The 243,793-nt window shown below is 38.5% G+C and overlaps 1 protein-coding gene and 5 pseudogenes across 7 annotated transcripts, besides 33 other annotated features; 2 read left to right on the plus strand and 4 right to left on the minus strand.

Annotated features, from left to right (window-relative positions):
- Positions 1-27: part of an enhancer, noted in NCBI's record as "OCT4-NANOG-H3K27ac hESC enhancer chr16:46418695-46419200 (GRCh37/hg19 assembly coordinates)", that runs on past the window's edge. NCBI's record gives its function as "activates a minimal SCP1, AML or CMV promoter by ChIP-STARR-seq in primed H9 embryonic stem cells {active_cell/tissue: H9 hESC(primed)}" and the evidence as "EXISTENCE:reporter gene assay evidence [ECO:0000049][PMID:30033119]".
- Positions 28-533: an enhancer, noted in NCBI's record as "OCT4-NANOG-H3K27ac hESC enhancer chr16:46419201-46419706 (GRCh37/hg19 assembly coordinates)". NCBI's record gives its function as "activates a minimal SCP1, AML or CMV promoter by ChIP-STARR-seq in naive and primed H9 embryonic stem cells {active_cell/tissue: H9 hESC(naive and primed)}" and the evidence as "EXISTENCE:reporter gene assay evidence [ECO:0000049][PMID:30033119]".
- Positions 534-1,039: an enhancer, noted in NCBI's record as "OCT4-NANOG-H3K27ac-H3K4me1 hESC enhancer chr16:46419707-46420212 (GRCh37/hg19 assembly coordinates)". NCBI's record gives its function as "activates a minimal SCP1, AML or CMV promoter by ChIP-STARR-seq in naive and primed H9 embryonic stem cells {active_cell/tissue: H9 hESC(naive and primed)}" and the evidence as "EXISTENCE:reporter gene assay evidence [ECO:0000049][PMID:30033119]".
- Positions 1,040-1,545: an enhancer, noted in NCBI's record as "OCT4-NANOG-H3K27ac-H3K4me1 hESC enhancer chr16:46420213-46420718 (GRCh37/hg19 assembly coordinates)". NCBI's record gives its function as "activates a minimal SCP1, AML or CMV promoter by ChIP-STARR-seq in naive and primed H9 embryonic stem cells {active_cell/tissue: H9 hESC(naive and primed)}" and the evidence as "EXISTENCE:reporter gene assay evidence [ECO:0000049][PMID:30033119]".
- Positions 1,546-2,051: an enhancer, noted in NCBI's record as "OCT4-NANOG-H3K27ac-H3K4me1 hESC enhancer chr16:46420719-46421224 (GRCh37/hg19 assembly coordinates)". NCBI's record gives its function as "activates a minimal SCP1, AML or CMV promoter by ChIP-STARR-seq in naive and primed H9 embryonic stem cells {active_cell/tissue: H9 hESC(naive and primed)}" and the evidence as "EXISTENCE:reporter gene assay evidence [ECO:0000049][PMID:30033119]".
- Positions 2,052-2,557: an enhancer, noted in NCBI's record as "OCT4-NANOG-H3K27ac-H3K4me1 hESC enhancer chr16:46421225-46421730 (GRCh37/hg19 assembly coordinates)". NCBI's record gives its function as "activates a minimal SCP1, AML or CMV promoter by ChIP-STARR-seq in naive H9 embryonic stem cells {active_cell/tissue: H9 hESC(naive)}" and the evidence as "EXISTENCE:reporter gene assay evidence [ECO:0000049][PMID:30033119]".
- Positions 2,558-3,063: an enhancer, noted in NCBI's record as "OCT4-NANOG-H3K27ac-H3K4me1 hESC enhancer chr16:46421731-46422236 (GRCh37/hg19 assembly coordinates)". NCBI's record gives its function as "activates a minimal SCP1, AML or CMV promoter by ChIP-STARR-seq in naive and primed H9 embryonic stem cells {active_cell/tissue: H9 hESC(naive and primed)}" and the evidence as "EXISTENCE:reporter gene assay evidence [ECO:0000049][PMID:30033119]".
- Positions 3,064-3,568: an enhancer, noted in NCBI's record as "OCT4-NANOG-H3K27ac-H3K4me1 hESC enhancer chr16:46422237-46422741 (GRCh37/hg19 assembly coordinates)". NCBI's record gives its function as "activates a minimal SCP1, AML or CMV promoter by ChIP-STARR-seq in naive and primed H9 embryonic stem cells {active_cell/tissue: H9 hESC(naive and primed)}" and the evidence as "EXISTENCE:reporter gene assay evidence [ECO:0000049][PMID:30033119]".
- Positions 3,569-4,075: an enhancer, noted in NCBI's record as "OCT4-NANOG-H3K27ac-H3K4me1 hESC enhancer chr16:46422742-46423248 (GRCh37/hg19 assembly coordinates)". NCBI's record gives its function as "activates a minimal SCP1, AML or CMV promoter by ChIP-STARR-seq in naive and primed H9 embryonic stem cells {active_cell/tissue: H9 hESC(naive and primed)}" and the evidence as "EXISTENCE:reporter gene assay evidence [ECO:0000049][PMID:30033119]".
- Positions 4,076-4,581: an enhancer, noted in NCBI's record as "OCT4-NANOG-H3K27ac-H3K4me1 hESC enhancer chr16:46423249-46423754 (GRCh37/hg19 assembly coordinates)". NCBI's record gives its function as "activates a minimal SCP1, AML or CMV promoter by ChIP-STARR-seq in naive and primed H9 embryonic stem cells {active_cell/tissue: H9 hESC(naive and primed)}" and the evidence as "EXISTENCE:reporter gene assay evidence [ECO:0000049][PMID:30033119]".
- Positions 4,582-5,087: an enhancer, noted in NCBI's record as "OCT4-NANOG-H3K27ac-H3K4me1 hESC enhancer chr16:46423755-46424260 (GRCh37/hg19 assembly coordinates)". NCBI's record gives its function as "activates a minimal SCP1, AML or CMV promoter by ChIP-STARR-seq in naive and primed H9 embryonic stem cells {active_cell/tissue: H9 hESC(naive and primed)}" and the evidence as "EXISTENCE:reporter gene assay evidence [ECO:0000049][PMID:30033119]".
- Positions 5,088-5,593: an enhancer, noted in NCBI's record as "OCT4-NANOG-H3K27ac-H3K4me1 hESC enhancer chr16:46424261-46424766 (GRCh37/hg19 assembly coordinates)". NCBI's record gives its function as "activates a minimal SCP1, AML or CMV promoter by ChIP-STARR-seq in naive and primed H9 embryonic stem cells {active_cell/tissue: H9 hESC(naive and primed)}" and the evidence as "EXISTENCE:reporter gene assay evidence [ECO:0000049][PMID:30033119]".
- Positions 5,594-6,099: an enhancer, noted in NCBI's record as "OCT4-NANOG-H3K27ac-H3K4me1 hESC enhancer chr16:46424767-46425272 (GRCh37/hg19 assembly coordinates)". NCBI's record gives its function as "activates a minimal SCP1, AML or CMV promoter by ChIP-STARR-seq in naive and primed H9 embryonic stem cells {active_cell/tissue: H9 hESC(naive and primed)}" and the evidence as "EXISTENCE:reporter gene assay evidence [ECO:0000049][PMID:30033119]".
- Positions 6,606-7,111: an enhancer, noted in NCBI's record as "OCT4-NANOG-H3K27ac hESC enhancer chr16:46425779-46426284 (GRCh37/hg19 assembly coordinates)". NCBI's record gives its function as "activates a minimal SCP1, AML or CMV promoter by ChIP-STARR-seq in naive and primed H9 embryonic stem cells {active_cell/tissue: H9 hESC(naive and primed)}" and the evidence as "EXISTENCE:reporter gene assay evidence [ECO:0000049][PMID:30033119]".
- Positions 7,112-7,616: an enhancer, noted in NCBI's record as "OCT4-NANOG-H3K27ac hESC enhancer chr16:46426285-46426789 (GRCh37/hg19 assembly coordinates)". NCBI's record gives its function as "activates a minimal SCP1, AML or CMV promoter by ChIP-STARR-seq in naive and primed H9 embryonic stem cells {active_cell/tissue: H9 hESC(naive and primed)}" and the evidence as "EXISTENCE:reporter gene assay evidence [ECO:0000049][PMID:30033119]".
- Positions 7,617-8,123: an enhancer, noted in NCBI's record as "OCT4-NANOG-H3K27ac-H3K4me1 hESC enhancer chr16:46426790-46427296 (GRCh37/hg19 assembly coordinates)". NCBI's record gives its function as "activates a minimal SCP1, AML or CMV promoter by ChIP-STARR-seq in primed H9 embryonic stem cells {active_cell/tissue: H9 hESC(primed)}" and the evidence as "EXISTENCE:reporter gene assay evidence [ECO:0000049][PMID:30033119]".
- Positions 8,124-8,629: an enhancer, noted in NCBI's record as "OCT4-NANOG-H3K27ac-H3K4me1 hESC enhancer chr16:46427297-46427802 (GRCh37/hg19 assembly coordinates)". NCBI's record gives its function as "activates a minimal SCP1, AML or CMV promoter by ChIP-STARR-seq in naive and primed H9 embryonic stem cells {active_cell/tissue: H9 hESC(naive and primed)}" and the evidence as "EXISTENCE:reporter gene assay evidence [ECO:0000049][PMID:30033119]".
- Positions 8,630-9,135: an enhancer, noted in NCBI's record as "OCT4-NANOG-H3K27ac-H3K4me1 hESC enhancer chr16:46427803-46428308 (GRCh37/hg19 assembly coordinates)". NCBI's record gives its function as "activates a minimal SCP1, AML or CMV promoter by ChIP-STARR-seq in naive and primed H9 embryonic stem cells {active_cell/tissue: H9 hESC(naive and primed)}" and the evidence as "EXISTENCE:reporter gene assay evidence [ECO:0000049][PMID:30033119]".
- Positions 9,136-9,640: an enhancer, noted in NCBI's record as "OCT4-NANOG-H3K27ac-H3K4me1 hESC enhancer chr16:46428309-46428813 (GRCh37/hg19 assembly coordinates)". NCBI's record gives its function as "activates a minimal SCP1, AML or CMV promoter by ChIP-STARR-seq in naive and primed H9 embryonic stem cells {active_cell/tissue: H9 hESC(naive and primed)}" and the evidence as "EXISTENCE:reporter gene assay evidence [ECO:0000049][PMID:30033119]".
- Positions 9,641-10,147: an enhancer, noted in NCBI's record as "OCT4-NANOG-H3K27ac-H3K4me1 hESC enhancer chr16:46428814-46429320 (GRCh37/hg19 assembly coordinates)". NCBI's record gives its function as "activates a minimal SCP1, AML or CMV promoter by ChIP-STARR-seq in naive and primed H9 embryonic stem cells {active_cell/tissue: H9 hESC(naive and primed)}" and the evidence as "EXISTENCE:reporter gene assay evidence [ECO:0000049][PMID:30033119]".
- Positions 10,148-10,652: an enhancer, noted in NCBI's record as "OCT4-NANOG-H3K27ac hESC enhancer chr16:46429321-46429825 (GRCh37/hg19 assembly coordinates)". NCBI's record gives its function as "activates a minimal SCP1, AML or CMV promoter by ChIP-STARR-seq in naive and primed H9 embryonic stem cells {active_cell/tissue: H9 hESC(naive and primed)}" and the evidence as "EXISTENCE:reporter gene assay evidence [ECO:0000049][PMID:30033119]".
- Positions 10,653-11,158: an enhancer, noted in NCBI's record as "OCT4-NANOG hESC enhancer chr16:46429826-46430331 (GRCh37/hg19 assembly coordinates)". NCBI's record gives its function as "activates a minimal SCP1, AML or CMV promoter by ChIP-STARR-seq in primed H9 embryonic stem cells {active_cell/tissue: H9 hESC(primed)}" and the evidence as "EXISTENCE:reporter gene assay evidence [ECO:0000049][PMID:30033119]".
- Positions 11,704-12,249: an enhancer, noted in NCBI's record as "OCT4-NANOG-H3K27ac hESC enhancer chr16:46410251-46410796 (GRCh37/hg19 assembly coordinates)". NCBI's record gives its function as "activates a minimal SCP1, AML or CMV promoter by ChIP-STARR-seq in naive and primed H9 embryonic stem cells {active_cell/tissue: H9 hESC(naive and primed)}" and the evidence as "EXISTENCE:reporter gene assay evidence [ECO:0000049][PMID:30033119]".
- Positions 12,838-13,805: an enhancer, noted in NCBI's record as "OCT4-NANOG-H3K27ac-H3K4me1 hESC enhancer chr16:46432011-46432978 (GRCh37/hg19 assembly coordinates)". NCBI's record gives its function as "activates a minimal SCP1, AML or CMV promoter by ChIP-STARR-seq in naive and primed H9 embryonic stem cells {active_cell/tissue: H9 hESC(naive and primed)}" and the evidence as "EXISTENCE:reporter gene assay evidence [ECO:0000049][PMID:30033119]".
- Positions 13,806-14,771: an enhancer, noted in NCBI's record as "OCT4-NANOG-H3K27ac-H3K4me1 hESC enhancer chr16:46432979-46433944 (GRCh37/hg19 assembly coordinates)". NCBI's record gives its function as "activates a minimal SCP1, AML or CMV promoter by ChIP-STARR-seq in naive H9 embryonic stem cells {active_cell/tissue: H9 hESC(naive)}" and the evidence as "EXISTENCE:reporter gene assay evidence [ECO:0000049][PMID:30033119]".
- Positions 14,772-15,738: an enhancer, noted in NCBI's record as "OCT4-NANOG-H3K27ac-H3K4me1 hESC enhancer chr16:46433945-46434911 (GRCh37/hg19 assembly coordinates)". NCBI's record gives its function as "activates a minimal SCP1, AML or CMV promoter by ChIP-STARR-seq in naive and primed H9 embryonic stem cells {active_cell/tissue: H9 hESC(naive and primed)}" and the evidence as "EXISTENCE:reporter gene assay evidence [ECO:0000049][PMID:30033119]".
- Positions 15,739-16,704: an enhancer, noted in NCBI's record as "OCT4-NANOG-H3K27ac-H3K4me1 hESC enhancer chr16:46434912-46435877 (GRCh37/hg19 assembly coordinates)". NCBI's record gives its function as "activates a minimal SCP1, AML or CMV promoter by ChIP-STARR-seq in naive and primed H9 embryonic stem cells {active_cell/tissue: H9 hESC(naive and primed)}" and the evidence as "EXISTENCE:reporter gene assay evidence [ECO:0000049][PMID:30033119]".
- Positions 34,138-35,125: an enhancer, noted in NCBI's record as "OCT4-NANOG-H3K4me1 hESC enhancer chr16:46453311-46454298 (GRCh37/hg19 assembly coordinates)". NCBI's record gives its function as "activates a minimal SCP1, AML or CMV promoter by ChIP-STARR-seq in primed H9 embryonic stem cells {active_cell/tissue: H9 hESC(primed)}" and the evidence as "EXISTENCE:reporter gene assay evidence [ECO:0000049][PMID:30033119]".
- Positions 36,252-36,841: an enhancer, noted in NCBI's record as "OCT4-NANOG hESC enhancer chr16:46455425-46456014 (GRCh37/hg19 assembly coordinates)". NCBI's record gives its function as "activates a minimal SCP1, AML or CMV promoter by ChIP-STARR-seq in naive H9 embryonic stem cells {active_cell/tissue: H9 hESC(naive)}" and the evidence as "EXISTENCE:reporter gene assay evidence [ECO:0000049][PMID:30033119]".
- On the minus strand, positions 84,076-183,836 carry ANKRD26P1 (ankyrin repeat domain 26 pseudogene 1; annotated as a pseudogene). Its single transcript, NR_026556.1, has 17 exons — positions 183,404-183,836; positions 178,924-179,038; positions 178,590-178,763; positions 174,687-174,790; positions 168,706-168,773; positions 165,220-165,273; positions 145,843-145,873; positions 143,014-143,086; positions 132,649-133,139; positions 120,913-120,986; positions 114,675-115,628; positions 112,844-112,990; positions 93,871-94,158; positions 93,068-93,282; positions 90,505-90,733; positions 88,988-89,068; positions 84,076-86,667 (listed from the first exon to the last, which is right to left on the minus strand). The product of NR_026556.1 is annotated as an ankyrin repeat domain 26 pseudogene 1 (transcript).
- Positions 170,828-170,930, minus strand: RNU6-845P (RNA, U6 small nuclear 845, pseudogene; annotated as a pseudogene).
- RAB31P1 (RAB31 pseudogene 1) lies at positions 186,186-187,071 on the plus strand (annotated as a pseudogene).
- Positions 187,968-188,618: an enhancer, noted in NCBI's record as "H3K27ac-H3K4me1 hESC enhancer chr16:46607141-46607791 (GRCh37/hg19 assembly coordinates)". NCBI's record gives its function as "activates a minimal SCP1, AML or CMV promoter by ChIP-STARR-seq in naive H9 embryonic stem cells {active_cell/tissue: H9 hESC(naive)}" and the evidence as "EXISTENCE:reporter gene assay evidence [ECO:0000049][PMID:30033119]".
- On the plus strand, positions 188,403-189,833 carry LOC100421259 (zinc finger and BTB domain containing 14 pseudogene; annotated as a pseudogene).
- Positions 193,330-236,118, minus strand: SHCBP1 (SHC binding and spindle associated 1). Of its 6 annotated transcripts, NR_136738.2 has the most exons (14): positions 235,996-236,118; positions 232,944-233,111; positions 232,373-232,488; positions 230,685-230,893; positions 223,036-223,128; positions 218,967-219,200; positions 218,714-218,882; positions 218,278-218,398; positions 214,570-214,701; positions 210,291-210,409; positions 201,468-201,544; positions 198,742-198,828; positions 198,255-198,396; positions 193,330-196,793 (listed from the first exon to the last, which is right to left on the minus strand). NR_136738.2 is itself a non-coding variant. In NM_001324318.2 (13 exons), exons 1-13 carry the CDS (start codon positions 236,096-236,098, stop codon positions 196,468-196,470), a joined length of 1,905 nt encoding a protein of 634 aa, NP_001311247.1. In that variant the 5' UTR covers positions 236,099-236,118; the 3' UTR covers positions 193,330-196,467. The 6 variants fall into 6 exon arrangements, 5 of the variants coding, with proteins under 5 accessions (NP_001311247.1, NP_079021.4, NP_001311248.1 ...); NM_001324318.2 differs by lacking the exon at positions 201,468-201,544 and having other exon boundaries at positions 233,058-233,111; NM_024745.5 differs by lacking the exon at positions 201,468-201,544.
- Positions 226,825-226,924: an enhancer, noted in NCBI's record as "active region_10770". NCBI's record gives its function as "activates an Ori minimal core promoter by ATAC-STARR-seq in GM12878 lymphoblastoid cells {active_cell/tissue: GM12878}" and the evidence as "EXISTENCE:reporter gene assay evidence [ECO:0000049][PMID:35858748]".
- Positions 235,261-235,849: an enhancer, noted in NCBI's record as "H3K27ac hESC enhancer chr16:46654434-46655022 (GRCh37/hg19 assembly coordinates)". NCBI's record gives its function as "activates a minimal SCP1, AML or CMV promoter by ChIP-STARR-seq in naive and primed H9 embryonic stem cells {active_cell/tissue: H9 hESC(naive and primed)}" and the evidence as "EXISTENCE:reporter gene assay evidence [ECO:0000049][PMID:30033119]".
- Positions 235,850-236,436: an enhancer, noted in NCBI's record as "H3K27ac hESC enhancer chr16:46655023-46655609 (GRCh37/hg19 assembly coordinates)". NCBI's record gives its function as "activates a minimal SCP1, AML or CMV promoter by ChIP-STARR-seq in naive and primed H9 embryonic stem cells {active_cell/tissue: H9 hESC(naive and primed)}" and the evidence as "EXISTENCE:reporter gene assay evidence [ECO:0000049][PMID:30033119]".
- On the minus strand, positions 237,614-241,733 carry RAB43P1 (RAB43 pseudogene 1; annotated as a pseudogene).

Below are 243,793 nucleotides of genomic sequence, written 5' to 3' on the forward strand. Positions count from 1 at the left end.
GGAATTGAATGGAATCATCGAATGGAATGGAATGGAATCATCCTCGAATGGAATCTAATGAAATCACCGAATGGACACGAATGGAATCATCCAATGGATTTGAGTGGAATCATCATTGAATGGAATCGAATGGAATCATCAAATGGACTCGAATGGAATCATCTTCGAATGGAATCGAATGAAATCACAATCGAATGGAATGGAATGGAGTCATCATGTAATGGAGTCGAATGGAATCATCATTGAATATAATAGAATGGAATCACCATATTGAATCAAATGGAAAGATCATCGAATGGAATTGAAGGGAATCATCGAATGGGAATGAAAGGAGTCATCAAATGGAATTGAGTGGAATCATCAAATCGATTCGAATGGAATGATCATCGAATGGAATTGAATGGTATCATCGAATGGACTCGAATGGAATCATCATCAAATGGAACCAAATGGAATCATCGAATGGACACGAATGCAATCATCATTGAGTGGAATCAAATGGAATCTTTGAATGGCATCGAATGGAATCATCATCGAATGTAGTCTAATAAAATAACCGAATGGACTCAAATAGAATCATCGATTCAAGTCGAATGGAATCATCATCGAATGGAATCCAATGGAATCATCGAATAGCATCAAATGGAATCATCGTCGAATGGATTCAAATGGAATCATCGAATGGACTCGAATGGAATCGTCATGGAATGTAATCGAATGGAATCTTCGAATGGACTCGAATGGAATCATCATAGAATGGAATCTAATGGAATCATCGAACGGAATAGAATTGAATCAACATTGAATGCAATCGAGTAGAATCATTCAATGAAATCGAATGGAATCATCATCGAATGGAATCGGGTGGAATCATCAATGAATGGAATCGAATGGAATCATAGAATGGAATCCAATGTAATCATCTTCGAATAGAAAACAAAGCAATCATTAAATGTACTCTAATGGAATCATCGAATGGACTCGAATGGAATCATCGTTGAATGGAATATAATGGAATCATCGCATGCAATCGAATGGAATCATCGAATGGACTCGAATGGAATCATCATAGAATGGAATTGAAAGGAATCATCAAATGGAATTGAATGAAATCATTGAATGGACTCAAAAGGAATCATCATCGAATGGTATTGAATGGAATCGTTGAGTTTACTCTAATGGGATAATCATTGAATGGAATTGAATGCAATCATTGAATGGAATAGAATGGAATCATCATTGAATGGAATCAAATGGAATCCTCAATGAATGGAATCGAATGGAATCATCATCGAATGGAATTGAACGGAAACATCAGCGAATGGAATCGAAAGGAATCATCATGGAATAGATTCGAATGGAATCATTGAATGGAATGGAATGGAATCATCACAGAAAGGAATCAAAGGGAATCATCGAATGGAATCAAACGGAATCATCGAATGGAATGGAATGGAATGGAATCATCATCGAATGGACTCAAATGGAATAATCTTCGAAAGGAATCGAATGGAATCGAATGGAACAATGAAATGGACTCCAATGGAATCATCTAATGGAATCGAGTGGAATCATCGAATGGACTCGAATGGAATCATCATCAAATGAGATCGGATGGAATCAATGAAGGGACTCGAATGAAATCATCGAATGGACTCTAATGGAATCATCATCAAATGAAATTGAATGGGATCATCATCAAATGTAATTGAATGGTATCATTATCAAAAGAAATCCAGTGGAATCACCAAATGGACTCGACTGTAATGATTAAATGGACTCGAATGGAATCATCAAATGGAATCGAATGGAATCATCGAATGGACTCGAATGGAATTTTTGAATGGACTCGAATGGAGTCATTGAATGGACTCTAGTAGAAACATAATCAAATGGAATCAAATGGAATCATCAAATGGACTCGAATGGAATCATTGGATGTACTCGAATGAAATCATCGAATGGACTCAAATGGAATCATCATCGAATGGAATCAAATGGAATCCTCGAATAGAATCAGATGGAATCATCAAATGGAATCGAATGTAATCATCATCAAATGGAATAGAATGGAGTGATCGAATGGAATCAATGGCAATCATCATCCACTGGAATCAAACGGAATCATTGAATGGAATCGAATGGAATCAATGTCAAGTGGAATCGAGTGGAATCATCGAAAGAAATCGAATGGAATCATTGTCGAATGGAATGCAATGGAATCAAAGAATTGAATTGAATAGAATCACCAATGAATTGAATCGAATGGAATCCTCATCGAATGGAATCGAAGGGAATCATTGGATGGGCTGAAATAGTATCATCATCTAATGGAATCATGTGGAATCATCTAAGGGACACAAATAGAATCATCATTGAATGGAATCGAATGGAATCATCTAATGTACTCGAATGGAATCACCATTGAATAGAATAGAATGGAATCATCGAATGGAATCGAATGGAATCATCATCATATGGAATTGAGTGGAATCATCGTACGGACTCGAATGTAATCATCAGAGACTGGAATCAAATGGAATCATTAAATGGACTCTAATGGAATCATCATCGATTGGAATCGAATGGAATCATTGAATGGACTCCAATGGAATCATCACCAAATATAATCAAAAGAAATCATCAAATGGATTCGAATAGAATCATCGAATGGACTCGAATGGAATCATCATCGAATGGAATCAAATGGAATCATCAAATGGACTCGAATGAAATCATCATCAAACGGAATCGAATGGAATCATTGAATGGAATGGAATGGAATCATCATGGAATGGAAACGAGTGGAATCACTGAATGGACTCAAATGGGATCATCATCAAATGGAATCGAATGGAATCATCTAATGAACTTGAAAGGAATCATCATCAAATGAAGTCAAATGGAATCACCAAATCGACATGAATGGAATCATCATTGAATAGAATCGAATGGAATGATTGAATGGGCTAGAATGGAATCATCTTTGAATGGAATCAAATGGAATCATCATCGAATGGAATCGAATGGAAATGTCAACCAATTGAATCAAATAGAATCATCATGGAATTGAATCGAATGGCTCACTGTCGAATCAAATCCAATGGAATCATCATCGTATGGAAATGAATGGAATCATTGAATGGAATTGAATGGAATCATCATTGAATGGAATCGAATGAAATCATCAACGAATGGAATCTAATGTAATCATCATAGAATTGAAACCAATGGATTCATTAAATGGACTCGAATGGAATCATCGAATGGAATCGAATGGAATCATCATCAAATGAAGTAGAATGCAATCATCAAATGGAATCGAATGGAATCATCATCGAATTGAATCTAATGGAATAATAGAATGAACTCGAATGGAAACATCGAATGGAGTTGAATGGAATCATCATCGAATGAGATCGAATGGAATCATCGAATAACATCGAATGGAATCATCGTCGAATGGAGTCTAATGGAATCATCAAATGGACTCGAACGGAATCGTCATGGAATGTAATTGAATAGAATCTTCTAACAGACTCAAGTGGAATCATCATCGAATGCAAGCGAATAGAATCATCATCGAATTTAATCGAATGGAGTCATCATCATATGGAATCGAGTGGAAGCATTGAATGGGCTCAAAAGAAATCATCGGAGAATGGAATTGAATGGAATCATCAAATGGACTCGAATGGAATCATCATCAAATGGAATCAAATGGAATCATCGAATGGACACGAATCAAATCATCGTTGAATGGAATCGAATGGAATCATCGAATGGACTCCAAGGGAATCATTAGCGAATGAAATTGAATGAAATCATAATCGAATGGAGTCGAATGGAATCATCATCGAATGGAGTCGAATGGAAACATCACTGAATGGAATCAAATGAAATCACCGAATTGAATCAAATGGAATGATCATCAAAGGGAATCAAAGGAAATCATCGAATGGGATCAAATGGAGTCATCGAATAGAATCGAGTGGAATCATCGAATGGATTTGAACAGAATCAACATCGAATGGAATCGAATGGAATCATCGAATGGACTCGAATGGAATCATCTAATGCACTCGAATGGAATAATCATCGAATGTAATCGAATGGACTCATCCAATGTAATCAAATGGAATCATCAAATGGAATCGAACGGAATCATCATCAAATGGAACCGTATGGAATCATTTAATGGAATCAAAGGCAATCATGGTCGAATGGAATCAAATGGAAACATCATTGAATAGAATTGAATGGAATCATCACATGGAATCAAATGGAATCATCGTAAATGGAATCAAGTGGAATCATCGAATGGAATCTAATGGAATCACCATCGAATGAAATTGAGTGGAATCTTTGAATGAATTCGATTGGAATCATCATCGAATGGACTTGAATTGAATTATCGAATGGATTTGAATGGAATCATCATCGAATGGAATCCAATGGAATCATCGAGTGGAATCGAATGGAATCATCATTGACTTGAATTGAATGGAATCATCAAATGGACTCGAATGGAATCATCATAGAATGGAATCGAATGCAATTATCGAATGGACTTGAATGAAATCACCTTTGAATGGAATCAAAGGGAATGATCGAAAGGAATCGAATGCCATCATCATCGAATGGAATCGAAAGGAATCATCGAATGGAATTGAATGGAATCACCATTGAATGGACTCGAATGGAATCATCATCGTATGGAATCGAATGGAATCATCATCATATGGAATCAAATGGAATCATCGAATGGACAAGAATGGAATCATCGTCAAATGGAATCAAGTGGATCATCGAATAGAAACTAATGGAATCATTGTTGAAAGAAATGGAATGGAATCATTGAATGGAATTGAGTGGAATCACCAATGAATGGAATCGAATGGAATCATCATCAAATGGAATAGAATGGAATAATGGAATGGACACGAATGGAAACCTGTGGAACCATAGAATGAACACGAAATGAATCATAATCGAATGCAATCGAAAGGAATCATCATTGAATGCAATCACATGGAATCATCACAGAATGGAATCGTACGGAATCATCATCGAATGGAATTGAATGGAATCATCAATTGGACTCGAATGGAAACATCAAATGGAATCGATTGGAAGTGTCGAATGGACTCGAATGAAATCATCGAGTGGAATCGAATGGAATCATCGAAAGGACTCGAATCAAATCATAAAATGGACTCGAATGGAATCATCGAATGCACTCCAATGGAATCAACATCGAACGGACCCTACCGGAATGATCAAATGGACTCGAATGGAATCATTGAATGGAAATGAATGGAATCATTGAATGGACTCAAATGGAATTATCGAACGGGCTCAAATGGAATCATCGAATGGACTCGGATGTAATCATTATCGAATGGAATCGAATGGAATCATCGAATGGAATTGATCGAAATCATTATCGAATGGAATCAAATGAAATCATCAAATGGAATCGAATCCAATCATCATCGAATGGAATCGAATGGAATCATCATCGAATACAATAGAATGGAATCATCAAATGGAATCGAATGGAATCATCATCGAATGGAATCGAATGGAATCATCAAATGGAATCCAATGGAATCATCATCAAATGGATTCAAATGGAATCATTTTCGAATAGAATCGAATGGAATCATTGAATGGAATCATCATCAAATGGAGTCCAGAGGAATCACTGAATTGAATGGAATTATCATTGAATGGAATCGAATGGAATCATCAAATGGAATCTAATGGAATCATCATCAAATGGATTCAAATGGAATCATTTTCGAATAGAATCGAATGGAATCATTGAATGGAATCATCATCAAATGGAGTCCAGAGGAATCACTGAATTGAATGGAATTATCATTGAATGGAATCGAATAGAATCATCCAATGGAATCAAATGGAATTATCATCAAATGGAATCGAATGATATCATCGAATGCACTTGAATGGAAGCATCAACGAATGGAATTGAATGGTATCATCGAATGGACTCGAATGGAATCATCTTCGAGTAGAATCTAAAGGATTCACTAAGTGGACTCCAATGGAATAATCATCAAATGGAATCGAGTGGAATCATCATATATACTCGAATGGTAACATCGAATGGAATCGAATGGAATCATCAAATGGATTTGAATGGAATAGTCATCAAATGGAATCAAGTGGAACGATCGAATGGACTGGAATGGAATCATCATCGAATGCATTTGAATGGAATCATCGAATACACTCGAATGGAATCTTCATCGATAGGAAATGAATGGAATCATCAAATGGACACGAATGGAATCATTGTCGAATGGAATCATATGGAATCATCAAATGGACTCGAATGCAATCATCGAATGAACTCGAATGGAATCATCATCGAATGGAATCGAATAGAATCATTGAATGGACTCGAATGTAGTGATCAAAAGGACTCGAAAGGCATTAACGAATGGACTCGAATGGAATCATTGAATGGACCCTAATGGAATCATCATCAAATGGAAAAGAATGGAATCATCAAATGGACTCGAATGGAATCATCAAATGGACTCAAATGGAATCAGTGAATGGAGTCGAATGGAATCATCATTGAATGGAATCAATTGGAATCATTGAATAAAATCGAATGGAATCTTCTAATGGAATCTAACGGAATAATCATCGAATGGAATCAAATGGAATCAACGAGTGGAATCGATAGCCATAATCATTGAATAGAATCAAATGGAATCATCATTGAATGGAATAGAATGGAATCTTTGAATAGACACGAATGGAATAATCATCAAAAGGAAAGGAATACAATCATCAAATGGACTCGAATGTAATCATCATCAAATGAAATTGAATGGAGTCATCGAATGACATCGAATTGAATCATCACCAAATTGAGTCGAATGGAATCATCGAATGGAGTGAAATGGAATCATCATCGAAGGGAATGGAATAGAATCATCGAATTGACTCGAAAGAATCATCATCGAAGGGAATTGAAAGGAATTATCCAATGGAATACAAGAGAAACATCATCAAATGGAATCGAATGGAATCATCATCGAAAGGAATACAACGGAATAATCATCAAATGGATTCATACGGAATCATAATCGAATGGAATTCAAACGAATCATCATCGAAGGGAATCGAATGCAACAATCGAATGGAATCTAATGGAATCATCATTGAATGGAATCGACCGGAATCATCGAATGGAATAGAAGAGAATCATCATTGAATGGAATCGAATGGAATCGTCAATGAATGGAATAAAATGGAATAATCAGTGAATGGATTCATACGGAAGCATCATCGAATGGAATTGAATGGAATCATCTTCGAATGGAATTGAATGGAATCGAATGGAATGATCGTTTGGACTCCATTGGAATCATCGAATGGACTTGGATGGAATCCTCATTGAAAGGAATCAAGTGAAATCATCATCAGATGGAATCAAATGGAATCATCACTGAATGGAATTAAATGGAATCATCGAAGGGAAAGAGATGGAATCATCATCGAATGGAATCAAATAGAAGCATTGAATGAAATCGAATGGAATCATAATAGAACAGAATTGAATAGAATCATCATCGAATGGACTCGAATGGAAACATCGTCAAATGGAATGGAAAGGAATCATCGTCGAATGGAGTCGAATGGAATCATCAATGAATGAAATCGAATGGAATCATAATAGAACAGAATTGAATAGAATCATCGTCGAATGGACTCTAATGGAAACATCCTCAAATGGAATCGAAAGGAATCATCATCGAATGGAGTCGAATGGAATCATCAATGAATGGAATCGAATGGAATCACCATAGAAAGGAATCGTAGGGAATCATTGCAAGGAATCGAACTGAATCATCAAATGGCATCAAATGGAATCATCATTAAATGGAATTGAATGGAATCATCAAGTGGACATGAATAGAATACAAAAATGGACTCGAATGGAATCATTGAATGGAACCGAATGGAATCATCGATTGGACTTGAATGGAATCATCGTCAAGTGGAATCAGATGGAATCAACGAAGGGATTTGAATGGAATAATCGAATGAATTCGAATGGAATCCACATAGAATGGAATTGAATTGAATCATTCAATGGACTCCAATGGAATCATCATCGAATGGAGTCAAATGAAATCATCATCAGATGGAATCAAATGGAATCATCACTGAATGGAATCGAATGGAATCATCGAATGGACTCGAATGGAATCATAGAATGGAATAGAACGGAATCATCGAATGGACTCGAATGGAATCATCATCCAATGGAATTGGATGGAATCATCATCGAATGGAATCAAATGCAATTAATGAATGGAATTGAAAGGAATCATCTTCCAATGAAATCAAATAGAAGCATCGAATGAAATAGAATGGAATCAGAGAATGGATTCAGATGGAATCATCATCAAATGGAATCGAATAGAAGCATTGAATGAAATCAAATGGAATTATCATCCAATGGACTCGTATGGAATCATCATCGAATTGACTCATATGGAATCATCGTCGAATGGATTCCAATGGAATCATCATCGAATGGATTTGAATGGAAACATCATCTAACTGAATCCAATAGAATCATCATGGAATTGAATCGAATTGCTCACCGTCGAATGGAATCAAATGGAATCACCGAATGGAATCGAATGGAATCATCATTGAATGGAATCAAATGGAGTCATCGTCGAATGGAATGAAATGGAATCATCCAATGGAAGAGAATTGAATCATCATCGAATGGAATCGAATAGAATCATCGAAAGGAATCTACTAGAATCATCAAATGAAATCGAATGGAATCATCATTGAATAGAATCCAATGGAATCAACATCAAATGGAATCAAATGGAATCATCATCGAATGGAATCGAATGGAATCATCATCAAATGGAATCGAATGGAATCATCCAATATAATAGAATTGAATCACCATCGAACGGAATCGAATAGAATCATCGAATGAACTCAAATGGAATCATCATTGAATGGAATCGAATCATCAACGAATGGAATTGAATGGAATCATAGAATGGAATCCAATGTAACCATCATCGAATTGAACCCAATGGAATCATTAAATGGACTCGAATAGAATCATCGAATGGACTCGAATGGAATCATCATCGAATGGAATAGAATGGAGTCTGGAATCGAATGGAATCATCATCAAATGAAATCAAATGGAATCATCGTATGGACTCCAACGGAATCATCATCGACTGGAATAGAATAGAAGCATCGAATGAAATCAAATGGAATTATCATCGAACGGAGCCATATGGAATCATCATTGAATTGACTCATATGGAATCATCGCCGAATGGATTCCAATGGAATAATCATGGAATGGATTCGAATGGAAACATCATCTAATTGAATCAAATAGAATCATCATGGAATTGAATCGAATTGCTCACCGTCGAATGGAATCAAATGGAATCATCGAATGGAATCGAATGGAATCATCATCGAATGGAATGAAATGGAATCATCCAATGGACGAGAAGTGAATCATCATTGAATGGAATCGAATAGAATCATCAAATGAAATCCAATGGAATCATCATCGAATAGAATCGAATTGAATCAACATCAAATGGAATCGAATGGAATCATCCAATGTAATAGAATGGAATCACCATCGAAGAGAATCGAATAGAATCATCGAATGAACTCAAATGGAATCATCATCGAATGGAATCAAATTGTCAATGAACGGAATGGAATGGAATCATAGAACGGAATCCAATGTAATCATCATTGAATTGAACCCAATGGAATCATTAAATGGACTCGAATGGAATCTTCGAATGGACTCGAATGCAATCATCATCAAATGGAATAGAATGGAATCATCGAATGGAATCGAATGGAATCATCATCGAATGAAATCAAATGGAATCATCATATGGACACGAATGGAATCATCATCGAATGGAACTGAATGGAATCATCGAATGGACTCGAATGGAATCATCATCGAATTGAATTCAAAGAAATCATCAAATGGACTTGAATGGAATCATGGAATGGACTCGAATGGAATCATCAACGAATGAAATCGAATGGAATCACCAAATGGTCATGAATGGAATCATCATCTAATAGCAACGAATGGAATCATCGAATGGACTCGAATGGAATATCATCGAATGGAATTAAAAGCAATCATCGAATGGACTCCAGTGGAATTATTGAATGGACGAAAATGGAATCTTTATCGAAAGGACTCAAAAAGAATGATTGAATGGTCTCGAATGGAATCATCGATTGGACTCAAATGGAATTACCGAATCTCTGCAAATGGAACCATCGAATGGACTCGAAAGGAATCATTATCAAATGGAATCAAATGGAACCATCAAATGGAATCGAATGGATCATCGAATGCAATTGATCAGAATCATCATCGAATGGAATCAAATGGAATCATCAAATAGAATCGAATGCAGTCATCATCAAATAGAATCGAGTGGAATCATCATCGAATACAATCGAATGGAATCATCAAATGGAATCACCATCGAATGGAATCAAATGGAATCATCATCAAATGGAATCGAAAAGAATCATCATCAAATGGAATCGAATGGAAGCATCATCGAATGGAATGCAAAGGAATCATCATCGAATATAACCGAATGTAATGATCATTGAATGGAAGCAAAAGGAGTCATCATCGAATGGATTCTGATGGAATCATCATTGAATGGAATCGAATGGAATCATCATGTAATGGAAAATATTGGAATCATCCAATGGAATTGAATGGAATCATCATCAAATGAATTGAATGCAATCATCAAATGGTCTCGAATGGAATCCTCATCAAATGGAATCGAATGGAATCATCGAATAGAATCAAATGTAATAATGATAGAATGGACTCGAATGGACTCAACATCAAATGGAATCGAATGGAATTATCAAATGGAATCAAATAGAATCATTGAGTGGACTCGAATGGAATCTTCGAATGCAATTGAATGGAATAGTCAACGGACCCTAATAGAATCATCATCCTATGGAATTAAATGGAATCATCAAATGTACTCGAATGGAATCTTCATCGAATGGAATCGAATGGAATCCTCGAATGGACTCGAATGGGAGCATTGAATGGATTCATCAAATGGAGTAGAATGGAATCATCATCGAATGGTATCGAATGGAATCATGGAATGGAATCAAATGGAATCATCATGGAATGGAATCGAACGGAATCATCAAATGGATTCGAATGGAATCTTCCTCGAAAGGAATCGAATGGAATCGTCCAATGGACACGAATGGAATCATCATCGAATGGAATCAAATGGAACCATCAAATTCAACAGAATGGAACCATTGAATGGACTTGAAATGAATCGTCATCGAATGGAATCGAATGGAATCATTGAAGGCCCTTGAAAGGAATCATCGAATTGACTCGAAAGGAATCATCACCTAGTGGAATCCAGTAGAATTATCGAATGGACTCGAAAGGAATCTTTGAATGGACTCAAATGGAATCATCATCGAATGGAATCTAATGGAATCATTGAATGGAGCCCTCATCGAATGTAATAAAAGTGAATCACCGAATGCACTAAAATGGGATGATCGAATAGCCTCGAATTGCATCATCATTAAACGGAATCAAATGGAGTCATCTCATGGACTCGAATGTAATCATCAAATGGACTCAAAAGGAATCATCATCAAGTGGAATCGAGTGAAATCGTCGAATGGACTCGAATGCCATCATCGAATGTGGTCGAATGGAATCATCATTGAATAGAATCTAATGGAATCATCACATGGGCTCGAATGTAATCATTATCGAATGGAATCATCATCGAATGGAATGGAATGGAATCATTGAATGGAATCGAATGGAATCATCATCAAATGGAATCAAAAGGAATAATCGAATGGACTCGAAGGGAATCATCGAATGAACTCTAATGGAATCATTATCAAACGGAATCCAATGGAATCATTGAATGGACTCGAATGGAATCATCATCGAATGGAATTGAATGGAATCATCGAATGGAATGGAATGGAATCATCCTCGAATGGAATCTAATGAAATCACCGAATGGACACGAATGGAATCATCCAATGGATTTGAGTGGAATCATCATTGAATGGAATCGAATGGAATCATCAAATGGACTCGAATGGAATCATCTTCGAATGGAATCGAATGAAATCACAATCGAATGGAATGGAATGGAGTCATCATCTAATGGAGTCGAATGGAATCATCATTGAATATAATAGAATGGAGTCACCATATTGAATCAAATGGAGAGATCATCGAATGGAATTGAAGGGAATCATCGAATAGGAATGAAAGGAGTCATCAAATGGAATTGGGTGGAATCATCAAATGGATTCAAATGGAATGATCATCAAATGGAATTGAATGGTATCATCGAATGGACTCGAATGGAATCATCATCAAATGGAACCAAATGGAATCATCGAATGGACACGAATGCAATCATCATTGAGTGGAATCAAATGGAATCATTGAATGGCATCGAAAGGAATCATCATCGAATGTAGTCTAATTAAATAACCGAATGGACTCAAATAGAATCATCGAATCAAGTCGAATGGAATCATCATCGAATGGAATCCAATGGAATCATCGAATAGCATCAAATGGAATCATCGTCAAATGGATTCAAATGGAATCATCGAATGGACTCGAATGGAATCCTCATGGAATATAATCGAATGGAATCTTCGAATTGACTCGAATGGAATCATCATAGAATGGAATCTAATGGAATCATCGAATGGAATCGAATGGAATCATCATTGAATGGAATCGAGTAGAATCATTGAATGAAATCGAATGGAATCATCATCGAATGCAATCGGGTGGAATCATCAATGAATGGAATCGAATGGAATCACAGAATGGAATCCAATGTAATCATCTTCGAATTGAAAACAAAGCAATCATTAAATGTACTCTAATGGAATCATCGAATGGACTCGAATGGAACCATCGTTGAATGGAATATAATGGAATCATCGAATGCAATCGAATGGAATCATCGAATGGACTCGAATGGAATCATCATAGAATGGAATTGAAAGGAATCATCAAATGGACTTGAATGAAATCATTGAATGGACTCAAAAGGAATCATCATCGAATGGTATTGTATGGAATCGTTGAACTTACTCTAATGGGATAATCATTGAATGGAATTGAATGCAATCATTGAATGGAATAGAATGGAATCATCATTGAATGGAATCAAATGGAATCCTCAATGAATGGAATCGAATGGAATCATCATCGAATGGAATTGAACGGAAACATCAGCGAATGGAATCGAAAGGAATCATCATGGAATAGATTCGAATGGAATCATTGAATGGAATGGAATGGAATCATCATAGAAAGGAATCAAAGGGAATCATCGAATGGAATCAAACGGAATCATCGAATGGAATGGAATGGAATCATCATCGAATGGACTCAAATGGAATAATCTTCGAAAGGAATCGAATGGAATCGAATGGAACAATCAAATGGACTCCAATGGAATCATCTAATGGAATCGAGTGGAATCATCGAATGGACTCGAATGGAGTCATCATCCAATGAAATCGGATGGAATCAATGAAGGGACTCGAATGAAATCATGGAATGGACTCTAATGGAATCATCATCAAATGAAATTGAATGGGATCATCATCAAATGTAATTGAATGGTATCATTATCAAAAGAAATCCAGTGGAATCACCAAATGGACTCGACTGTAATGATTAAATGGACTCGAATGGAATCATCAAATGGAATCATCGAATGGACTCGAATGGAATTGTTGAATGGATTCGAATGGAGTCATTGAATGGACTCTAGTAGAATCATAATCAAATGGAATCAAATGGAATCATCAAATGGACTCGAATGGAATCATTGGATGTACTCGAATGAAATCATCGAATGGACTCGAATGGAATCATCATCGAATGGAATCAAATGGAATCCTCGAATAGAATCAGATGGAATCCTCAAATGGAATCGAATGTAATCATCATCAAATGGAATAGAATGGAGTGATCGAATGGAATCGATGGCAATCATCATCCACTGGAATCAAACGGAATCATTGAATGGAATCGAATGGAATCAATGTCAAGTGGAATCGAGTGGAATCATCGAAAGAAATCGAATGGAATCATTGTCGAATGGAATGGAATGGAATCAAAGAATTGAATTGAATAGAATCACCAATGAATTGAATCGAATGGAATCCTCATCGAATGGAATCGAAGGGAATCATTGGATGGGCTGAAATAGTATCATCATCTAATGGAATCATGTGGAATCATCTAAGGGACACAAATAGAATCATCATTGAATGGAATCGAATGGAATCATCTAATGTACTCGAATGGAATCACCATTGAATAGAATAGAATGGAATCATCGAATGGAATCGAATGGAATCATCATGATATGGAATTGAGTGGAATCATCGTATGGACTCGAATGTAATCATCAGAGACTGGAATCAAATGGAATCATTAAATGGACTCTAATGGAATCATCATCGATTGGAATTGAATGGAATCATTGAATGGACTCCAATGGAATCATCACCAAATATAATCAAAAGAAATCATCAAATGGATTCGAATAGAATCATCAAATGAACTCGAATGGAATCATCATCGAATGGAATCAAATGGAATCATCAAATGGACTCGAATGAAATCATCATCAAACGGAATCGAATGGAATCATTGAATGGAATGGAATGGAATCATCATGGAATGGAAACGAGTGGAATCACTGAATGGACTCGAATGGGATCATCATCAAATGGAATCGAATGGAATCATCTAATGAACTTGAAAGGAATCATCATCAAATGAAGTCAAATGGAATCACCAAATCGACATGAATGGAATCATCATTGAATAGAATCGAATGGAATGATTGAATGGGCTAGAATGGAATCATCTTTGAATGGAATCAAATGGAATCATCATCGAATGGAATCGAATGGAAATGTCAACCAATTGAATCAAATAGAATCATCATGGAATTGAATCGAATGGCTCACTGTCGAATCAAATCCAATGGAATCATCATCGTATGGAATTGAATGGAATCATTGAATGGAATTGAATGGAATCATCATTGAATGGAATCGAATGAAATCATCAACGAATGGAATCCAATGTAATCATCATAGAATTGAAACCAATGGATTCATTAAATGGACTCGAATGGAATCATCGAATGGACTCGAATGGAATCATCATCAAATGAAGTAGAATGCAATCATCAAATGGAATCGAATGGAATCATCATCGAATGGAATCTAATGGAATAATAGAATGAACTCGAATGGAAACATCGAATGGAGTTGAATGGAATCATCATCGAGTGAGATCGAATGGAATCATCGAATAACATCGAATGGAATCATCGTCGAATGGAGTCTAATGGAATCATCAAATGGACTCGAACGGAATTGTCATGGAATGTAATTGAATAGAATCTTCTAATGGACTCAAGTGGAATCATCATCGAAAGCAAGCGAATGGAATCATCATCGAATTTAATCGAATGGAGTCATCATCATATGGAATCGAGTGGAAGCATTGAATGGGCTCAAAAGAAATCATCAGAGAATGGAATTGAATGGAATCATCAAAAGGACTCGAATGGAATCATCATCAAGTGGAATCAAATGGAATCATCGAATGGACACGAATCAAATCATCGTTGAATGGAATCGAATGAAATCATCGAATGGACACGAAGGGAATCATTATCGAATGGAATTGAATGAAATCATAATCGAATGGAGTCGAATGGAATCATCATCGAATGGAGTTGAATGGAAACATCACTGAATGGAATCAAATGAAATCACCGAATTGAATCAAATGGAATGATCATCAAAGGGAATCAAAGGAAATCATCGAATGGGATCAAATGGAGTCATCGAATGGAATCAAGTGGAATCATCAAATGGATTTGAACAGAATCAACATCGAATGGAATCGAATGGAATCATCGAATGGACTCGAATGGAATCATCTAATGCACTCGAATGGAATAATCATCGAATGTAATCGAATGGACTCATCCAATGGAATCAAATGGAATCATCAAATGGAATCGAACGGAATCATCATCAAAAGGAACCGAATGGAATCATTGAATGGAATCAAAGGCAATCATGGTCGAATGGAATCAAATGGAAACATCATTGAATAGAATTGAATGGAATCATCACATGGAATCGAATGGAATCATCGTAAATGCAATCAAGTGGAATCATCGAATGGAATCTAAGGGAATCATCATCGAATGGAATGGAATGGAATCATTGAATGAAATTTAATGGAATCACCAATGAAAGGAATTGAACGGAATCATCGTCAAACGGAATCAAGTGGAATCATCGAATGGAATCAAATGGAATCATCATCGAATGGAATCAAAAGCAATTATTGAATGGACTCAAATAGAATCATAGAATGGACTTGAATGGAATAATCATCGAATGGAGTAGAATGGAATCACCGAAAGGATCCGAGTGGAATCATCATCGAATTGAATCGAATGGAATCATCGAATGGACCCGAATGGAATCATCATCGAATGGAATATAATGGAATCATCATCGAATGGAATCAAATGGAATCATCTAACGGACCTGGATGGAATCATCACTGAATGGAATAAAATGGAATCATAATCAAATGGAATCGAATGGTATCATCTAATGGACACGACTGGAATCACCATTGGATTGAATAGAATGGAATCATCACTGAATGGAATCGAATGCAAACATCATCGAATAGAATTGAATGGAATCATCAAATTGAATCGAATCGAATCATCATAAATGGAATCAAATGGAATCATCAAATGGAATCTAATGGAATCATTATCGAATGGAATGGAATAGAATCATTGAATGTAATTGAATGGAATCACCAATGAAGGGAATCGAGCGGAATCATCGTCAAATGGAATCAAGTGGAATCATCGAATGGAACCTAAAGGAATCATTGTCGAATTGAATGGAATGGAATCATTGAATGGAAATGAATGGAATCACCAATGAATGGAATCGAATGGAATCCTCATCGAATGGTTTCAAAAGGAATCATCAAATGGACTCAAATGGAATCATCATCAAATGGAAACATGTGGAATCATTGAATGAACTTGAAATGATTCATAATCGAAAGGAATCAAAATGAATCATCCTCAAATGGAATCACATGGAATCATCATGGAATAGAGTCATACAGAATCATCATCAAATGGAATTGAATGGAATCATCAATTGCACTCGAATGGAATCATCAAAAGAATCGAATGGAAGCATCGAATGGATTCGAATGGAATCATCATTGAATGGAATAGAATGGAATCATCGAAAGGACTCGAATCAAATCATCAAATGGACTCGAATGGAATCGTCATCGAAAGGAATTGAATAGAAACATCAGATGGAATCGAATGGAATCAACATCGAATGGAATCGAATGGAATCATAGAACAGTATTGAAATGAATCATCATCGAATGGAATCAAATGGAATCATCATCGAATGGAATCCAAAGCAATTATTGAATGGACTCAAATGGAATCATTGAATGGACTTGAATGGAATCAGTATCGAATGGAGTAGAATGGAATCACTGAATGGGCCCGAGTGGAATCATCATCGAATTGAATCGAATGGAATCATCAAATGGACCCGAATGGAATCATCATCGAATGGAATATAATGGAATCATCACTGAATGGAATCAAATGGAATCATCTAACGGACAGGGATGGAATCATCACTGAATGGAATAAAATGGCATCATAATCAAATGGAATCAAATTGAATAATCTATTGGACACGAATGGAATCATCATTGGATTGAATAGAGTGGGATCATCATCAAATGGAATCGAATGGAATCATCTAATGTAGTCGAATGGAATCATCATCTAATGGAATAGAATGGAATCATTGAATGGAATTGAATGGAGCAATCATCGTATGGAATTGAGTGGAATTATCGAATGGACTCGAAATTAATCATAGGAGAATGGAATCGAATGGAATCATCTAATGGACTCAAATGGAATCAACATCGAATTTAATATAATGGAATCATCATCGAATGGAATCAAATGGAAGCATCTAACGGACCCGAATGGAATCATCACTGAATGGAAAAAAAATGGAATCTACGTCGAATGGAATCAAACGAAATCATCTAATGGACACTAATGGAATCATCATTGGATTGAATAGAATGGAATCATCATCGAATGGAATTGAATGGAATCATCTAAAGGACACGAATAGCATCATCATTGCATGGAATTGAATGGAATCATCTAATGTACTCGAATGGAATCATCATCTCATGGAATAGAATTGAATCATCAAATGGAATCGAATGGAGTCATCATCATATGGAATCAAGTGGAATCATCGAATGGACTTGAAAGTAATCATCGGGGAATGGAATTTAATAGAATCATCAAATGGACTCGAATGGAATCATCATCGAATGGAATCAAAAGGAATCATGGAATGGACTTGAATGGAATCATTGAACGGACTCGAATGAAATCATCATCAAACGGAATCAAATGGAATAATCGAATGGACACGAATGCAGTCATCATCGAATGGAATCGCATGGAATCATCGAATGGAATCGAATGGAATCATAATTGAATGGAATCGAATGGAATCATCATTGAATGGAATCTAATGGAATCATCATCGTATGGATTCTAATGGAATTATCATCTAATGGAATCGAATGGAATCATCAATGAATGGAATCGAATGAAGAAATCGAATGGAATCCGTTGGAACCATCATAGAATGGAAATTAATGCCGTCATCATCAAATGCAATCGAATGCAATCATCATCGAGTGGAATCGAAAGAAATCATCATCGAATGGAATTGAAGGGAATCATCATCGAATGGAATAGAAAGGAATCATCATCGAATAGAATCCAATGGAATCATCGAATGGAATGGAATGGAATCATCATTGAAATAAATCGAAGGGAATCATCAAATGGAATTGAACGGTATCATCAAATGGAATTGAATGGAATCGTCATCGAATGGGATCAAATATAATCATCAAATGGACACGAATGGAATAATCGAATAGCTAGAATTAAATCATCGAATGCTATCGAATGGAATCATCGATTGGACTCTAATGGAAGCATCATCAAATGGAATCAGATGGAATCAATGAAGGAGCTCGAATGGAATCATCGAATGGACTCGAATTGAATCATCATTGAATGGAATCAAATGGAATCATCGAATGGACCTGAATGGAATCATCATCGAATGGAATACAATGAAATCATCATGGGATGGAATCGAATGGAATCATCACAGAATGGAATCGAATGGAATCATCGAATGGACTCGAATGGAATAATCGAATGGACTCGAATGGATTCATTGAATGGAATTGAATGGATTCATCAAATGGACTCGAATGGAATCATCATCGAATTGAATCGGATGGAATCAACGAAGGGACTCGAATGAAATCATCGAATGGACTCGAATTGAATCATCATCGAATTGAATCTTAAGGAATCATTGAATGGCCTCGAATGGAATCATCATTGAAATGAATCTAATGAAATCATCATCGGATGGAATCGAATGGAATCATCACTAAATGGAATAGAATGGAATCATCGAATGGAATCGAATGGAATCATCATTGAATGGAATAGAATGGAATCATCAAATGGAATTGAATGGAATCATCGAATGGAATTGAATGGAATCATCATTGAATGGAATCGAATGGAATCATCGAATGGAAACAAACGGAATCATCATCGAATGGAATCCAATGGAATTATCAAAAGAAATAGAATGGAATCATTATCGAATGGAGTAGAATGAAATCATCATCGAATGGAATCCAATGGAATCGTCAATGAAGGGAATCGAATGGAATCATCATCAAATGGAATCGAATGGAATCAACAACAAATGGAATCGTATGGAATCATTGAATGAAATCCAATGGAATCATTACCAAATAGAAACGAATGGAATCATCGAATGGACTTGAATGGAATCATCATCGAAGGGAATCTTATGGAATCATCGAATGGACTCGTATGGATTCATCATCGAATGAAATCGAATGTAATCATATAATGGAATCAAATGGAATCATCATTGAATGGAATAGAATAGAATCATCGGATGGAATCAAATGGAATCATCAATGAATGGAATCGAATGGAATCATTTAAAGAATTCGAATGGAATCTTCATCAAATGTAAACAAATGGAATCATCGATAGGACTCGAATTTAATCATCATCAAATGGAATTGGATGGAATCAATGAAGGCACTAGAATGGAATCATCGAATGGACTTTTATGGAATCATCATCGAATGGAAACGAATGGAAACATGGAATGGAATTGAATGGAATCATCATCGCATGGAATCAAATGGAATCATCGAATGGAATTGAATGGAATCATCCAGTGGAACCGAATGCAGTCATCCTCGAATGGAATTCAATGCAATCTTGAATGGACTCGATTGGGATCATCATTGAATGGAATCGAATGGAATCATTGAATGGACTCAAATGCAATCATCGAATGGACTTGAATGGAATCATCATCTAATGGAATAGAATGGAATCATCGATTGGACAAGAATGGAATCATCATCAAATGGAATCGAATGGAATCATCAAATGGATTCGAATGGAATCATCATTGAATGGAATCATTTGGAATCATTGAATGATCTCGAAATAAATCATAATCAAATGTTACTGAAAGAATCATCATCGAATGGAATCATGGAATGGAATCCAATGGAATCATCTTCGAATAGAATTGAATGGAATCATCGAGTGGACTAGAATGCAGTCATCATCAAATGGAATCGAATGGAATCATCAAATAGAATCGAATGTAATCGTCATTGAATGAAATCGCATTGAATTATCAAATGGACTCGAATGGAATCATCGTCGAATGGAATCCAATGGAATCATCTACTGGACTAAAATGAAATCATCATCGAATGGAATGGAATAACCAAATGGATTCTAATGTAATCATCATCGAATGAAATAGAAAGGAATAATCGAATGGAATCATCATCAAATGGAATTGAATGGAATGATCTAACTGACTCGAATGGAATCATTGTCGAATGGAATCAAAAGGAAACATTGAATAGACACGAATTGAATCATTATGGAATGGAGTCGAATGGAGTCATCATCAAATGGAATCGTATAGAATCCTCATCAAATGGAATTGAATAGAATCATCGAATGTAATAGAATAGAATAATGTTCGAATGGAAACAAAATGAATCATCAAATGAAATCAAATGGAATGATCATCAAATGGAATCGAATGGAATCATCATCAAATGGAATCAAACAGAATCATCATCAATTGGAATGGAATGGAATCATTGAATGGATTTGAACGGAATCATCATTGAATGGAATCGAATCTAATCTTCGAATGGACTCGAGTGGAATTATGATAGAATGGAATCGAATGTTGTCTTCGAATGCACTCGAATGGAATAATCATCGAATGCAATCAAAGGGAATCATCATCGAATGGAATCGATTGGAATCATCATCAGATGGAATTGAATGGAATCCTCGAATGGAATAGAATTGAATCAACATTGAATGGAATCGAAGAGAATCATCAAATGAAATCGAATGGAATCATCATCGAATGGAATCGAATGGAATCATCATCGAATGGAATCAAATCGAATCATCATCGAATGGAATCAAATGGAATCATCAAAGAATGGAATCAAATGGAATCGTCATTGACAGGAATCAAATGGAATAATCACCGAATGGAATCACAAGGATCATTGAATGGAATCCAATGTAATCATCATTGAATTGAACCTAATGGAATCATTACATGGAGTCGAATGCAATCATCGAATAGACTCAAATGTAATCATCATTGAATGGAATAGAATGGAATCATCAAACGGAATCAAATGGAATCATCATCAAATAAAATCCAATAAAATCATCGAATGGTCTCAATTGGAATCATCATCCAATGGAATCAAATGTAATCATCGAATGGACACGAATGGAATCACCATTGAATGGAATCAAATGGTATCATCGAATCGACTCTAATGGAATCATCATCAAATGGAATCGAAAGGAATAATCAAATGTATTTGAATGGAATCATCGAATGGACTCGAATGGAATCATCACCAAATGGAATCGAATGGTATCACCAAATAGAATCAAACGTAATAATCTTCAAATGAAATTGCATTAAATCATGGAATGGACAAGAATGGAGTCATCATCAAATGGAATCAAATGGAATCATCGAATAGACTCATATATAATAATCATCGAATGGAATGGAAAGGAGTCATCAAACGAAATCAATGGAATCATCATCGAGTGAAATCAAATGGAATAATTGAATGGCACAAAATGGAATCATCATCGAATGGAATCATCTAAAGGACACGAATGGACTAATCATTGAATGGAATCGAAAGGAAACATCGAATGGACACAAATGGAATCATCACCGAATGGAATTGAATGGAATCATCATGAAATCGAATCAAATAGGATCGTCATCGAATGAAATCGAAAGGAATCATCACTGAATGTAATTGAATGGAATCATCATTGAATGTAATTGAATGGAATCATAATTTAAAGGAATCGAATGGATTCATCATCAAATGGAACCAAACAGAGTCATCATCGAATGGAATTGAATGGAATCGTAATCAAATGGAATCGAATGGAATCATCAAATGGAAACGAATGCAATCATCGACTGTGCTTCAATGGAATCATCATGGAATGGAATCGAATGCAATCATCGAATGGGCTCGAATGGAATCATCATCAAATGGAAACAGATGGAATCATAGAATGGACTTGAATGGAATTATCGAATGGACTCGAATGGAATCATCATTGAATGGAATTGAATGGAATCATCGAAAGGTCTGAAATGGAATCATTACCGAATGGAATCGAATGGAATCATCAAATGGAATCGAATGGAATCATCATCGAAAGGAATTGAATAGAATCGGCATCGAATAGGATAGAATGGAATCATCATCGAATGGAATTTTCATCAAATGGAATCGAATGGAATCATCATTGAATAGAATCGAATGGGATCATCGAATAAATCGAACAGAATCTTCATCAAAAATAATCGAATTAAAACAAATAATGGAATACAACATACTCATTGAATGGAATCGAATGGAATCATCATTGAAATGAGTTGAATGGAATCATCATCAAATGGAATCATATAATGGACTTGAATGGAATCATCGAATGTACTCGAATGGCATCATCATGGAATGGAATCATATGAAATCATGGAATGCACTCGAATGGAATCATCGAATGGACTCAAATGGAATCAACGTCAGCTGGAATCGAAAGGAAATATCGAATGGACTCGAATGGAAACATCATTGAATGGAATCTAATGGAATCATCGAATGGACTCGATTGGAATCATCATCGAATGGAATCAAATGGAATCATCAAATGGAATTGAATGGAATCATCATCGAATGGAATCAATTGGAATCATCAATGAATGGAATCGAATGGAGTCATGGAATGGAGTCCGTTAAAATCATCATCGAATGGAACCGAATGCAGACAACATCAACTGGAATCAAATGGAATAATCGAATGGACGTGATGGAATCATCATTGAATGGAATCAGAAAAAGTCATTGAAAGGACTAGAATGGAATTATCATCGAGTGGAATCGAATGGAATCATCGAATGGACTCGAATGGAATCATCATCGAATGGAATCAAAAGGAATCATCCAATGGACTAGAATGGAATCATTAAATGTACTCGAATGGAATCATCATCGAATGGAATCAAAAGAAATCATCCAATGGACTTGAATGGAATCATTGAATGTACTCAAATGGAATCATCATCGAATGCAAGCGAATGGAATCATCCAATGGACCCGAATGGTATCACAATTGAATGGAATCAAATGGAATCATTGAATGGAATCATCATCAAATGGAGTCCAATGAAATCATCAAATGGACTTGAATGGAAACATCATAGAATGGAATTGAATGGAATCATCATTGAATGGAATCAAATAGTATCATCGAATGCACTCGAATGGAATCATCAATGAATGTTATCATCGAATGGAATCAGGTGGAATAATCTTCAATTGGCATCAAAATAAATCACTGAATGGTCTTGAATGGAATAATCATCGAAAGGAATCGAATGGAATCATCGAATCAAATCGAACAGAATGATCGTCAAATGGAATCGAACAGAATCATTGATCGGACTCAAATAAAATCATCATCGAATGGAATCAAATTGAATCATCATCAAATGGAATCAAAAAGGATCAACACCAAATGGAGTCGAATGGAATCATCATCAAATGGAATCCAAAGGAATAATCATCGAATGGAACTGAATGGAATCATCATCGAATGGAAATGAAAGGAGTCATCATCAAGTGGAATTGCATGGAATCGAATGGAATCATCATCAAATGGAATCTGATGGAACCATCGAATGGAATTGAATGGAATCATCATCGAATTAATTGAATGATATCATCGAATGGTCTCGAATGGGATCATTATCTAATCGAATCGAAAGGAATCATCAAATGGATTCGAATTGAATCATCGAATGGACTCGAATGGAATCATCGAATGCACTCAAATGGAATCATCATCAAATGGACTTAAATGGAATGATAAAATGGACTCGAATTGAATCATCGATTGGACTCAAATGGAGTTATCAAATGGGCGCGAATGGAATCATCAAATGGACTCGAATGGAATCATTATCGAATGGAATCAAATGGAATCATCGAATGGAATCTAATGGAATCATTGAATGAAATCGATTGGAATCATCATGAAATGGAATCAGGTGGAATCCTAGAATGGAATTGAATGCAGTCATCATCAAATGGAATCAAATGGAATCATCGTAGAATAGAATCAAACTGAATCATCAAATGGAATCGAATGCAATCGTCGTCGAATGTATTCGAATGGAATCTTCAAATAGAATCTAATGGAATCATTGAATGGAATTGAAAGGAATCAGCATCAAACGAAATCGAATGGAATCATCATTGAATAGAATCAAATGGAATCATTGAATGGATTCACCATCAAATGGAGTCCAAAGGAATCATCAAATGTACTCGAATGGAATCATCGACTGGACTCGAATGGAATCAGTGAATGGACTCGAATGGAATCATCATGCAATGGAATCAAATGAAATCATCCTCAAATGGAATTGAATGGGATCATCACTGAAAGGAATCGAATGGAATCATCAAATTAAACCAGATGGAATCATCACCGAATGGAATCGAATGGAATCATTGAATGAAATCAAATGGAATCATCATCAAATGGAGTCGAATTAAATCATCATCGAATGGAATCCAATGGAATCATCAATGAAGGGAATCGAATGGAATCATCATCGAATGGAATCAAATGGAATCATCAATGAATGGAATCTAATGGAATCATCGAATGAAATCTAATGGAATCTTCATCAAATGAAATCTTATGGAATCATCGAATGGACACACATGGAATCATCATTAAAAGAAATTGAATGTAATCATAGAATGAAATCGAATGGAATCATCATTGAATGGAATCGAATAGAATCATCGAATGGAATCAAATGGAATTATCAAATAATGGAATCGAATGGAATCATTTAATTGACTCGAATGGAATCTTCATCGAATGTAATCGAATGGAATCATCGAATGGACTCAAATGGAAACATCATCGAATGTAATCTAACGGAATCATGGAATGGAATCAAATGGAATCATCATCGCATGGAATCAAATGGAATCATCAAATGGAATCAAGTGGAATCATCGAATTGTACCGAATGCAATCATCCTCGAATGGAATCGAAAGGAATCATCGAATGGACTCAAATGGAATCATCATCAAATGGAATCAAATGGAATCATCGAGTGGACTCGAATGCAATCATCCAATGGACACGAATGGAATCATCATTGAATGGAATAGAATGGAATCATCGAACGGACTCGAATGGAATTATCATTGAATGGAATCAAATGGAATCATCGAACGAATTTGAATGGAATCATCATCGAATGGAATGGAATCTCATCATCGAATGTATTCGAATGTAATCATCATTGAATGGAATCATGTGGAATCATCGAATGAACTCGAAATGAATCATAATCGAATGCAATCGTAAGGCATCATCATCGAATGGATTCACATGGAATCATCATCGAATGGAATCATACGGAATCATCATAGAATGGAATTGAATGGAATGATCAGTTGGACTCGAATGGAATCATCAAATGGACCCAAAGGGAAGCATCGAATGGACTCAAACAGAATCATCATTGAATGGAATCAAATGGAATCATGGAAAGGACTTGAATCGAATCATCAAATGGACTTGAACTGAATCATTATAGAATGGAACTGAAAAGAGTCATTGGATGGACTTGAATGGAATCATCTTTAAATGGAATCGATTGGAATCATCCAATGCACTCGAATGGAATCATCATCATATGGAATTTAATGGCGTCATTGAATGGACTCAAATGGAATCATCATCAAATGGAATCCATAGGAATCATCGGATGGAATCAAATGATATTATCGAATTGAATCAAATGGAATCATCTTTGAATGGAATCGAATGGAATCATCGAATGCAATCGAAGGCAGTCATCATTGAATGGAATCAAATGGAATCATCTAATGGAATCAAACAGAATCATCATTGATTAGAATCGAATGGAATGGTTATCAAATGGAATCCAATGAAGTCATCAACGAATGGAATCTAATGGAGTCATCATCTAAAGGAATTGAATGGAATCAGCAAGGAATGGAATCGAATGGAGAAATCGAATGTAATCCTTTGGAATCATCATTGAATGAAAACAAATGTAGTCATCAGAGAATGGAATCGAATGGAATTAATGAAGGGACTCGAATGGAATCATCATTGAATTGAATCGGATGGAATCATCGAATGGACTCGAATGGAGACATCATCGAATGGAATCGAATGGAATCATCGAATTGACTCTAATGGAATCATCATTGAATGGAATCAAATGGAATCGAATGGAATCATAGAATGGACTCTAATGGAATCATCATGGAATGGAATTGAACGGAATCACCAAATGAACTCGAATGGAATCATTGAATGGACTCGAATGGAATCATTATTGAATGGAATCGAGTGAAATCCTCAAATGGAATCAAATGGAATCATCAATTGGAATTGAACGGAATCATCATCAAATGGAATTGAATGGAATCATCTAATGGAATCGAACACAATCAACATTGAATGATTTGAATGGAATCATCATCGAATAGAATCAAATGGAATCATCAAATAGAATCGAATGGAATCATTGTCGAGTTTAATCGAGTGGAATCATCGAATGGAATCGAGTGGAATCAATGTCGATTGGAATGGAATGGAATCAATGAATGAAAATGAATGGAATCACCATTTAATGGAATCAAATGGAATCATCATCGAATGGAATTGAATGGAATCATCAAATGGACTAGAATGCAATCATCATTGAATGGAATCACATGGAATCATCATCGAATGGAATCATACGGAATCATCATCGATGGGAATTGAAGGGAATGAAAAATTGGACTCGAATAGAATCAACAAATGAACTCGAATGGAAGTGTCAAAAGGACTCAAATGGAATAATCATAGAATGGAATTGAAAGGAATCATCTAATGGACTAGAATGGAATAATCATCGCATAGAATTGAATGGAATCATAGAATGGACTCGAATGGAGTCATCATCAGAGGGAATCAAATGGAATCATTGAATAAAATCAAATGTAATCGTCATAAAATGAAATTGCATTGAAACATCGAATGGAAACGAATGGAGTCATCATCGAATGGAATCGAGTGGAATCATGGAATGGACTCGAATGGAATAATCGAATGGAATGGAAAGGATTCATCAAAAAGAAATCACTGGAATCATCATCAAATGAAATCAAATGGAATAATCAAATGACACCGAGTGGAATCATCATTGAATAGAATCAAATGGAATCATCCGATGGACTCAAATGGAATAATCACCAATTGGAATCGAATGGAAACATCGAATGGACACAAATGGAATCATCACTGAATGGAAAGAATGGAATCATCATCGAATGGAATACAATGGAATCATCATCGAATGGAATACAATGGAATCATCATCGAATGTAACTGAATGAAATCATCATTGAAAGGAATCGAATGGATTCATCATCAAATGGAACTGAACAGAGATAGAATTGAATGGAATCGTAATCAAATGGAATTGAATGGGATTATTAAATGAACTCTAATGCAGTCATCGACTGGGCTTCAATGGAATCATCATGGAATAGAATCAAATGGAATCATCGAATGGACTCGATTGGAAGCATCATTGAATGGAATCAGATGGAATCATCGAATGGTTTTGAATGGAATCATCGAATGGACTTGAATGGAATCATCATGGAATGGAATTCAATGGAATCGTCGAATGGTTTCGAATGGAACCATCATCGAATGGAATCGAATGGAATCATCGAATGGAATTGAATGGAATCAAATAGAGTCGGCATCAATTAGAATTGAATGGAATCATCATTGAATGGAATCGAATGGAATTTTGATCAAATGGAATCGAATGGAGTCATCATTGAATAGAATCAAATGGAATCATCATTGAATGGAATCGAATGGAATTTTGATCAAATGGAATCGAATGGAGTCATCATTGAATAGAATCAAATGGGATCATCAAATGAAATCGAATGGAATCATCATCAAAAAGAATCGAAGTAAAACAAAGAATGGAATACAACAGACTCATTGAATGTAATCGAATTGAATCATCATTGAAAGAACTCGAATGGAGTCATCATCGAATGGAATCGAATGGAATCATTTAATGTACTCGAAAGGAATCATCAAATGGAATCGAATGGAATCATCATAGAATGGAATCGAATGAAATCATGGAATGCACTCGAATGGAATCATTGAATGCACTCAAATGGAATCAATGTCGAGTGGAATCGAAAGGAAACATCGAATGGACTCGAATGGAATCATCATCGAATGGACTCAAAAGGAATCATCATCGAATGGAATCAACTCGAATTATTGAATTGAATCTAATAGAATCATCATTGAATGGAATCGAATTGAATCATCATCAAATGGAGTCGAATGGAATCATCATATAATGGAATCGAATGGAATCATCATCGAATGGACTCGAATGGAATCATCATCAAACGGAATCAAGTGGAAACATTGAATGGAATCATCATTGAATGGAATCAAATTGAATCATCATCAAATGGAATCTAATGGAATCATCTTATCATGGAATCGAATGAAATCATCATCAAATGGAATCAAATGGAATCATCAATGAATGCAATCAAAAGGAGTCATCAAATGGCGTCCGTTGGAATCATCATTGAATGGAACTGAAGGCAGTCATCATTGACTGGAATCAAATGGAATCATCGAATGGACTCGATGGAATCATCATCTCATGGAATCAAATGGAATCATTGAATGGACTGGAATGCAATCATCGAATGGACTCGAAGGGAGTCATCATCAAATGGAATAGAAAGGAATCATCGAATGGACTCGAAGGGAATAATCATCGAGTGGAATTGAATGGAATATTCGAATTGACTGGAATGGAATCATCATCGAATGGAATCGAAAGGAATCATCAAGTGGACTTGAATGGAATCACTGAATGTACTCAAATGGAATCATCATCAAATGCAAACGAAAGGAATGATTGAATGGACCCAAATGGAATCACCATCGAATGGAATTGAATGGAATAATCATCGAATGGAATCGAATAGTATCATCAAATGCACTCGAATGGAATCGTCAATGAATGGTATCAAATGGTATCATCGAATGGAATCGAATGGAATCATCTTCAATTGGCATTGAAATAAATCACGGAATGGACTCGAATGGAATAATCATCGAAAGAATTGAATGGAATCATCGAATGGAACCAAATGGAATCATCATCGAATGGAAACGAGTGGAATCATCGAATGTACTTGAATGGAATCATCATCGAATGGAATCAAATTGAACCATTTGAACCATCATCGAATGGAATTGAAAAGAATCAACATCAAATGGAGTCGAATGGAATCATCATCAAATGGAATCCAAAGGAATCATCATCGAATGGAAACGAAAGGAGGTATCATCGAATGGAATGCCATGGAATCATCATCGAATGGAATCGAATGGAATCATCATCAAATGGAATCTAATGGAATCATTGAATGGAATTGAATGGAATCATCATCAAATTAATTGAACGGAATCATCGAATGGTCTCGAATGGAATCATTATCAAATGGAATCATAAGGAATCATCGAATGGGCTCGAAAGGAATCATTGAATGGACGCAAATGGAATCATCATTGAATGGACTCAAATGGAATCATCGAACGGACTTGAATGGAATCATCGATTGGACTCAAATGGAATTATAGAATGGGCTCGAATGGAATCATCGAAAGAAGTCGAATGGCATCATTATTGAATGGAATCAAATGGAATCATTGAATGGAATCAAATGGAAACATCGAATGGAAATGATCAGAATCATCATCAAATGGAATCAAATGAAATCATCGAATGGAATCGAATGCAGTCATCATTGAATGGAATCGAATGGAATCATCAATGAATAGAATCGAATTGAATCATCGAATGGAATCGAATGGAATCATCGTTGAATGTAATCGAATGGAATCTTCAAATGGAATCAAATAGAATCATCGAATTGAATTGAAAGGAATCAGCATCGAACGAAATTGAATGGAATCATCATTGAATAGAATCGAATGGAATCATTGAATGGAATCATCATCAAATGGAGTCCAATGGAATCATCAAATGGACTCAAAAGGAATCATCGAAGGGAGTCGAATGGAATCATCGAATGGAGCCGAATGGAATCATCATCGAATGGAATCAAATGAAATCATCATCAAATGGAATCGAATGGAATAATCACTGAATTGAATCAAATGGAATCATTGAATGAAATCAGATGGAATCATCATCAAATGGAATCGAATAGAAACATCGAATGAAATCGAATTGAATCATCACTCAACGGACTCGAATGGAATCATCATCAAATGGACTCGAATGGAATCATTGTTGAATGGAATCGATTGGAAGCATCATCGAATGGAATCGAATGAAAACATCATCGAATTGAATCAAATGGAATCATCATGGAATTGAATCGAATGGCTCGTGATTGAATCAAACCAAATGGAATCATCATCGAATCGATTCAAATGGAATCATCGAATGGAATTGAATGGAATCATCATCGAATGGAATCGAATGGAACCATCAAATGAAATGGAATGGAATCATCAGCGAATGGAGTCAAATGGAATCATCATAGAATGGAATCTAATGGAATTATCAATGAAGGGAATCGAATGGAATCATCATAGAATGGATTCAAGTGGAATCATGAACGAATGGAATCGAATCAAATCATTGAATGGAATCCAATGGAATCATCATCAAATGGAACCAAATGGAATCATTGAATGGACTCAAATGGAATCATCATCAAATGGACTCGAATGGAATCATCATCAAAAGGAATCGAATGGTGTCATCGAATGGAATCAAATGGAATCATGGAATGGACTCGAAAGGAATCATCGAATGGAATCGAATGGAATGATCATTGAATGGAATCGAATGAAACCATCGAATGGAATCGAATGGAATCATCATCGAACGAAATCAAATGTAAACATTGAATGGAATCAAATGGAATCATCATCAAATGGAAACGAATGGAATCATTGAATGGATTCAAATGGAAACATCAATGAATGGAATCATCGAATGGCATCAAATGAAGTCATCATCAAATGGAATCGAATGGAATCATCAAATGGATGCAAATGGAATCATCATCGAATGCAATCAAATGTAATTATCGTATGGACACCAATGGAATCATCATTGAATGGAATCGAATGGAATCATCAAATGGAATAGAATGGAGTCATCATCAAATGACATCGAATGGAAACATCGATTGGAATAGAATGGAATCATCATCGAATGGAAACGAACAGAATCATCAAATGAAATCGAATGGAATCATCATCGAATGGAGTTGAATGAAATCATCATTGAAAGGAATCCAATGGAATCATGAATGAAGGGAATCGAATGGAATCATCATCGAATGGAATCAAATGGAATCATGAAGGAATGGAATAGAATGGAATCATCGAACGGACACGAATGGAATCATCATCAAATGGAAACGAATGAAATCATCGAATGGACTCGAATGGAATCGTCATCGAATGGACTCAAATGGAATCATCATCGAATGGAATCGAATGGTGTCATCGAATGGACTCAAATGGAATCATCGAATGGACTTGGATGGAATCATCGAATGGAATCAAACAGAATCATCAAGGAGTGGAATTGAATGGAATCATAGAATGGAATCCAATGTAGTCATCTTCGAATTGAACCCAACGGGATCATTAAATGGACTCGAATGGAAGCATCAAAAGGACTCAAATGGAATCATCATTAAATAGAATAGAATGGAATCGTCGTATGCAATCGAATGGAATCATCGAATGGACTTGAATGGAATCAACATCGAATGGAATCGAATGGAATCACGGAATGGACTCGAATGGAATCTTCATCGAATGGAATTGAAGGGAATCATCAAGTGGACTTGAATGGAATCATTGAATGGACTCGATTGGAATCATCATCGAATGGTGTTGAATGGAATCATTGAATTTACTCGAATGGAATAATCATCAAATGGAACCGAATGGAAACATCGAATGGAATCGAATGGAATCATCATTGAATGGAATCGAATGCAATCGTCTTCGAATGGAATCGAATGGAATCATCATCGAGTGGAATCTAATGGAATCATCATGTAATGTAATCGAATGCAATCATCAACAAATGGAATCAAATGGAGAAATTGAATGGAATCCTTTGGAATCATCATCTAATGGAACCTAATGCAGTCGTCATCAAATGGAATCGAATGGAATCATCAGCAAATGGAATCGAAAGGAATCATCATGGAATAGAATCAAATGGAATCATTGAATGGAATGGAATGGAATCATCATGGAAAGGAATCGCAGGGAATCATTGAATAGAATCGAACGGAATTATTGAATGGAATTGAAGGGAATGATCATCGAATGGACTCAAATAGAATTATCATCAAAAGGAATTGAATGGAATCGTCGATTGGACTCTAATGGAATAATCGGATGGACTCCAATGGAATAATCGGATGGACTCCAATGGAATCATCAAATGGAATCAAGTGGAATCATCGAATGGACTCGAATGGAAACATCCTCAAATGAAATTGGATAGAATCAATGAAGGGTCTCGAATGGAATCATCGAAAGGACTCGAATGTAATCATCATTGAATGGAATCGAATGAAATCATCGAATGGACTCGAATGGAATCATCATCAAATGTAGTTGAATGGGATCATCATGAAATGGAATCGAATGGGATCATCATCAAAAATCCAATGGATTCACAGAATGGACTCGAATGTAATGATCAAATGGACTCGAATGGAATAATCAAATGGAATCTAATGGAATCATTGAATGGATTCGTATGGAATTATCGAATGGACTTGAATGGAGTCATCGAATGGACTCTAATGGAATCATAGTAAAATGGAATATTATGGAATCATCAAATGGACTCGAATGTAATCATTGAATGTACTTAAATGAAGTCATCGAATGGACTCGAATGAAATTATCATCCAATGAAATCGAATGGAATCCTCGAATAGAATCAGATGGAATTATCAAATGGAATCAAAAGGAATCATCATCAAATGGAATCGAATGGAATCAAAGGCAACCATCATGGAATGGAATCAAATGGAATCATGGAATGGAATCGAATGGAATCATCGTCAAGTGGAATCGAGTGGAATCATCGAATGGAATCATTGTCAAATGGAATGGAATGGAATCAGTGAGTGGAAATGAATGGAATCACCAATGAATGGAATCGAATGGAATCATCATTGAATGGAATCAAATGGAATCATTGAATGGACTTAAATAGTATCATCATCAAATGGAATCGGGTGGAATCATCTAATGGGCACGAATAGAATCATCATCGAAGGGAATTGAATGGAATCATCTAACTTACTCAAATGGAATCATCATTGAATGGAATAGAATGGAATCATCGAATGGAATTGAACGGAATCATCATCGTATGGAATCGAGTGGAATCATCGAATGGACTCGAAAGTAATCATCGGAGAATGGAATCAAATAGAATCATCAAATGGACTCGAATGGAATCATCATCCAATGGAAAGAATGGATTCATAATCCAATGTAATTGAATAGAATCATCATCGGATGGAATCATGCAAGGTTATAGAATTGAATCTTCATCGAATGCAATCAAATATAATCATTGAATGAAATTGAATGGAATCATCATCGAATGGAATCATCAACGAAAGGAATCAAATGGAATCATAGAATGGAATCCAATGTAATCATCATCGTATTGAACTCAATGGAATCATTAAATGTACCCAAATGGAATCATTGAATGGACTCGAATGGAATCATCATCAAATGGAATCGAATGGAATCATTCAGTGGACTCGAATGGAATCATCATCGAATGGAATCGAATGGAATCATCAAATGGACTCGAATGGAATCATCATCGAATGGACTCAAATGGAATGATTGAATGGATTCGAATGGAATCATGGATTGTACTCAAATGGAATTAACGAATGGGCTCAAATGGAATCATCGAATGGACTCGAATGGAATCATTATGAAATGGAATCAAATGGAATCATCAAATGAATCGAATGGAATCATCGAACGTAATCGATCGCCATCATCATGAAATGGAATCAAATGTAATCATCAAATGGAATCGAATGCAGTCATCATTGAATGAAATCGAATGGAATCAACATCGAATAGAATTGAATGGAATCATCGAATGGAATCAAATGGAATCATCCTCAAATGTAATCGAATAGAATCATCGAATGGAATCAAATGGAATAATCAAATGGAAGTGAATGGAATCAGCATTGAATGATATCAAATGGAATCATCATCGAATAGAATCGAATGGAATCATCATCAAAAGGAGTCAAATGGAATCATCAAATGGACTTGAATGTAATCATCATAGAATGGAATTGAATGGAATCAAGTGAAATCGAATGGATTCACCATTGAATGGAATCAATTGGTATCATGGAATGCACTCAAATGGAATCATCAACGAATGGTATCGAATGCTGTCATCAAATGGAATCGAATGGAATCATCTTCAGTTGGAATCAAAAGGAATCACCGAATGGACTCGAATGGAATAATCATCGAAATGAATCAAAAGGAATCATTGAATGGAATCGAATGGAATCATCATCAAATAGAATTGAATGGAATCATCGAATGGACTCGAATGGAATCATCCTCGTATGGAATCGAATGGAATCATCGAATGGAATCGAATGGAATCATCATCGAATGGAATAGAAAAGAATCAACATCAAATGGAGTCAAAAGGAATCATCGAATGGAATGGAATGGGATCATCATCGAATGAATTGAATGGAATCATTGAATGGTCTCGAATGGAATCAATATCAAGTGGAATCGAATGGAATCACCGAATAGAATCGAATGGAATAGTCATCGAATGGAATAGTCATCGAATGGAATCGAATTTAATCATTGAATGGAATCCAATGGAATCATCATCAAATGGAATCGAATAGAATTGGCATCAAATAGAATTGAATGGAATCATCATCAATGGAATCGAATGGAATTTTCTTCAAATGGAATCGAATGGAAACATCATCAAATAGAATCGAATGTGATCATCGAATGAAACTCAATGGAATCAATTAATGGTCTCGAATGGAATCATTGAGTGGACTCAAATGGATTCATCGAATGGAATCTAATGTAATCATCATCGAATGAAATCAAATGGAATCATCAAATGGAAACGAATGCAATCATCATCGAATGGAATCGAATGAAATCATGGAATGCACTTGAATGGAATCATCGAATGGACTCAAATGGAATCAACATTGAGTGGAATTGAAAGAAAACATCAAATGGAGTTGAATGGAATAATCAAATGGAATCATCATCGATTGGAATAGAATGGAATCAGCGAACGGACCCGAAAGGAATCATCATCTAATGTAATCAAATGGAATCATCGAATGGAATCCAATGGAATCATCATTGAAAGGAATCGAATGGAATCATCATCGAATGGAATCGAATGGAATCATCATCGAATGGAATCGAATGGAATCATCATCGAATGGAATCGAATGGAATCATCATCAAATGGAATCGAATGGAATCATCAATGAATGGAATCGAATGGAGTCATCGAATTGAGTCCGTTAGAATCATCATCAAATGGAACCAAATGCAGTCATCATCTAATGGAATCAAATGGAATCATCGAATGGACTCGATGGAATCATCATCACATGGAATCAAATGGAATCATCGAAAGGACTCAAATGGAATCATCATTGAATGGAATCGAATGGAATCATCGATTGGACACGAATGGAAGCACCATCGAATGGAATAGAATGGAATCTTCGAATGAAGTCGAATGAAATTATTGAATGGAATCAAATAGTATCATCATTGAATAGAATCGAATTGGATCATCATCAAATGGAATCTAATGAAATCATCATCGAATGGAATCTAGTGGAGTCATCATCTAATGGAATTGAATTGAATCAGCAAGGAATGGAATCGAATGGTGAAATCGAATGGAATCCATTAGAATCATCATCGAATGGAACCGAATGCGGTCATCATAGAATGGAATTGAATGGAATCAATGAAGGGACTCGAATTGTGTCATCATTGAATGGAATCGGATGGAATCATTGAATGGACTCGAATTGAATCATTTAATCAACTCGAATGGAATCATCATCGAATGGAATCGGGTGGAATCCTCGAATGGAATCAAATGGAATCATCAAATGCAATCGAACAGATTTATAAGAAACTTACTTGAACCAAAAAATAGAAAAACAAACAAACCAAACCCCCTAAATCTGTGATGAGCAAAGTAGACATCACAACAGGAAATATCACTGGGGATGAAGAATAACATTTCAAAATGACACCAAGAAGTCATGTAAATAAGAAGTATGTATGCACACAATAGCATTACTTCAAAATACATAATATAAAACGTATTAAAACTGAAATGTAAAATAGTAAAGCCACAGTCATCCATGGGGATTTCAACAGTCTCCTGCCAGAAATTTTTAAATTTTGTTAAACGAAAAGTTGGTAATGGTAGAGAGGATCTTATAAATATAATTAGCCAACTTGATCTAATTGAATATTTTAGAATAATCTAAGGATAAGGAATGAGGTAGCAGAGAAAGAAAAGGCAGACATCAACGTGACATTAGTGTTTCAAGGCTATGAGAATACACCAATAATGGTGTGTGTGTGTGTGCAGACGGTAAGCTCAATCTTAAAAATATTGAGCTTTAACTGACAATTCATTATTAGGAAAGATAAGAGGAAATGATATTTAGTGAGAGGCTATATGACTGAACTCTAAGAGAAAGGTCACAGCAGAAATTGTGTACTTGACAGCTCTATAAGGAGGTCAGTCAAAAATAAGTCAGTGATGAATTCTCTGGAGTAAAAGCAGAGGAATGAGGATTAGATTGAAAACACATGGAAGCAGAGTGACTTATGATAAAAATATGAGCTTGAAAATCCTGCAGAGAGGGCTTTAAATCCTGGGTATGATATTCTGCTTGTGTAGACAATAGTGATAAAAACACAACAACAAAGAGAGGTAAAGAGCACTTTCCTTTGATATAAGTAAAGGGCACGTCTTATTGCACATATATATATATATATATATATATGTATGTATGTATACATAGGTATTCAACTGAGATTCAACATGTTTCTCTCATTGAAACAGCAAGCTCTCCAGGCCTTCATGTTCCCAGTGAGGTAGGTAAACTTCTGATGATTATACTCACCCTCCCTCATTGCAAAGCTCCCATTGTTATTGTCTTGGCTCTGGATTCCCTCAAAAATAGACTATGAAACAAATATCTGGGGTCAGATACTTTAATCAGAAATTGAGTGAGAAAGCACACAAGTGGAGAAAATGAAACAGAACATGAAGCCAGTGTGAATGAGTAGTTACTGCTGTGCTCAGTAATGATGGAGGTATGGAGATTGTCTCAAAATAACTTTACAAAGAGATGGGGATGCTGGAATCCCCATCTCTTATTGCTTAAGGATTGCCTTAGAATCATTAACTCTCCACCCCAACTCCTTCTTTTTTCCTATGTGTGGTTGAGAAGCACTGGTTAGCCTCAAGAAGCTTGCAGGCAGGCCCAAAAATCAGAAAGACAGGCATGATGTGGGGAGCTCTCAGTTAGCTGGAAACAGGTGAATTTCAGGTGAACACATTGAGTCCAGGACATAGAAGACAAGTCATCAGCAATATCTGCTATAGCCAGTTTTCTTTTTCTTTTTAAGAACATATATACTTTCTATTGGGGGTCCCCAAGTCCCCCTTTGTTTAATGATTCACATAACCCAAGAAAGCTGATTTTTTCTATGGTTATAGTTTCTAACAGTGAAAGAAACCAGATTAAAATAATCAGAAGCATAAAAGCACATAAAGTTGAGTCCAGGACAAACCAGATGTGAGCTTACAGGTGTCCTTTCATAGTGGGGACTTCACACTGACTAATTTTCTTTACAATGGTGTGAGACAACATGTGTGAACTTGTTGCCAACTAGGGAAGCTCAGTCAGTCTTGAGTCCAGGGTTTTTATTAGGATTCCACCACATATGCATCGAGCGTCCTGTGACTGAACTTAGCTACTTAGTTCCCAACCTCCCTATGCCCTAAGAGAGGTCATATTAATATGGCATTACACAAAGTCATAGGCATACAGAAACAGGTGCTCACAAGAAATCACGTTGTTAACATCAGCTATTTGATATGACCTATGTTTTCAGATATACAAAGACTCTCTTCAGGCAGCATATACCAAGGGCTCATAGGTTATCATCTCCCAGGAGCTTGTCAAGGGCCAGTCCTGAAGACCTTTGGAATGTGCAAGGTTTTCGAAAGCCATGTCTGCAGAATTAACCCTTCATTACACAACCTCCAAGAATTTTTTTTAACTTTAAAAATGTTTTTTTGATCTTTGACAATGTACCAACCAATACTGAGTAATTAGTAACAACAGTGTACTCCTGAGTACTTTCACCTGCAAGGAGAAAAGGGACAGATGCTCTTACATAGGACAGATGCAAACAGACACCACTATGACAAGTAAAGCTGGAATAATCAATAAATTCCTAAAGACAAAGTGGGGCTGGTCAGATTGGAAGACCGCTGACAGCTGCAGAAGTTGGGAAATATCCATCATCTTGAAAACTTTTCCCCCACAAACCCACTGCGATCTTTCAAGCAATTGGTAAAGAATCCAAGAGAGCCTGTATATGATACAGATCAGGGGGAGCAGAACACTTGGGAGGTGACCAGGTATTGGGGGCCGGGCCCTTATGAATGGGATTAGTGCCTTTATAAAAGAAGCTCAGTGGAGTTCTTGTGTGCCTTCCACTATGTGAGGACATAGAAAGAAGGCACCATCTATGAACCTGAAATGGGCTCTCATCAACACTGAATTTGTGAGCATCTTGACCTGAGATCTTACAGCCTCAAGAAGTGTGAAAAAAGAAATATCTATTGTTTTTTAGTCACCCAGTTTATGTTATTTTGTTATAAGAGTCCACATAGACCAAGATATTCCACTTAATATGTAGGGGAAGGCAACAAAAACTGCCACACTTAGAATACTCCTGATGCTGGGAGTATGAAAACAGGAAAAACAAAACAAAACTGCTCTTGAAGGTGAAGGAGGAATATCACTGAGCACACCAACACAGCCAGGAAAAGAACAGAAGTGTGAGAAGGCTACATTCCTGAGACCATGAGAAAAAGTACCTGCATAAGACTGAGATGAAATTCCCAACCCTAGTTATAATTGAAATCCCAAAAAGAAAAGAGGAAAAAATAATGGAGCAAAAGAAATATATTTCAAAATAACTGCCAAAAATATTTTAAAAGAAGTGACAGAAAATCATACTTCAGTTATAGGAAACTCAGAGAATGTCAAATAGAACAAAAAGAAATAAGAATTACATCTTGAAAAGTCTTTAAAAAATCAAGTCTAAATTTTATATCTTGCTCCAAATATATAGAGATATAAATAGCTTATCATCAAGATATGGAGAAAGCCATATCATGGAAACACTAAAATAAAGCTGCGGAAGGACTACATTGATATTAGACTCAACAGAGTTCAGAACAAGAAATAGTATCAGAGATGAGAGATAATAAATAATATAATAATCAATTCTCAAGATGTAAACATCCTACTAATTAGGGTATGCAGCTAACAACAGAACCTCCAAATACATGAGGTAAAACAGGAAAGAAATCAAAGGTGAACTACAAAAATCCAAAATTATATTTGCAGACTTCAACACTTTTGTCTTAGTAATGGAAAGACTAGGCACAAACTCAGTAATCATGTGGAAGATAAGAACAACAATATCAGCAACAAGACATCCAATCTTCAATGGCAGATCCTCTTTCCTTTCAAGTGAAAAGAAAACAGTATGGCATTTTCTCTAACAAACCCAGAATTTCTAATATTTGCGTTCTTCCTTCCTTCTTTCCATCTTCCTTTCTCTTCTCTTCCCTTCTTCCTTCCTTTCTTCTTTTCTGCTTTCTTTTCCTTTCTTTTTTCTCCTTCCTTTCTTCTTTCCTTCCCCTTATTCTTCCTTCCCTCCTCCCTCCCTTTCTCCCTCCCTTCTTTTCTTCCTTCTTTTCTCCTATTCTTTCTCACTTTCTTTCCTTTTTTCTCCATTCCTCCCTCCCTTTTTCCCTTCCTCCCTCCCTTCCTTTCCTTTTTCCTTCCTTCCTCCCTTCTATTTTGTTTGCCTTCCTCCCTTTTACCAGTCTCTCTTCATCTTTTCCTTCCTCTTTCCTTCTTTTCTCACTTTCTTTCTCTTTCTTTCTTGAGTTCTTGCTTTCTTTTTTCTCCTTTCCTGCCTTTCTCCCTTCCTCCCTCCCTCCCTTCTCTCATTTCTTCCTTTTCTTTCTTCTTTCCTTCCTTCCTTTTTCTTTCTTTTCTTTCTCTTTATTACAATTCATATTATTTTTAAAAAATTAAGAAAGAGAGGCAGAAAAATAAAGCACAATTTAATCTGCAGGTAAATAGATTATGTCTGCTGTAGACAAAGTAATGGCCTCCCAAAAATGTTCATGTCCTAATTCCCGGAGTCTAACATACAAATATGTTAGGTTGCATGGCAGTGGGAAATTAGATTTCAAGTGAAATTAAGGTTCCAAAGGCAGTGGGGGCAAAAAGCCACGGTGGCAAAAAGGCGCAGTGGCAGGGGCAAAAACCACGGCAGCGGTTGGAGAAAGACGTGGCGGTGGGGGCAAAAAGCCTCGCTGAGGGGGTAAAAAGCTGCTGAGGCGGGGGCAAAAAGCAGCGGGAGGGGGGTAAAAAAACACAAAAAGCCTTGGCGGCTGGAGGAAAAAGCCACGTTGGCAGGGGGCAAAAAAGCTGCAGTGACAGGGGCGAAAAGCTGCAAAAAGCCAAGGTGGTGGGGGCAAAAACCTCGGCGGTGGAGGCAAAAAACTGCTGCGGTGGGGGCAAAAAGCCACGGAGGTGGTGGTTAAAAAAAAAGCTGTGGCAGCAAAAACCCGCGGCGGCGGGGGCAAAAACCCGTGCTGGCAGGGGAAAAAAACAGCAGTGGCAAAAAGCCACGGAAGCGGGGGCAAACAGCCCCTGCGGCGGGTGCAAAAAGCCGCAGCGGTGAGGGCAACAAGCCGTGGCTTCAGGGGCAAAAAGCTGCAGCGGTAAAAAGCCGTAGCGGCGGGGGCAAAAAGCCGCAAAAACAGCGGCGGCGGTAACAACCACCGCGACAGCAAAAAGCCTCAGCGGTGGGGGCGAAAAGCCACAAGAAGCAAGGGTAAAAAGCTGTGGCTTCGGGGGCAAAAAGCCACAGTGGCAAAAAACCGTAGCAGTGGGGCAAAAAGCTGCGGCAGTGGGTGCAAAAAGCAGCAGGAACAGGGGCAAAAAAATCACAAAAACCCGTGGAGACAGGGGGAAAAATCCACGGGGGCAAAAAGCCGCGGTGGCGGGGGGCAAAAAGCCGCAATAAGCAGTGGCGGCAGGGGCAAAAACCGTGGCGGCAAAAAGCCTCAGTGGCAGGAGCCAAAAGCCACGGTGGCGGGGGCAAAAAGCCACGGCTGCAAAAAGCCACAGTGGTGGGTCCAAAAAGCCGCGGCAGTGGGGATAAAAAGCTGTGACTGCAAAAAGCCACGGTGGAGGGCCCAAAAAGCCACGGCGATGGGGATAAAAAGCCGCGGTGGGGGCAAAAAGCCACGGCGGCGGGGAGTAAAATGCTGCAAAAAGCCGAGGCGGCGAGGGCAAAAAGCTGTGGCTTCGGGGGCAAAAAACCATAGCTGCGGGGCAAAAAGCCGCAGCGGCGGCGGGGGCAGAAAAACTGCAAAATCCCACGGCGACGGGGGGAAAGTTGTGGGGCCAAAAAGCCGCAGCAGCAGGGGAAAAAAGCCGCAAAAAGCAGCAGCGGTGGGGGCAAAAACCGTGGTGGCAAAAAGCCTCAGCGGCAGGAGCAAAAAGCCATGGCGGAGGGGGCAAAAAGCCGTGGCGGCAAAAAACTGCGGCGGCAAAAACCTGTGGCGGCAGGGGCAAAAAGCCGTGGATTCGGAGGCAAAGAGCCACGGTGGCAAAAAGCCATAGTGGCGGGGGCAAAAAGCCGCGGCGGCGGGGGCAAAAAGCTACGGCGCCAAGGGCAAAAAGCAGTGGCTTCGGAGGCAAAGAGCCGCAGCGGCAAAAACCCGCAAAAAGCCACGGTGATGGGGTCAAAATGCCACCGCGGCAGGGGTAAGAATCCACGGCGGCGGGGGCAAAAAGCCGCGGCGGGAGAAACCCGCAGCGGCGGGGGCAAAAAGCCGCGGCAGCGGTGACGAAAAGCCATAGCGGCGGGGGCAGAAAGCCGCGAGGCGGGGGAAAATGCCGCAGCGGCGGGGGCAAAAAGGCGCGGCGGAGGGTGCAAAAAGCCCCGGTGGTGGGTCAAGGAGCCGCAAAAAGCCCCAGCGTGGGGGCAAAAAGCCGCGGCGGCAGTGGCAAAAAGCAGTGGAGGTAAAAAACACTCGGCAGTGGCGACAAAAAGCAGCGGCGGCAAAAAGCCACGGTGGCAGGGGCACAATAGTGGAAATGGGGTAGAAGGACAACACAGCTTGGCATTCCTGGACTGTGATGTGGAAGGAAAAGTGCCGCAGAAGACATAGATGTAAGTAGGCTTGACTCAGTGCAGGTAAGAACTCAGATGTTATCTTGATGTTACCTATCAGCTAATTTTTTGTATTTTTGTAGAGATGGGGTTTTACCACATTGGCCAGGATTCTCTGGATCTCCGGAGCTTATGATCCACGCACCTCAGCCTCCCAAAGTGATGGGATTAGAGGCCTGAGCCACAAAGTGCTCAAAAAATCTATTAATTAAAAAATGTGTATGTAGCCGTCTTCAATCTACCATGTCCATTAGCAGATAAATACTACAAGCAAAATAACAACAATGAAATAAACATAGAGTAGATACTCTGATTTATTTAATAAAAATTTGAAAGTAGACCAAATTATTCTATGATAAAAAAAATCTGTTACTATTGAGGATGAGGGTTAGTGTTTGGAAAGGGGCAGGAGAAGTATCACTATTTTTAGTAATGTTCTATTTTCGTACATGGCTATAAGCAAATACATGTGTTTCATTAATCAAGCTATCCATATTTAATCATTGTACTTTTCTGCATGTATGATATATGTCAATAAAATGTCTTAAATTATATACAGCAAAATTAGACAAAACCACAAGAAGACATACACAAATGTTAGACCCAGAGAGAAATTTGAATATAAGTAAGTCTCTGAATGACTGCTAGAACAAACCAAAAAATAATCAGGATGGAGAGGTTTGGAACAGCGTGACTAGCAAAATTGACATATCTGTCTTTTAATATAGGCAGAAACATAGTTAGATAAAAAAAGGACTTGTCTCAGAGCATGATTTCTGAAAATAGTGGAATCGACTTTGAATCTAGTAAGTACATATAAATAAATGTCTTAAAACTCCTCTTATGTTAGCTAATTAAGAAATATTATTGTAATAGATATTAGAAAATATTTTAATAAATTGAGTGGATTTCACATGCTAAGGAAGTGATCTTACTTGCATTTGATAGTTCAATTAGATACATATATACCTATAGGTAGTTTAAAATATTTCTAATAACCTTATATACTTTTAAAAAGCATTGATATCTGTTTGCACTATCTGGTCTATAGAGTACACATACCAAACATGATTATAGCTCTTCTGCTATAAACTTCAAATATCTAATTAATACAAAAATCTAGAATGAGAAGAGTTCTTCGCATTTTTTTTTTACCAAATAGAATATAGGAAGGATAGCTGCAAATATACCTGACACAATTATCTGTGAGTATGGTGGTAGCCTTTTTATTTTATTTTATTTTATTTTTGAGAGAGGGTCTCACTTTGTCACCCAAGATGGAGTGCAGTCATGTGATTAGAGCTCACTGAAGCCTTCACATACTGTGCTCAAGTGATTCTCCCACCTCAGCCTCCTGAGTAGCAGGGACTGCAAGTGCATGACACCATACTAGCTAATTTTTGTGAAGATGGGGTTTCACCATGTTGCCCTGGCTGATCTCCAACTCCTGGACTCAAGAGATCTGGCCACCTTGGCCTCCCAAACTGCTGGGATTATAGTTTTGAGGCACCGAGATCAGCCCAGCCTTAAAAAAGACTGACTAGAGATCTTTATCTATGTATATCTATATCTATCTATAAAATAAACATATGTGTTTATTATGTAAAAATATACATTATTAATATTATATAGAAATTTTTTTTCAAGGTAGAAATATATAAAGAGGGTGCATGTAGAGCCTGGGGCATTGTGTAGTGAAGCTCAAGGCCTCTGAAGAAATGCCCCTTGCCTCTTTTGTCTGGGCTAGGATCCAAGAAGGGAAAGCAGCAGATGCACTGGTTCCCAGGTTCTTGGCATAATACAGAGAGAAACATGTTTGAGCTAGGGTAGCGTTAAACACCCTTGTTCTTACTCTCCTGTTTTATGTAGTGAGCAGAGACTAGCTTCATGAGAACAGAGTGTGACAGTCAAGGCTGTCTGATATTTTGTGCAGCATTCATTGAGAAATTCTAGCACCTGAAGTCCTCTGGGCCATTTGAGGGTAGGTGCAGGGGAGGAAAGGGAAGTTTGCATCCCTCCTGCTGTGGAGAGAACCCGTGGGAAGCACAGACCTTGTCCTAACTGAAGGCAGACCCCCTTGCTAACCAGCTTCTCATCAGCCAACCCTGGATGAGTTTCCATGTCTATTTACTAAATAATCCTTATTGCTTTTCTTCATACGGGCAAAGTATGGTTTACAGGGAATATTGTTCCTTTGAACACCCATTGTGCAAACCCCTTCCTGTTGTGGGAAAACAGGCTTCCATATGTGTCTTATTGGGAAACACATAGGAAATTTCTATGTTTTTACTGCATCTATTTCAGGGATATGGGAACTGAATAGTGCCCATCAAAGGCTCACCTATGTTGGAAACTGATCTGAGAGCACGGAAGCAGAATTATTTCTTTGTTCCTGGGCAGCGGTGGTTGAGGGATCATTTTGTGGCAGCTACAGTGGCAATGATGGAGGCAGAACGGAGGGCTCAGTACCAAGACGAGGAGAGATTTGGCCTCACAATGGCAGCATTGCAGGGGTGCGCTCTACAGAGCATCTGCTCACATGGTTTTGGGCATTGTCTCTAACTACATTGCTTCCCCAATAGGTTGACCCATTCTAAATAACTCCTTTTCTCTTTAAAACAGAAAACTTCATTTGCATGACTTGCAATTGTAAATGACACCAATTGGCCAGTTATCATTCAAATTCTCTGTTACTTAATCCTGCCTTTTCCTAACGTATGCAACTTTCCTCTAAAAAATTGGACACTTTGTTGCATACTCATTGTCTTTACACATTTTAAAATGTTGCTTTATGCCCCCAATCCCTAACTACATTTTCGATGTTTTGCAAGTGGAGTCCATGTGTTCTTGATTTACATGAAACTCAAAATAATGGTTATAGTAACTAGTACTTCATAATTAAGCAAAAAGCTCTTATTGAAAAATGACAGAACTATACATAGAGATGACAACATGGAGAGATATTTCCTGAGATCACAAAGTTATGGTATGGCAGAACTAGAACGTTGAGTAGAGACTCTGTGTTCCCAATCATTATTTCTACCACCAGCTTTCTATTTTGATGTTAATAATGTTCTTATGTGGGAAACCCTACATATTTGCCAATGTTTAGTTCATAAACAAAGAAATATAAAGAGCTTCAAGAACACTCTAATCTTTAAAAAATAAAATATCTATAATTGGCCATACGAAAAAATTGGTACTTGACATATACTGAGATCGTTTTATTTTGTGCTAGACAAATGAAGTCATAGAACAGAATGTGCTTTAAATATTATAAATAGTGCTTACGTGTGTGTGTGTGTGTGTGTGTGTGTGTGTGTGTGTGTGTGTTTATAGATGCATATTAGGTCCCTGTAAAGTTTTACTATTCTTTCCAGGAGAGAGACTGCCAACTTTTGAACCTAATTAGAACAAGTATATTGCTTCTTCATATTTTTATTAAGGCAAAGAGTGTCTAGTTAAAAATAATTCAACTTATCATGGAAATGTTATAAATTGCTGGGAAGTGAGTTGCTGGCTATGGCTTGTCAGAGCAAATATATTGTACAAATCTTAGGGGAGAATTAGTGCTTATGCATTCAAATCAAATCATCTTGCAGCACACTGAGAAAAAGGTTAGATTTTTAAAATAATTTCGAAGTCATGAAAAGAGCAAATATGCTCAACAAAGAGCCTAGCAACCCTCAATGACCAATTCCCCTTTTATATAGTTTGGTATCTGAATTAGAATCCCAGAATCTACAAATTCCTCTGGGTGTGGGTGCTGCATTTTGAGGATTTTATAACACTGCCATCATCAAGCTCTATTTTGATTTTCACTTTAAGGAGATAATTTACGGGCAACCAGAGAGCATAAACCAAAGTAGATATCTATCTAGATAGATAGATACATCTCCATATCACTGACAGGATACCTTCTGGCCGAGTGTGAGTACAACCTATGGGTGTGGTTGGAGAGAACATGTGTTCCACCTGAATGGCAGATCAAGATTATTCCTTCTCATCTGCTGCAATGGCCCAATGTGTTAAGGAGAGGAGCGAGACAGCAAAAACTGCATTCATTCAGTCATACAGACCAAAAGGAGGAATGTCGCCCAGCCCTCTAAACTGACCCAGAACCCAGCTCATGTCTTAACTGCTACCTCTACTACTTATAAAGAAGTAACTCCACCAAAGCAGGGTTCTGGACAAATATATTTTTATTGATCTTATACAAATAGATGAAGATGGACTTGGATGTTAAGAAAAATAATACTATAAAAAATCAAGAGTAGACAGTCCCTCCTAGACTTAAATTAAGAGTGTGTACATTAGATAATTTAATCCAATGTATCAGGTAAAAACTTGAACAAACCTTTTGGCCTCTTCCATAAAATTCAGGGAAGCCTGTCGTCCACAAAACAGAATCAAAATATAAATGAAAGACTGGCTTAAGATGAAAGGAAACCTTATAAATGAAAAGAAACCAGATGAGAGGCACTTAACTGAGAATGAAAAACAACTGAGTGGAAAAAAAATTATGGGAAGATGAATCTTCAAATCAGAAAGAGGGAAAAAAGCTCATTTGATACTATAGGAACTCAGAAGAGAGTGAATACAAATGTGAAAATTCCAAGAGTACAGAAAAGTAGCATAACTAAATTAAGAGCATGAGAAAATGTACACAATTCTGCGTAATAAGAACAGAAATCAAAAGTTAGTATTTTATGTTATATTTTAGTAGAGCAACACTGAAGACGAATGAAAACAAGAAATAATATTAAATATGAACATAAGGAGAACAGAATAATATTTTTAAAATTTTTACTTTCTAAGTGTACCTGAAATTTTAATTTTGGTTTCTTATGTAATACTAGAGTTATTAGGAAGGTATTTGCTAATAACACTATTTTCAGTGATATTTTAAGTATTTGTCCTAGAAAAATTTCTATTTTTAAAAAATGTATATTTAAAAATACATTAAGTGTGTATATACATCAATCATATGTATCGATTTCTGTTTTTTTTTTTTTTTGAATTGCAAATGAAATTTGTATTTTTGTGCTCCTGGAATAAAATAAACTTGAATGGATCGTAATATATTATTCATGCTGTAATTCAATGTATTTGAATTATTTAAGAATGTTACATTTATAGTTAACAGATATTGACCTATAAATTTTCTTTCCTATAATGATGCTGTGAGACAATCTAAGAAGAATTAAAATTTAAATTCATGTATTCCTACTTTTTCCTCTGTTCTCTAACTGTAATATATTTTAATTACAGATGGAGGAACAGATAGATGTTAGATAAATAGGTATATAATAGACAGATCATCCAAAATTCTTATTCTTATGGTTTTATGTAGTCAGTATTTACCTCTATTTTTCTACATGTTTATCCTTCCACTATAGTTCATTACTTCCTGCACATTTGATGTCATATGGCCGGGAATTAGAGAGAGCCACAGGACTTGTGAATAAAATCCACAGGCAAGGATGTGGCGATTCGTTTTGCAGTATTGGAGGGAATGCCAAATGCTATGTTTGCTGTGGAAAAGAGTATGGTAGTCCCTCAAAACATCAAAATGGTATTGCCATATGATTCAGCAGCGCCACATCTCAGGATAGCAAAAGAATTGAAAGCAGAGTCTTGAAAAAATATTTGCACATCATGTTTGCAGCAGCGTTATTGGCAATAGCTAAAACGTAGAAGCAATTGAAGTGTCCAACAACAGACGAATGGATAAGCACTATATCATATATGCATACAATTGAATATTATTCTGCCTTAAACATGAGGGAAATATTCTGACATATGTTGCAACTTGGATGAAACTTGATGATATTATGCCAAGTGAAATAAGTTAGTCACTGAAGGACAAATACAGTATAATTCCGTTTGTATTAAAGTGGACAGAATCATAGAGATGGTACAATGATGGTTGCCAGAAGTTGAGGGGAGGAAGAAATGGGGAAGTATTGTTTAATGGGTACAGAGTTTCAGTTTTACAAGATGAAACGAATTATGGAGATGGATGGTAGGGATGGCTGCACAATGTTATGACTATATTTAGTACCACTGAACTGTACATTTAAAATGGTTAACAGAGTACATTTTATGTTATGTGTATTTTACCACAATAAAAAAAAAAAATCTTAGGAACATTTTCATGAAAAAGCCCACATAAAATTCATTTTAATGCACGTGTTTATGCATAGCTTTCTATTTTTCTCTTTTCTCTTTATATTCCAAATTTAAAAAAGGTGTTTTAATTCCAAATTAAAAAGGTGTTTATATTCCAAATTAAAAAAATTCAAAGTTACAGTCAAATACACAAAAAAAGCTTAGTCTCATTAATCATTATGAAAATGCTAATGGTAACTGAAAGAAGATACAACCACAATTCAAAGAGAAAGCCTAAAATTTCAACCCCCCAAAACGTCTAGGTTTTGGAGATCTGGGATGGAATAGGTTTCCTAACCTGACAGCAATGAAAGAACCAAACTAACTTCAAAGTCATGACTTTATTTTTATAGCAACGAGGTTGCCAAGAACTGAGTCAAAATGTGAGGGAAAACAAGCACCTGCAAGGAGAAAGAGGACAGATGCACTTACATAGGACAGATGCAAATAGACACCACTATGACAAGTAAAGCTGGAATAATCAATAAATTCCTAAAGACAAAGTGGGGCTGGTCAGATTGGGAGACCTCTGACGCTGCAGAAGTTGGGAAATATCCATCATCTTGAAAACATTTTCCCCACAAACCCACTGCGATCTCTCAAGCGATTGGTAAGGAATCCAAGAGAGTCTGTATATGACACAGATCAGGGGGAGCAGAACACTTGGGAGGTGACCAGGTCTTGGGGGCCGAGCCCTTATGAATGGGATTAGTGCCTTTATAAAAGAAGCTCAGTGGAGTTCTTGTGTGCCTTCCACTATGTGAGGACATAGAAAGAAGGCACCATCTATGAACCATGAAATGGGCTCTCATCAACACTGAATTTGTGAGTATCTTGGCCTGAGATCTTACAGCCTCAAGAAATGTGAAAAAAGAAATATCTGTTGTTTTTTAGTCACCCAGTTTATGTTATTTTGTTATAAGGGTCCACATAGACCAAGACATTCCACTTAATATGTAGGGGAAGGCAACAAAAACTGCCACACTTAGAATACTCCTGATGCTGGGAGTATGAAAACAAGAAAAAAAAACTGCTCTTGAAGGTGAAGGAGGAATATCACTGAGCTCACCAACACAGCCAGGAAAAGAACAGAAGTGTGAGAAGACTACATTCCTGAGACCCTGAGAAAAAGTACCTGCATAAGACTGAGATGAAATTAACTACTCTAGTTATGATTGAAATCCCAAAAAGAAAAGAGGGAAAAATAATGGAGCAAAAGAAATGTTTTTCAAAATGACTGCCAAAAATATTCTGCAAGAAGTGACAGAAAATCAAACTTCAAATATAGGAAACTCAGAGAATGTCAAATAGAACAAAAAGAAATAAGAATTACATCTTGAAAAATCTTTTAAAAATCAAGTCTAAATTTTATATCTTGCTCCAAATATATAGAGATATAAATAGGTTATCATCAAGATATGGAGAAAGCCATATCATGGAAACACTAAAATAAGGCTGTGGAAGGACTACATTGATATTAGACACAACAGAGTTCGGAACAAGAAATACTATCAGAGATGAGAGAAAATAGGTAATAAAATAATCAATTCTCAAGAAGATGTAAACATCCTACTAATTAGGGTATGCAGCTAACAACAGAACCTCCAAATACATGAGGTAAAACAGGAAAGAAATCAAAGGTGAACTACAAAAATCCAAAATTATATTTGCAGACTTCAACACTTTTGTCTTAGTAATGGAAAGACTAGGCACAAACTCAGTAATCATGTGGAAGATAGGAACAACAATATCACCAACAAGACATCCAATCTTCAATGGCAGATACTCTTTCCTTTCAAGTGAAAAAAAAAACAGTATGGCATATTGTCTAACAAACCCAGAATTTCTAATATTTGCATTCTTCCTTCCTTCTTTCCATCTTCCTTTATCTTCTCTTCCCTTCCCCTGCCTTCTTCCTTCCTTCTTTTCCTTTTCCTTTTCTTTTCTTTTTTATTTTCCTTTCTTTCTCTTCTTTCTTTTTTATCCTTCCTTCCTTCTTTCCTTCTTTCTTTCTTTCCTCTTATTCTTCCTTCCCTCCTCCTTCCCTTCCTTTCTCTCTCCATTTTCTTCCTTCTTTTCTCATATTCTTTCTTTCTCACCTTCTTGCTTTCTTTCCTTTTTTCTCCCTTCCTCCCACCCTCCTTTTCTTCCTTCCTCTCTCCCTTCCTTTCCTCTTTTTCCTTCCTTTCTTCCTTCCTACACCTCTTTATTTTCTTTGTTTCTATGCCTTCCTCCCTTTTACCATTCTCTTTTCTTCCTTTCCTTCCTCCCTTCCTCCTTTCTTTCTTTCTCTCTTTCTTTCTCTTTCTTTCTTTCTTGTGTTCATGCTTTCTTTTTCCTCCCTTCCTGCCTTTCTCCCTTCCTCCCTCCCTCCCTTCTTCCCTCATTTCCTCCTTCTTTTCTTTCTTCTTTCTTTATGTCCTTCCTTCTTTCCTTCCTTTTTCTTTTTTTGATTTCTTTTCTTTCTCTTTACTACAATTCATATTCTTTTTAAAAAATTAAGAGAGGGAGACAGAAAAATAAAGAATGCTTTCATCTGCAGGTAAATAGATTATGTCTGCTGTAGGCAAAAGAATGGCCTCCCAAAAATTTTCATGTCCTAATTCCCAGAGTCTAACATACAAATATGTTAGGTTGCACGGCAGTGTGAAATTAGATTTCAAGTGAAATTAAGGTTCTGGAAAAATGATAGAGAGATTGTCTTAAATGGGTGGGATCAATGAAATGACAAACTTCCTTATAAGTGAAAGAAGAAGGCAGAAGAAAGGCAACCTTGGAGGTGGTGGCATGAGAAATTGCTCAACATCACTGACTTTTAAGATACAATAATGAGGACCCAGCACGGTGGCTCACGCCTAATCTCAGCACTTTGGGAGGCTGGAGTGGGTTTATCACGAGGTCAGGAGATCGAAACCATCGTGGCTAACATGGTGAAACCCCATCCCTACTAAAAATACAAAAAATTAACTGGGCATGGTGGCAAGTGCCTGTAGTCCAAGCTACTCAGGAAGCTGAGGCAGAAGAATCACTTGAACCCGGGAGGCAGAGGTTGCAGTGAGCTGAGATCGTGCCACTGCACTCCAGACTGGGTGACAGAAGGAGAATCCATCACCAAAAAAAATAAGAAAAATAGGATATAAGAATGAGGTCATGTTCCAAGGATAAAGGTGGCCTCTGGATGCTGAAAAAAATCAAGTAGTAGATTCTGCCACATAGCCCTCAGAAAGACTGCAGCCCTGCCCAAAACTTGATGTTAGCCCTGTGAGTTTCATTTAAGGCTTCTGAACTACAGAACTGTAGGATTAACGGTCACTTTATTGTAAGATATGAAGTTTGTGGTAATTGGTTACAGCAGCAAGAGGAAGTTTATATTGTAATTGTATCATGAAAATGAGAACCATAATTTACAACTGCTTTTAATACTGCACTTGGATGTTTGAAATCACTTACATGGAAATGATCTCTATGTGCATGAGGGAGGATAGCAAATTGATGCCAAAATAATGCAAATGTAAATCTTACACTCATTTCTATGTAGGTTTCATTTAAACTTTGAAATTAAAATGAAATTAAGAGATTGTGATATTTTGATGAAATTAGACTAAAATGAACAATAACAAAATAAGAACTTATATTGTTTATATGGTCAATAAAGAAGTGATAGTGGAAAAAAACAAGATCAAATGAAGATGATGATTTAGGAAGTTGGAAAGGCAGCTGAAACTACAAAACGGTATATAACCAGTGAACACTTAGACACACTGATTGATGAACTTCAGCTTTTGGCTTGGTGAGAGCATAAAATGAGAGCAGCTGAGGTTTGCAAATTTGTAATCTCCCTGTGGAAAACCAGGGGAAAACACATCTCAGCCTAATAAGATTTATCTACTAAAGAGTCTAGATTTGATCCATTTGTCCTTGTAATTCAAAAGCTAATTCAAATACTGATCTGATGTGTTGTGTGAACAACCATTGCTGATTATCATCGCATACCTGGCATTCTCTTTTATCTGATATCTGAAATATTTGGTAATTCATGGACTTTCTCTTTTCAAACCCAGTACGGTTTAATTTGAGTCTTAGAACAGTTGTCTTTGGGAAATTCTTCCCTCTACTGCATCTGTGAATGGGCATAGCATGGTTACATACATACTGTCACTCCATAGAACATTTGTTATATTAAAGCCAAAGTTTAAAGCAAGAGCTTTAACTTACTGGTTTTGCTAATGTTTTCCTCCCCAATAGCCACAACAATATTGATACCCTCACACCTTTTAACATAAAGCTTGGTGTTGTCTATTTTTCAGGTGCTGTCATCTATATGATCTCAGTATTTTAAAAATCAGCTTCCAGCCCATATGGTGGTTCATGCTTGTAATAACAGCAGTTGAAGAGACTGAAATGAGAGGATTCCTTGAGCCCAGGAGTTCAAAAGCAACCTGGGCAACATAGCAAGACCCAGTCTCTATCAAAAGTTAAAAAAAAAAAAAGTGGTCATGGTGATGTGCACCTGTTGTCCTAGCTATTTGGGAGGTCAAGGTGGAAGGATTGCTTGAGCTTGGGAGGCTGAGGCTGCAGTGAGCAGTGATTGCACCACTGCACTCCAGCCTGGGCAACAAAGCAAGACACTATCTCAAAAAATATATATAATAAAAATAAAGGCCGGGCGCGGTGGCTCACGCCTGTAATCCCAGCACTTTGGGAGGCCGAGGCGGGTGGATCATGAGGTCAGGAGATCGAGACCATCCTGGCTAACAAGGTGAAACCCCGTCTCTACTAAAAATACAAAAAAATTAGCCGGGCGTGGTGGCAGGCGCCTGTGGTCCCAGCTACTCAGGAGGCTGAGGCAGGAGAATGGCGTGAACCCGGGAAGCAGAGCTTGCAGTGAGCCGAGATTGCACCACTGCAGTCCGCAGTCCGGCCTGGGCGACAGAGCGAGACTCTGTCTCAAAAAAAATAAATAAATAAAAAAAATAAAAATCAGCTCTCATTGATTTCTATGTAAATATGCACAGGTGATGTCCATATAGACATAAATAATATTATTTCTGACAATGGGTCCATATGATCTTCAAAATGTAAAATGCCTATCTGTGTAATTGACTGGTTAGTCTCATTAATGAATATAGATTCAATTCTACTTTCTTTTTCTACATAAATTATATAATCTAGCTTTTCATTTCACTTATTTACTGATAACAACAGGAAGAATGACAAGATATCTATTTTGGAAAATTACTCTGGTAGGTGTAAAGATGAAACAATGATAGAATTGCACGGAAAACTAGAAAAAAGTATGGTCTTCTGATATTCTATCACATCACATACTAAAGGCCTCATAAAACTCAGATATTTTATCTAAAAATGTTATTTTCATCATAGGAATGATCAAAGCATGAGACTACAATTATATTAAAATGTGCTTGTATCACAAGCACAGGTGCTGAAAAGGAGGGGAATACATCATTACTGATATTTTCAACGTATGTTTTACTTTTCATCAACATGAACCTCAACTTGATATGACTCAGATTGAAGGAAATCACCCATAATTCCATATGAAGAAGGCCTGTGATATTTTATGGGAAAATAAATAGAGAAAATGCTAACAGAAACCCTGTTAAGCATGAAGTTTTATGGAGGAAACGCAAATCCAGTGGTGAAAGATTCACACTCGGGTTCTGTTTGTTGTCTTGGAACAATACGGTTTAGAGATGACTGGCGGGTGAGGAGAACATATGCGAGTTCACCAAAGAGAAAAGCTGAATGAGGCAAGGCCTCTTCCTGACCATATCTATTACTCAGATAGGTATATAATTTATTGTCCAGTAAAGGGTATATTAAAAAATCATATTAAAAGTCATGCAGTGAAGTTGTCCAGGAAAATCAAGACTTAACAGTCTCACTCTGACAATAATGAACAGGGGAATTCCCTCAAGATAGACTAGGACATGACCCCACACTGGCAGGTAGTAGTACCAGAAAAGAACCCAGGGAAAATCTTTACCTTATGCTTGAGGTAGGGACCAGGCTAAAGTGAAAGCCAGACATAAAATTCTATCTAAAATAAATCCACAATCGAAGAAAATATGTGGTGTACAGGCATTGAATATCTTTACTGGATCATTGACATAGTAAGATAAATTCAACTTTTTACATTGTTTTCTTTTCCTCCAGTTAGGGCTTGAGGTTTGTCTCTGGAGAGTGACTGTCAATTGGAGCCCTGCCTTTCTGGGTTTCTGGTCAGGAGGTTGTGGATGCTTAACATGTGCCTTTCACAGGACACTTCCTTACCCCAGCAGTGGCCAGGTGTGCATCCCACGACCAGGCCTCCCTCTCACAGAACATCTGTTGAGACTAGGAGAGGCCTGGTGACTGTTGCCTGACCTGTGTCCTGTGTATTTCTGACAAGAGCCCCTCTCAGAGACCCTGGCCAGGAGTAGAGTTAGGTTCCAGTGTAGGTCAGCTCAGACCCATGGAGGCCACAGAACCAAACATGGGAAATCACAGAAGTAGGTTTATTACAGATCCAGAGAGAAGAGGGTAGCTGAGAAGAGGGTTTAGCTGTGTCCCCAGCCAAATCTCATCTTGAATTCCCACATGTTGTGGGAGGGAACAGGTAGGAGGTAATTGAATCATGGGGGCAGGTCTTTCCCATGCTGTTCTTCTGATAGTGAATAAGTCTCACAAGGTCTGATGGTTTTATAAAGGGGAGTTTCCCTGCACAAGCTCTCTTGTCTTGTTGGCTGCCATGTGAGACGTGCATTTCACCTTGCACCATGATTGTGAGGCCTACCCAGCCATGTGGAACTGTGCATCTATTAAACCTCTTTCTTCTGGAAATTACCCAGTCTTGGGCATGTCTTTACTGGAGGTGTGAAAATGGACTAATACAGTAGCACACCTCATAGGGCTGAACAAAATGGGGAAGATGAGTGGGGAGCAGGAGAGAGAAAAGGGGTATGTGGGACTCCAGCCTTTATTGGGCCCAGAACATTACCCGAATAAGTTTTCCACGGGGCACTAGTCGGTGGGGTGAGTGCCAGCAGGCACATTTCTTGACTCCCGCTGCAACTGAGCAGGTCACTCTGGCGTGTGGGGGCTGTCCATGTGCGCTGTGAGGTCTGTGGGGTGAGTTAGGTAGGTTGTATCCAACGGTTCCATAGCTGGTAGTCACCCGGAGGAGGCAACTGTGTAGGGTCAATATCTGGGCCAGCCACACTGAGGAACTGTGAGGGTTAGAACTGGAAATTGTCAAGGGAATCTGAACCCAGCAACCATATGAGAGAGTTCAACTTATGTTCAATATGAATGCCATGGCAATATTAAAAGGTAAGAATTCTCTCCATACGTGCTTGAGGTAAATAGGAGAAACCTAGAATTTATGTAAACAGTGAGAAGATTGGATGCGTTTTCCATCACATATTTTAACACTAGCAGCATATTATATATGTCAATCCATCAGGCATTCAGAAATACATGCTTATGAAAATTTTTTGCACCATCAGAGAAAAGACAAGGGTAGAAGACATTTGCAACCGTATAAACACTAGTAAATTAAAAACAGAAGGACCTTTATGTCCTAACATATCTGTGTTGTGAAAGGCTGCCCTGTGAAATATGGGATTTCTTAAACATATTTTAAAAATCATAGGTGTCAATATTTTTTAGAAATCCATTTAAATTCTCTCTTGCTATTTTACAATGCCTATTTATTCATTTAGTGGCTCTGCTGATTTTGATGTATATCCTAAACTTTACATTTTCTTTAAAGGATGTTTTATACAACTTTAGTAAAATGTTTCAGTGTCTTCACATTCTCTCCCTGTCCTTTTGTTTTGCTCTTATATGGTGGTCTTGAGTCTTTTCTCTGGCTTTTCAAACCTAGTAAGACTAAGACACTAAGGGAACTTTGCCCGTGGTTTGGTAATGCCTTCTAAAGCACTTCCTAAACTCTCGTGCATACAGGGGTCTCCTTTGAGCTCTGTGCTTTTGAGATCCCATATACCGAAATTCCAGTACTCCAAATCAGTACTGCTCAGTTTTAGTGACTAAGTTTAAAAATGTATTTTAATAGCAAGTTAGTTTAGTGCACTCTTGCTTCTTTCTTGACTGCTTGTATACATGTATATTCCTTTAAATGAATCTTGGAATTTATTTAAAAATTTTAAATTATACTAATGAAACTGTATATTGTTGTGAATTCATAAGTGAATTTGGAAAGAATTTGTCTTTATGATACTAAATCCTTTTTATCCAAGAATCATATGTGTCTTTATATTTATTCCAGTCTATATTTATATCTCTGAGTAAATATATAGAAAAGTAGATACATACAGCTGTATAGATACAAATATAGATGTAACTGTTAAATCTATATCCCATATAACATGTATACATGTTATATGTGTGTGTGTATATGTATATGTTTATGTTATTAAAGAGCTCCCATAAAATTTTTCTTTTATTTCCTATATAAATTTTAGGTCGAGCTTGAATTTTCCTTGTATAAACAAGCAAATATTTATACTAGTTTTAATACTGATGTATAGACATTCTATCTTATTTTAGCATTGAATGTTTTCACAATTATTATAAATATTATCTAATATTAATAATGTACCTGTTAAAAATATTTAAAATTTTAACTTTGAATTAATTTATTGTTGAATTAAAATTCCTTTAATATGATAGTAAGCTTCTATTTTTTGCTTTCTCTATGAATATACAAATTAATCTATCCACTTCTCTATCTCTATGCAGTAACATATGAAAATCAGGCCTCTCTTCTTCTAATGGACATACACATGTGTGCATATCGAATATCAGACTCTTTATAGCATTTAAAATCTTTAAAGACATGAATATTGCCTTTTAACAAATATATTTTGGCATGTTCTGAGAATCCCCTATTTATTATTAATTTGGGCTAATCAATATGATTATTAATATTATTGGATTACCAAATTTGGAAACACACTTTCATCCCCAAGGTGGATATTTGTTTTATTTATTTTTTGGTAATTTCTTGTCTTACTGTTTCAAATATTGTTGGATATTATTTTTATTTTATTTGGGATTTTAGTATCAACATTTGTAATTGATGTACTCTACATATTTTTTCTTCAATATATGGTGGGTTTTATAGTTACTGCTATATTGGATTTGTAGTAGATATTGACAAAAAGTATTCCTGTATGTTTTATAGCTGTATGAAGGAAACTAATATATTTTACCCCTAAATGTATTTCCTTGATATATTTCAAAATGGCTATTGAGAAGGGCTGGAAATACAAACTTAGCTGCAAAGCTGTCTTGGGGAGATTTGCATTGGTAGAGAATCTGCCTTGATGCAGCCAGGCTTTCTCTGAGGTCTGCCCCCTTGTCTGGATCTAGGAAAGCTTAACTGAGAGTCTGAGGTCTCCAAAGGTCTGAAAGAAACATTTTCTGTCTATTCTCTCTGAGGACTACTCCCAGTGTGGTTCCACCTATGTAATAAGTCCACTGTTGCTAGCCAGGGTCGTTTTCTCACATAACCTTTTTTTTTTTTCCCTGTGATCCAAGACCCCATTCTTTCTGTAAACTTCATGTGGTAGATAAGCTTCTGCACGCATCGTGTGTCTGGGTCTTCATTCTAAGGACTCCGGTGTACACACATTCCAGAAACCTGTATGCCATTTCTACTATTTACCTGCCTCCTATTAGTGATTTTCAGGGAAACTTCAAAAGGCAAAAGGGACATTCTCCTTTAGCCCATTCTCAGACAAAATCCCCCAACATTTAACTGATTCCTAATAGCTTAAAATCACTTTGAAAAATCCATATATTTATAACCTTTTCTTCCCTCTATGATTTCTGGTCAGCTTGGGTTTTGGTTTTCATTCCATTTACTTCATCCTCGAAAAGATCTATTTTACGTCTATTTATTCTCATTTATGGACATTGAGAAAAGAAAATAACTTTCATGTGAGAAATGCAATTCCTCTTAAATAATCAGGCCCAGAGAGATATTCAAATGAGACAGCAGTTCTGTCCCGCTCCTCTTTGAGCTGTGTGTTCATCTAGGCTGCTTGCTGTTGCCACAGTAGCTATAAATTAACCAATAACGCCACACCAGACACTATATTCCACACCCAATAATAGTGTAACAGTGTATAGCCAGTCACTAATAAATGTTATTTCCATAAGCCAATGAGAATTTGTGACAAACCTCTTTGCATCATCCCACTTCTGGACCCTTTTTTGCCTTTAAGAAACTGCTTGTTGCAAAGCTCCAAAGGGAGTTCATATCCAAGGATACTTGGGTCTGTTTCTTCCAGGCAGCTGTCCTCATTTTGGCTCCAGTAAACTCTTTGAATTACGTTTTGTGCTTCAGCCCCTTCCACTTAGATTAACAACATGGATTTGTGTCACCATGTACAGCAATTAAAATGTTTACACTTTTCCCCTCGTGGGCACTGATGTGTTTTCCTGAGCACTTGGAATAGCTACGTAGTGTTTACTGTCTAGATTATGGTTTCTCAACCTTGGTGCTACTTACCTTTAGGACCAGAGGATTCTTTGTTGTGGGAGGCTGCCCTAGCAATGCTAGGTGTTTCGTTTGACCTCTAAATTTGACCTCCACCAGTCTTGACATCCCCACAATAACCCTAGACATTGACAAATGTCTCCTGGGGAAAACTCTCCACCAGTTGACACTCAAAGTTCTGGAAATATTGGAATTGTCAATTGAGATTTTATGTTATCCAAAACAAATACTTTTCTTTGTTTTTAAGCATCTACTTCCATCTACTTATCTACTTATTTTTACTTTTATTTGTAACTTAATTCCATCAAGGAGAGAGAGTGCATTTTCTGTTATGCTAAATTTTTGAAGAATGTATTGATTTTTTATGACCTGATATATGGATGATATGTAGATATTACATGTTTGTATTATCAAATTTCAGGGTGATAATAAAATAAATACTTATAATATTTATATTGTCACTGTATATTAGTTATTTTCTTTCTTCACTACAGGAGTTTTTCAACCTATAGGCTATTTTTCAATTCTAGGTTATCCAGTAGATTTTGAAATGTTATGATTAAATATCTACTTCTCAAGCATTCATCTTTGCAAATGAAACAATCCCAAGCTCTTATAATGCACATCATATAAAGGGCAGATTAGTCAATATACGGTTCAGAAATAATTATGTAATATTTATAAGAAAATTAAAAATTTAGATCCTTAACTCAGATAACAATCATCCAAATTAAAATTTGATTTCATTACATAATTTAAAATGACACCAGAATACTAGTAAAAATGTAGATAAGTTTATATAATCTTTTTTAGCTGTAGGACTTTATTAGCATAAATTCAAATACAGGAACCAAAGTAAAATTGAGACCTATAGTCAAAGGTTAAAATGTACACATTATAGGGGCATGATTAAACTAATTTAAAGCATGATAACATGGAGAAATATTGCAAAACATACATTTTACTGAATTAATTGTTAATACCTAATCATTATGTGAGAACAAAATTAGAGTAGCTACACACGCACACACCCACACACAAGTGCAATATTGTCAAATAAACGATGTTCAGCTACACTAGAAATCACACCTGTGTTTTCTCCACAGAAAAGATTAAAAAGCACAATAATATTTATTGTACATATGGAGGTAAAGATACTCAAAATATTACCCTAAAATACATTTTTTTTGAGATGGAGTTTTGCTCTTATTGTCCAGGCTAGAGTGCAATGGCACAATCTTGGCTCACTGCAACCTCAGCCTCCCAGGGTCAAGTAATTCTCCTAGCTCAGTCTCCCAAGTAGCTGAGATTACAGGCATGCACCACCACACTAGGCTAATTTTTTGGATTTAGTAGAGACGTGGTTTCACCATGTTGGTCAGGCTGGTCTCCAACTCCTGACTTCAGGTGATCTACCTACTTCAGCCTCCCAAAGTGCTGGGATTACAGGCGTGCCCCTGGCCAGCTTTTTGACATATTTCAAGATGGCTACTCGGAAGACTGAAGATAGCTTCTTCTACAAGAATAGCTGAAAAGCTCTGTTTGTTGGGGAGATTTGCATTTGTAGAGAAAAATCTACATTGATATAGACAGGCTTTCCCTGAGATACTCCCTTGTCTGGGTTTAGGAAAGATTAACTGAGCCTGGCACGTTTACATTTCTAAAAACCATTTCCTATCGATACTTCCCAATAGGAGGGCTGCTCCCTGTGAGGTTTCATCCATGTAACAAGACCACCTCTGCTGACAGGCTCCTCTTTCTTCCTTGTCGTCACCTGTCTTCCGCAAAGCCTGATTTACCAACCTACAGCTCTGTGTTTTCTGTAACCTCAAGACAGCATAGGCGTGTTGACTACCTTGCCTTTCCTGGAGTTTTTATATATATAGTATATATTTGTATATCTATTTATAATATACAAATATTTGTATAGATATATTTATATATATTATGTAAACTCCAAGTGCATACTTGTGCACATATCTGTAAACCTTTTTTTCCTGTTAAATTGTACATTATCAGTTTGTTTTGTAGACTCAAATAATTAAAGCTTCAAGGGAAAAATTTAAACTTTCCTATAGAGAAAAGACAAATATATAGGTGACAAATAATATTTAGACTGTAAGACGCTTTTTAAAGGTATATTTGCAATTTGTGGCAAAATATTTAAATATACATTTGTTATTTTAACTATAAAATTTCAAATTATTTAAGCCAAATACATAGTATATGCAGAAAATTTAGCAATATATCTATGTAGCACCTTACCGTACATTACTGTAACCAGCCATCTAATATAAAGAATTAATTAAGGTAGCTACTTTTCAAAGAGCGCATTTTTTTCACAGACCTATTAAATAAGACAAATAACATTTAAACTTTATTTTTAAATTTGCAGAATAGTAGTTTTCAGCAGATGGTTTATTTTAGCAAATTCCATCTTCACATTGTGCTATGCTTTTATGAGTTCCAGCTGTTAACGGATAATATTTTACTGCTGAAACTATCAAGTGTGATATAATTACTCATTATGTGCCTTAAAACACAAGCAGTATAATTATTTTCATCTTGGAGCAAATTAAAATCTTATCAGCAATTTAAAAACTCTAGAGTCGTCTTCTCCTGGTTAATTATTTTAAACTTGTATTTTTCTCTTTATGTGTTTAGTGAGTTGTCTTATCAAGGAGAAGAACTCAAGCTGATTGTTCTTTTTTTTCTCTTCCATCCACCTCGCAGGTGTGTTAATAATTTCATTTCTCAGAAAATGTTCTTTCATATCCATCTTACAAGATGAGAGACCTTTTAACATCTTCCATTCGGATGTGATACCAGTAATGGAAAATATTCCAGCTTCATGAATATGGTGATACAAATACTTATCCGTCTAACCTCTTTCAGTGTCAAATGTTTACTTTACTCAGTGAATTACTCAGTTGACTGGTAATTTCTTCTGAAATCACGAATGAGAGGATCAGAGGTCTGGCTGTTGTCTGTACCTCATATGACTCCCAGTGCAGACAATTGTTTCTATGGAGCACAGACAGTTGAAAGGATTGACTTCCTGCCTAGAATAGTTTCTGCTGTGCTTCTTATCCTTCTTGTGGAGATTTCAGATTATCTGAATTGCTTTTCTATCTTGAGAAAAAACGCAACAATTCTCCCACCTGAGAGGAATGTAAACCGTAGTAAGTTAGCAGAACCAATCCGTAAAATTTTTACATTGTTAGTTGCAAAATGCAGCGCTGGTGTCTCCATCACTAACCTTTTCTATCCCTCATTGCTCTTTCTTTGACTGCAATAGGATACCTCTAGGCAAATCTGTATTCCCGAGACAGAGTGCCCTTTTGGTGAGCTATAAGCACACTCAATGGTAGGCTGAAATACTAGCTTTTATCTATGGCAAAATGGAATCATATCAGTGATTTTTTTAAAGAGGAAATCTAACTCTTGCTATGGTTTGAATGCTTGCCCCTTCCAGTCTCATGTTAAAATTTGATCCCCAATGTTGCAGGTGGGGCTTACTGGCAGGTATTTGGTCATGGGGTTGGACCTTCATGAATGGATAATACCCTCCCTTAGAAATCTAAAGCTATCTTCCCTCCTCGGTGCCCTCAGGAATGAGTGTACCATTCTTTTTTTTTCTTCTTTTTTTTATTATACTTTAAGTTTTAGGGTACATGTGCACATTGTGCAGGTTAGTTACATATGTATACATGTGCCATGCTGGTGCGCTGCACCCACTAACTCGTCATCTAGCATTAGGTATATCTCCCAATGCTATCCCTCCGCCCTCCCCCCACCCCACCACAGTCCCCTGAGTGTGATATTCCCCTTCCTGTGTCCATGTGATCTCATTGTTCAATTCCCACCTATGAGTGAGAATATGCGGTGCTTGGTTTTTTGTTCTTGTGATAGTTTACTGAGAATGATGATTTCCAATTTCATCCATGTCCCTACAAAGGACATGAACTCATCATTTTTTATGGCTGCATAGTATTCCATGTTGTATATGTGCCACATTTTCTTAATCCAGTCTATCATTGTTGGACATTTGGGTTGGTTCCATGTCTTTGCTATTGTGAATAATGCCACAATAAACATACGTGTGCATGTGTCTTTATAGCAGCATGATTTATAGTCATTTGGGTATATACCCAGTAATGGGATGACTGGATCAAATGGTATTTATAGTTCTAGATCCCTGAGGAATCGCCACACTGACTTCCACAATGGTTGAACTAGTTTGCAGTCCCACCAACAGTGTAAAAGTGTTCCTATTTCTCCACATCCTCTCCAGCACCTGTTGTTTCCTGACTTTTTAATGATTGCCATTCTAACTGGTGTGAGATGGTATCTCATAGTGGTTTTGATTTGCATTTCTCTGATGGCCAGTGATGATGAGCATTTTTTCATGTGTTTTTTGGCTGCATAAATGTCTTCTTTTGAGAAGTGTCTGTTCATATCCTTCGCCCACTTTTTGATGGGGTTGTTTGTTTTTTTCTTGTAAATTTGTTTGAGTTCATTGTAGATTCTGGATATTAGCCCTTTGTCAGATGAGTAGGTTGCGAAAATTTTCTCCCATTTTGTAGGATGCCTGTTCACTCTGATGGTAGTTTCTTTTGCTGTGCAGAAGCTCTTTAGTTTAATTAGATCCCATTTGTCAATTTTGTCTTTTGTTGCCATTGCTTTTGGTGTTTTAGACATGAAGTCCTTGCCCATGCCTATGTCCTGAATGGTAATGCCTAGGTTTTCTTCTAGGGTTTTTATGGTTTTAGGTTTAACGTTTAAATCTTTAATCCATCTTGAATTGATTTTTGTATAAGGTGTAAGGAAGGGATCCAGTTTCAGCTTTCTACATATGGCTAGCCAGTTTTCCCAGCACCATTTATTAAATAGGGAATCCTTTCCCCATTTCTTGTTTTTCTCAGGTTTGTCAAAGATCAGACAGTTGTAGGTATGCGGCGTTATTTCGGAGGGCTCTGTTCTGTTCCATTGATCTATATCTCTGTTTTGGTACCAGTACCATGCTGTTTTGGTTACTGTAGCCTTGTAGTATAGTTTGAAGTCAGGTAGCATGATGCCTCCAGCTTTGTTCTTTTGGCTTAGGATTGACTTGGCGATGCGGGCTCTTTTTTGGTTCCATATGAACTTTAAAGTAGTTTTTTCCAATTCTGTGAAGAAAGTCATTGGTATCTTGATGGGGATGGCATTGAATCTGTAAATTACCTTGGGCAGTATGGCCATTTTCACGATATTGATTCTTCCTACCCATGAGCATGGAATATTCTTCCATTTCTTTGTATCCTCTTTTATTTCATTGAGCAGTGGTTTGTAGTTCTCCTTGAAGAGGTCCTTCACATCCCTTGTAAGTTGGATTCCTAGGTATTTGATTCTCTTTGAAGCAATTGTGAATGGGAGTTCACTCATGATTTGGCTCTCTGTTTGTCTGTTGTTGGTGTATAAGAATGCTTGTGATTTTTGTACATTGATTTTGTATCCTGAGACTTTGCTGAAGTTGCTTATCAGCTTAAGGAGATTTTGGGCTGAGACAATGGGGTTTTCTAGATATACAATCATGTCATCTGCAAACAGGGACAATTTGACTTCCTCTTTTCCTAATTGAATACCCTTTATTTCCTTCTCCTGCCTAATTGCCCTGGCCAGACTTCCAACACTATGTTGAATAGGAGTGGTGAGAGAGGGCATCCCTGTCTTCTGCCAGTTTTCAAAGGGAATGCTTCCAGTTTTTGCCCATTCAGTATGATATTGGCTGTGGGTTTGTCATAGATAGCTCTTATTATTTTGAAATACGTCCCATCAATACCTAATTTATTGAGAGTTTTTAGCATGAAGGGTTGTTGAATTTTGTCAAAGGCTTTTTCTGCATCTATTGAGATAATCATGTGGTTTTTGTCTTTGGCTCTGTTTATAAGCTGGATTACATTTATTGATTTGGGTATATTGAACCAGCCTTGCATCCCAGGGATGAAGCCCACTTGATCATGGTGGATAAGCTTTTTGATGTGCTGCTGGATTCGGTTTGCCAGTATTTTATTGAGGATTTTTGCATCAATGTTCATCAAGGATATTGGTCTAAATTTCTCTTTTTTTGTTGTGTCTCTGCCCGGCTTTGGTATCAGAATAATGCTGGCCTCATAAAATGAGTTAAGGAGGATTCCCTCTTTTTCTATTGATTGGAATAGTTTCAGAAGGAATGGTACCAGTTCCCCCTTGTACCTCTGGTAGAATTCGGCTGTGAATCCATCTGGTCCTGGACTCTTTTTGGTTGGTAAGCTATTGATTATTGCCACAATTTCAGCTCCTGTTATTGGTCTATTAAGAGATTCAACTTCTTCCTGGTTTAGTCTTGGGAGAGTGTATGTGTCGAGGAATTTATCCATTTCTTCTAGATTTTCTAGTTTATTTGCGTAGAGGTGTTTGTAGTATTCTCTGATGGTAGTTTGTATTTCTGTGGGATCGGTGGTGATATCCCCTTTATCATTTTTTATTGTGTCTATTTGATTCTTCTCTCTTTTTTCTTTATTAATCTTGCTAGTGGTCTATCAATTTTGTTGATCCTTTCAAAAAACCAGCTCCTGGATTCATTAATTTTTTGAAGGGTTTTTTGCGTCTCTATTTCCTTCAGTTCTGCTCTGATTTTAGTTATTTCTTGCCTTCTGCTAGCTTTTGAATGTGTTTGCTCTTGCTTTTCTAGTTCTTTTAATTGTGATGTTAGGGTGTCAATTTTGGATCTTTCCTGCTTTCTCTTGTAGGCATTTAGTGCTATAAATTTCCCTCTACACACTGCTTTGAATGCGTCCCAGAGATTTTGATATGTTGTGTCTTTGTTGTCGTTGGTTTCAAAGAACATCTTTATTTCTGCCTTCATTTCGTTATGTACCCAGTAGTCATTCAGGAGCAGGTTGTTCAGTTTCCAAGTAGTTGAGCGGCTTTGAGTGAGATTCTTAATCCTGAGTTCTAGTTTGATTGCACTGTGGTCTGAGAGATAGTTTTTTATAATTTCTGTTCTTTTACATTTGCTGAGGAGAGCTTTACTTCCAACTATGTGGTCAATTTTGGAATAGGTGTGGTGTGGTGCTCAAAAAAAATGTATATTCTGTTGATTTGGGGTGGAGAGTTCTGTAGATGTCTATTAGGTCCGCTTGGTGCAGAGCTGAGTTCAATTCCTGGGTATCCTTTTTGACTTTCTGTCTCTTTGATCTGTCTAATGTTGACAGTGGGGTGTTAAAGTCTCCCATTATTATTGTGTGGGAGTCTAAGTCTCTTTGTAGGTCACTCAGGACTTGCTTTATGAATCTGGGTGCTCCTGTATTGGGTGCATATATATTTAGGATAGTTAGCTCTTCTTGTTGAATTGATCCCTTTACCATTATGTAATGGCCTTCTTTGTCTCTTTTGATCTTTGTTGGTTTAACGTCTGTTTTATCAGAGACTAGGATTGCAACCCCTGCCTTTTTTTGTTTTCCATTTGCTTGGTAGATCTTCCTCCATGCTTTTATTTGAGCCTATGTGTGTCTCTGCACGTGAGATGGGTTTCCTGAATACAGCACACTGATGGGTCTTGACTCTTTATCCAATTTGCCAGTCTGTGTCTTTTAATTGGAGAATGTAGTCCATTTACATTTAAAGTTAATATTGTTATGTGTGAATTTGATCCTGTGATTATGATGTTAGCTGGTGATTTTGCTCGTTAGTTGATACAGTTTCTTCCTAGTCTCGATGGTCTTTACATTTTGGCATGATTTTGCAGTGGCTGGTACTGGTTGTTCCTTTCCATGTTTAGCGCTTCCTTCAGGAGCTCTTTTAGGGCAGGTCTGGTAGTGACAAAATCTCTCAGCATTTGCTTGTCTGTAAAGTATTTTATTTGTCCTTCACTTATGAAGCTTAGCTTGGCTGGATATGAAATTCTGGGTTGAAAATTCTTTTCTTTAATAATGTTGAATATTGGCCCTCACTCTCTTCTGGCTTGTAGGGTTTCTGCCGAGAGATCCACTGTTAGTCTGATGGGCTTCCCTTTGAGGGTAACCCGACCTTTCTCTCTGGCTGCCCTTAACATTTTTTCCTTCATTTCAACTTTGGTGAATGTGACAATTATGTGTCTTGGAGTTGCTCTTCTCGAGGAGTATCTTTGTGGAATTCTCTGTATTTCCTGAATCTGAACATTGGCCTGCCTTGCTAGATTGGGGAAGTTCTCCTGGATAATATCCTGCACAGTGTTTTTCAACTTGGTTCCATTCTCCTCGTCACTTTCAGGTACACCAATCAGACGTAGATTTGGTCTTTTCACATATTCCCATATTTCTTAGAGGCTTTGCTCATTTCTTTTTATTCTTTTTTCTCTAAACTTCCCTTCTCACTTCATTTCATTCATTTCATCTTCCATCGCTGACACCCTTTCTTCCAGTTGATCGCATCGGCTCCTGAGGCTTCTGCATTCTTCACGTAGTTCTTGAGCCTTGGTTTTCAGCTCCATCAGCTCCTTTAAGCACTTCTCTGTATTGGTTATTCTAGTTATACATTCTTCTAAATTTTTTTCAAAGTTTTCAACTTCTTTGCCTTTGGTTTGAATATCCTCCCGTAGCTCAGCATAATTTGATCGTCTGTAGCCTTCTCTCAGCTCGTCAAAGTCATTCTCCATCCAACTTTGTTCTGTTGCTGGTGAGGAGCTGCTTTCCTTTGAAGGAGGAGAGGTGCTCTGATTTTTAGAGCTTCCAGTTTTTCTGTTCTGTTTTTTCCCCATCTTTGTGGTTTTATCTACTTTTGGTCTTTGATGATGGTGATGTACAGATGGGTTTTTGGTGTGGATGTCCTTTCTGTTAGTTTTCCTTCTAACAGACAGGACCCTCAGCTGCAGGTCTGTTGGAATACCCTACCGTGTGAGGTGTCAGTGTGCCCCTGCTGGGGGTGCCTCCCAGTTAGGCTGCTCGGGGATCAGGGGTCCGGGACTCACTTGAAGAGGCAGTCTGCCGGTTCTCAGATCTCCAGCTGCGTGCTGGGAGAACCACTGCTCCCTTCAAAGCTGTCAGACAGGGACATTTAAGTCTGCAGAGGTTACTGCTTTTTGTTTGTCTGTGCACTGCCCCCAGAGGTGGAGCCTACAGAGGCAGGCAGGCCTCCTTGAGCTGTGGTGGGCTCCACCCAGTTCGAGCTTCCTGGCTGCTTTGTTTACCTAAGCAAGCCTGGGCAATGGCTGGCGCTCCTCCCCCAGCCTGGCTGCTGCCTTGCAGTTTGATCTCAGACTGCTGTGCTAGCAATCAGCGAGATTCCGTGGGTGTAGGACCCTCTGAGCAAGGTGTGGGATATAGTCTTGTGGTGCGCCATTTTTTAAGCCGGTCTGAAAAGCGCAATATTCAGGTGGGAGTGACCCGATTTTCCAGGTGCGTCTGTCACCCCTTTCTTTGACTCGGAAAGGGAACTCCCTGACCCCTTGCGCTTCCCAGGTGAGGCAATGCCTCGCCCTACTTTGGCTCGCGCACCGTGCGTGTACCCACTGGCCTGCGCCCACTGTCTGGCACTCCTTAGTGAGATGAACTCGGTACCTCAGATGGAAATGCAGAAATCACCCGTCTTCTGCTTCGGTCACGCTGGGAGCTGTAGACCGGAGCTGTTCCTATTCGGCCATCTTGGCTCCTCCCTCGAGTGTACCATTCTTTATTCACCTATAATTCCCCCACCCATCCTTATTGAGATATTAATTACATGTATGTTACACTGCTGCATATTGTCTGACGTATCAGTGAGTTTCTGGCTTTCTTATTTTAGTTTACCCTTTGTCCTTTAGTTTGTAAAGCTTCTATTTTTTTCTATAAATTTTCGGATGTTAGGGTAAAATCCATTACTTATACTATCTCATGGAATTTTTATTTCAAATATTTATTTTTCATCTATACATATCACATTTTTCATTTTATAACTTCTATTTTTCTCCTATGTTCAATTTTCATTTAAGTACCTTGACATATATATATGTATTTATCTATATGTATTTATAAAATATATTTACTTTAAGGACCTTGAAATTTCCTTCTTTTTCTGTCATTTATAAATGACTTATTTTTATCCTGTTAATATATAGCTTAATTATATATATCTTATGGCTTCTTGACATGTCAGAGTTTTTTTGGGTATTTTGATGTTATGCTATTGAATATCTAGATTTTATTGGCTGCCTTTGAACAATGTTGTGGCAGGCAGTTCAGTAACTTCAGGATGAGTATTTGTCTGTTGTTGTTTTAAATCTTCTCTTTAAACTTTGTGGAGTTAGTCTAGAGCCATCTGTAATTTGGAGCTAAATGAGCACTGTCACTAGGGCATGAACCTCCACTGGTCTTTACTGAATATCCTGGAGGTACAGAGGGGATTCCCTTCTCTGATTAGAATTTGGAATATAAAGAGAAAAGAGAAAAATAGAAAGCTATGCATAAACACGTGCATTAAAATGAATTTTATGTGGGCTTTTTCATGAAAATGTTCCTAAGGTATTTTATTTTTTTATTGTGGTAAAATTCACATAACATAAAATGTACTCTGTTAACCATTTTAAGTGTACAGTTCAGTGGTACTAAATATAGTCATAACATTGTGCAGCCATCCCTATCATCCATCTCCATAATTCGTTTCACCTTGTAAAACTGAAACTCTATACCCATTAAACAATACTTCCCTATTTGTTCCTCCCCCCAGCCTCTGGCAACCATCATTGTACCATCTCTATAATGCTAATCAAGCATAGTGGCTGTGTTTCTGGCTTCCTCTAGTCCACAGGTAGCATACAAATGTAATAAACTACTTATTCATGTCACATCTATTTATTTTCTGCCTTATACCAAGCTTGTGGGATTCTCTTAAATACAACATTTTTATACTTACACCTATGCCATACCCATTAGCATCGCCTTCCTAAATCAGGGGAAATTGAGCCTCTGTAAGGTGGAGTAACTTCCTAAGATATAAAACTCAGCATTGAAGTCTATATACTTCAATATCCTGCCCTCTTCTCATTTGTCTTTACTGCCTTTTATGTATGTGTTAGATGTTCAATAAATTCTCTTTTTTAAACTGAATTTAAGCCGTGGAGCAGTGTTTTGTTGAACAATAAATATGATATAGGACACTCTTCCTCCCTTTCATTTATGATCCTGTTCATGAAAAAGAGAAATTCTTTCATTGTGCTAGAAGCTTAAAATAATGAAAATGCCACTTTCTACATTAAACAGAAACTGAAGGGAATCAAGGCGAATTGCATGAGACATAGAAAACAAGTTGGAAAGAAATCTAGTATAATTTGCCCTTTGTGTACCTTTATTATTTAGCATTTGAGTAAATGAATCCCCCAAATATCTTCCCATCTTAATTCATGTCTCTAAAGGAGACATTTATGTCTCACCTTGTCAAGAAGGGCAAACTCTAACATAAACATTTCCCAAAAATGCTTCCTGCTAAAACGTAAGCTCAGTCTGGCTAGAAATGAAGCTCACTTCATAAAGATTAATTGGTAGATAATTTTGCATGCTGTTCTCTGAACTTGAGTGAAACCTGTCCATCAGGCATACAGGGAATGACGGAAAAGGTGACAACAGAAGATGAATGCTACGTCACTAACCTTCAAAGATGACCTGCCTTTTCTTTCAAATTCTTGATATCTTAAGACTTCATTAATTCATCTCTCTTTGCCCTTGGTTCAACATAGTGCTATGCCAAAACTCATGTAAGACAATGATCTAATGTAATAAAAATGGCATTTTTCTTTCATGTAGATGCAAGCTAACTGGCATTTTTACAATCCACATATTTCCTTTGTCAATTTTTCATTCTGTATTGGAAGTAATTGATAGGTATTTCTGAAGGGATGAAGGTGTTTCTGTGTTCATTGTGATCCAAACTATTTTTAGACCTAGGGGCGTTTGTAAAACAATTTGTGCCAGCTGACCAGGGATCACTGTGGCAGAAAGCAGCAAACTTGCATAAGATGTCACAGCCTCATAAGTTGGCTTTGAAAACTGGGGGCTTACTCCATAGTCTTATGAATCAAAGACATTGATAGATGTAGTATAAGATTATAATCATATTTTCCTTTTGACAGTCACATTATAAAGCATGATGTATTGCACTTAATCTCAGTTAGCTGATCACAATTAAAATTAATAATGTTTATTATAGCTGATAAACAATCATGACTCTCCTGTTCTCAAATGTGCAAGTAATTCTTGTAATTTTAATACAAATTTGCATATTATTATTAATCGATTTAATCTCATTGGATTTGGTTCATGGATCCAATTTATTAAAATATTGATAATAGGATAATGACTTGTCTACCCATTTCATGTGCACTAAAAACAACAATTCTTACAATGGTCTGCAAGCCCATCATGATCTGCCACATGTTAACCACCAAAATTCTTTTATATCTTCACCCCTGATCTTACCAGTGGTCCTGGCCACCTCACTGTCCTCTGGACATGCCAACAGGCTGCTGCCTTATGACCAAGACTCTAGTTAATTTCTTGCCTTGGAAAGATAGCCCTCCATATATCCATTCATCAGCTCATTCAACTTCCTCAAGTCTTTACTGAAACTTCACATTCTCGATGAGGCCTATTCAGTATTTCAAACTGCCTCCCAGCTGCAACATTCCAAAACCCCTTACTCTTCTGTGTATTTTTGAAAGGATTTATTGAGATATAATTTACATAGTGTAGAGTGCACACATTAATGTCTACAAGTCAGTGGCTTTTAGTATATGCACAGATAAGTGGAGCCATCATCACAATGAATTTTAGAGCATTTTCATCACTTCAAAAAGAATCCCCACCTTCTCTAGCTGTTAACCTCCTATACACCCATCCCCTACTCAATCCTAAGCAACCACAAATCTGTTTTCCATCTCTATAGATTTTCCTATTCTGTTTTCATCTAAATAGAATCATACAATAGGTGACCTTTTCTGCTTGGCTTCATTCAGTTGGCATAATGCTATCAAGGTTCATGTACGTATTGGTACTTTATTTCTTTTTATAGCTGTATAACATTCAATTTCATGGATAAAACATTTTGTTTATCTAATAATATTTTTATTGACATTTGAATTGTGTTCAGCCTTTGGCTATTTTAAATACTGCTGCTAAAAATACTTGTGTACAATTTGTGTTTGAACACCTCTTTCCAATAATCTGGGTGTATACCTAGGAATAAATTTCTGGGTCATATGACAATTCTATATTTAAAATATTTAGAAGCCATCAAATTACTTTCCAAAGTGGCCAGTTCTAGCCATAGAGTATCTAACTGTGGTTTTGATTTGTAGTTGCCTTATGAGTGATGCTATTGAGTATCTTTTTATGGGATTATTGACCGTTCGTGTATCTTCTTGGGAAACACATCTATTCCTATCATTTATCAGTTTTGAGTTGGGATATTTGTTACTGAGTTAAAACAATTTTTCTATATTCAAGATACATATATATACAGACATATAGATAGGTGTTTTTCAAATATCTTCTCACAATTTTTGAGCTGCCTTTTGACTTGCTTGGTTGTCCTTTGAAACACCAATGTCTTTAATTTTTAAGAAATTTTAAATATCTAATTTTTATTTTGTTGCTCATGTTTTTGGTGTTACAGCTATTTCTTTGCTAGATCCAAAATCCTGAAGATTTTCCCATATGCTTTATTCTAGCTCTTGCCTGTGTGTCTTTAATTCATTTGAGTTAATATTTTTGTATGCTTTGGGGTAAGGGTTCGAATTTATTATTTTGCAAGTGGGGATCCACGTGTACGTTGTTGACCCAGTTTGTTCAAAGACTGTCTCTTCCTCATTGAATTGCACATGGCACCACTGTAAGAATCCATTGACTATAGACACATAGTTTTACATATGGACTCTCAATTCTCTTCCATCAATCTATATATTTTTCCTTCATCAGTATTGTGCTGTCTTGATTACTGATACTCTGCAGTAAGGTTTGGAGCATGGGGGTGTGAATTATCCTATGTTTTCTTTTTTCAAGATTATTTTGGCTATTTTGAGTCCCTTACAATTCCACGTGTATTTTAGAATCAGCTTGTAAGTTTCTAGACAGAAGTCTGTTGGGATACTTGCAGGGATTTCATCAAATCTGTAGTTCAAATTGTAAAGTACTACAATATTAAATCTTCCAATTCATGGCTGTAAGATGTTTGCTAATTATTTAGATATTCTTTAAACAATAATTTTTAATTTTCAGAGTAAACTCTTGTATCACATTTTCCAAATTAATTATTATTTCTTTTTTTGATGCTATTTTAAATTGAAGTTATTTCTTAATTTCATTTTGGGGTTTTCATTGTAGATGTGTGCAATTGATTTTTGTACATTTATCTTGTATGCTGTAATATTGCTGAAATAATTTACTAGTTCTATCGTTCAGTGGATTCCTTAAAATTTTCTATATACAAGAATGTTATTTTCAAATAAAGTTTTATTTCTTCCTGTTCAATATGGGTGACTCTTATTTTTTTAGTTGCCGATTTGCCCTGCATAAAATCTTTAGTACAGTTTTGACTAGAAGAGGTCAAAATATATATCCTATTCTTATCTCTGACCATAGTGGGAAAGCATCCTTTACCATTAAGTTGCATGCTTGCTGTTGGCTTTTCACAGGTGCCACGCATCTGGTGTAGAAAGTTCTCTATTCCTGGTTCATTGAGTTTTTATTTTTATTTTTAATCATTAAAGCATTTGGATTTTGTTAAATGTCTTTTCCGAATCTATCGAGATGATCATGCAATTCTCGTTTCTTATTCTATGGATAAGATGTATTACCTTAATGGATTTTGGGCTGTTAAACCAACCTGGGATTACTTGTATAAATTTCACTTTGTCATTGTGTATAATTCTTTTATATGTTGCTAGATCTGATTTGTTAGTATTTTTTAAGGAATTTTGCATTTATACTTATAGTAGTTTTATTTTTCTATGCTATTTTGACTAATTTTTGTATCAAGGTAACACTGGCCCCACAGAATAAATTGGGAAGTGAATATTTCTCTAAAAAAGTTAGTCAAGAATTAATATCAATTATTCAACACTAACAAATATTATTATTATAAATTATTAATTTCTCTAATTTTTATTTTCTTCCTTCTGCTTGCTTTAGGTTTAGTTTGCTATTCTTTCCAGTGCCTTCATGTGGAAGGTCATCTTATCTCATCCTTTCATTTGTCTTTTCATATTCTAAATAGTGTCTTTTTAGCATCAGGTGAGCTCCCCAGTTTGGTAGTACTCCATGTTTATTGCTGTACAACAATGACAGGTAATATGTCCTGAAGACAATGGAAACTTAACATTCAAAATCTCCTAGATTCTACCTTATATGCTATGTCTCTTCAATTGGTCCTAATTTCTACCCTTTCTCTATTATAAACCATGAGTACAATGGCATTCAATGAATTCTGTGAGTCTTTCTAGTAAATTCTTGAAACTGAGGGTATTCAGGGGAAACCCCTGAACTGGCAGTTGGTGTCAGAAGTGAGAATCCTCTTATATGGCCTCTTCCTTTGAACTTTGCAGCTGGACGCAAACTCTGCAGAATTTGGGCCAGAAGTCTCGCGATGACTTTGCAGCCTAAAGTATCTTGTAGTTTGTCTAACCCTCAATAAATTTGCTTTCATCAAATATTGTATTTGCTACCCCAAAATTACCATCACGTTTTTTTTCTCCAAATAACTAACGTTGGGAGAAATAGCCAGCTGAGTCTGTAACTCAACAGAAACAAGTGATCCATATACCATATACCATATAAGTGGCCATTTCATATTGCCTTCTGCCACCAAATCTTAGCAACCTCAACCATTGCCATGAGCCACTGTAGGCCTACGAGCTACAAACAAGTATCTTTTAAAAACACTTCATACTCCCATTTGATAAATTTCCCATCAAAGAGATGCCTACTTTATGCAACTGGCTCATATTCACGAAGTCTGTAGATATTATTCATGTAGTGTGAGAAAATCATCCCAGCAATGCCAGCACATTCTCCTTCCCATGATCTGCTTAGTTCGCAAACATATTCTGGCCATGGGTGAGAGATTTGTATTTCACTGTACAACAATTTTATGGAGGGCATTGAAACTTACCTTGAGCATTTTAGTACAGTCACACATCACTGAATGATAGGGATACGTTCTAACAGACGTATCCATAGGCAATTTCATCATTTTGCAAACATCACAAAGAATATTACAAACACCTAGATTCTACAGCCTACCACCTCTAGGTTATATGGTATAGCCTCTCTCTCCCAGGCTACAAACCTGTGTACTACATTACTGTACTGAATACTGCAGGCAATAAGAACACAGTGGTAAGAGGTTATGTATCTAAACATACTTAAACGTAGAAAAGTATGTAAAAATATGTATTATAATCTCATGGGACCACTTTTGTATATGTAATCCATCTTTGACTGAAATGTTATTATGCATGACATGACTCTATGACAAAAATAAAATAACACATTGTAAAAAATGTACACAGGTATCAAACATATTAATATTGTAAAAATAAAAATATTTATTCAGTATAAGAATTTGTAATGATCACAAAATGTTCACAGCTTATATTTTAGTACAGTTTCAAATGCCTAGTGCAATTACTATTTATTTCTGTGTGTGTTTTAAACATGTATATAATAAATATTTTTCAGGTTCAACAGTATATATCAATCCAACTGGCTCTTATAAATATTAGTTAAAATCAATTAGTAAATTCATATATATATATACACACGTGTATCAGTCTGTATGCATGTATGTGTGTGTAAATGTAACTGTATGTGTGTGTAAATGTAACTGGATGCATCCTAATATTTACCCTTACCAACAAGATTCCCAAGATTCATTTATTATCTTTAGATGATGTGCATTTAAAGATTTACCAAATAAAACTGTAATCGTGGAAAATATCAAGATGTTATTAAATTCATGTTGTGCACATAATTGTTTCTTTAAATTTATGTTTCTTGCAAAACTTGCGGTAATGCTCATGCACAAAATAATTTTCTAAATAAAAAATAAAAACATTTTCTCAGTCATTAATTCTTAATTATTATTTCTCCCCAATAATTAATGTGAATTAATTCTTAATTCTTAATTATAGAATAATGTTGCCCTTCAGAGTTCTGAATCTTTTGCATGTTGTATACATTTTACTAACTAGAACAACTTCTGGAATATTGGCATTAATTACTGTCACTCAGCAATTAATGATTTCAAAGAAATTAAATACCATTCATATTCTGAATCACAAGGATACTTTGGCATGTAATTTCTTCAAGCTCTTTGTATCATCATCTACACTTTAATTACTTAACAAACATTTTTCTGTGTGAGAAAGATTGAGCAGGTTATTGTGCTTTTTTAAGATGCAACTTTTGCTTAATCTAGAGATAGGCAATGCTCCCTATAAGGGACAAAGAGAAAAATGAAAGAGCAATAGAGATGTGACAGGCATGGAAAAAGACAATACATTTATAAAACAAATAGGGCCACAGATGATGATAATGAGGATCAAATCTTGAGATACTGACTCAGTTTATAACTCACTGTACAATAGAGCAAATCATTTGTTAATTTTTTTACAAATGGAATTTAATTTAATTAAGATGAATACAGTGTTTTAAACCAGGCAGGTCACCTTAAAATAAAGTAGTGGAATAAAGTGATAAAACCAATGTAAAAGTCATAAACATTTTATAAAGAATTTTTGTCATGTAATTTAATATTTTTATTTAAAATCACCCAAATCAAAATAATTTTATCTTAATTAAAAAATAATCATCAGAAGTTAACTAATTTTTACTTTATAATACTAGGTTTAAAAATTCTTAACTATATTTTTAATCATATATGCTTATACATAAAATAGACATAGGGTATATGTTTACATGTTCACAATATTATATTGTAATTGTTCCTATGGAATGGAATGGAATCATTGAATGGAATTGAATGTAATCACCAATGAAGGGAATCAAATGGAATCATCGTCAAATGGAATCAAGTGGAATCATCGAATGGAATCTAACGGAATCATTGTCGACTGGAATGGAATGGAATCAATTAATGGAATTGAATGGAATCACCAATGAATGGAATTGAATGGAATCCTCATCGAATGGTTTCAAATGGAATCATCAAATGGACTCGAATGGAATCATCAGATGGCATTGACTGGAATCATCATCGAATGGAATCATCGAATGGAATCGAATGCAATCATCATCAAATGAAATCGAATGGATTCATGGAATGGCATCGAATGGCATCATCATCCAATGGAATCAAATGGAGTGATTTAACGGAATCGTGTGGAATCATCATCGAATGGAATTGAGTGGAATCATCGAATGGACACGAATGGAATCATCAATGAATGGAATCAAAAGGAATCATCATCAAATGGAATCGAATAGAATCATCATATAATGGAATTGAATGGAATCATAGAACGGAATAGAATAGAATCATCATCGAATGGAATTAAATAGAATCATCAGATAAAATTGAATGGAATAATCATCTAATGGAATCGAATGGAATCATCATCAAATGGAATTGAATGGAATCATCATCGAATGCAATAGAATGGAATCATCATCAAATGGAATTAAATAGAATCATCGAATGAGATTGAATGGAATCATCATCGAATGTAAACGAATGGAATCATCATCGAATGGAATCATCATTGAATGGAATCAAATGGAATCTTCAACAAGTGGAATCGCATGGAAACCTCGAATGGAATCTAATGGAATCATCAGCACATGGAACCGAATGGAATCATCATGGAGTGGAACCAAATGGAATCATCATCGAATGGAATCCAAAGGGATCACTGAATTGAATGGAATGATCATTGAATGCAATCGAAGGGCATCATCGAATGGGATGGAATGGAATCATTCAATGGAATCGAATGGAATCATCAAAAGGATTCGAATGGAATCATCATCAAATGGAATTGAATGGAATCATCGAATGGACTCAAATGGAATCATAATCGAATGGAATCGATTGGATATATCGAATGGACACAAAAGAAATCATCATTGAATGGAATTGAATGGTATCATTGAATGGATTCGAATGGAAACTTCATGCTATGGAATCAGATGGAGCCATTGACTGGCATCGAATTGAATCATCAGTGAATGGAATCTAAGGGAATAATCGAATGGAACAGAATGGAATCATCGAATGGACTCGAGGGGAATCATCATCGAATGGAATCATCGAATGGACACGAATGGAATCATCTTCGAATGGAATCGAATGGAATCATCGAATGGACTCGAATGGAATCATCATCAAATGCAATCTAATGGAATCATCGAATGGACTCGAATGGAATCATCATCAAATGGAATAGAAAGGAATCATTGAATGGAATCGAATGGAATCATCATTGAATGGAATGGAATCGAATCATTGAATGGACTTGAATGGAATCATCACCGAAAGCAATTGAATGGAATCTTCGAATGGACTCGATTGAAATCATCATTGAATGCAGTCGACTGGAATCATCATCGAATGGAATCGAATGGAATCATCATCAAATGGAATGGAAAGGAATCATCCAATGGAGTAGAATTGAATCACCATTGAATGGAATCAAATAGAATCATCAAATGAAAACGAATGGAATCATCATCGAATGGAATTGAATGAAATCATCATTGAATGGAATCGAATGGAATCATCATCGAATGGAATCGAAAGGAACCATTGAGTGGACTTGAATGGAATCATCATCAAATGAAATCGAATGGAATCATCGAATGGCATTAAATAGAATCATCAATGAATGGAATCTAAGGAACAATTCAATGGAATTGAAAGGAATCATCAAATAGACTCGAGTGGAAGCATCATCGAATGGAATCGAATGGCATCATCGAATGGAATCATCATCGAATGGCATCGAATGGAATCTTTGAATGCACTCGAATGGAATCATCATTGAATGCAAACGAATGGAATCATCATCGAATGAAATCGAATGGAATCATCATCGAATGCAATTGAATAGAATCATCCAATGTAGTAGAACTGAGTCATCATCGAAAGGAATTGAATAGAATCATCAACGAATGGAATCGAATGGAGAAATCGAATGGAATCCAATTTAATTATCATCGAATTCAACCCAATGGAATCATTAAATGGACTCGAATGGAATCATCATCGAATGGAATAGAATGGAATCATCGAATGCAATCGGATAGAATCATCAAATGGACTCCAATGGAATCATCATCGAATGGAATAGAATGGAATCATCGAATGCAATCAAATGGAATCATCATCGAATGAAATCAAATGGAATCATTGAATGGACTCGAATGGAATCATCATCGAATGGAATTGAAAGGAATCATCAAATGGACTTCAATGGAATCATTGAATGGACACGAATGGAATCATCATTGGATGGAATTGAATGGAATCATCGAATGGACACGATTGGAATCATCATCGAATGGAATCAAATGGAATCATCATATGGAATCGAATGGAATCGTCATCGAATGGAATCGAATGGAATCATCATTGAATGGAATCGAAAGGAATCATCATCAAATGGAATCTAATGGAATCATCATCGAAAGGAATCTAATGACATCATCATCTAATGGAATCTAATGGAATCATCAATGAAAGGAATCAAATGGAGAAATCGAATGGAATCCATTGGGATCATCATCGAATGGAACCGAATGCAGTTGTCATCGAATGGAATCCAATGGAATCATCATCGAATGAAATGATGTCAGGAGTTAAGACCTTTGATGATGCCATGCACCATCACCAGTCTTTACCTCTTGAATGGGCTTGCACATGGCTGCTCCTGTACTGCTGAAGTCCAGTGCCAGTAGTTTATGTTTCCCTATTATTTCATCAGCCCAATACAAATTATTGTCAAAATTACACCTGGAGGTGATAACAGGAAAATAATCTTCTCAGTAAATGCATATTTTGTGAGTCTCAACTTCCAGAAATTGGTCATCGAACAGTATGAGTTAGTGTCTTTCTATCTTGGTTGTCACCTTTATTATATTGTAGGGGTCTGAGGTGTGTAGAGTGAACACCTCAGAGTTCCGGTTGCCCTTGTGGGTTTTGCTACATAAACCCTTTCAAAGCACACATGCCTGATTGCAGAAATGAATATTGTCCCGACAATCAATATAGAATTCTGGATCATTCTTCCCTTTACTTTTCCTAATAGCTTCTGCTAAGCTTGCGATATTCTGTGGGATTATATCACATGTATCTGTCATCTGAAATGTGATGCAAGGCACTTCTATCAAAAAGGCCCTTGTCATGCCAGAGACAACAAATCCTAGACTGAGGTAATCCACATTTCTTATTGTTCTGTAAGTGAGCACTGTCACAGAATAATCAAGATTTTGGTCTTTTAAGGCCAAAATAAGTTGAAATGCCTCAAGGCCAAAATAAGTTGAAAAATGCCTCATGAAAATGCCTCAAGGCCAAAATAAGGTTAAAAATGCCTCATGAAGAAGTGTTCCTGGGATCTCTTCATTTAGTTTTTGAATTCTCCGCAGAATAAAACATAATGAAAGTCCTTTATTTCCATTCTCATCGTATCACTCACTCTCATCTCAGATGTGGACTTGTTTCTCTTTCCTGAAATCCAATATACTTGGAGTCATAAGGCAAATATTTAGCTATTTCAGATGTGTTGCCTAGAACTATTCATGGAGGCACTTCACCAGGGTTTCCAAGCACCAAATTGTGATATTTGCTTCCACGTTTCCTAGAAACAAGTTATCATGAGGTTGTGTTTGTTTACTATACATGAACACAATCTGTTCAAGTCTTAATAAAATGGAGCCATATTTGTTTGCAAAGAACCCACACACTTCACAGTGGCTTTCTGTAGATAGATTTGATGAACTTTATATATATATTCATTTCCCTCTCCAGATTTTTGAAAACTATCAATTTGCCCGTCTTTGGTGAAAAAACAGCTTTTCCTTCTATCTTTCTGCAACTTGTGGCCATGACAAATGCCATTTGCAAAAAACAGTCTAACAGCACTGGATCGATACGCTATTCATACATTACTCTCTGGATATCTTCATTGACCTTGCTTGTTGTTATGCCATCCTTTAGCTCATTGCAGAATAAAAAAGTGGCTTTTAACTGTTTGAAAATGATATCATAGTAAAATCCAACATGGAAGAGACATTCAGAAAGTTCATCAGTGTTTGAAATCAACTTACACTTTCTAGCAACTCTAGAAGGCATCTTCTTTCTTTAACTTAAGAATTTTGTAGATGGCAACTATATTAAAACTCTTTCAAGGTGTCTTGTAGTGATTACGGATTCACGTCTTTGTATCTTGAATGATTTTTAATCTCTTTTATTAAGTCTAACATGATTTGGCAAACCAGTATCTCAACAGGGGAACCAAATCTGCCTTGGAACTATACATTAAGTTTAAAATAAACTATTTTTCAACTTACTAGAAATACTAAAAATAAACAGCCCTTGACTCAAAAATCTTCCCTGGCACCACATCTGCATTTATACCCTCTTTCATTGTCATCTTGTGAAATGATATATTACCCAATTTTGCTGGTAAAAACTAATTAGAACATTTATATTTAAATCGTGCTTAACAGTTTACAGAAGTATTTTTCATTTTCTTCTTGTACCCAGTGGCAGAATTTTATGATTCTGAAGCACTTAGACTCTCATCATCTTTTTGCAGAAAAGTAAAACAAAACTAACAATATGATTTTTAAAATCAGCAACTAGGATTTTGTAATTTATGTATTAAAACAAGCATTTAATTTGTTCTCTTTTAAGCTATTTGGCTGCAATGCTTTCTTAAAAACTTTAGATCTGCTCTTCTGTGATGTGTTGGGACATGAACCCAGATAAAGAAAGAAGGTTAAGGCCTCATTTAACATGGGTCTATTATTACTTTTCTGTGCATTAAGATCATAAAAACACCATCAAAACTATAAGCCAAAGTGAATTGACTGAATTTTTAATGACAATGAGACACAAAAAACTAGTTACAATTTACTTATTTATTTTTGTTAAAACAAATATTTTATAATTTTTGTAATCTTTTCAAGAGACAGGGTCACGCTATGTTGCCCAGGCTGCAGTGCACCGTCATTTCACACTACCACCTTGAACTCCTGGGCTCAAGCAATCTTCCTGCCTCAGCATCTGGAGTAGCTGGGACTACAGTTGTGTGCCATTGCACCCAGTTTTTGTAATTTTCCAGTGGTTGAAAGATGGTCAAACCTTAGACAAAGTTCTTAAAATAAGTCAAACATAGTTGAACTATTTTTTTCCTTACCAATTCTATAATTGATATACCTTGTCATTATTGGATTCACTTTGAGATTCCCAGAAATGGACTCCTACTATGAGTGAAGTCGCATGTTGATGTTACCTATCTGGGGTGATCCAGAGTGTTCTTGGTTGTCTTCTTCAAAGAAAGAATTCACTCAAAAGACCAATTAGTAAAGCAGGCAAAAGTTTTATTGGGGAAGTAAAAGTACACTCCAACAGAGGAGTGGGCTGACCCTGCTGGAAACAGCCCCGGGACATTCTGCATTCGATATTCTATGGTCTTGCTTCTTTCCTTGTCCAGTTCTCACCAAGGCTTGGGGGGATCATCCCTTACTGTGGTTCATGTACATGCACTGGACGCAGTGATCAATACAAATTCCACCCGATGGGGACGTTGCTCATTACTGCCACCCGGGAAGGTCATATAGCCATCAAATTTGTACTCATTGCACCTGTGTGGCTCTCAAGAATTCTGCTTTTGCCTTTTTTCTCCCTTATCAGGATCTAGTTAGCCACATTTTGAGTTTGACCATAAAGTGAGTACTGGGCATCTTAAGAGGTGGTCTGGGCTGTTCCTTCCAACATGGGTACCTCCCCTCCTGCCTGCTAATATCTGACTAACTGCCCCCTTTCACGTTTATTCCTTAAGGAGTTGGGACCCAGAAATCTTTTGGGAAATAGGGTGGAGGTCATTCTTCTGTAGCTACTTCCTGCTGAAAAGGGGCGTCGAGGGTCTTCTGGTCCCTCCTCCTTGCTTGCTGTCATGGCAAGAGGGTTTCAGAGGTTGTTGTTGTCTCTCAAAAGGTTTGACCCACAGTGTCCAGAGGAGACATACAGAAACTTGGTTGTCCTCAAGGGCAGGAAAGAGGTTGATATCCTTGTCACAAGACCATTTGAAGTCTGACGGCGTCTAGATGGGATAAAATAAACTTACTTAGTAGATTCAAGAAGCAAGACCCAGAAAAGAGAAGAAGGAAGATAGAGGTCAGGGGTCCCAGGAAGGGGAGGAGCCATGAGAATCAGAACCAGGTGACACCCCAGTAGCCCCTTCCCAAAGGTGAGAAGCCTAGTTTATGAGATCTCAAATGTGCTCCTGAGCCTGCCCTGATCTCTTAACCCAAATCAGCACTCTTCTCCAAGCACAGCCAAGTTCCTCCCTGAGCTGCAGCCAGCATGTCAAGACCTCTACCATGTTTGAGAACTATAGCTGCGAGAGAACTGACTTGCCACTGTAACTCTGTTACAGCAACTAGTCGTTTCTATCCCTTGGGCCAATTCCAGAGACAGGCTGTGGTAGGTTCAGGAGTAAGTGCCAATGCTGGCTATTCCCATCATGGCACCTGTGGTGATGCCAAGCCCAACGAGAAAGGGAATTAATTGAATTGCTTGGTGGGCCCCAGTGTGAGGTTATAAATAAGAGCAAGGGCAGAGAAGCATCACCTGGGGCAATGAGATGCTAGGGGTGAGGTAAGCCAGCATGCGTGTTCTGGTCCAGTTTGCAGAGAGGCAGAGGTGGGCCTGTGTCCCACATAGAAAACAAAGTTCTGTCATACGTAGACAAGAATGGATACGGAAGGAGGCAAGGTCAATTCCAAACATTACCATTGTTGGCTACGCAAGATGTGATATTCTGTCACTAAAGTTGCAGCTGCTAGGGGAGCCAGACATGAGTGAGTAGTTTGAATAGGAGGATGGTTCTTATTTTCCCAGAAGAGCATGTGTCTAGTAATGTCAAGGAAAAGAGCCTCCAAAGGGAGTTAAAGATTTGAAATTTTTGCATGACCACTACTGGCTTGGTAAGGTAGAGAACCTTACTTGGTATTGGGAGATTTCAGTTTCTAGAAAAAAAGAAGTATGAGAGGTATTGACAATGGTGATGGTTGTGTTGCAGTGCGCAGGGTTGAGAGAACCCACCAAAGTTCCAGAATCTGTGGCAGTAGTGATGCCTAGGAGTACCTGACTGATGGTGAAGGGGGAAAACAAGGGGCCTAAAATAGTGCAAGTGGGCTTAAGAAAAGCCTGAAAGTCCCCTTTGCTTGTGTTAGGTACTGTATGCATCTCTGGGAAGGTTTTGTATAGAGAAGCCTCAGTGATAGGTGAAGCTAAACTGGGCTTGAGAAGTTTTCTATTCTTGTATCGTGGCTGGGTAGGCTGTTCCTGCCCTGGATAGAAATAATTCATGCTTAGCCCATAGGTTGAGGGATAGGAAGATTTGGTGAACTTCGGTAGTTGTTGAGCTTCTTGTAGATTTTTTTTTATATATAGTTGTGGGCTGTTGGGGCCTATGAGGGTGATTTTAGCTAGAAGCATTAGTGAGCATAGAGCATTTGGCTGCATGGTCCCAACAAGAACAGATTAGAGCCAAATCAAGATGTCTGTTGATTATGGAAAAAGAACTTGTTAACTCAGTGAGTATTAGAGAGAACACCACCCAGATTATTGCTTTGAGATTTAAATCCAGGTAGGGAAGAACAGACCTTTTCCTGGCAGTGGGTGGGGGGTGGTATTGGTTCACAGTAGCAAAGACATATTAGTAAACCTGCAAGGAGTATTACGATTCATGGTATAACAATCCAAAGCATTACTAATTTACTTATCTTTATTCTTTTGGCTTTGCTTGAAGAGGAGTTTGAGACCCTGGAGGGGCTCAGTGGTCCAGGTGTCCAGTGGGACCTTTACGACTTCCTCTGCCAGAGATGAGTCATACAGCTTTACCTTGGAATAGTGGACCCACCTGGTGATCCCTGGCACCATAACTGCTGTAGGAGCGGAGAGCAAATCAGTATAAGGACCTCTCCAAATAAAACTCAGTTGAGAGTTTGGAGTTCCATACTTCCAAGTCTTGATGAGAACTTGAGTTCTCATCAACTTGGAGGGTATAAAATTTGGTCAGAGTTTTCACGATGTGAAAATATCTTTTGGCCTAGTTTTTGAGCCCCCTGCTGAGACTGGGATAGGAAAGTAACATAATTAGTGAGTTGGTAAGTTTCAGTATCCAACAGGAAAGCAAAGAAAGGATCTTCCACATAATAACTCGGAAGAACTGAGTTGTAAGTTAGAGGTGGGTATGTTTCTCAGCCTTAGTAGAGCAATACGTAGTAGCTCTGGTCATGGCTTTGAGGTTTCCTGGCATAATTTTTCCAAGGTTTGCTTGAGAGTTTGGTTAATTCTATCAACCATTCCAGAGTGTTGTGGATGCCAAGAGGAATGTAGAAAGTAACTGATTCCCAAGTCCCGAGAAACAAGTTGAGTAAACTGTGAGGTGAAGGATGTACTGTTATAACTTTGCAGCGACCTGGGAATGCCAAACCGGGGGATGACCTCCATGAGGAGGGCCTTTACTACCCCCACTGCTTTTTCCATTCACACAGGTAAGCTTCTATCTAACCTGGAAAGGTGTCTACAAAGATCAGAAGATATTTTATACAGGCAGGAAGTTGGTTTGAGTCAAACTGCCAGTCCTCCCCAGCATAAGTACTCCTCCATTGGACTGGCTGGAAAAGAAAAGGTTTGGCTCCTTGTGGGATGTTTAATGTGCAAAGGGCACAGGCCCTGCAAACTTGTTCAAGAGTCTTGGAAAGAGTTTTATTCCCCAAAAGAGCCATTTGCACATTATTGAAAGCTTTTTGTTGCCAAAGTGGCAGGAGTCATGCAAAACATAGCTAACTTTCCATTGAACATTTTAAGGCAGATGTAGGACCTCTCTCAGTTGATACCAGCCTCCAGGGCCTCGTGTCCCAGTGCCCATTCCTATTCCTCTGGTGAGTACAAGGGGCTGGTGGCTTTGGATCCTCAGTGGGAGGATGAATTAAAGGAGGCTGAGGATGCTCTGCTGGGAAATTTCCTAAGCCATTTATAGGAGAATTATCCACTGAGGGGCTCACAAGAGCCAAAATAGCAGGGTCTAGTTTGCATTTTTGGCAGAGATTCTGATCTTCTTTTAAAGCCATAAAGGCCTGGACATAGGGTACCTCTGACCATTTACCCTGTGACCTGCAAAGTAGGTCCAACTGCAAGATGGTATTAAAATTAAGGCTACCATTTTCTGGCCAGCCTTCCTACAGTCACATAGCTTTGTATTGAGGCCATGCAGAGTTACAAAAGAAAACTACTATCTTTTTTCTTTAATGTCTGGGGATCAATCTTGTCCTAACTTTTGAGAATGCATCCAAGGAGTGAGTCCTACAGCGTGGAATGTTGAATGTCCGTCTGAAAAACAGAGAGAAGTAAAGGCCAGGGGAGAGTGAGCATCCTCGCTCTCTGTCCATTCTCATCCATTATGAAACGGGAAGAGCATCCTCTCCATCTCTTTCCCACACTAGGCCATGCAACCCTAGCCTGTGAGGAGATTCACACTTCATGCACCCTTACTGCATGCTCCCAACCGAGCAGTGACCTCTTTCTCTCATTTGATCTGTTGACCCCCCAGGTCCATAGGTCTCACCTCTAATTATAGATGACTGTGCCTAATTATAATTTCATAGCTTTTTGTGATAACCCTCTGCATACAGGCAAAGCATGTCAAGGCCAGTGCGGAGGGCCAGAGACAAGAGGGAAGTTGATTGGTAAATCCCGGAGAATTCAGTGGTAAGAACATGGAAAGAATATTGGGTACTAGCCACATCCAGGAGACCCCTAGACCGAGACCACAGCACCCAAAATTTACCTAAATTCCTTCTGGAGGTGGAATTAGTTCAGAGGAGACAGTGACAGAGCATTCAAAAAGTCACTCTATTGGAGCTTATCTGGGAAGAGAGAGGACAAAGTAGGTGGCATTGGCTAGCAAGAGAGATGCTGCGATGGCATAGGCAGCAGGACCAACTGTGAGGAAAGACAGGGTGGTGAGTCCCCGAAAGTCAGTTGTGAGAATGTGGAAGGGATCAGAAGCCTTAGGGTCTCTGTCAAGAAGAAAGCATTCTGTGCCTGGAGGGGCTCTGTTGGGCATTAGGTGGACATGCTCCAGCTTAGCACACAAAGCAGAGATGCCAGGGAGCTTGATCGGCATGCTCAGCATTCTCATAGTCTATGCTGGATAGGAGCAGACATGTGAGAGGAGACAGCAGGGAGCATAGCCCTTACCTCACAACAGGATGCGAGTCACAACACCGAGAGATGTTGTCAAGCCTGGAGTTCCAGAAAGTGTCCTCCATTCTTGTCTTCCTGCAAGAAAGAATTCAGCCAAAAGATCAGTTAGTAAATCTAGCAAAAAATGTATTGCAGAAGTGACAGTACGCTTTAAGAGAAGAGTGGGCCAACTTGGCTGGAAGCAGCTCCAATACATTCTGCATTTGATCTTTTTCCTCACTTTCTTCTTTGGGTTCCTGCCTGTGTTCTTGCCCAGTTCACACCCAGGCTTGGGGGACCCTCCCTTACTCTTGGTTAATGCACATGTGCAGAACCCAGTGATCAAGACAAATTCTACCCAATGGTGGTGTTGCTCATTACTGCCACCCAGGAAAGTTGTATAGCCATCACATTTGTACTCACTGTTTCCATGCAGCTCTTAAGAATTCCCCTTTTGCCTTTCCCCTTCTTTATCTGAATGTAGTTAACACATTCTGACAGTTCAACCATAGAATGAGTGATCACTGAGCACCTTAAGAGTCGTTTTGGGGCGTTTCTTCCCACATAGCTACCTTTGCTCCTGCCTGCTCATATCTGACTAACTGTCTACCCTAACAGTTGGATTGCAAGGTTCTTGTTCAATTGAACCTTGAAACATTGAAAGGGTCATGTCCCAGGGAGATGGGAACCCTGTGCAGTTTTACATGCAATTCTGAGTAGGAAGAACAGAATGGATTCTGTTTGGTCACATTTGCTATTTAACTACTTTTGATATCATTGCCATCTTAGCCATAAATCATTCAAGTGATGGTAAGATAGACATAAGTGAACTTCACTTTACGAATTCAAATATTGCTTTAAGTATTTAAAAATTGCTGTACGATTGCACAGCAACGGGCACATTTTACAACAATTGATATTAAAATGCTAAAAGTACAATAGCAATTAAGGATGTATTCATGTAAGAAAATCACAAAACTTTAAACTGAAAAACAGAAGAAATCTTTTTCAGTGTTACAGGTTCATAGAATTCATAAAAAGTATTTATCCTGGATTCCTTTACATAATAATCATCCATATGTGGTTAGGTGTTTGAATATCAATCATTTACATCTGACTAGAAGTGGGAAATTTGAGATGCTACAGGAAAACTTTAAAAACATTATGAACCCAAGCCAAACTAAAATCAATTAGAAAGTAAGCCAAAGCATCTCAAAGTATACTTTTAGTTGTTAGGCAATACCATTCAATTTCCAAAATCTAATTTAAATGCAATTTTTACAGAAATTTAAAATGTGCCAGTTTAGTTACATTTATTGAACAAAGTTAACAAATGAATATCTCTTGACAACGAGAGCTCCAAGGACTTAAAAAAAAGCTGTAAAGTTTGTTTCCTTTCCTTAAAAACACAGATAATTATGACCTTTATTTAAAATACATAAGTCAACCAGACAACTGAATATTTTGCCAAAAAAATACAAGAATTATATCAGAAGTCTGAGAAGGAAAGAAAAAATGATGCTACACCTAACCTTTGACAAGTCGCTCTCCATTCTGATATTTGAAGACAATGAGTTTAAGGTAGGAATTCTTAAGGCTTCTCTTGGAATATGTATTCTGCTGAGACCTAAATTTTCATTAAGATTTCCATTGCATGCTGACTCTAGGACTGGCCTTGTAGTATGAGAAGTAAATAAAGATCTGCTCCACTCTTTTTCTTGAAGAAGTTTGGTACTGACATCTGCTAGAATTTCTTTACGCCTATGAAGATTGCAAAACACAGATACTGAGTATTTTGGGGTTTTTTTTACAAATTATGTCTAAATGACTTGCATTGTTTAAAAAGTCACCATGAGTCAATGAAAGATACCACAAACCATGTTTTAACTCTGAAAATGTATGAGAGCACGTGTATCGTACACAGTTTTAATTTTAAAATTGTTCTAAAGAAGTACATGTACTCCTAGAGGATTTTTAACAAGTAATTCAAACAAAGTAGGGAGGGAAGAGCAAAAGCTATCAATGATGTACGGATTAACAGGTGACATTTGTTGTCTTCTGAAATGGCTCTATTTATAAGATTCTTAAGGATGCCATTAGAAATACTTGCATTTAGGCTGGGCATGGTGGCTCACACCTGTAATCCCAGCACTTTGGGAGGCCAAAAGGGGTGGATCACTTGAGGTCAGGAGTTCAAAACCAGCCTAGCCAACATGGTGAAACCCTGTCTCTACTAAAAATACAAAACATTAGCCAGGCATGGTGGCGGGTGCCTGTAATCCCAGCTACTTGGGAGGCTGAGGCAAGAGAATCATTTGAACCCGGGAGGCGAGATCGTGCCACTGCATTCCAGCCTGGGACAAGAGCAAAACTCCATCTCAAGACAAAAAAAAAAGTAAAAAAGCAAATAAATACTTTTGTTTAAAGGGGAACTACATGAAATGATAAACATGTTAATTTGCTGGACTAGAATCACCATTTGACTATGTATAAATATATTAAAACATCATGTGTTACTCCTTAAATATATAGGAGTACCAAAATATATCCAAAAATATAAATCCAAAAATATTTTACTCCGGTGAAATAACTAAAAGTAAAATAAAGCTAGAAATACTTGTATTCAGTAAGCCAGTTACAGAAAAAAACTATCCCTCAAAGACACTTTCAAGCATTTCTTCTTACCACCCTTGTACATTTCACCCATTATTTGAGAAGCATTTGGCACTGGGGAATCATTCAGAACAACAATTCCCTGGGGAGAAGGAGATAGCCGAGATCAAAGAGAACTCAGTCATCTCCAAAGGTGATTTACTCCTAAAATTGTGACCCAGGCATCAGAAGTGGGGCCTGCCCTTTTGGACTTCCACCCACCACCTCAGGCTGACCAAGGTGGTGTTTTTCACCACTTTGTGAATTATATTTCCTTTCAACCCTGTGTTAATTATTCTCTAATTCACAAGTATGCCCTTATGTGGCGTGGAAAAACTATACAAAATACTTTGTTCCAAGGTGGCCTCTAATGATAATACCAAAGATCGCAATCAATGACAGTTAATTTACTGAGTGCCAGAATGTGCAGAGGAGTAGAAGTACCTGACCCTTTTTCAGTTTAAGTTGTAATCTTATAAAAAATAATTAAATTCATTAATATTTCTTGTAGGGGAATGTTGACAAGCAATTGTGTAACAATATCACTGTCTAAATTATGAAGCTTCAAAGATACTTGGCTGAAAGACTAACAGATCAGGTTAACTAAATAAGAATATTAAGGGGATAAAGAGCCATATAAAACCAAAAAACAGGCCAGGCACGATGGCTCAGGCCTGTGATCCTAGCACTGTGGGAGGCTGAGGTGGGCAGATCACTTGAGGTCAGGAGTTCAAGACCAGCCTGGCCAAGATGGTGAAACTCCAGCTCCACTGAAAATATCAAAATTAGCCAGGAGTGGTGAGAATATGACAGGTCATACTCAGGAGGCTGAGGCAGGAGAATTGCTTGAACCTGGGAGGCAGAGGTTGCAGTGAGCAGAGATTGTGCCACTATACTCCAGCCTAGGCAACAGAGTGAGAATCCATCTCAAAAAAACAACACACAAAACAAACCAAAAAACACAATCAAAAACAGGGGAGTGACATGAATTGGCCTGGATTAACTTTTTTTATTTTTATTTTTATTTATTTTTTTTTTTTTGAGATGGAGTCTCACTCTGTCGCCCAGGCTGGAATGCAATGGGGTGATCTCGGCTCACTGAAACCTCCGCCTCCTGGGTTCAAGCAATTCTCCTGCCTCAGGCTCCCAAGCAGCTGAGATTACAGGAGCGTGCCACCATGCCTGGCTAATTTTTGTATTTTTAGTAGAGACGGGGTTTCACAATGTTGGACGGACTGGTCTTGAACTCCTGACCTCAGGTGAGCCACCCGTGGATTAACATTTTAAAGGTAAGCTCATTTACTAACATCATTTTCCAAAATTGTTTAATCTAGTTAGCTTTCGCTTCCCCCTAATCTCATAAACCTGTCTCACTAAAAATTATGCTTTTGAGGCAAATTAATGAGCTTCATTTCTTTTCTGTGATTCTGTGTTTTGACTTACTTGTTTAGTTCATCTGACAAAGATTCTCTAAGTTTTAATTCTTCTAGATACAGCTCCTTATATTTTTCCAATTCTGTTGTATTACAGTCCGCTTGTGAAGTTCTTGCTTTGTAGAGTTTGAATTCCAGATCTTTAATTCTAAGTTCCATCTGACTTTTCATAGTAGCATTGCTTTCCTCTTTTAACTGTAACTGGTCATGAGCTATTTTCTGTGACTAAAACAAATTGAAAGGGTACATTAAACAAATAATTATAACCTGAATAATTATTGTGTATTTGTTTCTTTTTGTTTTGGGTCGGTGATCTAGAGAGCATTTCTAAGTATGTGAAAAAAGCAACTGAAGTTTAATATATTTATTATGAGTATCAACTAAATTAATAATTTAATCTGAATTGTAAAAAAATGAAATCATGCTTATGGTAGTACTCATGAAATGTAACACTCCAAAGAATAATAAAATCAATTTAAATTCTGAAAAATTGAGCAATATAACTTAAGAATACTTCAAGAGTATAGTATAATTTATAAATCACATTTTTCTTCCTCTGTTAGTCTTGTTTTATGCCACTTGTCTTAGCAATCAAATGATTCACTAATGAGAATCATTATTATGGAAGATCAATTTAGTTACAATAATGACGGCAAGTGAAATATTTAAAGAGAGAAACAGATACCACCTTCCTTCTAGAAATCTACCAAACAAATTGCTACAAGAGAAGTAGAGGAAACACATACAATGTATGTATCCCAAATATAATTTGCACTGAAATGAATGAAGGCACCTTATTGATAATAAACTAACCTGTAAAAGTAGACCAATGTTTTCTAATTGTTCTGCTATCTCCTGCCTTGCTCTTTCTTCTACCTCCTGTTTATAGTGTTCCAATTGACCACATTCTAACATATTCATTTCCATGTGACTTTTGAGGTTTACTAGTTCTTCTTCCAACTTCTCCTGATCCTTCTGTAGTGTTTCACGTTTCTCTTGCATTGTTTTCATATATAATAATGCCTGTTGAAGAACTTCAATCTCTGCATTCACATGTAGACCTTCTGAAGATGCAGTTTCCACTGCTTCTGTAAGATCAGCCTGCATGAGTAAAATAATATGGTTTGGTAATGAAGAAAGAAGACAGAATAGTCTAATATAAAACTAATCATTTTTGAAATAAATTCAGTTGCAATAAAATGTTATCTATACTGCAGTAGATTCTTAAAACATGAATCCTTGAATTACCTAGAAAATCAAAAACAAATTTAAAACCACCAGGAATCACAAAAATATATGTTTTACACACATCATCTTTGCCACACAACATTTTTACGTGATAGTAGGCTTTCATTTTCCTGATTGTTTAATGTATTTCCTCTTTAAAATTGCTCCAAGTCACTTCTCTTTTTTTTTTTTTTTTGGTTTGTTTTTTTTTTTTTTTTTTTGAGGTGGAGTCTCACTGTTGTTGCCCAGGCTGGAGGGCAGTGGCATGGCCTCGGCTCACTGCAACCTCCGCCTCCTGGGTTCAAGTGATTCTCCTGCCTCAGCCTCCTGAGTAGCTGGGATTACAGGCACCTGACACCATGCCCAGCTAATTTCTTGTATTTTTAACAGGGACGGGATTTCACCATGTTGGCCAGGCTGGTCTCGAACTCCTGACCTTGTGATCCACCCACCTCGGCCTCCCAAAGTGTTGGGATTACAGGCGTGTGCCACCACACTCAGTCTAAGTCACTTCTTAGTACAAAGTCTCTTGCCCCCTCATACCCTTTGTCATTCCCCATAATTTCTAAAAAAGTTTTAGGGACACCATATTAAATTATCCAGACCTAAGCCAATAAATCACTCTGAGAAGGAGACTTGAATATAAGACTCTAATTAACGAATCTTTATGATAAAAACTCCAACAAATTAGGCATAGAAGGAACATATTTCAACACAATAAAGGCCATATATGGCAAAACCACAGCTAACATTACACTGAAAGAGGAAAAGCTGAAAGTCTTTCCTCTAAGAACTGGCATAAGACAAGGATACCCACATTCAGCACTCATATTCAACACAGTATTAGAAGTCCTAGCCAGAGCAACTGGGTGAAAAAAAAATGAAGGGCATCTAAATTGGGAAAGAACAATCGAAATTTCTCTTTGTACATGACCTGATCCTATACATAAAAAACCTAGACTCCTCAAACAAACTCTTAGAACATTTCATCAAATGGCTACAGAATACACATTCTTCACATTGGTACATAGAACATTCCCCAGGATAGACCATATATTAGGCCAGAAAACAAGTCTTAGCAAATTTTAAAAACTTAAAATCATATCAAGTATCTTCTCAAACATAATGGAATAAAACTAGAAATCAATACCACTTACGAATGCTAAAAAATAATAAAATACTACTCAGGAACAAATTTAACCAAGGAAGTGATAGAGCTCCCCTGCAAGAAAACTATGAAACACTGATGAAAGAAATGGTAGAGGACAAAAACAAATGGAAATATATCCCATGCTCATGAATTTAAATAATTAATATTGTTAAAATACTATCTGAAGGAGTCTACAGGTTAAATATGATCACTATTAAAATACATATTAGTCTATTTTCACACTGCTGTAAAGATACTACCCAAGACTGGGTAAAATGTATTTAAAAAGAGGTTTAATTGACTCACAGTTCTGCATAGCTGGGGAGGCCTCAGGAAACTTACAATCACAGCAGAAGGGGAAGTAGGCACATCTTACATGGTGGCAGGAGAGAGAGGAGAAAGTGAAGGGGGAAGAGCCCCTTATAAAACCATCAGATCTCGTGAGAACTCACTCACTATCATGAGAACAGCATGGGGGAAACTGTCCCCATGATCCAATCACATCCCTCCCTTGACATGTGGGGATTACAGGTCTCTTCCTCCACACATGGGGATTATAATTTGAGATGAGATTAGGATTGGGACACAGAGTCAAACCATATCAAAATATCAATTACATTTTTAACTGGGGAACAAGATGACCAACCAGATGCAGCCAGAAATACCTCTTCCACAGAGAGAAAACAAAATATTGAGTAAACCATCACACTTTGAACAGATTTTGGGGGAAAAAGAACTCAAAGTCAATAGAGAGGCAATGCAGACACTGAGTTTGAAGAGGAAGGAAACTAGGAAGCCAGATGGAGTCACCAATCACCAGGACCAGCTCTTGGTCCAGAATTGGACCTACGGAAGGAGAGAGTGAAGGAACTAGGGGTCACACAATCCTGCCAGGGACCTCTGAGATCCTAGGTACAAGAGATCCCATGATAAACACAGACATTTGAATTGTCAGGGGGAACTGCCAGGAGAGTAGGAAGAGGCAGAGCTTGAACATGCATGGAGCCCAAAAGGTTTCATGCATGAGGCAGCTGCAGGAAAATATGAGAATAGGCACCCATCCACCAAGGCTCTCCATCTTTCCGAGTCACTTTAGCCCCTGCTGACAGCCTGACCAGGAGAGAGCAGGGCTGCCTTTTCCAAGGGCCTGGAGTGCATCTGATTTGCACACCCCCTTGTTTGCCGGTCCCTTCCCCAGCTCCTGCCTAGTTGCTCCCTCAAGGGTGTACACATAGCACAGCCTCCACTGCCCCCACCTGAGTGTTTTTCTGGCAGCCTGAAAGCAGTTTGCCCACTCCAGTACAGCCAATGCTTGACGCTGAGGTACCAGAGGATATAGCTACGAGACCCATCCCAACTTCCCAGGGTTTGAGTGCACAGTTAAGGGGTATTAAGCTGGTATCTGTGGCCTGAGCTCAAGTCGGGGTGGCACCCCCACTCTCAGAACACTGAGAAGAGTGAGGCACAGATTCATGTGCTGGCATGGGAGCTGGGCGTGCCTCCTTCTGCGAGACTGGTCTGGGAAAAGCATAGCCTGTTGGATGGCCACAGACTCCATCCAAGAGAAACCTATGGCCTGGAACACATATCAGGCCAAAGATTTGGGTTTAGAAGGCTTGGGACAAAACTAGCTGGTCAGGCCTTACCTAAAAGCACACATCACAGAAAAACTGGTTGGGGAGCATGAGTTGTATGGTCCTCAAAGCCAACTGCTGAGCAAAAAACTCCAGGCTGTGGGTACCACACCAGCTGCACACCCATGGCACCACCCAACCTGCCCAGGGGACCTTCACCCTTGACCCACAGCATCCACAGACACCTGCAGACATACCCCATATCCCATTCAGACTCTTCCAAGCACGGGGAATCAGCAGGTCCCTGGAGATTTGGAGGACTAACCTTTGGCTCAGGCTGCCCCTAAAGCAAGCTTGTCCTGGGCCCATGGGCTGCATGCAGACCAGGAAGACTTTGAACGTGGCCCAACACACATTTGTAAATTTTCTTGAAACATTATGAGTTTTTTTTGCAATTTTTTTTTTTTTTTTAGCTCATCAGCTATCGTTAGTGTTAGTGTGTTTTATGTGTGGCCCAAGAGAATTCTTCTTCTTCCTATGTGGTCCTGAGAAGCCATAAGATTGAACATCCCTGGCCTTAAAGATGGGGGCTGTGCAGCTGTCCAGGGACTTCTTTGGAGCTAAGAAAGAGGGAGTATAGCACCAGTGATTGAAGGGGATTCTCTGAAGGCTTGGGAACAAACTTTGTGAGAAAGGCATTTCTTGCCTCCCTGCCAACTGTTTCCCCCTCCTCAGAGGCCTGCTTCAAACACACTGATACACAAGAGTTATGCAGCTGAGTAAGAGCCTATCCACCAGCCCTTACTCCAAAGCACCATCTACGGGATTGAAGTCAGAATTACACCACCAAACACAATTAATTCCTTAAACACAGTTAGCCTGTGAAAACCAATGCAGGAAACTAGCCACAACTAAGAAATCCATAGAGGTCAGGTGCGGTGGCTCACGCCTATAATCCCAGCACTTTGGGAGACGAAGACAGGTGGATCACCTGAGGTCAGGAGTTCAAGACCAGCCTGGCCAATATGGTGAAACTTCATCTTTTCTAAAAAAAAAAAAAAAAAAAAAAAAAATTAGCCTGGTGTAGTGGCAGGCATCTGAATCCCAGCGACTTGGGAAGCTGAGGCAGGGGAATCACTCAAACATGGCAGGCGGATGTTGCAGTGAGCCAAGATCACACCACTGCACTCCACCCCGGGTGACAAGAACAAAACTTCATCTCAAAAAAAAAAAAAAAAAGAAAGAAAAAGAAATTCATAAAGATCCTAGGCCTTCTGAAAGAACACAGAAATTAAACCAATGAACTGTTCCAACATACACAACAGTCAAACACTCAAGGGAAGAATAGGAATATAGAAACCAGAAGTCATATCCAAATGACAGCAATTTCAAAAAGATAAATAAACACTAGCCCTCTCAGATGAGAAAGCATCTGTGAAAGAAATCCAGCAATTCAAAAAGTCATAGCGTTTTCTAACCCTCAGAGGATCACACTAGCTCCTCAGCAATTGATCCTAACCAGATTGAAATGCTGAAATGATAGTCTTAGAATCCAGAATCTGGATGGTAAGGAAGCACAATGAGGTCCACGGGAAAGTTGAAACCTAACCAAGGAAGCCAGAAAAATAATTCAAGAGTTGAAAGATGACATAGCCATTTTAAGAAAGAAGAAAACTGGGCTTCTGGGATTGAACAACTCACTCTAGGAATTTCAAAATACAATTGGAAGCCTCAAAAACAGACTAGACCAAGCAGAGGAAGAAATTATAGAACTTGATGTTGGGTCCTATGAATCAACCCAGTCAGATGAAAATAAAGAAAACAGAATTTTTAAAAGTGAACAAAACCTCTGAGAAATATGGGATCCCATAAAGATACCAAATCTATGACTCATTGGCATTGTGGAGAAAGAGTAAGTAATTTGGAAAACACACTTTAGAATATAGTCCACAAAACTTTCCCCAATCTCATTAGAGAAGCTGACATGCAAATTCAAGAAATTCAGCGATAAGATACTATACAAGATGGTCATTCCAAAGACACATAGTGAAAAGCATCCAAAAGTCAACGTGAAAGTCTTATGGCAGCTAGAGAAAAGGGTCAGATCACATACAAAGGGAAGCCCATCAGGCTAACAGCAGACTTGTCAGCAAAACTTTACAAGCCAGAAGAGTGTTGGCCTATTTTAGCATCCCTAAATAAATTCAAACCCCAAATTTTATATCCTGTCAAACTAAACTTCATAAGTGAAGGAGAAAAAAATCTTTTCCAGACAAGCAAATGCTAAGGGAATTTAATACCATTAGACCAGCCCTACAAGAGATCCTTGAGGGAGTTCTAAACATGGACATGAAAGAACAATACCTGCAACCACAGAAACACACATAAGTACATAGCTCACAGACCTTATAAACAAATACACATTGGAGACTACAAAGCAACCAGATAACAACATCCCGGCAGGATAAAAATCTGACATATAAATATTAGCCTTGGATAAAATTATCTAAATACCCCACTTAGAAGGCACAGAGTGGCAAGCTGGATTAAAGAAAATCAAGAATCACCATCTGCTGTCTTCAAAAGGCCCAACTCACATACAATTACACCCATAGGCTCAAAGTAAAGGCATAAACTAAGATCTATCATGCACACAGAAAACAAAAAATCAGGGGTCATTATTCTTATATCAGATTAACACACTTTAAACCAACAACAGTTTTTAAAAATGACAAAGAAGAAGACGATAAAGAATGATACACAATGATAAAAGAACTCAATTCAACAAGAAGGCATAAATATTTTTAAATATATAGGCACCCAACCCTGGAGCATCGGATTTCTAAAACAAGTACTTCTAGATCTATGAAAAGACTTAGTTAGCCACCCAATTATAGTTAAAAATTTCAACACCTCATTGGCAGCATTAGACAAATTGCTGACACAGAAAAGTAACAAAGACATTCTAGAATTAAATTTAACATTTCACCTATTGAACTTAATTGACACTTACAGAATCCTCCACCCAACAATCACAGAATGTACTTTCTTCTCATCGGCACAGGGAACACACTCTGAGATCGACCACATGCTCAGCCATAAAGCAACTCTCAATACATTTTTTAAAAACTGAAAGTATACCAAGCATAATATCTCAGACCCTAGTGGAATAAAAATAGAAATCCATACCAAAAATTTCTCTCAATGTCACATAATTATATGAAAATTAAACAACTTGCTCCTGAATGACTTTTGGGTAAACAACAAAATAAAGACAGATATTAAAAACTCTTGAAAATAAATAAAAACAGAGACAGAACACGCCAAAATTTCTGGGATACAGCAAAACCAGTATTAAGAAAAAAGATTATAGCACTAAATACAGACATCAAGAAGCCAGAAAGGTCTCAAACTAACAAAATCGCACCTACTAGAACTAGCAAAACAAAAACCAAATAACCTCAAAGCTAGCAGAAGTAAAGAAATAACTAAAACCAGAGCAGAACTGAATAAATTTGCGACACAAAAATCCTTACAAGTAATCAACAAAACCAAAAGTTTGTCCTTTGAAAGGATAAATGAGATCGATAGCTAGCTAGCTACATTAACAAAGAAAAAATAGAGAAGATTCAAATAAACACAATCAGAAATGGCAAAGATGGCATTACAATGGATCCCACAGAAATACAAAATATCATCAAAGACTATTATGAACACCTCTATGCACAGAAACTAAGAAATCTAGAGGAAATGGATAAATTCCCAGAAATACAAAACCTCCCAAGATTGAACCAAGACGAAATTAAAATCCTTAACAGACAATAACAAGTTCTGAAATGGAATCAGTAATTTAGAAACCTAGTAACCAAAGAAAAAGCCCTGAACCTATTGGATTCAGAGCCAAATTCTACCAGACATACAAAGAAGATCTGTTACCAATCCTACTGAAACTATTCCAAAGTATCGAGTTTGAGAGACTCCTCCCTAACTCATTCTATGAATACAGCATCATCTTGATATTAAAAGCTGAAAGAGATGCAGTGAAAAAAGAAAACTGCAGGACAATATCTCTGAAGAACATAGACACAAAAATTCTCAACAAAACATTAACAAACCAAATCTTGCAACACATCAAAAATTCACTTTTTTTTTTTTTTTTTTTTTTTTGAGACGGAGTCTCGCTCTGTGGCCCAGGCTGGAGTGCAGTGGCGTGATCTCAGCTCACTGTAAGCTCCACCTCCCGGATTCAAGCCATTCTCCTGCCTCAGCCTCCCGAGTAGCTGGGACTACAGGTGTCCACCACCATGCCCAGCTAATTTTTTTGTATTTTTAGTAGAGACGGGGTTTCACTGTGTTAGCCAGGATGGTCTCGATCTCCTGACCTCGTGATCCACCCACCTCGGCCTCCCAAAGTGCTGGGATTACAGGCAAGAGCCACCGTGCCTGACCCAAAATTCACTTTTTTACAATCTGACAGGCTTTATTTCTGGGATGCAAAGTTGGTTCAACATATACAAAGTAATAAATGTGATTCACCACATAAACAGAATTCTTAAAAACCACATGATCGTCTCAACAGATGCAGGAAAAACTTTCAGTAGACTCGCAATATTCCTTCATGATCAAAACATTCAACAAATTAGGCATCAAAGTAACATACCTGAAAATAATGACAGCCACCTATGACAAACACACAGCCAACATCATACTCGATGGGCTAACCTTGGAACCATTTTCCTTCAGAACTGGAACAAGAAAAAGATGCCCACTCTCTCCATTCCTATTCAACATAGTACTAGAAGTCCTAGCCAGGGCAATCAGGCAAGAGAAAGGAATTAAAGGCATCCAAGTAAGAACTGAAGAAGTCAAACTATCTCTCTTTTCAGATGATATGATTGTACACCTAGACAGCCCTAAAGACTGTCAAAACGCTCCTAGATCTGACAGCAATTTCAGTAAAGTTTCTAGTTACAAAATCAACGTGGAAATATTAGCAGCATTTCAATACACCAATAGTGTTTAAGGTGAAAGCCAAATCAAGAACACAATCCCATTTATAAATAGCCACAAAAAAAAAAATACCGGGAAATGCATCTGACCAAATAAATGAAAGATTTCTACAAGAAGAACTATACACAATGCCAAAAGAAATCAGAAATTAAACAAACAAATGAAAAAAATCCATGCTCATGGATTGGAAGAATGAGTATCATCAAAATGCTTATACTGCCCAATGCAATCTACAAATTCAATCCACACTATTCCTATCAAGCTACCAACACCATTTTTTCACAGCGTTAGGAAAAATGACTCTAAAACTCATAGAACCAAAAAAGAGCCACACTAGCCAACCAATCCTGAGGAAAAAAAAGCTGGAGGCATCAGTCTACCTGACTTCAAATTATATTACAAGGATACAGTAACCACAACACACGGTTTTGGTATAAAAGCAAATACAAAGACCAACAGAAAGAATAGAGAACCCAGAAATTAATCCACATATTTACAGCCATCTTATTTTTGATAAAATGTCAAGAACATCCATGGGGGAAAGAACATTCTCATCAACAAATAAGGCTGGGAACACTGGATATCTGTAGGCAGAAGAATGAAACTAGATCCTTATAGTTCTCCATATACAGAAATCTACTGTAAATGGATTAAAGAAAATTTAAGAACCAAAATTATAAAACTACTAGAAGAGAACATAGCAGAAATGCTTCAGTACCTTGGTCTAGGCAAAGCTGTGATGACTAAAACATCAAAAACACAGGCGAAAACTGACCAATGAGACTATATTAAAATTTAAGTTTCTTCATAGCAAAGGGAACAACCAACAGAGTGAAGAGACAATCTGTAGAATGGAAGAAAATGTTTGCAATTTATTCATCTGACAAAGGTCTAATATTCAGCTTATATAAAGAGCTCAAACAACCCAACAGCAAAAACAAAATTAATAATCTGATTAAAAAGTGGGCAAAGGATCTGAATAGACATTTTTCAAAAGAAGATGTACAAATGGCCAACAAATATATGAAAAATACTCAACATCAGTAATTATCAGGAAATGAAATAAATCTGCAATGAGATATCATCTCACTACAGTTAGAATGGCTACTATCAAAAAGACAGAAAGTAAAAAATGCTGGTGAGGTTGCAGAAAAAGGAAACTCTTATGCACTGTTGGAGGGAATGTAAATTAGTATAGCCATTAAGGAAAACAGTATGGAGGTTTCTTAAAAACTAAAAATAGAACTATAAAACAATCCAACAATCCCACTACTGAGTATTTATCAAAAAGAAAGAAAATAAATGTATCAAAGAAATACCAGCACTGCCATTTTTATTGTATCACTATTTATAATTACTAAGATATGGAATCCACCTAAATGTTTATCAACAGATGAATGCATAAAGAAAATGTGGTATCTGTACACAATGGAAGACTATTCAGCCATAAAATAGAATAAAATTATATCATTCTCAGCCACATAGATGACCTTAGAGGACATTATGTTAAGTAGAATAAGTCAGGCACAGAAGAACAAATGCTGTATGTTCTCACTCATGTGGGAGCTAAATTTTTTTTAAAAATGAGTTCGTGGTAGTAGAGAAAAGAACTGTGGACATTAGAGTCTGGGAAATGAAGGGGAGTGGGGGATGGGGTGAGGTTGGTTAATGGAAAAGAAATTATCACTAGATAGAATGAACTCTAGTGTTCTGTGGCATTGTAGGGTGAATATGATTAACTATGATTTATTGTATTTTTTTGAAAGCTAGAAGAGAGGATTATAAATGTTCACAAAAAAAAGAATGGTAAATGGTTGAAGTGCTTGATATAATAATTAACCTGATTTGACGATTATACGTTGTTTACATGTATCAAAATATTACTGTGTATCCTATAAATATGTACAAATATACATGACCACAGAATATAAAAGAAAGCCAGGCATGGCGTAACATGCCTGTAGTCACAGCAATTTGGGAGGCTGAAGCAGAAGGATCCCTTGAGCTCAGGAGTTTAAGGCCAGCCTGAGTAACACAGTGAGATCCATTTCTAATATACATAAATAGATAAATAATAAAAATAGAAGAAAAAAATTTATCCTATAAAGAAGTAGACTGTGGGCCAACCCTACTGACTTGCCTCTAATGAAGAAATGTGGTAAAAGTGATACCACGTGTCTTCCAACATTAAGTTAGAAAAGGCCCTCTACCTCACACTGCTTGTCCTTGGAACTTAGACCCCACGTTGTGAGGAAGCTCAGGCCACAAAGATAGCCTAAGAGTTCCAATGAAGGTATTTCAGCTGCCTGCCCCAACTAAAGTTTCAGTCAATGGCCATCATGAACAACCAGACAGTTAGGGAACATGCCTTCATAGGATTCCAGTCCTCCAACCTCTGATTTATCCCAAGTGAAGCTCAGGGGAATGGAGACAAGCTGTCCTGGCCAAAGTTTTCCCCACCCACAGATGGCTGAACTAAATAAATGTTGTTTTCAGCAACTCAACTTTGGGTAATTTGTTAGGAAAAAATAAACAGAAAATTTGATTTAAACAAAGAGACATCAAGAAAAAATAACTTATGGGAGCCAAGATGGCCAAATAGGAACAGCTCCAGTCTACAGCTCCCAGCGTGAGCAACACAGAAGACGGGTGATTTCTGCATTTCCAGCTGAGGTACCAGGTTCATCTCATTGGGGAGTGCCAGACAGTGGGTGCAGGACAGTGGGTGCAGTGCACCGTGCGGGAGCCAAAGCAGGGCGAGGCATCGTCTCACCTGGGAAGCGCAAGGGGTCAGGGAATTCCCTTTCCTAGTCAAAGAAAAGGGTGACAGATGGCACCTGGAAAAACGGGTCACTCCCACCCTAATACTGCACTTTTCCAATGGGCTTAACAAACGGCACACCAGGAGATTATATCCCGCACATGGCTCGGAGGGTCCTACGCCCATGGAGCCTCGCTCATTGCTAGCACAGCAGTCTGAGATCAAACTGCAAGGTGGCAGCAAGGCTGGCGGAGGGGCGCCCGCCATTGCTGAGGCTTGAGTAGGTAAACAAAGCACCTGGGAAGCTCGAACTGGGTGGAGCCCACCACAGCTCAAGGAGGCCTGCCTGCCTCTGTAGGCTCCATATCTGGGGGCAGGGCACAGACCAACAAAAGGCAGCAGTAACCTCTGCAGACTTAAATGTCCCTGTCTGACAGCTTTGAAGAGAGTAGTGGTTCTCCCAGCACGCAGCTTGAGATCTGAGAACAGGCAGACTGCCTCCTCCAGTGGGTCCCAGACCCCCAAGTAGTCTAACTGGGAGGCACCCCCCAGTAGGGGCGGACTGACACCTCACACGGCCAGGTACTCCTCTGAGTCAAAACTTCCAAAGGAACGATCAGGCAGCAGCATTTGCGGTTCACCAATATCTGCTGTTCTGCAGCCACCGCTGCTGATACCCAGGCAAACAGGGTCTGGAATGGACCTCGAGCAAACTCCAACAGACCTGCAGCTGAGGGTCCTGACTTTTAGAAGGAAAACTTAACAAACAGTAAGCACATCCACACCAAAAACCCATCTGTACATCACCATCATCAAAGACTGAAGGCAGATAAAGCCACAAAGATGGGGGAAAAAACAGAGCAGAAAAACTGGAAACTCTAAAAATCAGAGCACCTCTCCTCCTCCAAAGGAATGCAGCTCCTCATCAGCAATGGAACAAAGCTGGACGGAAAACGACTTTGACGAGTTGAAAGAAGAAGGCTTCAGAAGATCAAACTACTCCGAGCTAAAGGAGGAAGTTTGAACCAATGGCAAAGAAGTTAAAAACCTTGAAAAAAATTAGATGAATGGCTAACTAGAATAACCAATGCAGAGAAGTCCTTAAAGGAGCTGATGGAGCTGAAAACCATGGCATGAGAACTACATGATGAATGCACAAGCCTCAGGAGCTGATGCGATCAACTGGAAGAAAGGGTATCAGCGATGGAAGATGAAATGAATGAAATGAAGTGAGAAGATACGTTTAGAGAAAAAAGAATAAAAACAAATGAACAAAGCCTCCAAGAAATATGGGACTATGTGAAAAGACCAAATCTACGTCTGATTGGTGTACCTGAAAGTGACAGGGAGAAAAGAACCAAGTTTGAAAACACTCTGCAGGATATTATCCAGGAGAACTTCTCCAATGTAACAAGGCAGGGCAACATTCAAATTCAGGAAATACAGAGAATGCCACAAAGATACTCCTCGAGAAGAGCAACTCCAAGACACATAATTGTCAGATTCACCAAAGTTGAAATGAAGGAAAAAATATTAAGGGCAGCCAGAGAGAAAGGTGGGGTTACCCACAAAGAGAAGCCCAACAGACTAACAGCTGATCTCTCAGCAGAAACTCTACAAGCCAGAAGAGAGTGGGGCCAATATTCAACATTCTTAAAGAAAAGAATTTTCAACCCAGAATTTCATATCCAGCCAAACTAAGCTTCATAAGTGAAGGAGAAATAAAACACTTTACAGACAAGCAAATGCTGAGAGATTTTGTCACCACCAGGCCTGCCCTAAAAGAGCTCCTGAAGCAAGCACTAAACATGGAAAGGAACAACCAGTACCAGCCACTGCAAAAACATGCCAAATTGTAAAGACCATTGAGGCTAGCAAGAAACTGCATCAACTAATGAGCAAAATAACCAGCTAACATCATAATGACAGGACCAAATTCACACATAACAATACTAACCTTAAATGTAAATGGGCTAAATGATCCAATTAAAAGACACAGACTGGCAAATTGGATAAAGAGTCCAGACCCATCAGTGTGCTGTATTCAGGAAACCCATCTCACATACAGAGACACACATAGGCTCAACATAAAGGGATGGAGGAAGATCTACCAAGCAAATGGAAAACAAACAAAGGCAGGGGTTGCAATCCTAGTCTTGGATAAAACAGACTTTAAACCAACAAAGATCAAAAGAGACAAAGAAGGCCATTACATAATGGTAAAGGGATCAATTCAACAAGAAGAGCTAACTATCCTAAATATACATGCACCCAATACAGGAGCACCCAGATTCATAAAGCAAGTCCTTAGTGATCTACAAAGAGACTTAGACTCCCACACAATAATAATTGGAGACTTTAATACCCCATTGTCAACATTAGACAGATCAACAAGACAGAAAGTTAACAAGGATATCCAGGAATTGAACTCAGCTCTGCACCAAGCAGACCTAAGAGACTCTACAGAACTCTCCACCCTAAATCAACAGAATATACATTCTTTTCAGCACCACACCACACCTATTCCAAAATTGACCACATAGTTGGAAGTAAAGCACTCCTCAGCAAATGTAAAAGAACAGAAATTATAACAAACTGTCTCTCAGACCACAGTGCAATCAAACTAGAACTCCGGATTAAGAAACTCACTCAAAACCGCTCAACTACATGGAAACTGAACAACCTGCTCCTGAATGACTACCAGGTACATAATGAAATGAAGACAGAAATAAAGATGTTCTTTGAAACTAACGAGAACAAAGACACAACACACCAGAATCTCTGGGACACATTCAAAGCAGTGTGTGGAGGGAAATTTATAGCACTAAATGCCCACAAGAGAAAGCAGGAAAGATCTAAAATTGACACCCTAATATCACAATTAAAAGAACTAGAGAAGCAAGAGCAAACACATTCAAAAGCTAGCAGAAGGCAAGAAATAACTAAGATCAGAGCAGAACTGAAGGAAATAGAGACACAAAAAACCCTTCAAAAAATCAGTGAATCCAGGAGCTGGTTTTTTGAAAAGATCAACAAAATTGATAGACCACTAGCAAGACTAATATAGAAGAAAAAAGAGAAGAATCAAATAGATGCAATAAAAAATGATAAAGGGGATATCACCACCGATCCCACAGAAATACAAACTACCATCAGAGAATACTATAAACACCTCTACGCAAATAAACTAGAAAATTTAGAAGAAATGGATAAATTCCTCGACACATACACCCTCCCAAGACTAAACCAGGAAGAAGTTGAATCTCTGAATAGACCAATAACAGGCTCTGAAATTGAGGCAATAATTAATAGCTTACCAACCAAAAAAAGTCCAGGACCTGATGGATTCACAGCCGAATTCTACCAGAGGTACAAGGAGGAAATGGTACCATTCCTTCTGAAACTATTCCAATCAATAGAAAAAGAGGGAATCCTCCCTAACTCATTTTATGAGGCCAGCATCATCCTGATATCAAAGCCTGACAGAGACACAACAAAAAAAGAGAATTTTAGACCAATATCCTTAATGAACATTGATGCAAAAATCCTCAATAAAATACTGGCAAACTGAATCCAGCAGCACATCAAAAAGCTTATCCACCATGATCAAGTGGGCTTCACCCCTGGGATGCAAGGCTGGTTCAACATATGAAAATCAATAAACGTAATCCAGCATATAAACAGAACCAAAGACAAAAACCACATGATTATCTCAGTAGATGAAGGAAAGGCCTTTGACAAAATTCAACAACCCTTCATGCTAAAAACTCTCAATAAATTAGGTATTGATGGGAGATATCTCAAAATAATAAGAGCGACCTATGACAAACCCACAGCCAATATCATACTGAATGGACAAAAACTGGAAGCATTCCCTTTGAAAACTGGCACAAGACAGGGATGCCCTCTCTCACCACTCCTATTCAACATAGTGTTGGAAGTTCTGGCCAGGGCGATCAGGCAGGAGAAGGAAATAAAGGGCATTCAGTTAGGAAAAGAGGAAGTCAAATTGTCCCTGTTTGCAGATGACATGATTGTATATCTAGAAAACCCCCATCATCTCAGCCCAAAATCTCCTTAAGCTGATAAGCAACTTCAGCAAAGTCTCAGGATACAAAATCAATGTGCAAAAATCACAAGCATTCTTATACACCAATAACAGACAGAGAGCCAAATCATGAGTGAACTCCCATTCCTAATTGCTTCAAAGAGAATAAAATACCTAGGAATCCAACTTACAAGGGACGTGAAGGACCTCTTCAAGGAGAACTACAAACCACTGCTCAATGAAATAAAAGAGGATACAAACAAATGGAAGAACATTCCATGCTCATGGGTAGGAAGAATCAATATCGTGAAAATGGCCATACTGCCCAAGGTAATTTATAAGACTCAATGCCATCCCCATCAAGCTACCAATGACTTTCTTCACAGAATTGGAAAAAAACTACTTTAAAGTTCATATGGAACCAAAAAAGAGCCTGCATCGCCAAGTCAATCCTAAGCCAAAAGAACAAAGCTGGAGGCATCACGCTACCTGACTTCAAACTATACTACAAGGCTACAGTAACCAAAACAGCATGGTACTGGTACCAAAACAGAGATATAGACCAATGGAACAGAACAGAGGCCACAGAAATAATACCACACATCTACAACCATCTGATCTTTGACAAACCTGACAAAAACAAGCAATGGGGAAAGGATTCCCTATTTAATAAATGGTTCTGGGAAAACTGGCTGGCCATATGTAGAAAGCTGAAACTGGATCCCTTCCTTACACCTTATACAAAAATTAATTCAAGATGGATTAAAGACTTAAATGTTAGACCTAAAACCATAAAAACCCTTAGTAGAAAACCTAGGCAATACCATTCAGGACATAGACATGGGAAAGCACTTCAAGTCTAAAACACCAAAAGCAATGGCAACAAAAGCCAAAATTGACAAATGGGATCTAATTAAACTAAAGAGCTTCTGCACAGCAAAAGAAACTACCATCAGAGTGAACAGGCAACCTACAAAATGGGAGAAAATTTTTGCAACCTACTCATCTGACAAAGGGCTAATATCCAGAATCTACAATGAACTCAAACAAATTGACAAGAAAAAAACAAACAACCCCATCAAAAAGTGGGCAAAGGACATCAACAGACACTTCTCAAAAGAAGACATTTATGCAGCCAAAAAACACATGAAAAAATGCTCATCACTGGCCATCAGAGAAATGCAAATCAAAACCACAATGAGATACCATCTCACACCAGTTAGAATGGTGATCATTAAAAAGTCAGGAAACAATAGATGCTGGAGAGGATGTGGAGAAATAGGAACACTTTTACACTGCTGGTGGGACTGTAAACTACTTCAACCATTGTGGAAGTCACTGTGGCGATTCCTCAGGGATCTAGAACTAGAAATACCATTTGACCCAGCCATCCCATTACTGGGTATATACCCAAAAGATTATACACCATGCTGCTATAAAGACACATGCACACATATGTTAATTGCAGCACTATTCACAATAGCAAAGACTTGGAACCAACCCAAATGTCCAAAAATGATAGACTGGATTAAGAAAATGTGGCACATATACACCATGGAATACTATGCAGCCTTAAAAAATGATGAGTTCATGTCCTTTGTAGGGACATGGATGAAGCTGGAAACCATCATTCTCAGCAAACTATGGCAAGGACAAAAAACCAAACACCGCATGTTCTCACTCATAGGTGGGAATTGAACAAGAAGAACACATGGACACAGGAAGGGGAACATCGCACACCGGGGCCTGTTGTGGGGTGGGAGGAGGGGGGTGGGATAGCATTAGGGATATACTAATGCTAAATGACAAGTTAATGGGTGCAGCACACCAACATGGCACATGTATACATATGTAACAAACCTGCATGTTGTGCACATGTACCCTAAAACTTAAAGTATAATAATAATAATAAAATAAAAAATAAAAATAAAAAAAAGAAATTAAGTACAATTTCCCCTTTACCTTACTTTGAGCCTGTTTGTATGAAGAAGGTGAGACCATCTCATCTTTATTTTGTAACAAAATGCTTCTCCATATCATACAAATTGAGCAAGACATGTTACTGCACAAGGATAGACATAGACCAGCATATTGGAATTGAGAATCCAAAATTAAATCTGTATGTTTGTGTTCAATTGATTTTCAACAAGAGTTAAAAAGCAAATGAGAAAAGAATAGTATTTTCAACAAATGGTATCATCTCACCAAATGCCATATCTAAACATTTATTCAAAATAGAACAGCTAAATGTGAGAGCTAAAACTATAAAATTCTTAGATGAAGACACAGGCATAAATCTTTGTGACTGCATTTGCCAGTGGTTTCTTAGACATAACACCAAAAGGAAAAATAGATTAACTGGACTTGATCAAAATTTGGAACTTGAGCAGGAACCATCAGGAAAGCAAAGAGGAAGGCCATTGAGTAGAAATAAATATTTGAAAATCATGCATCTGATAAGGGACTTACACCTAGGATATAAAAACAACTCTTAAAATTTAGAAATAAAAAACCAATTTAAAAATGGGCAAAGGATTTGAATAGATATTTCTCCAAAGAAGATATACAAATGGTTCATAAGCACATAAAAAGATGCTTAAAGTCATTAGTCATTAGAAGAATGCAAATCAAAACCACAATAAAGTACCACATAGCACTACTAGAATGAAATCTTTTCTCAATCAAAAATATGGAAAATTTTGGCAAGGGTATGAAGACATTAGAACACCCTCATGATGCTGAGAAGAATGTAAAATGGTGCAGCCACTTTGGAAAACAGACTGGCAGCTCCTCAAAGAGTTAACACATGACTCAGCAATTCCACTCATAAGTATAACCCCAACAGAAATGAAAACATATGCAAACACAAGCACTTTTACATAAAAGTTCACGGCAGCTTTGTTAATAACAGTCCAAACTGGAAACAACCCGATGGTCCAACAATTGATGAATGGATAAATAAAATGATTGGTATATTCACACAATGGAATATTACTCAGCAATTAGAAGAAATTAAGTACTGATACCTGCTACCACACAGAAAACCCTTAAAATCTTACGCTAAGTGAAAAAAAAAAGTCACAAAAGACCACATATTGTGTGCTTCCACTGATAGAAAACATCCAGAATGGACAAATCTATACAATCAAAGGAGACTGGTGGTTCCCTGGAGCTGAGTAAAAAGGGGGAAACTGGTCAATGATAGCTTAGGGATGCAGAGTTTCTTTTCAGGGTCATAAAAATGTTCTAAAATTGATGGTGGCAATGGTTACACAACTGTGTGAATATACTAAGAAACTGTGAATTGTACACTTTACACAGATGAACTGTATGGTAGGTGAATTGTATCTTAATAAAGTTGTTTTTAAAAATCAAATGGCAGGATTTTGATAAATTTCCTACTTCTCTACTTTGGATTATATACTATACATGATCTGAATATTTCTGTTTTACAATATATTTAAAAGAAACAAAATAGGAAGGAAATGCCTAACATTTCAAGTAGTTTGTAAACTAATCTAAAACATTTGTATTTTGAAGACCAGTATAACAGTCTTTCCTGTACATGTTATCCTGAAATACATGAAATAAATATACAGAGATTCTGTACCCATTCACAAAAGTAAAGATAAGAAATAAGACAATTTTCTGAAATAAACATTATCCTCTGATTTAATCTCGTGTGCCTCATCATGGCAATAGAGAAAAATCACTAAAAATTACTGTTTCACAGAAAAAAAGTCTCTCAACTTTTGTGAGAAATGATGTCTAATTCTCAACTTTTCCTGAAGGTAAATATTATAAGAAAAATATGTACATACTTAAGAGGAAAAAATGACAGAATAAAAGTCAAGAGGTTAAGAAATAAGTACATTATAATGATAATAAAATTGTAATAAAATTAATTATAATGAAAACAAAAAAGAAAGCTGTTCACTGAAATTAGTATACTAAAACACTTCATATTATTTAACCAGCTATAGACTAACTGTTGACATGTTACATTTTATACATACTTGACTTCTGATTTGATCTGATTTCCTCTTTGAGGCCTGTGTTTCATCTAAATTAACATAACATGGTGTAGCCTCTAGTGGAGGCTCTGATATAGGTTGTTTTTTTACAGTATCAGCCAGTTCTTGTTGAAGTTGTCTCATAATTTCCTGTAAAGATATTTTTGTTATTGATTTTATGTCACCTTGTTATTAAATGATGGTCATAGAATTTAACTCTAACATAAATACTTTGAAAAATATTACCACATACATTGATTCACCTACTTTTCCGCATGTGTAATGAACATTCCTGTTCAATACTGAATTCAGTTAAGGACAGAAAAGGTGCTATTTTCCCACCAAATCAGTATTCTGTAACTTAGACAACAGATACAGCCCATTATACATTCATCACCTAAGTTTGCAATGCTTAATCATCTACTGAAGTCTCAGAAAGAAATGGGTATGTGAGTGAGACTAGTGGTGGTAAATTCTATACTCTGAAATGTTTTCTCTCTTCTTTATTAGAAGTTCAAATCAACTTCACAATTCCTCATTTATTCAATTGCCTGCTCAAATCCTTCCAATAGATTGCTGTATCGAAATAAAACTAAAATTTCAATGGCCTTTGAGGCCCTTGATAATCTTGCCTCCACCTCCCTGATCTCAGCTCCTACACTCTCTCCCCTACTCACTCCATTCCCACTATGTGTGAATCCTGTCACCCCTCGTTAGTTTGAACATGGGGACCCAATGCCAAACAAAGAAATCTCAGATTGCTACAATTATCTTTGTACTGGACAAAGTTATATCCAAATGAAATTAGTCATTGAGTCTTGAAATAAAAATTATGCACAAATTACTTGTAAAAACATTCGAAATAAATTACAAATGCCAGTGGTAAGAGTAAATCAAATATGGTTTTACTGATACTCACATCCGTCCCAAATTATATTTAATTAAAAGTGAATGCCGTCAAAGAGTTGAGAGGTCATGACAATAATGAAATAGTTTCAGATTTAAGTCAAACTGACATGAATAAAAATAAAATTACACCAACTTCAATATATAAGAAGCTCCTGAGGGAAAGTCTTATGAGATACAGCAGTACGCTTCAGTTCACCTGGGAAATCTGGACCTAACTGTCGAAATCACCCACCAAATTGAATCTTAATTTCAAAATATTCATTTCAGGTATGAGCATTTCCATTTATCTGTTTCATCATGGTCTCAAAATGTGGCCACATAAAGACATTAAAATTATTATTTCAGGCCCGTTGCGGTGGCTTACGCCTGTAATCCCAGCACTTTGGGAGGTCCAGGTGGGTGGATCACCTGAGGTCAGGAGTTTGAGACCAGCCTGGCCAACATGGCAAAACCCCGTTTCTACTAAAAATAGAAAAATTAGCCGGGCGTGGTGGCGCGTGCCTGTAATCCCAGCTACTCGTTAGGCTGAGGCAGGAGAATCGCTTGAACCCGGGAAGCGGAGGTTGCATTGAGCAAAGATCGTGCCACGGCACTCCAGCCTGGGCAACAGAATGAGACTCTGTCTCAAATTTTAAAAAAAAGGTATTATTTCAGCAGTGTAAGACTACATTATTGATATTAGTCTCTATCTATTAACAACTTGTAACTTAACCTCTCAATGTTTCATAGGTGACACTGTTTCTTTACTCAAAGCATCTTTCCAGTCTAACTTTTTTTGCTGGCATGTTTCTAGGCTGATAAAGCAAATATGTTTATAATACATATATTTTTATATTCAATGAGACTCATCATTTAGCAAAAACCAAATATTACTTTACATTTTCTTTCAAGAAGTTTGAAAAATATTTTCTTTCTCAATACTTACATTTCTTTCTGCTTTCTCTTTTTCATATTTATACAATCTTTTTTTTATGAAATCGCATTTATTGATCAAGTTGTTGTTTTTCTGCTCTAGTAGAAGACTTTGCTCTTCACTCTGAGCTTGATTTTTGACAATAGCATTAAATTGCTCTTGGATATTAATTATTGTCTCTTCTTGATTGTCGGCTTTCTTGTAAGCCTCATCCAGTTGCTGTCGAAGTAACAGATTTTCGTTTTGTATTTGAGATAATCTCTCCTCTAGAGATTCTTGCTTTTGAATGTATTTACTCACTTTGTCTTCTTCATTCTGAAACATTTGTTCAATTTCTTTCCTCCGACATTGTGATTGGGTTAGGTCTCTTTGGACATCTTCTAAAACCAATGTCTTTTCCTTTAGAGCATCTTTTGTCTGGTGCCACTTCATTTTGAGGCTTCTGATTTTATTTTCAGCATTAGAAAGTTTTTCAGAAAGCAGCTCATTCTTATCTTTTAGGTTACTCATATCAAAATTCATTTTTTCCTTTAAATGAAACCACTCTTCTCTTGTCCTCTGGAAATCACATTCTACATCTCTTTTTGATGCCTGACTTTGATCACGGTCTTGTAGAGCAGCAGCCAGTCTACAACGATATGATTCAATTTCTCTTTCCAGTCTCTCCTGGTTTTGGCTTTTATCCTTCAATTTAAAACTGGACATTTCATTCTCAGCTTTCAAAACTTCAGGCTGTATACTGTCCTGGAATATCATTGTTGCAAATGTTTCCTCTTTCAGCATCAAAGCATTTTGAAGGAAATCATTCTTTTCTTTCGCAATTTTAATGTCCTCAAGAAAATTCTTTTCCTTTTGCTGGTTCCAATTTTTCAGTGCATCTATTTCCAGTCTTAGCCTTGCAATTTCTTCCTGCAACATGCAATTTTTATGCAACAGATCTTTTTCTTTCTTATGCCCATGAGAAATCTAAATAAACAAAGGAAACTTTTAGCTAACATTCAATACAATGACATTTCATTACTTTCTCTGAAATTAAAGAATATCCTGCACATTTATACAATGAAAGCATTGCCATGAATGAATATCTAACTGGGAAAAAAAAGTTAAATTAAAACTTCAAACCTCATAGAGCATAAATTCTCCAAAGGTCAAAGATTTATTTAAAGACAATGAATCCATAAAAGTAAAAGAGAAACCACTAGAGAATGTGTAAGGTTCCCAGAAATGGAAAAACCTTTCTCAGAACAACAACAAACCCAAAGGCATAAAATAAAAGATTAAAAAAATTTACTACATTAAATATTGGGTTTACACTCTGATATCTAACCTATATACCACCATATACTAAGAGCCTTAGCTCTGCATATATTTGGACAGATGAAATTTCCCAATGTCCTTTAAGCTCCTTTTTCCTGAGAATATCCTACAGATATAGTATTTTTGTACCATTTTTATAGTCAGTTCTAAGAATGACATACGTGCATAAACGCTAAATATAAGCATTTCACTAAGCACTTCTACATATGTCACTGAACTCAATTATCACAATTCTGCAAAGGAGTGGTCAAAAAATAAGCAAGCTGCAGAATTTTCCCTAGGTTTTCTAACTCTACTTCTAGTGCGCCTCCACCAAATCACATTTATTTCTTTAGTATAAATAAATACAAAAAGAAGCCTTTTTATTTCAAAACACCAATAGTAAATAAGATAAAATTATAGAGCTTTGCTTAGAGAGTCATAAAATCATTTGCCATTGCAATAACTTCTATTTCCTCTTTATGATGTTTGAAAGAGTAATAAATGTGAAATGGGGGAAATATACTGAACTATTTTACTAGGAACGAAATACATATTAGCAAATTATCACTAGTTTATATTGTGGCACAACATTGTGTTCAAACTCTTTGTACTCAAATTAGACACTATTGGAGCAGACTGTTAATCTTCTCAAAAGTAAAAAGAAGAACATCCAAAATATGGTCTCTGAACTGCCTATACATTTTCTTCTTACCAATCAGTGGAAGTAATAAACTAACCCCTCCATTAATATAAAAATAAGATTAAATAACTTTCAACAACTAGAACATGTTTTGTTAGTAGCAAGGGTTTTGACATTATAGAAAGATCATTAATTCCTATGGAAAGTATCAAATGCTTCTGCTTTTCATGAGGGCAATATGAATATCACTACTTGACCATTGCAGACAAATGGCATTAAATTAAGAGAACATCATTTTATTCAGTGGGCCAAAGGCCAGAACCACCACCACCACCTCATAAAAGACAAAGACAAAAATTGTCTTCTTCCTTCTTTACAACTTGGATTTTAAACAGCCAGATTTAGAGGATGCGACATTGTGGAGCTTCAGGAACAGAAAGGAAGCTTCACCCTTTGTGCACTAAGCTATTCTTTTCCCCACTGTCTTTTATCTTTCTTTTTTATCTGTCTAGAGCTCAGCTTTCTACTTTAAAGTCATATACTAAATTTTTGGCTGAGGATTTATGCTACTTATATAAAAATATCATATATGCCATAACTCACCATACTCTATCAAACAATAGAATGTAGAGGTCTGACTCAACAGAAACATTTGAGAGTTATTAAAAATATGTGAAAGTATATATACTTCTCAAAAATATTTAAAATGCTTATAATATAATTATATGTTGCAAGAGTTGCAGTTAAACAGATACACTACAAAACATGAAAGCACAAGAAACAGTTTCATTGGCCACGAATATTTCTTACAACTCTCAAGACTAACACATTTTTATCTCTCTTTTCCGTTATTTCTTCCTTCCCATTGTATTCCCATTTTATTGCTAAACACATCTCATCTTTATGTAAATAGAAGGGACAACCCTAGGGCTATAATTTTAAGCAATTTTCTTTATGCTTATCCTGGTTCTGAAGGACATAGGCATACGGATAAATTAGTTTATGATTTCTTATACCACTTGGAAAACTTAACAGACTTTGCTTGATCAAGGTACAAAGATTAGAGAAAGTTTTTCTGAACTTCTATCATTTAGATAGCAGAAATAATCTATTTCTATGTACAATTACAGATTTAGATAACCCTATTTTACACATGAGTTTCTCATCAGTAGTAACTCAGAATGGATCAGATAATTGATAAAGAGAAAAAACAAAGAGTAGCAACAAGTAAACCTCCAGGAACTCTACTTGTAATATGTCTACTTCATTCTTAAACCTTTGCATATCTTGCTGTCATTTTCCTTGTAGATATATTTTTGATGTTCTGTCATGATGTAGTGGTAAAGAACTCACATTTTCTAATTCAGGCACCATGATTTTATAGTTGCTAGCACTGAGACTGTCACAGAATGGCTTCTGGAACAAGTCCTGTATTGCTTTTATTTTCTTCTAAGTGTCTATATCTGCAGAAATACTGTGGCTTTTTTTTTTTTTTTTTTTTTTTTTTGAGATGGAGTGTCGCTCTGTCGCCCAGGCTGGAGTGCAGTGGTGCGACTCAGCTCACTCCTTTAATTTGAATCATGTTTTATCTCTCTGGAGGGGGTACCCCATGAATCTAAAAAACATTTTGGATCACTAGGTAGAGGCATATGCCTGATGTCTAATTTGGTGCCTCATGGTATCTTGGTCATATTTTTTCATCATTTGCATATCAAACTCTTGACTTTCTTTCATTTCCATTGTAACAACTTCTGGGTCCCTTGCTTTCTTTTTTTTCTTTTTTTTTTTTTTTTGAGGAGTCTCGCTCTGTTGCCCAGGCTGGAGTGCAATGGCACGATCTCGGCTCACGGTTCCTTGCTTTCTTAGAGTCTCTATCATTATAAAAATTCTCCTCATCTATGTTAAAAACATGTTCATTATCTGGTTTGTTATTTTCACAGTCTAATTTATTTTCATTTAAATAAAGCTTAGAAGATTCCTGGCAAACATGTACCAAAAACCCAGAACATGAATGAGATATACACACATTTTTGAGACTGGGTTCCATGTGTTCAACAAAATGCCTGGAAGGCTACAAAGACAGACACTCCAGATGCATCTTTTTCCCTCACAAGTATATTATTTGTCCAATTGGAAGGAATTTCCTTTATGTTTGTTTCTCCTTTTGAGCTATCATGGAGTGGCTTCAGAAAAAGCAGTAATTTGTATTTTTCACAGATTTCACCAAACCTCTGATTTAACTCATTTGTGAGAAGTTTTAATTTATTTTCCCACTCTAATTTGCCTCATTTAATACACATTTCCTCAGACTTTTACACAAAACAGTCCTGAATATACAGACATATCCTCTCTATCCAATCCTTATTTTATTCTTGTTCTTGAGATATTTTTGGCAGATGCAAAAGGGGAAGATTAATTTGCTTGTTTTGTTTCTCAGAAGTTATCTTTGTCAGAGTGCATGTTTTTGTTTTTATTTATTTTTTTATCATACATATAATTTGGTTTATTTTCATGAATATCTTTCTAAGGCAATGGGTAATTTCTCCAAGGTCATAATTAATGATTACATACAATTTCGCTCATATACTCTATTTTATCGGACTATCATTTACTTAGTTGCCTACTATTGGGCATGCTATTGTTTCTAACATTTCATTATTATTAATAGCACAAAGCAAAAATGAATTGTAAAAATTGGTTGTAAATAAAAATGAAATGCATTTTGAATTGTAAAACAAAAAACAAAACCTTCCAACATTTAAACACAGACAAAATAGACTCAGAACAATTTTGAAAAAATTCCCCCAGGTGCACCAGTTACCAACACCATCTGCTATACATATTCATTTTCAAACAATTAATTGTCATGGTCTCACTCTGTTGCATAAGTTAAGAGTGCAGTGGTGCAAACGTGGCTCATTGCAGCCTCAACCTCCTGGGCTCAAGTGATCCTCTCATCTCAGCCTCCCATATAGCTGGAAACACATGCACATACTACCATGCTTAGCTAATTTTTTTAAAAAATTTTGTAGAGATGGGGCATCACCATGCTGCCTAGGCTGGTCTTGAACTCCTGGGCTGAAGCAATCCTCCCACCTCAGCCTCCCAAAATACTAAGATTACAGGCATTAGCCACTGTGCCCAGCAGGGAGCATGTTTTTAAAATAACTTTATTCTCAATAAAGTATAAAGAAAAAAATTTAATTAAAATTAAAATTTAATTGTTAAACTTCTTCATGTATGTTTAGCTTCTCCCAAATCACAGGGAGAAGTAAAAAGTAATTTGCCTTAGCTAAAACTACAAGAAAAAAACAAACCAGCAAACTTAACTTTGGCACTGTTGTTTGGACTAAATTCATTTTGTGTTATATCTACCAAAACATGAATTAGCAGATGGTTAGTAGTGTTACAAAAGTGTCCTCACTTGAAAAGATTTTACCTCAGCATACACTAATTAGTGAGCACATGCGGTGCATTTAAGTACTTTTTCTAAAGATTACTAACTGGACTGTAGGCAAACTTTGTTAGAAGCCAAAATCAATACAAATCAGAAAGAAAAGCAAATTCTCAAATTATAATTCAAATTATATTCTGTAATATGACACTCTGATGTATCCGGTTAAGTCTGCTTAAGTCCAGTTCTAATATATTCTAATATCCACCAATGATGATGGATTAAAAATTTTATACTATTTACTGACTTCCTGCATTGAAATAAGTTAGAAAGTTATTGTTCATATCCTAATACCAAAGGTCCCATTCTGCAGAGTATGGTTCTCTTAATAAACAGTTAGGTTGATTTTATGACCCAGGTTTCTTCCTAAACATGACCTGAAGTCAATGAGAGACCGTGAGGCAGAATACATCTTTAACCTTGGCATTAGTGACTGGCAATATAAAACTGCACATTTTGAACCACTGGCCATCATGACTCCTTTAACATGAATCCAACTCAATGGCCATCACCCTTAAATTGTTCATAACTTCTGTTGCTCAATAATATGATTTAATAATTCATGTTACTTTCTTCATCATGCAAACATGTTAATAGAGATGAAAGAGTAAAGAAAATTTTGAAAATGTTTTCTCTCTATTCCAAGGGTAAAGATGAGCTATAAGTTACTATAGATTTTAAAAATCTTTTAAGTTTTATAGCTAGTTAAATGTATTTAAAATTCAATACTAAATAGTAAATTAGAATCTATTGTTATCAAAGGCTAATCTGAAAGGTAATTTCATTTGGACTACCCTACATTATTAAAGCAAAGAACATAATAGTCAACAAGAAATTTAAATGAAATTGTTGTATACTTGTAGCTCGTTGTTTTCACTTTCTTCAAGTCTTTCTTGCTCTTCCTCTGATATCACTGCTAAGACTTGTTCTGCTGAAAAAATTATACATTTAGTTAAAATGAACTACTCACAACAGGTAGATTAAACTATAGTCTTTATGAAAACAGATTAAAACTAATATTTCATTTTATTCTATAAGTTGTGAATTTAAAGGAAGCTTAATCTTTAGCAGGATATTTACTTCTTTAATAAATACTCCTAAGTCTTAAAACTTCAAGAAACCACCTGGGGAGACACTAGATGTCACCAGGTTGAAGATAAACACACATGTCAAACATTCACTCACAAATGTATCTACCAAACATAAATAAAGAAAATCATCACAAAGAAAATAAAATTTTAAAATGTGAGCCCTGGGGCCTTAAGTGAACATTGGTGATACCCCGGCAGGACTCCTCCTAGGTCTGTGGTGGTGGTGGACATGGGAAGATATTCCTCTGCCTGGGGAAATGGGAGGGAAGAGTGGAAAGGACTTTGTCTTGTGGTTTCAGTGCCAGCTTAACTGCAGTAGAATACAGCACCAGGTAGATTTCTAAGGTTTCCAACTTCAGGCCCTGGCTCCCGGACAGTATCTGTGGCCCCACCTGGGGCCTGAAGGGACTCTCACTACCCTGAATGGAAGGACATAAGACTGGCTGACTTCACCACCAGCTGATTGGGAGCCCTACAGGCTTGAGCAGTCTGATGCAGTGAAATCCCAGTGGTGGTGGACACAGAGGTGCTTATATAAATCCTCCCCCAGCCCCAGGCAGCACAGAGACAGACTCCATTTGTTTAGGAGATAGTAAGGGAAGAGAACGAGAGTTTATGTCTGGTAATTCAGAGACTTCTTCCAGCTCTTATTGAACAACCACCAAAAGCATGTCTCTATGAGGCTGCAAACATGACAGAATTACTGGGCTTAGGTTCCCTGACCCCTAATGCAGATATGGGTGCAGTGACCAAAAGCATAGACACTATACCCAAGTCCCTTTTAGTACTTGGAAAGCCTTCTCAAGAAGAATGAGTACAAACAAGTCCAGATTGTGAAGATTACAATAAACACAAAGCTCTTCAATGCCCAGACACAGACAATCATCCACAAACATAAAGACCATCCAGGAAAACATGACCTCACCAAGTGAACTAAATAAGGCACCAGGGGCCAATTCTAGAGAGACAGAGATATATGACCTTTCAGACAGGTAATTCAAAACAGCTGTGTTGAGGAAACTCAAAAACATTCAAGATAAGACAAAGAAAAAAATTCCAGAACTCTATCAGATAAATTTAGCAAAGAGATTGAAATAATTAAAAAGAATCAAGAAGAAATTCTGAAGGTGAAAAATGCAATTGATGTACTGAAGGATGCATGAGTCCCTTAATAGCAGAACTGATCAAGTAGAAGACAGAACCAGTGAGCCTGAAGATAGGCTACTTGAGAAAACACAGTCAGAAGATACAAAAGAAAAAGGTATAGAAAAGAATGAAGCATGCCTACAAGATCTAGAAAATAGCCTAATAAAGCAATTCCAAGAGTTAATGGCCTTAGAGAGGAGGAAGTGAGATAGATGGGAGAAGAAAGTTTATTCAAAGAAATACAAAGTTCTTCCTAAACTTCAAGAAATATATCAATATTCAAGTCCAAGAAGGTTAGAGAAAACCAAGCAGATTTAACCCAAAGAAGGCTACTTCAAGGAACTTAATAATCAAACTTACAATGATCAAAAATAAAGAAAGGGTCATTTATCCCTGCATCAAGCAAAGAGAAACAAATAACATACGATGGAGCTGCAATACAACTGGAAGTAGACTTTTTGGTGGAAAGCTTACAGGCCAGGAGAGAGTGGCATGACATATTATGACACATATTTAAAGTGCTGAAGGAAAAACACTTTTATCTTAGAATAGTATATCCAGTACAAATGTCTTTTAAATATGAAGGAGAAATAAAGATTTTCCCAAACAAAGGCTGAGAAATTTAATCAATACCAGACCTGTCCCACAAGGAATGCTAAAGAGAGTTCTTCAATCTGAAACAAAAGAATGTTAATGAGCAATAAGAAACAACCTGAAATCAATGAATCTTACAAAACTCACTGATAATAGTAAGTACACAGACAAACATAGAATATCACAACACTTTAATTAGGGTATGTAAACTACTCCTATCTTAAGTAGGTTTGAAATCCTCATAGTAACCTTAAATCTAAAAACATACAATGGATACACACACACACAAGCAGGAAATTAAAACATACCAACAGAGAAAATCACCTTTACTAAAAGGAAGACAAGAAGGAAGAGAAGACTACAGAATGATTAGAAAATAAATTACAAACTAACAGGTGTAAGTCCTCACTTATCAATAACAACATTGAATATAAATAACTAAACTCTCCAATCAAAATACATAAATAGAATGAATGAATTAAAAATAAACAAGACCCAATGATCTTTTGCCTACACATAGACTGAAAATAAAAACATGACATATGATATTCCCTGCCAATGAAAACTAAAAAAGAGAATCAGTAGATATATACTTATATCAGACAAAATAGACTTCAAGAAAAAAACTGCAAGAGACAAAAAAGGGAACTGTATCATGATAAAGGGGTCATTTTAGCAAAAGGATATAACAATTTTAAATATATATGCACCCAACACTGGAAAACCTAGATAAATAAAGCAAATGTTACTAGAGCTAAAGAGAGACAGAGAACACACCCTCAATACAATATTAGCTGAAGGCTTCAATACCCCACTTTCAGAATTTCACAGATCATCCAGATAGAAAATCAACAAAGAAACATCAGACTTAATCTGCCCTATAGGCCAAGTGGACCAAATAAATGTTTACAGAACATTTCATCCAACGGCTGCAAAATACACATTCTTCTTCTCAGTACGTGGATCATTCTCAAGAACAGGCCATATGTTAGGCCAAAAAACAAGTCTTAAAACCCTCAAAAAATAGAAACTATCAAGTATCTTGTGGGACCACAATGGACTCAAACTAAAAATCAATAACAAGAGGAATTGTGGAAACTACACAAGCACATGGAAATTAAATAACATGCTGCTGAATAACCTGTGAGTCAATGAAGAGATTAAGAAAATAAATTGAAACTTTTTCTTAATAATGGAACAAGAACCAAAACCTATATGATACTGTGAAAGCAGTGCTAACAGAGATGAGTACAGCTATGAGTGCCTGCATCAAAAAGGAGACAAAACATTAAGTAAACAACCTAACGTTGCATCTTAAAGAATTAGAAAAGCAAGATCAAACCAAACCCAAAGGTAGCAGAAGAAAAGAAATAACAAAGATCAGAACAGAAATAAATGAAATTAAAGCAAACAAAACAATACAAAAATCAACATAACAAAAACTTGATTTTTTGAAAAGTTACATAAAATTGACAAACCTTTAGTCAGACTAAGAAAAAAGAGAGAAGACCCAAATAAATAAAATCAGAGATGAAAAAATAGTCATTCAAAAACAAGCAATCGGGAAAGGATTTCCTATTTAATAAAAGGTGCTAGGAAAACTGGCTAACCATATGCAGAAAACTGAAACTGGACCCCTTTCCTTACCTTATACAAAAGTCAACTGAAGATGGATTAAACACTTAAATGTAAAACCCAAAACCATAAAAACCCTAGAAGAAAATCCAGGCAATACCATTCAGAAAGTAGGTATGGGCAAGAATTTTATGACGAAATCACCAAAAGCAATTGCAACAAAAGCTAAAATTGACAAATGGGATCTAATTAAACTAAAGAGCTTCTGCACAGCAAAAGAAACTATCATCAGAGTGAACAGGCAACCTACAGAATGGGAGAAAATTTTTGCAATCTACCCATCTGACAAAGGTCTAATATCCAGAATTTACACGGAACTTAAACAAACTTACAAGAAAAAAAAAAAACCATCAAAAAGTAGGCAAAGAACATGAACACACACTTCTCAAAAGAAGACATTTATGCAGCCAACAAACATATGAAACAAAAGCTCAACATCACTGATCATTAGAGAAATGCAAATCAAAACCACAATGAGATACCATCTCATGCCAGTCAGAATGGCGATTATTAAAAAGTCAAGAAACAACAGATGCTGGCAAGGCTGTGGAGAAATAGGAACACTTTTACACTGTTGGTAGGAATGTAAATTAGTTCAGCCCTTGTGGAAGACAGTGTGGCGATTCCTCAACGATCTAGAACCAGAAATACCACTTGACCCAGCAATCCCATTACTGGGTATATACTCAAAGGAATATAAATCATTCTTTTATAGAGCTACATGCACATTTATGTTTATTGCAGCATTATTCACAATAGCAAAGACATGAAACCTACCCAAATGCCCATCAATGATAGACTGGATAAAGAAAATGTGGTATATATATGCCATGAAATATTATGCAGCCAGAAAAAGGAATGAGATCATGTCCTTTGCAGGGACATGGATGAAGCTGGAAGCCATCATCCTCAGCAAACTAACACAGACACAGAAAACCAGATATCTCATGTTCTCACTCATAAGTGGGAGTTAAACAATGAGAACACATGGACACAGGGAGGGGAATAACACACACTGGGGCCTCTCAGCAGGAGGATGGGAGGGAGTGCATCAGGACAAATGGCTAATGCATGCAGGGCTTAATACTTAGGTGACAGCTTGATAGGTGCAGCAAGCCACTGTGTCACACATTTACCTATGTAACAAACCTGCACATTCTCCACATATATCCCAGAACTTAAAGTAAAATTAAAAAAAAATAAAGGAAAAGCAGTCATTACAACTGATTCTGTAGAAATTCAAAGATTGTTAGAGGCTACTGTGAAAAACTATATGCCGATAAATTGGAAAACCTATAATAAATGATTAAATCTCTAGACACACATGACCCACTGAGATTAAACCATGAATAAATCCAAAACCTGAACAGACTAAGAATAAATAATGAGATTGAAGCCAGCAAAGTTTAGGGGACCCAGCGAAGTCTCCCAGCAAAGCCTAGGACCTGATGGCTTCACTGCTAAATTTTACCAAATATTTGAAGAAGAAGTAATACCAATGCTACTCAAACTATTCTGAAAGACAGAAGAGAAGGGAATAATTCCAAACTCATTATACAATGCCAGTATTACCCTGATACCAAAATGAGACAAAGACACATCAAAAAAAGAAAACTACACATCAATATCTCTGATAAACATTGATGCAAAAAATCCTCAACCAATACTAGCAAAACAAATTCAACAACACATTTCAAAAATTATTCTTCATAACCATGTAAAATGTATCTCAGGAATGAAAAGATGATTCAATATATGCAAATTAATCAATGTGATATAGCATATCAATAGAATGAAGAATAACAATCATATGATCATTTCAACTGATACAAAAAAAAAGCATTGGGTAAAAATGCAATATCCCCTTATAATAAAAACCCTCAAAAAACTGGGTATAGAAAGAACATACCTCAACACAACAAAAGTCATATACAACAGACCCATAGCTAGTATCATAATGGGGAAATCCTGAAAGTCTTTCCTCTAAGATCTGGAACATGACAAGAATGTCCACTGTCACCAATGTTATTCAACATAGTACTGGAAGTTCTAGCTAGAGCAACTAGACAAAAGATAGAAATGAAGAACATCTAAATAGGAAAGGAAGAAGTCAAATGATATAATAATATAATCTTATGTTTGGAAAACCTAAACACTTCATTAAAAAACTATTAGAAATGATAAATTCAATAAAGTGGCCGGATGCAAAGTCAACATACAAAAATCAGTAGCATTTTTAGATGCCAAAAGTGAACAATCTGAAAATAAAATCAAGGAAGTAATCTATCTCATTTACAAGAGCTAAAAATAAAATTAAATACCTAAAAATTAACATAATCAAAGAAGTGCAAGATCTCTACAATGAAAACTGTAAGTCTTTGGTGAAAGAAAATGAACAGGACACCAAATAATGAAAAGATATTTCATTTTCATAAACTGGAAGAATCAGTATTTTTAAAATGTTCATACTACCCGAAGCAATCTACAGATTCAATGCAATCCTTATCAAAATACCAATGACATTCCTCATAGCAATAGAAAAAAACTGTCCTAAAATGTATATGGAACCACAAAAGACCCAGGATTGCCAAAGCTATCTAGAGCAAAAAGGAAGAAACTGGAGGAATCACATTACCTGACTCCAAATTATACTGCAGAGCTATAGTAACCAAAACAGTATGGTACTGGCATAAAAACAGACATATAGACTAACACAACAGAATAAAGAAGCCAGAAACAAATCCACATACCTACAGTGAACTCATGTTTGAGTTCATACACTGGGGAAGAAGAACATACACACTAGGGAAAAAGATAGGCTCTTCAATAAATGGTGCTGGGAAAACTGGATATCCATATGCAGAAAAATGAAACTAGACCTCTATCCCTCACCATATACAAAAAGCAAATCAAAATAGATTAAAGACTTAAAACTAAGTGCTCGAGCTATAAAACTACTAGAAGAAAACATTGGGGAAACTCTCCAGGACATCATTGTGGGCAACAATTTTTTGAGTAATATCCTACAAGCACAGGCAACAAAAGCAAAAATAGACAAATGGGATCACATCAAGTTAAAATGCTTCTGTACAGCAAAGGATACAATCAACAAAGGGAACAGACAACCCACAGAATGGGAGAAAATATTTGCAAGCTACCCATCTGACAAGGGATTAATAACCAGAATACACAAAGAGCCCAAATGACTATATGGGAAAAAATCTAATAATTCAACTTAAAAATCGGCAAAAGATCTGAATAGACATTTCTCAAAAGAAGACATACAAATGGCAAACATGCATATGAAAAGTTTCTCAACATCATTGATCATCAGAGAGATGCAAATCAAAACTATAATGAGATGATGTCATCTCACCCCAGTGATCATGACTTATAGCCAAAAGAAAGGCAATAACAAATGCTGATAAGGATGTGGAGAAAAGGGAAACCTTGTATGCTGTTGGTGGGGATGTAAATTAGTACAACGACTATGAACAATAGTTTGGAGGTTCCTCAGAGTACTAAAAATAGAGCTACCACATGATCCAGCCATCTCACTGCTGGGTATATACCCAAAAGAAAGGAAATTAATGTATCAAAGAGATATCTGCACTCCCATGTTTATTGCAGCACCATTCACAATAGCCAAGATTTGGAAGCAACCTATGCCTTTCACAACAGACAAATGGATAAAGAAATTGTGCTACATATACACAATAGAGTACTAATCGGCCATGAAAAACAATTACATCCTGTCATTTGCAACAGCATAGATGGAACTGGTGGTCATTATGCTGACTGAAATAAGCAAGACACAGAAGAACCAACTTTGCATATTCTCATTTATTTTTGAAAACTAAAAATTAAAACAATTGAACTAATGGAGATAGAGTATAATAATGATTACCACAGGCTGGGAAGGGTGATGGGGCAGTGTTGGGGGAGGATGAGGTGATGGTTAATGGGTGCCAAAAAATAGAATGAATAAGATCTAGTATTTGACAGCTCAACAGTGTGACTAAAGTCAATAATAACTTAATTGTACATTTAAAAATAACTAAAACAGTATAATTATATTGTTTTTAACACAAAGGATAAATCCTTGAAGTGATGGATATCCTATTTACTGTGATATGATTATGATACATTGTATGCCTGTATCAAAATATCTCATGTACTCCATATCTACACCTACCTTGTACCCAAAAAATTAAAAATTAAAAATATACTTAAAAATTTAGTAGAAACATCCCTACATAGTAATGCAGTATACTATTCTCTGCTTCATGGTAGTACCTTACTGATGATTTCCAAAATGACTGTTTACACTTTTATCGATGTGCACCCTGTTCCCAATATCTGAAATGTTTTCCTTTACTATTCTGACAAATTTATTTTCTTCTTTTAAAACAGGTGGCTATGTGAAGTCTTCCTTGATTCTGGTGATTTTTTTAATTAATATCTTTATTCCCCAGATAACCAGGTGTCTCCTTCCTTGGGGCTGCCTTAGTATTTTATTAATTTTTCTACTGAATCTTTACCACCTGAACTGTACATTATTGCTTTACATGAATATCCCCTTTGCTCCTACACAATAGGGGACAACTTGCAAATCATCTTTGTATAAACAGCCTTTATATATTTTACTCAGCATTATTTATGGAGTCCTGCTATATGTCAGGCACCAGGGCTTAAAGAATGAAAATGAAGCATATAGAAAAAATACAGAAAATTAGCCACACATGGTGGTGTGTGCCTGTAATCCCAACTACTTGGGAGGCTGAGGCCGGACAATCGCTTGAACCTGGGAGGCAGAGGTGGCAGTGAGCCGAGATTGCACCATTGCACTCCAGCCTGGGCAACAAGAGTGAAATTCCATCTCAAAAAAATTAAAAAAAAAGAAGTCATTTTAAGAAGTTTTCTCTGGCTATTAGAATATACTAGTGCTCCTGTTTTTAAAGAGACATACTGTCAATCGACTTATTCTATGACTACAGTTTTTACCTTCTTCTTGCCCATTTACTACATATTTTGTCTTACAGTCTGTAGCCCCAGATACCTGACTGCCACCATTCTCTGCGTGATTCTTGGAGATCTTCTGTAAAAATTAATAATAACAATGAGTTTCAAGAAGATGAAAAAGAAGTAGTAGTTACATAAAGATTTCCCAAACACTTTCTTTTAAAGAAGGTGTTTTTCATTCAGATAACTTCAAAATAAGAAAAGCATGTGTTGGGAACCTAAATTATTCAATAGAGAACCTTACATAGATAGGCTGTCTAAATCAAACTTATTTTTTATCTTCACAGGGCTACTGCCTCTGCACACCCAGACTAAAAGCCTACAAGAAATATATTCACAGACCAAATAATAACTTACGTGCATATTGCAGCAAGAGACTAACTTCATAATTCCTAACTCCACCCTACATTCCCAACCAAAAATAAAAGACCATTTAAAATATGACATAACACACTTGGTGTTACACTTAAAGCATTAAATATTTAAATATTTAATACTAAATATTTAAAAGATTTCTAGTTACAGAAAATGTAAATGTTAAGACAGCACAATAAGAAACATGTGGCGTACATCATGTTGCGTTTAAACAGAACATGGTAGAAGCTCCTTCATTTAGATAAACAAGGGCTTGGAGAAATCTACACAGTCTTTGATATTTTTACTGATAGAAAAAATGGTTGAATACAACCACAAAGCAATGAGAAAACCTTTAGTTTATGTCTACATATAAGTAAGCAAATATTAGATATAGTAAGCAACACTCTCCCAGTAAAAAAAAACTTCAACAAAGTATATCAAGCCTTAGTATAAAAAGCAGAACAAGGCTGGGCGCGGTGGCTCATGCCTGTAATCTCAGCACTTTGGGAGGCCGTGGCTGGTGGATCACCTGCAGTCTCAAACTCCTGTTGGAGACCCACCAGGCCAACATGGCAAAACCCCACCTCTACTAAAAATATAAAAATTAGCTGGGTGTGGTGGCATGCTCCTGTAATCCCAGCTACTCCGAAGGCTGAGGTAGGAGAAGCCCCTGAACCCGGGAGGCGAAGATTTCAGTGAGCCAATATCACGCCATTGCACTCCAGCCTGGGCGAGAAGAGTGAAACTCCATCTCAAAAAAAAAAAAAGCAGAACAAGAACATTCAGAACATTCATTTGTGAAGCATTTAAAATGTGCCAGGCAACTTAATTTCACATTTTCTTTTCTACACATTATACTAATAAAAATAATGATGATGATGAAGATGATGATGGTAACCCCACTTTCTGGTCATTCCAGGATGTTAACAAGAACATGATGAACAGATGAGATCCACTGTTTCCTCTCTGTCCAGAATGTCCTCCTCCTAGACTTTCCCATGGCTGGCTCCTTTCATCCTTTAGTTGACAGTTTCAATGTCACATGCAGAAACATCTCCTCTGACTATAGAACTTTACTGCCACTCCCATCCCCATGCTAACTACAAACCTCTCCAATAATCTCTGTCTTCTCTGTTTTCTTTATAGGAAGCACATTCAACTTATAAGACTGGGTTATTTACTTGTTTTTCTCTTCTTGCTGCTGTAACCTAAGCCCCCATCATCGATATTCAGTCTCTAGTTGCCTAGCAGAGTTGGTGCTCAACAGCAGAAATTCACTCAAGGTCAAAACACTTAAATATCCATGGGAATGTCTCAAGCACCAAACCACTAGATTCCTAGAAGAGTTCTCTAGTAATAGTTTGCTGAAACTCCATGTTCCCCAAACTAGAAATCCACATGCCCACTCTGACTTTCCCAAACTTTTCTTGATGCTATTGTCATTTTATTGTCCTCTGAGTTTACATGAAGCATCCTCAATACTTATTGAGCCACCGAATACCCCTGTGGATCACTTTATTATACATTAGTGTACACACTTTCAAGTTTACAAAATGCTTTCCAATTTTTTAGCACATTTGTTCATTACACATGCCTAAGAGGTACATACTAGTACCCTTTTTATGAAGGGCATCACTCGACATTCAAATAGGTTAAATAATTTTTACCAGAAATTCATAGCTAGTAAGTAAAAGCACCAGGATAACAACATGTCTTTTGACCAACTTGGTGCTGGTATCACAATACAGCTACTGCTTCTAAGAAGCCAGGCCCCTTCATCTCTTTCTACTGTTGTCACCTTAGAATAGTCTTCATTTACCATAAAGGTACTCAATGTTTTCTTTTTTAAAATATGATTTCTACTTAATAAAACACCACTAAACCAAAATACTGTGTTTATAGCTTCACTTATTTACAACTCCCCATGCTTTTGCTTCTTCTGAAATTTTTTTGCAGATCTATACTAGTCAATCCAAACACGGTAGTATTTTAAGTCCCAGGCATTGTCTTTTCAGGTTTCAAGTTGTACAAAACTACAGTCCAAACTCTTTCTCTCTGAATCTCGTTAGCACTTTTACACATCCAGGTAGAACACAGAATCATGCATTCAGCCATATATCGACATGGAACAATTTTTTAGTTTCTAGATAAACTTAACTTTAGAGCCCAAACTGATTCCTTGTGACTTCTAACCCTGATATTTTTTGCGCTATATGACACTGGCTTTTTACACGAATCCTCCAAATTAACAGAATTGTACTATGCAGCAGTGATATACTTTGTACATAACTACTGTACTAATTATGGGCTGATAATGGAAGAATATAAATTTTTTGAGACGGAGTCTTGCTTTGTTGACCAGGCTGGAGTGCAGTGGCACGATCTCAACTCACTGCAACCTCCACCTCCTGGGTTCAAGTGATTCTTCTGCCTCAGCCTCCTGAGTAGCTAGGATTACAGGTGCACACCACCACATCTGGCTAATTTTTGTATTTTTTTTAGTAGAGACTGGGTTTTGCCATCTTGACCAGGCTGGTCTCAAACTTCTGACCTCTGGTGATCCACCCGCCTCGGCCTCCCAAAGTGCTGGGATTACAGGCGTGAACCACCTTGCCTGGCCAGAAAATAATTATTTATGGGCATATGCAGAGGTGCAAAAGTGAAGTGAAAGCATTCTCTTTTATGTTGTAATATCACTGAATGCTTATTTTCTAAAATAATAACTGCAGCAATAACAATATATAATACCTTGCTGTCCAAATGTGATTGCATGTCTTCCTTTTGTCCTGATTTTACTGTGAATGGCATATCTATAAAATGTTATACACAGATACATTCATGAGAAAATTTATCACTATGAATTTTATATACCTATACAGGTTTGTCTTCACCCATAAATATTTCAGTGAAACAAAAGTAATAACAAAAAGAAAAAGAAAAAGAATTTCAGGGAATTGAGGAATTGAAGTAGTTTTAGGAAAAAGTTGGTAGTATAAAGAAAGACAGAAAAAAATTGTGGAAAAGAAATGAATATTATGTTTGGATCTATATAGTTCAGTGGTTTTTCTACTGAAAATACTTAATATACACTGTTTTTCAGAGATATTCACTAACTTACCACCTCGAACATTTCTGAATCAAAATTAAATGTTTTCATTATTTGTGTGCTCTTGTGGAGCACTCTCAATAATACCCATACCATTTTGTCTTTTTCCATTTGCTGGCTCTGTTGCTTTCTCCTATTAAAAAGAAAAGAACAGCAACTTCAGAAAACATTGTATTTACTCACTCACCCACTCTGTCAGTAAGACAAAAAAAATGTGCTGTTTATCAAATCATAAGCAGTATTTGGGGAGAAGCTAAAAATATAAATAAAAGTCAGATCCTGCCTTATATTTCAGTGAGGGTAGAGATATATAAAAGGTAATAAAAACAGAAAAGTGTAATCCATGAGTTCTACAACTAAAGTGAATAAAGTAAGTACAGGCACAAGGAAGAGAACAATCAGTTCTACTTGGGAAGCTCAGGAAATGCTGCAAAGATAGAGCCATATTTTGAAACATAGACCAAGTACACAGTGAGGGTAGGAAGGGTTTCTAGACAGAGAAGCATGCTCAAAAGAAGCATGCATGAAATGACAGGGCAAATGAAGGGTACCAAAATAATGCAGTAAAAGTGGAACATAGTCAGAGGGAATGGAATGGAGAGATAAAATGGGAGAATCAGGCCAAACCACAAGATATGGGCCACACTAGAGTGTGAACTTACCCCATCATGCAATGGGGAACAATTCAAAAGCAGATGAGTTATATATCATTATAAATATATTTTATAAAAGTCACCTTGGCAGCAACAAAAAGATAGAGATGAACATGGTGTGGGGAAGATTAAGAGTATTTCAAAATTATGAGTCAGAGAGTGAATTATGATAATGAGATATAAAAAATGCTTAGCAGGTAGAAAATATAGAATTTGCAAGGGACTGAACTGATGATTTGAGAAAGGGCTGAAAGGTAGAAATTTTCCTGCTTCATTGTTTCAGTGCTACTTACTAGGTGTTATTTCCTAGGATGATGAAACCAGATGACAGAGTAGATTACAAAACATCAGGAAAGGGTCAAGGACAATGTCTTCAGTGTGGGACATAACAAATTTGAGGCACCCAGAAAGCAAGAGTGGATGACCTTACTCAGGAAAAGCACACAATGTGAAGAAGAGGAATATTTTTAAATTATACTAAACTCAGAATTAAATCATGCAAAACTATACACTTTTCTGAAATTTTGAAAATGAAAACAAGAGGAGAAAAAATCTTGAGATTCAAAATTTCTATTATATATTTCAACATTTGTTTCAAGGATATACAATATATTTTACTAATATACACAAATATTTATTTCTGAAATATTATGGTAATATGCATTTTAAATTGAATGAAAAGATGTAATTCTAAAACATCAACTCAAGATGCTGCTCAAGCAGGACCCCATATTCACATGAGGAGAGAAAATGGGTACTAAAAAATCAAGTCAGGCCAGGCACGGTGGCTCACTCCTGTAATCCCAACACTTATGGAGGCAGAGGTGAGAGGATAGCTTGAGTCCAGGTGTTTGAGACCTCCCTGGGCAATATAGTAAGACCCCATTCTCCACACACAAAAATCAAGTCAGCAGAATTCCTGAGTTTTAGAGATGCAAGAATTTATGTATAAGGTTTAACAACTATGAATACTAAAGTTAATAAAGCTTCCTGACAATAACATAAAATGTCTTTATTGCCAGAGATATTTTTAAAATTAGAAAATCATCTTCTAGAGATAACTGTTCATACTTTCTTGGAAATCTTAACTTTCTTATAATCCTATGATAACAGGTAGTTTATTTTAGAAAATCATAAATTTTGATTGCATTTTGATGTGTGCATGTGTGTTGATTATATACCAATATTATTAGAAATCAGGATACCTCCAGAAATAATTTCTGAATTTATCTCATTTACTTTAATATTTTTATTTATTTTTGTGGGTACCTAATAGGTACATTATGCAATATCAATACATATTTATAAGATACATGAGATGTTTTGATATAGGCATGCAATGTGAAATAAGCACATCATGGAGAATGGAGTAACCATCCTCTCAAGCATTTATCCTGTGAGTTATAGGCAATCCAATTACATTCTTTAAGTTATTTAAAAATATACAATTATTATTGACTATACTCACCTTATTATGCTAACAATAGTAGGTCATATTCATCCTTTCTATTTTTTGTACCCATTAACCATCCCCAACTCCTGCCAAACCCCACTACCCTTCCCAGCCTCTGGTAACCATCCTTCTACTCTATGCCCAAAAGTTCAATTGTTTTGATTTTTAGAACCCAGAAACAAATGAAAACATGCAATGTTTGTCATTCTGTGTCAGGCTTATTCGACTTAACGATCTCCAGTTCCATCCACGATGGTGCAAATGATTGGATCTCATTCTTTTTATGGCTAAATAGTACTCCATTGTATATCTGTACCATATTTTCTTTATCCATTCATCTGTTGATGGAACCTTAGGTTGCTTCCAAATCTTAGCTATTGTAAATGGTGCTGCAACAAACATAGGAGTGTAGTTATTTCTTTGATATATTGATTCCCTTTCTTTTGGATATATACACAGCAGTGGGATTGCTGGATCATATTGTAGCTCAATTTTTAGTTTTTTTAGGCATATCTGAACTGTTCTCCATAGTGGTTGTACTAATTTACATTCCCATCCATAGTGCACAAGGGTTCCCTTTTCTTCACATCCTCACCAGCATTTGTTGTTGCCTGTCTTTAGGATATAAGCCATTTGAGCTGAGGCGAGATAATATCTCATTGTAGTTTTGATTTGCATTTCTCTGATGATCAATGATGTTGAGTACCTTTTAATATGCCTGTTTTCCATTTGTGTGTCTTCCTTTGAGAAATGTCTGTTCAAATCTTTTGCCCATTTTTTGATTGGATTATTAGATATTTTTTCTATAGAGTTGTTTGAGCTTCTTACATATTCTGGTTATTAATCCCTTGTCAGATGGGTAGTTTGCAAACATTTTCTCCCATTCTGTGGATTGTCTCTTCATTTTGTTGACTGTATCCTTTGCTGTGCAGAAGTTGTTTAACTTGATGTGATCTCATTTGTCCATTTTTGCTTTTGTTGCCTGTGCTTGTGGAGTATTGCTCAAGAAATTTTTACTTAGACTATTGTCCTAGAGATTTCCCCAAAGTTTTCTTATACCAGTTTCATAGTTTGAGGTCTTAGATTTAAGTCTTTAATCCATTTTTATTTGGCTTTTGTATATGGTGAGAGATAGGGGTCTAGGCGAGATGCGGTGGCTCCCGCCTATAATCCCAGCACTTTGGGAGGCTGAGGTGGGCGGATTACCTGAGGTCAGGAGTTTGAGACCAGCCTGGCCAACATGGTGAAACCCCTTCTCTACTAAAAATAGAAAAATTAGCCAGGCATAGTGGTGGGTGCCTGTAATCCCAGCTACTTGGGAGGCTGAGGCAAGAGAATCACTTGAACCCGGGAGGCAGAGTTGCAGTGAGCCAAGATCGTGCCACTGCACTCCAGCCTGGGTGACAGATTCAGACTCCATCTCAAAAACAAACAAACAAAACAAAACAAAAAACCAAACAAACAAAAAAAAACATAGTGGTCTAGTTTCATTCTTCTGCATACAGATACCCAGTTTTCCCAGCACCATTTATTGAAGAGACTGTCTTTTCCCCCAGGGTATGTTCTTGGTGCCTTTTTCAAGTATATGTTCACTATTGGTATGTGGCTTTGTTTCTGCGTTCTCTATTCTGTTGCATTTGTCTGCTTTTATGACAATACCATGTGTCTGCTTTTATGACAGTACCATGATGTTTTGATTATTACAGCTTTGTAGTATAATTTAAAGTCAGGTAATGTGATTTCTCCAGATTTCTTATTTTTGCATAGGATAGCTTTGTCTACTCTGGGTCTTTTGTGGTCCCATATAAATTTTAGGACAGTTTTTTCTATTTCCATGAGGAATGTAATTGATATTTTGATGAGAATTGCATTGAATCTGTAGATTCTTTGAGGTAGTATGAAACTTTTAACAATATTGATTCTTCCAATTCATGAACATAGAATATTTTCCATTTTTTGGTGTTCTATTCCATTTCTTTACCAATGTTTTATGGTTTTCATTGTAGAGATATTTCACTTCTTGAGTTAAGTTAGTTCCTAGGTATTTAATTTTACATGTAGCTGTTGTAAATAAGATTACTTTCTTATTTCTTTTTCATATTGTTCACTGTTGGCATCTAGAAATGCTACCAATTTTTGTGTGTTAATCTTGTATCTTGCAACTTTACTGAATTCATTTATCAGTTCTAATAGTTTACTTGTGGAGTCTTTAGGTTTTGTCACATATAAGATCATATCATCTATAAACAAGGATAATCTGACTTTCTCCTTTCCAATTGGATGTCTCTTATATCTTTCTCTTGTCTGATTGTGCTGGCTAGAACTTCCAGTACTATTTTGAATAACAGTGATGACAGTGAGCATTCTTGTCGGTTCCACATCTTAAAGGAAACCCAAATTTGGGTTCCCCGTTCAGTACAATACTAGCTGTGGGTCTGTCATACATGGCTTTTATTGTTGAGATATGCTCCTTCCATATCCAGTTGAGGGTTTTTATCTTGAAGGGATGTTGAATTTTATCAAATGCTTCTTTGGCATCAATTAAAATTATCATATGCTTTTTATCCTTCATGCTGTTGATATGATGTGTCATGCTGATTGATTTGCATATGTTGAACCATCCTTGCATCTCAGGGATGAATCCCACTTGGTTGTGATAAATGATCTTTCTAATATATTGTTGAATTCACTTTGAAAATATTCCATTGAGGATTTTTGCACTTTAAATATGTCATGCCACTCTCTTACATGCCTCCTTACATGCCTGTAAGGAGGTTTCCACTGAAAAATCAGATTCCAGATGCATTGCGGCTCCATTGTCTGTTGTTTCTTTTCTCTTCCTGCTTTTAGAATCCTTTCTTTATCCTTGACCTTTGGCAGTTTGATTAACAAATGCTCTGAGGTAGTCTTCTTTGGGTTAAATCTGCTTGATGTTCTATGACCTTCTTGTACTTGGATATTAATATCTTTCTCCAGGTTTAAGAAGTTCTCTGTTATTATCCCTTTGAAAAAAAATTTCTTTCTTTCTTTCCTTTTTTTTTTTTTTTTGAGATGGAGTCTCACTCTGTTGCCCAGACTGGATTGCAGTGATGTGATCTCAGCTCACTGCAATCTCCACCTCCCAGATTCAAGTGATTCTTATACCTCAGCCTCCCAAGTAGCTGAGACTACAGGCATGTATCACCACACCTGGCTAATTTTTGTATTTTTAGTAGAGACGCGGTTTCACCATGTTGGCCAGGCTGGTCTCAAACTCTTGACCTCAGGTGATCCACCTTCCTTGGCCTACAAAAGTGCCAGGATGACAGGCTTAAGCCACCACGTCCAGCCTATATTTCTTGAAAAAGATGAAATTCTGTTTTTATAAGACTGGCTCTAATAAAGATGAACATTAGTGGTTTATTAGGGATATGGGCAAATCTGTCAAATTGCCACATCTCTGACAGCTGCTGTGTGAGGCTCATGAGTAGTGACTACTGAGTGGCCAGGACAGCAACAGGTGCTGCAGGAACAGGTGCTTCCTCACTGGTCACTGTATCTTGAAAACCCATGGCCCATGTCCCAAGGCATGGAAAGAGTTGGGGGGAGCCTCCCCACAGAAGCCACCATCACCTCAGGCCATGAGAAGTATTGCTAGACTACGGTCTATGTTCTCTTAAGGCCCAAGGTCTCTCAAGTCAGCTTGTCATAAATGCTGCCTGGCCTGGGACTCACCCTTCAAGGCTGTGGGCTCCCCTCTGGACCAGAGCATGTCCAAAAATGCCATCCAAGAGTCAAGTCTTAGAATCAGGGACCTTCAAGAGCCCACTTGGTGCTCTACTCCCCACCCCCATGGCCGTGCTGGTGCCTAAGGTGCAAGACAAAGTCCCCTTTATTTTTCCTTCTGCTTTTCTTAAGCAGAAAATATTTTGCCCTATAGCCACCACAGCTGGTTATATGCTGAGTCTCACCTCAGGCCAGCAAGTCACAGAGGCTCACCCAAGGCCTTTGATGTAGTACCTGGGTGTCACCGTTGTTTATTAAGGGCCTAAGGGCCCTTCAGTCAGCAGGTGAGGAATACTGCCAGTCCAGGACTGGGTCCTTTCCTTCAAGGCAGCGGGTTCCCTTCTGGCCCAGGGTGTGTCTAGAAATGTCATCAGAGAGCCAGGGCCTGGAATGGGGGCTCCCAACTCTGACCAGTGCCCTATCTTGCTGCTGTGGCTCAGCTGGTATCTTAGATGTAAAACAAAGTGCTCCCCGCTCTGTCTTCTCCTCTCCTCGGACAGAAGGAAGGGGCCTTTATCGGAGCTGTGAGCTGTGCAGCCTGAGGTTAGGGGAGGGTTGATGCCAACACTCCCTTGGCTACCCCAGCTGGTATCTCAATATGGCATATCTTCCCCACCCAGCTTGTTGTCTCTTGGCCTAGCTCAGCACTAGGACTCATCTGTGAGTCGCAGTCCTTATGGCCTAGACTGTCTTTTGACATTACTTGGAGACACAGGGTGCTGTAGCCCTCAGTGGCAAGGTTTACAGGCACTTAAATTCAGACCACTGGGACTGGTGATTTTCCTCTGGCTAGGGCTGGTTTAAATACTCCCTCCATGGGTGGACATCAGCTGAGTTTGGTCTAATTTTCCTTTTTGCTCTAACAGAACAGCACTGAGTTCACAGCCTCACACTTGCTGTGTTCTCCCTCCCCCAGCACTCAGAGACACTCTCCACACTACGTCAGGCTGCTAGGGATGGGGGAGGGGTGATGTCAGCCATTCAGGACTTTAAAAAATCTCTTCAGTGCCTCTTTCAGTGACATTAAGTTAAAACTAGGTACTGTGAGTGTTCACCTTACTTTTGGTTATTATGAAGTTGTTTTTTCCTGTGTAGATAGTTGTTAACTTGGTGTTCTTGTGGTGGTGGGGAACAGTGGAATTTCTATTTCTCCACCTTCTTCCCTGAATTTATTTAAGAGGATTTTACCTTGAAATTTATTTTCTCACCGAATGGATAAAATTAAGAACCTCCTTTATAAACCAGAAATTTTAACTAACGAAAAGATTAAATATAATGTATTTATTTATTTTCTTTATTCTCAGAAACATCTAAAATGGCTCTCAAGATTATATGAAAGAGTAAGATAAATTAGTTAAGTCATGGATATGCCAAACACTAAGTTAGAAAACTTAAACAAGAAGCAAGAGTCAAAAATTAAGAATTCATAGTAAATCTGATAAGGCCTAAAACAGATTTCACTGTGCATTATTTATAAACAAGGTTTTACTAGATCAAATATATGATATAACTTTGCTAAATTCAAAGATGTGAGGATATAAATTTCCTTTTTAAAAACTGATACATAATAGATGTGCATATTTTTGAAGTAAATGTGATAATTTGATACATTCATATAATCAAATCAGGGTAATTGGGGTACCCATCACCTTAGTTTTCTTTCAAATGTATAGTAGATTAATGTTAACTATAGTCACCCTTATATTTTCTTTCAGTTCTTCATAAAAATCAGCTATAAGACATTCAGAGGAATCTCAGCAATTTTTTTTATTACCTGTCTTTCTTTTCTTAATTTGCATTTAAAATAAGTTCTATCATATTTTATAATGTAAAGAGTTCCTGTGCTCATTAAATCCCACAGTTTCTGATGTGTTTTTACAATAATCTGACAACTTGACTCTGTTACTCAATCTTTACATTTATCTTGCCTCTCTTTAATAAATTCTTTCCCTTCATCCCCCTCTTTAGCTCCATATTCGTTAAGCTGCTGTGGTGGGTTGCTTTCTAATTCTTTAGCATAAGTTATTTCTGTTCTGTTTCTCAAAAAGCTAAGGACAAATCATTGTATCAATTCAGCTCCTTCCAAGAAACAGAGAAAAAAAGAATAAATCTTGTAGGGCAATGATAGATGAATAAAAGTCTCACATAGCTACTACGTAGAAAGCTACACTAAGTATGCTGGCAGTAAAGACACATGGATTGAAAGAAGAGACGTTGTAGAGAATGTGTTCTAGGAGGAAAAACATAGGTTGGGATAAATCACTTTTAAAAGATTGGGAAGGAGGGAGAAAGAAAGAAACAAACAAACAAAAAGACATAACTTGACCAGTCAATCAAGTTTGAGCTTGAAAGAAAGCCAAGGAATAAAGCCAAAGCCAAGGAAAAGGAGAAAAACATCACATACAGTAAGGTACATGGAGAAATATAGATGTAGAGACTTTGGTTCATAGTATATTTCCAATAATACTGAGTAGTATTTATAACTAGCTTTTGGTAAACATTTCTGTGATATAGAATTGAATTGTATACTGTAAAACGAGACATTCAATTAGTTAAATATGGTCATATACCACTACCTAAAAGCTGGAACATTACTACCTCAGAGAGAGAAAAATGGAAAAAGAAATATTCCATTAACTTTCTACTTGGAGGAAAAATACTAATCAGAATTCTAAGCAGTAATATATGGATTGAAAACATATATTTAGCAGAACATGGGTTGGGGCTTTTAAAAGTTTAAATATTTTAAATCTAAAATATTAATTTATGCTTATAGTTGGAAGACACTAGAAAAGATATTAACACTTTAACCCTATTTCCTATTGATGATCTATTTCTAATTTATTTTCTTATTTATGACACACTTTTTCAATATAACTCATCTGAATTTATACATCCTAAATATTAAAAGGGAATATAAATTTAGGCTATATCTTATAAATGAATGGATTTATTTATTAGATATGTTACGCATATTATATTATTGCTAACATTCCATTGTATAGAAATGCATTTGTCTTTTCATTCGTAGTACTCCAGGATACAAAAAAAAAAAAAATTCCCTAACCTCCAGTAGCTCATAGTAATAAAGGAGTTTTTAAATGATTACTAAATAAATACAAAAACTTCTGAAATTTGAAATTTTAGCATGTGATGTAAGGATTTAGTTTGGATATTTTTAAGAACTACAATACAAATAATTCTGAAATTAAGTCCCACCATATGGTTATTAAGAGTCTTTGCTTCTAGAACTGGTTGTTATTTTGGACAAAGCAACTATTCTTCAATTAGGTGAAGAGTTTTAAATGTAGTCTTAATGAAATGACATAGAAAACACAGTGGAATCTCATTGTAATAAAGATTTTGAGAAACAAAATGTAAATTTCTGAATTTCCACAATTTTTTTAAAAATCAGAGGCAGGTTCTTGCTATGTTGCCCAGGCTGGTCTCAGACTCCTGGGTTCAAGCAATTCTGCCACCTCAGCCTCCTGAACAGCTTGGACTGCAGGCATGCACCACCATATCCAGCTAAATTTTCACAATTTCTAATATTATTTTAGTCTAGTTACATAACCAAGGATAGAAATAGGAAAAAATCTCACACCTAAAAACTATATATATCATACTAAAATAATGTGTCTAAGAAAGAAAAGTATATGCTATCTGCTGTACAGTTTTTGAACCAAAAGGCATCAAGGAGATTCCATGATTACTATAATAAGTAATTAGATCCATTAAAGACTTATTTAGGCATAAGTATTATAAAAGCCATCTTGGTATAATTTAAAAGTCACACACAGTAAGAATACTTATTCAAATCAACCTTGACCAAATTTCAAACTTGCTCTATTATGAGAAAGCTTTGCCTAATATAATTTTCCTGTCACTATGTATTTTCCAGCCCATTGTTTTTTCACCCTCACTCCCTCTACATATTTGCCAAGTCTTTGTTATTTATCAAAGTAAAAAATGTTTGAAAATGTTTAGTCATGTTTCTATAAAATGGTTTTCTCTAATGAACTTTCCATAACCAACATAATACGATTATAAGTAGATTACTACTAAATTTCAAGAGAAAATGTTACAGAAAATTAGATTCAGAATGAGAAAATTAATTTTGCAAGAGACGTCTTTACCTCAGTATCAAAATCAAAGTCTTCATTAGCTGACATAGGTCGTGAGTCGTCAATAGATGGTTTGTTGAAAAGCCTTTAGAATAAAAATATACAACAAAAATGAGTGTGTTCATTTCTTTAAGCAATTTGAAGGTTCATAACTGGGTGCCCTCCCAAAACAAAACAAAAAAAAAAAGTAAATCTTGTGGAAGGTCAGCTATCTGTATTTAAAATAATGTCTCTTAACATAATTAAAATTTGGCCTCTGTTGTGGGAAAGATCTTAATTACCTATTTCTACTTCCTCCTCTCCAAAGCTATGGAATAGTCCATGAAGACTCACCCTTAGTTCCATAACAAATCATGACAGCTAATATATTGGTAGAGCCTAAGAATAATTGGGCTTCACAAATTATTTGTCCTGGAGGCAGAACTTAAAATCCAAGTAATGGCTGACATAACTTTTGTTACCTGAACTGGAAGAAACCTGATAACTTAAAATAAAGTAAAAAGATCCACTGTCCCTTCTCCATGATCTATCTCTGGTTCAAAGACCAATCTGTGTCACTTGAAAATGGCAGTCCTGGTTCTTCTGCTTGGAAACCTCTTAAGGAGGCCCCCATTGCTTCCCTTTTCCTTAAAATAGTACAGAATCTTCCCTGACACATCTAAAATACTTGAAAGCTAAATGTATGAATGTCAAAGGACAAATGTATATATTGTTATTAAAAATACTCTTCCCGGAGATACTAAAACTTAATTATAAAATCTAATTATTTTCCCTAAATAGACTTTGCCAAATTCAGGGCCACATAAAGTACTAAGCTCTTAAAAACCTCCATAGGTACTCAGACACCAAAGGAGAGAGACTCCTGGAAAAACAGAGTCCTGGTAGTTGTATCTCTATTTCCCTGAGAACTATCTAAATATCTCCCTTCCTATGGGCTCCCACTTCCAGATCCCTCTTCTGCAGGGCTCTATGGCAGTCTCCAACCTTTAAATCTTCAGCCAATAAAAGCACAAATTCCTAAAAGAGTAAGCTCAAATGACCAAAAGACAGAGCTCTCAATTTTACTGCTGCTAGAAAACAAGCTAAATGGAATTTCAGTCGTCTTCCCCCGGCATAGGCATGTTATCAACTACCAAACTGAAGGTCCATGACTGATTTGCCAGACAATCATGGAAATGGGAAGGACAATTGGTGAATTGGGAAAAGAGGCAGAGGTAAGAGGATACGTGCTCTGGGGCACAGATCTATATAGTTCAGGAAACTTCAGTCCTCTAGTAGTGGAGGGACTCTGAGCCATCCCTCTATAAGTTGGGGTGGAAGTAGATAATACTACAATTCAATCTGCTATAGAGACTCTTCTCAGTGGCTCAAATTCTTTTAACATCTTTCAATAGAAACTTCGAAGTTGGGTCAGTCACTCTAATTAAACAAACAAAAGAGCAGCAACCTGTTCAAGACTCCCTTGAACCACCTACTTAAACATGCCTTTCTAGATAACTCCCAACATCCTGTATTCTTCATTACTATAATTTATCTTTATAAAACTTGTCATAAACCCCAATATTCACTTCTCTTTTCTAAAAACCTTATTCCTATCCAATCCAGTGTTATTTCTCTTCAAACATGGCCTTACCCTATTAATTTAATTCTTCTCCTCTTCCATTGGGTTCCCCAGCTAATTCCCTTCCTAGGCTCATCCACTGTGTTCACTAGACCCACTTTCCCTTTCTATTATTAAAACACTTACTAACAGGATGATAAAGAAGGAAGAGTAATGGGCTTTGAAATGAGTTCAAATCTCATTTCTGCCACTTCCTATATCCAAATAAGTCATCTTAATCTCTTTGAGTTTCAGATATTCCATCTGAACAACCACTTCACCAGAATGTTAAACACAGGTTGAAGTACTAGAGGGTATTTTGATTAGTCACTAAGATTCCTTAAAATCCTGAAGTTGTGTGTGCTTTTGATTCTGTCTATATAAAAATGGGGAATACTTAGCTGGCAGAAATGGAAAAATAAAACAAAAGAAACACCACAGAAAGCAGAGAAGAAAGTTAACAACTAAAGTAAAGATTACAGAAAAGTAATGGAAGAAGAAAAAAGGACTCTTAAAAAAAAGCCCATGGAATTAGGCAGGGTAGTAGCCTAAAGGGAAAACTAAACTAAGGAGTCAACAAGTAGAGAAATCAATTAGAAATAGGCTCTATTTAGATGCTAAATATAACTAACATAATAAATAAATGTAACATAAATAGCCTTCACTTACAATAAAATAATTCCTCTCTAGGATATGACTGGTCTTGTCTATGTAAAACCCATGGTCCTGTGGCCATAGCTAAGTGAGATCTACCCTAAAATATGTGATGGTAAAAACAAGATACTGATTACCACTGAAATTGCCAAATACATTAAAACAAACTCAGACTAACCAGACTTCTAAGAAAAACTATAAATGAGAGTTAACTAAATTTGACTTTCTGAATTGATCTGGTTTGGACCTGTGTCTTGATTCCAGTGTTGTACAGGTCTCTGCCAATCTATGCAGAGGGGCAAGAGAAGGGATTTGGGAGCCAGGCAGGCTGCCAGTCAAATCATGCGCCAGCGTTAACTATGGGGACATGGGGCAATTAATCAACCTCTCTGAACCACAGTTAGCTAATTAGGAAAAAGTAGGTTATAATAACAGAGAACCTTTCAAAGCTGCTGTGATAACTATATGAGATGAGACAAGCACATAAAATAGTGTCTACCCCAGAGTACAACACTCAACAGATGTTAGTTTCTTTTCTCTATATTCCCTCAGGTAACATATAATATTTTAAAATCTGTAAGTCGTACCTTTTTACAGGATTTCCAGGAATCTCATCCACTATTAAAGAAAAAAATGCATTTTAAGTCAACAATAGAAAAACACAGAATATTGAAAGTATAAGAGGGCCCAGTGACACATGCATGTAATCCCAACTACTCAGGAGGCTGAGGCCAGAGGATCACTTGAGAAGCCCAGGAGTTTAAGACCAGCCTGGGCAACATAGTGAGACTCTGCCTTCATTAAAAAAAATCATGTACATTTTTGTGCATGCTTTAGATCTTTCTTTTTTTTCACAAAGTATTCCTTTAGGACCATATCTTGAGACTATACTAGAATTAATATTGATTATACTACTGGTAGGCAATTACTATATTAAGAATCCTTACTTCTCCTCCTTTGTATCAGTCAAAGCAAAAAAGAATGGGATTTGCCAAAATGTGATACCTACAAATGAATTGCTGTGTACAATAATCATAATCCTAACCAAACCCTATCAGACTGACTAGCATCGCTAGCAAACTGAGTCAAACTTCAAGAACATGCTTTCTGGACTAATGAACTAGTAGTAGTTAGAACAGAGTATACAGTAATGCTCCCATATCCATGACATGGGTGAAAAAACACACTCAACATATTTTTCCTCTGCTCTCACACCACAGCAACAATCACCAACACAGAAGACATCTCTGACCAAATGTTGGTGGGCGAGGGGGATTTATCCCCACCAACAAGCAAGCAATCAGTTCAGCAGCAGACACCAGCTGAGTGTCCTCTAATTCCATTCCCACGTTGTCTAGCTAGAGATAGTGTCAGATCCCACAGCTGAAAGCTCAGTCCCCAAGGCTTCCCCCTCCCCAAACCAGTCACAAGCCTGGGCCTTCAGAACCTCTGACCAACTATCTTCAAGGTTCTCACAACCCCCACCTTGGATTGGATTAATTTGCTAGAGTAGTTCACAGAACTTAGGGAACCACTTACTTACATTTCCTGCTCATTGTAAAGGATATTAGAAAGGATGTAGATGAGGAAGTGCATAGGGCAAGGCATGGGAGAAGGGGTGCAGAGTTCCATACCCTCTGAGGGTACACCACCGTCCAGGAACCACCACATATTCAGCTATCTAGAAGTTCTCTGAACCCAGTCCTTTTGGGTTTTTATAGAAGTTTCATTACACAGGCATGACTGATTAAATCAATCGTCATTGGTGATCAACTTAAACTTCGGCCCCCCTCCCTTCCCATGAGATTGGAAGGTTGGAGGACGGGGCTGGAAGTCCTAACCCTCTAATCATGCCTTGGTCTTTCTGGTGACCAGCCCCCATCCTGAAGCTCATTAGGGGCTGCCAGCCATAATGAATCATTCACATACAAAGGGACATCACTTTGGGGATTCTAAGGATTTTAGGAGTTGTATGCCAAGAAAAGGGTTCAAAGATCGAATACATATTTCACAGTATCACATCTGTGGTTTTGCTTTCTGTGGTTTTAGTCACCCACGGTCACCTGATATAGTTTTGCTGTGTCCCCACCCAAATCTCATCGAGAATTGTAGTTCCCATAATCCCCATGTGTCGTGGGAGGGACCCTGTGGGAGGTAATTGAATCATGGGGGCAGTTATCTGCTGTTCTCATGAGAGTAAGTGAGTTCTCACAAGATCCGATCGTTCTATAAGGGGCTTTTTCTACCCTTTGCTCTGCACTTCTCCTTGCTCTTGCCATATGAAAGAGGATGTGTTTGCTTCCCCTTCCACCATGATTGTAAGTTTCCTGAAGCCTCCCCAGCCCTGCGGAACTGCGAGTCAATTAAACCCCTTTCTTTATAAATTATCCAGTCTTGGGTATGTCTTTATTAGCAGTGTGAGAAATGCTAATACATCACCCATGGTCCAAAAATGTCAAATGGTAAATTCCAGCAATAAGCAATTCATAAGTTTTATATTGTGTGCTGTTTTCAGTAGCATGATAGACTCTCCAGCCATCCCATTCCATCCCATCCACAACATGAATATCCCTTTGTCTAGTGTATCTACACTGTATATGCTATGTGCCCATTAGTCACTGACTTCATCTCCTCCTGATATCCAACCAACATCATCATCAAGGCTCATTAATCCAAGATTACTGGAAGCAGATGATCCTCTTTCTGAAGGTTAATGGTAGCCTAACACTACTTCACAATGCCTATATCATTCACCTCACTTCATCCCATTACAGAGGCATTGTATTACCTCACATCATCTTCATAAGAAGAAGTGTGAGTACAGTACAAGAAGATACTTTGAGGGAATATACATACATATATATGTATAAACTTTTTTATAGCATATGTGAAGTCCTAATTAGAAAAAACAAAAAAAGAGTCAGGCTGGCAGGGCAAGAAGAAAGCAAAGAGATAAAGCAAATAAGCTATGTCTTCCTTTCTTCATGGTCCAGAAACTATTTTTAAAAAGAGGAACCAAATAAGTTATAGGTCTCATTTTCTTTCTGGCCCAGGACATATGGCCCTCCAGCACAGATAATGTATATAAGTCACAAACTTCCTGCTCACCGCCAAACACTTTAATGTATCAAACCCCTCAGCTGACAGAAGAATGCAAGTTAGATCCCTGCTACCTTGGCATTATCAGTCAGCCTAAGAACCATCCTATAAAATTTCCAGCAAGGCTTTGATCCCTGGCAGTAGGCTTTTCTTTTGCAGGCTGCCCATTGCCTTCTTGCAACATATTTTCATATCTTCTATAATGAATCTGCCTTTCTCTAACTGTCTTGGTAAATTATTTTACTGCCATGCCACTGGCCCAGATAGTTGGTACTCCCCTATGACAGTATATTGTTATCATTGTTCTATTTGATTATTAGTTATTGTTGTTAAGCTCAGACTGTGCCTAAATCTTACATTAAACTTTATCACAGATTTATATGTATAGAAACAACATTGCATATATAGGGTTTGGTACTATGCAAACTCTCAGGAATTCATTGTGGGTCTTGGAACATATCCCCCATGGATAAAGGGAGACAACTGTACTTATTTTGTTGTCATACAACATAGCTTCTCCAGCTCTTCAGTTAAAATGCTTTAGTTTAGAATAAAATGCCCTATCACAAGGAAGCTAGGTCTATGGGCATCATACTATGTTTTATGGCAAAACATAGAAAATAGACCAGAGACAAAGATTCTTGCAAATCACTTTCAGCTGCCAGTGGAGAAGAGCTCAAGACAAATCAATGTACTCCTTCTCACTAATCCTCTTCTGGGAAAGAGGCTAGTTAAATTTACTTAGTTCTAGCTAATTTATCTGCCCTATGTGTGATATAAATAAGGTTCAAATTTACTTACCATTTTACCTCCCATGGAAAGAACTACTGAAAAGATCACTTCCTTAAGAGTTTGCCCACTCTGAACCCTACCACTTATTCAGAGAGAAGCTTAAGAAGGAACAGTGCGGAAGGGGTGCCAAATGTCCAGGGAGTACTATCTGATATAAAAAATATATAAAAACAAAATTATCAACTCACTCAAGCTACCCGAATTTGCCAAGAGTTATCACTGTGTCTAGTGAAAGAAAAAAAATTCTCTCTCACTTCATGTAAACCAAAACATTTTGATTCTCTTGGCATTTCTCATAACAGAGAATCTGGATGTAGATGAGCCATGCTATAATAATATGGACTGTATTCAAACTAATTCCCGAAAGGAAGGGAATCAGTGACAAACATATTTGTTGACCTATGGTATTCACTACCTGGTCTTATATTCCATTGCAAGGGATGTATGAAAGACTTTGTGATTTTAGTTTTATAAAGTACAACCTCTTGAGATTGTCCCTTCCTACTGCTAATGAGTCTATCAGGACCCACCTCATGGAGCAAAATGGTCCAGTTAGTGCTGTGTAGCACTGTGTAGTACCACGTGATGCCATTTTCCCCAACCCTCCCCATTATGTGGCAAGTGTCTATAGAAATCACACTTTCTCAGCATGTAAAGCATACGTCATCAGATCCTATGCTTATGAATAAAAGGAAAACTAAAGCAAGGACAGAGAACATCTTAAATGACTACATTCAATTACCACAGAACTTTAATTTTTTTAATATTCAAAATGATACCCACTGATATAGTTTGGCTCTGTGTCCCCACCCAAATCTCATCTTGAATTGTACTCCCATAATCCCCATGTGTTGTGGGAGGGACCTGGTGAGAGATAATTGAATTATGGGGGCGGTTTGTAAGTCTGATGAACTCTGTGGGAGATATTAAAAATGCGGAAGGAGGAGGCAGCCAAGATGGCCGAATAGGAACAGCTACGGTCTACAGCTCCCAGCGTGAGCGACGCAGAAGACGGGTGATTTCTACATTTCCAGCTGAGGTACCGGGTTCATCTCACTAGAGAGTGCCAAACAGTGGGCGCAGGACAGCAGGTGCAGCGCACCGAACACGAGCCGAAGCAGGGCGAGGCATTGCCTCACCCGGGAAGCACAAGGGGTCAGGGAGTTCCCTTTCCTAGTCAAAGAAAAGGGTGACAGACGGCACCTGGAAAATCGGGTCACTCCCACACTAATACTCCACTTTTCCGACGGGCTTAAAAAACGGTGCACCAGGAGATTATATCCTGCACCTGGCTCGGAAGGTCCTACGCCCACGGAGTCTCGCTGATTGCTAGCACAGCAGTCTGAGATCAAACTGCAAGGTGGCAGCGAGGCTGGGGGAGGGGTGCCCGCCATTGCCCAGGCTTGAGTAGGTAAACAAAGCAGCCTGGAAGCTGGAACTGGGTGGAGCCCACCACAGCTCAAGGAGGCCTGCCTGCCTCTGTAGGCTCCACCTCTGAGGGCACAGCACAGACAAACAAAAAGACAGCAGTAACCTCTGCAGACTTTAATGTCCCTGTCTGACAGCTTTGAAGAGAGCAGTGGTTCTCCCAGCACGCAGCTGGAGATCTGAGAACGGGCAGACTGCCTCCTCAAGTGGGTCCCTGAGCCCTGACCCCTGAGCAGCCTAACTGGGAGGCACCACCCAGTAGGGGCGGACTGACACCTCACACGGCCAGGTACTCCTCTGAGACAAAACTTCCAGAGGAATGATCAGACAGCATCATTCGCAGTTCACGAAAATACGCTGTTCTCCAGCCACTGCTGCTGATACACAGGCAAACAGGGTCTGGAGTGGACCTCTAGCAAACTCCAACAGACCTGCAGCTGAGGGTCCTGTCTGTTAGAAGGAAAACTAACAAACAGAAAGGACATCCACACCAAAAATCCATCTGTACATCACCATCATCAAAGACCAAAAGTAGATAAAACCACAAAGATGGGGAAAAACCAGAGCAGAAAAACTGGAAACTCTAAAAAGGAGAGCGCCTCTCCTCCTCCAAAGGAACGCAGTTCCTCACCAGCAATGGAACAAAGCTAGACGGAGAATGACTTTGACGAGTTGAGAGAAGAAGTCTTCAGACGATCAAACTACTCCGAGCTACAGGAGGAAATTCAAACCAAAGGCAAAGAAGTTAAAAACTTTGAAAAAAATTTAGACGAATGTATAACTAGAATACCCAATACAGAGAAGTGCTTAAAGGAGCTGATGGAGCTGAAAGCCAAGGCTCAAGAACTACATGAAGAATGCACAAGCCTCAGGAGCCGATCCCATCAACTGGAAGAAAGGGTATCAGTGATGGAAGATGAAATGAATGAAATGAAGGGAGAAGGGAAGTTTAGAGAAAAAAGAATAAAAAGAAACAAACAAAGCCTCCAAGAAATATGGGACTATGTGAAAAGACCAAATCTACGTCTGATTGGTGTACCTGAAAGTGACGGGGAGAATGGAACCAAGTTGGAAAACACTCTGCACGATATTATCCAGGAGAACTTCCCCAATCTAGGAAGGCAGGCCAACATTCAGATTCAGGAAATACAGAGAACGCCACAAAGATACTCCTCGAGAAGAGCAACTCCAAGACACATAATTGTCAGATTCACCAAAGTTGTAATGAAGGAAAAAATGTTAAGGGCAGCCAGAGAGAAAGGTCAGGTTACCCACAAAGGGAAGCCCATCAGACTAACAGCTGATCTCTCGGCAGAAACTCTACAAGCCAGAAGAGAGTGGGGGCCAATATTCAACATTCTTAAAGAAAAGAATTTTCATCCTAGAATTTCATATCCAGCCAAACTAAGCTTCATAAGTGAAGGAGAAATAAAATACTTTACAGACAAGCAAATGCTGAGAGATTTTGTCACCACCAGGTCTGCCCTAAAAGAGCTCCTGAAGGAAGCACTAAACATGGAAAGGAACAACTGGTACCAGCCACTGCAGAATCATGTCAAATTGTAAAGACCATCGAGGCTAGGAAGAAACTTCATCAACTAACGAGCAAAATAACCAGCTAACATCATAATGACAGGACCAAATTCACACATAACAATATTAACCTTAAATGTAAATGGACTAAATGCTCCAATTAAAAGACACAGACTGGCAAATTGGATAAAGAGTCAAGACCCATCAGTGTGCTGTATTCAGGAAACCCATCTCATGTGCAGAGACACACATAGGCTCAAAATAAAAGGATGGAGGAAGATCTACCAAGCAAATGGAAAACAAAAAAAGGCAGGGGTTGCAATCCTAGTCTCTGATAAAACAGACTTTAAACCAACAAAGATCAAAAGAGACAAAGAAGGCCATTACATAATGGTAAAGGGATCAATTCAACAAGAAGAGCTAACTATCCTAAATATACATGCACCCAATACAGGAACACCCAGATTCATAAAGCAAGCCCTTAGTGACCTACAAAGAGACTTAGACTCCCACACAATAATAATGGGAGACTTTAATACCCCACTGTCAACATTAGACAGATCAACGAGACAGAAAGTTAACAAGGATATCCAGGAACTGAACTCAGCTCTGCACCAAGCGGATCTAATAGACATCTACAGAACTCTCCACCCCAAATCAACAGAATATACATACTTTTCAGCACCACACCACACCTATTCCAAAATTGACCACATAGTTGGAAGTAAAGCTCTCCTCAGCAAATGTAAAAGAACAGAAATTATAACAAACTGTCTCTCAGACCACAGTGCAATCAAACTAGAACTCAGGATTAAGAAACTCACTCAAAACCACTCAACTACATGGAAACTGTATGACTACTGCTCCTGAATGACTACTGGGTACATAACGAAATGAAGGCAGAAATAAAGATGTTCTTCAAAACCAACGAGAACACAGACACAACATACCAGAATCTCTGGGACACATTCAAGGCAGTGTGTAGAGGGAAATTTATAGCACTAAATGCCCACAGGACAAAGCAGGAAAGACCCAAAATTGACACCCTAACATCACAATTAAAAGAACTAGAAAAGCAAGAGCAAACACATTCAAAAGCTAGCAGAAGGCAAGAAATAACTAAAATCAGAGCAGAACTGAAGGAAACAGAGACACAAAAAACCCTTCAAAAAATTAATGAATCCAGGAGCTGGTTTTTTGAAAGGATCAACAAAATTGATAGACCGCTAGCAAGACTAATAAAGAAGAAAAGAGAGAAGAATCAATTAGATGCGATAAAAAATGATAAAGGGGATATCACCAACGATCCCACAGAAATACAAACTACCATCAGAGAATACTACAAACACCTCTACGCAAATAAACTAGAGAACCTAGAAGAAATGGATAAATTCCTCGACACATACACCCTCCCAAGACTAAACCAGGAAGAAGTTGAATCTCTGAATAGACCAATAACAGGCTCTGAAATTGTGGCAATAATCAATAGCTTACTAACCAAAAAGAGTCCAGGACCAGATGGATTCACAGCGGAATTCTACCAGAGGTACAAGGAGGAACTGGTACCATTCCTTCTGAAACTATTCCAATCAATAGAAAAAGAGGGAATCCTCCCTAACTCATTTTATGAGGCCAGCATCATCCTGATACCAAAGCCGGGCAGAGACACAACCAAAAAAGAGACTTTTAGACCAATATCCTTGATGAACATTGACGCAAAAATCCTTAATAAAATACTGGTAAACCGAATCCAGCAGCACATCAAAAAGCTTATCCACCATGATCAAGTGGGCTTCATCCCTGGGATGCAAGGCTGGTTCAATATACACAAATCAATAAGTGTAATCCAGCATATAAACAGAACCAAAGACAAAAACCACATGATTATCTCAATAGATGCAGGAAAGGCCTTTGACAAAATTCAACAACCCTTCATTCTAAAAACTCTCAATAAATTAGGTATTGATGGGATGTATCTCAAAATAATAAGAGCTATCTATGACAAACCCACAGCCAATATCATACTGAATGGACAAAAACTGGAAGCATTCCCTTTGAAAACTGGCACAAGACAGGGATGCCCTCACTCACCCCTCCTATTCAACATAGTGTTGGAAGTTCTGGCCAGGGCAATTAGGCAGGAGCAGGAAATAAAGGGTATTCAATTAGGAAAAGGGGAAGTCAAATTGTCCCTGTTTGCAGATGACATGATTGTATATCTAGAAAACTCCATTGTCTCAGCCCAAAATCTCCTTAAGCTGATAAGCAACTTCAACAAAGTCTCAGGATACAAAATCAATGTACAAAAATCACAAGCATTCTTATACACCAATAACAGACAAACAGAGAGCCAAATCATGAGTGAACTCCCATTCACAATTGCTTCAAAGAGAATCAAATACCTAGGAATCCAACTTACAAGGGACGTGAAGGACCTCTTCAAGGAGAACTACAAACCACTGCTCAATGAAATAAAAGAGGATACAAACAAATGGAAGAACATTCCATGCTCATGGGTAGGAAGAATCAATATCGTGAAAATGGCCATACTGCCCAAGATAATTTATAGATTCAATGCCATCCCCATCAAGCTACCAATGACTTTCTTCACAGAATTGGAAAAAACTACTTTAAAGTTCATATGGAACCAAAAAAGAGCCCGCATCGCCAAGTCAATCCTAAGCCAAAAGAACAAAGCTGGAGGCATCACACTACCTGACTTCAAACTATACTACAAGGCTACAGTAACCAAAACAGCATGGTACTGGTACCAAAACAGAGATATAGATCAATGGAACAGAACAGAGCCCTCAGAAATAATGCTGCATATCTACAACTATCTCATCTTTGACAAACCTGAGAAAAACAAGCAATGGGGAAAGGATTCCCTATTTAATAAATGGTGCTGGGAAAACTGGCTAGCCATATGTAGAAAGCTGAAACTGGATCCCTTCCTTACACCTTATAAAAAATTAATTCAAGATGGATTAAAGACTTAAATGTTAGACCTAAAACCATAAAAACCCTAGAAGAAAACCTAGGCATTACCATTCAGGACATAGGCATGGGCAAGGACTTCATGTCTAAAACACCAAAAGCAATGGCAACAAAAGCCAAAATTGACAAATGGGATCTCATTAAACTAAAGAGCTTCTGCACGGCAAAAGAAACTACCATCTGAGTGAACAGGCAACCTACAAAATGGGAGAAAATTTTTGCAACCTACTCAACTGACAAAGGGCTAATATCCAGAATCTACAATGAACTCAAACAAATTTACAAGAAAAAAACAAACAACCCCATCAAAAAGTGGGCGAAGGACATGAACAGACACTTCTCAAAAGAAGACATTTATGCAGCCAAAAAACACATGAAAAAATGCTCACCATCACCGGCCATTGGAGAATGCAAATCAAAATCACAATGAGATACCATCTCACACCAGTTAGAATGGCAATCATTAAAAAGTCAGGAAACAACAGATGCTGGAGAGGATGTGGAGAAATAGGAACACTTTTACACTGTTGGTGGGAGTGTAAACTAGTTCAACTGTTGTGGAAGTCAGTGTGGTGATTCCTCAGGGATCTAGAACTAGAAATACCATTTGATCCAGCCATCCCATTACTGCGTATATACCCAAAGGACTATAAATCATGCTGCTATAAAGACACATGCACACGTATGTTTATTGCGGCACTATTCACCATAGCAAAGACTTGGAACCAACCCAAATGTCCAACAATGATAGACTGGATTAAGAAAATGTGGCACATATACACCATGGAATACTATGCAGCCATAAAAAAATGATGAGTTCATGTCCTTTGTAGGGACATGGATGAAATTGGAAATCATCATTCTCAGTAAACTATCACAAGAACAAAAAACCAAACACCGCATATTCTCACTCATAGGTGGGAATTGAACAATGAGAACACATGGACACAGGAAGGGGAACATCACACTCTGGGGACTGTTGTGGGGTGGGGGGGAGGGGGAGAGATAGCATTAGGAGATATACCTAATGCTAAATGACGAGTTAATGGGTGCAGCACACCAGCATGGCACATGTATACATATGTAACTAACCTGCACATTGTGCACATGTACCCTAAAACTTAAAGTATAATAATAATAAAATAAAATAAAATAAAATAAAATAAAATAAACTACAAAACATATCTCTCCATTTATTTAGGTTTTTCTTTAAATTTTGTCAAAATTGTTTTGTAGTTTTCTGTTTAAAAATTATAAACTTGTTTCACTAGTTACTCCTAAATATTTACTTTTTTGTACCATTGCAAATCATATCTTTATTTTCATTTTATAATTGTTTGTGGCAAAATACAGAAATACAATTTTTGAACATAGGATTATAATTTTAAATTGATGATGTATCAAGCAGCTCTGATAAATTTGCTCATTAACTGAAATACAATAATATAATAACCAGTGTATAGATTCTTATTTTTTCTACCTATTAATTATATCGTCAATGAGTAATGGAAATTCTATTTCTTCCCTTTTAATCCTTATCTTTCTTATTCTGTTTTGCCTGTGGTACTGGCTAGGACTTCCAGTACACTGTTGAACAGAAGTGATGATAGTAGACATTCTTGTCTCATTCCTAATCTCTGTGAGCAAGAATTTAAAATTTTCCTTTAAACATGATTGTTGTAGGTTTCTGTGAGTACCCCTTAACATGAAAGGGTGTTGAATTTGATCAAATATGTTTTCTACATCTATTAAGATGATTTTTCTTCCTCCTTTATTTTGTAATATGAAGAATTACATTTTTATTTTTGTTAATTAATACCAATATTGCACTCCTAAAAATAATTCAACTTGTGTTATATCTTTCCTTTTTATATATCACTAGATTTCATTTGATCGTATTTTATTAAAGCTTTTCCCATTTGTGGTCATGATGGGGACTGAATTATAATTTGGTGCCCATGTAAGGTTTTTATATGAAGATTACATAGGCCTCATAAAATGAGGTTGGAAATGTTCTTCCTGCTTCTAAACTCTCAAAGAGTTTATGTAAGAGTCATACTATATCCTTCTTAAATTTTAAAATAACTTACCAACGAAGCCATCTGAACCTGGAGTTACTCTTCAGATTTTCTAATTATTCTTCAGCTACTTTTGGTAAGTTGAGTTTTTCAAGGAATTCATTCTTTTCATTAAAATTTTCAAATGCATTGGTATAAAAGTATAAGATCCTCTTAGCATCTTTTTTATGTCTGTGTACTCTGTAGTGATGTCCCTTTTTTCATTCCTGATATTGGTAACATTTCTTATATGTAGATCTCCTAGTAGTGAACTTTCTGTTTTTTTCTTAAAATATTATTTCATTTTTAAAAGACATTTTAATATAGAATACAATGTTCACAGCCTTTTAAAAAAGTTTAGTATTCAATGTTATTCCATTGTCTCTGGCATTCATCAGAGATGGACCACAGCATTCTGAAAGACAGGTGCATTTCACCAGCACTGCAACCCCTGAACAGTAATAACCAATAAATTATTGACTCATGAACTAAGCTAGGCTCCTCCAATGATAATTTTGTAAACATTTTTTGTAAAGAAAGCTACAAATATTTATTATTATTATTATTATCATCATCATTATTATTTAGAGATGGGATCTCGCTCTGTCACACAGGCTGGAGTGCAGCAGCGTGATCACAGCTCACTGTGGCCTTGAACTCCTGGGCTCAAGCGATCCTCCTGTCTTCCTGAGTAGCTGGGACTACAGTCATGTGCCATCACACCTGGCTTATTTTTAAATTTTTTGTAGGGACAGGGTCTTGCCATGTTGCCCAGGCTGGTCTCAAATTCCTGGCCTCAAACGATCCTCCCCCCATGGCCTCCCAAAGTGCTTATAGGCATAAGCCACCACACCCAGCCATCAATATTTTTTTGCTCCTTAGAAAATAATGTATAACTTTTCACTGGTGGCTTTTAGGATTTTCTCTTTGTAGTTGGTTTTCAGCCATTTTACTCTCATGTTCTTAAATGTGGTTTTCTTTGTGTCTATCCTATGGCCCCACAAATCCTGACAGGCTTGGTTACTGCCCATTGCCCTTAAACAGTTGTGGTGATTGCTTATGTTGCTTAGTTTTTACTAGATTTTATAGTTATTCTATAAAATACAAGTTACTTCATCATATACAGATAGAACCAGGTGAACCAGCTTTACGGGTAATTCTAGTTACCCTGCTCTGGTTAAAAATTACTGTTTAGGTTATTAATTTAAACAAAGCTATAGCAATCAAAAGTATGTGATATTGATATAAGGATAGAATAAATATAAAAGGAATAGAATTGAGAGTCCAGAAATAAACCCATACATCTATGATCAATTGATTTTCTCTAAGGGTACCAAAATCATTCAGTGGAGAAAGAACAATGTTTTCAACAACTGATGCTAGGACAACTGAATATCTGGACCAAAAAAGATAAAAATGGACTGTCATCTCACACCACATACAAAAATTAACTCTAATTTATTAAGGATTCAAATAAAAGAGCTAAAACCGAAGAAAACTTTGGTGTAAACCTTCAGGAGTTTGGATTATCTTTATGATATCAAAAGAAGCAACAAAATAAAATATAAATTGAACTTTACCAAATTCAAAATCATTTATGCTTCAAAGGACATCAGGAAAGAAAAAAGACAACTAACAAAATGTGAAAAAATATTTGCAATTATCTACCTGATAAAGGTCTAATATCCAGAATATATGAATAACTCTTACAACTCAACAATAAAAAGCCTGATTTTAAAATGGGCAAAGGATTTGAATATACATGTCTCCAGAAAATCATTGAGGAGAAAGTATGTATCCCAAAACAAGTTTTTAATGCAGACAAAAGTGCCCTATTCTGGAAAATAATGCCAAAAAGGACATTTATTAGTGGGGAAGAGAAGCAAGCACCAGGATTTAAGAAGGGTAAGCTAGCTCTAATGTTTTGTGCAAATGCAGTTAGGTTTAAAATCACGACTGCCCTTATCCATAAAACTGCTAACCCTCAAGCCTTGAAGGGAAAAGATAAACTCCTGCTGGCATCTTTTGATTGTATAACAAGAAGGTTTGGAAAACCAGAATTCTTTTTCTAGATTGGTTCCATCAATGCTTTGTCCCTGAAGCAAGGAAGAGACTGCCTTTTAAAGTTCTTTTGATATTGGACAATGCCTCTGGCCACCCAAACTCTATGAATTCAACACCAAAGGCATTGAAGTGGTCTACTTGGCTCCAAATATGATATCAGCCTCTACATTAGGGGGTCATAAGAACCTTGAAAGGCTCATTACACATGGTACTCTATGGAAAGAATTGTCAACACTGTGGAAGAAAACGCTGACAGAGAGAACATGAAAGGCTTCAGTAGGATGCCACATCAAGCCCCAAACAATAAACTCCTGCTGGAGAAAGCTGTGTCCAGATGTCGTGCATGACTGCACAGGATTTATAACAGAGCTAAACAAGGAGATCATGAAAGAGATTGTGGAAATGGCAAGAAAAAAAATGGTGAAGGGTGAAAGGTTTCAAGATATGACTATTGGGAGAAATTCAAGAGTTAATATACACCACACCAGAGGAATTAACTGAAGATGACTTGATAGGGATGAATGCTTCCAAACCAGTGCCAGATGATAAGGAAGAAGACGTAGAAGAAGCAATGCAAGGAAACAAATTGACATTAGACAATCTGGTAGAAGAGTTCCAATTATTCATGACTGCTTTGACTTATTTTATGACATGGACCCTTCTATGATATGGACACTGAAACTAAAGCAAACAGTGAAAGATTGGTATCATAGAGAAATATTCTTAGAGAAATGAAAAGCCAATAACGTCAGACAAGAAATTATGATGTATTTCCGTAAAGTTAAACCAAGTGTCCTTGCCTCTTCTGCCTCCTCTTCCACCGCCTCCACCTCCTCCATCTCTCCCACTCCTGAGATAGCAAAACCAACTCCTCTTCCTACTCTACTTGAAGATGATGAGAATGAGGATGATGATCCACTTACACTTAATGAAGTCAACATATTCTATCTTCCTTATGATTTTATTAACAATATTTTCTTTTCTCTAGCTGTGTTATTGTAAGAAACAGTATTATATAAATATGCCATAAAAAAATAAAAATAAAAATAAAAATGCGGAAGGCTATGCACATCAGGGGGTCGTGGGGTATATGAGAGATCTCTGTACCTTACTCTCAATTTGCTGTGAATCTAAAACTATGTTAAATAATACAGTTATTAATTTAAAAAAAGATATTTCCTGAACTTGCTATTATCCTATATTATAAAAAGATATAGTCAGCTTGAAAATTGCAAATAAAGATCAAAGTAATATAATATGAATATTATCTCCCAAATTGAAATATACAAAAACACATAAAGCAAATAATTTTAATCGCATACTTGGGTAAAAAAATGGATAAAAATGATTGAATATTTTATCTTATTTCATAATTACAAGCAGGGATTTAACACAACATGAATCAAAACTGGTCCATCCATATAATTAGGATAAATGATAATTTTTACTTTAATTTTGAATCAAAAATTATTATGCTTATTTTATCCAACAATTTTACTGAAAGTTTAATGAGATAAGGACAGATCATAATGACCTAATATTGCCATAGTAACTTTTGTACAAATATCTGCCAACTCTTCACCAAATGTCAAAACTGTAAGCAGCATTGCAACTTAATATGAATAATGCAACTGAAACCAGTACCATGTTATGTTATATCATATTATTTGCTGTTAAAATAAAATTTTAAGACAACACCAAAAATTATGCCAGGGCCATAGCTACCACACAGCAAAGATTTTATACAGTAGGCATGAGATGAGACCACCATCCTTAGAAAGGCCTTATTACAAGAATGGCCCTGGGCTGGTGTTGGGACCTTGGATTTGGGAGGGCTCTCACCATTCCCTTACTGAGAAGAGTGGCTCGCTGTGCCTAAACTGTTTGTGCAAATGTAGCTTACTCTGAACAGCTGATTTTCTTCTGGGAGTCTAGAATTTTGGTATATGTGAGGGAGAGGATGCCTATGTGACTAGCCTCCATCAAAAACATGCATACTGGGACTTCAGTGAGAATCTGCTACTGGTAGACAACTTGTGTTGTCAGAATCTGAGGCTGGGGGAATTAAGCACATTCTGGTAACTGCACAGGAGAAGATTCCTAGAGCTTTGTGTTTGCTTCCCTCCAGACTTCACCACGTGCACCTTTTCCCTTTGCAAATTTTTCTCTGTACCATTTTATTGTATTAAATGTAATAAATCAAAGCCCTGAGTATGAATATTTGCTAAGAGCTGTGAGTCCTTCTCAGTTAATCACCAAACCTGAGGTGGTCTTGGGAGTCTCTGAAACAACTGCATCATAGAAAATTTTTATTATTTGATGTGTTATATGTAACTACAATCAGAAGGTTGCTTTGCAGAGCATCTGTCCCTAATGTTTTTTTTATTTTATTTTTTCATATTTGCCTTTCAGATTCCTATATTTCTATAAACATTTGATGAAAGGTATCAACAAATACATAAAACAATGATGGAAGAAAGTAATGTGAAACAAGCAACAATCCTATTTTGACCAGAATAAATTTAGAAACCTTGATGATTCACAATATGTTCTACAATACAAAAGTTTCTAGAAAAAGTGTTTAAAAGATCATCGTAATTTTCTCTAACTCAGCAGGGCTTCATTCATTTTTATAATGATCATGCATCTGGTTGGGTGCAGTGGCACATGCCTGTAGTCCTAGCTGCTCCTTTGGCTGAGGCAGAAGGACTGCTTGAGGCCAGGAATTCAAGCCACAGTCATTCTTGTCAATAGCTACTGCATGCCAGCCTGGGTAACATAGTGAGACCCCATCTCTTTAAAAAAACTAAATAAATAAATAAAAGATTGTGTATCATTCAGGTAACTGTGATAATTGTAGAATAACATATAGCCATCAGATATACTATAATACTGTACTACTGATCATAGAGTTATGTTTTGTTTTCAATCTTTTTCTTAATTTTTTATAAAACAAAAAAAAATTTTACCTATTAAAGTCAGTTCTTAATAGAACAAGTCAAAATGCCCAAGAAATGCATCCAAAGTACAGTATGAGTTTTTCATTGTTCCTGCCAAATAGTGAATTTGATTATTAAGGATCAACAGGACTTTTAACTTATTGAAGGGGGAAGAAAGTTATCTTGTATATAGATGACTAAAATGGTGATAGTCTGATTGCCCACATAATCTAATTAAATCACAGTTACTAATTTCCGAAGAAATGTAATTCCAGAAAAGCATTTTACATTTAAACTGTGTGAAATAAAACAATTTGTATTTGACAATCCAGGACGCACTTAAAATCTCGGCAGACCATCATCAGTCACCCTGTCAGATATAAAGAAGTTTATTTAGCATTAGAAAGTAACAGAATACCATATATACTTTAGGATAGGTAGCCAATTCTTTTAAAATCAAATAATAGACATTGGTCGAATATACATATGTTAGAAATGTGTTCTAATAGTACTTTTTTGTTTAGGGATGAAATTCAAAGGGAAGCAGTGAAAGCAGAGATATCACAAGAGGGAAGATGAAAACGAAATTACACTAATAAATAGAGTCAGGTACTGACTTCCCTACTGATGTCCCCAGAATTCCAAAAATGCTGAGAACTACTATGTACGCATATCACCTCATATTTTTCTGTGATATTACATTAGTGTTCTGCAATAAAATATTTAAAAGAAATCATTTAAAAGAAATCCAAACTGCTGATTTGCAAACTATTTCTGATCAAAACTTAAAATTCTGTCAAAGCATGGCTGTATTTTGATTCCATGTCAGAGGAAGGATATGAGTATCTGATAATGGCTTCCAGCTGTTGCTGTCAGGTTTTTGTTTGGCAACACATCCAGAAGAGCTTATCAAGGGTTTGAGTAAAAAACAAGCATTTCCCCAAAAACCAGATAAGAAAGATTACACTTTTCCTCATGAGGACCCTTAGGTTCTGACAATTCTGGGAAAATGTTGGCACAGGAACTCACCAGTCTAGGCCTGACTCTGTGTAGGTAGCTGCTGCAGTTACAAAAGAATTAGGTAGGATCGTGGTAGGTGTCTTCCATACTTGAACACCGGAAGTGCCATGTACCTAAATAGTAGACCTTACAACTCTAAAAGTGTTCTTTTGAAGAGGGCACCACCAAAGAGCTTTTAAAATATTAATTTAACTTACTTTTTAGTAATCTTACTTGTTAGAATTTATATTCCCCCTCCTTGAAATTCTCACATTTAAAATATTTTTGCAACACCTCATCCTCTGATAACCTCTCCTACTTTTCTCTAGCCACTGCTCAGCCTTCTTTACTAACTTCTTTTCCTCTGGGAAATGTTGATATTCTCAGGATCTTGCCACTGGCCTTCTGTTTATTCCACGTCTTTCCTATCATGGACAAGCTCATTCAGATCTATGACCTTGCCTACGTTATTCCAAGTCTGCAGCTCCAACCTCAGTTCTACCTCCAGCTAGAAATGCCTAAAATCCAATTACCTACTGAAAATATCCTACGTGAATATTCCATTTAACTCAACATGCACAGAAAGAGGTTAGTCATTCCTGCTGATCTGCTGCTCTTCTCCATTCACCTGCAAATCTCCTACTCCTTCCTCATGTCCAGGTTAAATGCTAGTTCATGACCTGGAAACCGGTAAATCATCTGAGATTTCTCTCTGTGCCCTAAATTTGTATATCCAATAATCACTAACTCATATTATCTCTGTCTCTTCTCTGTCTCTGCTTTATATTTCCACTACCACTGGTTCTTAACTACTGGCTTTTATAGGCTACCAACAATTAATATTATTTCTTAAATAAAAAAACAAGCAAAACAAATGAAAAAGGCAAAAACCAAGAGAAAGATCAACATTTTAAAATTACTAAGTAGCTTTCTAACATCATTTATTTCACCACGGATGGGTGAAACCCTCATAATGGACTGATGCTAGTCCAAGGATTGGTGACAAGGAAGCTATAGCTTTGGCTACTGCAAAAGCTTCCTTTGTCTTACAGTCTCTTTATGTGGTACTTTCCATCTATCCTCCATATGAGGAATCATCCAACTGCAGGCCGCAGGTCCAACCCAGCCTGCCTAATGGTTTTGTAAATAGTTTTATGGGAGCTCAGTCCTGCCTTTTGCTTACATATTATCTATGACTGCTTTCACACTACCATGGCAGGGTTGAGTAGATATGGCAGAGACCACGTGGCCTGAAATATTTCCCACCTGGTTCTTTACATTAAAAGCTTCTTAATACCATAATCAGAATGTCCTAATACTCAAATCTAATCTTGTGACTTTTCTGCTCACAATTCTATAATGAATTCCTACAGAAAACATTGCTGCCTCCCTACCGGATGACCATTCCTTATCTTTCTTGCTGGAGAACCACAAGTCTATTTGAATATTTATCATCCTAATACTCCCTCCCCATCCCCAACAAAAGAAATAACTATTCTAATTTAATCATGGTCATTACATTTGTTTTCCCAGTGCCTGGTTTAGGAATGAGCATTTGGTGTAACAAAGCCAATAAAATGTGAAAGGAAGCCCACTGCAAGCTTCTGAGTTTTCTCCCTATTTCAAAGAAACATGAGAAGAAAAGCAGCCCTTCCAGCCTTCAGAAATTGTGTTGTGAGAACATGATATTTGGAGCTCTTGCTAATTAGCCAGCCATGAAAGGAGACATGTACAAAACAGCACAGCTGAAACAGGGACACCAAGTGGGACCCAGTGTTATCACTGAACCACCCACCAAAGCAACTCTGCTTCCTATTGTTTTAGTCACTGTTAGTTAGGTCCTTTAGTATTTGCAGCCCAAAGCACTCTACCTGGTAAATTTCCCATAGCCTGCAGGATAAGATCTACTCAGTTTAATACTATAAAGTATTAAAAAGTCTATCATGAGCTTGCCTTACCTAGGTTTTTCCCTATTCCCAACCACTCCCATCTCAGTTTCTGCAACAGCAAAATAGAACTGCTCATAAACCCTGCAAAGTTCACTCAAGCATCTTACCTTTTGCACCTGCTGCTCCTTCTCCCAAGCACGCCATCTTGTTAGATGTTCCTTCTGCCAAACATGAAAACTTGTCAGATGTTCCTTCTGCCCACATCATCCTTCTGCCTCTTTACCTAGAAAAGTTCTACCCCTTCTGCATGCTTACCTGAAATCCTACCCACTTTTTAACAGCTTTCATTCCTCACCACATTCTTCAAGTGTCTGGCACATATTTAACATAATAAGTGATCATTATACACTTCCAGACGGCATCCAGCACATAGTAGTAGGCACTGAATGAAGTAGCAAATAATATAAATGAAAATGATCATAACAAACTCCTGACTGTTTTGTTTTTGTTTTGTTTTTTGAGATGGTCTTGCTCCATTGCCCAGGCTGGAATGCAGCCTCCCAAGTAGCTGGGACTACAGGTGCATGCCACCACGCCCAGCTAACTTTTTCATTTTTTTATTTTTATTTTTAGTAGAGTTGTGGTCTCACTGTGTTACCCAAGCTGGCCTCAAATTCCTAGGCTCAAGCAATTATTTTGCCTCAGCCTTCCAAAGTGCTGGGATTATAGGTATGAGTGACCGTGCCCAGCCCTGACTGTATTTTTTTTTTTTTTTTTGAGACAGAGTCTCTCTGTTGCCCAGGCTGGAATGCAGTGGGGCGATCTCGGCTCACTGCAACCTCCATCTCCTGGGTTCAAGCAATTCTCCTGCCTCAACCTCCCAAGTAGCTGGGATTACAGGCGTGTACCACCACACCTGGCTAATTTTTGTATTTTTAGTAGAGACAGGGTTTCACCATGTTGGTCAGGCTGGTCTCCAACTCCTGACCTCAGGTGATCCGCCAGCCTCAGCCTCCCAAAGTGCTGGGATTACAGGCCTGAGCCACCACACCCAGCCCCTGACTGTATTTTTAAATGTTTGTATTCTGTAACATGAAAACAAAAGAAGCTTACTCCCTAAAACACTCTTGATAGTTTATTCATTAAATGGACAAGTGTATAAATGAATAAAAATATTTTATTTGAAAATTATTGGCCAGGTGCGGTGGCTCACACCTGTAATCCCAGCCCTTTGGGAGACCGAGGCGGGTGAATCACCTGAGGTCAGGAGTTCGAGACGTCTGGCCAACATGGTGAAACCCAATCTCTACTAGAAATACAAAAAAAATTAGCCGGGCATGGTGGTGGGTGCCTATAATCCCAGCTACTCAGGAGGCTGAGGCAGGGAGAATTGCTTGAATCCAGAAGGCAGAGGTTGCAGTGAACCAAGATGGCATCTAGCCTGGGTGACAGCGCAAGACTCCGTCTCAAAAAAAAAAAAAAAAGAATCTTGAAAAAACACACAGATATGAAATAAGGACAGCTGTAGTCTATTATGAGCACCTTAAAGACCAAGACTACGTGTTTCTCACCTGTAGCTTGCAAAATCTAACTTGTAAAAGTTCTTCGATTAGACCGGGCGCGGTGGCTCACACCTGTAATCTCAGCACTTTGGGAGGCCGAGGTGGGCGGATCACGAGGTCAGGAGATCGAGACCATTCTGGCCAACACAGTGAAACCCCATCTCTACTAAAAATACAAAAAAATTAGCCGGGCGTCGTGGCAGGCGCCTGTAGTCCCAGCTACTCGGGAGGCAGAGGCAGGAGAATGGCGTGAACGCCGGAGGCACAGCTTGCAGTGAGCTGAGATCGCGCCACTGCACTCCAGCCTGGGCAACAGAGCGAGACTCCGTCTCAAAAAAAAAAAAAAAAAAAAAGTTCTTCGATTAATATGTACTAAACTAAAAGTGTCCTCATACAGTTCAGACTGTACAATGTATTTGGTGTCACATCTAGGTAGCATAGTAGCATTTTTGTTATTGCGAAGCACTTTTATACTTTTATTATAATTTGTTGAGCCTAGAGTTGAACTATTTCTGGTATTCGTTACAATAACCTTTTGGCTACTGGTAAAAGTGTTTTGTTCTAACAAAATTACTGTTATCATGACAATTAACTAGTGAAGAGAAGAACTTATCTTGTTCTAATGAAGTAAATGTATCTCATTCAATTTCAAATTAGGAAGAATGAAGTCAATAAGTGAGACCTTGTTGGTATAAGAATATGTAACATGACCTGTGCTTTTCAACAAGAAAATGCTTTTCTGACTTCTACACTTGGTATCTTCAAAAAAAATAATTTTCTATTAGTATTAGTGCACACTGGATAAGTTTTACAGTTCTTATTGACATTTGTTTATGGTACCAGAAAGGTATTGTTGAGTTCCCAGTTTTAAAAAGTTACTTTTTTTAGTGACATAAATCACTATGTAATACAGTTGACCTTTGAACAACAGGAGTTTAACCTGCAGCAGTCTAATTATATGCAGATTTTCTTCCACCTCTGCCACCTGAGACAGCAAGACCAATCTCCTTCTTCCTCCTTCTCCTCAGCCTACTCAACTTGGAGACCATGAGGATGACCCACTTCCACTTAATAAATAGTAAATATATTTTTATTCCTTATGATATTCTTAATAGCCATTTTTCTCTAGCTTGCTTTCTTGTAAGAATATAGTATAGTAACACACGTAACATACCAAATGTCTTAACTGTTTATGTTATGAATAAGGCTCCTGGTCAATAGTCATCTAATTCGTAGCTAATTTTGGGGGGAATCAAAAGTTACACACAGGTTTTCAGCTGCACACGGGGTCAGTACTGCTAAATCCTATGTTATTCAAAGGTCAACTGTAATTGACATTTATTTACTAAATAAAAGCCTTTTTTTTTTTTTTTTGAGATGGAGTTTTGCTCTTGTTGCCCAGGCTGGAGTGCAATGGCATGATCTTGGCTCACGGTAAACTCCACCTCCCGGGTTCAAGCGATTCTCCTGCCTCAGCCTCCCGAGTAGCTGGGATTACAGACATGCGCCACCATGCCCAGCTAACTTTGTATTGTTAGCAGAGACAGGGTTTCTCCATGTTGGTCAGGCTGGTCTCGAACTCCCAACCTCAGGTGATCCACCCGCCTCAGCCTCCCAAAGTGCTAGGATTATAGGCATGAGCCACACCGTGCCCGGCAATAAAAACCATTTATTTTAAAAATTAAATAGAAGCTCCAATTTCATAACATATCCAGTTTGTTATAATGAGACTATAAATAAAATATACCACATACTAACTTAAAAATCTTTTTTCTTATTTATACAAAAAAATCATATAAGATTTTAGGGACTACAATTAAAGAAATGATTCCTTTCAGATAATACTGTTTGAGATTATAAATTATCTACACACAACTTTTTAAATCTGAAATCTAACCTACTAAAAAGAAATTTAAAACACACACACATATGTGTATATGTGTGTGTATATATATATATATGTGTGTGTATGTATATGTGCAGTTTACATAGTGAGCTTTTAAACTACTCTTTGGTGATTAAAACTTCCTTGCTCTTATTTGTTAATCTATGGTAACACCACCAAGAGTAATTTACTACCAGAAGTCTTACCTGGATTGCTATTTTGAGGATTTCTAGGTGTCTCATTTTCTTTGTATTCAGACATTACTTGGTGAATGCTGTGTAAAAACGAAATAAGTAAAATTACTATTTTAAAACTGATATAAAAATAATTACCAAAAATGTTAAATTATTAGAGTATTTCAAATGATATCAGTGTTAATTTTAGAATTTTAATTATCCCATACACTTCCCATTTGTAAGCTCTACAAACTTCTCTTTAAGCAAAAATAACATGAAGTACTCATGAACTGAAGGCAGTATAGTTCAGTAAATTAACTTGCATTAGCCTTGTGGGCGGCAAGCCATCCAGGTGCCAAGGCAAGAGACCGAGGGCACAAGCTGTTCCAGTGTAATAAAATATATAAAATAATAGTTATACTAGATACAGATCATAGATATGATTATGTATTAATATCATTCATCATTAGTTTGCAGCAATTACTCTTTATTCCAATATTATAATAATCTTCACTCTAGATAGGAGCTGAGGGAACATAGTGAGAAGTGACCAGAAGACAAGAGTGCGAGCCGTCTGTTATGCCTGGACAGGGCCACCAGAGGGCTCCTTGGTCTAGCTGTAGCGCCAGCATGTGGGAAGACGCCCGTTGACAAGCGGACCGTGGTCTGGCGGTAGCGTCAGTGTTAAGGAAAAACACCCGCTACTTAGCAGACAGGGAAAGGAAGTCTCCCTTTCCCCGGAGGAGTTTAGAGAAGACTCTACTCCTCCACCTCTTGTGGAGGGCCTGACTGATAACCTGCAGTTATCCGGAGGCCTAACCATCTCCCTGTGATGCTGTGCTTCAGTGGTCACGCTCCTAGTCCGCCTTCATGTTCCATCCTGTACACTGGCTCTGCCTTTTAGATAGTAGTAGCAAGTTAGTGAAAGTACTAAAAGTCTCTGATAAGCAGAAATAATGGCATAAGCTGTCTCTCTCCTCTGTCTTTCTGCCTCGGCTGACAGGCAGGGAAGAGCCCCCTGTCCAGTGGACACATGACCCACGTGACCTTACCTATCATTGGAAATGGCTCACACTCCTTACCCTGCCCCTTTGTCTTGTATCCAATAAATATCAGCGCAGCCTGGCATTCTGGGCCACTACCGGTCTCCGCATCTTGGTGGTAGTGGTCCCCCGGGCCCAGCTGTCTTTTATCTGTTTGTCTTGTGTCTTTATTTCTACACTCTCTCGTCTCCGCACACGGGGAGAAAACCCACCGACCCTGTGGGGCTGGACCCTACAAGCCTGACAATAATGGAAAGTGTCTTAACTCAGAATAAGCCCTAGCTCCATAACCAAAAGCTACTAGTTCTTGGATGAGTTGCTTTTGTTAGGTTCAATGTCTTCTTCTAAAAAGTGAGAATTTTACTGTCTTGTTTTACTAGGTTGTTATAAAAACTTGAGATAACGTATTTTGAATGTTCAGAAAAATAGCGAAGCAATGAAATAATTTGTTCTTGAACTTTATTGGTGAAACTATCTTGGAACTGCAAATAATATCCAATGCGTATTTTTTGTAGGTTCTAATATTGAAATGTTGTGGTACTTGGGAAATATTATTAAGTCCTAATTTTGTTTATTAGGTGTTCTACTCTTTGTGGCTTCTAATTTAGGGCATCTCATATATTTCATAGTTTGTAACTACATTTATTTATAAACCTATTATCTCATTAAATTAGATAACATTAATTGTCTACTGTTACTGAGCTCATCGATCATACCAAAGGCAAAAAACTAATAGATATTAAGACCTGCCTTGGACTACTATTCCTTCTTTACAGACTCAAACTCTGAACCAGTAGATCTTTGTTAGAATGATGCTTAATCTCCATGTTCACCTCCAACTGACATAAAAGATAAAACTCTTTTTGTAAGTTCCATGAAGGAGATGCAAGTTGACATTTTTCTCATTTCTGAGACACATACTAACAATATATTTGCACACAACATCCCATGTTTTACTCAGCTCCATTCTCATTCCATAGATCACTGTATGTGAATATTTTTGTAGTGAAAATCACAATTTCAATATTAAGTGCCAACCATTTTGCTTTGACTCATGCTGTTTCCTCGGAGCTAGTCAGAAAATTGTCAAATGACCTCCAGGGACTGCACAAAATATGAACCACTTCATGAATTTGTGTGTCATCCTTATGCAGGAGCAATGCTAATTTTCTCTGTATTATTCCAGTGTTAGGATGTGTGCTGCTGAAGCAAAGACAAAACCTACTTTACACGTGAATACTCATGAGTCATGGATGAGACTTAGCTCTGATAAACCCAATAAACCTACTTTGTTGTTGAATGGCTTCCTGTGAGGTAGAATATGAAAATATTTTTAAAACTTGAGGTAGAAATGCAAGTCGTTAGGCCAGGCATGGTGGCTCATGCCTGTAATCCCAGCACTTTGGGAGGCTGAGGCAGGCGGATCACCTGGGGTCAGGAGTTCAAGACCAGCCCGGCAAACATGGTGAAACATCGTCTCTACTAAAAATACAAAAATTACCCAGGTGTGGTGGCGCATGCCCGTAATCCCAGCTACTTGGGAGGCTGAGGTGGGATAATTGCTTGAACCCAGGAGGCGGAGGTTGCAGTGAGCCGAAATCACACTATTGCACTCCAGCCTGGGCAACAGAGCAAGACTCCATCTCAAAAAAAAAAAAAAAAAGAAAAAGAAAAGAAAAGAAATGCAAGTAACTTGGGAGATTTTCATTATTATGGAAAACAGATTGCTTGAGGATAAAACCACATATTGAAAAAAAAAAAAAAAAGAAAGAAAAAGAAAACACACAAATTGGCACCCACTGCTCTAGGGAAGGATAATATAGAACCTTCCACTCCCTAAGAAAATGTGCTAAACAGCTGTAAAGGCGCCTCAGAGTACAGATCTGGTAACAATGGAGTAAGAAAACACTGATCTCTTTCTGCAACATTATTTAACCTCTTTGACAGTTTAGAACAATCTCAACTACTATTTGACAGAAAAAAGACAAACAAGGGCCTCAAAGGATAACTTACCACGAATGCCTCAGCTAAGTCTAAGCTAAGATGTGGGCTCCACAGAAGGTTTCGAGTGTGGGGGAAGGTTGGTCAATTTTCTTTTTTTTTTTTTTTTTTTGAGACGGAGTCTCGCTGTCACCCAGGCTGGAGTGCAGTGGCGCGATCTCGGCTCACTGCAGGCTCCGCCCCCTGGGTTCACGCCATTCTCCTGCCTCACTCTCCTGAGTAGCTGGGACTACAGGCGCCCGCTACCTCGCCCGGCTAATTTTTTGTATTTTTAGTAGAGACGGGGTTTCACCGTGTTAGCCAGGATGGTCTCGATCTCCTGCCCTCGTGATCCGCCCGCCTCGGCCTCCCAAAGTGCTGGGATTACAGGCGTGAGCCACCGCGCCTGGCTAAGGTTGGTCAATTTTCTCACTATGTGTGTGGCTAAAGCTAGGATGCCCAGCTGTCAGAGCAGGATGCTAGTGCTTTGGGAACAATGGCTGAGCATATATGTATGTGAACTAAAAAAAGTTATAGCTATGAAGTCTATGTATGAATCACCATGAAAACTGAGGGCTCTGAATTAGTAAGCGAATCCTGGTGGGAAAAGTCAAGCATTAACAGACTGCAGAACCACTTTTAACGGCAATAATGCAGGAAAAGAATCAAAGGAAACAACAGAATGATTAGAATGTCCTTTTCTTCCCTTCCTTCTGACCGGTAAAAGATTGTCATTTTTATCCTTCTTGGACTTAGGAAACCCCTTAGGTTCTTGAAAAATTGAAAGAGGAGGGTATAGGAGATAGCCCTCAAAAGACCATACAAGATTTTCTGCTAAACTGAACATTTCAAGACCCAAATAATTAATTAGAGAAATCAGAGATGTGGCACTATTTTTATCCTACGCATGTGGCTATACTTGGAGTAAAAGGGACAATGTTGGGATCTCTAAGGTAAAGATCTCAAAAGTCCTGAGATAAAGAATTCTGCACCCATTGATACTTCTAACCAGTCCAGCCTTTTGCCTGATTTCTGGCTGATAAAGTGGACTAACTCACTGTCACTCCAAAACGACCTGAATTAAACTATAAAATCTCACCTGATGTATAGGATGCAATAGCTATAATTATTTTAAGCCTCAATTTAGTGTAAACTAGCCTTCTAATATAAAAACTTGCCTAGTAAAAGGACTAAAAATGGCATAATCTTCTGCAGCCCATCTAGACATATCTTGGGAAAACACATCAGCATTTTGCTGAAGAAGAATGCTGACTATTCTTGCTGATTCACAATGTACAGCAAGAATGAGGGCTGTTTTAAAACACCAGAGAGATAAATTCTTTCTTAGGAACTTTAAGAAAGTTATTTAAAAAGCTAATTTGATATAATATACCAATTTAATATCTTGCCTGTCCATGTAGAATTAAACATTTACATGTACTAACAAACATAAGCATCTTGGGTGCTCAAGTGTTCATCTTCATAAATTACCACCAATGCTTAAAAAAAAAAAAAAAAAAAAAAGCCTCTTGTCCCAGTAGAGTATTATATCATAGAAGTTGCTAACTTAAAGTCCTTTGATGAGCAAGAAACTATGCTGAGATCCCTTATCTAATGTAGGCAAAGATTTAAAGACAGATACATTGTAATTCAAAATCAGCTAGGGGTCAGATAAGTAAGAGCCATCTGCAGGCAGGAAACAATAATACTAATACTAACGGTAACAATAATAATAATCATAGTAGTTTCAGTTAATGATGCCGATACACATGTGCTAGGCACTGAACTAAATTTTATATATATATATATATATATATATAAATCTTTCTTCCACACAACCACCCTTGAAGGATATATTATTATCCTCCTTTTCATATAGAAAAACATATTTGGTGATAAGTAATGTTCCCAGGTCACATTTCTAGCAAGTGAGAAAGCTAGGACTTAAACCCAGTCTTGTGTGAATCTAAAGCCTAGCTCTTTTCTCTTTTTCACCCACCTATGGCTTGTCTTCATTAGAAGAAGAAGTTATTCATTTAAAGCTATATTTTCTTCCTCTGCCCATAGCAATTACAAATAAAAACATCAGGGCCGGGTGCAGTGGCTCATGCCTGTAATCCTAGCGCTTTGGAAGGCCGAGGCGGGTGGATCACCTGAGGTCAGGAGTTCAAGACCATCCTTGCTAACATGGTAAAACCCCATCTCTACTAAAAATACAAAAAATTAGCTGGGCATGGTGGCATGTGCCTGTAGTCTTAGTTACTCAGGAGGCTAAAGCAGGAGAATCGCTTGAACCCTGGAGGTGGAGGTTACAGTGAGCTGAGATTGCACCACTGCACTCCAGCCTGGGTGACAGAGCGAGACTCTGCCTAAAAAAATAAATTAAATAAAATAAAAACATCAAAATACACTAGAAATGAAATAGAAAAAACTAATGAACCCACGGTATCTGGTAATAGCAATTAACAGCCACATAGGGATAACTTAACATTACTATTTTTCAAAGAAAGCAACTTAAAGAGTCATCTAGAAGAAAAAATGATTTTCAACTCCTATTTATGTCTAATATAGCATGTTTAAAGGAAGAGCATATAAGAAGCAGAGGTTAAAAACTACTATAAAAGGGTTAAGAAGTTCAATATTTATTAAATCTTAAAGTATACTAAAAGTTAAAATCTACATTTCATACAACTAACAAAACCAATATAAAAACACTTTGGTCAGGTCACATGACCAAAAACATCACATTACAAATAACAAACACCAGTCAATATAATAAGAGAAGATGAATCCTACTATATACTCTTCTCTATGTTGCCCAGTCCAAATAATTGTTTTTCTACTTAACCGATGATTTGTGTTGATATTTTTTACTATATCACAATAATTACAAGTTAATCTTCTTATTAATCTAGTATTTCTAACTAGAGAGACTGTTATCACTCTAGAATATCAGTCAGGTTTTAAAAAAAGAACTAATTACTGTACCTTTCAAGCTTAACTGCAGTTAAATTTTCTTTTTGCTTTCTTAAAAAGTCTTCCATTTGCTGTTTTTGTTCATGTACAGCTAGCAAAAATGGTGTGAGTTCATCCTGTAAAACGGCAAGAGCAACTGATAATTCACAACGTTACATATTTCTCAACTGAGCTGGAAACTTTATATTTATGTAAGTAAGTAAGTCCCTTCCTTTTTATTCTTCTTTGCTTTTCCGTGTGCTGTTCCTTCCCTTGGAAAAACCCCTTCTCCTCCACCTCACCACATGAACTCTGGTCATCTCCAAAACTCACTTCAATACCAGCTCCAATAATCTTCACTTCTGTCACAGCACTTAACATAGTATATTGTAATGATTTTATTGTTTTCCATGTAAACCAAGAGCTTCTTGAGGGCAGGGGCTCTACCTTTTATCTCTATATTCCCAAATCTTAAGACATATTAGTAAAAGCTTCAAGCGTTTTTATTAATGATCTAAATTATTGCGTCTAGTGTTTCTTAAGCTGCATTGCAAAGAATGTTTACTTTACCAGATGTGTAACACATCCAGCTACAGCTAAGAATAACCTAGAAAGGCTTATAGGGACGCTAATGAGAAGGTGGTTATTTATGGCAAATATAAAAAATGAGAGTTAAATATAAAGAATATTTACCATAAATAAAAAGAATATAGAATTTAGCAGTTTTTTTTTAAACTTCTAAATTTTAAAATTCAACTCTGGTGCTAAGGGATTTATATAAAATATAGGCTATATATTATAAACAAATAGAAACTGTCTTGAAAGCCTTGACATCTTTATCAAAATATACTGTAAGACGAGAGTTGTCAAATGCTTACAAGGGCAAAGGGGGTGACCTAAGTGAGGTACCTAGGTGGGCACCACAGCAAACTAGAGAACACAGGCCTCATAGAAAGGGGTAACCTCTGCACATCAGACCAAACAGTGATGTGGGCTCAAGGGACACCAGATTTGGTTCTTAAGAGAAGCCTAAAATCCAGATTTGTATATAAGTCTCCTAAATTTTACCTGTTGACACAATTTATGAAGGCAAGTGAAACATACCTATGGGCCACATTTAGACCGCAGCCCTTGCATTTTTAAACTTGCCGTGGGTGTGTTGCCAAATGGTTGTGCATAAAGTAAGTATTTGCATGTAAAATATTTTTTCTTTAGTTTCAGATGTTTTACCAAAAAAACAGTTCCCAACATATAATAAAATTTGCTACTAAGACTCACACTACCCACTTCAGTAATTTTTCTAGCATTTATTCATTTAAAATCTGTTAGTAAGTAGTTTTCTGAGATTGTTAGCCAAATAGATATTTAGTTCATAGGAATGCTGAAACGAAATGATTAAAAGAATTTATGGCCGAGTGCGGTGGCCCACGCCTGTAATCCCACCACTTTGGGAGGCCGAGGCAGGCGGAACACCTGAGGTCAGGAGTTCAAGACCAGCCTGCCCAACATGGCAAAACCCTGTCTCTACTGAAAATACAAAAAATTAGCTCGGCGTGGTGGCAGGCGCCTGCAATCCCAGCTATTCAGGAGAATGAGGCAGGAGAATCTCTTGAACCCGGGTGGCAGAGGTTGCAGTGAGCTGAGATTAAGCCACTGCACTCTAGCCTGGGGGACAAGAGTAAAACTCCATCTCAAAAAAAAAAAAAAAGAATTTATATCTGTACTCTTAGTAACTTCATGGTTTTCAGGGTTTAAAACTGTCATCCTGATTATACCAAAACTCTATGAACAGACATACTGATATAGCCCATAATACAGCTTCAACAACAACAACAAAATGTTTAGAATTTGCTACAATTCTAGTTAAGGAAACTCCACTTGTAATAAAGATTTATTGGCCTAATTACCTGAATGGTAACAAAGAGATGTGAAGTCCTGAAGGGGTCAGCCTCCACTTAGTGAAATACTGCCCAGGCTGAGTGTACTAGCTCATGCCTGTAATCCCAGCACTTTTGGAAGCTGAGGCAGAAGGGCTGCTTGAAGCAACCGAGAGTTTGAGACCAGCCTGGGCAATATAGTGAAACCCTGTATGTACAAAAAATTTAAAAATTGGCTGGGCATGATGGTGCATGTCTGTAGTCTCAGCTACTCAGGAGGCTGAGGTAGGAGGATCACTTGAGTTCCAGAAGGTTGAGGCTGCACTGAGCTTTGATTGTGCCACTGCACTCCAGCCTAGGTGACAGAGCAAGATCCTGTCTCAAAAAAATTTTTAAAAAGAAAGACTACCCATAGCAAATTTATAAAGACCCGCTGAATGGCAGTAAATAATTAATGGTGGGAAGGAAAAGGTGTTATTCTGTAAGCTGATAGATATTGCCAACAATATTTCTTTTAGCTTCACAACCACAAAGGTAAAGAAAAATGGGCTAATATTATTGAAAAGGAGAGATTTTAAGGAAGTAGTACCTATCAAACTCCAACTCTTCTAGAGATTTCTTAACTCTAGAAGAGCAATTTATATATTACACTTACCTATTCAGTGATTCTTAACCAGACATGTATCAGAATTTTGAGGAATTTGCTGTTATTTAGTCAGCGCTGGGGTCTTACTATGTTGCCCAGGCTAGACTCAAACTCCTGGCCTCAAGCAATAGCCCCACCTCAGCCTCCTGAGTAGCTGGGACTGTAGCTATGTTTCACCATGCCTGGATCCAAGGAAATATTTGTAAACATGTATGTCTAGGCTTTATTAGATTTACTATATCAAAATCATCAGAGGAGAGGTTAGCTTTGTAGAATTTTTTATATTTCCCTAGGTTATGGTGATGCACAATTCTAGCTGAGAACTAGTGCAATCGACAATTACTTCCATCATCTCTCACCACATGACCAGTTACCTTTATCTTTGAGGATTTGGCCAAAAAGAGGAAAGAGTAAAAGAGAGTTTTTACTCTCTGTTTTACATTTACTGAGAGTTTTTTCTCTCTCTTTTACATTTACTGAAAACTCCACACAATTTGTTTGGGTAGGAATAGAATAGGGACTAGTAAACTCAAAATCCAACTTGACTTTGCTATTTGTAAGCTCTTTATCTTCCACCTTCCCCTCAGGACAGTCTAGATTTGAGAGCAGTGTTTAGACATTTATCTAAGCGGCTGTTTCTGCCAGCATAGGATAAGTCAGTTAATTACTTGCTTAAGGGTTTCCCACTTCATCACCACCTATTCACAGCCAAACTGGTTTCCTCACGGTCCTCCTAAGATTGATCTCTAGATGAGTGAACAACTCATTAACTCTCTCCCAAACTGAAAACTATTATCCCCAAAACTGAAAAGAATCTTGTCTAGACACATAAACTGGAAACAAAGAAACAAAAAGCAAACAACAACAAAAAAAACTCTTCTCGGTATTTTCCCTCAATTACCTAATTTCCAAATTGGCCTGCATATTTCTGGTTGCTCTCCTTTCCTTTTCCATTTTTCCCTTTTAAGCCCTGCTACTGAGAGTTAAATCATTTTCATATATATTACTCTATGTAGGAACTTATCAACAGCATCAAGATTTCTGTTTATTTAAAATGTGTTAGCTTTGCTGGCATTTTAAGATAAAGCTTATTTCCAGAGCAAATTTCACTTTCCAGGGTAATTGTATAATAATTAGAAAAAAAAACTTGGAAGGAAAAAATTTAAAAGTATTACCTTTTCAAATTCAGTGTTTTCAAAAATTTTACCATAAATACATTTAAAAAGATATACCCTCTAATGCTTCTTTAAAAGTATCAATATTTAAAGTAACATTTTATAATTAAGTTATTTCCAAATATTTTTATTCAGGTTATGCTTGAGCTTCCAAATATGGAAAACTGACCTGTACATAAGTCAATGTTAAAACAAATGCATTTCAAATATTTTGAAAATAAAGTTGGTTGATCTATACCTTGTTTGCTGATTCAATATTGGCATGGTGTAAAAGCAGTTTTTTTGTCATTGGGATATCCTCATTGTAGATGGCATAGTGTAAGGTAGTATTGCCATAGACATCTGGAAGGTCTGGGTCGGCTCCGTGTTCTAGCAAAATAGTCGCACATTCCTCTTCCTGGCATTGTACCGCCTGTCAGTGTTAGACCAAGAAATAGATTGTAAATTCTAGGAGTTCAAAATAAGCATTCCACAAGTTTCACCAATGAGTTCTGTTTAAATGATGGATTTTATTTTATTCTATGTATTTGTATCAAATCCATCTCATGCTGAAATTGTTGACTACTATGTACCTTTAGCAGAGCAGTCCTGTTTTTGTTGTCAAAGACATCAAGTTGACATCCTCTGTCCACCAGAAGAGCTACCACTTCTGGATGGCCGTTGGCACAGGCCAAATGCAGAGCAGTCCTATGAGAGGGAGACGACATTTTTAGGAAACTATTGGAAAACATAAAATCATAAAATCATCTGAAAACATAAAATCATCTATATAATTATAAACATTGAGTAGCATGTGATTTCTCTGCCTTCCAAACAAATATTTAATTTTTTATGAAGAAATCACACTTTTTACTCTCTCTTATTACTCACTACATTAATGAAAGAGCAGCCTATTTCAATAGAAAGACCTTGGCCTTTGGATTCAGTTCAACTTGGACTGGAATCCTACTTTAAACTCTGTCACTTCCTACTTATTGCTTAGCCTTTTTTGCCTCGATTTCCTTATTAATAAAGTGGGGTTAAAAACACTGGCTGTCTCACAGGACACTGTTGTGATGCTTGCATGAGACTCTGTACAAAGTATTTAGACAGTTCCTAGCACAAATAACAGCTCAGTATTTGTTAGGTATTACAATTATTACTAATACTACCACTTAACAAATACAAGATTTTAGTTAAGTAAAATGATACAATTATATCTTCTTTGAGATATGTTTAAAGATTAGAGGTAACATTGTATTTTGATCATTCTGAGTTGCTCACTTGCTCATATTTTAACATCTCTGACATTGGAATCCCACTTACAATTCTTGACTTATTACAACTAAAATTGGCAACATTTAAACAATTCTCTTATTGAGACATAAAATGACAGGGCATCACAGAATCCATGGTGCCTTGCAATAAGTAGAATTAGTATATACAACACATCTAGGGCCGTTCTAGTCATATAAATGGCATTTAAATAAATTTTAGTTCTTAAAAGTACTATGGAACGAGAGGACTGAAAATAAAGATGACAACAAATGTTTAAAACAAACTCATTCTAACTTTGATTTTCAAAAAAAAAACACTTTAAGCCAAAAGAAATTCAGAATTCAAATGAAAGCATACGGCTTATTTTATTTTCTATTTAGATTTATAGAATGGATGTAAATCAGGCACTTTCAATGATTAATATTCACATTTAAGACTGTTAAAAACTTTCAAAAGAGTAGTTATAAGTTATATTTTGTGGCCGGGCACAATGGCTCATGCCTGTAATCCCAGCACTTTGGGTGGCCGAGGCAGGCAGATCACCTGAGGTCAGGAGTTCAAGACCAACCTGGCCAACATGGTGAAGCCCTGTCTCTTCTAAAAATACAAAAATTAGCCAGGTGTGGTGGTGCACGCCTGTAATCCCAGATACTCAGGAGGCTGAGGCAAGAGAATCACTTGAATCCAGAAGGCGGAGGCTGCGGTGAGCCAAGATCAGCCAAGATTGTGCCATTGCACTCCAGCCTGGGCAACAGAGACTCGGTCTCAAAAAAAAAAAAAAAAAAAAGTTCTATTTTGCTATTTTCCACCTTCAGAAATGCTTAAAGGAGGAAGGAAAAGCTTCAGTTGAGATTAAGTTATAATACTCCAATTTTAAATCTCTCAGTTTGCTCAAGCTAGGCAGGTAAATATGAAGTTTTTAAGGATGAAAGCATCCTGAAAGATAGTAGAATATGTGTACTACATAACAGGTGTCCAGCCTCTGTTTGATGAATAAATCGATTGAAAGAATGGAGGCTGTGCGTGGTGCCTCATGTCTGTAATTGCAGCTCTTTGAGAGGCCAAGGTGGGAGGATTACTTGGGCCCAGGAGTTTAAGACCAACCTGGACAACATGGCGACACCCGTCTCTACAAAAAGTACAAAAATTAGCCAGGCATGGTGCGCACACCAGCAGTCCCAGCTACTCAGAGGCTGAGGAGAGGATCACTTGAGCACAGGAGGTCGAGGCTGCAGTGAACCATAATTGTGCCACTGCACTCCAACCTGGGTGAGATCCTGCCTCAAAAAGAAAATTATTTTTATTTAAAAAAAATGGAAAAATACAGTTGGGGAGTTCAACATTTTTAAGGAAAACTCCCATAAGATAAAGCAATACTTTTGTAATAGTAATAATCACTTATATTTGCTATTTTTTATTTTCATAAGGACACAACTAAACTAAAATTTTTAATCTGTTTTTTTCACATATATAGTAAATCTGTATATAATAAAAACATATGTATATAATGAAAATGTACTCATAATAAAACCTTTAAGCACAGATAAAAGGATTCCCCCTTCTCCAAAAAAGGCTAAAAGTTAACTGAAGAGACCAAACCGCAAAAATAAAATAATACAAAGTGAGAAATGATTTTTATCTAGGCAAGTTTCATGTATTCTTCTTTTCCCAAGGATTATTTCATTAATAATAAGCCTTTACTATAACTTTTATACAAACTCATTGCAGAAATCACAGACAAGAAAAAAAGGTACTTATAGTACAAATGCCCAGAAATAAATGTACTCATATTTGGTACATATTTTCAGCTAAAACAAGAGCATAGTCTGTGTGTATGTACACTCAAAATAATTTTTTCTCAATTTGTATAGCAAAGTACATCTTCACATGTCAAAATAAGTCTGCATCTAGTCACACCTTCAACGGCTACTATTCCATCCTATGGATGCACTGAAATTTAGTTCTAAAATCCACCATATGAGTTTTTCTTAATACATTGAGGTTTTAAGCAGTACTGAGAAAAACAAATTGGATGTATCTCTATTTTTTACAAATATTTCAGTATAATGGAATTGATGAGTGAAGGGCATTTATGTTTTTTTTAAATGTGGTGCTTATCACCAAATTCTCTACTTGAAAATTCATCAGCAACTTAAACTTTAAGCAGCCATATAAGTACCACTGTCTTCATCTTCACAAACTTTGTGGATAGGAAACAGTATTTTATTTCTTTTTTAACATGAATTACTTCTCTTACAAGAAATACTAAATATCTTTTCCTATGTCACTTATAGATCTACAAAAGAAGTACTTTGCCCAAATTTAGAATTATTTTCTTGTTGATCTGAATTATCTGTAATATGAAGATACATTTTTCACCTGATGTGTATGTATTACATGTGTGTGTTATATGTATGTAGTGTAAATATTTTGCAAGTAGGTTGTCTTTTTTTCTTATTTACAGAGTGTTTTAAGTTTTATTTTGCTAAATCAACCTGCAGAATGCTTGCTTGTGAAGTTCTTAAGAAAGTCTTTGTCAACATAAAAATGTATCTGTATAAAAAGGCATGTGTGTCTTCTTCTGGTACTTTCCTTATTTTGTATACTTAAAATATTTGATCTATATTTCATCAGGAACTTATTTCTGTGACATAAAAATCTAGTTCGTTTTCACCAAACAGCAGGCATTTCATTTATGAATAATTCACCCTTCCTACTAATCTAAAATGTCAACATTATCAAGTTCTAAATTCTTACATGTATTTGGGCAATTCTAGATCTTCTATTCTGTTTCATTCATTTGTCTTTTCAGTTGTTAATAAACAATTTGTGGAAATTAATAGCACATTTTGATATATAGAAAGGCCAGTCTTTCTCACCTCATTACAAAAAACATTTTCATGTCATCATAATAGTAAAACACAGACAACAAGTTTAATTTTAAAATGTTAAAACTTTGATATTTTTATCTGATTTATGTAAAGTTGATAGACAAAGAGCTCACATCTTAAGAAAAACGAATCTTCCTACTCAAGAACAGGAACGACTTCCCACTTCAAAGTTTCCTTCTAAGGTTCCTCAGTAAATAACGTATTTACGTAGATGTACATTTATATAAAAATAAATATTAGATATAATCTGAAGAATTGTTAGCCCAGAAGTTGAAATGTCATGGGAATTATTGCTCTCCTTATGCACCTGTCTATAGCGTATATAACTTTATGTTGGCCAGGCGCAGTGGCTCACGCCTGTAATCCCAGCACTCTGGGAGGCTGAGGCGGACGGATCATCTTAAGTCAGGAGTTCGAGACAAGCCTGGCCAACATGGTGAAACCCCGTCTCTACTAAAAATACAAAAATTAGCCGGGAGTGGTAGTGTGCACCTATAATCCCAGCTGCTCAGGAGGCTCAGGCAGGAGAATTGCTGGAACCCGGGAGATAGAGGCGGCAGTAAGCCAAGATCGCGCCACTGCACTCCAGCCTGGGCAAAAAGAGCGAAACTACGTCTCATTAAAAAAAAAAAAAAATATATATATATATATATATATATATATATATATATATATATATATGTTTTGAAATGTGTCCATTCAAGATAAAGTGCTGTATAGACTTAATTAACCCCTCCAAGGTTTCCCCAGGCCAGGTGCTGTGGAGCCTGCAGAGGCAGGAAAGCCAGGACCCCGGGGTCAGGAGGGATCGCCCCCCACCCCGCATCCCCCCGCCAAAAAGGGGGCACTTCTCCCACACACCCGCCTCCTCCCAGTCCCCGCCCCCAGCCCCAGCTCCTGTCACCTTTTCTTCTTGTCTCTCTCATCCAAGTCAGCGCTCCCGCTCGAAAGGATGCACTCCACCTTGGAGACTTCACCCCGGCTGGCAGCTCTGTGGAGCTTGCCGAGGTGTTTCTCTTGGATATTGTACCCGCACTGGGCGAAGGGGCTGTCATCGCTCTCGGCGACATCGTCCCCCCTGCAACACCAACAGCCGGTGAAGGAGCAGGAGGGCCCCTGGCCCTTCTGGCCCCCGAAGCCAGAGCTCCTCCTCATGGCGGAGGCTATCAGAGACACCTCAGCACCAGTCCGCCTATCACAGCCTCAGAGGCCCAGTAAGACCAAGCCACTCTGGTCAGCCACCACCTCCAACCAGGAAACTTCGCAGTTTCCAAAGTCAGAGCCAGTAACAAGCGAAGCCAACCAGCCAAGCCGCGCCAAGCGAAGCCGGTATGCCCGACCGCGCATGCGCACCTCTGACAGCTCGTCACTGCGCGTGCGCACAACCGACAGGTGGCCAACCGTTCTCAGCGCGCATGTGCATGGCTCACGTGTCAGAAACATCGATGACAGCTTGTCACCAGCCCTGCGTTCCCGCCCCACGTCAGTGAGAGTTGGCAGAGTTTTCAGGACATTCCCCGGAAGGGGAAGGCATCCTGAAGTTCCAGCTACTCTAGCCCCAGTCACGTGTGAAGACGCCATTCCCACGTGGGAACACAGGACTGAGGGTAGAGCAGCTAGAGAACCTTGGGATGCTGAAGGCCTCGCCCGGGGAAACCCCCATGAGGACACTCTCTGGCGGGCGGAGCTCCTTGCAAATCGCGGCTGCAGCTCGGGCGCCAGCGAAGGCTGCTGAGCTCAGAACCGAGGACCTCAGAGTAGGCAGCGCACCACTCCCTGCCCAGCCAGCAGACCCTCCCAGCGCAGCTTCTGGTGCCTGCCTGCACCCGCTCCCCTGGCTTGTGCCTAGAGCCACCTGGATGGAGCCCAGCGGCCCATTCCGCCCCTACGCAGCCACAGCCGCTGCAGTCCGGCCTGGCTTCCTTGGTTGAGACTGACCCCGGGGCCCGCGCTGCTGGAGGAAAAATAGTCAGAGGAGATGCTGGGTTGCATTCATCTGTGTCATATTAGAGTCTTTCCTCAGCTGTCTGGGGATCCTGCGCGGTCTGCTCCATTTAAAAAGTCAGCACATTACCACCTGATTGGAGGCTCAATCCCCTGATGCTTAGCAACTATGAGCTTTACCAGAGGTCAATCATGGGGCGTTCCCTTAAAAAGCATCCAGTATTTGTACAGTATCTCTGGGGAAATGACCACGAAGGGAGACCTAAAAAACATTTCTATAAACCTCTGCCCGTAGAGTACAGACCTGGCAGTCGGCATCCTGGAAGCTGAGCATGAGAAGAAAACTAGGGATCAGGCTCGGTGACTCAGGCCTGTAATCCCTGCACTGTGGGAGGCCAAGGCGGGAGGATCGCTTGAGCTCAGGAGTTAAAGACCAGCCTGGGCAACATGGAGGAACCCTGTCTCTACAAAAATTAGCTGGGTGTGGTGGCGGGCACCTGTAGTCCCAGCTTCTCAGGAGGCTGAGCCACGAGAATCATTTAAACCCTGGAGGCGGAGGTTGCAGTGAGCCAAGATGGCACCACCGCACTCCAGCCTGGGTGACAGGACGAGACCTTGTCTAACAAAAAAGAAAAGAAAAAGGAGAAAGAGAAGAAAACTAGGAGCCATTCACATAACCCCGTTTTCAGTACAGCACTCCAGTGGCCTACTACGCCTAGTGTCTGCCAGGCCAGAGACCCTCTTTTTTTTTTTTTTTTTTTTTTTTGAGATGGAGTTGCGCTCTTGTTGCCCAGGCTAGAGTGCAGTGGCTCGACCTCAGCTCACTGCAACCTCTGCCACCCACGTTCAAGTGATTCTCCTGCCTCAGCCTGCCGGTTAGCTGGGATTACAGGCGTCTACCACCACACCCAGCTAATTTTTTGTATTTTTAGTAGAGACGGGGTTTCATCATGTTGGCCAGGCTGGTCTCGAACTCCTGACCTCAGGTGATCCACCGCCCCCCCCCACCCTCGGCCTCCCAAAGTATTGGGATTACAGGCCTAAGCCACCGTGCCCTGCCGATTTTCTGCTTTTTCAAATCTCACCTTTACCTTTACTTCCAGAAGTACCTGAAAGTGCCAATTCCTGCACCAGGCACTTCCCAGCAGAGAAAACTGACTCCTAAGCTAGCAGTAGGGAGAACCAAGTCAGTTCCCACTTGTCCATGTGCTTTTCAACTTCCAAATTTTGCATATTTTATTTCCTTTCTCTTTCTTTTTGTGTTTTTTTTGAGTTTACATATTCTTTTAATCTTCTTACTCTTTGTTACTCTCAAAGCTTCGCTAACATGCTAAGTGATGCATACATTGAATCAGCCATCTCTACCTAGAACTGAAACTGACTTTCAATCCCCAAAGAAATCCCAGTCCTAAGTTAACAAGAAGAAACACAGAAAACCCTACTCCCCTTTTAGTCTAATGAGACCAACCAAATGTCCTCCCTATGGAACTATGAAACAGGAAAGTTCCCACGATCTTGCAATCCAGGCTGTAGTGGATTATAACAGCTACTGTTTGGGACTGCCCAAAGCGTCTCCTTTTGGTGCACTTGATGCAGACATAACCAGTCATAGCATCTCATTACCCGGGGCAGAGGGATTTATATGCTTCAACCAAGACCAATCAGAGTCCTTCCCTTGGATAAATACGCGGCTGTTGGAAAAAGCAACTGCAGTAGAAAAAGGGCTTTGAAGATGAAAAGTTGGGCGGCACCAGCGAGGGCCCAGGCGGGAGATGCTGATGAGGCTGGGAGGACGCTGCTGAGCCCCTGTCAGCCTGACAGCCAGCACATGATGGCAATAGAGGAGCTCAAAGTGTGCCTTCTCGGGGACACTGGCGTAGGGAAATCAAGCATTGTGTATCGATTTGCCCAGGATCACTTTGACCGCAACATAAGCCCTACCATTGAGGTATCTTTTGTGACCAAAACTGCGCCTTCTGGAAATGACCTTCACAAGTTCCTCATCTGGGACACTGCTGGCCAGGAACGGTTTCATTCGTTGGCTCATGTGCTATGGAGGATCGGCTGCAGCTGATACAGTGCATGATGTTACCCAAACAGGATTCATTTCATACAGATGTTACCCAAACAGGATTCATTTCATGCCTTGAAGAAGTGGGATAAAGAGCTGAAAGAACATGGTCCAGAAAACATTGTAATGACTATTACTGAAACAAGTGCCATCTCTCAGATATTAGGGAGTTTCCCCTGAAGGATGCTGAGGAATATGCTGAATCCGTGGGTGCCATCATGGTTGAGACGAGGGCAAAAAATGCTATTAATATCAAGGTATCAGCCACCAGATCTCATCCTTGGACCCCCACAAAAATGGAAACAGTGGAGCAATGAAACTTGGGAAGCAAACCATGCAAGCCAGCCACAGATGCTGTTGACCCAAGGGCAGCTGTCCCTGGCACTTGAAGAAGCCAGACCCCATGCCCTGAGTGCTGCTGAAAGACCCCATGCTCCGTGGCCTGGCACCTCACTTTCAGAAGAGCGAGTGAGCTGGCTTTACATCCTGGAAGACCTACAGGGTGGGGCAGGAAATGTCCCTAAAACAGATTTTAGAAAACTCTGGAAAAACCCACCACACCACCACAAAATGGCCGTTAGTATGTGAAATGCACATTGGAGGGATGATACTTATTAGGTAATAAGAGTAGTTACATTTTTGCTAAAAACCTTTAAAAATTCTTGGATTTGTATAAAAGCCTACTGCCTTATTATGTGTATGGGATTCCACAGTGGTGTTCCACTCGGATTTCCTGTGCTATCTATCCAAATTTCAGTAACTTCTTCAGTGCCATTGCCTTTGTTACCTAACCAACCTTCACTGAAAGGCAGATTTAATTCAGGAGGTTACTTTTTAGCTAGCTTTGGAAGTAAGCCTTTATTTATTACTTTTCTGAAGGATATCAGAGAAGTGTCAATGGACCATCACTCAGACTGAGACTTGAGCTATTATAGAACCTGGGAAATATGTATTAGAAACTGTTGCCTACACCTCTTTTAATTGGTGAACATTTTTCTAAGTTGTGGTCATATATAAACAAAAAAACCAAATCAGACTAAATCACTGCATATAATTTTGGGACTGGGAGGCCTAGTTCCTCAAAAAGTGAAACGGAATTAACATATGATAATTACCATAACAGCTGCATTCACAATAGCCAAAAAGGGAAAATAATCCAAATGTCCATCAACAGATGAATGGATAAACAAAGTGGTCCATGCATACAACGCAATATTCAAATATAAAAAGCCATGAAGCACTGTTGCATGCTGCAACTTGAATGAGCCTTGAAAATATTATGCTAAGAGATCAAACAAGAAGTAAAAGACCATATATTGTATGATTACATTTCTATGACATGTCCAGAAGAGGCAAATCCAAAGATGCAGAAAGTAGATTAGCCATTGCCAGAGCCGGAAGAAGAAGGGATGGAGAGAGAGTAACCGCAAGGGACACAGATTTCTTTTGCGGGTGAGGGACATGTTCTGGGGTTAGATCATGCTGATAGTGGTACGACTTTGAGAATATATTAAAAACCACTGAACTGTACACTTTAAAGATTAAATTTTATGATGTATAAATTATTTTGCAATACAAAGAAAATAAAGGCAGACTCCATGCGGTAGGAAGTGGTTAACCTACTTGACGGATTTATTTTCTCATCATCTTAAATATAAACAGTGGGGAGGGCCGAGTGCTAGCGGGCCTGGGGGAGTCGGCAGGGCTGGGTCCCCCCTGTTCTCAGAGCCGCTCCAGCCTGCGCCCGAGGCCTGATTACAGAAGGAAACGTGGCCCTTCCGTGCCTGTATCCGGGGCGGGGAGCTTCTGTCTAGGGAAGGAGGCAAACGGCCTCGGGCATGCCCCCACCTCCAGGAACCAGGGAAATGAGGGTGAGGGCCCCACATTCCCTGGCGGAGACGCTGCTGAGCCTCGAGAGGGTGATCTGAAAGAAGCTAGGATCAGGATGATGGCACTTGTGATGACTCAGAACAAAGGCACCACACCCCGGGGCGGGAGGCCGGCGAGTCACCCACGACCACACTCAGGGTCAAAACGCAATTCTGAAAGAGCAAGAAAGTTCAGAAAGTCCATTGCTACGGCCAGGAAGTTCCAGACCCCTCAAGCCTTCACGTGTGACTACGGGATGAGTGCGGGGTAAGCAGACACTAGGCTGGACAACAGCCACCAGTGTCCTGAGGTCTGAGCTTTTGCCGCACAGTCACCTAGGGAGCGACGTCGGCCAGGAGTGCGGGAAGAAGTTTCCTGTGAAGGCAGTGGAGAAAGCTGAGAAATGCCACACAGCGGAGAAGCCGTTTGTGAAATGTGCACAAAAGGTTTCACCACAGAGGCCCACCTGAAAGAATGCCTAAAAATCCACTTAGGGGCCGGGCGTGATGGCTCATGTCTGTAATCCCAGTACTTTGGGAGGCCAAGGTGGGTGGATCACTTGAGGTCAGGAGTTCGAGACCAGGCTGGTGAAACTCCGTCTCTACTAAAAATATAAAAAGTAGCCAGGCATCATGGTGCAAGTCTGAAATACCAGCTACTTGGGAGGCTGAGGCAGGAGAATCACTTGAGCCCAGGAGGTGGAGGTTGCAGTGAGAAGAGATCCTGCCACTGCACTTCAGCTTGGGTGACAGAGTGAGACTCCGTCTCAAAACATACACAGGACCGGGTGTGGTGTGTCACACCTATAATCACAGCACTTTGGGAGGCCGAGGCAGGCGGATCACAAGGTCAGGAAATCGAGACCAGCCTGACCAACATGGAGAAACCCCATCTCTACTAAAAATACAAAAATTAGCCAGGCGTGGTGGTGGGTGCCTGTAATCCCAGCTACTCGGGAGGCTGAGGCAGGAGAATCGTTTGAACCCAGGAGGCGGAGGTTGCAGTGAGCCGAGATCGCGCCACTGCACTCCAGCCTGGGTGACAGAGGGAGACTCCGTCTCAAAAAAATAAGGATACACACACAGACATAACGCACACACACTGGATGTAAGCCCTACAGTTGTGAGCTGTGTGGAAAATTATTTATTCGTGCCCCAGACTTAAAGCACTGTCAGAGAGTTCACAATAACAAAAGAGTTTGCATGCCAGGTGAGTGACAAAGCCTTCAAACCCAAGTCCCACCTCAAGATCACGAAAGAGGACACAGAAGGGAAATGCCTTGCGTGTGGCTCCTGCACTGAGGCATTTATTTGCCAAGGAGTCTGCTCCGTAAAGGCATGAGAACCATGTGCACAGTGAAAGGATGCAGGTTACCCACAGTGCCATCCAGCAGGGGACCCAGCTGCTGCAGGTGGCATTGATGGCGGAAGCAGAGCAGCAGCTGGAAACACAGCCTGAAGCTAGGGGTGAGGGACAGGGACACTGCCTGGGAAGTAGAGACAGAGATGACATGGATTATAATGAATGGGTGCCAGTTACCCATTTCTGTGGAAGTGTATGGAGCAAGGTACTCAGTTGACTTCAGGCAGTGCTTAGATATTTGTAAGACTTTCCAAGGAAATGATGTTCCTCAGTTCTGACCATGCCGTTTCACTGCCCTGTCGTGATTTTGAGAACTCCTGTGTCCAGTTCAGATGCCAGAGACTTCTATCCCATCTTTAATTGCACTACACTCGCCACACTGGCAAGTGCCCTGCACAGAGTACTAAATGAATTTTCTAATCATCACAATTCTGTGATTTATGGTCAAAAGAGCAGGTTTAGTAACTTAATAATTAAGTTCTTCAGATAGATGCAGAAAATATTCGTGGGTGACCAAGAACATTGTGCAAATATCAAACCAAGTTCTAGAGATGCAGAATGGTGTTAGATTTGTTTGGTTTGTTAATTTTACGTGACGCTTTTTCACTGTTTTGTGGACAAATCATGGTTTTTTTGCTGAAGTGTTTCTTCATCCATTTTGGTTGCCCTGTACCTACCCCAGAAGCTGAAGTCACACGCACCGAAGGCTGAGCAAACCCATGATGGTGGTGATCTTGGGGCTGAGCTCTCAGGTTCCTATGACTGGGGGCAATGCTATGCCATACCAGCTAAGATTTGTGGAGTGGTGCAGTGGTGAGGAGAAAAGGCTCTCAGAGACAAGGCTTTACATGTGTAACAATTCCAAGGTTTCCTAGATTAAAATCATTCTTAATTGATTTTGAAATTGGATTTTTATTTAGAATTGAAATCAGAACAAGAACAGATATGTTTCTTTAGATATATTTGTATAACTTCACAGAATGTCATCAAGATTTTGGGGTCTCTGGGGCACATGATTTACCCATAAAGGAGATGCAATATGCTTATCGATTTGATTTAAAATCTGTTAAGTGTGTAAAAAGTAAACAATGCAGTAATCACAAATAAAATATCTATTTAATAAAGCATGCCCTATTTAGCAACATCTTAAAGTAGGTAGCTCAAGGTTAACTATATAGACCTGAAAATTATTAAAATGTTACTTTTGAAATATTTTCAGTACAAATTTTTCATAAATTTCATCTGGCTTCCAATAACTGTCCACATTAAGAAGGTGTTACGGGCTAATTATGTCTCTCACAAAATTCATAGATTGAAGTTATGCTGAAGTCTTAACCCATGTGCCTTAAAATATGACTGTATTTCGAGACAGGTCCTGTATATTAAAAGTAAAATGAGGTCTTATGGGTAGGCCCTAATCCAATGTGACTGGCATCCTTATAAGAGATGAGGACACAAACAGGCACAGAGTAGAGACCATGTGAAGGCACATGGAAAAAGACGGCCATCTACAAGCTAGACACATGCATATTGGTACTCAAGTGATACCACAGGGGACCCTCTGTAGGTTTCTGGTGCTGTCTGTGCATCTCCCTCCCTTCCAGTGATCTGCCTTGCAAATTCTGGCTGCCTTGGCCTCTAAGCTCTGACTCTGTCTCCCTGACTTAGTGAATTAACCAGGCTTCATTTCCCCTCCCTGTAGTGAGGCCTGGAATCTGCCCTTAAGCACTAAGCTGGTGTAATTGTAGAACTTACTTTTTCAGTTTTTCTTCTTAGGTATTACTGTTCTGTGTTGCCTGTTACATGACATCTGGAAAACCACTGTCTCAGATATATCTTGTCCAGTCTTCTAGGTAAGGCATGGGGGTAAACCTACGACCTATTACTCTATCTTGGCTAAAAGCTGGTCTTGAATCTTCCAGATTGGAAGCATTTCCAAAGGAAGTGGGGGACTCTATATTAGTAGCCAATTGGTAAGCAGGTCAAATTTCTAAGAGTTTCTCTAGCTCATTTTTGTTGAAATTTGACTAAAATGGTTGATGTTTGACTGTGGACACATTTGAGAATACTTAGATAAAGGGGAGTCTGGGTGGAATGGATCCAGGACATCAACCCTTTCAGCTGAACACATTCACATCCCAGAATCTCAGACATTTCTGGTTCCATTTGCTTACATCCAAAATTAAGAGTTTTCTGCACTCAGGCCTATTTGTTTGGGTGATGTCAAGGGTGGGTGGAAATAAAAATCCTCCCTCACTAAGAAGCCTGTACACTTGTGGAGTTCAGCTTTTACTACTTTCAGGCCAGGTGGACTGGCAACTTTCTCACTGAAACAGTGTGAATAAACTTGGTGTGTAGCTTTTTAAAACCCATTTGGAATAAAATTGGAACAATTTAGCAAGCAGTTAAGAACTAATTAAATCTTTGCATTGTTTTCATGGGAAACATAATACATTATAGTTATTTGTGATTTTTTTTTTTTGAGATGGAGTTTTGCTCTTGTCACCCAGGCTGGAGTTCAATGGTGCTATCTTGGCTCACTGCAACCTCCACCTCCTGGGTTCAAGTGATTCTCCTGCCACAGCCTCCCTACTAGCTGGGATTACAGGCGCCTGCCACCATGCCTGGCTAATTTTTGTATTTTTAGTAGAGACAGGGTTTCACCATGTTGGCCAGGCTGGTCTCGACCTCCTGACCTTAGGTGATCCACCTGCCTCGGCCTCCCAAAGTGCTGGGATTATAGGCATGAGCCACTGTGCCTGGCCTGTGATTTTTTTTTTTAAGAGACAGGGCCTCACTCTGTCACCCAGGCTGGAGTGCAGTGGTGCAATCATAGCTCACTGCAGCCTGTAACTCCTGGGTTCTAGCAATCCTCCTACTTCTACCTCCTGAGTAGCTGGAACCACAGATGCATGCCACCATGCCTTCCTAATTTTTAAAATTTTTTAGAGATGAGGTCTTGCTATGTTGCCCTGGCTGGTCTCAAACTCCTAGTCCCAAGCGATCTTCCCACCTCAGCCTCCCAGAGTGCTGGGATTACAGGCATCCAGCCTAAAATAAATTTTTAAGAAGCAGCTTACAACTTCCATTAAGGCATGGGAGGCGGCAGTTGCAGTGAGCCAAGATCACGCCATTGCATTCCACCCTGGGTGACAGAGAGGGAAGGGAAGGGAAAGGAAAAGGGAGAGGGAAAGGGAAAGGGAAAGGGAAGGGGAAGGAGATGGAGGGGAAGGGGAAGGGGAAGGGGAAGGAGATGGAGGGGAAGGGGAAGGAGATGGAGGGGAAGGGGAAGGGGAAGGGGAAGGGGAAAAGAAAGAAAACAGAACTCATACTGTCAAGAAACCTTATAAAAGTAAGAAATGTAATCAAGCTCTCATCCTTAGATGTTTAGTTCCAAGAACCAACTCTCATACAGCCTTTCTCAGTTGAGTTTCTATCACTTACAACTGAAAGAATTCCAGCAATGGGCTATAACACAACTATCAAAAGAATAAGGTGGATTTGTATGTACAGACATATTTTTCTGCAATATATTAAGGGAAAATAGCAATAGCAATTCTCAGAGCATTGATATATTACACCTGTTTTGTTTTTAAAATATATATTTTTTTCTATTAATAGTGAGAACTAAAAAAAGAGGAGAATGTTCACCACATATAAGACTTTAAAACATATACATATATATATTTAATCACAGAATAAAACAAAATGTTATAAAATTAAATGCTATGCATAAATTTTGCATCAAAGGCCAATTATCAAAATTTATTTCAACTTAATTTCCATAGAAGCCTGTGGAATGTACTTCCTAGAAAGGAATAAGAATAAAAACAGCAAACTGAATTACAAAGAAACATGAACGACACGGTTCTTATGAGCTCATCAGTGTTCTATTGAACTTTCTTCAATCTCCCTCTGAAAAGCAAAATCCAGAAAATGATTATTTCACCATCCTTCTGTAACTCCAGAAAAGTGAAGTGTATATACACTTGAGATCAAATGATCTCTGGGCAGTTTTTAAAAATATATTCGTGTTAATATCTATGGTGCAATAATACAACAAGAAACTGAAGAAGGGAAATACATCTAAAGAAGCTAAAATAAAATACTCAAATCAGCAAAATAGAATTTTGCTACCTGCCATAAATTCAAGGTCACACTAAGAGTGGACCATAAGGACAGGACACACAATTAGTCAACACAGAAGGCTATCCTTTCTCCACATCAGTGTTTTCATCTCAAATATCAAACCCATACCCCTCTAGGGCACTCCCTAAATTCCCTATGCTATACCATTTGAGATGTTTAACTCTCCATGATTGAGGCAAAATGTACTGCATATAACTTAAATAAGAACAAAGTAGGCCTACTCATTATAATGAATCATGTGAATAAAAATTAATATAAGCTTAGATTTAAGCTAAAATAGACATGAAATCTGAAAAACTCCATGTTATAAAAAGAAACAAGGAAGGTATAAATGTTACTAACTTATCTACAAAATCTAAACCAAGATAAAGTAGAAATTCAATTGAAAAATCAATGTGATTTGGGAGGCTGAGGTGGGTGGATCACTTGAGGTCAGGAGTTTGAGAACAGCCTGGGCAACATGGTGAAACCCCATATCTACTAAAAATACAAAAAAAAGGCCAGGCACGTGGCTCATGCCTGTAATCCCAGCACTTTGGGAGGCCAAGGTGGGTGGATCACTTGAGGTCAGGAGTTTGAGACCAGCCTGGCCAACATGGTTAAACCCTGTCTCTACTAAAAATACAAAAATTAGCCAGGCATGGTGGCTGTCATACCAGCTACTTGGGAGGCTGAGGCATGAGAATCACTTGAACCCAGGAGACTGAGGTTGCAATGAGCCGAGATCATGCCACTGCACTCCAGCCTGGGTGACAAAGTGAAGCTCCATCTCAAAAACAAAACAAAATAAAATAAAAATAAAATAAATACAAAAAAAAAATTAGCTGGGCATGGTGGCGGGCACCTATAATCCCAGCTACTCAGGCGACTGAGGCAGGAGAATTGCTTGAATTCAGGAGGTGGAGGTTACAGTAAGCCGAGATAGTGCCACTGCACTCCAGCCTGGGTGACAGAGCAAGACTCCATCTCAAAAAAAAAAAAAAAGTGATTTTTTTTTAAGTTGAATAAATGGTTTTTATCTTAAGGCATCACATCTAGAGGCAAAAATTAAAAAAAAGAATAAAAGGTTTTAATATCAACATTTGGCTGAAACTGATGCAGAAATGAACATTACTTTTTAAACCTCCTTGCAACAAGATTTTTTAAAAGTAAAAATACCTTTCAATGATCAAATAATAAATCTAACATAAATCCTACATTTAGTAGCATCCAAAAAATAAGAATTATTTTTTACTCAAATTTAAAAAACAAACATAACCACACTTAATGGGAAAAAATGTAATACTCTTTCTAAAGCATGAAAACAGATACCAAAATACCATGTATTCTTAAATGACCACATATGCTACACTGACACTATGGCCCACAGTGAGTTTGAAAAGATATAACAAGATTCAATTTTGTTATTTCATCACTATAATTTTAATCATTAGGCATATTAATGTCACATACAGTTTTTAAAATATAAATATTTTTAAAGCTGTTTTACAATATGATAACAAGAACACCCAGCAGATACAGGTTGTACAGTTAATCATTTTGACTGTGTCAGTAATATAATCAGAATACTGTAACGGTAAGAGAAAAATACTTTTTTTTTTTTTTGAGACTGGGTCTCGCTCTGTCGCCCAAGCTGGAATGCAGTGGCGCAATCACACCTCACTGCAGCCTCAACCTCCTGGGCTCAAGGATCCTCTAGCCTCAGCCTCCTGAGTAGCTGGAACTACATGCATGCACCACCACACTCAGCTAATTTTTTTTAAATTTATTTTTAGTAGAGACAGGGTCTCACTATGTTGCCTAGGCTAGTCTTGAACTCCTGGGCTCAAGTGATCCTCCTGCCTCAGCCTCCCAAAGTGCTGCGATTACAAGCGTGAGCCACCGCCTGGCCCGAAAAATACCTTGTTTTTAATCATTCCCATTCAGCAATAGTGAAAATGCTCTATGTACAACATTGGCTCTGAATAACACATTTCATTTCTGCTTCAAACCTCCTATGCTGTCTATCGCTGTTTTGACGACTGCATAGCTCAACAGAAAAATGCGTCCCATTGACGTCTCAATAATAAGTCTGATTAGGCAGATAAATTCCCAATCATAAAAGCTTTTATTTTAAGACAAGTATTATGCAAATACAGGATGGAAATCAGACTCACTGTAATTGGGATGAAAAGGCAACTCTAAGAAGAATGCTGTACATATGACACCTATTGCATTTTTATGCACTAGTCTTGCATTCCCTTCCTTACTTCCTCGTCTTTGAAGTGCTAAAGGTAATTACACTAAAAAGTTACTACCAGGCTTAATATGAGAGAACCATGTGTATAAGAAAGCAAGACTTTCAGATAAGCAATCTCCAAATATTTTCTATTTTATATGCATTTATGATTTTTCTTATAAAGAGGGAGTGTTTTATGTGCAACACCTGCAAATGGAAATAAATCTACCTTTCACTCAAGCCCAAATAATCAAATATAAAATACAGACAATACAGCAAACTACAATGGCAGCAGTGATTCTTAGGGCAGCATGTGCAAAATCCAGTATTTTGCTATCTACTTACATCACTGTAGTCAGAAAAGAAATGTGCCAAAACTACCTTTCCCATTCCACTTGAACTGGTTCCCCACAATCCCAACAAACATCTCCTGTGACATTAAGTTGTCATCAGCTTGCGTGATCCCCAGTTCACTCAACCTTTTCTTCTTTATCTGGCCTTTCTGTGTGGAGGCAGCAATTAGTTCATTTACAATTTCACAATTTCCCTCGACTTGCTCAGAAGGGTCAGTTCTTGCACAAAGCTCCATTTTACCAGTTGCACACTCAATCAGCTCTTCTAGATCCACTCTTTCAGCCACATCTGGCTCTCCACTTGTCTGAATTTTAAGCGCTTTATTTTCTGGAGAAACAAACAAATAATAACAAAGTTAAATATACAAGCTAACCCAACAAAAACATATATTTCTACACAGTCTTCTCAACAAGCAGCTGCCTTGCTTTCTATACCAAGGTTCCCTGACCCTCACACAGGATCACCAATTTTGAACTCTTCCTTTACCCTTTTCATCCCAGAATCACTTTTACTCAACAGACATTTCCTGGATAGTTACTATCTGCTAAGCACTGCGTTAGGAGATAGGATGCACAGATTGATAAGATAGTGCCACTTTTCTAAATGAAGTCCCAATCTAGCAGCTAATTCTAGATAGGCCCCATGATCCCCACCCCCTGGTATTACTTTCATGCCTATTAAATGGCAGAAGAATTTTGCACTGTAATTTTACAATGTAATTAAGATTGCTAATCAGTTTTCTCCAGCTGGTTGCTAAAGAGGAAGTCAGAGAAATTCAGAGCATGAGAGATTTGCCTTGAGGGATGTTCTCTGTTGCTGAGATGGGGGGGCCATGAGGCAAGAACCTGAGAGCAGCCTCTAGGAGCTGAGTGCCAGCCCCAGCAAACAGCCAGCAGCCAGCAAGAAAATGGAGACTTCAGACCCATGAGCTAAAGGAATGAATTCTGCCCATGAATGATATGAATGCGTTTGGAGACAGAGTCTGCCCCCAGAGCTTTCAGATGAGTCCTGCCCAGCTGACACCTTTATTTTACTTTTGTGAGACCTGTGAAGAAATAAAGAACTTGCAGAGATGTAACTGGAGCAGATCCTGAAGGATGACAAGGACTACCCTTTAAACTCTTTCAACCTGAAAAAGCTGATTAAATAAATAAACTGCTTTAAACTTTCCTCACCTACATCAAAGCTTAATCCTTCTCTATGACTGAGACTTAATAGTGGTCTACATCATAGCTTGAAGTTCACAGATTTCCACTGAGTTAGCTCCCCTTCGCTGCCAAGAAAGGCAGGTGACAGGAAGGCATTTACTTCTACCAATAAAAACAGAGGTAAACTCCACTATCCCCTCCAGGAAATGCAGCCTTCAGCCTGGCACATTCATTTCACTGTCTCCAGCCTTAACAAACGCCAGTAGGAGCCACCATTGCTGTCACACACCCACTGTTGCTGTCACACACCCACCATAGCATCACACACCCACCATTGCTATCACACACCCATCGTTGCTATCACACATCCACCCTCATTGAAAGCTAACCATGATAAGAAGGGAACTGCACAGAAACCACAACATCAAGATTTTGAATGACAGTTGAACTAGTTGACCTTGAAAGTTTCTTTCACAGTCTGTAATGTTATGACTTAATGTTACCAAGCTTCTCTCTCTCCATGCCCAAGCATATCCCAACAACCTTTTTTAAGGAAGAGAGGAAGACTCAGATCCTTAATCAGCATTTAATGCTGAAATAAATTATGTCTGGTTTTTATATTAAAAATTACTAAATATACCTTCAGTTCCATCTTCAGCATTTTCTTGCAGGTCAGAGAAGATTGTAGGTTTCACCAAGACAACACCATAACCTTCATTATTATGTATTATATTATTCACCATGGATATCTTGGGAATGTCATAATGTTCATCTAAGAAGTCCTGTGACATTGAAAACAAATGTTTTAGGAACTGTCATATTCAACATTTCCTGCCTTAAAAATCTTCTTTATTCACACTATTCTAAAAATAAAAGGAAAAAGCTATGTTTAGTCCCATGTTGTAGCACAGTCTGCACCCTTAGTGACACAGCTTTCCTCTGTCATTTCTGCAGATCTATAGGTAACAGCATTCTCACAAGAGATTCCAATCACTGATATTATCAAAATGTGTACACTGTTTATGCTTTTCAAAACCAGAAAATAGAACCCAACAATTTAATAAAGCATAATTTGTAGGTAAAACCATTCTATCCATTGAAAAGTGGGTGTTTTGGCTGATGCTCACCTTAATGAGGATCCCTTCCTTGCAGTGATGGATCCCATTGTCACTCAGGGTGCACTGACTCCCAGGGTAGATTTCTATACCAGCACCCTGTGAGTCACAGTTTGAGATAATGACAATCAGTTTTTAAAAGGCAAGACTATAAGAGTTTATTACAATTACTTCTTAGCCTTTAACACAGTACAAATGTACAGCACAAAGATAAAGTACTTTACAGATAAGTTTTACCAGCCATTTTTAATCAACATTTCCATTTGTTCCATTTCTAGCAAGTTGTTGACAATTTATCATTTTCAAAACCACACACACACACACACACACACACACACACGCTAAGAGTGCCAACACTTGATTCTTGCTCTACTCTCTTTCATTCTAGATAAATGTTTTCTGATTCTGCCAAGAAAAAAAAAAAGTCATTTAACAATTTTGTTGAAAGACACACTTATTCAAAATGACCATTCTCTCAGATACTCAATTAGTTGGAGATAAGTATTTGAATTTAGTAAAATATTGTAATTTGAGGATAGAAACAAGACCCCACATTTTCCAAAACGTGTCAGTTTTAAAATACCCCAACCCAACTTAAAAATCATTTCTATGAGTCCAACAATGGCTTTCCCTACCACACACGTTAACATCAGCAGCCAGTTCAAGTGTCATTCAAACAGAGTAACCAGAAAGATCAAACATGACACTATTCTCTCATACCTTATGGCACCAAAAAACATAAAAATAGTAAGAATTTCTTTCCTAATGCTATGCAAGGCACTCTGGAAAACAAAAATGATTCACTCAAACCTCTATAGTTATTTCAGCAACCATTTGGGAATAATTTAATGCACAACAGCATCGATGAAGAAGAGTTGCTGTAACCATTGATGACACATCTAATGCATGTATGTTCAGTTAATTTTCTAGTAGCAGTAGTATTCCATGAGAAAACATTTATTATTACTTAACCCTGTACATATGCCTGAACCATATGTATACACCAATCTAACTCTTTTGTAGAGAGGATTTTAAAAATGTGCTAATTGTGTCTTCTAAGAGATTTTCAGTTTGGGGTTATGTGCAAAAAAAGATTTTGGGGCGACTATGTTTAAAAATATCTATAGCAAGATGGTTAAAATTAAATATCAAACTGTCAGGAATCACATAAAATTTGTAAAGGAGAACAATTTAAACCAGCAGTCATGTAGCAAGTGAAAGTCATATTCAAAATATGTTATGAAAAGGAACAGATAATTTGGCAATTAAAAAGTAACTGAGGAGCCTGCCACTTCTGGGATGATGGAGTAGATGTCCCTATTCCTCCTGCTAGGTACGACCAAAAACCATGGGCATTATATATAAAACAAGCATAAGACTGAAAAATGGAGAGAAGAAGGCAGACCAGCTAGGGACCTCAGGACCCAAGAAACAACACCAACACAGTGGTAAGTTCCTTTCTTTTTGCTTCATAATCCCTAGACTTGGAGCTGAAGAAGCCAGCAATCCAGTACACCAACAGACATACACCCAAAAAAAAGCTGCTCTAACGAAAGGACTAGGCAACCTAGAAAGAGGAAAACTTTTAGATAATAATAGCTCTATTCCAGGTAAACACCACAGAGCCAGGACTTTCATCCCCACCAACCACAGTTGCAAGGCCCTCCCTGCAGCAGTGTCAGTGAAAACTATATGAGGAGCCTGGACTTGTACCCCCACCTGGCAGTGCCAAGACAACCACTCCCTCCCTACTGGGGCAGTGTCAGAGCAGGCCTAGTGGAGATTCCAGACTTTCACCATTGCCCACTGGTAACAAGACCACTCCCATATATCACAGTGCCAGTGGAGACCATGTAGGAAGCTAGACCTCCCACCCCTACATAGCAGTAAGAAGGAGCTCCCCCACCCAACTTGGGTATCAATGAACGCCAAGTGGGAACCATGACTTCTACCTCCACCAGTAACAAGATGATACCCATCTACCGCCAACCCTGTCCCTTCTTGTAGTAGTATCAGAGAAGCCAAGTTAAAACAGAAGATCCAGATTCTCACAACATAATATAAAAATATCCAACTTTCATTTGAAAATCCCTTGTCATACCAAGAATCAGGAAAATGTCAAAATGAATAAGACAATTAACAGATGCCAAAACCAAGATGTCAGAGATGATAGAATTAACTGACAGTGATTTTAAAGCAGCCATGATAAAAATGCTTCAATAAGCAATTATGAACACACATAAAACCAATGAAAAATGAAGTCTCAGCAAAGAAGTAGATGATATAAAGAACCAAATGGAAATTTTAGAATTGAAAAATACAATAACTGAAATAGAAAGCTCAATGGATGTGCTCAACAGCAGAATGAAAACAACAGAGGAAAGAATCAGTGAACTGGAAGACAGAACAGTAAAATTTACCCAATAGCAGAGAAAACAGTGAAAAAGAAAAGTAAACAGAGCTCCAGGGGTCTGCTGGAATATAACAAAAGATCCAATATTCATGTCATCAGAGTCCTGGAAAGAAAGAGGGTGAGGCTAAAAACATACTTCAAGAAATAGTGACTAAAAGCTCCCAAATTTGGCAGGATTTGGATAATAAGCCTACAGGTTCAAGAAGCTGAGCAGACACCAAACAGGATAAACTCAAAGAAATCCACGCCAACATACATCATAATTAAACTAGTGTAAGCTTAAAACAAAAATCTTGAAAGCATCAATTAAAATTTTATGCCTTACCTATAGGAGAGAAAATGTGATTGACAGCATCAGAAACCATGGACGTCAGATGAAAGACACACAGTATTGTTCAAGGGCTAAAAGAAAAAAAATTGTCAACCCAGAATCCTATAACCAGTGAAAATATTCTTCAGGAATGAGGAGGAAATCAAGATATTCTAAGAAGAAGGAAAAATAGGAAAATTTGTCACCAGCAGACGTATCTTCATAGAATGACTAAAGGAAGTTATCTAAACAAAAAAGAAATGATAAAAGAGAAGATCCTGGAACATCAAAAAGAAAAAAAAAGAACACAGTAAGCAAAGATATAGGTAAATACAATAAGCTTTCCTTCTCTTGAGTGTTCTAAATTATGTTTGACATTTGAAACAAAAATCATAAAATTCTCTAATATGGTTCTAGATGTACGTACATAAGGCAAATGTTTAAGACAATTATAAAAAGGAGATGGTAGAGAATAATAAAAGGAGGCAAGGTTTCTATACTTTACTTGAACTGGTGACACCAGTAAACTGTTATGTACATATAATATACAACCTAGGGCGACCACTAAAAAAGTTATATGAAGAGATATTCTCAAAAACAAATGAAATTCTGAAAAATGTTCAGCTATCCACAGGATGGCAGAAAAAAAGCAAATCAAGAAATGAAAAGCATAACAAACAGAAAACACGAAATAAACTAAAGATTTAATATCAATAATTAAATGTAAGTGGTCTAAATACAATTAAAAGACAAAGATTGCCAAAGTGGATTAAAAACATGACTCAACTATATGCTGTCTACAACTCACTTCAAACAGAATATAGGCAAGTTGAAATTAAAACAATAGAAAAAGACTATTCAACAAGAGCTAACTATCCTAAATATATATGGGTGCATATAACTATCCTAAATATATATGCACCCAATACAGGAGCACCGGATTCATAAAGCATGCCCTTAGAGACCTACAAAGAGACTTAGACTCCCACACAATAATAATGGGAGACTTTAACACCCCACTGTCAACATTAGACAGATCAACAAGACAGAAAGTTAACAAGGATACCCAGGAATTGAACTCAGCTCTGCACCAAGCGGACCTAATAGACATCTACAGAACTCTCCACCCCAAATCAACAAAATATACATTCTTCACAGCACCACATCACACTTATTCCAAAATTGACCACATAGTTGGAAGTAAAGCACTCCTCAGCAAATATAAAAGAACAGAAATTATAACAAACTGTCTCTCAGACCACAGTGCAATCAAACTAGAACTGAGGATTAAGAAACTCACTCAAAACAAAACTGCTCCACTACATGGACACTGAACAACCTGCTCCTGAATGACAACTGGGTACATAACGAAATGAAGGCACAAACAAAGATGTTCTTTGAAACCAACGAGAACAAAGACACAACATACCAGAATCTCTGGGACACATTTAAAGCAGTGTGTAGAAGGAAATTTATAGCACTAAATGCCCACAAGAGAAAGCAGGAAAGATCTAAAATTGACACCCTAACATCACAATTAAAAGAACTAGAGAAGCAAGAGAAAGCACATTCCAAAGCTAGCAGAAGGCAAGAAATCACTAAGATCAGAGAAGAACTGAAGGAAATAGAGACACAAAAAACCCTTCAAAAAATCAATGAATCCAGGAGTTGGTTTTCTGAAAAGATTAACAAAATTGACAGACCACTAGCAAGACTAATAAAGAAGAAAAAAGAGAGAAGAATCAAATAGATGCAATAAAAACTAATAAAGGGGATATCACCACCAATCCCACAGAAATACAAACTACCATCAGAGAACACTATAAACACCTCTATGCAAATAAACTAGAAAATCTAGAAGAAATGGATAAATTCCTCAACACATACACCCTCCCAAGACTAAACCAGGAAGAAGTTGAATCTCTGAATAGACCAGTAACAGGTTCGGAAATTGAGGCAATATTTAATAGCCTACCAATCAAAAAAAGTCTAGGACCAGACGGATTCACAGCCGAATTCTACCAGAGGTACAAAGAGGAGCTGGTACCATTCCTTCTGAAACTATTCCAATCAATAGAAAAAGAGGGAATCCTCCCTAACTCATTTTATGAGGCCAGCATCATCCTGATACCAAAGCCTGGCAGAGACACAACAAAAAAAGAGAATTTAGACCAATATGCCTGATGAACATCGATGCAAAAATCCTCAATAAAATACTGGCAAACCGAATCCAGCAGCACATCAAAAAGCTTATCCACCATGATCAAGTTGGCTTCATCCCTGGGATGCAAGGCTGGTTCAACATATGCAAATCAATAAACGTAATCCATCATATAAACAGAACCAAAGACAAAAACCACATGATTATCTCAATAGATGCAGAAAAGGCCTTCAACAAAATTCAACAGCGTCTCATGCTAAAAACTCTCAATAAACTAGGTATTGATGGGATGTATCTCAAAATAATAAGAGCTGTTTATGACAAACCCACAGCCAATATCATAATCAATGGGCAAAAACTGGAAGCATTCCCTTTGAAAACTGTCACACAAGACAGGGATGCCCTCTCTCACCACTCCTATTCAACATAGTGTTGGAAGTTCTGGCCAGGGCAATCAGGCAGGAGAAAGAAATAAAGGGTATTGAATTAGGAAAAGAGGAAGTCAAATTGTCCCTGTTTGCAGATGACATGATTGCATATCTAGAAAACCCCATCGTCTCAGCCCAATATCTCCTTAAGCTGATAAGCAACTTCAGCAAAGTCTCAGGATACAAAATCAATGTGCAAAAATCACAAGCATTCCTATACACCAATAACAGATAAACAGAGAGTCAAATCATAAGTGAACTCCCATTCAAAATTGCTTCAAAGAGAATAAAATACTTAGGAATCCAACTTATAAGGGATGTGAAGGACCTCTTCAAGGAGAACTACAAACCACTGCTCAATGAAATAAAAGAGGACACAAATGGAAGAACATTCCATGCTCATGGATAGGAAGAATCAATATCATGAAAATGGCCATACTGCCCAAGGTAATTTATAGATTCAATGCCATCCCCATCAAGCTACCAAGGACTTTCTTCACAGAATTGGAAAAACTACTTTAAAGTTCATATGGAACCAAAAAAGAGCCCACATCGCCAAGACAATCCTAAGCCAAAAGAACAAAGCTGGAGGCATCACGCTACCTGACTTCAAACTATACTACAAGACTACAGTAACCAAAACAGCATGGTACTGGTACCAAAACAGAGATATAGACCAATGGAACAGAACAGAGCCCTCAGAAATAATACCACACATCTACAACCATCTGATCTTTGACAAACCTGACAAAAACAAGAAATGGGGAAAGGATTCCCTATTTAATAAATGGTGCTGGGAAAACTGGCTAGTCATATGTAGAAAGCTGAAACTGGATCCCTTCCTTACACCTTACAAAAATTAATTCAAGATGGATTAAAGACTTAAATGTTAGACCTAAAACCATTAAAACCCTAGAAGAAAATCTAGGCAATACCATTCAGGACATACGCATGGCAGGACTTCATGACTAAAACACCAAAAGCAATGGCAACAAAAGCCAAAATTGACAAATGGGATCTAGTTAAACTAAAGAGCTTCTGCACAGCAGAACAAACTACCATCAGAGTGAACAGGCAACCTACAGAATGCAAGAAAATTTTTACAATCTACCCATCTGACAGAGGGCTAATATCCAGAATCTACAAAGAACTTAAACAAATTTACAAGAAAAAATCAAACAACCCCATCAAAAAGTGGGCAAAGGATATGAACAGACACTTCTCAAAAGAAGACATTTATGCAGCCAACAGACACATGAAAAAATGCTCGCCATCACCGGCCATCAGAGAAATGCAAATCAAAAACACAATGAGATACCATTTCACACCAGTTAGAATGGTGATCATTAAAAAGTCAGGAAGCAACAGGAGCTGGAGAGGATGTGGAGAAATAGGAACACTTTTACACTGTTGGTGGGAGTGTATATTAGTTCAACCATTGTGGAAGACAGTGTGGCAATTCCTCAAGGATCTAGAACTAGAAATACCATTTGATCCAGCCATCCCATTACTGGGTATATACCCAAAGGATTATGAATCATGCTGCTATAAAGACACATGCACATGTATCTTTATTGAGGCACTATTCACAATAGCAAAGACTTGGAACCAACAAAAATGTCCATCAAAAATAGACTGGATTAAGAAAATGTGGCACATATACACCATGGAATACTATGCAGCCATAAAAAAGGATGAGTTCACGTCCTTTGTAGGGACATGGATGAAGCTGGAAACCATCATTCTGAGCAAACTATCGCAAGGACAGAAAACCAAACACCGCATGTTGTCACTCATAGGTGGGAATTGAACAATGAGAACACTTGTACACAGGGTGGGGAACATCACACACTGGGGCCTGTTGTGGGGTGAGGGGAGCGGGGAGGGATAGCATTAGGAGATATACCTAATGTAAATGACGAGTTAATGGGTGCAGCACACCAACATGGCACATGTATACATATGTAACAAACCTGCACGTTGTGCACATGTACCCTAGAACTTAAAGTATAATTTAAAAAAAATAGAAAAAGACATATCATGCAAACAATAATCAAAGGAAAGCAGGTGTGGCTATATTCACATCAGATAAAGTAGACTTTGGAGCAAAAAAAATTACCAGAGACAGACATAATCATAAACATGCTGACTCACCAAAAAGACACAGCAATCCTAAGTGAGCATACACCAAACAGAACTGCAAAATATGTGAAGCAAAAACTAATAGTACTGAAAAGGCAAACAAACAAATTCAGTTATAGTTAGAGACTTCAACACCCCTCTCTCAACAATTGGCAGAAAAAAAAAATCAGAAAGAATACAAAAGAACTCAACACCACCAACCAACTTGATCTAGTTGACATTTTATAGAATATACCACCCAATGACAGCGGAATACACATTCTTTTCATTTGCTCACAGAATATGTATCCAGATAGACCATATCCTGAGCCATAAAAGAAACCTCTAGAAATATAAAAGAATTAAAATCATATAGTGTGTTTTCCGACCACAATGGAATGAAACTGGAATTCAACAACAGAAAGATAATAGTAAAACTCCAAATATTTAGAAACTAAACAACACACTTCTAAATTCTGCACAAACCAACGAATAAAAATAAATATCAAAATTTACAAAACAGCTAGAGCAATGCTGAGAGACAAGTTTATAGCATTAAATGCTTACATTAGAAAAGAGAAAAAGTCTCAAATCAATAATCTAATCTCTCAGGTGGAAAACCCAAAACAAGTAAAATAAATCCAAAACAAGCAGAAGGAATGAAATCATAAAAAGAACATAAAAAAGTAAAACTAAAAATTAAAATTAAATCTAAAAAAAGAACATAAGTGAAATTGAAAACAGAACAATTATCAAAAAGAAAAAAAACACAGAACAATGAAACAAAGAGTTGGTTCTCAAAAGAGAGAAGACACAAACTACCAACATCAAGCATGAAACAGGGATCATTACTATATACCCTGCAGATATCAGAAGAATAAGGAAATACTACAAACAATTCTATGCATATAAATCTGACAACTTAGAAGTAGTAGTCCAATACCACAAAAAGCACAAACTACCAAAATATACTCAATATGAAATAGGTCATTTGAATATCCTTTTAACTATTAATGAAATTGAATTCATAATTTTAAAAATTCCAAAAGAGAAATCTCCGGGCCCAGGTGATTGCATTGGAGAAATCCATCAAACATCTGAAGAATAAACAGCAATTCTACACAATCTCGTTTACAAAATACAAGAGAAGGGAACACTTCAGTATTCATTTTATGAAGCTATTATTATCGATAATAGAACCAGACAAAGACAGTGGCACAGAAAACCAAAACTAGAGTCCAATATTCATGAATATAGATGCAAAATTTCCTAACAAAAGATTAGCAAATATAATTCAGCAATATATAAAAATAATTATATACCATGACCAAGTGGGTTTTATGCCACAGAGGCAAGGCTGGCTCAAAATTTGAAAATCAACCAATGTAACCCACCATTTTCTGTTTTCCAGTAAGAAAAATCATGCGATCATATCAATCTATCCAGAAAAAACATTAAAAGTCAGCCTAGTCCTGAGAAAGGAACTCAGAAAAAAAGAAGTCAACATCCACTTATGATAAAAATTCTCAAAAAAAAAAAAAAAAAAAAAAAAAGCAGAAATTCTTCAACTTAATAACGAATATCTAAAAACCTGGTCAACCTTATTCTTTTTGATGGAATACTAAATATATTCTCTCTAATATCAAAACCAAGGTAAGGATGTCTGCTTTCATAGTGCTGGAAATTCTAGCCAGTGCAATAAGGCAAGGGGGGAAAAAGGCATAAAGATTAGAAAAGAAAAAAAAGAACCTGCACTTATTTGCAGATAACATTACTCTCTATATAGAAAATCCCAAGGAATCTACAAAAACATTCCTATAAGTGTGGTTCAACAAAGTCATAGGATATAGCATAAACATATAAAAATAAATTATATTTCTATATACTAGCAATGAATGTATGGACACTGAAATTAATACCATAATCACTCAAAAAAGTGAAATAATTAGGTACAAATCTAACAAAACACATACAACATTTGTATGCTGAAGAGTACACAATGCTGATGAAAGAAAACAAAGATTTGGCTGGGTGTGGGGGCTCATGTTTATAATCCCAGCACTTCGGGAGACTGAAGCAGGAGGACTGCTTGAGCCTAGGAGTTGGAGAACAGCCTAGGCAACATGGCAAGACCCCATCTCTACAAAAAATAAAGTAAAAAATGTTAGCTCAGTGTTGTGCCATGCACCTTTAGTCCCAGCTACTTGAGAGGCAGAGTTGGGAAGATGGCTTGAGCCCAGGAGACTGAAGCTATGCCATAAGCCGTGTTCATGCCACCGCATTCCAGCCTGAGTGACAGAACAAGTCCCTAGTCCCTATCTCAAAAAAAAAAAGAAATCAGAGATTTTAAATAAATGGAGAAATACATTGTTTTCAAAGATTGGAAGGCGTTAATCCTTCCCAAATTGACATATGGGTTTATTAAAGTTCCTATCAAAATCTCAGCATGATCTTTCGTGGATATAGACAAAATTATTTTAACATTTGTATTGAAAAGCAAAGGAACCAGGGTAGCTGAAACAATTTTGAAAAAAACAAAGTAGGAGAAATCACTCTACCTGATTTTAAGACTTAATGTATAGCTACAGGTATTGGTGGAGGGATGGCTACACAGATTAGTGAAACAGAATAGGAAAAGAAATGAACCATGACCTAAACCTCACACCTTATACCAAAATTAACTAGAAAATGGATCACAACCTTATGTAAAATATAACGCTATAAAAATTTTAGAAAAAAAATAGGAGAAAATCAGGATCTATGGCTAGGCAGAGTTCTTATCACCAAAACCTCAACTCATAAAAGGAAAAACTGATACAGTGGACTTCATCAAAATTAAATACTTTGCTCCATAAAAGGCCATATGAAGAAGGTGAAAAGACAAGCTACAGAGTGGCAAAAAATGTCTCCAAACCACATACCTGACAACGGACTAGTATCTAGAATATACAGAGAACTCTCAAACCTCTACAGTAAAGAAGAACAAACAATCCAATTAGAAAATGGGGCAAAAGTCACAGATATTTCACTAAAGAGGATATAAGGGTGGCAAATAAGCATATGAGAAAATGCTCAACATCATTAACAACTGGGGAAATGACAATTAAAACCACAATGAGATATCACTACACACTTATCAGAATGGCTAAAACAAAAAATAGTCAAAACACCAAATGCTCTTGAGGACATGGAGAAACTAGACCACTCAAACATTGCTAGTAGGATGGTACAACTACTCTGAAAACATTTTAGCGGTTTCTTTAAAAAAAAAAAACCTAAACATGCAACTACTATATGACCTACAATTGCATCCATTGTCACTTACTCCTTAAAAAATGAAAACTGTGTTCACACAAAAACCTGTACCCGAACGTTTATAGCAGCTTTACTGACAATAGGCAAAAACTGGAGACAATCTAGACATCCTTCCACAAGTGACAAAACAAACCGTGGAACAACCACACATTGGACTATTCCTCCACAGTAAAAAGGAGCAAGCTATTGGTACATACAACGACCTAGGTGAAGCTCCACAGAACCACACTAAGTGAGAAAAGCCAATCCCAAAGAGCCACATACTGTGTGATTCCATTTCTACATTTTTGAAATGATGAAATAAATAGAAATGAAAAACAGCTTAAGGTGTGCCTGCAGTTAAGGAAGAGGTTGGTGGGAGAGGCAGGTGAGTTTGGCTCTAGGAGGGCAGCATGAGGGGTCCCTGTGGTGATGGGAATATTCTTCTACTGACAGGATCGATGTCAGTATTCTGGTTGTGATGTTGCACGACAGTTTCACAAGATGTTACCATTAGGGGACACTGGTGAAGGGCATAATGCAGGACCTCTCCCTGTTACTTCTTACAACACTGTGTGAATCTACAAAGTTATAATTTTAAGGGTCTAAACCTCTCTTAAAGCTACATAAAGTCATTGTGAGATGTATTACTTTTCTTCCTATCATTTGAAAATGCTACATGAGAAGACCCTTGCACAGTTGAGTTTGACTGACTTGGTAGAGATGACTGTCTGAAGAGAGTGGGAGTACACACATACATCTTGGTCCCATATTTCATATATTCATTTACAACTTAAACACAAACTACTTCCCCAAGAGGACAAGAGCTTCTACCTTGGCGCCATATAAATCCGAGTTCTTCATTAGAAACTCTGCTGATGTCCGCACTGTGACTCCGGTCGTCTCACACTGCAGCACACAGTTTTCCAGCGTAGTCTTACCACGGTGAACAACTGGGATGAAAATACACGCTGACTGTTTTAAGAAGTAATGTGCCTTTTCCAATGTTAGAGATAGCCTCGCGCTGACATTAGCTATGGTCTAAATATTTCTCAATGGCTATCATTTAAATTTTCTTACCTAAATTACAAATTCATAAAATATAAAACAATGACTATTTTGAGTTATTTTCTACAATCTAAAAGCAACATTCTTTAAAAAGAATGACTTGACCTCAGATACAAAAGCACTTTCCATTACCAGAAAAAAAAAGCATCAGAGAGCAATTTTGCTGAGTATCTCGGAAGAAAAAGACTTTGATTCAAGAAAGGGGATACAAAGATTCCAGGAAACAAACATTACTCCCATGTGGAGATAACTTCAGTCTAGTGCTACCTTGAATACAGAGAAAACAGACCACAACACTGGAAAGTTTTAAAAGAAAAAAATCACCACACAGAAAAGAAACTAATATTAAACAACAAATTATCATGAATAGGCTATTTTTTACTGAAGGGTTAAGATTGCTAAGTCATCACACTATGTACATAAAAAAATAATTTTCTAGGCCGCATGCGGTAGCTCACACCTGTAATCCTAGCACTTTGGGAGGCCGAGGGGGGCAGAACACCCAAGGTCAGGAGTTCAAGACCAACCTGGCCAACATGGTGAAAACCCGTCTCTACTAAAAAACACAAAAATTAGCCGAGCGTGGTGGTGGGCACCTGTAATCCCAGCTACTTGGGAGGTTGAGGCAGGAGAATTGCTTGAACCCAAAAGGCGGAGCTTGCAGTGAGCAGAGATCACACCACTGCACTCCAGCCTGGGTGACAGAGTGAGACCTCTGCCTCTTGGTTTCAAGTGATTCTCCTGCCTCAGCCTCCTGAGTAGCTGGGATTACAGGCGCCTGCCACCACACCCAGCTAATTTTTGTATTTTTTAGTAGAGACAGGGTTTCATCATGTTGGCCAGGCTAGTCTCGAACTCCTGACCTCAGGTGATTCACCCGCCTCAGCCTCCCAAAGTGTTGGGATTACAGGCATAAGCCACTGCGCCCAGCCTAAATGAGTAAACTTTTTTTTTTTTTTGGAGACGGAGCCTTGCTCTGTTGCCTGGGCTGGAGTGCAGTGGTGCGATCTTGGCTCACTGCAACCTCTGCTTCCCAGGTTCAAGGAATTCTCCTGCTTCAGCCTCCAGAGTAGATGGCATCATAGGCGTGTATCACCACACCTGGCTAGTTTTTGTATTTTTAGTAGAGACAGGGTTCCACCATGTTCGCCAGGCTGGTCTCAAACTCCTGACCTCAGGTGATCCACCCTCCTCGGCTGCCCAAAGTGCTGGGATTGCAGGCGTGAGCCACCACGCCCAGCTTCATAAATAATCAGTCTTCCATACACACTCATACTCCAGAGATATTGCAGGTTGAGTTCCAAACCACCACAATAAAGGAAATATCACAATTAAAGTGAGTCACACAATTTTTTTGGTTTCCCAGTGCATACAAATGTTTATGGGAGTCTGGGGTGGGTGGATCACTTAAGGCCAGGAGTCTGAGACCAGCCTGGGCAACATCGTGAAACCCCATCTCTAAAAAATACAAAAATTAGCAAGACGTGATGGCACACGCCTGTAGTCCCAGCTACTTGGGGGGCAAAGGCAGAATTGCTTGAGCCCAGGAGTTTGAGGCTACAGAGAGCTATGATCATGCTATTGCACTCTAGCCTAGATGACAGTGAGACTGTCTCTAAAAACAAAAAAAAATAAAAGTTGTGTTTATACTAATGAGCATATGAGTTTATACTAATGAGTACTATGTTTATAATGCATCTATTAAGTGTACAAAGGCATTATGTTTTTTAACAATATATACATCTTAATTTAAGATACTTTGTTTTGCTAAAACATGCTAACAATCCTCTGAGCCTTCAGCAAGACATAATCTTTTTGCTGGTGGAGGGTCTTACCTCAATGTTGATGGCTGCTTACTGATCAGAATGGTGTTTGCTGAAGGTTAAGGTGGCTATGGCAATTTTTAAAAATAAGACAACAATGAAGTTTGCCACATTGATTGACTCTTCCTTTCATGAAAGGATTTCTCTGTAGCATGTGATCTTGTTTGATAGCACTTTACACACAGTAGAAGGTTTTTCAAAATTGGAGTCAATCCCATCAAAGTCTGCCTCTGCTTTACCAAGTTTACCTAATACTCTAAATCATTTGTTGTCATTCAACCATGTTCACAGCATCCTCCCCAGGAAATTCTATCTCAGGAAACCACCTTCTTCGCTCATCCATAAGAAGCAATTCCTCATCTGTTCCAATTTTGTTATAAGATTGTAGCAATTCAGTCACGTCTTGAGGTTCTACTTGCTATCATCAGGCTCTAGTTCTCTTGCTATTTCCACCACATCTGCAGTTACTTCCTCCATTCAAGTCTTGAACCCCTCAATCATCCATGAGGGCTGGAATCAACTTCTCCAGAACCCCTGTTAATGTTGAGATTTTAACCTCCTCCCATGAATCACAAATGTTCTTAATGACATCTAGAATGATGACTCCTTCCCAGAAACTTTTCAATTGACTTTGCCCAGACCCATCGGAGGAATCACTATCAATAGCTGGTATAGCCTTAGGAAGTGTATTTCTCAAATAGTAAGATTTGAAAGTCGAAATTACTCCTTGATCCATGGGCTGCAGAATGGATATTATTAGCAGGCATGAAAACAACATTAATCTCCCAGTACACCTCCATCATAGCTCTCAGATGACCAGGTACATTGTCAATAAGCAATCATATTTTTAAAGGAATTTTTTTTTTCAGTAGTAAATCTCAATAATGGGCCTAAAATATTCAGTAAACCACATTATAAACAGATGTGCTACCATTCAGGCTTTGTTGTTCCATTTCTAGGGCACAGGCAGAGTAGATCTGGCATAATTCTTAAGGGCTCTAGGATTTTCAGAATGGTAAATGAGCACTGGCTTCAACTTAAAGTCACCAGTTACATTCACTCATAACAAGAGAGTCAGCCTGTCCTTTGAAGCTGTGAAGCCAAGCACTGACTTCTCCTCTCTAACTATGAAAAGTACTAGATGGAATCTTCTTCCAATAGAAGGTTATTTCATCTACACTGAAAATGTGTTGTTTAGTGTATCCACCTTCATCGATTACCTTAGCTAGATCTTCTGGTTAACTTTCTGTAGCTTGCATCAGCACTTGCTGCTTCACCTTGCACTTTTATGTTACAGAAATGGCTGCTTTCCTTAAACCTCATGAACCAACAGCTGCTAGTTTCAAACTCTTCTTCTACAGCTTCCTCACCTCCTTCAGTCTTCACAGAATTGAAGGAAGTTAGGGTTCTGCTCTGCAATACGCTCTGATTTAAGGAATGTGGTGGCTGATTTGATCTTCCATCCAGACTACAGAAACTTTCTCCATATTAGCAATAAGACTGTTTCACTTTCTTATCATTCATGTGTTCACTAGAGTAGTGCTTTTAATTTCCTTTATGAACTTTTCCTTTACATTCAAAACTTCACCAACTGACACAAGAGACCTAGGTGTCAGCCTATCTCAGCTTTCGACATGCCTTCCTCACTATGTTAAACATTTCTAATTTTTAAATTTAACATGAGAGACATGTGACTCTTCCTTTCACTTGAACACATAGATGCCATTGTAGGGTTATTAACTGGCCTAATTTCAATATTGCTGTGTCTCAAGGAATAGGGTAGCCCAAAGAGAAGGAGAGAGATAGGGGAATGGCTGATCGGTGGAACAGTCAAAACCCACACAATTATCAGTTAAGTTCACCATCTTTTATGGATGTGGTTCATGGCACCCCAAAACAATTACAGTAGTAACATCAAGATCACTGTTCACAGATCAGCATATTATCTATATTGTGAGAGTTACCAAAATGTGACACAGAAACACAAGGTGAGCATATGCTCTTGGGAAAATGGTGCCGACAGACTGGCTTGAAACAGGGTTGCCACAACCTTCAATTTGTAAAAAAAAAAAAAAAAAAAAAAACTCAGCATCGTGAAGTGCAATAAAACAAGGTATGCCTGTACTCAAGAGTGGCATTTCATTAAATTCTATCTTCCATAGAGAGAACCGTTTACCTTCAAATCTTAGAACAAATGATATACCAAACATTCAGATACTTACTTAAGATTCCCTCTACAGCATCATGCTGAACAAATTTTATGCCTGAGATTTTAATATCAGCACCAGTGCAGTCCACAAAAGTGTCGCCTTTGCCCCTCTTTTCTATCACAATGTCATCTGGTAGGCCATATCCTAAGGAAGAGAGAGCAACAACACTCAAGATGGGTGAGGAAAAACATCTAAACGTGAACACTGTAGAACAAGTTTCTCTAGTTTAAATGACTGCAGATGATAATGAGACCAGTCAACCATGTTGCATTTAAATAAAATCTATCTCCCCACATATCCTGTTTAATTTAAATCAGGGTATCCAATTTTTAACAATAACAACTCTCTGACTAGTCCCGTATCAGGAAGACTACCCTATCAACTATCCCACATCAGCTCAGTACTAAATTCACTTTCAAAAGTGCTATAAAAAATAAATAATGTTCAAGACCAGCCTAGGCAACACAGTGAGATTCCATCTCTACAAAAACCAAAAAAATTAGTCAGGCATGGTGGCATGCACCAATTACTCACTACTCAAGGAGGCTAAGGTGGGAGGGTCACTTGATCCCAGAATTTTAAGGCTGCAGTAAGCTATGATCATGCCATTGCACTCCAGCCTTCATTCTGGGTGACAGAATGAGACCCCATCTCAAAAAATGATAATAATAATAATAAGGACTTACAGCTGAGTCAAAGAACTTTAAAGCACTCACCCTTAGAAGTTTGTTTCTAACTCTAACATTCTATGATTCTAATATAAATTACATTTGAATAAACCTAAACAGTTCTCAAGATGATCTAATTTTAATATTCTCTTAAACAGTTGGCTTAAAATCTGACAAACTGACTAGTTACAGTTACAGGAAAAAAACAGTCTACCTCATTAACAAATAAAAAGCATCAGATCAAGGCTGGGTACGGTGGCGCACGCCTGTAATCCCAGCACTTTGGGAGGCTGAGGCAGGTGGATCACTTGAGGTCAGGAGTTCAAGAGCAGCCTGGCCAACATACAGAAATCCTGCCTCTACTAAAAATATAAAAATTAGCCGAGTGTGGCATGTGCCTGTAATCCCAGCTTCTCAGGAGGCCGAGGTGGGAGAATTGCTTGAACCTGGGAGGCGGAGATTGCAGTGAGAGGAGATCGTGCCACTGCACTCCAGCCTGGGTGACAGTGACTCTGTCTCAAAAAAAAAGCATCAGATCTCAGTGAGGTGCAGTGGCTCACGCCTATAATCCTAGCACTTTGGGAGGCCAGGGCAGGTGGATCACTTGAGGTCAGGAGTTCGAGACCAGCCTGGCCAACATGGAGAAACCCTGTCTCTACTAAAACTACAAAAATTAGCCAGGCATGGTGGCAGGCACCAGTAATCCCAGCAACTCAGGAGGCTGAGCCAGGAGAATCGCTTGAACCCAGGAGACAGAGGCTGCAGTGAACTGAGATCACACCACTGCACTCCAGCCTGGGCGACAGAGCAAGACTCCACCTCAAAAAAACAAAAACAAAAAAACCATCAGATCTGTATAAATCTTACTCAAACCATTAATGCAAGCCAAACACCTGAGTGGGCTTACAAAAAACTAGAGTATCAGAAAACTAAAGAATTCGCTTGACTTCCATTATAAAACAGAACCACATAGACAAAGCTGTAAGAAATAACTCTCATTGACTAAAGACGAATCTTTGAGTAAATGAAAGCAGTAACTGTTTTTAACAAGCAAAGCCGCTCAATGTATCTACACTGGAAGAGGACAAACAAGGCTTTGGGGGCCCTAGAGAATGCAAGGGGACTCCACACACTGGAATGCTACCAGGGGTGGACTCTGGATGCCTGAATTATGAGTGATTTTGTTTCTGATTGTTGTATGTATCTGACTGTACTTGGCATATTTTCTACAATAACCATTGCTTTTTATCATCAGAAAAATTAAAAGTACAAAAAGAATTGCATATTGAGAAAAGATTTTTACACAAATTTTTATATAATTATGTATTTCTTTCCACTTAAAACATAAAACCATTACCTAAATGAATGGATTTTCAAAACAAGAAAGAAAAACCCTATTGTAAGTACTATTGACACCCTGCACATAGTAGGTACTCAATATATATCTCTTGTTATATTGGTTAGCTATAGATCACTATCAGATGAGCTTGAATCTTACTCATGAACACTCCATATATGCACACTAGAGATACCTTGTGATTCCCCAATTCTCAGACCCATACTGTTAGTCAATATACAGCCATTTTTATACTTAACTATCAGCATTCTATATGTCCATTTATGACACTCTGGCAATTACATTAAAATTTCCTCACCAATCTAGGAAGAACTCTTATCTACCATACAAACTATAATATCAGTGTTATTTCCACTATGCCAAAAAATAAAGTGTTTTTATCACAGTGATTTATCTTGCAGATGTGTTATTTATATACACACATCTATTATACATCAAAAATTGGAGAGTAGAAAAGAACAAAAATTACACACATAAAATAAAAAAGGGGGTGAGATGATGTACTAGGAACAGGAGAAAACTAAACTTCCAGCTTCAGTTCCATTTAGAAGTACTGACAAGATAAAGAGCATAGCTTAAGCAGTTTCTGAACAGCTGCACAAGTCCCAAAATGATATATGATTTTTTGCATTACAAGCTTCACTGCTAACTTGAAGCTATTTTGATAAATAGTTGAACAGGTGTAACTAAATTTGACATGTTATGAAAATATACAGGACCAAGATGAACAATTGTAAAGTAACCTAAATTTAGAAATCACTCTAAATGAACAATAAGATTATAACTGTGAAAAAGTTATTTTTTTTAGACAGAGTCTTGCTCTGTCACCCAGGCTGAAGCATAGTAGTATGATCTTGGCTCATTGCAACCTCCACCTCCCAGGTTCAAGCGATTGTTCTGCCTCAGCCTCCCAAGTAGCTGGGATTACAGGCGTGCAACAACATGCCCGGCTAATTTTTGTATTTTTAGTACCGACGGGGTTTCACCATGTTAGCCAGACTGGTCTCAAACTCCTGGCCTCAAGTGATCTGCCCACCTCGGCCTCCCAAAGTGCTGGGATTACAGGCGTAAGCCACCACACCCAGCCCAAAAAGTTATTTTTAATAGAATCTTTCAACATTAATCTTTTCTAAAGTATACTTTGGTCAAGACACAAAGTGTAGCATTTGTGACATTCGGCAAGCATTTAGAGAATTAAGATAATTGGTACCAATTTCAAGTTAAATGCCCTTCATTATACCTCTCACGAAAATAAGCTAAGTGTGAAACAAAAAACAAAAAGCCATGCACTAACATATCTGCAACATCTATGAGATAAGAGCAAGCAACAAATTTTTAAAATACTAAAATTTTTAAAAATATTGCTAGGAATTTTTTTTTAATTCTAGAAATTAGATTTCCTTTCCATAAACCACCTACAATCTGGAAAGTATGCTTCTTCCTAATGGTCTTTTTTCTATATGAGCCTGTGAACATCTCCCCAACATACACACTGCTACAAAGAACCACAACTCAAATTGCTGAAACACTGGGTCAACCTCTTTTCAGCTTTCCATGTCCTTAATGTTTCAAGGCAGCTCACTAGAAATCAAATGGGTTCAAATCACATTCTTGGAGTTTCAACAAGATTGGTGATTTATTGTTTACTTAAACATATCACGTGTGAGAGTTTGGTTGTGTGTCTTCCATACTCACCTTCCAACTCAATGGAGTCAGCAATGGAGAAAGTGCCATGTACCACATAATGGCCAGGACAAACAATAACAGTGTCACCTTCGAAGCAGGCATTTATAGCAGACAATGGATCACTATGGAACTAGAAAACAATAAGAACACATTTGTAAATATACACTCCCAAAAAAGTAATTTGAGTATTACTCTAGGTGACTTCATGTCTTACTTTGAAAATGGAAGCCAAAAACTGCATATTGAAGCATCTCCTTTGATAGCGCACTGACCTAACACATGCCTGGTAAGTGACTACTGCTGATGAAAGGCAGGGCTCTCACTACTTCCCATGCACAGAAAACCGTCTTGGGAAAGCTCCTGTAAATACTTTGTGGGATTTGTGAAAACCTGTGGTGAATCAGAAGGAAAAAAAGCCACCTGGAGTGAGAAACTCTCCGTTTACCTGAATTTCTCTTTCTTCCTCACCAGGCTCCTGGCAAAGCCTGTCCGTAAGCAGGGACCGCAGGAGACCAGCCATCATGGTGGAGGAGACCACATGAGTGATCTTCTGACCGCTGGAACGGACACCCTTTGCTTGGATGTTAGAATTCTTCTGATAACCAAACACATACCTTAAAGAAACGAAACAGGCCTATCAGTAAGACAGCAAGTAAGAAAAGATGCTGACTAACTAAGAATTACAAAGACACACATACCTCAACAAAGGATTCTCAATGAGTTTCAGCTTTTGTTTCAACTGTTCCATCTCCGAATACAATTTTAACCCTTCCACCATGGAGATATTTTCCTGCTCGGAATCAGAGTTACAATTTGACAAACTGCTTCTCAGATTTAAAAATTTCCTGTAACTCTCCTCACATTGAGACAACAGATTGTGGTAGTCAACAATAAGTCCTGATGGAACTCGGTCTTCAAGAATGTCATAATGCCTGAAAGTTTAAAAGCAAAGTGAAATCCACTGCCTTTCAGGCACATTTTCCTATCATTAAAACAGCCCACTTAGCCCTCAAAGACCCAGTAAGAGTTTTACAGTATATAACTCAGGTGCATGTTAAGTCTTTCTGAATAGCACTGTAATAATAATAATAATAAGTGGAAGCTGTTGAAAATTTAAAGCACCACTTCCTTAAGGTCACTAATTTTTCTGCTCTTGAGGAGTTTTTACTTTCTTTCTTGGATCCAAGCATTTGTGCTTTAGAAACACTGAAAGTTCAGGTTACACAATTTTATTATTTAATAAGAAATTATTTTCTTCTCATATATTAGATTCAAAAGCTTAATAAGAAGGTGGCAGGGGGCAATTTGGGAGTAGGGGTAGGGAGAGCAGTTTCTCAAATTGTTTCACAACAATGTTTAAGATTACTATATTTTTCATGGATCTGAATACGACTTTAAAAATTTTTTTAAGGTTATCATATTTATAGGATCAAAAAGTAGAAATGACTCAAACAATCTAGTCCCTCCTTCCATTTAAAGCACTATGGCACAAAATTATGCTGAATATTCCCTAAGGAAGATTATTAAAGAATTTCAAAAAATAAGCCCTTGAGATTCCGAGGGGGAAAAAAAGGTGCCATTACTAATCTAGAGAGTGACTGAAACAAAATGACCTTGTACTGGACAACCATACTGGCACTTCAAATGTATTAATTTATAAACTTTCTCAAATATAAAAACAGAATACAGAGTATTTCTAGATGCAATAAAATAATTTGTAAATGCACAATCAAGTTAACAGATATAAAATTAATGGGTTTAAAAATAAAGTAAAATAGGCCAGGCACAGTGGCTCACACCTGTAATCCCAGCACTTTGGGAGGCCAAGGCAGGCAGATCACTTGAGCCCAGGAGTTTGAGGCCAGCCTGGGCAACATGGCAAAACCCTGTCACTACAAAAATACAAAAATGAGCCTGGTGTGATGGCATGCACTTGTAGTCTCAGCTACTTGGGAGGCTGAGGTGGGAGGATGGCTTGAGCCCCAGGGGTCAAGGCTGCTGTGAGATCTAATTATGCCACTGTACTCCGTACTCCAGCCTGGGCAACAGAGCAAGACCCTGTCTCAAAAAACAAACAAACAAACAAACAGATGCTCAGGGCCCCATCCAGACCAATTAAATGGGTCTCTGGACATACAAGGGTATTTTTTTAAGTTCCCTGGGGATGCTAATGTGTAGCCAAGAGTGAGAACGATTGCCTTAAATGATGTTGTTTTTTTTTAATTTAGTCATGCTCTAAATAAGATAGGGAAAAACAAATGCAAGATAGAACCATATCTTAAACAAATTTACATCAGACTATGAACACTTAAACATTTTGAATGAATAAAAAAGAAACTTTTCCCGCTTTTCAAGTAAGTGAATTAGGTGAAGCTTGAAAAGCAAGGATTTTGTCTACTTTGGTTAATCCGAAAGAAACTGAGTGAACAGCTGTGAAAAAAAAAGGGAAAAACAAAAAAATTTAAAAATTTTAAAAATAAAAAAAAGAAATTGAGGATGAAACCATGTTCTACTAAGTTGTGAAGATTAAGACTCAAATTTTAAAATAAGTCTCTTAGCACTTCCAGTATCCATGCCCGTTAGCTTATTTCTTTTCATTTCTTTTCATTATATTGATACTTCATAGTCTAAAAGCAATGAAGTAACATTTGTGTCACAGATCCCGAAGTTCTGAAGCAGTGTTGGTTTTTTTCAGACCTCCTTTAGTCACATATAAGCAGTGTGTTTTGAAGCAGAAAGGAAAAATTTACTGCACAGTACAAAATCCAGACACTCTGGTTTGATCTTGCCTGTTGATAGCCCCACTCCTATCTTAGCCCAGAGACCTTTTTTAAGTCTGCCTACATTTGATAACATTCCAGTCTCTCCATCAAGTACCACCGTGTCTTCTGCAAAACTACACACGATTCCTCCCTTATGCCATCCCATCTGCCAGTGATGTACAAGCTATGCATGTAAGTCATTGCTTGTCGTTAGCACATGCAAGGCTATCAAATCAGAATACAATTTTTTTCCAAGTAAAGATTGAATTTGTCCGATATACGTTATGTTCCCTTATCATATTTCATGTCAATCAAAATCAATCATTTCTTTTTAAGAGCAAAGGTATCAAACCTAGAAAATACTCAAGCTTATTGAAATTTTGGGATTTTATTGAATATGCTATGGAAAAATAGGAAATGCACAATGGAAAAACTGGAAAGCCTAAATAGAAATCATAGCCCATTTACGAAGAGCTAAAATCACACATACATAATTCTAAACCAGGTAGAACTATTAATCAGACTTTCAAACTTTTTTTTTTTTTTTGAGACAAAGTCTTGCTCTGTCACCTAGGCTGGAGTGCAGTGGTTCAATCACAGCTCATTGCAGCTTCAAACTCCTGGACTCAAGCAATCTTCCTGCCTCAGCCTCCCCAGCAGCTGGGACTAGAGGCATGCCCTAACACACCCAGCTAATTTTTTTTTTTAGGTTTCGTAGAGGTGGGGTCTCACTATGTTGCCCAGGCTGGTCTCAAACTCCTAAGGTCAAGAGGTCTTCCCGGGCTGGGCACGGTGGCGCAGTCCTGTAATCCCAGCACTTTGGGAGGCGGAGGCAGGCAAATCACTTGAGGTCAGGAGTTCGAGACCAGCCTGGCCAACATGGTGAAACCCTGTCTCTACTAAAAATACAAAAATTAGCTCGGTGTGGTGGCATGCACCTGTATTCACAGCTAGTCAGGAGGCTGAGGTGGGAGGGACACTTGAGCCCAGGAGATTGAGGCTGCAGTGAGTGACATCACACTGCTGCACTCCAGCCTGGGCAACAGAGTGAGAGCTTGTCTCAAAAAAGTTGTCTTCCTCCTTCAGCCTCCCAAATTACTGGGATTACAGGTGTGAGTCACCATGCCGGGCCTCACACATTTTTTATTTTATTATTATTTACTATTTAAGCCAAGAGAAACTCACTAAATCGACTTGAGTTCCACAAAAATGTAAAGGCTTACTGCCTTATCTTCTCATCTCATCTTTCACACAGGGGAAAAAAATCATCTTTCAAACGGGGGGAAAAAAATCATCTTTCACCCAGGGAAAAAATTACCTTCTACAATTATTTTTTTGGAGTGCAATTTATAATTTTATTATTATTGCAGCATTGCCTATGAAGTTACTGCTTATGAATACAAGAAAAAATTACTGGTCTTAAAGCACCATCTAGTGGGGAGATAAATGCCACATTTAATAAGGTCATTAAGATTTAAGGCAGGAGGCTGACAAAATATCCTAAGGTAGATCTGCTAGTTCAGCCTGCTGTGTTTCACTGCAGAAACTTAGAGTAAAGCCATATACCTTTAAAGTATTCTTTACAAAATTAAAGCCAAAAAGTCTTCTATAATTCAAATAATGTCACTGTTTTTCAAACAATCGAATTTAACAAAGGGCTTCTTAACCCACTAGTTCAATGTTCAATTGAATTTTATTCAAATTAACAAAACAGTGAGCTACTAATTTAGATGTTCTTGAACTTCCTGCTTTTAGACTCAATTTATAAACACTAAAAGCAAGTTTCTCTGCACTTGTACAAGTTTCATTTAATGACTTGTCAAGGGGTGGTACAATTTGTACATCAGTTTATTTCTGTCTATGAGATCCTGGAAAGAAAATCAGAGAGAGAGAGTGAGTGAGTGAGTGTGGGTGTGTGTGTGTGTGTGTATCTCACACAGGCAAAATTAAACCATGGGTAACTATTTTTCCAACATGTACAACAAGGTCAGCAATAAATACTTACAATCTTAATCGAGGTTCAACACATCTGACAAAATAATCGTATTCATCCTCCTCTTCTTCATCCCAACTCCTCCAAATGTTTTGGTAGAAAAATCTGAAATGGAACTTAGTATCATTCAAATTCTATCACTGGCTCAAAACATTAGGATTTTGGAGGGGTGAGAGCTAAAGAGTAAATCAAAACAATTCTCATATCTTAGAGAATGCTGCATATTTGCTATGGTTGATAGTCATGAGTCACACAACATAGAGACCTTTTTTGGATCAGCTAAAGAAGAGAAGTTTCTCCACACTGGTTTTGTTAGGACTTTTTTTTTTTTTTTTTTGAGACACAGTCTCACTCTGTCTCTGGGGCTGGAGTGCAATGGCGTGATCTTGGCTCACTGCAACCTCCGCCTCCTGGGTTCAAGTGATTCTCCTGCCTCAGCCTCCCGAGTAGCTGAGATGGCACCCACCACCACACCCAGCTAATTTTTTGTATTTTTAGTAGAGATGGGGATTCACCATGTTGGCCAGGCTGGTCTCAAACTCCTGACCTCATGATTCACCCGCCTCGGACTCCCAAAGTGCTGGGATTACAGGCATGAGCCACCGCGCCCAGCCAGGACTTTCTTTTTATTGGAAGAATTATTTATTGACCACCAGTACCTGGCTGGATGGTAGTGCCATTTGTTGAGACAAAAAACACTGAGAGAGAAACAGGTTTGGGATTGAAAATAACAGAGGAATATACAGCCCAAAGCTCCAGGGAAAGGTCAGGGCTGGAAACATAAACCTGGTAGCTATCAACACATTGATGGTGTTAAAGCAATGTATAAGATCACGTAAGGACATAATCATAAGGCAGTGGTTCTCAACCCTCATTGTACATTGGAGTTCCCTGGGACACTTTTAAAAATTGATTCCCCTGCAATTCCAGCTACTCAAGAAGCCAAGGCACAAGAATCGCTTGAACTGGGAGGCCGGGGCTGCAGTGAAGCGAGATCGCACCACTGCACTCCAGCCTGGGCAACACAGTGAGATTCTTTCTCAAAATAAATAAATTTAAAAACAAGAACAATTAGTTCCCTCTCCCAGACCAAGCAATCAGAATCTGGTGGGGTGGGGAAGGTGCAAGGGAATCATCAGCATCCACACTTTTCTTTTCTTTTTTTTTTTTTTTTTTTTTTTTTTGAGATGGAGTCTCGCTCTTGTGGCCCAGGCTGGAGTGCAGTGGCGCCATCTTGGCTCACTGCAACCTCTGCCTCCTGGGTTCGAGCAATTCTCCTGCCTCAGCCTCCTGAGCAGCTGGGATTACAGGCAACCGCCACCACGCCTGGCTTATTTTTGTACTTTTAGTAGAGAGGCATTTTGCCATGTTGGCCAGGCTGGTCTTGAACTCCTGACCTTAGGTGATCCCCCCTGCCTCGGTCTCCCAAAGTGCTGGGATTACAGGCATGAGCCACCGTGCCCAGTTGTATCCATATTTTTTTAAAGCTCTCCAAGTGATTTAACAAATTTATTATGGAAAATCCTAAACATATACAACAACAGAGAAAATAGTATGATGAATACCATGTATCATGAGGCAGCTTCAACAATTACCAACTCACAGTCTTATTTCATCTCTGCCTCACCCAGGCACCCTCTGCTCTCCTCCCCCACCATCTTGATATTGGATTTTTTTTTTTTTCAGATGGAGTTTTGCTCTTGTTGCCCAGGCTGGAGTGCAACGGTGCGATCTCGTCTCACTGGAACCTCCAGCTCCTGGGTTCAAGTAATTCTCCTGCCTCAGCCTCCCTAGTAGCTCAGATTACAGGCACCCGCCACCACGCCCAGCTAATTTTTTGTATTTTTCGTAGAGATAGGGTTTCACTATGTTGGCCAGGCTGGTCTCAAACTGACCTCAGGCAACCCACCCACTTCAGTCTCCCAAATATACTGGATTATTTTGAACCAATCTCACACACATCAAATCATTCACAAATTTTTAGTATGTATCTCTAAAATAAATCTTTATACCAAAAGTTTTAATTCCTTAATATTACCAAATATCCAGTGTTCAAATTCCCCTAATTGTCTCCTGCTGCTCTTTCACAGTTGACTTGTTCCAATCAGGCACCAAATGAGGGTCCGCTTCTGCCCTTTGACTGACACATTTCTTAAATCGCTGTTAGCCTACACATTACCTCTCCCTCTTTTTTCCCTTGCAATTTATTGACTAATTTCCCCCACTCTAAATTTTGGTGATTACATCCCCATGGGGTCAATTTTTTTTTTTTTTTTTTTTTTTTTTTTTGAGACAGTGTGGTGCTCTGTTGCCCAGGATGGAGTGCAGTAGTAGCATGACCTCGGCTCACTGCAGCCTCCGCCTCCTGGGTTCAAGCGATTCTCCTGCCTCAGCCTCCCGAGTAGCTGGGATTACAGGCACGCGCTACCACGCCCTGCTATTTTTTGTATTTTCAGTAGAGATGGGGTTTCGCCATGTTGTCTAGGCTGGTCTCGAACTCCTGGGCTAAAATGATCCGCCCACCTTGGCCTCCCAGAGTGCTACAATTACAGGTGCACCCAGTCCCCATGGGTCATTTAACATGTACTTTATGTTATTTCTAGTAAACTGACAGTAAGATCTACAGACCTGCAGGCCTTCAGGAAGGATTTTTTGCAAGAATACTTCAAGGGAGGTGTAATGTACTTCAGTCAAGAAGCAGGAAGAGCAGAGCCTCATTCCTGGCCAAAGCCACTGTCTGTGTGGAGTATGTACATTTTTCCCATGTCCGCATGGGTTTTCTCCAGGTACTCTGATTTCCTCCCACATCCCAAAGATGCGCACATGAGGTGAATTCTGTGTCTACCTTGTCCCAGTCTGAGTGTGGGTGTGTGAGTGCACTCTGTGATGAAATGGGCTCCTGTCCACAGCTGGTTCCTGCCTTGCACCCTGAACTACGGGAATAGGCTTTGGCCACCTGCAACCCTGAACTGGAATAAGCAGGTTGGAAAGTGAATGAATACAAATTACTGTCAAACAAAAATTCATAAAGTATACAATAATCATACAAATGCACAACAATGAATGCTGTGGCATGAAATCGCTCAGTGAGCCCACTATGTTTGTCATTGTTTTGAAGTGGGTGATGGCAGGAGGTGCTCCTTATAATTTCCGCTTTGCAAACATTTATTCCTTGATTTACTCGTCACCACAATGACCACTGTCACTCACTGTTTCACCAAAAATTGGAAATTGGGTCAATAATTATCTTGTTTGCATTAATATTTCTTAATGTATATATAGTTCACATTTATTTCAATGTTTAAGATTAGAATTGTTTGGGGTCTTTATTTAGAAGTTTGATGATGTTTTCATGACCAGAAATATGCTGTAGAAACTTTAACTTTTGTTTATATCAGTCAGCCTATGGTAAAATTGGTTTCATTAACATCACAGTTTCTAAGAACCTACCAACAACAGTAACTGAGGACTTTATTACAATGCCTGGCCATGTCTTTTTGTGAGGTTCAGATTGATCAACAGATACAGGTTGTCAACCTGATCCACCCTCTATAAAGTTCTCTTTCCCTAATGGTTGCAGCAGTCATCGATGTTCACTGTCTAGAACCTTTATTTCATTAGTGGTTACAAAATACTGATATTCTATCACTTTCTTCATGTATTGGTTGGAATACTTTTATAAAGAAATTCCTCAGGTGATTCCAAAGTGGTTCCAAGGTTGATTAGGGAAAAAACAGTAGATGGCCTAGGACTGATCCCTGGGTAACTCTGACATTCTAAAGTTTGAGCATGAGAGGAAAAGCTGGCCAAGATGACTGAGAAAGCAAGCCAGTAAGACACCAGCTGAACAGTGGTGTCCCAGAAGCTGAGAGGAGAGGGTGTGAAGAAGATGGGAATGATCAAATACCTAGAATGTCAAGACGTTAAGCAAGATGAGATCAGAGGCAGGATGAGATCAGTGAAACGTTGACTGAATACAAGAACATGGAAGTCTTTGAGCATAATTTCAGAGATGAGGTCAGGGTAGAAGAGTTACTGAGACACCAGGAAGTATAGACTGTGATTATATATAACTCTTTCAAGAAGTTCTGCTGTGAAAAGGAAGCACTGAAAATGAAACCAGCCATCTCCTAATTATTGTAGATTGGGCTGTTAGTCCCTTCACCCTCTAGTGGAGTCTTTTGTTGTTGTTGTTGTTGTTGTTGTAATGAACTTAAGCATGCCTCTACTCGATTGAAAAAACCTCTGCTGGCTCCCTTTTAGCCCTCAAAAAGAAGTCCTGAACGTGGTACTATAAATAGATTCATAATCTGGCCCTATTGCGCCTCTCCTGCCTCAGAGCCGTTGTACCTAAACTCTCAATTTCACAAGCTCTTTCAAACCTCCATGTAACTTGTTAGTCAAGCTGCCAGAAGTGCCTTCCACCTTTTCCACCTGGTAAGCTTATAGTTCTATTCCATGACTCGGCTCCAATATCATCCTCACCAGTACCATGCCAAGCATTTACACATCATTCCCTTCTGTACCTCCCGCAGTGTTGATTCTTTCAAGCCAGAAATGTGGAAGTCAGCCTTGACTTCTCTCACCTCACTTACATCTTCTCATCTCTGATATCCACTCGACCACCAAGTCCAGCCATTGTACTTTCTCAGTAAGCCTCCATCCGTCCTCTCTATATCCCCACTCTAGTCCTCTCTCTTGCGTCTTAACTGGTCTACCAATTCCATCTCCCACCATTTGTTTTCTACACAGAAGCCACAATGAACCCCTGAAAACACAAAGCAGCACTTTAGGGGACTGAGGTGGGAGGACTGCTTGAGCCCAGGAGTTCGAGACCAGCTTGGGCAACACAACGAGACCCCCATCTCTACAGAAAAATGTTGTTAAAAAACTAGCTGGCTAGTGGTGGCACATGCCTATAATCCCAGCTGATCCAGAGGCTGAGGCAAGAGGATGCCTTGAGCCCCACAGTTCGAGCCTGCATTGAATCACATGATTGCACCACTGTACTCCAGCCTAGGCAACAGAATAATACCGTGTTTCCAAAAAAACAAAAACACAAAACACAAAACTAGTCATATTCACCCAAGAATAAAAATCCTTCAGTGGCTTCCCACTGCTCTTAAAGACAAAAATGACTAACCAGCTAACAAATCCCCGCACTGTCTGGCCCCTGCCAGCCTCTCTAATCTCATTTCCTAGGTCTCTCTCAGCACTGTCTGTGTTCCAGCCATGCTGGCCTTTCAGCTCCTTAAACACACTGAGCTCCCAAATCTTTTCCCTTCCCCACCCCTGCCTCCCCTTTCACACAGCTAACCCAAGTTCAAATGTCATTATTCCAGTAAATAACCCTAGAACAGCAACTTGACCTAATTTTAGGACACTCTGTAATTCATCACAGCACTCACTGCTATTTCCAATCATGCAGACATCTGTGCGTGATTATTTCATCAAGGCTCATCTCCCACCTTTAGACTGACAGCTCCCTGATGATGGTGTGTCTCATGCACCAGACATACCCCATCCTTGACTAAGGACCTGGCACTCAAATATTCATTGAATCAACGAACAAATGAAATCCCTCATAATTTGACCTTCACTGGGCACTGATCCAAATCTCAGCCCTCCAAATGAAGTGTAAATTTAACCAGGCTCCTCCTCAAATAATACTACCAAATAACATTCCAGATACTTATTTTTCCACGAACTTCTATGCCCATAGAGATTAGCTCCCTGATTCCTAATTTCCTAAACTTATCAGTTATCACTTTATCTTCAAATGCTTCAATTGACAGATTTTTTTTAATGAGAAAAATAGAAGGGAGTTATTTTGGTTCTGGACAGAAACCGGTTCTTTAGATTCATTCTGCTTGGCCCAATACTGAACATCTAGGGTTAAATGTTCTTGCATACAATTAGAAACTGTCCGTAAGATGTTGGCAGCAGGGCCTGAAACACTCTGCTTCTTTGCAGAGCATTCGAGTTAAGCTCAGCAAAACCACGTTAACTCACTAATGGTATAGAAAATAGAAAGTACTTTTTATACTACAAAACACCAAGCAATGTTATTTACATTATGGTCATTATATATTGCTCAGTCTTCTAGTTCCTGAAGGAATATGGGTCTATTTTTAAATAGCTACAAGTAAGCCTTCTTTGGCGAAGATACAAAATAACTATCTATATCAGGAACTATCCAATAAAAGATTGATCTGAAAAATTGTTGAAATCATACCCACTGATCCAGGTATGGGCTTTCTTTCCCAAGGAAGGGACAAGGGGTCCACTTGTGCAGTGGAAATAACTATGGCAAAAAAGACTCACAGGCAGGAATACATCCCCTAAGGATCCTAGAAGCAGCCTAAGAAAACACTTGCTTTGACCAGACATATGCTTGAAAAAAATGTGTATTCGTCTTTTAGCAGTACACACACCATAGTATATAACCTTCTTCACTGTCTTTCTCTTCTTCTACTTTCTGTACTCTTGTATTGAAATATACCGACCATAAGCCTTAACATCCACAACTTTTAAGTCAGTTTATAAATATATACAAACCCAATTAAGAATCCCCTACTTTTGTTAACATTTGTGAAAACCAAGTAAAAGATAAACAGGAATTCTTTATACACTTGACCCTTGAAGAACACAGGTCTGAATTTTGTGGGGTCCACTGATAATTTACACTGAGTGTGCCAGCATCTCCTGCCTCCCTTTCCACCTCTCCTCCACCTGTTTTGCCTCTGCCGCCCCTGAGGCAGCAAGACCAATCCCTCTTCTTCCTCTTCCTCCTCTGGTGAAGATGATGAGGATAAAGACCTTTATGATGATCCACTTCCACTTAATGAGTAGTAAATACATTTTCTCTTCCTTATGAATTTCTTAACATTTCCTTTTTTCTAGCACTTTATTATAAGATAATACACATAACATAGAAAATATGTCCTAATCAACTATTTATGTTAATGGTAAGGCTTCTTTTCTGGTCAACAGTAAGTTATTAGTAGTTAAGTTTTGGGGGAGTCAAATGTTATACTCAGATTTTTGACTATGTAGGGGTGGGGGGAGATAGGCACCCCTAACCCCCACATCATTCAAGAGTCAACTATACTAGTTTTGTCAGCTTTTCTATAAGTTTGAAATTATCATAAAATGATTTAAAACATTTTTAGACCAGGTGCACGGTGGGTCACACCTGTAATCCCAGCACTTTGGGAGGCCAAGGCAGGTGGATCACCTGAGGTCAAGAGTTCGAGACTGACCTGGCCAACATAGTGAAACCTCATCTCTACTAAAAATACAAAAATTAGCAGGACATGGTGGTGCACACCTGTAATCCCAGCTACTCGAGAGGCTGAGGCAGGAGAATTGCTTGAACCCAGGAGGCGGAGGTTGCAGTGAGCCGAGATCATGCCACTGCACTCCAGCCTGGACAACAGAGCAAGACTATGTCTCAAAATTAAAAAATAAAAAAAAAGATTTAAAACATTTTTAATTTTTTTTAATTTAAAAAAGATTATCCTATCTTTGGATATTTTTAAATATTGCAATGACCAAGTTTACAGTTGAGTTTTAAATCTGGGTCTAACACAGACCAGAATTACTTCATTTCATCCAAAGTTTCTGGCCACAAGGTTATTTTTCTCAACTTCTTTTCCTACCTGACATGCTCAATTGCAAGGGCTGTCTGGTCAAACACTCCTGAATCATCAAACACCACCCACAGCTCCTGCAGGGGCAACCGATGCTCCTTCAGATCAAGGAGCTCCTTCATGCACTCCATGGTAAAAGTGCTCACTTGAGAGTCACAGAGGTATGGTTCAGCAAGCCTCACCACTGCCTTCAAGGCTGCAAAGTCCACATCTGTGATCTGAAATTTAAAATAATGTGACTTAACACATGGAAATCAAAATGAAGATACACCTATAAGACACTACTGACAACCTGATTTTTTTAAAAGCATACAACATGGGTGGGGAGGCTTTACCCATAATATAAAGGATGAACAAGACAGGCTGCCTCTTACCCTCATGGAGCTTACACTGTAATCAGGGAGATCAACAAACACAATGATAACCAGTAGGTGACAGAGAATAACTAGCAGGGGTGGGGATCTTGTTCTGCTGAGATGGGCAAGGAAGTCAGCTCTGAGCCAGGCTGAGGAGGATGAGAAGGAAGCGGCCATCTGAAGAGCTGGGAAAGCACAGAAGGCCTGTGGCAGAGACAGGCTTGGCAGCTGGAGGAGCGGAAAGGCAGTCCTTCTTGCTGGAGCCAAAGGGAGGAAATGGAGGAGGGGGGCGGTGTGCAGTGGAGCAGCAAGATATGAGGTGAGAAAGAGAGGCAACGAGACCAGGACATGAAGGACATCTGAAGGAGCTTGGATTTTAAGTGTTTTCTATACAATGAGAAGCCATAAAGCCAACACTAAGCCCTTGGTAAAGACAATATCTTAGGAGTTTTAAGCAGAGAAATGGCATGCTTCTGTTTTAAAACAATGACTTTCATTGTTTTCGGAGAACTGATTGGCGGGGGGGCACTTATCATAACCAAATGAATAGGCCTGAACTTCAACCAAAAAATATTAGCACAATCCAAAATTTTAAAACTCACAAGCAATAGCTGCAATCCACTGCCTTGTACATAATCACTGTAGTATGTGATGCCATTTTCTAAGGGAGCTGCAGCAACAACTTGTATTCACACTCCCTGGTTTGACATTTTAGTTTACTAGGGCTTTTTGTGGTCAGTTAACAAACACTGAGAAAAATTCAAAGCTGTAATTAGAATGCAAATGTAATCTAAAAGGCCTAGTGAGAAGAAGAATAAGACTGTTTTTACATTCTGCAATGGGACACACTGTCAAGAGATTAACCACATATAAACAAATTTGCTAGGCAAAAACTGGGCTAGTTTAAAAATGCCTCTTAGCAGAGGTTGCAGTGAGCCGAGATCGTCCCACTGCACTCCAGCCTGAGCAACACAGTGAGACTTCATCTTAAAAAAAATAAATAAATAAAAATGCCTCTTAGGTTTGAGCTGCTTAACGAATTACAATTAAGAAGTTAAACACTTTTTTGAAACCATTAACTTCATAATTAGGCCTAATTTTTTAAGTGATCTCAAATACCTTCTTTTAATTAATTTGAACCAGTTTAATTCCCTGGTAACAACTCCTCAGTTGCCTTTAAAATTTGCAGAACACTTCCTACAACATGGCAATTAGATGTGAAAAACATGCTATTTGAATCAGCTCATAAACTTTAATTAAAAATAAGCACTTTGGATATAACAGTCTGAAGTAAAGTGCTTAAAGCTAGAGACAAAGGTCTAATAACAAAATTAACCTTACCTCAACCAGCACCTTGAACACATTAGTGTGCCAGACTGCCCGCCATCCAGATGGCTCAAGGACCTTCTCCAAGAACTCAGCTGTGAATTCCTGTACCTCAGAGGCCTTGCAGTCAGCTACAAACAAATTAAACACAGGAAGAATTGAGAATGCATAAAGCAGAGGGAAGTTAATAAATCCACTTTCTCAGAAACAACTGGCAATCTGAGGGACTGAAATAGATAATCTACTTGCAAACTAAAAAGATAAAAGATGCAAAAAACCAGCCAGGCAGTGGCTCATGCCTATAATCCCAGCACTTTGGGAGGCCGAGGCAGGGGGATCACCTGAGGTCGGGAGTTCAAGACCAGCCTGACGAAAATGGAGAAACCCCGTCTCTAGTAAAAACACAAAATTATCTGGTGGTATGGCGCATGCCTGTAATCCCAGCTACTAGGGAGGCTGAGGCAGGAGAATCACCTGAACCTGGGAGGCGGAGGTTGCGGTGAGCCGAGATCGCACCATCGCACTCCAGCCTGGACAACAAGAGCGAAACTCCATCTCAAAAAAAAAAAGCAAAAAACCTACTCACCTAAAATGTAATCTTGATAGGCTCTGAATCGCTCATAGAACAAAAGTTGATTTGTTTGGAAAATTTCTGGGAAAAAGGTTTTTCCTTCTGGCATAAAACTTTGTAAACTAGAACCTGGTTTATCACGGTAGCTACAATCACTGCATGAATCTTCATCTTGGAACAAACCTAAAAAAAAAAAGCAAAAATAAGCAAGCTCCAGTGCCTTATTTGAATGCTTCTATTTTCATATCCTTGCATAGAAATCCCAAACAAAATACAAACAAGAATTTGAATATGAATAGTCTACTTACCTCTACCATTGTGAGAAGAAACTAGTTTTCCAAACTTAAAAATATTTCAAAATCCAAATTCTACTTCAAAACAATAAGCGCTTAAGATCTTTCACAGTTAGATTTTTGTTGTTGTTCTGTGAGGTTTTGGGGAGAAGTAGAAGGCTGTTTTTGTTTTTGTTTTAGAAACGGTCTCACTCTGTCACCTAGGCTGGAGTGCAGTGGTGCGATCATAGCTCACCGCAACCTCAAACTCCTGGACTCAAGCTACCCTCCTGTCTCAGCCTCCTGAGTAACTAGGACTACAGACATGCACCACCACATCCAGCTGGAAGACAGTTGATTTTTAATTCAGTGGAAATCACTCAAGATCTCCTACAAAGCATACAGCCTGTGATTTATACTACAGTTAGCCAGTGATAATAATCAAGTATCTTAGTTATTTATTTTCCAAAGCAATTCCATAAAGCTCCTTTAAGAAAGGGAGCTGACTTCCTCTCAGATGGGTTAAGCCCTCCCTTTATTTCCTACAATATCAGTCTGTCAATCGCCCCTCAATAAACAGGGACGAGAGTCTTAATAATCCATAAGGTTTACTTCAGTAAGGTTATTAGATTCCTCCTCACTAATTTCAATGACTGTGTCTAAGGAAAAGATCAGAAAATGCAAATCACATTAGGTTTGGGCTGTATATAATGTTTCATAAGGTATGATTCAGCCAGTGGCATATCTAATTCTATGTAATGTTTTTAATAAATGAAACAACTACTAAATAAGCAATGCTAAAAAGGGTAGCATTTAGAATGTAGAGTAGTCTCCAGAAGTGGTTTCAGGGAAGGTATCTGAGCTGTTAGCAGATACCTTTTTTCTCCCTCCCCCTTGATTTTCTCCTTCCCTTTCCCCCTTCCTTCCATTTCTTTGTCCCTGTTCAGGCCACCAGAAGTACTTGACCCACAGATGACCAAAGTGTACTCAAGGGTCTACTGCTCACAAACACTGATGCACATGAACCTTAGAAGGCATCAGTACCTTACTGGTTATGTGACAATGCCTCAGCTTCCTCACCTATAAAGGGAAGATAATAGTACATCCACTTCAATTAAGAAGATTAATTGTTAATAATTTACAACAGTGCCTATTACATAATGTATATGTTTGTTAAAGAAATAGTAGTACTTCAGCACCATTCTTTTTTTTTCCAGCACCATTCTTTATAGCTTTATGGAGGTATAATTAACATATAGAAGTTATATACATTTAAAGTGTATAACCTGATGGCCAGGCACGGTGGCTCACACCTGTAATCTCAGCACTTTGGGAGGCCGAGATGGGCGGATCACCTGAGGTTAGGAGCTCGACACCAGCCTGGCCAACAGGGTGAAACCCCGTCTCTACTAAAAATACAAAAATTAGCTGGGTGTGGTGGCGGGCGCCTATAATCCCAGCTACTTGGGAGGCTGAGGCAGGAGAATCATTTGAACCCGGGAGGCAGAGGTTGCAGTGAGCTGACATTGTGTGCCACTGCACTCCAGCCTGGGCAACAGAGTGAGACTCTGCCTCAAAAAAAATAAAATAAAATAAAAAATAAAGTGTGTAACATGATGTTTTGATATACCTATACATTATGAAATGATTACCACAGTAAAGTGAATTAATATTTCCATCACCTCGCATAGTTACCTTTTGTGTGTGTGTGGTGTGAACACTTATGATCTACTCTGTTAGCAAATTTCAAGTACAAAATTTGTGTCGCATTGCACCATCACGTCATTGCCTATTAATACTGTAATAATAATACAGTATTATTAACTATAGTCACCATGCTGTATGTACATCAGATCCCCAGAACTATTCACACTGCATAACTGAAACTTTGGACCCTTTGCCCAGCATCTCCCCATTCCCCCAACCCACTGGCAACTACCACTCTACTCTCTTTCTGAAACTTCCTCTTTTTTAGATTCCCAATATAAGCGATGCCATGCAGTATTTATTTTTGCAGCCACTTTAAAAACTTTATTTCACTTCAACTTCACCACAAGTACAACCATTGGCATAGTCTTCCAGATGGGAAAACTGAAGCCAAGTGACTTTTGCCAGTTGGATAGGTGGGTTAATAGTGGAATTGTCACACTTATGTTTTCTCACTTTGTTGGGACTCTCTGCTACACAATACAACCGAAAGTGTTAACGTAAAAACATGAACCAGCTTAAAATATCAGAAAAAAAAAATAGTAATGAAACTCTATGAGGAGGAAGAAAGGGCAGAGAACTAGAAGACCCCGGTTCTATTTCTGGACTCCGGCCCAAGTTGGCGCTCCTCACTTTGGACACGTCACTACCCTCCGTGCACAGGACAGCCATCTAAGCCAAGGGTTCAAGCTTTTCTCTTCTTCGGAAAAGGGAAGTGTGGTTCGTGATCTCCTTTGAGATGCAGATGAAAAAATGGCCCCTTGAGCAACAGTAAATGCACAGTTCCCGCAAAACCCATCCAGATAGGGAATTCCTGGCCCAATCCAGCTCCCTCCAACCTCGGGGCGGGCGGAGGCCAGAGAGTGCAGGGAGAGTGGGAGATGCGGATAGGGAAGAGAGGGAGTCCCCCACCCCTGGGTACCGCCCGACTTTGAGGTCCCGTCACTGGGTCCCGGCCGCGCACCGCCGTTCCCGCCACCCTGGACAGACGGGTCCGGAAGGCCCGCGACCCAGGCGCCCTCCTAGGGTCCCGACGCCCCAGGCCTCCGCTCAGAGGCGGCTCCTCGGCCCCGGCATGGAGAGCTCACCTTTCTCCAGAGACGCCAGCTCCTGCTCCACCGCCCAGCCCATGCGCTCCGGCGCCATGGCCGCTGCCTCCAGACCGCCGCCCGTCAGCGACCCGTCAGCCATTTCAAATTTCCGCGGACGGCAGCCCAGGCAACGACGTGATGACGCAGGCTCTGCTGATTTGATAGTCGGGCCGAGGCCGTGGACCAATTAGAGTCCGGCCCCGCTCCAGCCCCCACCAACACTGCCCCCTCGCCCCAGGCTGACAGCTGTTCTTGTTCAAGTGCCCGGCCTTTGCTTTTCTGGGATGAACTTGAAGAAAGTCGAATTGGAATATAATTTGGAATGATTTTCGAAAAAAACGAACCAGCAATGCCTGGAAATGAGATATAGTGGAAAAGTCACTGGGTTGAGAGTCAAAAAACATAGTATTTAAACTTACCTGGGCTATTCCTAGTGGTATTGCCTTGGGCAAGTCATTTCACCTCCCACAAGCACAACTTCAACTGAAAAGGATGCTGGCCTACGTGGGCCCAAAACTTTCACCACCAAACACCAGTCTCTCTCTGTCTTTCAATACACACACACACACACACACACACACAGAGAGAGAGAGAGAGAGAGAGAGCATATTTTCAAAGAATGTCAAATTAAATTTAGTAAGTAAATTTGTTAATTTGCATTAATCAAAGACAACTATAATCTCCATCATAATGGCTAACATTTACTGCATATTGTGTGCAAGATACCCTCCTGCATGCGTTACCTGGATTGTTCTGTTTAATCTTCACAATGATCCTATGAGACGGGAGCTATTACTATACCCATTTTACAAATGAGCAAATGGAGTCACTAAGAAGTTAAGTCACTTCTCCAATCTAACCCAGCAAAGCCAGGATGTGAAACCAGCCAGACTCCATGAAGAAGCCTTTTAATGTCTCTGCCAGGCCATCACTACTAGAATGATGAGGTCAGCCCAAGATAGCCCAGGTAACCAGGACACCAAGTGGGATGCGTCCACAGGGGACCAAGAGCCTGGTCATGACAGTTCGTCTGTGCAGTCTTAATGTGGGGAAACATTTCCACTTATTGCTTTGAAGAAACACCTTGGGCTAAAGTCTCTCGGATCCCTTACAGCTGAAATAAAATGGAGCCAGGAGGGGTGACTGGAAAGCTGCACTTAATTGGGCTAACTTTTCCAGGAAGTAAGATTTCTTTGACTTTTGTTTGCAGAATCTGACCTTACATTTATTTGCTCACTGAACAAATACATATTGAGCACCATGAGGTAAAAACACAGAAAACAATAATCAAGACTATCAACAGGCCTTGAGGATGACGCTAGCTTTTTCATTATTCTCTTCTTCAACCTTGCCGCCCACAAACCTCACAAATGGCAGCATTTCTCCTCACCCATTTGCAGCATCACTGGAGACAACACAGTTCTCTTCTCATCCAATTATCAAATATTTCATCAACCATCAAGATATTACTCAAACCAGGCTAGGCATAGTGGCTCATGCCTGTAATCCCACCACTTTAGGAGACCGAGGCAGGCGGATCACTTGAGTCCAAGAGTTTGAGACCAGCCTAGGCAACATGGTGAAACCCCATCTCTACAAAATTTTTTTTTTTTTTTTGTTATAGAAATCTGTTTAATGGTTTAGGAATGTGTACACTCTGGCTCTGCCAAGTTTCCATAAAGGCAACTTTTCCATGTTTTAAAAAATAGATTTGGTATAAAGATTTGTATATTCATAAATAGGTGGCATGAAAAATTACCAAATGCAAATGGAATACTTGCGCTGACTGAAGCCCTGTTCACCCCAAGTCCAGGCCCTGCAGGGGTCCGAGGGTCTCTGCTGGAGGAGGCCCCAACTCCGGCAGCCTCTTAGGGAAGAGAAACTGAATTAAATGTGTATTAGGAACCCCTCCAGCTCCTTAAGCCAGCGTCGCACTGGCCCCACCGAGGCCTCAGCCCACCTCCCTCTGCTTCCCCCCGCCACCTCCACCATTGCCCCCTCCCCTGCACTCTGGCCCCTGACCCCACCTGCTCCCACTCTTTGGCAATTTATCAACAAAGGAAGAGATGACACTGTTCTCCTTCCGCCCCAGAGCCCGGGCTGCCGGGAGAGCTTAGCCTGCCAAGGGGAGGAAACAAGCCGGCTTTGTTTTGTCTCACACACTTCCCCATCTTCTCTCCCAGCCCAGTTTTAAGGGCCGGAAGGGCAGTGGGGCCCCCTCCTGGTGGGATACAGCAGGGCAGGAGCCCCTGCAACCCCAGGTACAGGTCTTGAGTCCCTGGACACCGGCTTTTGTGCCTGAGAGGGGGTGGGAACGCTTCTCTGTAGGAAATGGCTTCAGTCCAGGATCCAGGGGTAGGGGAACCTCGACCATGGGGTGGGTTGCTCCTGCCAGGGGGTACTAGGGGCAAGGCCCCAGGGTGGAGCCAGTTCTGGGAGCTGTGTCCAGCTAGGCATCTGTGACCCCAAATGGCATGAATAAAAGGGCAGGTTGCTAAGAGCCAGGGGAGGGCATGGGGCAGGGAGACCAGGTTGGCCCAGACAGGACAGAGGTGCTCCAGGGACAGGGTGCTGGAGTGAAGCCAGGTGGAGCGGTGGAGCTGTGGAGCCTTTGAAACATCCTGAGGGCCCAGGCCTGCCACAGGGTGACCTGGGCAGAGGAGAAGCCCAGAGGACAGCAAGGTGCCCAAATGAGGTCAGGGCTTCTGGGGTGGAGGGACGGGGGGGCACAGTGGCGGCGGGGGAAGGAACGTTGAGTCCCAGGTGAGCCTGCCTTTCCAGGCCAAGCCCTTGGAGTGAGGGTGCTCCTGCCTGGGGGGCGAGAAGTGGAAGTGGCTCACAGTCCAAGGTGACAAATGAACCCATCACCGGTCAGCTACCATCCCTGTGAAGGAGCCAGGGTGGAAGGCCCTGTCCATGTCCTCCCTCCCTCCCTAAGCCCTGAGGAAGGTAACAGCCCCACCTGTGAGGCCCCAGCCTGGAAGCAGAGTAGGAGAGCCGGGCTTCTTAGAGGTGGGCAGTGGGTGGTGGTGGGCAGTACTGGTAAGTATGCTTGGGTGGCTGGGACTTGCCCTGGAACTGGGGCTGAAATTCAAACGGGGAGGCCCAGGCCTTTGTTCCCAAGACCCTGTGAATGCTCCCTGTTCCCCCAAAAACAGAGGGGCTCTGCAAGGACAGGCTTCATGGGATTTCTCTTTCAGAGTGGGCCTGCAGTGAAAGACCAGCTCAGCCCCTTCTGACCATGTGACCCCAGAAACTTCAGCCCCAGCAGAAAGGTTGTGAGGCTGGAGGAAGGCACTGCCCACGGCACATCCAGTCCCAGCGGGGTCTGGGGGCACCCCTCAGTGCCAGGCACTGTCTGCCCTGCAAGGGGAGCCCAGGCACTGCAGTGGAGGCGCAGGGGCAGAGCCCAGACCCCACTCAGCTCCACTCTCACCCCTGCCACAAGCAAAGCTGCTGAGAAAGGGAGCCAGGCAGCCTCGCCTCTGGTGCCCCCCAATCTGATGCACCCAGACTCCCCTCAATGCAGGTGCCAGCCCCTCAGCTCCTGGCAGCCTTCCTCCCCTGCAGAACCAGGCTCAGCCATTCCACAGGTAGCCTCCCTGCCCAAAAGGAAGCCTGGCAGGTGAGATGCTGGCTCCACCACCAGCATCAAGCCCTGCTTGTCTCAGTCTCAGCAGAGGAAGCCCTGTCCAGGCCCCAACCCTGCCTCTTGGGTCACCGTGGCACTGCTGTAAGGCCTGCTCTTGCCCTATGGCCAGGCCTGCCTGGAAAGTGCTTAGTGCAGAGGGCAGGGAGGCATGGGGGAGGCCTCTCACTGGCCCAGGGACTGCACTGAGCCATGCCTGGCCTGGCCCTGGGAGCTAGACCACAAACCGACGCAGCCCTGCTCGTGGGTCCAAGAGCTGCTTACTTCTGGGGGCACCCATGCTGAGGGGGCTGCGAGGCAGAGCTGGGCTGACACAGACGGACTGGGATTGGCTAAGGAAGATCACTTGGCCCCTCCAGCCCTAGCCCTGGCTCTTTTGTCACTGTGATACCTCTGAGCCACATGCCCAGAGGACAATGCTGCTTCCCACATCCCCCTACCCCACTTTTGCCTTCTAACCTTGGTGCCCAGCTCAGGGTGAGGCAGTTAAGGGTCCAGGGAATAAAATGGGCCAGGCCAAGGACCGCCAGGGCCTCTCCTTTTTTGTCTGGGAGACTCGATTCCATAAACTAGACTGGGACCCACGCTCGGCTGGCAGGATTCCTGCTTGTGGGGTAAGGCTGGGTGCCTTGCGGTGCCCTCTCATCCCTGAGCCTCAAGGATGCAAGCTTCTACTTGGACCTTAAATGTCCACTTTCTCATCTCATTCCCCCACCTGCCAGACTTCTGAGTGCTGGCACTGAAGGATTAGCTAATTTTGCAACCTGAGTGGCAAAACACTGGGCCCTGAGCCAGCAGACAGTCCCCACCTAGCTGTGGGCCGTGACCCCACCTAGCTGTGGGCCGTGACCCCATGCTGTGCTGATGAAAATGAGAAGCTACACAGAAAGTCAGAAAACTCAGAGGTCCTGATAAGGCAGTGAGCCAGACCCCAGGGAGATGTCTGTGAGTGCTGCGGGGGCAGTGAAGGCAGGAAGCAGGTTCCCCGCCTGGAAGGGGCTGGGGCTTCCCTGGAGCTGCGCTCAGGCACCAAGTCTGTGGGTTTCATGGCTCTAGCTCTGCTGCTCTGTGCAGAGCCCCAGGATGACCGGGAAGAACCCAGGGCACTGGACACATCCCTGGAAAGCAGCAACCTGCTGCCACAGGTAAAGCAAACCCATGAGAGGAAACGGTCAGAGCCAGCAGGCATGGGACAGGGAGGACTGCTGGCCCCTCCTACTGTGGCCCACACCGGCGGGTTCAGGCCAGTCTTGGAATGTGAAGATGGTGGAGGGCCAGCTGCTGGCTGGCAGGGTGGCCCGCCAGGGTATCCTGCTTCCCCTTCCTCAAGGAGAGCCTCCATCCCGCAGCCAGGCCACAGGATGCAGAGCTCCAGAGCTTCACCCGGCTGCTGTAGTTGCCGGTACCCAGGAGGGCTGGCTCTGGAGGGCTGGGCTTGGCAGGCTGGGGAGAGCAAGGAGGTGGGGAGCCCCCAGTCTGCCGGCCCGGCCCCTGGTCAGCACCCGCAGCCCCAGCCTTCTCCGATGTCCTTGCTGTTCAGCTGGATGTGGTCGGGGCTCTTCTCGCTGAACAAGGGGCCCCCGTGCCGCATGATGAGCTCCGTGGCCACCCTCAGGAAGGCCTCCTCCACGTTGCTCGAGTCCTTGGCAGACGTCTCAATGGCACACAGGATGTCATAGTGCTCAGCCAGGCTCTGTGCCTCAGCCAAGGAGACCTCCCGAAGCTCGCTGAGGTCTGACTTGTTCCCGATCAGCAGCTGCACAATGTTGGAGCCCGCATACTTCCTCACATCCTCAATCCAGTGAGGCACCGACAGGAAGGAGCTCCTCTTGGTGATGTCGTAGGCAAGGATGGCCCCATTGGCACTGCGGTAGTAGCTCTGGGTGATGGTGCGGAACCGCTCCTGGCCGGCCGTGTCCCAGATCTGCAGCTTGACCCGCTTGCCCTGGATCTCCAGCGTCTTCATGGTGAAGTCGACGCCGATGGTGCTTCCCTGGCGCTCCGAGAAGGCGCCGGTCTTGAAGCGCTGCACCACGCACATCTTGCCCACGCTTGCGTCGCCCACCAGCACCAGCTTCTACAAAATATTTTTTTAAAAAAATTATCTGGGTGTGGTGGCATGCAGCTGTGGTCCTAGCTACTTGGGAGGCTGAGGTGGGAGGATCTCTTGAGCCCAGGAGGCAAAGGTTGCAGTGAGCCAAAATTGTGCCACTGCACCCCAGCCTGGGCAACAGAGTTAGTCGTGTCTCAAAAAAAAAAAAAAAAAAAAAAAACATAAATATAAATATATGTATATTACTCAAATTACTGCTTCTGGGAAAAGTCTTGGAAAGGAACAGGAGGCAACAGGGTCAAAGACCAAATACCTATGCTTTTGCAAACTCCACTAAGAACAAACTATTAAATCAAATACGTTTGCCTGTTGTGGTGGCTCACACTTGTAATCCCAGCACTATGGGAAGCTGAAGAGGGCAGATCACTTGAGGTCAGGAGTTTGAGACCGGCCTGGCCAACATGATGAAACCCCATCTCTCCTAAACATAAAAAAATTAGCGGGGACTGGTGGCGTGCACCTGTGGTCCCAGCTACTCAGGAAGCTGAGGCAAGAGAATCGCTTGAACCCGGGAGGCAGAGGTTGCAGTGAACCAAGATCATGCCACTGCACTACAGCCTGGGCCACAGAGTGAGACTCTGTTTAAAAAAAAAAATGCAGCACTGTGATAGAAAATGATGGGGGGAGACAAATTCAGACTTTAATGCAAAACACCTGATTTTAAACTTAGCAACTAACTTTTTAAAAATTTAAACACTATACAAGCCACAAAAACTTTATTTCTTAGGCCAAATTGTCCCATGGCCCACCAGATTGCAACCTCCATTCTGAGCCCAAACTACTCAGGGCACAGTGCAGGGACCAGGAGGAGTTTGTTGGAAATGCAGTCTCTCCCACGCCAACCCCAGACCTGCTGGATAAGAATCTGTGTGTGGCAAGATCCCTAGTCCCCAAGTGACATCATTCACATTTGATGCAAAGCCCTTCTGAACTGACCTCTCTCCTGAGGCCTTATCGGTTTTCACATTCCTGCTGGAAAACTTGATGTAGGTTCTTGCCTGTGATTCACCTTCACTGTGCTGCAAAGCCGGATCCAAGCATAGCCCTTCCTCCAGCGCAGATGCCTCAGCTTCATCCTACTTCCCTTCCACAGCCTGTGTGGGCCCCCACCATCTCGCACTCCCGCTGCTGGGAGAGCCTCTCGGAAGTTGCCCTCTGAGAAGCCTCCACCTACCCTACCCCACCTCCAAAATGAAATGCTCCCCTCTCACTGTCCCTAATACAGGAGTCGCAAACTTAAATGCCCCAAAAAGCTAGGCTGATACCAAGCAGAGAAGCGGCCACTGGTGTATGTGCAGTGGGGTGTGAACCCGGTGTTGCTAGGGTGGCCTTTCAAGAAAAGTCAGAAATCAAGATTTTTTGAGATATCTCCATATTAAAATGTGACCAACAGGCTGGGCGCAGTGGCTCACACCTGTAATCCTAGCACTTTGGGAGGCAGATTGCTTGAGGCCAGGAGTTCCAGACCAGCCTGGCCAACATGGCGAAACCCGTCTCTACTAAAATTACAAAAAAATTAGCTAGGTGTGGTGGCGGGCGCCTGTAATCCCAGCTACTTGGGAAGCTGAGGCACGATAATCGCTTTAACCTAGGAGGCTGAGGTTACAGTGAGCCAAGATCATGCCACTGCACTCCAGCCTGGACAACAGAGTGAGACTCTGTCTCATAAAGAAAAAAAAAAAGAAAATGTGACCAACAGGTTTCAAAAATGTTAAACACCATGCCAGCCAAATAAACCTATCTATAGACCACCAGTTTGCAATTTCTGAGACTTAGTCCACTTGTTATATTGTGTCAGAGTCTGTGAGTTCTTCCAAAGCAGGAAACATGTCCTGTTCCCTTTTGTATTGCTAGCACCTACAACTAAGCCCGACTTAGTAATGGGAAAAACTAAATAATATTGTTCTCTTCTATAGAATGTGATATCACTATGTCATTAGCCAAATGGCTCAGGTTTAGAGTCAAGCACTGGGGGCCTGGACCATGAGCATCTGCACCCAGCTCCCGGCAGGAACCACAGATTCATCAGCAGT

This window comes from Homo sapiens, chromosome 16, assembly GCF_000001405.40.
Source record: "Homo sapiens chromosome 16, GRCh38.p14 Primary Assembly".
Classification (NCBI taxonomy): domain Eukaryota; kingdom Metazoa; phylum Chordata; class Mammalia; order Primates; family Hominidae; genus Homo; species Homo sapiens.

Excerpts from the sequence above, each read along its gene's own strand:
- SHCBP1 (NM_024745.5), bottom strand. The coding sequence starts at position 236,098 with ATGGCTGACGGGTCGCTGACGGGCGGCGGTCTGGAGGCAGCGGCCATG. Across the intron at positions 218,399-218,713 it reads AGGAAGAAAGAGAAATTCAG|TTCCATAGTGATCCATTGTC; the intron begins GTAAACGGAGAG and ends ATTGTTTTCTAG. Across the intron at positions 196,794-198,254 it reads TGCTGAAGATGGAACTGAAG|AAAATAAAGCGCTTAAAATT; the intron begins GTATATTTAGTA and ends TTGTTTCTCCAG.